This window comes from Monodelphis domestica, chromosome 6 (assembly GCF_027887165.1).
Source record: "Monodelphis domestica isolate mMonDom1 chromosome 6, mMonDom1.pri, whole genome shotgun sequence".
Lineage (NCBI taxonomy): Eukaryota > Metazoa > Chordata > Mammalia > Didelphimorphia > Didelphidae > Monodelphis > Monodelphis domestica.
In genome coordinates this window covers 245173437-245461794 of record NC_077232.1, presented here as the reverse complement: position 1 = coordinate 245461794, position 288358 = coordinate 245173437, and the positions used below count along the sequence as shown (strand labels likewise).

General features: G+C 36.0%; 1 protein-coding gene and 1 long non-coding RNA gene across 2 annotated transcripts in view; both read right to left on the bottom strand.

Annotated features, from left to right (window-relative positions):
• Window positions 1–3745, bottom strand: part of LOC103103650 (uncharacterized) — a 4508-nt gene extending 763 nt beyond the window's left edge. The window contains exons 1-2 of the long non-coding RNA XR_001622827.2: window positions 3607–3745; window positions 1343–1539 (exon numbers count right to left, since the gene is read on the bottom strand). This is a non-coding gene — a long non-coding RNA (uncharacterized LOC103103650). The remainder of the gene's footprint in view (window positions 1–1342; window positions 1540–3606) is intronic.
• An 84374-nt stretch (window positions 3746–88119) lies between these two features.
• Window positions 88120–218269, bottom strand: ARSJ (arylsulfatase family member J). Its single transcript, XM_001365962.4, has 2 exons — window positions 215746–218269; window positions 88120–90641 (listed from the first exon to the last, which is right to left on the bottom strand). The coding sequence occupies exons 1-2, from the start codon at window positions 216165–216167 to the stop codon at window positions 89240–89242; spliced, it is 1824 nt and encodes a 607-aa protein (XP_001365999.1). The 5' UTR covers window positions 216168–218269; the 3' UTR covers window positions 88120–89239.
• Window positions 218270–288358: the final 70089 nt, after the last annotated feature.

The window sequence follows — 288358 nt, the reverse complement described above, 5'->3', positions numbered from 1 at the left end:
GTGGACATTGGTTCCTTTGAGACTTTGTTGTTATCTGTGTGTGCTACTTTTGTGAAGGAAGCCATAAGATCTTCCATACAGTGTTGCTAAAAACAGCCAATGCTCCTAATGTTCTTGTTGTTAACATTTAAAGAGAAAAAATGTTAATATTTATCACTGTTGTTAGAATTTCCATACCTGGCCAAATTTAAATTCTTTAGTTGAATGAAAGACTCCAATGAAAATGTCCAGAAAAAGGATTAAAGACAGTGACGAATGCTGTTTATGTGCCTCACAGGTGTCATTTTGGTTCAGAGGAGATTGTCTTGTATTATTATAATCATATAAGTTTTAGAAAATGCATCTGCAAAAACGGAGTAGGAAGCATTGCCTAGTTTGAAGAATTATGGCTTTGGCAAAAATGCATGTCATTCAGGGTCCCTCAGCAGCCAAGAGAAAATGATTTCTTGGGGTTGCAGAGAAATGAATACTGTCAGGTTGCAAAGACAGTACCAACATTTAACACTTTGGAAACCAGGAACATTGAAATGTTTTGTTAGCTTTCCACAAAAAGGAAAATATACCATTATATAGTCTTTTCAAGGATGTTCCCCCGCAGCAATCATGTAGTGGTGAGGTGGAATCCATTAGATTTCTAAAAAGATTAATTGTGCAACGAAGGTAATACTAACTACGTTGTCTTGACACCCACAATCTGTCTTTGACAGCTTCTATTTCTGAACAGTGTTTTTCTTAACTCTTTTGGGGTCAGTTTATAAAGCCATATCTTTAAAATTGTCAGCAACCCACCGTGTTCCATGAATGTGGTTGTGAATTTTATGGCATAAGGCTAAGAAGCCATTTGCTATCTCTTGGATCCAATTTTTGACAGGCGGCTCCTATCCTTGTCCCAAGAGCAACAGAAATGACGTGCACTATTTCAAGGGCAGTCGGCCCATTAGCAATTGAGCTGACATGGCCAGTTCCAGGCATTAATAAGTTAGGCCTGAGTAAGACAGGCACAGCTGAGTTGTTCTATCTAATTTTGTATGCCTGACTCAGAACACAAATCAGTAATGTAGAAAAAGGGAATACATGGAACAATGGGGCTTCAGGTTGTATAAAAAGCTCATTTTATTTGGATGCACAGAAAAGAAATACTTGTAAAGATCTTGGGCAAAGAATAACAAAAACCCAGCAATATTTCACAATTTTAAATACATTAAAATTTGTGTTTTATTTTTCTTCAAAATTGTCAACCTTCCAATGCTTCATTCTTTGCCATTTATTACAAGTTTTAAAAACAAATGTAGTACTTGGGGGAACCCCCAGCTTGCCCCATTAGACCCCAAAGTAAAGTTACCTCAGATCTCAGCCACTCAGGAGTCTGAATTCACTTCAGCACACAGCTCAGGAGCTCCACTGATTTCTTTGCTTTTATTGGCCAGTTGTTAATTCAGTTGTTTTTCAGTGTTTAAGACTCTTTTGTAATCCCATTTGGGATTTTCTTGGCAAAGATGCTAGAGGGATTTGCCATTTCCTTTTCCATTTATTGGCCAGCTAGGTGACAAAATTAGTTTAATGCAAAGGCTGTTAAATAAATTAACATAGTAAGATATATAGCCATAAAATGGTTCTCCTATAAGCCAGGGGGTATACTCTCCTACAGTTATTCAGAATCAAAGAATACAAAAATTGGAAGGGATTTCAGTAGCCTGTGCGTGCCAAGAATTCCTATTCTAACACATTCTCTTGGTTATTCTTCAGCCTTTGCTTGAAGAGGAGAGAGGATCTACCACTTTTTGAGGAACCCCCTTTAACTTTTGAATTGTTCTGACATTAGGTTTACATTTTTCCCTGAACTTTCTTCCTGTTGCTCTTAGTTTTTCCTTCTGGGGCCAAACAGGATAAATGCAATCCACTCTCCATGTAATAGTTCTTCAAGTTCTTGCTGTTGTGGTACTCAGAGTCTTCTTTTCCCCAAACATTCTTGGTTCCCCCAGTCAATCCTCAAATGTCATGGACTTGAGTCCCCCCAAGATCCATGTACATCTTTTAGGGTGTAGACTAAAGCCCCACTTCCTCCTTTCTCCCCCTTTTTGCTATATTAAGAAAGCATTTTAAAGATACTTTTTTGGTTGAAGCCTTTGGATCTATCTGATTGACCTTTATCAGACTAACTCATGAATCTTTTTCTCTAGCAATTCTTAAACTATGTCTTGATCCCTACTCTCTGACGAACCCAGGAAGGATTCAGCTCCTGAAGTCATTAGGATAGGGACCTTTAAAAGCCTAGGAGAAGTGTCCTTTGGTTGATAAAACTAAGTGTAGTGGTCTTTCCCCCAGTGCTCTGAGGGGTTAGGACCCATCTAAGAGAAGAAATTTCTTGGGGAGGAGATGGGCAACCCTTGAGGAGAGTAATTATAAATTGTGGTTTCTGAAGGATTTTAATTCTAGGGACAAAACCTTCCTGGCTTTCTTTCTCTGAGGAATAGCTTTTTTATTCCTTTCAGAATAGAGCCACACAAATAGGAGATCCATTGCTTCTAGTGAACATTTCTCTAGACAAAGAGCAGGGTCCCTTTCAGCTCACATGCTAATGGTTCAATATGTTCATTTTTCAGGAACCTGAACTTGGGTCTCTCTGTTGAAGAATTAAAACTAAGGTGACCATGCTTTACTATCTTTTACCAAAATACTATACTATATCCAATCAGGCACATTTCTAAACATTATCTTCCCAATAAATTATAAGGCTATGGAATACCTCAATTTAAAAAAAAATTATAAATTTTCTTCTTATCTCATGTAGAGGAGTGAGAACTTTGTTCCTTCCTTCCTTCCTTCCTTCCTTCCTTCCTTCCTTCCTTCCTTCCTTCCTTCCTTCCTTCCTTCCTTCCTCCCTTGCTCCTTCCCTCCCTCCCTTCTTCCCTCCCTCCCTCTCTTCCTCCTTTCCTCCCTCCCTCCCTTCCTTCCCTCCTTCTTTCCTTCCTTCCTTTCTTCCTTCCTTCCATCCTTCCTTCCTTCCATCCTTCCTAACTATATTTCTTGTCTTTAATTTGCATATATATCCAACAAAGCCTATTGAGAGTTTGGGCTCACTCTTGTAATATTATAACTACAGCTAAGTGCCCTGGTTAGACTAAGAGAACTTGCTCATTCCCTCTCTATTAAAAAGCCCCTCTTACTTTTGAACCACACACAGTAGTCAATATGGGGAAAGTCCATCTACCTCAAAGAAGAGTCAGATTTTTTTTCCCCTCACACTATTTCTATACCACAAAATCCTAGAGAAAATACTTTAAAGTTTAGATTTCATTTATGTTGATCATTTTCCAAAAATAAAAAAAAGGTGAGTAGGAAAGGTAATTAATAGACAATGTAAATCAGGTATGGTATAGCTATTTATTTCCTGCCCATAAGAGAAAGCTAAACACCAAGACTCACAAATATTCATTTACTTAAAACAAGATAGAGTAATTTAGCATTACATATTACTAAATATTATATATGAACATTTATTTTATATGATAAATTGTTCTTCTATTCTCTTAGGTCTTTCAGACTTAACACTATTAAAACATAAAGCATGTTCCAGATCTGTTAAATAGTCTTTTCACATTTTACCTTCATTCTACTCTGACCAGACAGATCTTTCCAGGTGTAAATCTTCTGTTAAGCTGGACAGAAGATGAAAGTAGGCATCTTTTATAATGCAGGAGCTCTTCTTGCTACACGTCAGTTTTGACCAGGGGACTGTGAAATATCAAAGTATTATTTTTCTTATTAAATAAGATAAGCTGTTCTCTTAGAGGTCAACTTGTGACTACCATGAAAACAAAAGGAAAACACCCAAACTCAGTATTAACTGATACGTGTATAGTACTTTACAATTTTTCAAAGAACTTTCTTCTACATTATCTCTTTAGATCACCATAGCAACCCTATGAGGGAGGCAGGGTAGATATTATTATCCCTGTCTTACTACTGCTACTATTGCCAATAACAACAACATAGCTAGCATTTTCATTGTACTTTTTAATACATTGTAGCCAAACTGCAGTTACAACATATTCTTGCTTGGGTTTGAGCATCCGGAAAGGGAAACCAGGAACTGGAGGAATGTGGGTGAAAGGGTTAAAGATTAAGGTAGGGAGGACATAAAGAGAGAAAATAGATACAGTGACACAGGAGTCATCAGCTTCACATTCAGCTTGTCAGTCCCTCCTCCTCCAATGGTCAGGGAGAGAGTTTCCAACCCTGAATGAGGGAGCTGATCTGTTTATTAAGGATAGTTGCACAAGTACTATGATGGCAGGGTGTCCATCACCCGTTTGGTACATCAAAAGTTTTAACAGGTAACGACAAAACCAAAAGGATGGATGATAACACAATAGGTCACCAGGCATCTAACCAGGACTCTTCTTTCTGGAAAGCTGGTGCCAGTTTTATCTTAGGAATGTAGGTGTGGATCTTTGACATTCCAAAGGACCCTAAAACCTACCTGTGAGTTTACATACAAGAAATAACAACAGAGGTTTGGCTTTTAAGATAAACAAAATTTAATCCCATCCAAATTTAAGGACTCAACAATCAATGATGTGAAATATTAGAAAGATATTCATAAGTCTGGTCCATGAGCACTTTGCTCATTAGAGTCACCTTTTGAATACATCTTTAATATTTTCATGATTCATTATAATTGAAACCCTTTTATATGTATTTATATATATATATATACTTTATATAGTACTTTTATGTATAGAAACTTTATTTTTTTAGATTTATGGAAATTTTTGATTAATTAATTTAGAATATTTTTCCATGCTTACAAGATTCATGTTCTTTCCCTCCCTTCCTCCCACCCCCTCCCTTAGCTGAGGCACAATTCCACTGGGTGTTACATGTGTCACTGAGCAAGACTTATTTCCATATTATTAATATTTGCACTGGGGTGATCATTTAGAGTCTGCATCCCCAATCACATTCCCATCGACCCATGTGATCAAGCAGTTGTTTTTCTTCTGTGTTTCTGCTCTCACAGTTCTTTCTCTGGATGTGGATAGTGTCCTTTCTCATAAATCCCTTAGAATTGTCCTGGATCATTGCACTGCTCCTAGTAGAGAAGTCCATTGCATTCAATTGCACCACAGTGTATCAGTCTCTGTGTACAGCATTCTCCTGGTTCTGCTCCTCTCACTCTGCATCAGTTCCTGGAGGTCTTTCCAGTTCATATGGAATTCCTCCAGTTCATTATTCCTTTGAGCACGATAGTATTCCATCACCAACATTGTATAGAAACTTTAGTTTACAAAGAATTTTGAAAATAATACATTATTTTATCCTTGCAACTTCATGGGAGATAAGTGTTATTATTATCTTCATTTTTTATGAGGAAGCCAAGGTAGAGAGGTTTAAGTGAGCTGCTTAGCCAGAGTCACACAGCTACTAAGTGTCTGAGGTCAAATTTCAAGTCAAGAATAGACTGGATGCAGGTTCAACACTCTTCGTTGTAACATCTAATTGCCTAATGGAGAAACTAAGGTTGCAAGAGGTTAATATTCATGCTCATTGTCAGAAAAATAATGCTGAAAGAAGTAGTACTGGAAACATATGATCATAGGTAGAGAGCTGAAAGAGACCCAAAAGACCATTTAGTTCAATTCCTTCCATTTTTCAGATGAGGAAACTGAGGCTAGAGGAAGTTAAGTATCTTGTTTAAGGTCATCTACAAAAGACACCATAACATTTCCTTTGAACTTATCTCTAATTCAAAATTCAGTGTTCATCTAATTATACCATCCAGACCCTCGTTGACTCACTTTCTATGAATTCTTCATGAAGCAAAACTCTAATTCATTCTTTAAATATTTCATTTGTTCAGGGTAATATTCTGGATAGTTTCTGCATAGATTGTAATCTAAGGACTGCCATAAGTTTGACTCAACCTACCTTTCTTGTTTTATCTCTTCCTACATAATGCTGCCTTTAACTTTTGTCATTCTCTGTTAAAATGCCTTTTCCTTTTATATATCTACCTATCAAAATTCTATCCATGAATCAATTCCCTGCTTAAATGGCAATTCTTTCATGAAGTCTTTCTTGATATCTTCATTCATCTTTGTCACAACTGAAGTGGAATACTATTTTTTTTAAATGCTACTTGCTGATTTCCTTTCATTTTGTAGAGCTCAAATAACAATGAAGAAGGAAAACAGGTCTGAAGTGGTTTCATGATGGAGGTAGATAGATAGACAGACAGACTGACAGATAGATAGATGAAAGATGGATAGAATTAGATGACAGATTGATGATAGATGAAGAATTAAAGATGGAGAGAAATTGCAGTAAATGAAAAACCATTTGATAGATAGATGATAGATGATCAATGCCTCTAAACAAAAAGATTCTATGGGTTTCAAGTGTACTTTTAGGTAAGTGTAGCTGTCTATCTATCTTCTAGGACTTGAAAATTCATTCTTGTACAAAAAATGTTTTGCCTTCTATAAGTCTATTTCAATCTGCCCACTGTGCCTTGATGAAGCAGATTTTAAGTCTATTTATATAAAATAAATCAGACTATCCATCCATTTGTGCTTCCAGAATGCTTGATAATTATGTCAGTTTGGCAAATGTATCCTCAAATCCCTTGAGCACCCTTTGACTTTTAGGCTGTTGAAAAATGAATTATTGTGAGTTCCCTATGTCCTGAATGAAGCTATTATTACTGATGAAGTTGTTGGCACTCATTGTACATGTGAGAAGAAACTTCTACTGATGCTGTTCATTTAGATGTGTGGGACTAGGGGTTCATGAAATGTTAACTCCTTGCTGAACATAATCAATCTATAACTTCTATTTGTATCTTTTACCTTCTTGGAGGAATTTATCTATATTTCAAATGGTAGTTTTCCAAATTAATGAATAAAAATAATTAGTGTTTAATAAGAGTTAGTAGATTTTTTTTTCCATCTTGATTAGTCAACCAGTCAGATATTTATTACGCACATTCTGTGTGTCTACCACTTGGCTAAATACTATATATAGGAAAAATTCAGAAATGAGCCACAGCTCCATTGTCAAGAAAAGTACAACCCAAGTCAGGAGATAAATACAAAAATCTTTAAAAAGGAAACTAAAAATATAAGCATTATTTTATATGATGAATGTCAAAGGTGCAAGGAAGATTTCTTTTTAAAAATCCAGGCTTGTGATTAAATCAGACTAGAGGGCTCCCTGTGCTGAGATTCTCCTCTCTTATGCATGTCAGAATTCATCTGTAGCTTATGGCTTTAGACTAGCATTGCCTGATGTTCTGCAAGGTTAATTGACTTACCTTTGGTCAAAGAGCCAGTATGTGTCAGAGGCAGAGCTTGAACCCAAGACTTTATGACCCAAAGATCAGCCTTTTATCCTCTATGGTATGTTCTCTAAATGTAGACAGTGTGAGTCTTTAAACTATTTTCATCATTAGTTCTACTCTATATACCAAATAAAGTCCATATGCTTTAGTTTGACACCTAAGGCCCTCCACAAGCTTGACACAACATATTTTCCTGTTGTATTTCTTCCTATTGAATGTTGCCTTAACTTACGCCATTTTCTGTCAAAGCACCCTTTCATTTTTAATACTTACCTATCAAAATCTTACCCATCCATCAATATTTTATTAATTTATTTAATAATAATGTTAAATGAAACAAAATTGTTTAAATTCTACCTCTTCCATGAAATCTTCCTTGATTATCCCATAATAATAATAGCAATAGTAATGATCAATCCTCTTTATAGCACTTCAGGTGAGACCTTAGTAGCCTCTGCCATTCCCATCATGTATATTTTTTCTGGGTATATTCATACTTTATTGGGAATCTGTTGAACTGCTTATTTTAGCTGGTGTTTTCTGGTTTTCAACTATGCTGTATGTTGGAATAAATTGTGGTCCCAGCTGTTAGGACCTCAGCTCTGAAAAGTTCCAAGCCTGCAGGTATCTACAGTTCCCGAGATCTAGAAGTCAACCAGCTAAACCCAATCAGATAGATTAAGACAACCTTGGATAGTCTATCTTTTGAGCTGCCTTTCTTTCCCTGCTACCACTTAGGGAATTTCAGGCTGAAGTCTTATCTGAATTATGTTCTGAAATACTTAAGCTTCTATTATATTCCTGGGTAATAAGCTTGAAACCTCTTCAAATAATCCTGGGGACTATACTGTGCAAACTGACCAAAAGGGGAGTGGAACTGGGCTAATTCTCCTGGTTGTTATGAAAATCACCTTAGGAATAAGACTAATATGGGCTTAGTAGAGATGATGAAGAGAATGACAATGGTCCTATTTTTTCCAAACCCCACAGTCAGTGTACTCTGGACAATTCCATCCCATTTGGCATATCACATCATAGCCCCATCTCAGGTGTGGATGATCATGACTACCACTTTTTGGGGCTCAATGATTCATGAATGCAACATGCCTAAGAGAAAAAAAGGGCTTAGAGGGTCTTGTTAAGGAACCTGGCTATTACTGACCTAATAATACTGTCATTACTGTCCAACCTTTTGGTGTGTTCTAGACATAAGTTTTTTTCTTTTAATTTGGAAAATTTTCTTTAGTTAATTAATTTAGAATATTTTTCCAAGGTTACATGATTCATGTTCTTTCCCTCCCCTACCCCAACCCCCTCCCATAGCCGACATGCAGTTCTACTGGGTTTTACATGTGTCATTGATCAAGACCTATTTCCATATTATTGATATTTGCACTAGGATGATTGTTTAGATAAACCTGAGTTTTTAAGTATTTTATTGTATAGTTCAAGTCATGAAAATTTTTCCTGGAAGACTCAACTCAGGGAAACACAAACATAAGCATGCAAAGAAGACCAATGTATATAAGCAAATGTTGAATAAGCAGTTATCCTAGCCTCTTCTCTTATGAAAGTTAGACTGTTTTTTCCTTAAGAGGCACTAAGACTTCCTGAATAATTATTTGACTATAGACTAAAACTGTTGATGTATCTTCTTCATTGTTGTTGAGTCATTTCAATTGTGTGTGACTTGACACACATTTTGGATTTTCTTAGCAAAGATACTGGAGTAGTTTTTCATTTTCTTCTTCAACTCAATTAACAGATGAGGAAATTGAGGTAAACAGGGTTAAGTGACATGCCCAGAGTCACACAACTACTAAATATCTAAGACGAGATTTGAACTTGCCTTCTTAACTCCTGGCCAGCCGTTGTGACACCTGCCTGTCTAATCTCCTTATTGTCTATGTACAAAATAGCCCACAGAGGTGGAAAGAACATTTTTTTACACTTGACTGGTGACCTTTGACGAGTGATCTTTACTTGGCTGAGTCAACTTGAGGCATCTTCAAAGCCGATCTTTTTCAAATGTCCTTAGTCTGCTATGGATGAGTAAACTTCTTTCTTTATTTAATTGTTGAAAGATCTACTAGTATCTCATTTTGTTTTAATGTCTAACTTAAACTGACAGAGTGGTGGCCTGAATCAGGACAGCCCAGGACAGCAGGATGCCCAAAGTTTCACTGAGGTCACAAGTTGGGTCTTTCATTTTCCCTCCTGTCAACATGCTCCTTTCTATACTCATAATATATCATTAGGGGAAACGAGCTGAGAAGTCTGAGCTTTCTCACTGTTTTAATAAGTTACATAAGGAGTAGTCGAGAGGTTTGATGTTGTAATTATTAGCCTGTTTACTGTCACTACTGACCTCCTGATCTCATAGCTCAATTGTGCTGCCTTCCTCATTGTGCTAAAAGTGCTTTGTATAAAATGGATGAATAATATTCTGGACAGAAGGAAGCTTTGTTCACAATTTTGCTTATGGACAATTTGATCCAAGTTTCTCATTGTCAGATTTTCTTTAATTAAAAATTAAAGATGTCATTACTATCTCATTTAAAGAATAGACTTTCACTATTATTATTCCAAATAGATCAGAAGGTAAAATTTATGATAGATTCCTGTTGATTCCACTATTCTAAAGACATTTTTTGGACATGTAAATTATACAACATAAAGTCCCCAGGGGAAGGAAACAAGCATTTATTAAAGATCATTTACTAAGTGCCAGATATTTTATAAATATTGTCTTATTTGATCTTCACAACAACTTTGCAAAGTAGGTACTGTGTACAAGGGAATGATCTAGAAGCAAATAAAATTTGAATTTGGAAGAAATGCTCAGAAGAGGAGCAAATGGAACCCCACAAGACCTGGGGGATGGGATGGAATTCCAGCCAAGGCTCAAAAGCAGTTGGAGGAGAAAAACCAAGGTTCTTCTTATCTTGGATGCTTTGGAGCTGGGAGGGGGAATTACTTGTCTGGGAATATCCAAAATCTCTCAATCCTTTGCTTGAACAGAAGAAGATCTCAATTCTCAACTAGAGCCAATCTTTATGATAAAGTCTCTCTTTTTCTTTAGGGGAACCCAGAGTCCATTTCTGAGGAAAATTACCTAGGTCAATCCCTCAAGAGCTTTATAGGAAAGATATCTAGGGATCTCCTCTTCTCACTGTCCTTTTCCATTATCCTTTCAATCCTTTATACCCAAATAAATTAGATATCTTGATTTATAATAGATCTTGAATCAGTCTATGTGTTAGGAGGGGAGCTTCAAAAAATCCATCCTTACAAGGAGGCTAAAAGAAAATCTGACTTACCCTTTAGTCTAGACTGACTAACTCCATTGATAACAGCTCAACTTGGGGGGTAAAGGGAGGAAAGAAGGATGTGTCAATGTATATTGATTTCCCCAATTAGCTGTACTTTGAGTTCCTCCTTTTCAAAGTCCCCCTCGCTAATACAGTACTGCTATTATTTCAATGCATTTGAGGATATTGAGACATAGATGTCAAATGACTTGTCCAGGGTCATAGAACTAGTAAATGCCTGAACTCAAATTTGACCTTGGCATATAGTAGATATTTAATATTTATTAATTGACCATTCTCAGAATACAGCTTAATTGCTTTGTCATATTCTACAGACAGAGCCATTTTCAGTAGATGATGGTGATTTTTTCAGTCTCTGATTCTTTGAGGACAGTGGTATTCTCTTTATCCTCTCTCTCTTTTCTGGACCCGAAGTTTCTGAAGATTTTCTTCAAACACTTTAACACCCCTCCTTCTTCCCCCCCTCTCCCCTGGCATATTTAGCTGATGCCAGCAGATGTGAAACCTGTTTTCTGGCTCTTCAAGGAGGCATCAATAAGCATCTTTCTGAAACTGCATTTGGGACTGATTCCCATAAAGCAACTTAGAACAAATCCACCAAAGAAAAAAAGAAACAAATGAGGCTAAGAATGGAAATAGATTCAGATTAGAATTCATCTTCTCTCCCCTCCTTGTGTGAAATCTTGTCCCTGGACCAAGAGAGCATAGCTCAGAGGGGACTGCCTTTCTGCTGCAGAGGATGCTAATATTGCTGCAGTTTCATAATTCCATCTTAGAGATGCCTCCATCCCTCAGGCAGACGACTCCCCTGAGAATGGCTGCTCACTATCTACGGGGATACCAAGCATCTTTCTAACAAGGCTCCTCCTGAATGCACCTTCAGAGTTACTGCAGAGGCAGGCTTCCCCCTGCTTTTCTATTAATCATGCTGGGCCCTTACTGAGAGGGAACATTTCTCCGCCCCAGGATATGAGGAATATATCTTAGGCTCTGCACGTGCACTAAATCTCCGGGTGTGTTTATGATGGCACTTGTTTTGCAGAGGAAATGCCAAGAGACTTTGTGGTACAAGGTCAAAAAAAGAACACAACAACAACAATAAAGGCAGTTTGGACTTGATCTCCTAGTCCAACAGTGCTGTTTGTTGCTTGTTTTTATCACCCAGACAGTTGGAATTCCTTTCTTCCTGAGATACTGAATTCATTTTTCAGCCATTTTTGAAGGAAGGTGTAGGCATTGTAGGATGGATGACAGAACAGTGGATTGAGAGTCAGAGGGTTCAATGCCATGTCTGCATGGCCTTGGGTAAGGTACTCCACTAACCTGGACCTCAGTTTCCTCATCTGGAAAGTTAGCAGTGCTGGATCCATGAATAATACATAAATCAATCAATGAGCCTTTATTAAGTACTTACTTATGAGCCAGACCCTGTGCTAATTGCCCCAGAGATAAAGAATGCTCAAAATAGTGTCAGGTAGGGAGCATCTGGGTAGCTCAGGATTGAGAGCCACTCCCAGAGACTGGAGATCCTGGGTTCAAATGTGACCGCAGACACTTCCTATCTGTGTGACCTAGGCAATTCACTTAATCCTCATTATGTAGCTCTTACCACTCTTCTTCCTTAGAACCAATATACAGTATTGATTCTAAGATGGAAGGTAAGAGTTTAAAAAAATAGTGCCAGGCTATTATCATAATGGTTGGGGTCAATGTCTAGTAAAGGCCCTACCAGATCTAGGATATAATGGAATAGCATGTGGACTTCTGATTTCTTTTTTTTTTTTTAAACCCTTACCTTCCGTCTTGGAGTCAATACTGTGTATTGGCTCCAAGGCAGAAGAGCGGTAAGGGCTAGGCAATGGGGGTCAAGTGACTTGCCCAGGGTCACACAGCTGGGAAGTGTCTGAGGCCAGATTTGAACCCAGGCTCTGATTTCTTTAATTGAGGGAGATTCCAGGAGAATAGTCTTCTAACAAAGCACATCAGGACCTTCTATGCAATTAAGCATTTAGAGCATTGATAGGTTAACATACACCTAGGGCCACGATATTGGTCAGGGGCACACCTTGAACCCAGGTCTTCCTGGTTTTCAGACCAACACTTTATAGACTATGCCAGTTGACTCTTGTCATAGTTCTATGATCCTCTACTTGGTTCAAGGTCTAAGTGCATTGTTTAGTACTTAGTGTCACAAGGGCAGTCCAATGCCCAGGCAGGATTGCTAAGATGCAAGGACTCTGGAAGGTCCTTCAGAAGGAAAAAGAATTAATGAGACATCAGGAAGCCGCAATGCCCTGAATACAATAGAATGTGGGGCATGAGATCTGGATGTTTGTATCCAGGCTGATTGGTTCTTTCTCATTCTTTCTCCTGGATGTGTGATCTGAACTTCTTCATGACCATAAAGGTAGCTGTTGCAACTGGCAACTGCCATTGGAGCCACACTTGTTGGCACCTAATTCCCAGGGTTTTTGTAAGTATCAAATGAGACAATTTTTATAAAATGAAGTCCATAGCATAGTGCCTGGCAAATAATAAGTATGTGATAAGTGCTCATTCCTTTCCTCCATTAGATGGTACAAATTGCCACTGTGAAAGTGCTTTTAGGAGGCAAAATGCATAATTATTTTACACTGAAGACTTTTTTATCAGCTTCTAACACCTAATATTTCACAGAATTTTTATAAGCATTTTTTTCAATTAAAATTAAGATGATAATTTATGGAACAGAAAACTTAAATAATAAAACAACATAATATAGATATTTACTGATATAATTCATTATCATGTTTGTGTCTATATTCTATTGAATACTATTGATAATATAAGTAATGTCATTTTTAGGACCAAGTCTCTGAAATTGATGCTATTGCTATTCACAATTCTTTACATGGAAAATTTTACAAAGAACAACTCTACTGTAATTCCATTTTTTTTTGTGAACAGATGGAATTACTGGCCTTATTTTCTCATATTTTCTAGGACATTGGGTTCTACCTCTAAGCCTCTGAAGGTATGTTACTGGCTGCATTACAGAGTCCTGGATAGAAATAAAGGAGCGGATTCAAAATCTGTCTCTTCTACTTACTAGCTGCTAGTATGACCTTGAATAAAACATTTAAACCTTATGGACCCCAGTTTTCCTATATGTAAAATAAAAGAGTAAAAGAGGTGAGTTCTGAGATAGTTTCCAATTCTCAAACTATGCTCTTGAGATCCTGCTTGAAGTCTCTTCTTGCTTGAAATCTAATAACTTTTGTCTTTTTTTTTCTTTTTAAAGTTGGACTGTCAGAGATAGAGAACCCAGTTAATAAGGAAGCCAATATTAAAACGTTCCCTCTTCATGTTTTATAAGTATGGGAAATTATTCAAATATATCATTAGTACTTTTAAAATACTTTGTATTTAAATGTTATTTAATTATGTTTTCCCAAAATTCTTTCTCTTTCCTCTTTTTATCTTCTCACTATCTCTTTCTCTTTCTTTTTAAACCCTTACCTCCCATCTTAGAATCAATATTGCATATTGGTTCTGAGGAAGAAGATTGCTAAGGACTAGGCAATGGGGGTCAAGCAACTTGCCCAGGGGTCACATAGCTGGGAAATATATGAGTTAAAGCCCAAGATCACAGTGGTAATTTGAGTTAGGTCAGTTAGAGCTGAATGCTCTAACTACTCTCTGAGGGAAGATTTGAACCTAGGACCTTCCATCTCTAGACCTGACTCTCAGTCCACAAAGGCACCTAGCTGTTCCCTTCCCCAATATCTCTTTGAGGTAGATGGAATAGGTAACAATCAATTCATTAAAAGAACTGATACACCATATACCAAGATTAACTCGGAGTGGATAAATGACTTAAATATAAAGAGGGAAATAATAAACAAATTAGGGGAACATAGAATAGTGTACCTATTAGATCTATGGGGAAGGAAGGAATTTAAGATCAAGCAGGAGATATAGAATACTACAAAAAGTAAAATGAGTAATTTTGATTATATTAAATTTAAAATTTTCTGTACAAACAAATCCAATGCAACCAAAATTATAAGGGAAGCCACAAATTAGCAAAAAAAATTATGAAAAAAACCTGAAAAAAGTCCTATTTCTCAAATTTATAAGGAGATAAGTCAATTGTACAAAAAACCAGGCCATTTCCCAATTGGCAAATGGTCAAGGGACATTAATAGGCAGTTTTCAGATAAAGAAATCAAAACTTTCAATAAGCACATGAAAAACGTTTCTAAATCTCTCATACTTAGAGAAATTCAAAATCAAAACAATGCTGAGGTACCACCTCACATCTAGCAGATTGACCAATATGACAGTATAGGAGAATAAGAAATTTTGGAGGGATTGTAGCCAAATCGGGACACTAACGCATTGCTGGTGGAGTTGTGAATTAATCCAGCCATTCTGGAAGGCAATTTGGAATTATATGCAAAGGATTTTAAAAGAGTGGATACCCTTTGATCCAGCCATACCACTGCTGGGTTTGTACTCCAAAGAAACAATAAAGAAAAATACTTATACAAAATATTAATAACTGTACTCTTTGTGGTGGCAAAAAATTGGAAAATGAGGGGGTGTCCATCAATTGGGGAATGGCTAAACAAATTGTGGTATATGATGGTAATGGAATATTATTGTGCCATAAGGACTGATGATCTGCAGGCTTTCCATATGAACTGCAAGTACCTCAGTGAACTGATGCAAAGTGAAATGAGCAGAACCAGAAGAACATTGTTCACAGAAAATAAAATATTGTGGGAAAACCCAATGTAATAGACTTTGCTACTAGTAGCAAAGGGGTGTATGGGGTGCTAGGGTGTATGGGGTGCTCAGGGAGGAGTAACATCTTTGGTATGGAGGGCTTGTTGTGCCCTTCTAGGGCAGCTCTCCAGCCTCTGACCCTCACCTGACACCCAGCTCTCACTTGTGGCTCCCAGTAGCTGCTAGCATGCGGCAGCGGCCACACCCTGGGCAACGGCTTCAACAGGCCGGCTAAACCTTGTGAGGGTAGCCATCGGGTCGTCGACCCCTGGTGAACCAGGGCTTTGCTCACCCAGCATGTGAAGACTGCTTCGGCGGAACAGGCGGAAGAAACCAATAAGAAGGTTCAACGGCTGAGATGGCGACGCAGCAAGGCACTGTGGAGTCCTTAGGGCGTGTTGGAGCACAAAAGACAACACGGCCATCCAATGCAGCTGAGGAAGTCTCCAGGTGTAATGACTTTTTGTGCCACTGGACCCAGGCTTCCAACGCCGAGAGAGTGGGACTGTCTCTGTGCATCTACTTTTCCACTTAAATCTTCATGCACAGGTGTCTTTGTGCACAAAAAAGCACAAAAACAATTGTCATCCTTGGTTACCAAGAGACTACTACTACTAGTAGCAATGCAACAAGCCAGGACACTCCTGAAGGACTTACGTAAAATGATGCTATCCACGTTGAGAGAGAGAACTATGGAAGAAGAAATGCAAAGCAAAACATATGACATCACTTATCACATGTATATATGGGAATGTGACTTGGGATCTAGGCTTTTAAAAAATTGCTCGATAGCAAAAATGAATAATATGGAAATAGGCTTCAAATGATAACATTTATACAACTCAGTGGAATTGCTCATCAGCACTGGGAGAGGGGAAGGAAGTAAGGGAAAAATAAATCATGTAAACATGGGAAAATATTTAAAAATAAAAAAAAATTAAAATAAAATAAAAAGAATTTCTAACCAGGCATAGGAAAGCATAGCTGGCCAAAGTTGATAACTAACTAAATAAGGAACAAGAACTTGAACCAATGTCTTCTGAGAGGGCAGAGATCTGGGATAATTTAGCAATGGGCTGAAGAAATACCTGAAGAAATTTGTCCTGTTCCACACAACTCAAGCTTGCTAAAAATGATTCAAGTTAATATCTTTCAACAGGGAAACTGAATGAGGGGTTAACCATTGGAAGTCAGTCTTCTCTAAGATCTCAGGCAATATTGTACAATGGTTAGACAACTGGCTTCAGAGTCAGGAAGATCTAACTTAACGTCCTACTTCTGGCACACAGTGTGTTGTGACCTTGGGCAAATGGTTTTAACTTCCTGGTGTGCTAGAACAGTGGTGTCAAACTCTAATACAAAAAGTGGCACAAAAATGTTTGCAAGGATTTCTGTGACTTATAAAACCATACATATTTATGCATTACTTTAAAAAATTAACATGTAATATTAAAGCCAGAGAAGAACTAGATTAGAATCTAGTTTGGGCATAATTGGGAGTATTGTGGGCTACCTGGGTTTGTTCGACACCTCTGCTAAAGGCAATGCAACTTTCTAAGATGATAAATTACTGACAAGTGAATTATAGATCTGAGATAGTCTGCCTTGCACTGGGAAGTTTCTTCATGAGAAGTTTCTCATACCAATGAAATAATGATGTTGAACCAATTTAAACTAAACCAACCAAGATACAAAATAAACATTTCACATCAAAAATGAGTGAAGGACTTCTATTCTTATATGACTTCTGATACTGTGGATATTATAGAAAAGTCTCCTTTGGCTAAAAGTCTGACTCTTTTCTCGTTCTCCAACAGGAATAATTTCTCAGTATGGCTTGATTGGAGAACTCAGGTTCTAGATCTTTTGTAGCTTTCAAGGTTGGGTTCAGATGGAAGATACCAGCATGTTGAGAGATGGTAGGAAAAAAAATCAACATAACAGCTTCTATCATTATTAAAGTGTCATATTTACATTGTATTGGCTGGATACCCAGTGAACACAGGCAATAATAGGCTCTTGAAAATTTGTGGACTAATCTGCAAAATCCTTGATTGTCTCAGCATTTCCAAACTTCTTTCCTTCAGAGATTTTGAGCCATTTGTGCCAAAAGCCCTTTACTTCAACAGCTCTTTGGATCCATATGGATTTTAATGAGTGGAATGAATCTTGTGATCTCTTATTTTTTTCTCCACATTGGAGCAATCTACTGTAAGTAGTTAAGAGCTACCACATACCCATGCATTTATTACATTCAAATCCAATTTGTTGGATAGAAACTAATGGATGTTCTTCCTTTTGGATCTGACCTTGGAAATTATAAAACAGAAGTAGAATGTAAATAATTTGTAATGCGTTCTATTAGTTTTCAGAAATAAAGCACAAATGGTACTCCTTTATCCTTCCCTATTTGCTGCAAACTAGATTTGGTGTATTAAGTAGTGGATTAACATTTTTTGTCCTTAGTTTCCCCATATATAAATTAGGGGAATGGAACTAGATTGTTGTGAAGGTCCTTTCTAGATCTAGATGTATATGATTTGATGAAAATAAAAAAGTAGTATTCAAATAAAAAGTGAAATAGAGAGACCTAATGTTGGTTTCAGGTAAGATCTGGGGTCTATGTTGAGCCATTTCTGGAATGACATCTCCTAGATGAAAAGTCATATGAGAATTTCATGCTATGGTAAAAAGAAAGGATTGTGTTCCTCTCCCATATTCTCCAATTTGTCTTCATTTACACATGGCTCTCCCCAGAAAATTGAGTAAGCTCATATAGTCACTCTACTCTTGGCTCTGTAGCCCCATTTATGAATTGATTTGATTATATAGAAATATAGACTGAGCTGAAGAAGAGGGTACCAAGTCAGAGAGGGGACACTAGAGCAAAGTGTCTATCAAAGCTTGGTGTCATATGCATTTTGTGTGTCCTCACTATAGAACAGGGGCATCCTCAGGAATGGCCATGTACAAAGTTGAGACCTTTTTCTGCACCAAGAGGTGAAGGATCTCTGACCATTGGCTGACTTGTTCCTTGGAAAAAAAATCAGTCTCTGAGTCATTTTATTGGATGTTTGTGATTGTGAATGAGGCAATATGCTATCTATTCTGAACTAGCAAGATAAATACCCCTCCTCAAGAGGACTAAGCAGTAACATTTACTTTGCACTAAGTAATAAGTACAAATTAAAAAAAAACATTTAAGAGGGCATCTTGCTAGGGACAACTGTCCCAAAGGGCATAGTTAATTGTCTAAAGATGGTGGCCTTGCCATTTATTATTCATAACTCTGTCCATTCTTCCACAGATTGCAGTTGACTGAGGTAGGATTTGAAACCAAACCAGGACTTTATCCCTGAAAGTCCAGTGCCCTACCCATTATATTATGCTGTATACATACACATGCAATAGGGCCCCATATCTATGGGAAATATATTCCAAAGACCTACTATGGATGGCTGAAATTACAGATATAAGCAAACACCTGGTGACCCCATATATAATGTGATATTCTTGCATGTCCAAAAATATAATAAAGTTTAACTGACAAAATTGATACAGTTAAGTGTTATTACAAATAAATACAGTAATATTAAAGTATTCCCTACATTATTATACAGTACAGTCATCCCCCCCTTATCCACAGGGAATATATTCCAAGTTCCTCAGTGGATGCCTGAAACTGTGGACAATTAATTTTGCTTTAATTTTTTAAAAAAACCCTTACATTCCTTCTTAGAATTAATACTTTATATTGGTTCCAAGACAGAAGCATGGTAAAGGCTAGGCAATGGGGGCTAAGTGACTTTCTCAGGGTCACACAGCTAGGAAGTGTACGAGGCTAGATTTGAACCCAGGATTTCCTATCTCTCCAGGTATAGCTCTCTATCCTCTGAGCTACCCATCTCCTCCCTTCTCTTTAACTTTTGCCTTTTAGTACTTATGTTAAATTTACTGAATAATATTATGCTCTTTCTCTGCTCCTACTGATCATTCTGTAGACTTTTCACCCTTAACAACAACAAAAACCTAAAAAAAAATAGCCCTCCAAGTGAAAGATTCCTGTCATAAGCAGATGAACCTCTGGCTCAGGGGAGACCTTTGTCTCACTCTGCCCAGACAACCAGCTTCCTGCCTTCTAACGGGCTGGCCTTCATTTGTCCTTGCTCTATCAGGTCTCCATGTGTCCTGGAACTCTATGTTGCCCCTTCTCTCATCAGGCATCTATTGGGTGTTTTCTATTTGCAAGACACTCACAATTCATTAAGGATAATGTGGCTTGTACACTCATGACTTTATCCCAAAACTTACACTACAGAAAATGTAAGGGTGGGTTTAGTTGAATAATTCAATCACATTAGCCATACCACTTAAGGTAAGAGTTAAGGTTCCTGGAAATCTTAATAAGGTGGGAATGATTCTCAACCGATTATTGCCTTTTGTCTAAGTGCAAAAAGTTCTCCCATTTGGATGATGTTACATAGGAAGGGTGTTAGAATGAGGAAATTAGATAATTCCCTAGGGGGTGTATATAAAATATCAAGCTAGTGGATAATACAAATAATTCCAGAGATTGGAGGAAATATGATGTTCTTGTTTTCTTCCACCTCCAGGAAGGAAGGAAGCAAGAAAGGGAGTGAGAGAGGGAGGAAGGGAGGTAGGGTGGAAGGGAGAAAGGAGGGAGGGAAAAGAGAAAGAAGGGAGGTGAAGAAAAAAGGAAGAGAAGAAGGGAGGAAGGAAGGAAGGAAATGAGATTAAGAAAAAATACCAAAAGAGCAAAGGAAGGGAAAAAGGAAGGAATATAAATATGAATAAGTAAATCTTTTTTTTTCATTTATTCTTGAATAACATACTACTGTCTCATTTTATTCTAATTCTATTTGAACCAAAACTAGCATAGACTGATTTGAGTCAGGCCCATCCCAAAATAACTCTGCATATAATTATTGGAAAATGTGTCATTGACCCCCCTTTTTTGGGGGGGGGGATCCTGCGTCTTCTGCACCAATTCTTTCTTCTTTATCACCTAGGTAAATATTCTTTTCTATCTCATTCTTCCCATTTAAAATATAGAAAAGATAGAAATCATCACTAATACTTAATTGAGATTTATTCAGAAGTCAATCTTTCTTTATTCAGGAAACCTAATGATATATTTAAATCTTTATAACAATGACCTTTAATGGAGTATATATTCATAAATTATTAAAGAACTTGGTTTAAGTCAAAATATTTTTGTATATAAACCAATAAATATTTAAGTATCTTTAAATATTAATTTATCATTATTTCATATGCTTTTATTTTACTTGTGACTTTCATCCAGTAGATTGAGGTGTAGGAGAAAACATTATTATAAGAAGAAATACATTATGGAATTGAAATAATAAAGAGTATGCTAAGAAAGCATTCCTCATTCGTATTTTGCCCTGGGCACCAGGTTGTTGTTCAGTAGTTTCAGTCCTACCTTAATTTTTATGATCCCATTTGGGATTTTCTTGGCAAAACTGGAGTGGTTTGCCATTTCCTTCTCTAGCTCATTTTACAGATGAGGAAACTGAGGCCAACAAGATTAAGTGACTTTCCCAGGAATAGAGCCAATAAATGTCTGAGCCTGGATGTCAACTCAGGCCTTCCTGACACTAGGCCTGGAATTCTATCCACTGCATCACCTAGCTACCCTGGATACTAGGTAGATTTAAGTAAATAACTGAATGTTTGATTGACAGCTATCACTGCCTGGATTCAATTATCACAGTGGAATGTTCCCCGTCCTCACTCATCTCATGCATTCCACATGGAATTTTTTTTTTTTATTAATAGCTGACCTATCAAAGCTAACTGACTAACTCTCTTTGATACTTTTCTCCATTTTTTTCTGCTTTTCTCTTTCCAGTGAAGGCTAGATTCAGAAGGTGTTCCCCCCCCTTTTATTGCACTGTTTCTTTTTCTTTTTGTTCCACTCTGCAGCCTAAAGAAAACCATCCATCCCTCCATGACTCCAATAAGGTCTGCCATTTAGTTTTTGTCTTAGCTAAGCATAATAATCTTCTTTGAGTGTTGTCAAGTGAATTCTCATTCTTTCTCTCCAAATGAATTTTAGTTAGGAAACAATTTCTAATGGAATCAAACTGGAAGAAAAACAAGATCCTTTTTTGCCTGTTTTTTTCCAAGTCTCTTCATTAAGTTATCTAATGATGAATTGCCCATTAATATTGGATTTTATTGGTCAAGGATGGGATGACAATTAGGCAGGTATTGGCTATACAATACTTTCCATTTTTCATAATTTGCCTTAAATTGGTATAGAATAAAAGATATTTTCTCTACATTCAGTTCTTGTATAAATACAACTCTTACCAATAATACCTTTAACTCTCCAGCCATCATAGAGTAATGGGTTATTCATCTGGGCCGTTTTATTTATGAAGATGTCATTAGAGAGCTCCCAGTCAAGAACTCCTACTAATGCAGCTCAGCACCTTCAGTGACTAACAGTCACAGAATTGACCAGGGCACTGAGAACTGAGTGACTTATTTGAATCCAGACCTTTCTGCCTGAGGAAAACTCTATCTATTAAACCAGAGGTGTCAAACATTCCCCAGGGACTGCATGCAGCCCATAATACTCCCATTTATTGCCCAAACCAAATTAAAATGTAATTAGGAAATATTTAGCAAAATAAAAATACAATAAAAGGCAGAGACAGGCTCAATAATTTATGCATGATCTGAGTATTCTACATAATCCCTCTATATTGTTAAAAAAAGATTCTTCATTATTTTTAACAATGGATCCCTTTGGTAAATGGTTGATTTCTATGGACGCTGTCTTTTCTCAGAATAAAGTTTTAAAATACTAAAATGGCTTTCCATTTCCTTTTCCAGATCATTTTTTCAGATGAGGAAACTGAGGCAAATATAGTAAATGCCTGAGGCTAGATTTGAACTCAGAAAAATGTCTTCCTGGCTCCTGGCCCACCTCTCCATCCATTGTGCTCTGTAGCTGCCAAACTCTCATTAGAAACACACTCATCCAATGCTTGTTCCTTTGTTATCCTATGGGTCTGAGCATTGGTTTTGTCTCAGATTATAATTTCTCAGACAATAGAAACCATACTGTCATAGTAGCTGGTATCCGCCCATGTACTTTCTGCTTCTTCTGTTGCTGTGCTCAAAAGCAAATTCCACTCCTTCTTGTTCTTTTAGGACTTTCTTTTGAGTATAAGAAAGACTATTTGAAGGGCAACTAGTTGTTCCTGGGGATTGAACATCAGGTTTAGAGTCAGAGCTGGAGTTCAAATCTAGTTGCAGACACTAACTGTGTGACTCTTGACAAGTCACTTAACAAACAAGTCACTTGTTTGCCTCTATTTCCTCACCTGTAAAATGATCTGTAGAAGGAAATGACTAACCACTCCAATATCTTTGTCAAGAAAACTCCAAATGGGTCACAAAGTCTCAAATGATTGAAAAATAAATATCCATTGGATAGACTCACAACAGAGCCATGGAGTTAAGGACCAAAAAGTTTCAGGGTTCTTTACATTTTCCTTTCAGAGATTCTTTATTTTTGCCATTGTATTATGAGAGTCAAACTGGGGGCCTGGCACATAGCACTAGATTCTGAAATGCTGATTGAATTGAATTGCATTGAATTGCATTTTTCTAGCATCCCCAGGTAAATAACTACCTCCAAAAGAGCAGATTCTTGCTGACAACCAACAGAGCTAATAACCAATGCTTTCTAGGACAAGAGGGAGTACCACTACTTCTCCTTCCCTTCCAGCCTCTTTTTAAATACCTCAAATGAAGAAGCAGCCTCAAGAATGAGACACCATCATTGAGCTGTGTCTATAAACAGAATATTGATTCTTTCTATTGGCTTTTCCATATATTGCTGCCATCATCACATTTGTTACACAGCTAGTCAGTAAACAGTCCTATTGATTTGGGAAGAGGAGGGAGATATATAGGGGGCTCTTTTCCTTTGTGTTGTTCTTAATGGTCACCTTGATTCCCTAATTCCCACAGGTTTCATTCATTCATTCATGCAGTAATATATAGTTCTGGATACAGTGATGTGCATGAGTTTTTAAACCAAAGGAAGAGAAATTGAAAATATACAAATGACTATGTTGTATGAGCATTATAAACTAAATACCATAGGTGTCCAAAGGGAGGTAGTTAGGGATCACTAGGTGATTTCCTTCCCAGGGGAAAAAGAAAATAGGATTTTCAGTTAATTTTGCATAATAGCCTTCCTTTTAAATACATGCCAAATGCATTAATGTTAGGAAGTGTCCTCAGTCCTCTAAATTTCCATCTTCCCTTTTTCACTCTTTCATTTATCTTTATCCGTTCTTTTGACTTCAGACAATTATTTCTTCTTTTACTTTGTAATGGTGCTTGGAGCAAAGATAGCTTTGCCTAACATGGAGGTGCTTTAAGAGGCTCATTCTAGATATGCTCAGAACACTCTGTCCTCCTCTACACTGTATATGGGAGTAGCCTTCTTTGGCTGGCTGTACAACTCAAAGTATATGTCTCTAAACCTGGTGATCTTGGGACATTCACTATCTCTGTTGCTTTCAGAGGGTAAAGATAACAATTCACCTTTTTGTTGGGTGCCATAAATTAAACGACAAGAGGGATACATACCTTCCATCTTCTCTTTTATCCCTTCCCTTGAAAAATGGAACTGAAAAATATGTTTCTGTTATATTTAATTTTCTATCTCTGTTTTAGGGACTCGTGGGGATCCAGATCTGTCTGAGCCATGATGTCAGAATTCCTGGTAAAATTTTGGAGCTAAACTATACTTAATCTCCTCTCCAGAGACTGAGGTAGTGCAAGCATGGATGAAGATTCAGTTCCAAATAATGGGCAGTAAGTTTGTCTATTTCTGATTATATCTATGAAGTATATATTCCTTGTAATTCAGTTATTTGTGTCAAATGGAACCCTCTACCTTGGGGAAAAACTATTGGTGGAGCTAGAACCATATACAAAGAGTCTACATATCCCATCAGGGAACCCTAAAGGAGGGGTGAAATAGAACATAATTGGCCTTCAGGTATTTGGTGACTGGATTGTTAGTGTTCCTTTTTCCACATTATTGCTAAAAATTTCCCTCTCCCATCTTGATCCCTCCACCTCCCAAGGTATCTATTTTATACTTCTATGTAGTTGTAAATCCAAGGCTCAAATCATCTTGCTTTTTTGTCTATGGTTGCCATGGCAGGCATAAGCATTATGGAAATGTTCTTAGGGAAAGCTTTAGATGGGTTATTGCTGCTACCTGACCATTCTGTCATCTGCTATGGTTCAATCTGGTTTATCTGAGTGACTTGGACCTGCTTTAAATACTCTCATTTTTTCCAAAGTAAGACCTTTGGGTTCAAGGCTTACTCAGAGCATGTGGGGTGAGGCAGGGGTGGTGAAACAATAACAATTTAATTCCAAGATTAATCTATAAGATTTTTAATTGCATAGCATTATTATATACCAGTGGAGTTAGAATCACTAGGGGTTCTGACACAAGATTTTCCAGATTCTCCCTACTTACCCTCTTAGTTTGTGACTTGAGATCCCTCCCCGAAGAAGTTTTAGATTAATTTCATTCCTGAGAGTCTGGCTCACAGGGATCAGTATCTCTCTTTGGTTCACTGACTCCACCTGAAATTCTCCAGGAAAATCCCCCAAATAAAATTTAAATAAGGCTCATACCTAGGCTTACCAAGATATTGGTAAGAGGGCCTCTTCTTAGACACCTGATGTAGGATATGAATATTGTGAATGGTCTTTCATTTACCTTTGAAAATACATTAGATTTAAAGGACTCAAAAAATTTATGAACAAACAAATCATTCAAATATATCATTAGGAACCCTCCATCTTTCCTGCCTCAACTCCCACAAAGTAAAGACACTTTGGGAAACAACTGGAAAAATACTCCCCATTCACCTTCGACTGACAGTGAATATCATGTAAATATTAGAGAAGAAGGAAAAAATAACCCTTAAATGAGCAAAAGACAGAAAAAAACCCCAATGCTAGAAAGCAATTTCAACAACAGAAATGACCAAGATGCAGGGTCAAAAGAAGGTAGCAGTACAAACATGAAAAAGTCTGAAACATCGAAGAAAAAATGTGAAAGAATGTTAAGCTAAAAATGAACTTCTTGATAGGCTCCCCCAAAAGATAAAAGAAAAACAACTTAGAAAAAAATTAAAAAGAAGATGATAGAAAAAAACCCAGCAGCTTAGAACAAAAACTTAATGAGGAAGAAGAGTTCCCTAAAAAGGAACATACAATATCTCAGACAGAAAATTCTCTAAGAAAGGAAATACAAAGCCTCAAAGATTTAAATGACTACATAAAAATTAGAATTGGACAAATGAAAGCTAAGGACTTCAGAAGACAGCAGAAAACATTAAAACAAATTCAAAAGAATGAAAAAACAGAAGAAAATCTGAAATCTCTCACAAATATTAGGGAAAAGATTGCAAGGTTCAGATTTTCTCACCCCTTTCCTATTTGCATTTCTTTTAAAACTTCAGCCCAATATTTAGTACCTGGCAAACTAAAGTTAGAACTTTATAAGTGCTTACTTTCTTCCCTAATGTATATTTAAAAAAATCTTCCTTTAGGGGATGTTCTAGAGTAATTCAAAGTGTTCTTTATATCTTGGGAATGGGACTTTGCATGATAAGTCTCTTCTACAGATTTAAAATAGTAACAATAATAACTAGCATTTATCCTGGGCTTTTGAGATTTTCAAAATGCTTTTCATATATTGTTTCATTTGAATCCACCCAGTATCCTGCAAGAGAAATATGATGATTCTTCTAATTTTTCAGATGAGGAAATAATTGCAGAGAATCTAACTGACTAACCCCAGGTCACATAGTATTCAGAAAAGGAAGCATAATGAAAGTTAGTAACTTCCCTCAGACATACCATGTGTTTATTTTGACATTCAATATTTTCTGCTACTAGATTAGGTGAGGGAGCAGAAAAATCTCTCACCACTTACCACTACTTGTACTCTTTTTTTTTAATATTTTATTTGATCATTTCAAAGCATTATTCGTTAAAGACATAGATCATTTTCTTTTCCTACCCCCCCCCCCCATAGCTGACACGTAAATCCACTGGGCATTACATGTTTTCTTCATTTGAACCCATTGCTATGTTGATAATATTAGCATTAGAGTGTTCCTTTAGAGTCTCTCCTCTGTCATGTCCCCTCAACCTCTGTATTCAGGCAGTTGCTTTTCCTCGGTGTTTCTACTCCCACAGTTTATCCTCTGCTTATGAATGGTGTTTTTTTTCTCTCTCCTAGATCCCTGCAAATTGTTCAGGGACATTACACCACCACTAATGGAGAAGTCCATTACATTCGATTATACCACAGTGTATTAGTCTCTGTGTACAATGTTTTCCTGGTTCTGCTCCTCTTGCTCTGCATCACTTCCTGGAGGTTGTTCCAGGCTCCATGGAACTCCTCCACTTTATTATTCCTTTTAGCACAATAGTATTCCATCACCAACATATACCACAGTTTGTTCAGCCATTCCCCAATTGAAGGGCATCCCCTCGTTTTCCAGTTTTTGGCCACCACAAAGAGTGCAGCTATGAATATTTTTGTACAAGTCTTCTTGTCCATTATCTCTTTGGGGTACAGACCCAGCAGTGCTATGACTGGATCAAAGGGTAGATATTCTTTTGTCGCCCTTTGGGCATAGTTCCAAATTGCCCTCCAGAATGGTTGGATCAGTTGACAACTCCACCAGCAAAGAATTAATGTCCCTACTTTGCCACATCTCCTCCAGTATTCATTACTTTACTTTGCTGTTATGTTAGCCAATCTGCTAGGTGTGAGGTGTGTGACAAGGGAATCACTTTAAAAGACTGATATATATTAATTTAAGGTCTCCAAGGAATTCAGCTATGTAATTCCTAAATGAAAAACTCAAGTCAGCCATCAGCCTTTTTTGGAGTTTAATTACAATAGGAGCAAGAAAAGAATTAGAGATAGAGAGAGAGAAAAAGGGAGAGAAGGGAATAGGGCTTAAATACCCCTTCTGTTTAGGCTGGGCCAAAAGGCCCAAGCCCTTAGATAGTTGGGGCAAAGAAAAGAGATCAGTCCCTATCACTCACGTGACCAAAATGGAGAAACAGTCTCAGAGGCCTCCACCTTCAGCTTCCTTCAGCGCAAGCTTCTCCGAGTCCACCGCAATCAACCCGACCAAACTCCTCAACCCCCCTCCAGTCTCCAGACCCTCCTATCTTTAAGGAAACCATCCAAGTTCCTCCTCTCAGTTCTCCCATCTACCAATCACTGTTCATCAATTTCCCTGTGCCAATGGAGGCTCTAGCTTAACCCAGGACCGCCCAGAGGTTTCTGGCTTTTGCACATGTCTGTTGAAGGTCATATATTCAAATGATTAAATCTTTGATCTAGGCTGCAGCCCTTACTCAATCCTGTTAGGACCGAATAGGGTGGAGATTTATTCCAAGTATCTCCATTGTATCAATTCTAAAATCAATCATGATTCAAAGAAATTCCTGTTCTATGCTTAAGCATAGGTCAAAGTCCTTTCCATTGTTCAGCAAAAGGTTTCTGTCCTAAAGTAATCTGAAGAAGGGAAGAGAAGGAACCTCCCATGCCAATGGGGTTCTCATTCCAATAGACTATCAGTAAGAAATTTTCCAAGTATGAAATATCCCAATGGTGAAATTTCCAACATTTATAAGTCTAAGGAATTTTGAGGTTTACAATCCCCCCTGATGATCATTGGGAGACTAGTCTCCCCATTGATCATTTAACATAATCATTTTGTAGTTCTAAATTCACTTCTAACTAAAGATATACACAATATTCAATTTTCTAAGAGAAATTAGAATAGTGAGAGAGGAAATAGAAAAGAAAAGAAAGCAAAACCAATGTTTGCTAGGCGCATTGACAGAAAGCCAAATTAGGGGCAGTCCCTTTTGGCATAAATGTGTACAGTTACAATAAATGTTCAATCAAAAGTTCAGTCCAATCAATCACATCCAAAGTTCATTCTTGATCTTCTTGATGAAGTGTAGGTTTTCGGCATCTTTCTGCAACAGTTCATTCTCTGGATATAAAAGTTTCAAGCTTCTTTCTTGAAGATCTTTTCTCGAACAAAATCAAAATCTTTGAATTTTTTATAACAGCAAAATCTTAAACAAAATTCTTGGATTTTTTCAAAAATACAATCTCAAACAAAAAAAAATTCAAAAATTCTTAGATTTTAAATTAAAAAACAATCCGCCCTGAAGTAAGTATTTAAAAAAAAATATCAAGTTTAGCTCAGAATGCAATGTTCAGTTATGGGGGTGTATGTGTCAATTATCAAAAGAATAGAAAAATAATCAAAAACATAAGAAAAATTCAAAATAGACCTTGTATAGGTCCAGTTTAAAGTAATTTCTATCCCACAAGTATGTAGGACAGAATGCAGTAATATTTCACTTAGCCATTTGTAGCCAAGACTACAGGAAGTTGCCATAATATAAGAAGAAAAGAATTAGAATTCTATTTTGATGGGGAAATGTCATTCCCTTGTCTGATTTTTTCCTCAGGGATATAGGGAGCCAGCATGATAGTCAAGCTTTGTACTTGTTTGGGTACTTCGAAAAGAGTGTAGATACAAGGAAGTCCTACGACTTAAACATAAGTTAAGCGTCGCAACCTTGAGTCTCACTTTAATATTTCTTGTGTGCTCTATTGGCACTATTCAGGTTTAGTCTGTGCTCCTTGTTTTTATCCCTTTTCCTGGAATCAGACACAAACATTAATCACAGTCCTATAATATTTTATCAATAAATGGCAGGTTCTCATAGTTTAAAGCTTTTAGGCATATATTGATATTATAGCAAGAGTATATATATTAACTTGTATTACTGCAGGGAAAAAATATTAATATTAATTATGTGTACCTTCAGTACAAAAAATGAGAAAAAAATCAAATATTCTGATAAAAAAATAAAAGAAAAGAAATAAGAAAAAATAAGAAAAAATCAGTAATTCAATATATTCTTGAAAAAAAATCAGCATCCATTTGTCTATGGATTATTATCTCCAATTCTTATGATAAGATAGAGTCACAATTCATATGATAGGATAGAGTCAATCAGTCTCAGCAGAAGATACTTTCTTCACATGTGAGCAGTGAATCCAAGAGTCTCTTTCTCCAATCTTTATAGATGTTGGAGTAGTTAATAATATTTGGAATGGTCCTTCCCATGAAGGTTCAGTTGCTCCAGTTCGCTTGAAATTCTTGATATAAACTTTATCTCCTGGGTTCAGTTCATGCAGAGAAAAGTCTAATGGTCCAGCTTGTACTGCAGCTCCGGATTCATGAAGTTCACGTAGTTTGTGCTGTAACTCCTGTATATAGGAAGCAATAGTAATATCTCCCCCTAATAGCGATGTATAAGCCGGGGAGAAAGGCTTAGCCTGTATAGGCGGATGTCCAAAAAGCATCTCAAATGGTGAAATATGTAAGTCTCCTCTAGGTCTGCTTCTAAGATAAAATAGGGCCAGAGGGAGAATTTCAGGCCATTTTAAATGGGTCTCAGTGCATAATTTGCCAATCATAGTCTTAAGTTCTTTATTCATCCTCTCCACTTGGCCTGAGCTCTGGGGGTGATATGGAACATGGAATTTTGGAGTTATCCCCAAGCAAGAATATATTTGATTTAAGACAGAATCGGTAAAATGACTCCCTCTATCAGAGTCAATACGTGCTGGTAGGCCAAAATGAGGAATAATTTCTTTTAAAAGTATCTTTGCAACAAAATCTGCTGTGGCTCGGGTCGTAGGAAATGCTTCCGGCCTCAGAGTTGTTTTTATTTGCATCTCTCTGATTATAAGAGATTTAGAACACTTCTTCATGTGCTTATTAATAGTTTTGATTTCTTTGGCTGAGAACTGCCTGTTCATGTCCCTTGCCCATTTATCAATTGGAGAATGGCTTGATTTTTTGTACAGTTGATTTAGCTCTTTATAAATATGAGTAATTCCCTTTTTCAGAGGTTTCTATGAAGATTTTTTCCCAGTTTGTTGTTTCCCTTCTGATTTTAGTTACATTGGTTTTGTTTGTGCAAAAGCTTTTTAATTTGATGTAGTCAAAATTATTTATTTTACATTTTGTGATTCTTTCTATGTCTTGCTTGGTTTTAAAGTCTTTCCCCTCCCAAAGTTCTGACATGCATACTCTCACTGTGTTTACCCAATTTACTTATGGTTTCCTTCTTTATGTTTAAGTCACTCACCTATTTTGAATTTATCTTGGTGTAGGGTGTGAGGTGTTGATATATTCCTAGTCTCTCCCACACTGTCTTCCAATTTTCCCAGCAGTTTTTATCGAATAGTGGATTTTTGTCCCAAAAGCTGGGATCTTTGGGTTTATTGTATACTGTCTTGCTGAGGTCACTTTCCCCCAGTCTATTCCACTGATCTTCCTTTCTGTTTCTTAGCCAGTACCAAATTGTTTTGATGACTGCTGCTTTGTAATATAGTTTAAGGTCAGGGACTGCAAGGCCCCCATCATATGTGTTTTTTTTTTTCATTATTTCCCTGGATATCCTTGATCTTTTGTTGTTCCAAATGAATTTTGTTATGTTTTTTTTTTCTAAATCAGTGAAGAAGTATTTTGGTAGTTCAATGGGTATGGCACTAAATAGATAAATAAGTTTGGGTAGGATGGTCATTTTTATTATATTGGCTCGTCCTATCCATAAGCAGTTAATGTTTTTCCAATTGCTCAAGTCTAGTTTTAGTTGTGTGGCGAGTGTTTTGTAGTTGTGTTCATATAGTTCCTGTGTTTGTCTCGGGAGGTAGATTCCTAGGTATTTTATTTTGTCTAAGGTGATTTTGAATGGGATTTCTATTTCTAGTTTTTGCTGCTGAGCTGTGTTGGAGATACATAGAAAAGCTAATGATTTATGTGGGTTTATTTTGTATCCTGCAACTTTGCTAAAGTTGTTGATTATTTCAATTAGCTTTTTGGTTGAATCTCTAGGATTCTTTAAGTAGACCATCATGTCATCTGCAAAGAGTGATAACTTGGTCTCCTCCTTGCCTATTTTGATGCCTTCAATTTCTTTTTCTTCTCTAATTGCTACTGCTAGTGTTTCTAGTACAATGTCAAATAGTAGAGGTGATAATGGGCATCCTTGTTTCACTCCTGATCTTATTGGGAATGCATCTAGTTTATCCCCATTGCAGATGATGTTTGCTAATGGTTTTAGATATATACTGTTTATTATTTTTAGGAATGACCATTCTTTCCTATGCTTTCTAGTGTTTTTAATAGGAATGGGTGTTGCATTTTATCAAATGCTTTTTCTGCATCTATTGAGATAATCATGTGGTTCTTATTGGTTTGTTTGTTGATGTGGTCAATTATGTGGATGGTTTTCCTAATATTGAACCAGCCCTGAATCCCTGGTATAAATTCTACTTGATCATGGTGGATGATCCTTCTGATCACTTGCTGGAGTCTTTTTGCTAGTATCCTATTTAAGATTTTTGCATCTATATTCATTAGGGAGATTGGTCTATAGTTTTCTTTCTCTGTTTTTAACCTGCCTGGTTTTGGAATCAGTACCATGTTTGTGTTGTAAAAGGAGTTTGGTAGAACTCCCTCTTTGCTTATTATGTCAAATAGTTTGTATAGTATTGGGATTAACTGTTCTCTGAATGTTTGATAGAATTCACTGGTGAATCCATCAGGCCCTGGGGATTTTTTCTTAGGGAGTTCTTTGATGGCTTGTTGGGTTTCATTTTCTGATATGGGATTATTTAAGAATTCTATTTCTTCTTCTGTTAGTCTAGGCAGTTTGTATTTTTGTATATATTCATCCATGTCACCTCAATTGGTGTATTTATTGCCATATAATTGGCCAAAGTAATTTTTAATGATTGCCTTAATTTCCTCTTCATCGGAGGTGCTGTCCCCCTTTTCATCTTTGATGCTGTTAATTTGCTTTTCTTCCTTCCTTTTTTTAATTAGATTGACCAGTACTTTGTCTATTTTGTTTGTTTTTTCAAAGTACCAGCTTCTTGTCTTCATTTATTAAATCAATAGTTCTATTACTTTCGATTTTATTAATTTCTCCCTTAATTTTTAGGATTTCTATTTTGGTTTTCTGCTGGGGGGTTTTAATTTGATCGCTTTTGAGTTTTTTCATTTGCATTTCCAATTGATTGATCTCTGCTCTCCCTAGTTTGTTAATATAAGCATTCAGGGATATGAATTTACCTCTGATTACTGCTTTGGCTGCATCCCAAAAGGTTTGAAAGGATGTCTCACCATTGTCATTTTCCTCGATGAAATTATTAATTGTTTCTATGATTTCTTCTTTAACTAAATGGTTTTGGAGTATCATATTGTTTAAATTCCAATTGATTTTTGATTTGGTTTTCCATGTACCATTACTAATCATTATTTTTATTGCCTTGTGATCTGAGAAGGCTGCATTCATTATTTCTGCTTTTCTGCATTTGTGTGCTATGTTTCTGTGACCTAATGTATGTTCAATTTTTGTGAATGTGCCATGTGGTGCTGAGAAGAAGGTGTATTCCTTTTTATCCCTATTTATTTTTCTCCATATGTCTATTAATTCTAATTATTCTAAGATTTCATTCACTTCTTTTACCTCTTTCTTATTTATTTTTTGATTTGATTTATCTAAATTTGATAATGGTTGGTTTAAGTCTCCCACTAGTATGGTTTTGCTGTCTATTTCTTCCTTCAATTCTCCTAGTTTCTTCATTAGAAATTTGGGTGCTATATTATTTGGTGCATACATGTTGATTAATGATATTTCCTGATTGTCTAAAGTCCCTTTTAACAAAATATAATTACCTTCCCTGTCCCTTTTGATCAGGTCTATGTTTGCTTTGGCTTTATCAGATATCATGATTACCACTCCTGCCTTCTTTCTGTCAGTTGAGGCCCAGAAGTTCTTACTCCATCCTTTAATTCTGACCTTGTGGGTGTCAACCCGCCTCATGTGTGTTTCTTGAAGACAACATATGGTAGGGTTTTGGATTCTAATGCATTCTGCTATTTGTCTACGTTTTATGGGTGAGTTCATCCCATTCACGTTCAAAGTTATGATTGTCATTTGTGGACTCCCTGGCATTTTGATATCCTTCCCTAATTCTAACCTTTTCTCCTTAGGCTCTACCTTTTAGTCCATTGATTTACTTTGAATCAGTGCCCCTTGTCCCCTCCCTTGATGTTTCCCTTTTTAGTCCCTTCCTTTTTCTTCCCTTCCCCTACCCCCTCTCTTTCCCTCCCTTTTTGTTTTCCCTCTCCCCCTCGCCCCCTTGGTTTTCCCTTCTCCCTACCCTTGTTGGGTAAGATAGAATTCAAGATCCCAATGGATCTGGATGTTTTTCCCTCTCAGAGTTGATTTCCCTGAGAGTAAGGTTTAAGTAAAAAACCCTCTCTTCCTCTCCTTCTTATAGGAGTTTTCTTCCCCTCCCCTTCTCATGTGAATGTTTGTGTGAGAAAGATTATTCTATTTGGTCTTTCTTTACCCCCTATTTATACATTACATTTTCCCCACATGTTAGTATACATAGATTGATAGAAATGTAGTCCTTATTGAAGAGAGTTTAAATCAAAGAAGAAGATAACATTTTTCTCCTTTCCCCTTTCCTTAATATTTACCTTTTCAGGTATTCCTTGCTCTTTGTTTTTCGGTATCAAACTTTCCACAGAGCTCTGGTCTTTTCTTTGCAAAAATTTGGAAGTCTTCTATTTTGTTGAATGCCCATACTTTCCCTTGGAAGTATATAGTCAGTTTTGCTGGGTAGCTGATTCTTGGTTGAAGACCCAGCTCTCTTGCCTTTCTGAAGATCATGTTCCATGCCTTATGATCATTCAGAGTAGAACTTGCAAGGTCTTGTGTGACCCTGATTGGCATTCCTTTATATCTAAATTGTCTTTTTCTGGCTTCCTGTAGGATTTTTTCTTTTGTTTGAGAGCTTTGGAATTTGGCAATTACATTCCTGGGAGTTGTCTTTTGGGGGTTTTGTGTAGAAGGTGTTCTGTGAGCTCTGTCAGTGGCTGTATTACTCCCTTGTTCTAGAATCTCTGCTCAATTTTCTTTGATTATATCTTGTATCATGATGTCGAGTTTGATTTTTATTTCTGGCTTTTCTGGAAGTCCAATTATTCTTAAATTATCTCTTCTCCCTCTATTTTCCAGATCTGTCACCTTGTCGGTGAGAGATTTTATGTTCTCTTCTAATTTCTTGGTATTTTGGCTTTGCTTTATTAATTCTTGCTGTTTTACATGATCATTGTCTTCCAGTTGCCTGATTCTGGCCTTTAAAGCCTGGTTTTCCTTTTCAGTTTGGTCATACTGGTTTTGAAGATGCGTGAATTTCTTTTGCATTATTTCCCACTTTTCCTCCCAGAAGGCTTCCATCTTTTTGGTCATTTCTGATTCAAATTCTTCATGGGTTTGTGGAGAGTTTCCATTTCCTTTGGAAGGTTTCAGAGCATTTTCTTGTGTATCATCTTCTATCTCCTCTGTATTTTGTATTTTGGCTCCATAGAATGTGTCCAAAGTCGCCCCTTTCTTCTTATTTTTCTTTGGATTTGGGGGCTTCTGTGCTTCTGTGGAGTTTGCCATCTCTGAATGGGGAGGATTAGCTTTTCTTATCTCTGGTGTTCAGAGGCTTTAGTCCTGGGCAGATTGTGCATTCTATGAGCTTTCCCTGAGTTGAACTGTTTATGCCTTAAGGCAGTGACTTTCACTGGAACTGGAATGGAAGGATCCGGCCAGGGGGTTACATTTGCCCCTGGCTCTCTCTCTTTCCCTGCTGTTTGGGTGCCCCCTCGACTGGGTTGGGTTGCTTTCCGGAAGTTGCCTTCAGAATAGCTGGCCCTGAGGCTGTCTTGCCGCCCGGAGGGTTACTGTTGTTTTAGAAGACCCTGCTCTCTGAGGGGGGAGGGGCCACGGCTTTCCGTAGCTGAGGGCAATGACTTTCACTGGGACTTGGATAGAAGGATCTGGCCCATGAGGCTGTCTTGCCAGCCCTGAGGGTTGCTGTTGTTTCAGAAGACCCTGCTCTCTGAGGGGGGATGGGCCACGGCTTCCTGGAGCCTTGGACTATGTGCTCCTACCCCTTAGGTCTGAGTGTTCTCGGGTTCTGGCTTTTGAGGGGGGCCGTACCTTTTGATCCAGGTCCAGGTCCAGGAAGAGGATTCCCAGGGTCTATGCTGTTGATCGTTTTGAATTTTGGTGCCCTAGGAGCCTATAGTTTGAGATTGGTCAGGAAGGGTTTCTGGAGATCTGAACTTTAGCTTTCTCTAAGCCGCCATCTTGACCAGAAGACCCCACTACTTGTACTCTTGAGGAAGGCACAAGGGGAAAAAACAAGGGAAGAGTTCTGGAGAGGAAGAGAGATCAGGTATGGACTGCACTCACTTTTATAAACTGACCTGGGACATTCCCCTTGAGACTTGGCCATTAGTCATCTTAGAGGGAGCCCCAAGGGAATAATTAGAGGGGTTATATGTGTCTTTTCACTGAGAAAATAATATCAGTAGCATTTACATAGGACTTTAAGATTTTCAAAGTATTTTGCAAATAAAATCTCATTGGATCTTCATAATAGCCTTTCAAGGTAGCTGCTATTATCTTCATTTTGCAATTTGAGGAAATTGAGGCAGACAGAGGTTAAATGATTTGCCCAGATTCATGCAGCTATTAAGTGTCTGAGACTGAAAGTGAATTCATGTCTTCCTCATTCCAGGTCAAATTTCTACCCACTGGGCCATATGATTAAACAGGTTCATGTCTCTAGTTGGTGTTCTTCTGAAAAAGTTGTTTTATTCATTTATTTTTAATTGTAAGGATATTTTGTTTTACCAATTACATTCAATAACAATTTTCTACCTAAGTTTTCTGAAGTTATATGATCCAAATTGGCTCCATCCCTCTCTTTCCTTCCCAATCCTGGAGCTGCCAAGCAATTTGATCCAGGTCATACATGTACTATCATGGAAAATGTATCTTCACACTGTTCATTTTTGTAAGAGTATACTCAGATAAAACCAAAATTCCCAAGTGAAAACCAAAATAAACTAAAATGAAAAATCATTTACTTGGATTTGCATTCTGACTCCCACTATTCTTTCTCTGGAGCTGGATAGCATTCTTTCTGAAGAGATCCTTTAAATTCCTGAAGTGGATTAATGAAACTCAATCAATTGTCTGGAAGTTCTCCAGATCAACCTTCCTTTCCTTGGGGTTTACTTCAATTCTTCTTTCCCTATTGTAAGTCTATAACTTGTCTTTTTATTATGAAGATTTTGTGAGATCCTGCATTTTCTAGGTAATGCTTCCCATATTAAGGGTATTGATAGAAAAATAGTAATCATTATAGCCTCTAATCTATTAAACAGTCATTTATACTTCAAGAAAGTTTTAAGATAATAGTTCCCTTTTTAAAAATTGGATTTTATTAAGAACATTTAAACATTTTGGCTTTTTCCTTGGAGAGTAGGAAATGGAATCTAGAGGTCCAGAGGGAAATTTCTTTAATGAAGGCAAGACACTAATTGGCTTCATTTTTTAATATCCGTGGCCGGAAAGAGGTTAATTTTAAATGGTCAAAGAAACAGAATTAAAAAATAATGATCCAATAAGATTTAGATTCATGAAATTATTTTGCCTCACTATACTCCTGTTTTTAGGACCATACTTGACCCTTGCATAACTTGGTGACATTTATCAAAACTTAAAGACACACATATGCATTGCTTTTAGTAATAATTTCTTGTTTTCAGGCTATTTTAGGCAAATCATATATATTCATATTATGTATACATATATGTTTCATATATGTAATAATAATTTCTAATAAAGTAAAAATCTCAATATATTCTGTTCTTTACGGTAGTTTACTTACTTAACTTCCAAAAATTGATTTTTTAAAAAATTAAATTGAAAAATAATTATAATTATGACTAAATTTGGATCTTGAACTCTTTCTCTAGGTTTTGAGGCTTCCGCATTTTAGCTAACCATCCTTCTGAGAAGAGAAGTAATTCCTTTTGCTGGCTTAACTATATTTTGTGGAGGCACCTAAAAATGAATAGATTTCTAACTCTCATAACAAAGACATTACTAGCTCTATGTAATTAGTCACCATCATAGTCATATGGTGATGGCTATGTTTTTCTGCTTACTAGAACTCTTTATCATTTAAAACAAACAAAAAAGAAAACATTCCAAATTTCAGGTAATACTCCTACTTTGGGACCTTTTCTTCTTCACTGTTACTTGCATCTGAATCATTCACTTGGTCAAGTCATTTCCCTCAAAAAATTATTTTCTTTTGTAGCAGGGGTTCCTAATCTTTTTGGATGTGTCATAGATTCCTTTAGTAGTTTGGGGAAGCCTATGCACCTTAACTATGAGTCATGTTTTTAAATAATGGGAAGTACATGCTGAATTTCAGTTAGAGGCTGGTTAAAATAAAGAGGCCATTTGTTCCCCATCCAAATTCCCAGAGCACCCCCTCGACCAAAGTGGGACTTTAAAAGAGATCACTGAAAGAAGATATTTAATTACTAAACTAGGTCCTTATCCATTTAAACTTCCTTAAATGACTCACTATCTGACTCATCACAGTGACCTTTTAAAATCTTTTCATCCCTATTCCAACCTTCCATAGGTTCTTTTCCTCCACTTTGTCAACTGAGAACCTTAATTCACATTTACTTAAAAAAAATTAGACTCTCTAAGTTATGTGACTAATAGCAAACTGACATCTTAGAACATATGGTGAAAATTAGTTCTTTAGGAAATACTTTTACTTGTATTTTAGTAAACTACAAGAATTCATTTTTTCTTCTAAATCAAACCATTAATTCTGGCTATTTTTGAATAAGTAATATAGCAACGGAAGTTAAAAAAACAAAACAAACAATTTTGAATTTCTTTAAATTATGCATTTTCTAAAATAAAGATATACATATAGATTTGTACTCATACAAATAGCAAAAGTAATGGTTAATAAAAAAAGTAATGGAAAATCAAAGATAAATGTTGATTATACAAATTAGTAGTTGAGAAGGTTTTGTTTTATTTTGTTTTCTTTCCAAAAGAGTCCTTCCTTCTATCTTAACCCAAAGTTAATAGAATTTCATCTTTTAAATGTAGTATTTAAATTAATGTCCAACACTCCAAGAATTATATTTTATAGAGTTTATTAATAATCCCTTGAAGTGGAAGGAATAAAAAGAAAATAGAAGCAAAAAACCTAACAAAATTAAAACCATGTCAGCAAGTTCTCCTGTCTCTTACTTTATCTCACCCCTATAGCGAGCTATCACAGAAAAGAGAGGGAGAGGTGGGGCTACATCAAACTTATATCCTCCCTATGTCAGCACACAAAGTAAAAAAAATTATAGTTCAAGAGTACAGCAGTTAATTATACAATCCCCCCTGTGATTCCCATGGAAAACGAGCATGTAGAAATCACCCAGATTTACATGCCTAGTTTCCCTATAGAATCAGTACACAAAACTAACTTACATCTCTAAAGATCTTCAACTAGAGGTAATACAATATTGCACTTTCTAAGAGGAAATTACAATAATTTGGGGACAAAAGGGAAATAAAAGAGAAAGAGAATAAAAACCAATGATTGCTAAGCACATTGACAAAACGCCAATTAGGGGACAGTCCCATCTGGCATGAGTGTACATTCACAATAAATATGTTTCAACCCCCCACAGGTCAGTTTCACTACATCTCAAAGTTCATTCTGGATCTTTTGTTGCAGTGTGAGGTTTCTACAGGCATCTCCATGGCGCCTTCTCCAAACAGTTCATTTTCTGGATTCAGGGAGTTAACAAGTTTCTTATCCTAAAATTACTCTTGAATAAGAAAAATTTTTATAAAATTAAAATTTTATGACAATTATACAATAAGAGATATTCAATCACTTGTTTTCATTTGTTTCAATCTGCTGAATATTTTAAAACCACTACAGTGTGGGAGATGTGCGAAAGATAATGCTCATCACTGGCTACTGAGTGACCAGGTTATGGACCGTATAACTTGAATAATGACATGGTTTATCTACTAGGTTGGTTTCTTTCTCCAGGATTCCTGGAAGACCCAGCTAAAACGTTCTCTTCTATAATAAACTTTCCTGACCCCCTTTAAAGCTCCTGTCTTCTCTTGAAGATAAGCTCAATTTATCCTGTATCTACTTGTTTGTACGTACGTGCCTGTTGTCTCTCCCACAGGCTATGAGATCCTGCTGTCTTTTGCATCTCATTGTGTCTCCAGCACTTTACACAGTGCCTGGCACATAGATTTATCCATTGAAATAATTATTTAAGACAACAAGAGGAAAGGTATCTCAAGACAGTGCCTGATGAATTGTCAAATGCATTTGGTACATGTTAAAGAGAACAGACAGCAGAGGAGGGAGAGATTACATTAGCAAGTCAATCAGCATTTATTAAGCACTATCTATGCCTGGCATTTCAGTATGCAGTGGTAGAAAGGTGAGGCTTGAGCTAAGCCTTTAAGGTAGGTGAATAGGTGAAGAAGAAAAGTCATAGTTTTTCCCAGGTAGAGAATGACTGATCCATAAATTCTCTGCAGTCTATCCACCTCCAAATTTCTTGCTAGACCAATATGTAATTCAGTTCAATGGATTAATATCGAGCTTTTTTCTTCCAGTATCATATAGATTTGTATTTACTCCCACAGCATTTCTCCTTAATGTTCCTTCAGATACTTGGCACCAACAGTTCTTTATTAGGACCAGATTGGTTACCTTATATGAAGAAAATGCCCACAGGAGTGCATTTTGCCTTTTTTTCAGCTCTCCAAAACTATAGTTAACGAAGACTTGCTGATTTATCTTAGTGAAGGGAGTTTCCAAGCCAGGAAGTTTCCTACACTAATAAAATCATAGATTTGCCAAAAAAGAACAGAAAATAAGAATGAAAATTTGACTCTGTAGCCATCTCACTGAATTCCAATACTTGTTTGCAAATCCAAGTCTATTTTTTCCAAGCTCGCTTTGTTGTTTCCATGGTGACTAACTCTCTTCTACCTCTTTGCTTACTTAGTATTGTGAGATATTGTCTTGAGCTGGAGCTGTTGTATTCCATTAAGGAAGTCAGTATGTAAAGAAATGAAATGACTTCTCTAGGTATGAGTAGCTGCATGAAAAGAGCCAAAAGATCTTTCCCAAATTGCCCTACAGGCTCTAGCACAGTATGGATGTTAATGAAGATTTTCTAGTGCTAACAGTAACAACAACCACAATGGCAACATTCTTTCATTAAAACTGTAGTCTGATGCTTCACTGTAGCATGGAGGTCATCTCAGCTCCCAGAAAACTGTGTCTGTAGACAACAAACTCTAGTAGCTTTTACTGAGCTTGAAATATCCCCTGCATGATTCTAGAGACCAACTCTAACTTTTCTGAGAATTAGTCTGAAGACCAGGTAAGTTCAGATAGATTAGATACCAGTGGGTTGTACCACCATCACTCCTCACCCTGATATGATTAATGTTTTTGATCATAGCCACTAAAAAGGTTATCTAATAAGAAAAGGAGTGATTATTCTGCACCCGTAAAGGATATTTATAAGGATAGTAGGGAATAAATGATTGAATAATAAAAATATTTGTTAAAACTTGCTGAACTTCCAGAGTATGACATATACTATAGTCTCTTTTTCAAGTTTAATAGATGCTCTCTGTTATTTATTTCATAGTATTTTCTTGATTAAAATGGGTAGAGTGCCCTGGAAGTTCAAATCTGCCTTCAGATACTTTTATTAGCTGTGTTTCCCCAGGCAACTCACTGAACTGTTTGCCTTAGTTCTCTCATCTGTAAAATGAGCTGGAGAAGGAAGAGACACACCACTCCAGTATCTTTGGCAAGAAAACTTCAAATAAGGTCACAAAGAGTCAGACATGACTTAGACAACTGAACAACAAATTTTTTGATATTACATTTTGCCACCAAACTCTCTTTTTTCACAAATGGAAATGCTTGAGTAACCACAAAACAATCATGCCTGACAGAATCTTAAACAATCTACACATAGAGTCTCCTGTCTGTCTAAGGAAAAGAGAGTAGGTTCATCTCTTCATTTTTTTTTTTACCTCTTAGGGGTAAAATTGGTCACTGCTACTACCTGAATTCAGTTTTCTTTATGCGTTGTCTTCATTTACATTATGGTGTCTGTTGTGTTCAGTGTTCTCTTGACTTGTTTCTTTGGTTTTTATGAGTTCATACAAGTCTTCCCAAGCTTTTCCTGACCCCCTCAGAACCTTCAAGAGCATTCCATTCCATTCCTGTGCCCCATTTTGCTCAGACATTCTCTGATCGAAGGGCCCCCATTCGGTTTTCATTATTCAGTCTCTCACCACCAAGTAGGCACTGTTGTACACTTGGCCATGAGAGTAAAACTTGGAACATTTGATGCAATACTGTACTTGACCCTCAAAAAGCTCTGAGAGAAAGAAGAAAGCAAACACAGGCCTGAAAAGATGTGTTTACCAGGAAAGAAAAAATATTTTTCATATCGACCCTCCAAACTTGTCTGTGGCTTCCATTCTCTCTGAGCTTAGCACTGTCCCATCACCCTTGTGGCCACTCAATAAACCTAAAGCCTTCAGAGGCATTATCAGTCGATGGACTCCCTGGCTTGAGGTTTTATAATGTCATTGGTCCAGGAAGCTTTTTGGCTACTATGTACTTTCTTCCAATTGCATAGACAAGAATATAAAGTTATTAACTGGTATGCATCTCCTTTTTTATTAAGCCTGGATCCATTTGGTATGGGGGAAATCCTTTCACTGGGCATTATGTATGCATTTGCTAGCAATTGTGTGGATCAAAGGTTTCATATTTTATTTATATTTTGTTATGATGAAAAGCCTAGCTGAAAACAAAAATATTGCTGCTGCCCAAAAAGGGCAATCTGATTTTTATATCATTTTATTTGATTTCAGGGGGGTTTAGCATTCTCGATAAACATTTCTATTTTAATTTTGAAGGCATCTGAAGGGGGGAAAAAAGAACTAATTGGTTTTTTGGGCAGTCTCACTATTGCTATTTACATTCCTATGACTCTGTGGGCTCCCTCTGGTGGATAATATGATATTAAATTTTTTTTTTTTTACATTTTCCCCTTCACATCCCCTAGGCTCTATTTGGCTCAAAGCAATAATGCCAAGCTTGACTTTAATTGTGATGGGTATACTTGAATAGTTCATCTTGCCATCTTGATGTTTCCATTGTGGGCTTGGGATGTAGCCCTTCAACATTAGACTTCCAAGAAGCAGATGAATTAGTGACAGTCAGCTGGTTAAATGAGGCCCTGGGCATTAAGCAATTGTGTGTATTATCAATAATTAATGACAATAGAGCCGTTTCCTAGCCTTACAGACAGATCTACAAGTCTTCCAGACAAGAATCATTTCCTTCATTGATATATAAGATGTTGCTTTAATTCAGGGGTGCGAGTCATTGTCATTGAAATGCAAGGCTCTATTGTTTTCAGGAGCCAATATGGAAACCTTTCATGAAAATACAGTATTCAAGAGGATATCTTCCAACTCTTTCTCTTTGGCCTACAATTAAAAAGAAAACACAACTAGATTTTAATGTAGATCTGAAAAATGCTATTAGTGAGGTGATTTTTCTGCTGGGCTGCCTAAGAAGGTACCTGTAGAATTCCATTGATCTTAACCTACCATGCCTTTACCTCATTCTATTGCCATTTTCTTTTTGGTTGGGCTATTTGGTTCAGACCCAACCCCCAGACTTCCCACCATGAATCTTAAGTAATATAGTCCACAGCTTACACATGCCTACTCACAGCTTATTAATGTTTAAAAATAGTTATCGTTAGAGAACAAAATGGTCTAATGATTTATTTGAGAAAAATTTGTTTTCTTGATCCCACACTATTTCCTACACATTTTGACAACTAACACTGCTAAATGAATCATTTTACTAGACACCAATTTGTAAAATGAAGGGACTTGACTTGAGGGTATCCAAAGTCCCTTTCACGTCAAAATCTTTGATCCTCTGATTGTACATTTAGGAGATACTTCTACCTCTGACATCTATTATCAGAGAGGTCTAGGCAAGTCACAACCCAAAGATCATGTGATACAGAAAAAGATGGTTACTTTCATTGATAGAAGTTCTTTGCTTAAAACATAACAAGTCTACTCCCCAAAAAATGTATGCAAGGCACTATACTTTGGAGATGATGGCCTATGCCTTCAATTTTCATAGAACAAGTTACAACTCTCTCTATCTCTCTCTTTATATATATATGTATATATAATATATACACATACAATATACATGTACATATATATGTATCTCTTATCATATATCTCAATATAGCTTTCTATTTCTATATCTATTTGAATAGTATTTTTTCTGAATAACAATTCTGTGTAGCATGTATGTTGAGCATAGTAAAAGAGAAATGAGTCCCTGATTGCCTGAGAGAATACTGGACGTGGCATTTAATGAGGAGAAAAGAAACCTGTTTCAGTTTTTTTTGGACCCATAGACTTTGAGAGAGGATTTGGAGAAAGGTGACAAATGGTTTTCCCAATGATTATCAGGAGCCCCTGGAGACATAGGCAGGAGGAAACTGGCCTCTGTCATTTGTAACTCATTCTCCTAGTTTGAACTGAAATCTCTCACTCTCAGCTAAAGAGCTGATTTTACTCTTTTGTATTCTTTGAGAACTTCTAATATGTAGAAATTCTCTAATTTCTGTTTTTTGAATAAATGTATCTGCTCCCTTTTCATAGTGACCTCTTCCCAGAATTTTGTGAGAAAGTGCTAAACTCATGAGTATAAATCAAAGGTTACCCTCCTTCTTGAAAGTGAGAAGGGAATAGCATTACATTCTGATCCCAGATCTTTATATTCCTAGACAAGAGATATTTCAAGGTAGCAAGTAAATAGAATTCTAGGCTGATGTGATGAAAGTTTGCCTAGGCTCAGTGATCCTGGATATCCTGGATGCTGACTGCTCTGTCACCTAAGTTTACTGTTGCAGCAGAGTCTTCCTCATACTCTATACCCTTGTTGGTCAACTTATGGCACATGTGCTGGAGGGGGCTGCTCTCTTTCCCCTCTACAACTATGCCTGAGGACATATTTACTTCACTAACTCTTCTGCCCAGCAATCCAATGGGAGCACTTCCTCCCTCTCCTGTCTGCGGTAAGTTGGAGGGTTCACATGCTGTGTGAGGGTTGGGGTTTAGGTACTCAGTCTCTAAAAGGTTTGCCATCACTGTACTATACAATGGTGGGTCAGACCCCTAGCATATCTACATATGTCACTAAAAAGCCACACATCTTTTTCATCTTAACTAGAAAGTAGATCTTTCTTCTATCGATTTCTCTCTCTGTTGATCTATCTATATCTGTCTATCTATCTATCTATCTATCTATCTATCTATCTATCTATCTATCTATCTATCTATCTATCTATTGTTCTCTCTTTCCAGAGTGAGGCCATCTATATCTCTTTCTCAGAGTTCTAAGAGTACTCCTGAGGTCCTGATGTATCTCTTCTCTAATGCTTTCAATTCAATGCCTCATCCAGGTGTGTATTCTCATGCATATATATACTGGGGTGGAAGGTCCTTGGTTCAGATGTGACCTCAGATATTTCCTGGCTCTGTGATTCTGGGCAAGTCACTTAACCCTCATTGCCTGATGCTTACCATTCTTCTGCCTTGAACTTTCATTTAATTCAAACCAATAGGCATTTATCAAGCTCTTACTTTGTGTAAAGTGTTGAGCTAAGCACTGCTCTTGTTTAATTATTGTCCTTATTATAAGAAACATTTTAAGTGAACATCAGAATTTGGGGAGTCTTAAAGAAAAGGAAAATGAAAATAGAAACATTTTGCCTACTTGCAGTTTTCCTCATGGAACAATGAGCAACTTAGATCTCATTTGCCCAGTGAAATGGCCTATAAGACATTGAGCAGTTGGAGACCAGCAGCACCTTGACTAATTACCCTGAATTATTCTCTAGGGAAACTTCCATGATCAGTTTCTATGCTCCAAGCATAAAATTGCCCATCTTAGATGTATTTTCCAAATATTTTACTTTTATTATAGTGTCAGATCTGCTGCTGCCCCTTAAGGAGGAAATCCAAAACATAAATGTTTATTTTTTTCTTTTGTTCTAATAGGTGAAAAACAGATGTAACTATTTCATCAATCATTTAAAATAAACTAACTTAGCCAGTACAGTCAGTTCTACTACACAGCAACATATGCATTCCAAAAAATCACTGCACTATGCATAATTGCACAATAAAATTCACAGGGCTTATGGGAAAAATAAGGTTAGAGGCACAACACTCAAAAGCTTTTTCAGTGACACATTAAAAAAAGGAAAGAACCTAATAAATACAGTAGCACCATTTTGTAAGTGTTAAATGGTTGAGAAATACATAGATACTTGTTCACAGCCCCAGGTCTCACAGGCTAGGCTGCTAAAGGCTAGAGGGAGAGCTTGGCAAGAATGCATCTCTGGGACTGGGAGGGCTGGAACTGCAGTCATGGTGAAAGGTTAGGATGGGGGTGGTGAAGTGCTTCCATGTGGACCAGCCTTTCTTCACCCACAGTTCCTGCTACAGCAGAAGATAGATAATAAAACTAGCTCTTTACCTTGAAAAAAGACCTTAAGTTTGCTTGTGGAAGTGGCCTTTGGATGGGTTGCAGCTTGTGAGTAATTGTGAAGCATTCATTATTATCCAATCTTGTAGGAAGATAACAGTAACACATTTGTGGAGAGGTAGCTGCTAAGAGTTTAAGGTGAGTGCCTTTTGTGAGTTCCCACAAGACTCAGTTCAGCTAGCTAGAGTTTTTGTGTTCTTGCTGTTTCTTGTAGAAGAAAAGGCACTTAGACAAATGGCCTTATGCTCAAATTATTCTCTAATAAATCAGTCACATTGAACAGATTTGTGCTTTCCTAAGAAGTGTTATAGCAGAACTGATTGTGCCAGCTGTAGTTCTGTAGCAGCCCTCCTTTCTCACCAGCAAAGGTGGGATGTTTAAGTAGCAAGAGTATTTCACCATGCAACATTCTTACACGGAAGCTAAATAGAGACTTCAGTACTTTCCCTCTTCTTCACTTAATTGGTTAAAGGAAATCCTGATGTAACCATTGCCCTAAATCCCTTTGGTATGAGACTCTCCTTTTTTAGTGGAGATAAAGGCTTTGCCCTTTATGAGGAATGTGAAGGAGTGGTTGAGGGGCAAGAGTATAGTTCTCCCAGTTCCTCCTTTGGGACTGGTCAAGCTCCAATTTTTCTTTGACTATTGAGTCACCTTCCAGTTTTGAGAGTGAAGATGGAAGAGGCCAATCTCACTTAAGGTTGCTGAAGAAAACGTCTCTGGGAAAATGGGGCAGTGGATAATGAGGTGATAAAAATAAAAAAAGATGGCCCAGGGGCTAGAGAATTAAACCTGGAGATGAGAGATCATGGGTTCAAATCTAGCCTCAGATACTTCTTATCTGTGTGATCGTAGGCAAGTCCCTTGACCCCAGTTGTTTAGCCTTTACCACTCTTATGAATTGGAAGGGATACTTCAGATTGATTTATAAAAGAGAAGACATAAGAAGAGCTGACACTCTCATAGACAGCTTGTTATTCTGGAGACTAGAAAACCCTCTTTCTTGAACTGAGTTAACTTGCTTCTAAAAAGAGAGCTCCTTCACTCTGAATTATATATACATATATATCTATATCCTTCTATATCTTTCTCTATTTTTTATTTTGTAGTGATTTGGATAAATGTGCTTATTTGCTGTTCTCTCTGTGTATTCACTGTGGAACTGATATGTGGAAGGGAAAGGATTAAGCCTTGAAGCTTGGATACCCTTTCCCCCTCTAGAAGTGACAAATTGATCAGAAGTCAGATGAGACCTGATTATATCCCCTGGATGAATAATATTTATGGGATTGTATAAATATTTATATATGTGTGTATATATGTACAAATTGTATATAGAGATATATGGATGCACATTTATTTTTTATATATGTACATGGTGCCTCTGTAAGGATTAAAATTTAGGAATACGGGGAGACTGAGGCTGGTAGAAATTAGTTTCTCTCTGCAAGGAGTATTATATTTTTTAGAGGTTTATTAAAGGTTAAAGATTAAGAATATACAAGTAAGAAACATGTGCCTAGGCCAGAGGCCTAGACAAAATAACCTCACATCATGGAAGAGACGCCTCTCCTCCAAACGGAAGTCCAAAAAGGCCAAGCCCTTCAAAAGCCTTTGCTTAAATATCTTCTCGATCTCGGCCCAGGTGAGATTACAAGGCATTCTGGGGAAGTGGAGCAAAGGCTCATGGGGATTGTAGTCCTGTATTCGAGTCTATTTTTTTACATCCCCCGGTGTGATCATTTGTGGAAAAATTAATTTTTCCCCAAAAGGATCATAAAAACATAATAAACTTAAAAGATTACAATAGTGTGAGGATAAGAGAAAAAAGAATAAAACCAATAATTTCTGAACACATTGACAAAAAGCCGTTAGGGGGCAATCCCCTTTGGCATAAAAGTATACATACAAATAAATGTTCAATCAACCACACCCAAAGTTCAATTTTGTGCAACTTGTGGTCTGGAGGCTTCTTCATGGTGGCTTCTCCAACAGTTCAGTTCTGGATTCAGAGAGGTAGCATCTTCTTCACCTAAAATTCTTCTCAAAAGGAATTTAAACTTTGCAATTTAAATAATGATATTTTTTTACATTCCCCCGTGTTGTGGGTGATTGATCAAAATCCCCAAAATTCTCAATAGCCCAATTAATTACAATAGCAAACACACTTTCATATTTCACATAAGTTGCTGTGTGACATTTTTAAAACCTATGAATTGATGGACATTTGTCACAATTTTTACAAACGTAGCAATCCTTCAACCTTGGTATTTAAACATATTTTTTAAACAAAGTAAAACTCATCTTGGGTTAAGAACATAATCAAGAAATCTATATATCATTCTGGTAGAAGTAAAATAGTGAGCTAAAGAGCATAAATAAAGAGGTGCTCCTTTTGGAGGCTTTTTAAGGGTACAAATGCCCTGAAATTAACTGCCCAACTTCCATTCACATGTGGGAAGGTTGGGGGTTATAAAATACATTTCACTTCAGCTACTAGAATGGGCTTTACCTCGTGGTAGGGGCAGGCAAAAATAACCAGACTGTTAAAAAAAATTCCAAAATCATATTTAAAAACCCTTAAAATCAAATCATTTGAGGTATTTAGCACATTAAAATTTCCAAAGGTTGTTAATACAATTATAACCAGTTCTGAAGTCCATCTATCCTCAGCAAAATAGAAAAAAGCTGTTTTTTCATATATGGGCTTATTCACAACAATATTTGTTCAACAGTTATAGGGGAAAAACAACAGAATTTCAAAACTCAGTACATTCAAAATAAATTCAATCAACCTTCAGTTCACAGAATAATATTCAATCCAGTAATATATGAACTTAAAATCACAAAGTTAAACCATAACAAAAAATGCAATAGAATACAGATTTTTTATAAATCATTGGAGTCTGAAATGCCTTAGAATCTTTAGTCTCTTCAAAGTTCCTTGGGTTGTTTTTTCTTGTTTGTTTGTTTTTAATTATCCATTTAAATGTCTATTGTCCGAAGGTAGAGTAGTAAAGGCTAGGCTAAGGGGTTCAAGGGATCCGTCCAGGGCCCCATAGCTGGGAAGCATCGGAGGCCAGATTTTAACTAGAGACCTCCCGTCTCTGGGCCTGGCTTCCAGTTCTCTGGGCCACCCATTTTCCTCCCCAAAGTTAAAGTTGAATCTTTGGGCTGAGTCTGCTCCCAGACAGGCAGGCAAAATCAATGAAATTGCCAGAAGAGTCAAAAATCCTTTTAAACAGCCCATTGCTATTAAGTTTCTGTTTGAAAAGATCTGTTTCTTCTCTTTAGTCTTTTCTGTCTTTCCCCTCTCTGATACCCCTGTGGCCAATACCCCCATCCACGTGGAGGCTTAGCCTAAGGGAAAATTGCCCGGTCTCCTTTCCCTCTGGTCTCTCCCCTCCGCCCACGTGGCCAATACTGTTACCAGCTGGTCGCAATGAGTCCTCAGCAATCTGCTCCGAGGATCTGGGTGATGAGCCGTCTGGGTCGCGCTTGTGGGTCTGGGGCTGGGGTGATGAGCTGTCTGGGTCGGAGGCCAGATGGGTGAGAGACAGACTGCCGGGGTGGGTCGGGCCGGGAGCCGGAGCGCAGCTCGGGCACCAGGTGAGAGGCCAGGAGCAGAAACAGGAGCCGATCAAGATGGTTTTCTAAAGAGTATCTTGGAGAATCGTGGCTTTAAAAAAATTCTCTAGGCTAAAAACATTTTTTGAGAAGTTCTCATCCAATCTAGTGGTCGCCAAAAACTGTAACAGTTAAAATTTAGGAATATTGGGGAGACTGAGGCTGGTAGAAATTAGTTTCTCTCTGCAAGGAGTATTATATTTTTTAGAGGTTTATTAAAGGTTAAAGATTAAGAATATACAAGTAAGAAACATGTGCCTAGGCCAGAGGCCTAGACAAAATAACCTCACATCATGGAAGAGACGCCTCTCCTCCAAACGGAAGTCCAAAAAGGCCAAGCCCTTCAAAAGCCTTTGCTTAAATATCTTCTCGATCTCGGCCCAGGTGAGATTACAAGGCATTCTGGGGAAGTGGAGCAAAGGCTCATGGGGATTGTAGTCCTGTATTCGAGTCTATTTTTTTACACCTCTTACTATAATTGTATCCTTCAATCTAACTATTGTCAGCAGACTCACAAGAGAATTGTACATGTGCATTTTAAGATATATCTTAAGCAATGTCCTTTGGTTCTTTAAATTGAAAAGCCAAAAATGGTTCTGGTAGTCACCAAAGAAGCTAGTAGAAGCTTCAAGTTTAAGGTATCTCATAGGAAGAGCAAATAGATGTCTTTTTAATTCATTTTTAAAGGCTGTAACAGTGGCATTTATTTTGTTCCATATAGCCAAACTAGAATACCCTAACATTTATATACTTCAAAAAAAAGTTTACAAAGCACTTTATGTTATCTCATTTGTTTCTCACAATACCCTTAGGAGGTAAGTATATTTAGTATCACCACATTCTAGATGAGGAAACTGAGAATAAGTGTGATTAAATAATTTACTCAGGGTCATACAGTTAATTTGTTCCCAAGGCTGAATTTGAACTCACATCCCCCTAACTGAGTCTAGAACTTTATCCACTATGTTATCTAATTGCATGTAAGCTCCTTGTGGGCATGGATTGTTATACCATCATTTTATTTTTGTGTTTCTAGGGTCTAATATAATGCTTGTCATGTTGTAATTAATCAGTATGTCTTTTATGTTTTTTCAAAAAAATCATTTATCTGCTACATTAAGGTTCCCAGAGGAGGCATCATTTCACACACACAAAATATATATATATGAAACTATGTCTAAACAACTTGTTTAGCCATTCCTCAATTGATGGGTGTTTCCTCAATTTTCAATTCTTTGTGGCAAAGAGAGCTGCTATGAATATTTTAGAACCTATAGGTCCTTTCCCCTTTTTCCTTATCACCTTAGGAAATATACCTAATGGCCATATTACTGGGTCAAAGGGTATACCCAGTTTAATAACTCTTTGGGAATATTTCCAGATTGCTCTCCAAAATGATTGTATCAGTTCACAGTTTCACCAACTGTGTTTGATAAATATTTCTTGAATTGGAGTTACATTCATATTTGCATTTCTTTGATCTTTTTGCAAAATGCCTCTCTACTTCTCTGACCTGTCACCAATTCCTTACAACAATGAATAGGTTCAAATAACTTTCAATTTACGTTTAGTGTTGAGATCATTCACTGTGTGTTGTAAATCTGACATTAAATTTGAACCTGTATTCTATTCTGAGTTTCTATTATATAGTGTGGAGATTACCCTGGCTTCTTGAAGCTGATGCCACTTGATTAGGCTAACTACAATCTCAGAAGTGCACAAATCGAAGGGCAAGGGGCACCAATATTGTCAGTATACTTATAAAACATTGTTCCTTGGATGATTTTGGCCAACTAGACCTCCTGCAAGTTCTCTGCCCACTCAGTTCACAGTCTTAGCTGAGTTCCTTAGAAAATGGTGCAACTAAATAGTCCAAGGAAGACAATTACAATTTGAATTACCAATGTTAAATCATTAGTAAAAGGAAACATTTGGTAGAGTTTCATACAACCTGAGGTAATTTAATTAAAGCTTTTAATCTAATAGGAAGTGAACCAAGTATTTCCCAACATAACATATCAAGAATTGGTGCTTAAATCTTGGTGGCATCATTGTTTTTAATCTTTTGTCAATGGGACTCCTTAATTACATAGGGGAATAAGAAATTTGGCAATAAAAAGTGTTTTAATTTAATAAATGAATGAATGAATGAATGAAAAAGTAATTATTATGTGTTTGTTACATGCAAAGAAGGGGAATACAAATAGACAAACAAAAGAGCTCATGTTTTGGGGTGTTTTGGGGAGAGAACATATATAAAGATTTTGACGTCATTAAAAAGTTTCTTGATTCTTGTGGTATAGTAGCAAAGCAGATAGTTATGTCTCTTCTTTTATGTCATTTTTACTGATAAAGTGATATGATTTTCTGATATTGAACTTTATCATTGTCAAGCCACTTTGGTGGCTAGTTACTGTACTGGAGCACTGACAAAAACAATTGTCATGGATCTATGATCTCATTGATTCCCTTGAAATTACAGATCACAACATTTTGAAACTTCTTTAACTTTTGACTCTGTTCTATAATAAATCCTCCAAGGGATGTACCCAATGTGCTGGTCTTTTAGATCTTTTTCTATTCTAAAGATGCACTTAGACTGCTCATGGCTTATCATTCACTCTTGTTATACGACTTGCCTACCTTTTTTCCTGGTTCATATTTTTCATGTTGCCTCTATAACTTCTATGTAGTTCTCTGTTGATAATGTAAGATATTTGCATAGTGCCCAATTAATATATTAAGATGTCTAATTCATGTATGACATGGGTAGATATCTGAATTAGTACCTAGCAAACCCTGTCTCCAAGAGAAAGTGCCATTTCCCCATTTGAGGACAGTAGACAAGGGCCATGCTGTCACTGCCAACAGCCTAGCAGGGATGCATAGGCAAGATTCAATACTATCATAGCTTGAAAGTCTCTCTTTCATTCTTTCATCTCTAAGAGAAGCATCAGGCTAGAATTCCATTTATCAGTGACATTTTAAGAATTTTTAGTTGAAAATCTTCCAAACATTTCACTTTGTTAATGATTTAATATCAGTAATTCAAATAGCCTTTTGCTTCCTGGATTATTTATTTGTTCCATGTAGATAATAAGGGTTCTGAATAGAGCTCATTTCCTTATCACCTCTTCTCTTCTCATATCTTTACCAGAGATGTATTTTTCTCATAAGGGAAAGAGATAAAAAAAAGGCATTTGGGATAGTAAGCATAGATATTTCCTCAATAGTCTTAAAACAATAAAACTCTTATTTTTGTCTTTGATTTGATACTGAGTGTCAGTTCCAAGGTAGAACTGATTATTTTTTGCCTAGTAAGAGTTAGGCAATTGAAGTTAAGTGACTTGCCCAGGGTCATACAGCTAAGAAGTGTCTGAGACAGATATGCCAATACTCTTTTAAAAGCAATATCTGTGTTATCGCATGGTAGGAGCTAAGATGGCAGAATAAAGGATGCTCTTCTTACCTTCTGCCTCCATAAAGGAAAGTTGCATGAATGTATGTCACCAGGGTAAGAGAGAATGGCCCAGCCAACACAGCATCTGTGAGAACTTGCCGAATTTGGAGCAGTCTAACACAATGGAACTCCATCAAAGACAAAGAAACTGCAGAATGGGAATAAGTCCAGCCCCAGATACTCTATACAGTTAGGTATAGGAGACCCAAAAGGCAGAAAACTTATAAACTTTTAAGTGGCAGCACAGCCCTGAGTCTATAGTAAAGCAGAGAGGAAACTGGATGAACTACATGAAAGTACACACTCCTAGGAGACAGCAGAATTATGGAGGCAGCAGAGCCTAGAGCAGAGGATATGCCAAGCCCAAGCTATTTGCTAGGGGTAAGGAAGCAGCAGAGCAGAGACCAGCCCGGTCCACAAAACAACAGGGGAACTGGTACCATGAGGTATTGAGTACAACTGGACAAAACAGCTACAAGCTTCCCCAGAGCAAGTCAACAGTACCACCTCCCTGGCAGATAGACCATGAGAACCATGGTCTACCCCAAGTACCAGAGAAGAGTATTCGGCAAGGTTGGAGCAGTGTTCCTTCTACCTTCGGAACATAGAAGAACTTCAGCAGATAGATAAAGTAATGGAGAGGGGAAAAAACAAACAAACAGAAAAATTAGCAAAATACAAAAAAAAAAGTCACTTAGAAAGTTACTTTAGTGACAAGAGAGACCAAAATATAAACTCAGAATAAGACAATGCCAGTGGGAAAACGTGTGAAACATAAGTATTAAAGTCAAATTCCAGAACTCCCAAGCTAAGGGAAGTATTATAAGCAGCCAGAAGAAAAGAATTCAAATACTGTAGAGTCACAGTCAGGATTACACAGGACCTAGCAGTTTCTACATTAAAGTACTGGAAGGCATGGAATATGACATTCTGAAAGGCAAAGGATCTAGGACTACAACCAAGAATTACAGACCAAATAAAACAGCATAATTCTTCAGGGCAAAAAATTGGCATTTAATGAAATACAGGAATTACTGACTTTCTGGCCAAAAACAAACAAACAAATAAAAACCAACAAAACAGCTAAAAAGAAAATTTAATGAGTAAATATGACACTTAAGAGAAGCATAAAAAGATAAAATGAAAATTTTAGTGTTTTGATAAGGTTGAATTGAGAACATTAATATCTGGGAAAGTAGTAATTGAAATAATTAAGGTATCTATGATACTTGAGAAAAATAAGGTACTTAAAATTCAAGATACTTCAAGCACTTAAGATACTTTAGACTTTGTAACTATTAAAGCAATGAAAAGAAGTATACAAGAAAGCAGAAAGAAAACTAAATAAGATTGGATGATATAAAAAATGAGTGGCAAAGAACACCTGAGGAGAAGAGAAGAGGAAGAGACAAAGGGATAAACTATCTCTCATTATGAGGTGCATAAGAGAAAAACACAGTGGAGAAGATAAGGGGTTTGCTATTCTTGAACTTTACTCTGATCAGAACTAGCTCCAAGTGGGAATGATACCAACACTCAGTCAGCTGAAGGGGGGTAGGGACAATAAGGAAAAGGGAGAATGGACAAAAAGGAGGGTGGGTACATTGGGGAAGGCAGTCATCAAAAGTAAAACATTTGTGAATGGGGAAAGGCTAAAAGGAGAGAGAGAAGAGTAAGTTGGGAAAATTAGATGGAGGGAAACACATAATTAGTAATCATAACTGTGGGTGTTAATGGGATGCACTCACCCATAAAAGAGTAAAGGATAGAGAAGTGGATTAAAATCCAGAGTCCTACAATATGCTCTCCACGAGAAACCTGTTTAAAACAGGGAATCACACAGAGAGTAAAAGACTAGAGCATAATTTTCTATGACTCAGCTAAAATTAAAAAACAAACGAACAAACCAGGGGCAGCAATCATGATTTCAGACAAAGCAAAAGTAAAATTTGTTTTAATCAAAAGTGACAAGGAAGGGAATTATATTATGATAAATTATTTCATAGACAACGAAACAATATTAAAATATATTCATCAAATTGTTGGCATATCATCCAAATTCCTAAAGGAGAAGTTACCTGAGTAACAGCAGGAGGAAATAGCAAAACGTTGCTCATGGGGGACTTCAACCTTCGTCTCTTACAAGTAGATAAATCTAAGCAAAAAATTAAACAAGAAAGAAGTTAAGGAAGTAAATAGACATTTTAGAAAAAAATTAGATATGATTGACCTCTGGAGAAACTGATTGGGAATAGAAAAAAAATACAGTTTTTCTCAGAAGTACATGACACCTTCACAAAAACTGATCCTATAATGGGGCACAAAAACGTCATATCCAAATGTAAAAAAGCAGAAACATTAAATGCATATTTTAAAAACCATAATGAAATAAAATGATATTCACAAAGGATAGCAGAAAGAAGGACTAAAAATTAATTGTAAACTAAATAACCTCATGAATGAGTAAAAGATAAAATTTATGGAGACAATCAACAAATCATTAAAGAAAATGATGAGGAGAAAATATCTCAAAATTGTGGGATGCAATCAATTCTAAAATCTCAAAAATAAACAATTATCTAAAATTGTTTCTACATGTAATTAATTTTTTAAATGAGAAAAAATAAAAGTAATATTCTTAATTTTTTTCAATCTTCCTCTTTTTCAAGTATCTTTACAATAATACTCAACAACCTCAAAACTGTTACCTCTTGCATGGACTCCTTCTTTAAACCTGAGTCTAATCTTCTGCTCTAATCTTTGCTTTCCTTTGTGTCATTTATACTTTAAGAACTATGATGCTAACATCACATTATAATTATTATTATCATCTAACATTGAAATGTAGAGATTCCATGTCACTGATGGGCAGAATGTTTTGTTATTGTAGCTTTGGCAAGTCTTTTCCATTTAAAAAAATCTGTTGTACTTCAAGTTTCATCCTTTTATGGTTTCTAGCTTTCTTGACACTTTTGCCAAATGTCTAGGGAATTTGTTTTTGTTCCATTGCTTCTCCTTTTTTTATGAAACAATACTACTAATACTCTCTCAATGTCGTTATTTAAAAAATAAGTTTACATACTAAATCTTCATCATCCTTGATTGCCACTTCACTCTACTTTGGCTAAGTGGGTTTCTAGGGTCTTGTAGTTAAACTTCCTTGGAAAATGATAGTCTTTGCCACTGTCATTTAAAAAATATCTCCCATTTTCTGTGTCATTTAAAAAAAAGGTCAGGAAGTTGTTTTAGTTGAAAGCCATAATTCCTTTTTATTTTTTCTTTATTCTAACTTGATCCTTGTTCTAAAAAAAGGTGATGTTCTGTGAAATGGTGAGTAATGAGGACTAGACCAATGGGGGTTGGGTGACTTGTCAGGGTCACACAGCTAGGAAGTGACTGAATTCAGATTTGAACCCAGGACCTTATGTCTCTAGGCCTGGCTCTCAATTCAGTGAGCCACCTGAATCAGAGTCCCCCTGAATCACTTTTGATGAAAATATTTATGATATGAGGTTTTAAGTTTTCTCCTATTGTGGAAGAAGCATGAAGGAAGAGAGAATGTCATGCATGCAAGACAGAAAGCTGGGGACATCATCTGTCAATCAAGGTGAACATTCAAAACAGAATGTTCCCAGGAAAGTCAGTTGGAGCCTGGCCAGGGGATGAACTGAGAGACGGGCTGGGGTTGCTGACCAAGGAGGAGACTGGCTTTTTCCTGACCTAGGCAGAGAGAGAGAGAGAGAGAGAGAGAGAGAGAGAGAGAGAGAGAGAGAGAGAGAGAGAGAGAGAGAGAGAGAGAGAGAGAGAGAGAGAGAGAGAGACCTTTGTGGTTTCTGACAGTGTCTGGGCTTGAATTACTCAAGCAGAGATTATATGGCTGGTTAAAAGAAAAAAAATGCTTGTCCTTCAAACTCTCTGACTGTCTTTGAATCACAACTGTGACAGGACTGGCATTTCCCATAATCCTCTTATCCCTCATTATAGATTAGGGAAACCCTCATCCCTCTCACCTCATCTTACCTCTGTTCTCCATCCTTTTGTTCCTAATAAACCCCCTTATTTGAGAAAGGAAGAGAAAAGAGTTTTTCCTAATAAATCTTAAGGTCCATTCAGGGGGGAGGGGCGAAGCCAGAAGGTTTCAGAAAAGGATGGTGAAGGGAGGGATTGAGGGAGGAGGAGGGTAGGAAAAATATTGATCTATTAGCCATCAGTAGTGATCAATAGGCAATGCAAGAGTATCTCTCTCTAATAGTATCTCTCTATCTATCAGAAGTATTTCTATCACCATTACAACTAGGCACCCTCTGGTTCCCCTAGTATCTCTCTAGTCACAGCCAGAGTATCTACAGTTATTGTAACTAGCAATAGTTCCACAGATTATCCTATTCGAATACACTACTCAACAAGCCCTTGTTTCTTTCATTTCTTGATCTTGAACTATATTTTCCAACAATTTTTTCAGTCTCCTTAGTTTTCTCTATTCTAATAAAGTCACAAAAGTCTGCACACTTTCATTGGTGTGGTCTTTTGAGTTCTTTGTAGCATTTCACTACCTGCTTATCCTTTGCAAGAGATGTAAACCACAGCTTTCTCCATCACGCTTTTTAAAATAAATATTATGAGCACTGATCTTAAAAATAATCAACTCTCATACAAATTTTGTAGAGGTACAACAAAATCTAATCAATGCCTTTATCTGCCCCTTCTGGGAAGATCTATAAGTTTCAATGTCTCTATATTTTTCATTCAACTTCTTAAGTATTTTTTCTCAAGTATTAAGCCTATTCATTCATTGTTCAACAATGATTTCGCATTGATGGCATTAACAGTCCCAGATGGGACAAACTGACAAATATATGTTCTGCTATGTGTAGCATCTTCTGCCCTCTCTTCTGTCAGTTTGATGCTATTACTCCAAAAAAAAAAGAAAAAAAAGAAAGAAAGAACCTCATTGGACTAGGCTAGTAAGTATTTTTCTTTGTTTCATAAGGAACCATAGCCAAAGAATTAATTACCTAGTGACCAATGATTACTGGTAAGTTTCTTTGTATTTGTCAGGAATAAGCCTTTCCAATGTGATACAATCCTCCAGAGTTTCTCCACTATTGACTTTGGCTTTAGTGACCCAGGATCATCTCTGTCCCATCATGAGAAATCAGATCAGTATTTGGCAAAGGTTTAGTTGTTTTATTTTGCAGTCTTTTCAGACATGGCTGGCTCCTCATGACCTGATTTCAGTCTTTCTTGGCTGGCATGCTTTACCATCTTCTTCAGTTAATTTTACAGATGAGAAAATTGAGGCAAACAGAGTTAAATAACTTGTCCAAGGTCACACAGGTAATAAATGTCTGAGGTCAAATTTGAACTCAGCTCTTCCTGACTCCAGACCCAGTGTTCTATCCATTGTACCACCTAGCTATCCATTATGAAGGTTAATAGTACTTTAAATGAAAATAAGTACAATATCTGGTAGTATAAATCAATACGCTTTTATAAAGTAACTATTAGATAATAGATACTGTGTTAGGAGTTGGAGATACAAAGAAATCTCTGACTTCAATAAACTGATTTTCTATTTGGAGAAATAGTATATACAAATACAAGTATTTTTGTGTTATATATGCATATACATTATGTTATATACATATGAGTGTATGTAATGCAAAATAATCACAAGATAGTTAGGAAGAAGTTAGGGGAATAGGAAATGATTCAGGGAGAAGATGGTATTTGTTCTGGGTCTTGAAGGTAAAGTTCTATATTCTGTGAGGAAGAAATGAAAGAGCACACAGCAGACTTGAGGGAAGGTCAGAGCAAAAGCCTGAAGATGTGAAATGAGCAACTCTGTGTGAGGAATAGAGAAAAGGCCAATATGGCTGGACTAAAGAATTTGGGAACTAAAGTAATACATGGCTGGAAAAATAGACTATGACCAGGTTGGGAAACAGATATTGTAAGTAAAGTAAGTAAATAAGGCATCAGGTGGGACAGTTGATAGAATGTGGGTTCTGGAGTCATGAAGACCTGAGTTCAAATCTGGCCTCAGATCCTTACTGGTGGTGAGACTGGGCAAATCACTTAACCCTGTTTGCCTCAGTTTCCTCATCTATAAAATGAGCTGGGGAAGAGAATGGCAAACCACTCCAGTATCTTTGCCAAGAAAATCTCAAATTGGGTGAAAAAGAGTCAGATGTGACTGAAATGCTGAATAACAACAAAATAGTAAATAAATATTCTGGGACCATTCAGGTATATAAACAAGAGTTCTTAAAAAGAATTCTCAGACTTTGCTGCTTAATTCATATTAATGCCTATCCTTTGAAACTCATAATTCCTTGTTTTAATATGCACATGGTTTCAAAAATTCAGAATATATCACCAATTGCTTCTATATTTTCAGAGGATAAGTGAGGCAGAAAATATGTTCTGTGAATAGAGAGAAATTTGGTATTCCCACAAGACAAAAACAATTTTGACAGTGACAAGAGAAGACAGACTTTTTACACTTTAAAATTAGATTTAAAATTGCAGCATATAAAGCTATGGCTAATAGATTTAAAACTCCTGAGCAGGAGAGAGAGATAACTAGAAAAATAAAATTATATTACAAAACTTTTAGACAAGAACCTAAGAAACTTAAAACTATCTGGTAATTTCCTGAACTTTATAATTATATTAGAAAAATCTAGATAAACCCCATATAGGGATTTTATTAGTGATTAATTTTTTTCATTCATTGTTGATGTAGGTGGTCAAGAAAGACTTTCAACCATCTCCAACAATTTATTTTTTAAAAAATCTGTCTGAGTACATTAATCTACATCATGACTAATTATCCAAAATGCCAGTGACCTTTTGTTAGACTTTATGTGACAGTGATATAAATTATGGAGATTCCTTCTTGTTCTACCAACTTACATTCTTAGTAAGCCAAGCCAAGTTTTCAATTATAGTCCGCTGTGACTGTTGGAGACAATATTTAAGAGAGATTTGAAGTGCATTCGTATGGCAGACAAAGTAAACCAATGAAACATCATGGGAGGGGAAAAAGGAAAGCTTCTGGATCCAAGGAATTGTACAGAATGAACAGTAGATAAACATGACTATTTGGAGAATTTACATAGTGTCTAGTCTAGATATTCTCAGCTTTCATAATCTGTTGCCTATTTCTGAGACTTTTCCTCTTCAAGTCATCCATGATCCATGTGTCATGGTGTGTTGAAAATTGCTTTGAATTTAATGTTAGGGGACCTGGGTTCTAATCCTCATTTAGCTAACTACTTTTTAACTGTGTGACCTTGACCCAAACATTTTTATTTATCTGGGTTTGTTTTCCCATCTATATGATGAGAAGGTTGGCCTTTAAATCATCTTCCACTTTTAAATCCAATGGCAACTTTTAAAGCCTCAGTGCTTCAGGTAGGAATAATATCCTGATCTCTTCCTTCATGCAAGTTAGGCTAGTTTTTATTTAAAATGTTGACAGCTTCCTTGATACTTGGGTAGCTCAAGAGACTAAAGGACTGACTGCTGAGATTACTTTCTGGTCACCATCTGAGTACAAAGCAGCCCTAAGAAGTGGGAGGGGTGCTCTGGTACCTGGCTGATGAATCACACCAGATAACTCAGGCAAGGGAGCTTTGATCCACTTTAGGGGTCCTCAGGGATTTTCCTTGTGCCATATCTCTTTCCTGTTATGACTATGAAAATCTTTCTCTTCCTCCTCTTTTTTCTTCTTCCTCCTTAAAGCAATGCAAGTTACAAGAAGGGTCAGGGGCTTGACTTATAATTTCATTGGTGTATGGAATTCCTAGTTGGAGAAACTCTTACCAATGCAGTTCAGCACCTTTTCTGTGATTTATATATACACACAATTGCCTGGAGCACTGAGAAATTTAGTGAATTGACCAGGGTCACACTGCCAGCTTATGTCAGTGATGGAACTTGAACCTGGGTCTACCTGGCTTTGAAACTGGCTTTCTATGAACTACATACCACACTGCCTTAAACAAAGCAATGAATAGTAGGCTCAACCTCTGCTCTAAGATACAAAGTAGTTTTTTTCTACTTCTATAGCTGGTGGCTGGGAAAACAAAACTAAATAAAACAAAAAAATCTTGGATTACTCCATTATTCAAGGATGGAAACATATATCTCCCATGCATAAATAAATGGGGTAAAGAAACTGTCAGCCATCCCCAGATCAGCCCCATCTTCTGTTTGGGGCCACATGGGACTAGAATCATCTCATCTGACTGATCTTTTCCATCTTCTGTTTGTGGCCATCATGGAAGCCTGTTTTATCACTATGGGAATGGAATCATCTCATCTCACTCTAGGCTGCAGACTCCCACTGCATGGCATTGATTTTATAAGTTCCCATCCTTTAGAATCTTTGGATACACAAGGTCCATGTTTCAGTGAAAATGTGTCCTGCTCAGAAATTACCATCCCATTATTTCACAGTACTCCAGTTTGATTCTATTTCCACGGAAGCTTCAGAACAATACACAGCCTCCATTTTCATGAAAGATAGTCTTGCTTGTATACCATTCACTCCTTCCCTCCCCCTGGACCCCAAATCTAGACTCTGGACATTAACTTTGGTTTAAGGAATGAGCATCAAGAATTCTGATATCTTGGAATTTTCTCAAATGAAGATCATGTTCCTCTCCTCACCATTATTACCACTAAACCCATCACTCCATTATATGAAAAAGGATATGTCTCTATTACATCCTATACACAAAAATTCAAAAATGTAGTTCTTGGCAATTCCATTGGGACTATACATAGCCATAAGTCTTTAGGATTTCACAAGCAGCTGGGGAGTCAGATTCAGGGAGGGGAAGATCTCATCTCTAATGACTCCAAGTGATTTCCTATCAATTATAGAGTAGTAGCATAAGTCTCTAGCACTGTAAAGGTTCCCAGGGGAGGTGGGATTCACCAGATCAGGAAGGAGAATTGTCTTGACTATTTATGACCTTGGGTATAATCCTTTTTTTGTTTTGGATTTATAGTTTCATTAAATAAAGCTTTTTTTTAAATTCGATGTATCACTAGCCCAAGTGTTCATATGGGAGATATGAGTTTTTACTTTTTATGTAGACACCTAGACTAGAGTTAAATTCTGATATTGAAAGAGAAACCATTGTGGGGCATGAACCAGATAGAATGATTTCTGAGACAACTCCAAGATTGAACCAAGGCTAAGTAAAATAGTCAGACAGAGCTTTGGTTCTGGATCATAGGTCCCATTGGTTAATGAGAGTGACAGACGTTTACTATTCCTCCACAACCTGGGAGGTGCAACTGGACTACTAGGAATTCATGAAATGGGTGATCAATTTAGATGGTGAGATTCTTCTTAGTGGGCCCCAAATCACTGTTTTGGATGACATCTTCTAATTTCCTTTGGTCTATTGAACTTTGCAGGCTACAATAGTTAATTTCAAACCTTAGTATCTCAGGATTAAAATATAGAACAAGTTGTTCAAGTCTTTTGCAAGCTCCTTTCACTCTTGATAAATAATTTATTCCAGAGTGTGACTGTAGAGCTACGATTATCTCCTTTATTGATGAATGTCCTTTCAACTAAATTGGATTGCATAAAGAATAATTACTTTGTAAGGAAAGATTTTGATAGGATGAACAATAATTAAAATGTACTAAATATGCTTTTGAAAGCATCACTCTCAAAGCAAATTTTTATGACTTTCTATTTCATATAATAGATAAAAAATATTTTCTAAATATGGATATATTGTGACTGAAAACAAGGTTCTTTTTTGACATTTTACAAGTTTCTGTATACATTAAACATCCCTGGAACTTCCACAAGAATTTGAAATATGGGAGTAAATACTGGTCATTAATTACTCCTTGAAAAGAACAAAATAAAAATTTTAAAACATATTCTTGGATTGAGGCATAGCTAGGTGGCACAATGAGTAGAGGGATTATCCTGGAGCCAGGATAGTTCTGAATTCAAAGTTGGCCTGAAAAACCAGCTACATGACCCTGGACAAGTTACTTAACCCAGTTTGCCTCAGTTTCCTCATCTGTAAAATGAGCTGGGGAAGGAAATGGCAAACCACCCCGGTATCTTTGCCAAGAGAACTCTAAAAGGGGTGAAGAAGAATTAGACATGACTGAAAAATGCCTAAACAACACCAACACCAAATTCTTATACTAATCTTTGTAAAAAAGATTTTTTATAATAATTTTTTGTAAAAGATTTGTAAAAAATTATGTCAACCATGCACACAAGGCAAATCTCCAAATCTCTGAATTACAGAAATGTTCCTTAAAACTGAAGAATCCAAAGACTAGTAGACATTTCCTTTCAAACTGCTATGACCCCAGATTAGATTGTTTACCATCTCTGGGAGGGGGGAAGAAAGAAAGGACTGGAAACAATTTGAATCTTATAATTTCAGAAAACATATGTTGAAATTGTTATTACGTGTAACTGGGAAAATACAATATTGAAATACATATTTTTTAAAAATTGCTATGATGGCTCTTTTCGCCATGCCTTCCTAATTGATTTCCTAATTGGAAAATTGGGAGTCAACCAGCAGGGGGTGCAGTAAGCTCAGTCCTTTATCTGCCCTGCAGTGGTTTTTTTTTTTTTTAAACCAAGAAACAGTTGCAAGTTTTCTGAACAGCAGGCTCATAACTTAAAATTGTCTTCTGGAAAATGATTTATGTTTCCTCATTTACTGGTCTTGTTTATTTTTCAAAAGGAATTGATTAAAACATGGAGGGGAAAGGGTTGTTTTTTAAAAGCACCGCTCCCCCAACTACCTAGTGGCTAAAACAAAGGATTTCATTTACCTTTGAAACACAAGCAACCCCAATTAAGGCTAGTGTGAGTTGCAGCCCTGAGCTGTGAACTTGTAAAGAGAAAGGACAATCGGACTCCACTGGCAGATGAGGGGGCTCTCCCGTTCCCTTGTTCTTTCCCAGGAAATTTCAGCAGCTGCTCACAGTCCATCTCCAATTCTCAGAAGTGTTCATATTGTTTAATTCTTACCCCTACAAGCTATTTTTTACCCTTTTAGAATCTCGTTTATTATGAGGGAAAAACAATAAAATATTTGGTCCAGGATCCCTAGTCCTCTATTCATGTGTTCTGTATGTTTACAGGGATATAAAGAGCGGATACAAGCTGTTAAAGAGAAAGATTTCCCCAATTCCACTTGAACTGATTTTTGGATCCTCATAATTTCCCCACCGAATTGTCTATAAGGGTTCTCTGCACAGCTTAGCCTGGGGCTAGCAGCCAGCAAGAATTGTTATCTTGGTCTCCTAATAGCTCTACAGCTGATGCTTTCCAACACTTAATGAGGCCACTAATTGTAACTAGTAATACACTTTAAAAGTAGAATCTTCTGAACAAAACGTCTTAAGAAATGAAAAAAAAAAACAAATTAAAAAAAAAGCTGCAATATATTAAAGTAGTTTTTTTTTTGTTTAACCTTTTATATAGGTGATGGCTAAATGCCTGTAGCACAGAATAATGAACAGATTTATGAATTAAGGTTGGATTTATATTCCATTGTGAAGGATAATCATTAGTTTAAATAACATTTTTGCTTGTTAATTACAGGACTAGAGGCTTTTGTCTGATTTTGGTTCCTTGCTAAGAAATACAAAAATGAAATTCCAAACCTGTCTGTGGAAACAGAAATATATTTTATCTCACTCCTGGACCCTGAGTCTTATTTAGGACTAAACATCTTAAAGCAATATTTAACATAAAAACATATTTAATATAAATATGTAATTATTTATATGTTTTTTCCTAATAGATTATGAGCTCTTTGAGGGCAGGGGCTGTTCTTGACTTTTCCCGTATCCTCAGAATTTAGGACATAGAAAATTCTTAATAATGCTAAATGCTTTTTGTTTTTTTTTTCTTTAATTAATTTAGGATAATTTTCCATGGTTATAAGATTCATGTTCTTTCCCTCCCCTCCTTCCCTTTCTCTTCTCTCCCCATAGTCTACATGCAATTCCACTGGGTTTTACTTATATCATTGATCAAGACCCATTTCCATGTTATTGATAATTGCCCTAGGGTGATCACTTAGAGTCTACATTCCCAATCATATCCCCATCGAACCATGTGATCAAGCAGTTGTTTTTCGTCTGGATGTTGTTTTTCTTCTGGATTTCTACTCCCACAGTTCTTCCTCTGGATGTCGATAGTGTTCTTTCTCATAGCTCCCTCCAAGTTGTTCATGATCACTGCATTGCTGCTAGTGGAGAAGTCCATTGCATTTGATTGTATCACAGTGTGCCAGTCTCTGTGTATAATGTTCACCTGGTTCTGCTCCTCTCACTAGATGCTTTTTGAATAGACAATTGAACGAATGAACTTGTGATTGCTCTGATGGTTAGTGTTTGGTCCTTTATGCATGTGTTCAATAAACACAAGCAAAGAGTGGTCCTGAAATGCTGAAAGCAATCACCTAACTCAATCGCTCTCCTTCTCTTTGTGCAAGTAAGTCCAAGATGAATGGGGAGCTAAGATATAGATGGAGTGGAAGGCAATCTCTAATTGCCTAGGAAAGCACCTAACTAGTAATGCTGCTGCTTCCAGGCGACTGCCAGGAGCTGCTCCACTGAGACCATGCTTCTGGGGGAAGAAAGAGCCTGTGAATGGAGAGGCAACTGGGAAGTGTAGAGCCCATAGACTAAGGATAAGTCTGGTATAGCAATGGTGATGCCAGAAGCAAAATCGAGAAAGGAGTGTATACTCCATGGAGAAGCAGTCAGCTTACAAGGAGACCTTTGCCTTCTATTCAGCAAGTTGTGACTTGGTAGGGATGATATGGGATCTTGGAGTGAGGACAGCTCCCACTGCAAGATGTCCAGTTATAGAATACTACCTTTTATGGCTTTTTACTGCTTTAATAAATCTATACTGTGTTTCTTCTTTTGTTAGCCTTGGCACCTGCAGAGAAGCAGAATCTTTAGAGAAACAAGCGAAATTGTTCTATTTTGAAGGACTTAACCTGGATGGAGATTTAGTTATGAAGATTATTAAGAGGAAATCTCTCTAGATTGAACTCAGTCCATTAGAGTCATGGCATATATACACTTATTTATATGAGAAATTCTTTATCTAGATGAAGAAATAGAGGGAAAGTAATGAGGGAAGAGGGAAGATTTAGCAACAGTTGAACAAGGCTCCCCTTCATTGTTTTAGTTGCACTGGCCATAGGCAACTCAAGGTCCATTAAATTTTAAGGCTTATCTTCTCAGTCTTCCCAAAGTGGAAAAAAAATCTCAACACATCAAAATAACTTTTTATCGGTTTCCTTTTTTGCCTGAACAGAGGAAATACATAAACAGCTCCCAACCTCTAAATGCCAATTTCCTTTTCCCTTACATCTAAGAATGGTTTTCTGCCAGGCTCAGAAAATACATTACAGTATACTGAATGAAAAGGGGCCCTCTGTGCTACTCTATAATAGGTGACCTATTTAAGTCAGTTTGGGATCCAGAGTTAGAAAGGTCCCTAGGAATCATCAAGTCCAACCACTTCATCTTACAGGGGAGGAAAATGGCAAATAGAGGAGAAATAATTGGCCTCAGGTCCCAAATGTAGTTTAGCAAAAGTTCTATGCTTTGAACCCAGGTCATCTGGTTCTCAAATCCTGTGCTTTCTTCCCTACAATACCCATCTTTGCTTATCAACAGGATTTGACCTCATATCTCAGTTTCATTTCTGGCTGCTTGAGATTCTTCAAAAGACAGGAATGTGGTTAGGATTGATATGACATATTTAGTGATAGTAACAGGGGAGACTTAGAAGAATTCTGAATTCATTTGTTGGCTTTTTAATTTAGTAACTGGAAAAGTGCTAACTTTTTCTTTGTTGGCATACCATGATACAGAGACCTTTAGAAGAATACCAACTATTATCATCATTATCATTATCATTATTATTATTACTAGATTTTTTTTCTAAGAAAAGTCATTTGTCACCTTTATTTAAAAGTCTGGCAACAACTGAAAGTCATCATGATATCATTTTTATATCTCATAAAAGAGCACATTTCAGAAATCTCATTTTTGGAGTTAATGTATCTATGAGCTCCAAAGAGCTACAAACAAATGCCAGGGAAACTGGCAAAGATTTGTTTTACATTATTCCCTGTATGCAAACATTACTCATTTTACAGTGCTACAGATCAGTCTGAATCAATCTCATTATACACCAATGCATATTAAAGGAACAGTAGGTATGGCAGGTCACTAAGTACACTTGAACTGTTTACCTTTGCCCACAAAGGAATTGAGGTGATAGATCCTGGGAAGAGAAAAATGCCTGACAGGGCAAAAATATCACAAGGGAAATTGGTATTAAATTGTAACAGGTTATTAGGGAATGTGAAAGTCTGCATATAGATAAAGCTTCCAAAACAGATGGTATCCATTTAAACATTTTCAAGGAAATGGGCACATTTAGGATAAAGAAAAGGGGACAAGTTATTGCAAATGATTAATCTATCATTAACCTGAATTTATATATATCTTCTTTAAAATGTGAAAAGGCTAGTTGTTTCATTTTATATCAAGTACAAAGTAGAAGTTAATGAAAGAGCTTAGCAGTCCTCAAAATAACCAGTTATGGGTTTTCTCACCACATTGGCCCTTTCATCTAAGACACATTTTGGTATCATAAAAAATTTCTTTTACATATAGGAAATGGCATGGCTGGGTCTATAATCCCTATGTCTCCAGTGTACGTTAGGTAATTTTACTGCTACATTAATCTTTTCAACTGCTAGAATAGGGGTGGGGATTGGATCTGTGATTTTACTAATGCAGGGAACTCTCATGTGAGGAAACGCCATTTACCAAAGCAGATTGGTGCCTTCTCTGAGAGAGAGAGAGAGAGAGAGAGAGAGAGAGAGAGAGAGAGAGAGAGAGAGAGAGAGGAAAACACAATGTACTAGACACAATGCTGGAGATACAAATATAAGCAAAAAGAAAACATATTAACAAAAATGTGGAATGCTTTCAGGCTAAACAAAATATATGTTAATGGTTTTTGGTCTTGGATCATCTGTCTTTTTGTTGCCATTTTTGTAAATAGGGGGACATTTATTTGTGCTTCATAGAGATTCTGAACTTCCTCTCTTCCAAATCTGTTTCAGACATTTACTAGCTGTGTGATCCTGAGCAAATCACTTAACCTCTGCCCAGTCCCAGGGTTCTTATGAAAATCAAATGATATAACATTTATAAAATGCTTAGAATGTGGCTGGCATGTAATAGATGCTAAAAACTCTATCCATTCTTCCTTCCACCTCGATATACTGAAAGCACATACCAGAATAGGGAACAAAGACTAATGAAACTGGTTATATAAGATCTATTATAGCATCACCTTTGTGGCTTATTTTCAGCTCAGCTTATTCCTGGTTCATGTTCTTATTCCAAAATAATATCAGTTTTTAAGCCAGAGCACACACAGATAGTAAGTGGATTGCTTTATAGATATGTGTAGGGTTTTTTTTTAGTTGTGCATGATGACAAATTTGATCACTCATTGCAATCTATGAAAAAGTATCATGGAAGAATGAGCTCTAAAACCATAATAAGTCCCTTCATTTTGAACATATATGAAATATGTCCTTTTATTGGTGATTTTTATATACTATCTGAAGTGCTACTACTTGCAACAGTGAGCCCTAATGCTCAGTTCATTAACTTTAACTTTTTACATTCAAATTAATGAAAAGTTATATCTATGAGTCTCAAGTGTTCACAAGAATCATAGAATTAGAGCTAAAAGGAACCTCATAGTTCACCTAATCCAACCTTTAATTTTATGGATGAGAAAACTGAGGTCTAGAGAGGTCTAGTCACTTGTCCAAAATGAAACTGATGTAACAAATCTGAATTTAGTTCCTTGATATATTGTCATATTATGGTTAAAGAGGAAGGAAGAGAAGTGGATAAAATCAAATAGGAGTTATTAGCAATATAAAAGATAGGGGTGGGGGATAGGAAGAGAGTCAAATTGGCAGAGGAAGATTAGGGAGAGGGAGAGAGGGAAGAGAGAGAGAGAGAGACAGACAGACAGACAGACAGACAGAGACAGAGACAGAGAGAGAGACAGAGAGAGAGAGAGAGAGAGAGAGAGAGAGAGAGAGAGAGAGAGAGAGAGAGAGAGGAGAGATAAAGAAATGAAGAGACAGATTCTGAAGTATTTCACGTTAAGTCATTTTTGTTGAAGTTGTAGCAGTTAAAGTCTCTTTTGAAATTTGAATGTCCTGATTACTGTATTGGGTAGGTTTTAATTCTAATGCTTATTAAACAGACACACACATCTATACAAATGCTTGATTTGACCAAAGGGGGTTTTTTAGTAGGACATTCCCCATTCTGACTTTTCCTCTTGCCTTTGTAAATGGGCAGGGACTATACTATTAGGAATTCAACCAGCTGACCTATTAATAAACAAGTTTTAATTAAGCACCTTCTATGTCCCAGTCAGTATGCTAGACACTGGATACCAGTACAAAAAATAAAATTATCCTTATTTTCAAGGAGCTTACATCCTAATGGTGGATCATAAAGATAGTCTAGGATAGTAATGCTAAATTTTTAGAGATGGAGTGCTGAGAGCCACCCCAACCCCCTTCTCCCGCACAGGGGAGGGAGGAAGCACTCCCATTGGGCTGTTGGGCAAAGGGGTGGGAGATGGGAAAAAATGTCAGGAAAGGTGTAGAGGGGGAAGGGAGCAGCTCCCCCTGGGTCCCTCTGTCTTTCTAGTAATGAACTTGGTAGGTGGGCAAAGGTGGCCACATGCCCACAGAGAACCTTCTCTGTGCCATCTTTGGCACCTTTGCCATAGGTTTGCCATCACTGATCTAGGATTATTCTTTTTCTACCATCCTTTCCTCTTCCTTATCTCTTTCATCTTCTTTTCCTCCTTCTCTTCTCTTTCCCTTCTTTCTTCCTTTCTTTCCTTCTCCCTTTCCTTCTCCATTGACATACTGCTAGTCTGAGGCAGAATAAGGAACAAACTAAAATGAATCATGTCAACAAATGATTAAAGCTCTATTGTATTCTGGAAATTCCTGAGGCTGGCCTTTCTATATCCATAGACTGCCTCTGACCTCTTACCATAACCTCAGTTCCTCTACCCTGTGCTTTTTCTAAAGAATTTCCCATTTGGTTATCTTCCATGCCTAAAAACTTCTGAACTAATTGTTGCCTTTTGCTTATTATATTATATTAGAAATAGAGACTCAATTAAATTTGTCTTCATAAGGACACCATTTATCCCTATAAAATATCTGGACTTCTTAGTCTTCCCTAAGCCACCTTGAACTACTCTTATGCATGGAGTGATAACTGATACAGGAATCCTGATTATCTAGCTGAAGGGAGCCTCATGTACGTATATACAGTAAGTCATGGGAATAACCTCTAATGCATTCTTCATGGACTCCTTCCTTCCATGACATCCTTGATTGTATCCCTTCCCCAAGCTCTCTCTCTCCTGCTTTGGAGATGCCAGACAAGTTGACAAGTGTCTGAGTTATGGAGTTTATAAATCCTGTCTCAATTTAGTGGGGAAGGTAGATATTTACAAAGTGTCCCTCCCTTATTTCCCTGCCTACTCTTTTATGCTTCCTAAGGCATGCCCACATAAACTATGTGGCCTTCCCTTAAACTTGACAAATAAAAGAACCAGTAGCATTCAGCCTTGACTAGTTCTTCTCATTCCTTTGAAATCTAATCCAAGGCCCAGCAATGGACCCCCACATAACTGCACTGTTTGAAAAGAAATTTGTAGTGCTATGACGTCTAGGAAAACAATAAAAACTCAGCTCTACAGCAGCGAGGTGAGGTTTTTCAGCCATCACTTGCTAACTGGGTTGGTTTCTGGTTTTGAATTTGGACCGAACCAAAACTGACTGCATCTCTAGAGATGAGCAAGCTGAATCTGGGATGGCCACACAAGGATTCCTTAGGAGAGAGCCATGGGGGAGAAAGAAACTAATAGTTTAGATGGGGTAGCACCTGGCAATGCTGGAGGTGAAGTATAAGTATTCTACTGCAGTCCATCCTGCCACCACTCATGTCTTCTCAAAACATGAAATCATGATTCAGATTGTCACACCAGCACCATTTGGCTGATACATTTATTGATTCACTGTGAGCCCAATTATCAATATACAGATATGTCTCTCTTTCTCTTTCTCTCTCTCTCTCTCTCTCTCTCTGTCTGTCTCTCTCTCTCTCTCTCTCTCTGTCTATCTGTCTATCTGTCTATCTATCCATTCATCTGACTAAATTTCTATCTATCTATCTATCTATCTATCTATCTATCTATCTATCTATCTATCTATCTTTGTCTGACTGAGGATTATCATTTACTATCCATCATCTCTATGTATTATCTATCTGTGCCAATCATCTATTATCTATTTATTTATCTTTGCCTGACTTAAATCTGTCATTTACTACCTATCATTTCTATTATCTTTCTGTGTCTATCATCTAATATCTATAATATCTATCTATCTATCTATCTATCTATCTATCTATCTATCTATCTATCTATCTATCTATCTAACTATCTATCTACCTATATACCTAATTGATCCACCTTTTCATGTCCTTAAAAAGATTTCTGGGATTTCAAAGTGAGTCTTTTCATTACTTTTGTTAGTAGAAACCTAAATAAAAGTTAGCTATCTAGCTCAATAATTTTATAATTTCTCATTTGTTCTTTAGCCTTAAACTTGCAGAGGCAACCCCCTGAAAGGGAGATCTATAAAAAGTAGTAATTTAATAAGAAAGAACTTATCCAATGAACTAGAGTAGTAATGACCAGAATGCTAATGCAGAGTTTAGCATGGCACAATACAAAGGACACTGGCTTCTGAACCATAAGACCTGGGTTCAAATTCTCCTTCTTATCCTTTCTGCCTAGGTGATTGTAGGGCAATCATTTAACCTCCATAGCCCTCAGTTTCCTCATTGACAAAATGAGAAGAGTTGGGTGACATGGCTTTTGAGATCAATTATAACTCTACCATGAACTGATAACTTTGGAATCTTCATGAAACTCTGCCAATGGGAGGTACTCTGGTTCTTCAGATAACTGTTCTTTGCCCTCAATTAAAATACTCAGACAGAGTGTTTCTTTTCCTGATAGTTGTCTAATAGGTTCATCTGTTTTTTTTTGAAACTATTCTTGCCCTTCCCAGTTCCTTCCTCCCACCCCTAAATGAATACATATTGCCTAGGGCCATATTTCAGTGAATACTTATGTAACCAGCATCTGGAGCAAGCACATACCCCATTAGTGTGTTCAGATGATGCAACCTTTCCACATGGAGGACACTAAGGCAGATGTTTCCAAGAGAGTTGTGATAACCTATGATTTCTATTCCTTAAAGATACTATGGAGAATTCACAGACATTCTGTAAGTATAGAGTGCAGTTATGTGAAAGGATGTGAATTTATCCAAAAAAGCCTGGAAATATTAGCTGCCAATTCTTCTTAAATCTTCTGACTTAGGATGAATACTATGTATTGATTCTAAGATAGAAGAGCAGTAAGGGCCAGGCAGTGGGAGTTAAGTTACTTGCTCAGGGTCACACAGCTAGGAAGTGTCTGAAGTCATATTTGAATCCAGGATCTCTGGTCTCCAAGCCTGACTTTCTATCCACCTCACTGCCTCAGCTACTTCTTTTTGACTTATATACTCTTGGGGGGAATCTTAGTGTTATGGGGAAAAATGTCCTTTTTGCATAATTCCTTTTGAAATAATCTACCACAAAAATTACAGAGATAAAACCATAGGTTTTATTATGTTTAAACACAGGTTCAGAGGGGGTAGAAAAATAACCCCTGAACAGAGATGGGGATTTTCTTGCAAGTTTTAAATGACAATAATTATATCAGAGAAATTGACAATTAATTCTTTTGCATTTTGCAATCTCATGACTAAAGAAGTTTTTTAAAAAGACATTCATAATCCCAAATTTCCTTCAATGTCATAGAAGTTGAATAACTAGTTAAGTGGAATCATAATCTCATACAACTGCACAGGAAACACTCAGTTAAACAGGCTATAACTAAACTGTCAGGGTACAGATTAAACAATGAGTTTGTAAAACATGTTTAAAAACTACAAGGCTATATCTTAAAGAGGTCACAGTGGGCTAATCAAGAGGAAAGGATTTACATGTTATAAAGACTTGATATTTGGAAAATTCTTCCATAAATTAAATATTTTGGGATGTCTTAAACGTGCTATATTTCCATCTTCCTCTCATTTGTTTTCTTATCTCAGGAATGTCAAAAGTCTTTCCTTAACACTATTATGCTATGAGTCAGATTTTAGTCTTAATATTACCAGAAGACAGGCTTTCAGTTTACCAAAAGTTGTAGGAGGAATGGCACTGTGCCTCAAACAATAAAAATTACTAAAAGGAAATAAAAAATTCCCTTAACATTCATGACTCTTTCACTTAGGGCATCTGTTGAGAGAGTTTTGAGCCCTTCTCCCTCTCTGTAGACATATGGCCCTGTAAAAGACCCTCAGTCATCTTATGGTTTTGTTCTTGTCCATTCTATATGAAAAGAGTAGAACCTCTTGCAACCCTAAACTCAAAGGGTCAAGGGGATATTTGGTGATTTATCACTCTAGAGTCTGGATTCCAGAGATGATGCAGCAATGATGCTCTAAGGAGTAAAGGTGACATTCAGGATACCAACCCCTACAATGGGATAGTTGACAAGAGCATATATCTGGCAAAAATGATTCTTTGGGATGAGAACTTGGTAGTACCAATGCTATGTAGGAATTGAGATGAATTTTGAACCTATTTCATTGGTTAGATGGTATATTATATATATGGTATGGGGAAAGTGTCTCCTGACCAAGAGAAGGGGAAAATGCTTGTATTTTGTTATCATTAGAGCTTCAGAGTAAATATCTTTTTGCAAAAACAGTGTTAAGTGGTTTAATGGAATTGGTGTGCTAGACACTATTCCCTAACGATGGGGAGGAATATAGCTGAGAATAGTAGATATTTATAAACCGTTCGCAGTACCCCATTAAATCCTGAAGGTCAGATATAGCAGGCTGCCTCTGGGAAAGAGGGAACCAGAGCATACCTATTACATGTAAATTTCTTTTTTCTTTGCCTATTCTCATAACTCCTTTTCCTTAGCTGTACAATAATTGACTTACAATGGGTTTAACCCCCAGCAATAACAAGACATCCCTTTTCCTTCTCCAAACCTCTTCCACTCTGATTCAGCTACCTTGTTAGCAATGCTATACAAATCACTGAAACAGTACAGGAGTCCTCAAAGGGATGTGTGAGTCTGTGTGTTGAACAATGGATAAAAAGCACAGTGAGATATAAAATGGATAATTTTTAATGCATTAAAATTGAGAATTGTTTCGTACAAATAAAGAGTAAAAGGAAAGGAGTAAGTTGGGATGAAATCTTTAGATGGTTTCTCAGATAAAGATCTCATGAATATATTTGTTAAATATAAACTTGTGGATATGATTGTGATGGAATGCTACTGTGCTGTAAGAAATGACAAATACATCAATTTTGGAAATGGAAAAATCTTTATGAAATTATAGAGAATATCACATACAGCAATAGTATGTTGTTTGAACAATGCCTTCTGTATATCTGCCTCCAGGCAAATGGACTGATTAATAGAAATAAGTAAGACACCGTTTTATCTGTACACATATCTTTTTGTCAAATGATGTCTTCTCAAATGGGAGGTAGGGCAAAAGTTAATAGTTTACTGTAACAAACAAATAAATATATATATTTAAAAGGACAAGAGGGGAATGGGAAATACAGAATGTAAGTTTTAACCTCACTGTGGTGCCATGGCCCTCCTTGATGCCAGTTTGGTGATACTTTTTATGCTTATATCCTGGGAAGGAAAATTTCACTTTTGAACCATCTAAAATATTAATTATTGCTTTTATAAAATGAGAGTTCCTAACCCTGCTGACAAAGTGAATGAATGCCAGAGTCAGATGCTTGAGGCATTTCTACTGAGCTCTTCCTGTAGAGATGATGTCCCAGGGCTTCTGACAGGTGACAGTTCTTTGCTGTCTGGTTTTCCTTTTTGTTTTCATTGGTGTTTGGTTTTGTGTTTGGGGAATGTTGAACCTGTTTTCGACTGAATGAGTAGCAAATAGACTGGCTCAGATATAAACATGGTGGAATCATGTGGTGAATCCTCCAGAGGAATATTTTCTTTCCAAGTTGTTTGTACTAAAGAGTAAGTAAATAGATTCAATGTTGTCTAATTTGAAAGGAGATATTTTGAAGGATTTTAAACAATAATCATATACCTGCCACAATGAAATACTCAGTGAAATTCTTCAGAAAAATTGTCTTCTTTCTTCCATTGTAATGGCTAGTATGTAAATGGTACTTTATGGTTTAAAAAAGCTTTCTGAAAATATAATCTCATTTGATCATTACATCAATATAAATAGGTAGGAGCTATTATTATCTTCATTTTGTAAATTAAGAAAATGAGGTAGATAAAGATTAAGTGACTTCCTCAGGGTCACATAGCTAATAAATAACTCAGGGTGAATTTGAATTCAGGTCTTCCTGATTCCAGGTTTGGAGCTGGAGCATTTGGCTATAAAGCATCCAGTGGTATGAAGAGCAGCCAGCTCAGCTTTTGTGAAAACAGAACTTCATGGGTGTTTCAAATTAAAAATATCCATTAGCTCTTTTCCCACTTACTATGAAAAATCACATTTATTCATCTTTCTAAAAGTCTTTACCTCTCTTTTTCTGTGCAATCATTTTCTTTTTAATTTATCCTGGAGGATTTAACAATAGGGTTCTGCTCTGCAGAAGACTGCATAAGCCATTTTTTAGGCAAATAGGGAGAATAGTAACAGACTTCCGATATCCTTCATTTTCTGCTCAATTACATATTATTAGTATTTGACTCTTAAGTCTACCACAAGAATACTCAAATAGATATTTTTAAAATTATTTTTTAAAAAGATTGTGCTAGAAATTATGACATTTCATATCAGAATGAACTGTATAGAGGAAAAAGGTACTAGCGATGACCAATCCTGTTTGGCTACACAAGAACAAAGCCTTCAATATAGAAAATAAGGTATACATAATCGATACTTGACAAATGCATAGGATTTAAAAGAATAAATTTATGACCAAAATGAAACTGAAAATCAAATATTGCTAAGCTTGAGGATTCAAATCAAGTCTTGAGCTGGCTCCGCCTAGGTGAGCTTGATTTGTCTGGTGGCATATATCTGATGATTTGTGATCCCTGGAGACTTTCTGAATACAATTAATGTAAGAAAGCCCATGATTGGGTCCATCTGTTTGTCTGAAGAATATGTTCTTTGTGTATGCTCATAGTTATGATATCATAGGATTTTTAGAGCAGTAAGGGATTCACAGTAAATATTCAGTTCAACTATCTTAGAAAATGAAGCCAGAAGAAATGAAATGGCTTAATGTTCAGGCAGCTAATTAGTAGCTGAGCCAAGATTGAAGACCAGAGTTTTGGACTCCTCCACACTGATTCTCAACTACTTCTCTGAGAGGACTTACATATAAATTAAAAATTCTTCCCTGAGATTTCCTACGTGGAAATTGCTTGATTATAGATAAAGATTGTCAGAAATTGGGATACAAATAATCCAAAATAGCAACTGATTTTGGAGAAAGACATTGAATTTTGTGTAAAGCATCATGTAAATTTTGGCAGTAGATTTCACCAATAAATACCATTTTAGATGTTTTTTTTTTTCAGTCCAGATCTGTGACTATATTGTTGAATATTATTTATTATGTTGGGAGTTCTGGTGAGTACCTTCTCTCTATACCTTTATCTATATACACACACATATGTATACATGCAACTATTTTGGAATATGTAATTTTCAAGAGCTGTCTAAAGAAGACTAAAATGTTAAATCACATTTCCTGGGTTACCCAGTCAAACTCATCCACACCTTCTGTGTTAGAGAAGGAATTTGAATCTGGGTCTTCTTGACTCTTGATGCTGGTTCTCCAACTACTATAAAACATTGCCTCTGCTATTACATATTTCATAGCCCTTCAGAAAATATGATGTTGTATTTCTTATGCATGAGCCAGTTATGGTCTACTTGGATTTTTACTTAATAGAAGGAGACATTTAGTTTGAGATGAAAGATTTAGCCATTGAAAATTCACAAAATGAAGAATTTACATTAAGGTAACTGAGAGTTATCTTCTGAAGAATACTGGAATAAATAGAGAAAGGGTAAATATTTAACAACTTGCTTAAAAAACCAAACCTTACCTTCCATTTGAGAATCAATATTGTGTATTAGTTCCAAAATAGAAGAGTGGTAAGGACCAAGCAATTGGAGATAAGTGACTTCTCCAAGATCACATAGCTAGGAAGAGTCTGAGACCACATTTGAACCCAGGACCTCCAAACTACGTTCTTGGCTTTCTATACACTGAGCCAGGAAGATCTATAAATATTTATTGATATTTATTGGCTGAGTGATGCTAGAGAAGTTACTAAGTTCTCTCTAAGACTCTCTTTAAGGTAACTAATCCTAAACCATCTTAGATTGACAGATCATTGATAGAAAAGATTTCCTTATCCATGACTTACCTAACCCAGTGAAATCATGAGCTAAATCCCTATCTATCAAGATAAGAATGACACAGTAAGTTCTTTTTTGGCATCAATAGGGAAAGCAGGTGAACATGCAAAATATTGGATCTCTGAGTGAGAAGTTGAAAAGGTGTCCAGGGTTTCTACCACAAGAAGCCTCACAGGGTATTCTACTCATCTGGAGATTTGTTAGCCCTTGGTAGGTAGATTCAGGGCTTCTCAAGGGGAAAGACCACCCCACTCCCCCACTTTCTTTGTATCTCTAGCATTTAGCATAGTGCCTTATTAAATGCTTATTGACTGACTGACTGAAAGGTACCATAGAACAGCTGGGTATGTGTAAGGCCTCTGTGGGTGTAGAGATAGGGGAGGAGACGAGTGATGGAAAGCAGAAGGACTTGTAGCCCAACATGATCTAGTAATAGAGGAATATAAGGAAGTCAGGCTTTAGGGAGTAGAATATAGGAGTTTTGTTTAACTGATGATGATGATGATGATGGTGGTGGTGGTGGACATCTAATTGGATCTATGGATAGAGCACTAGACATGTAATCAGAAAGATATTATTTCAAATCAAGTCTTGGACAATCCTGTGTGACCCTAGACAACTCACTTAAGCTCTCTGCCTCAATTTCCTCATCTATAACACTAGAATAATAATAGTGCCTACCTTCCAAGATTGTTGTGAAAAAAATGAGATATTTGTAAGTTGTTTTGCAAACCTTAAAGCACTATATTTATGCTAACCTTTAATAATTAACATCTATGTAGGATTTTATGGTTTGCAAAAGCACTTACATATAATGTCTCAATATAACATGTGACAATAAATATGATATTATATATAGAATAAGAGAAATACTTCAATATTGATGCTGTTTAGGTAACTGAAGAACTAATAAAGGCAGAAAATTGATGATAGCTTGTGGCAGTAACAATAAGGCAGAGAGTGTAAACTCATGGAGGACAGATTGGGGGCAAGGATCTAACTTCCTCCCTCCCTCCCTCCCTCCCTCCCTTCCTTCCTTCCTTCCTTCCTTCCTTCCTTCCTTCCTTCCTTCCTTCCTTCCTTCCTTCCTTCCTTCCTTCCTTCCTTCCTTCCTTTCTTCCTTCCTTCCTTCCTTCCTTCCTTCCTTCCTTCCTTCCTCCCTTCCTCCCTCCCTCCCTTCCCTAGCACATTGTCTGGCATAGAATAGTCACATAATAAGTGTTTATTGAAATAAAATGAATTATATTATCTACTAACCATTGTTATGAGAGAAATACCTCCTTTTTTGAATTCATATGGTAGGTTATTGCTGCCAATTAAACCCATCACAATGTAGAGGTTAAAGAAGTAAAAATCTAGGTTTTATTATAGTAAGCACAGGTTCAGGATGTAGAAAAATAATCCTGAAACAAAATTGGAGTTTTTGACAAGCCTTTATAGAGAAAATTATGTTGGAGAGAGACAGAAAGAAATAATTTAAAATTAAATTTTAAATTAATTAAATAATTATATTATATATATAATATATAAATAAATTGATTAATTAAATTAATTAAAAATTAAAATTTAAAATAATAAATTTATATAATTTAAAACATGTAACAATGTAACAATCTTTATGGCCACACATGTCACACATGTCGTTAACTCATCAACCTTCAATTAAGGTTGAACAAATTGAATTTGTTCAAATTAGCAAACAGACTAAGTCATACACTAAAATACTGAATTTGTAAAATTCTATATATTTGTGGAAACTGACTATGTTTTTAAAGAAGTAACAATGGGCTAATTGAGGGAAAGGGAAATCTTTGTATCAAAGATACTTCAAAGCCCAGTGTTGGAGAAATTCTTCCACAAATAAAATCTTTTGGGAAGACATTAAAGTGCTGTATTTCCTTGTTTCTCTTCTTTGGCCTCTTATCTGAGGAATGTCAAAAATCTTTGCTTAACACTATCACTCTATATGTCTGGTTTTCTTTTGATTTCTTTGGCTATGTGAGGTTAATCTGAACACAAAACAAACTTCAGTTAACCAAAATATTCCAGGAGTAATGGTATAATAAACCTGAATAAAAATAAAATGGAAAATTATCATGTTTAATTACTATGCTGGAAAACACCAAATTCTCATAGCATTGAATAGGTGGGAAATGATCTTCATTTGAAATCTTCTGTGATTACAAAGTTGAAATATTGATATCTTTAAGCTCCATCATTTGTTCATGTGGGATAGTTAACTAGTTAGAGGAAACATCTTTTCTCCATGGTTGTCTGAAAGTTTAAAGAGAATAAAATAAAGCAAAACTTCCAGGAGAAGAAATCTGTCTGTAATACTTTATTGTGAAATCATCGATAAAAGCTTACAAATGAGATCACTGGGTGTCTGAAGGAAAGAAAGGCTACTGGGGTGCTGTGGGAATGGAAAAGGTGCAGAAGAAGGGACATTTTGATTCACTGTTTTGACAGTCCAATCCTAAGAATGAAAAGCAACCGATTATAGGTACCTACCCCATATTTTTACCTGATCAGGAAGAATGAAAGCAAATGAAGAATACCAATACAGTTTAAAAGTAATTGTACTCACCTGTGATGTAGTCAATGCTGACTTAAACCCCACATATTTATTATTAAAATGAACTATTAATGCCAGTACTGTTTCTCTCTTAAACTATTAATCTACATCTCTCCTCTTCTTCTCAGCTAAACTCCTAGCAAGAAGTTATTTTTCTTTTTTTCACTTATCTCTCAAGACTTTGCAGTCTGACTTCTGATCTAGGTTCAAGGACTTCCTTTGCTTCATACTAGCTGAGTGACCCTGGGTAAGTCACTACAATCCATATCATAGGCAATTTTGGAAGATTATGATTTGTGGATATTATAACAGTAGTCAGTTGTGAAAGACTTGACTGCTCTAATTAACACAATGATCCAAGACAATTCCATAGGAATCCAGATGAAAACTGCTGCCCATTCTCAGTGAGAAAGCCAAAGAACTCTGCATGCAAACAAGAATGTTTTCCTACTTTATTTTTTCTTTCTTTTTTTTACAACCCAGCTAATATGGAAATATGTTTTGGGTGACTTCATATTGCTTGCCTATTCCATGAATTTGGGAGGGACTGGAGGGAGGGAGAGAATTTGGAATCCAAAATTTAAAAAAATGCATCCTAAATATTTTTTAAAAGCTGTTAAGTTGCAGAACAGATAGCAAGATGTGTTAAAAGAGGGAGTTTCCTTTAACAATGAAATAACAGGCTTGATAAAAAGAAATAAATCAATGAATAAGCCTAATAAATTCTGTACTACTTAATTTACTGGGTTGCTATGAAGGCCTCTAGAGCACTTTACAAGCCTTGAAGTGCTATGCAAAAGAGTTCTTATTCTTTTGAACCATAGCCAGTAGACACCAATCATGGACAGGGGTAAGGGGAGAGGCATGCACTGTCCTCTGCTCCTCCCATGCTGTCTGGTACATGAGACAAGAGGCACAATGCCAGACCTCTATCAGGGAAATTTCTCTTCTAGAAAACCAGACAATATAGCAGCACCCTTCCCAAGCTGCCCGAGGCCATCCTAAGCCTCACTCTGTAAACATCATCCAAATTGCTGAAATGCATAAAAAATTAACTAGTCTAGTTAAGCTAACAACAACTTTTTAACGGTCCCTCTCTCTTTAAATATCCTGAGAAAATCACTCCTGCATATTACTGTAACAGCATGCAATGCAGTCAGATTGTGGAGCCTCCTTTTCTTTGACGCTGCCCATATAAAACACATCCATGATGCTAATAATTTCTCCAATAACTTTAAAATATCCCAGTATTTTCAGTCCCCCTTTCCTTCCTTCCTCCTCTGTGGGGAGAAAAGAAAGAGAGAGAGAGAGAGAGAGAGAGAGAGAGAGAGAGAGAGAGAGAGAGAGAGAGAGAGAGAGAGAGAGAGAGAGAGAGAGAGAGAGAGAGAGGGAGGGAGGGAGGGAGAGAGAGAGAGAGAGAGAGAGAGAGAGAGAGAGAGAGAGAGAGAGAGAGAGAGAGAGAGGAGAGAGGGAGAGAAAGAGGAGGAGGAGGAGGAGGAGGGGGAGGGAGACAGAGAGAAAAAGACAGAGAAGAAGAGAGAGAGAGTGTGTGTATGTGTCTGGAGTTTGGCCCCTTTATACATGCTTGGGGGTAATTGGCTCATATTAACAAGAGCATAGACAACTTTCCGCTGTTTGTTGGCTACTCATTTTATTAGCAATATACTTACTAGTGCCAAAGCCTTTAATTTCCTTAACTAAGAGACCACACAGCATGGTCTAGTACCTCCACATCCAGTACTCTTTTCTCTGGGGTGTACCTTCTTTCATTTCTTTTGAAAGACTGCCTACCCAGGTAAGCCATGAGCTTTTCCAACTCACTTTCTCCCTAAAGCTTCCCTGTGGGGAGCCAAAGCAGCTCCTAATTCTTATAAACAAAATCTCCAGAACTGTGAAACTCAGGACAAGGGAGATATTGGGAAACCCTTCTCATTTGCTTCAGCTCTAATCCATGTTTAGGAGGGATTGAGGGCTTGGTCCAGGGGGCCAGGGTCAAAGGATCCACATGGAACCTAACACCAATCAAGGCAAGCTCTGAGCTGAGCTGTGTAGTACCCTCAAATTCTAGCTCAGTAGAGGTTATGATTACCACCTATATTGCAAACCAAAAAGATCAATTTGAAACTTGAGAGGTGGATGGATCAGATCATAACTGTAACGAGAAAAGGGTCCAGAGGAATTATCTAATCCAAAACGCTCTTTCTACAGATGAAGACATTGAGGTCAAGGGAAGTTAAGTTAATTATCCTTGGTCTTATAAGTCATACAGATGGCAAGCATCAGAGGCAATATTTGAACCCAGATTCTCTGACATCCAGATTCAGAGTTCTCTACACTGTAACATTCTGATTCTTGGTCAGTGGAATCAAACCATGAACAAATAATTATTTAGCTCCTTCTTGTGCTAGGAACTGTGTTACATACTGGAATTATTTCCTGCCTTTTTCCCCCTTTAACCCATATCTTCTATTTTGTTTATTTATTTAATTATTTTAGAATATTTTTCTTTTGTGACATGATTCATGTTCTTTCCCTCCCATCCTCCCACTCCCTCCCAAAGCAAACAAGTAAATCCACTGGGTTTTGCATGTGTCATTGATCAAAACCAATTTCCATATTATTGGTATTTGCACTAGAGTGATCACAGAGTCTGAATTCCCAATCATATTCCCATAAAACCATACAGTTGTTTTCTTTTGTGTTTCTGCTCCCAAAGTTCTTTCTCTGGATGTGGATAGGGTTCTTTCTCACAAGTCCCTCAGAATTGTCCTGGGTCATTGCATTGCTGCTAGTAGAGAAGTTCATTACATTAGATTGTACCACAGTGTATCAGTCTCTGTACAATGTTCTCCTGGTTCTGCTCCTTTCACTCTGCATCAATTCCTGGAGGTCCTTCCAGTAAACATTGAATTCCTCCAGTTCATTATTCCTTTGAGCACAATAGTATTCCGTCACCAACAGATACCACAATTTGTTCAGCCATTCCCCAATCGAAGGGCATCCATTGTATCAAGGAAAGGTAGCAATTGCAAATGATTGGCAGGACTTAGAATCTCATGAGCCTACTGGATCAAGGTTCCAAGCAGTTGAGTATGGTGTTTTTTTTTTCCAACTTCCATACTCTCTAGAGGAGCAGGAGAAGGAGTAAGGTGTGTGGCTGAAAAGATCCTGATCATCCATCAACAATGGGCCTTTGAGGATTTCAGCCGTGGTGAGAGAGTATATCTGGTCAGTCTGCTGAACAGCTTGACTGGAGAAAGTTCTCTACGCTGCTGGGAGCATCTGTGAACATCAGTTGGCACTCCTGGTTCATCAAGGTCTCTTGTGTGTGCAACTCTGTTACCCGGTTGGACTTAACTTTAAGAAGCTTAGTTATTTAGATTTAACATAGTTATTAGAGGGTTTACTATCTGGGATAAGTGTTACCAGTTACCCTTTCCTTCCTTCTATTCCCAAACCCTTCATCCCTTTTTCTTTTAATAAAATCAATATTTTTATGTTTCCCTCTATATTACTACCCTTCCCCTGACACAATTAATATATTAATGTAAATGATCACATTTAGAGTCTATATTCCCAATCATATCCCCACCAAACCATGTGATCAAGCAGTTGTTTTTCTTCTGTGTTTCTGCTCCCACAGTTCTTCCTCTGGATGTGGATAGTTTTCTTTTTCACAAGTCCCTCAGAATTGTTCTGGATCATTGCATTGCTGCGAGCAGAGAAGTACATTACATTTGACTGTGCCACAGTGTATCAGTCTTTGTGTACAATGTTCTCCTTTCACTCTGCTTCAATTCTTGGAGGTCATTCCAATTCACATGGCATTCCTCCAGTTCATTATTCCTTTAGGCACAATATTATTCCATCATCATCAGATACCACAATTTATTCAGCCATTGGAGGGCATCCCCTCATTTTCCATTTTTTTTTTGCCACCACAAGAAGCGTGGCTAGAAATATTTTTGTACAAGTCCTTTTCCTTATTATCTCTTTGGGGTATAAACCCAGAAGTAGTATTTCTGGATCAAAGGGTAGAGTCTTTTAATACCCTTTGGACATAGTTCCAAATTGCCTTCCAGAATGGTTGGGTCAATTCACAACTCCACCAATGTACCAATTTTGTCACATCCCCTCCAACATTTATTACTTTCCTTTGCTGCCATATTAGCCAATCTTTTAGGGGTGAGGTGGTACCTCAGAGTTGTTTTGATTTGCATTTCTCTGATTATGAGAGATTTAGAACGCTTTTTCATATGCTTATTGATAGTTTTGATTTCTTTAACTGAAAATTGCCTTTTCATGTCACTTGCCCATTTATCAATTGGGGAATGGCTTGATTTTTATTTTTTCCCTTTCTAACCGTCCTTTTTGAGTTCTTCCTTTTACCGTGTCTTTTTATTTTGGGCTAATCCTTCCTTAGAGGCCAATATCATACTTCATCTACCTGGAGATGATAAGATTTCCTAGGAACTCAGAATCAGTTGGGCCTTGCTCCATCTTTCTCTTCACTGGTCCTGAACTCAGTTGAGCATCTCATTCTCCAATGGAGAATGAAATGTGAAAGGCTTTCCCATACCCATCTTTACTTAAGGGGTTCTTTTTATGTAGTTGATTGCTGTCTAGATGCATGTCTCAATGGAAGTATTGGCTCTTTTGGTATGGCCATTCACTGGAAATGTGACCTCTGGAAACCTTCTCTTTTCACACTCTTAGAATGTCTTCACATTTTTTTCAAAATTCCCTCTTAAAATTCCTAGCAATAGTAGGCTAAATGATCAGAAGTATGATAAGGGAATGATAGGCTGTGATAGATAAACCAAGAAGTTTCTTCTTGGGAAACTAAACTCTTAATGACTTTTGGCTGCATTAACTTAGGACTTTCTTGATATCTTAATTTATTATAAATACTTATATGTTATTTATATATATTCCTGATATATAAACTATTTATATTAAATGAAATATATTTATATATGTATGTGTATAGATATATATACATATATGAATGTATGTATATATACATGTACATCCATATATAACTTGCCTCTTTTGAATGAAATCTTTATCTATCTAAATATAGATAGATATATTAGTATACAGATATATAGTTCATCAAGCTATATAGATGTATACACACATACACACACCCACACACACATATGTGTGTACATATTTCATTTTAGGCAGGCAGTATGGAGTAGAAGATATAGAGAGGTTCTAGTGCCAAGGAGTGAGGAAATCTAGATCTAGAGATCCTACCTTTGATATCCATTGACTATGTGACTCAGGGAAAGTCATTCAACCTCTCTCTGTTCTAGTTAACTCTAAGCCTACAAGTTGCAGAGAAGGTGCAGACCTGTCCTGGAGTTCCCTAGACTATCAAATCACTATCCTAGAAGTCATATAGATTTATAATCTTTGGTCTTTATTTCTTTCTCCTTTCTTCTCTTTTTATTGTCTTCTTCTTCTTCATCATCATCATCATCATCTTCTTCTTCTTCTTCTTCATCATCATCATCATCATCATCATCTTCTTCTTCTTCTTTCTTCTCTCTCATCTTTTCTACTTTCACACCATTTGTCACTTCTGTCCCATTTTCCCCATTCATACAATAGCCACCACAATTCAGGATCATACCTTTTTTTGCCTAGACTACTATGCCTGTCTGCTGGTTAGTCTTATGCTTTCAGATATCTTCCCATGCCAGTCTATGCTCCACTCAATTACAAAAAAAATAATTTTTCCAAATATGAAGGTCTGATAATATTATCTCCTACTTAGTAAAACAAAGTGTCTCTACATGACTTCTGGGATTAAATATTAGAATCCTCTGTTTGGCTTTTAAAGACTCTCACAATCTCATACCTTCCTATCTTTCCAGTCTTCTTACACTTTAGCACTTCCACACACTCTACTCCATGATGATATTGGCTTTCTTGCCGCTTCTCATACACATCACTCCCTCTCTTGACTTTCACACTGGTTCATGTCTAGAATGTTTTCTCTCTGTACCTTCACCTCCTGGCTTTCCTGGTCTTCTTTAGGATTCATTCAAATTCCATCTTCTGCAAAGGCCTTTCTTGGTGTCTCTGGCTGCTCCTCCTTTCCCTCTGAGATGACCTCTCCTGTATGTTGTATTCTTTATGTATGTTCTTTAAGATTTTTAATTTTTGCTCATTATTTTCTCCATCAGACTGTGAGATCCTTCAGTGAAGAGGCCATGTTTCTGCTTTTCCTTGACACAGGGCCTGGCACACAGTGTGTGTTTGTTGATTGATGGAGTTCTGCCATCTTCCTTAGTATTAGCATTGTTCAAGTTACAGAGTTCATAATTACAATATTTCTATTGATTTGTTTTCTAGGTGCCAACACAGCAAAACTCAAAAGAGGGAAATTATTGACCACATGATTTCATATTCATATATATAAGTAAATATATATCTACATATATCCTTGTATATATGTATTTGTTGTTGTTAGAGTAATTCATGAGGACCATTTCCTAAGGATTGTATGCATGTGCTGAGTTGAAATAATAGATCCTGGAAATCCTTGCATTTCTCAGAAATAAGAATTGCACGCAATGATATAAAGTTTTGTGATATGATGAAAAAAGAAGGAATCATGGAATGTATCTCTGTACTTATAATCCCTTTGAGAAATTTAGTAGTGATGGTAAATACTCATATTCAATTTTTATTAATGTCCTTTTAAATCTATGCATATATTCAGGTGGCAAGTCTCTAGCTGCATATGTCTCTTTCAGGCAGACCCTGGAGTTCATCTCCCCTCCTCTCCTTTTTGGGGGCATGACAATGTACTATACTATATAAGGCATCAGGTGCCAACATGTTCCTTTTGGGTATTAGTAACTGTCACGGAGCTCCAAAGTCCCATAATGTCATATACTTACTCTTTAGCACTTTCAAAAATTTTTTTTATCTCAAACTACATTTTAAATATTTTTACATTAGGATCCATCACTTCTATTTCTTTATAATCTTCCTATGGTGTTTAAGAATTTCTTAATACAAAGAAGATATTTTCTTCAATGATGTTGGCTGCCAATAGTAATTAATTTTTTCTGTCATGGTGTAAATCTCCAAAGATAAAAGGAAAGATCTCCAATTTGAGGATCGTAAGTGTCCCTTGGGGTACCTATGTGGCCCTGTGGATAGAATGCCAGGTATCAAGTCAGAAAGATTCATCTTTCTGAGGTCAAGTATGACCTCAGATACTTATTTGCTGTGTCACCTTGGGCAAATCACTTAACCTGTTTGCCTCAATTTCCTTATTTGTAAAATGATCTGGAGAAGGAAATGGTAAGCCATTCTAGTATCTTGGCAAAAAATCTCCAAATGGTGTCACAAAGAGTCACATGCAACTAAAAAATAACTGAACAAGACAACAACAAATGTCCCTTATTAAAGCCACCCTCCTCCACCACCATCCCTCCACTCACACAAATTTTGTTTTGCTGAGATGAACAGATTTGTGGGTGAGAATCAAGAGAAAAGCCAGACTAACTTTGTGAATGCCATAAAAATAAACTATTTAATAGATATATAAATAAAGTGTTGATCATAGAAACAATAAAGGTGTCTAGCTTTTGCTTGGACACAACACTAAATTATTCCAGGTAACTCTTGAACAAAGTCCTCCTCTCATTACATTCAAAATAATGGGCGAACGATGTCTATTCAGATTCTTCACCTGGATGATTTCCCTTCAGTACTCTCCTCATTCCAGCAGTGCTTACAGTAACTCAGACTTTTACAGTGCTTTGTCATTTAGGAGGATCAAATTAAAAAACAATCTTCTACTGTTACTTGGAAAATAAAAATAAAACAATAAAAGCATCTTTGCATGGCCATTGATGACAGCAAAATAATTATTTTGTCTCTGTAAAAAATAAATTAGGCTTTTTATGCAGAAGTGCCATATTTTATTAAAACAATTAAACAATAATTATAGTAATTTTTTTTGGCAGTGTGCTCAAAGGCCTTTTCTTGCCCTTCTTATACATGCAGGATCATATGAGGTACAAGCTGTTTCCCATATGAGACTTCTCACTTATTTTTACTAGAAGGAAAACTTCAGTGAGGGAAAAAATAATAGCAAAACATCTTCTTGTGTAACACACACACACATACACATCCAGCAAAAAATTAGGTCTTTTCCAACGTCACTTCTATGGCCTTCTATTGTGCTTCCCTAAGATCAGTGTTATCCTTGCTGCCTTCTAATCGCTTTCACACTAGCAGGATTTTCAGTGATGGTCATATCTCCCCTTCTTTACTTAAAAAAAAAAAAAAGATTTGTTCAATTGTGGAAGTGTAGAAACTGTTATACCAACACCTGACCTTTGTGAAAGGAGCAAATAAAAGCGCTGATAAACAGCATCATCTGAAATGCTACCCGTAGGAATGGCATCTTTGGTATGAAGCAGAAGAAAGGTCTTGACAAGGCTGTTTGTGGGGGGTCAGGAAGACTGAGGTCAAGTTTGAGACCGAGGCTGCTCTGCACTGGCACCATATGAGAAGAGATCTGAGGTTTTCAGGCAGTCTTATTACCAAGCTGGCTTTGACAGTTGAACTGGGGCAAAGTAGGGTTGGATTTATGTTTCACCCAACACAATGCTTTATGATTACCCACGAGTAAGGTCTGGTTGGCAATTGAGAAACTGCTCTTTTTTCCGCTGTTTTTTCTTCTTGGTTTTACCTTTTTTCTGCTTTTTTTCACCCTTGTTCTTCCCTGGTTTCCTTTTCTTATCATCTTCTTTGTACCATGGCCCCCAGACTCCTCCATTGAGCCTTGGATTACTCCTGGGGTCTTTGGGTGGATACCTGACAGGGACCGCAGTTTTATTGAATTGAGACAGTCTCTTTAAAAGCTTCTTCACAATCCCTGGATACCTACTCGAAAGGTCTACACGCTCATAGGGGTCAGCTGTAATGTTGAAAAGCCAAACACTTTTGCCGGTGGACCAGGAAATTCTTTCGTTATGCCACCGATTGGGTCCGGCATTGCTGAAAGACTGAGGGGGGACCCAGTCGCTATAGCCCGGATTCCCTGTCAACAATTTCCAGTGTTGCACTCTAATCGCCGACTGGATAGCTGTGTTCCAGATCCCGAAGCCTGCTGCCCAGGAGCCATTTTTGGCTTTTGTGTAAATGGGGTCAATGTTGTGCAAGATGTCCACGCGTGGAGAGCGCCGACCTTCACTTATGGTCTCCCAGATGTCATAGCCGTCTAACTGAGTGTCCTCATCAATCCAGCCTTCAGCCAGTGTGATCAGCGTGGGATACCAATCTGTGATATGAACGAGTTCTTTACATATAGTTCCTTTGTTTTTCAGAAGTGGACTGTGAACAAAGCCAACGGCTCGGATTCCTCCCTCCCAATAGGTTCCCTTGCTTCCCCTGAGAGGCCAGTTGCTTCCTCCGGCCATAGGCTGTCCTCCGTTATCTGAAGAGTAGATGATGATGCTGTTGTCATAGAAACCATACCTCTTTAAAGCCAGGGTTACATTGTTGATGGCTTCGTCCAAGCACGACAACATGGCAGCGTATCTCCTCCGATTAATGTTGATAATGGATCTGTAATGTTCGAAGTACTTTCCTGGTGCCTGCAGGGGTGAGTGAACAGCTTGGTATGCAATATACAAAAATATCGGTTTCCTTGGGTCATGAGAAGCTAAAATCTGCTGCACTTTCTGAGTGTACATCTGTGTTGAGTATATGCCATTATCGTGGTCCCAAGCAGCATTGTCATTCTCATATAAATCATACCCACACATCCCCGGGCTGTCACATTTGTAGTGTGTATAGTAATCACCACTTCCCAGGAGGGAGCCAAAAAAAGTATCAAATCCTCTCTTGGTTGGCATGCATTCTTTCCTATAAAACCCCAAATGCCATTTTCCAACCATATGAGTTGAATAACCAACTTCTTTTAGTTTCTGAGGTAGGGTCGCATTATCCAGAGGTAAGCAGTTGGGCTGAGTAGGTCTTATGATAGAGTGCTGAAGCCCGGTGTGAATCTGATACCTTTGAAAAAGAGTTAAAGAAAACACAAGATGTAAATAGAGGACAAGCATGTTTTACATAGAATAAACAATTATCTTAAATTAAATATCTCTTACAGAAAGTGAAATATGCACCATAATTCTATTGTTAGTATCTCAATTAATGACCTAACTAATATCCATATTATCATCCAATTAATATTTGAAATGTACCTAAATGATTTTCCCCTAACTAATGGGTTTCACTAATGATCTCAATTGATATATGGATCATTAATATAATTTAATTTCATTCAACAAACATTTATTAATTATTATTTGCAAGATGGTAGTTTTTTTATTTGCAAGATAAAGATATATAATTTACTTTCTTTTTCCAGTTTATTTTAGTTTAATAATATTTTATTTCCTCAATTACATTTTGAAACAATTTTTAACCCTCATTATTTTAGATTTTAATTTCCAAATTCTCTCCTTCTCTCCACTCTCTCCACCCTGAGATGGTAAGTAATACATAGAATAGTAATAACAAAACAATGAAAGCTGAATGCTAAGAATTTATAGAGACTAAGATTATCTCCAAAGAAGAGATGTAAGAAGGCACCTGCTCTGCATTCTATCTCATGCTTTATAGAGGCATAGAACTATTGGGGTGGAATACTACATATAACATCAGGATTTTTGGCTGAGTATTTTAGTTTTACTGAACTTTATTTCTTGTTTGAATTTATTGAATTTATTATAATTTATTTATATTAATTAATAGAATTTATTACAATGGATTGCTGCCTGGAATGGTTAAGGTAGATGGATATATTGGATAAATGAATATAATTGGATAATCAAAAGATAGCAACATAATATAAGTTTAAAAATACATTTCATACTAGACCTTCAAAACCAAGGAATTGAAGACAGGATCAATGCTGTTCTAGACTCACTCATTCTTCATTCATTCAACACTTATACTATGTATAAGTGAATGCCCTATGAAAAACACTCTGTAGCATCTATAATATGCTCCAGGAGACATTTATAGTACCATAATCCTGGAAGTAAGCAAAGTTTTCATCATATCCTACCCCAACCTTCAGAGAAACAATCTAATTGCAGCATTTCAAGCATTTCAATATTGAATGATATTGCATGATAAATGTATTAGGATATTATAATTAAGTGTGATATAAAGTCCCAAGATAAAATTTGTTATCTACTAAAGGGAGCAGGAGAGCCTACATGGAGAGGAAGCTTTAAAGCTGAACTTTAAAGGATTAGTAGCAATCAGTAGGAATTCAAGTGAAAGGTGGGAGAGAAAACATTTCCAACAAAGAATTTTAGATAATAGTATTAAAAAAGGGACAGTGATACAGAAGCACATTTAATATTCATATGGGCACAGAATAGTAAAGTTTGGCTAAAGCATAGGATTCATGGTGGGATTAATAATAATATCAGATAAAGCTAGAAAAGTAGGATGATGACTTATTGTAGAAAGAGGAGTAAGGTCTAAATTTTACTTAAGAACCAATGGGGAAAATATTCTAAATAAAGAAAAAAAAGAACCAATGGGGACCTTCTGAATATTTTTTTACCAGAGGAGAGAGATGACCAGACCTATGCATAATAAACATGATTCTTACAGCGGAATGAAAGACAGATAAAATGTGAGAAGAGAGTGGAGATGTGAAACCTATTATTAGGTACTTATAATAGCAGAAACAGGCAGGTGTTCATAAAAGTCAATGTTTTGAGGCTAGTGGTGGGGATAGGAGGAAAATCTAAATATTAAAGCTATTATAAAAGTGAGAGGTGAGAGAGAGAGAAAAGAAATAGATAAACTAAAGGTTATAAACACGAGATACCAGATAATGTGGTGCTGCCAAACATAAAATAGAGAAGTCAGAAGGAGGAATATATTTAGGGGTAAAGAAATGAATCGTGTTTTGGAAATGTTACATCTGAGATGCCAGTGGGACAATGAAGTGGAAAAGTCTTCCAGGTAGCTACATATGTGGTGGAAGAAAACTTTGGCCTAGAGATATTAATTTGGGAATCATCTCATGAGATTGTTATTAGGGAGATGAAAGAGTTCTCAGAGAGAAGACCTGAAATAAAAAGGCATATCCCTAGTGAATATCATAAGAGAAGGAGGTACCAACAAAGAGGCTTATCAATTATAGAGACAAGAAGAGGACCAAGATAAGATGTGTCCAAAATTAAGGGCTGATAGATCATTGAATAGGGGGATTTTGCAAAGGGTCTAAGATTTCAGAGAGATTGAGGAGGATGAGGACTGGAATATGCCCTTACTTTTAGTGATTATTAAATCATCATTGGTCATTGATTGATACTGAGATAGTGAGAGCAGGTAAAGTAGAATGATGGGAACAGAAGTCCTATTGCAAGGTGGTACAGGAAATAAGTCATTGATAGACTATAACTCCTTGAAGTCTATGGCTAGTTCATTTTCATCTGTGCATACATAGCCAGCATCTGGCATTTTGTCTGACCCATGATAATTACTTGGTAAATGCTTATTGATTGATTAATGGAGAGTAGACAATTTTTTTCCCAAGAAGTTTAGCAATAGAAATGAATGAACTGGTATCATAGCTGGATTGATAGAAAATCTTTTCTAGGACCAGGTAGACCTGACCAAGTTTGTTGGTAAATGTGAATAAAGAGCAACTAGTCAGGAAGAGATTAAAGATCTAGTAGATGGGGACAGTTAGATTGCTTAGTAGATAGGGAGTCAAGCCTGGAGTTGGGGAGATGAGTTCAAATTTGCCTTCAAACATTTCCTAGCTGTATCCTGGACAAGTCACATAACCCCAAATAGTTAGCCTTTACCTCCCTTTTGCCTTAGAACTAAGTCTTAATATCAATTATAAGATAGAATGCTAATGTTTAAAAAATGAGTAATTTTGATGAGTTAGAGAAGAAAATGGCAAACTACTCAGGATCTTTGCCAGTAAAAGTCCACATGGGGTCAGAAATAGTCAGACATGACTGAAACAACTGAAAAAGGATAGATAAAACCCTTACTATACCAAAGGTCTCAGAAATGCTGGAAGGAATGGGACCAAGTGCCAAGGTCTGAGGGGGAGGGATTCCTTTAAGTGTGAAATAGGAGTACTTCTGTGACAAAGAAAAGACCAAGAGAATGAGTGAGTGTTCTGAGAAAACTTGACAAAACTTGAAAGAATTAGGCTAGGGAGTTTACATTGGGTAATCTCAGCATTACCAGTGAGGTAAGAACTGAGGCATCTGCTATAAATGTAGGATCTGGTTGCATTTGAAAATGAAAGAAGAGATTAAAAGGTTTGAAACGATCATTGTGGGAAATGAGAGTAGAGTAAGAGAATTATCTACCAACTGCAAGGTCTGAGGTGAGCTAGTGCACATTGAATTTGTAATTTGTGAAAATGGTTCAGTTTTGTGATTCTTATCTATTAATATTCAGCAATGGAGAGGTTAAATAATGGAAATCACCCAAGGCTGAAGATTCCCTGGCTGGGAATGGCAGAAGGTCCAAGTCAAAGAATTCTAGTATGTTAGAATTATCTAGATTATTGATTTTAGTAAAAAATGAAATGGCAAATCATTTATGTAAACCCATGTTGGAGAACCAATGGCACATGTGCTGGAGTGTGCAGTAGGGGGATGCCCCTTTCCCTTCTCCATGTGTGCCTGAGAATATTTCTCACATTACCAGCCCCTCTACCCAGTAGCCCAATGGGAACACATCCTCCCTCTCCTGTCTGGGGTAAGGTGGGGGGGAGGGGCTGTGTGGCTCATATGCAGCATGAAGATTGCCATTTGGATACTTGGTCTCTAAAAGGTTTGACATCACCAATGTAAACAGTCAATAAGCATTTATTTAAAACCTAGAATATGTCAAGTACTAAGGAAAATACTAAGGATAAAAAGGAAAAAAATAGAAATAAGCTCTTACTTTTAAGAGATTACTTTCTGCTGGATTAAAATTAAATGAGTACACAGAAAATTAAATTAGCAATATATATGCTAAGTAGATACAAAGGTATTCCTCTTGGAAGGATACTAACAAAAGGCAGGATTCAGATTGGCCAAGGCTTGAAGAAAGTTAGAGATTCCATGAGGTGGAGATAATGAGAGAGTACATTTCAAGCATGATGATTGCCTTATGCAATTATGCACCTAAGTATAGAGATTAATGAATTTAGAATCAGAAAGATATACTTAGAGACTAGGAATGGGTCAAGGGAATAAAGTTCATAATGAAGGTGAAGAATATATTTGGTGGGGGAAGATAGGTAGCTCAGTGGATTTAGAGCCAGGTCTAGAGATGGAAGAACCTAGGTTCAAATCTAGCCTTGGACACTTTCTATCTGTGTGATCCTGGATAAGTCACTTAATCCCAGTGGCCTAGCCCTTACCAATCTTCTGCCTTAGAACCAGTACTTGGTATTGATTCCATGTCAGAAAGCAAGGGTTTAAAAATACATTTAGTGTGGGAATGGAAGAAGTAAAAAACAAAGAGTATGTGGTTGAAGAATATGATTTCAAAGATTTGTAATTTCACAAAGTTGGAAAGTCTAACGTGGGACCATGTTGCTTTGTGTGGAGGAAGGATGGATGAAGGAAAGAGGTCCTTGGAATTGAAAAGATTGAAGAAGTATGTGATTGATTGTTAAAAGAGAAGAGGGAAACTGACAAGAATGGTTAAAAGGATTGGAATGGAAAGGAAGACCTTGAGCTAATGTTGGATGCATTGAGAATGTTGGAAGAAGCATTTGGAGGTTAGCACATGTCAGCAGCAAAGATGGGGAGAGTTAAGGTTAGAAAATTGGGGTTAAGATTAAAATAGCAAATTGATTTCATAAGGCATTTGCCCTTATCTTAAATATATTACATCCTACTGGAGAAAAATAATACAGAAACCGAAAGGTAAATTACCAAATTATATACTAAATAGATCCAATGGAATTTCTGTTGGGAGGGTACTAGCAAATGGCAGGATACAGATAGCCCCAAATCTGAAGAATAGCATCGAAATAATGGTAAAGACTGAGAAGTCAGACTTAAAAACTGAGGAGAATAGATGGATGAATGACCTTCGGATATGGTGTCTTCAGAGGACAGCCAAATTTTTGTTAAAGGAAGGAGGTAGAAAGAGTATTGACTGATAAGTCTGAGTAGATAGAAAAGAGACAAGAGTTGGGGTTGAGGGCACAGTGGAATAGGCTAGAAGATGGATAAACTGGTTTGGGAATGAATATGGTGAAGAGCTGAGGGAGTAGATTGTTTGATGTTCTCCATATGTATGAATCTTATTAAAATGCCTGTTTTTTCTCATCAAGAAATAAATTTTAAAAATTCTTAGCAAAACAGATACTGCATTCCTACATTATAAATGAATAAGACTGCAAAGATAATTTCTTGTTGAGTGTTATTTTACTCCCACTGAGAGCACAATCTTGTTAGGATGAGAGGCTCTATAGTGTTCAAACTTGGAGGCTATTTTACTCCCATTCAGAGCTCAATTTTGTCAAGGTAAGAGGCTCTCTAGTGTTCCAAACAAGGTTCAATTTCTTTTTATGGGCAATTTTTATGTCATTGGTAAGGCAAGTGAATATCAAAAAAAAAAGCAAAGGAAGAAATTCTCCATCTAAGGTTCAATCTACATGACAGATAATTGTTATTGCCAAAATCTTTTACTCTACAAGGTACTTTCCTGAAGGTGTACTGCCATAACCTGTTTCACTCACTGACTGATGATTTGAATGTCTGTTCTCATTTTTAGCCCACACAACTTTTCTTTAATGACTGTAATTTGGTAGAGGAAAAGTGAACCAAACCTACAACAACAAAATCTCTGAACTGTATAATACAGAATTGTTAAGGAAAATGTGCTAGATTAACATTGATAGGAAGTTTTAAGGGTCCCCTTCTTTCCCCAGGAAGTAAAGAAATTAGTTTTTACACACTTATTTCCCTCTATAATAGCTTCTTTACATTATAACCATTTGTGAACAGAATATAAAGAAACTTGGTAACCCTAGATATAAAAATTAAACTAAAATGAATATTAATTTCTGGCATCATTTTCTTATGTCAAAAACCTTTTGCCAAGTGAATTCCTTCCAGAAATTGCTGAGAGCATGGGTCTAGCCCTGCTCAAGGCTCCAGGGGTCCTCCTCAGGAGCAGTGCAGGCGGAAATGAATGATGGAAGACAGCTGTGTGTATGTGTGTGTGTGAGTCTGGGGTCAGGATATGCATGGAATGGCTGCTTAACATGGCCCAGGTTTGGTTTTTATTTTTATACCCATTTTCTTGGCACATAGCTACATTATTCAACATGCATGTTCAAATGCAGATAATTGGGTTAGTGACATATTAACTTTTGACAAATCGTTTGATTAACATTCTGTAATCATTCTACACACTTCATTGTAACTATTGATTCTTTTTTTTTTTAAACTCTTACCTTCCATCGTCAATACTGTGTATTGCTCCAAGGCAGAAGAGTGGTAAGGGCTAGGCAATGGGGGTCAAGTGACTTGCCCAGGGTCACACAGCTGGGAAGTATCTGAGACCAGATTTTAACCTAGGTTCTTCCATCTCTAGACCTGGCTCTAAATCCACTGAGCTACTCAGATGCCTCCAATAAGTATTGATTCTTACAGGATATACAAAGGTTTTGCAAAAGATAAATGATTTTGTCACAGGTGGCTTAATTTTCTCATTAACCTGTGAGGAGCTTGAGCTTATGGACAATCAAGGAAAATCACTTATTACCTTTAATAAAAATATATAATCAATAAGAAATTCTAGAGACAATTAACAATCATAGTAGTCAAGTGGAGAGATCAAAGGAGTACACAATCATAGTAGTCAAGTGGAGAGATCAAAGGAGTACTAAAAATACAATTCAGAATTAATATTAGACATCATTTTTCAGGGTTTGTTGGGGAATTTTCCAAGAAGGGTTTTGGTCGGTAAATCAAGTCACTGAGGCATGATGTACTAAGGCATATTGTACAGGCCTCTCCTTATGAATGATTTATGTACTGGCTCAGGAGAATTTGTTTCTGTGCATGGGAGTAGATTTCTGGGTATGGCTTTTGAGGGCACAGATTTTGTTAGGAATTATATAGCTAACCAAAAGTTAACCCATTATAGTCTTTTGGGGAAATAGTGTGCAAACATTTTGCTCTCATATTACTTTTTCTGAGACTACAGAGAGGGCAATAATCATATCAATTCCATTAGTAAAGGATGCTGATGAGAGAAGTCACACAGAGGGGGTTGAGTGGATGATTCCATCCTGCCAAGGAGCCACTTTATGACCTCCTGGCTTCTATGTGTGACTGTGTAAAGACATCATGGCCTGACAGCTCCCAGCAAGAAATGGTGATTAATACATAAATCTCTGACTTTTCTATTGGTCCAAGATGTATATATTAGCTCACTAAAAATACACACAGATACATACAAAATACACCTTTTTATGTCTCCCTCTCTCCCTCTCCCTCTCTCTCCCTCTCCCTCTCCCTCTCCCTCTCCCTCTCTCTCTCTCTCTCTCTCTGTTCCTCTCCCTCTCTCTCTCTCTTCCTCCCTCTCCCTCCCTCTCTCTCTCTCTCTCTCTCTCTCTCTATATATATATATATATATATATATATATATATATATATATATATGCATACATATACACTTACTTCTCTGAAAAAATGTGTTTCTCTTTTTATGTATATCAGTAGTGTGTTTGATGGGACATGCATAAATATATGTTGGAGGTAGCTAGGAGACCCAGTGAATATAAAACTAAGCACAGAGTGAGGAAGAAATTAGTTAAAATATCCCTTAGACCCTTACTTACTGTGAGACCTTGGACAAGTCACTTATCTACTGCCTGCCTCTGCTCATCAGTAAAATGGGAACAATAATAGTACTTACTTCTGGGTTGTTGTGAGGATCAAATGAGCTGATGTTTTTAAAGCATTTAGCACAGTGCCCCACACATAGCTGACACTTAGTAGAATGCTTATTACATTCTATGTATATAAAATAGTAAATTCTTGTAGTTATCATTAAGTAACAAAATGATGATTTTGCCAAGAGAATTCTCTAGAAACCATAAGTAAAAAAATCTTTTTTGGTATAAAAATGTGTTTTTGAGATTTATTGGCCATGCTAATAAAGCTCCCTTTTATTTATGATTTCTAGAGAATTTTCTATAGGCATATTTATAATATGTCTATAGAACTATTGTTGCTGTGGTTTAGTAACCTAATAGAGGAAACATGGTTATCTCTATCAAATAGAACTGATAAATGAAAGAAAAAAAGGTTGTTTTTTAAACTTTCCTTCCTGCTTAGTAGGAAGTGGAAAGCGAACTGTAGAGATAGCTAATCATTCAAGTGGCTAGAATCACAGACACTTCAGTTCAAATCCAGCCTCAGATAGTTACTGTATGGCTGACCCTAGGCAAGTAACTTAACCTCTCCCTGCCTCAATTTCCCCAATTGTAAAATGGGGACAATAATAGTCCCTATCTCCAAGGGTTTTAGGAGAATAAGGTGAGAAAATAAAATTTGGATATGTTTAGTACAGGGCATAGCACATAGTACATAGGCACGTAACAAGTATTTGTTAGAAATTAAGAGCTCTACCTCTGGAGTCAAAAGGTTCTGCTTCTGAGATATAGTTTGTGTGTTCTTAAGCAAGTCACTTAAATTCTTTATGTATCATCTTCCTCATTGACAAAATATGGAGTTGGATTAGGTGGCCCACAAAATTCCTTCCTGCTTCAGATTCCTTCACATTAATAAATTTGGAATGGAGAACTGCATGTTGCTTAAGTTTCTACTTTGCCCTTAGTCTCTTTTTTTAAAATTTAGAATATTTTTCCATAGTTACATGATTCACGATCCAATCCCCCCCCCCCCCCCTGCTCTTTTCTCTTCTCTCTCAGAACTGACAAGCATTTCCACTGGGTTATACATATTTCATTGTTCAAAAATTATTTCCGTGTTATTCTTATTTATAGTAGTGATCTTTTAACATAAAAACCCCAATCATGTCTCCATTGAATCCTATGATCAAGTAGTTGTTTTTCTTCTGTGTTTCTACTGCCACAGTTCTTCCTCTGGATGCAGATAGGGTTCTTTCTCATAAGTCCCTCAGAATTGTCCTGTGTTATTGCATTGCTGCTAGTAGAGAAGTCTATTATATTCTATTGTGCCACAGTGTATCAGCCTCTGTTTACAATGTTCTCCTGGTTCTGCTCCTCTCACTCTGTATCACTTCCTGGAGGTTGTTCCAATTTATATGGAATTCCTCCAGTTTATCATTCCTTTTAGCACAATAGTATTCCATCACCAGCAGATACCACAATGTGTTCAGCCATTCCCCAAATAATGGACACACCCTCCTTTTCCATTTTTTTTTTGTCACCACAAAGAATGTGGCTATAAATATTTTTGTACAAGTTTTTCCCCTTATTATCTCTTTGGTGTGTAAACCCAACAGTGGTATGGCTGGGTCAAAGGGCAGGCAGTCTTTTAAAGCCTTTTTTGCATAGTTCCAAATTGCCTTGAGTTTCAAACAAATTTGTTCATTCGTTTCACAACAATTAGGTAGATGAAATAAATCCAGAATCATAGGAGCCTAGATTTAGAGCCAGAAGGGACCTTAGCTGTCATCAAACAAAATTCCTTTATTTTATAGGTTGGCAAATTAAGGCAAAGTGAAGTGGATATCTAAGAATGAAGCTTGAGAAGTATAGTTGCAGATCTGTAAAGGAGACTTTCTATAAATACTTACAACTCATTCAGCAGTAGATCAAAAGTCAGTTTTTATTCAAAATTTGGCTGATTAAGTAGTTGCCCTGTGAAGTCTGTTCCAGTCCTATGGAATTCCTCCAGGTTAATGAATTTGAAACAAACTGCTGCATGCTAATTTTGTTTCTACTTTGCCCTAAATTTCAAAGGAATCCAAAAACCACTGGGCCAAACAATATAGTATAGCCAAGGGCCATGTAGTGAGAATATGAGACAAGGTTTGAACCTCAATCTCTCTGCCTCCAAGTCTGCCTCAATTAATAAGCATTTACTTCAAGAAGAGCAAATAAAAGATATGAAAGAAATAAGATGATCAGGTTCCTGCCCCTGAGGACCAAATAATCAAGTTAGGTAACTTAGATATGTCCCTTAAAAATTTTAACTACCAATTACAAATTATATATGAGCAAATACATGATTATTTGGCTTAGCCTGTTGGCAACCTAATAATTAGTTCTTTAAAAAGATGTATGGGGGCAGGTAGGTGATTCAGTAGATTGAGAGCCAAGCCTGAAGACAGGAGGTCCTGGGATCAAATATGATCTCAGACATTTCCTATCTGTGAGACCCTGGGCAAGTCACTCTACTCCCATTGTCTAGCCCTTATTGCTCTTCTCCCTTGGAACTGATGCTTGGTATTGATTCTAAACCAGAAGGTAAGAGTTTTAAAAGAAAGAATGATGGAAAACATGCCTAGGTAAAACAGTAACAGCAGGGGCAGGGAGTTTCCTAAGAATCATATTTATACACATAAAATAAGCATACGGTAGTTCGACAGTCACCAGAGATAGTGTCAATGAGGCTCAAGAACTAGCTCGGACTCATTAACCATCTGACTTGTGTCTTGGGAAATCAGCAAGCACTGTTTTATGATGTTATTTTTGGGGAGGTGTGGTTGAGATGTACTAATGATGTTATACTGAAACAATGTTGGTTAGGGCAACATTATCTAGGATATGTCTGCATACATAAGTGCTGAGGAAATTTAAAATAGGGAATATGAAGTGGGGTACATCTGGGAAGGCATGGAGAGAGATTGGAAGAAGTCCTAGTTTGAGATTGTCAAAGAAGGGCATTTCAGAAGGAGAAAACACTTCATTTAACCTGTTGTCTCTGTAAAAACATGTATGTAATCAAGTTATCTATTTATTGATTTGAGCTTTTATTTCAATAATTTCTCCCTTGATTCCTGGGTTCTAATTAGCTTCTTCTTTTCCTTACCAATACTTGAGATATCACTAAAAACAAAGGAAATGAGGCTGGTGAAGAATGATTAAAAAAAAAACAAAAACAGGGAACCTATAAAGCTATGTTGAGAGTCAGCATTGTGATGTTACAATAACACTGGCTTCAGAAGCAGAGCGGTCACTAAGTTGTGCAGTGGATAGAGTAGTGAGCCTGGAATCAGAAAAAAAGATGAGTTCAAATCCAGCCTCAAAACTTGCTAGCTATGCGACCCTGGACAAATCATTTAACCTGGTTTGCCTCACTTTCCAATGAGCTGGAGAGACTTCCCTGTTTTTGCTTTAAAAATCCCCAAATGGGGACAGGAAGAGTGGAACATCACTGAAGAGTGGCAAAATGGAGACAGCCGTCATTAATAAGAGTTGGGCTCTGGCTGTTATCATTGAGCTCCAGTGGCCTATCTTGTAAGATAGGGATATTAGTGCTTGCACTGCCTTCCTCCCAGAAACCCCTTTGTGAACCTTTTAACTCCTTGGAAGCTGTCATGAGGATTGCCACTTCATTAGTGTCAAGATCTGTGATTTATACATGAGCACTTTGCTAGCTGATATTTATAATCCCCGAAGCAAGTTTCTGTGCCTAGAAAAATGGGTTATCCTGTTGTCAGTCTGGTGAGGAGCATCTCCAAATATTAATGTCTGATCTTTAGATGATCAACAAACAGTTCATCACTGATACACATTCTTTAAACATTTAAACATTTCCAGCTTGGTAGACCAATTTGTGTTCTATCAAATTAAACTATGAGAATGGTGGCTCTTCACTTCTGTAATTGTCCTGGACCACTATGTTGATCTGGTGAAACCTATGGACCCTTTTCAGAGTAAGTTTTTTTTTAAACCCTCACCTTCTTTCTGTCTTAGTATCAGTTGTAAGACAGAAGAGTGGTAAGGACTGGGCAATTGAAGTTAAATGACATGCCCATAGTCACACAACTAGGAAATATCTCAGGGCAGATTTGAACCCCAGTCTTATTGACTCCAGACCTTCTATTCTATCCCCCGTGCTACCTGGATGTCTCTTAAAATGAGTTTTTTTTTTAAGTTCATAAAACAAAATAAGTAGAAAAAGAAAGCCCACTTATATCCTTCTCCCCTCTAAATCACATGGATCCTAGCTTAAGAACTCCTCACCCACAGTCAGCTTCATTCCCCAAAGGAGATTCAGTGTAGTACTTTACCGTCATTTGTGTTGTGATGAACAATAATTTAATTATTACCTTTTAATGATATTTGTAACAAGAGACAGTGTATAGGATAGTGGATAATAAGAACCAGACTTGGGGTGAGGAAGACCAAAGCCCAAGTCCTTATTTTCCAAGTCCTGTGCCTGCTGGAGCCAAGGTAATGCTGCTTAACTTCTCAGCACCCCAGATAAGTCACCACAACTATATAGATGGCAGGGGAAGAAACCAGAAAATCTCAGAGTTGGAAGAGACTTGGCAAATAATCAAGCTCGTAAGTGATGCGAGTCCTCTCTGCAATCTCTCTTGCAAATAGTCTACCAGCCTTTGTTTGAATTTCACCACTTGCTCAGCTTGCCTTTCTTTCCACCTTATGATTCTCTAGAAATTGTGAAGAATGGTGGAAAATAATAGGATGTGGTGGCAATAGCCACTTGGGAGATCCATGAGAGTTGTCTTTAATATCTAACAGTAGGGACAGATAGGTTGCACAGTGAATAGAGAGCCAGGTCTGGAGTCAGAATGACCTGGGTTCAAATTTGACTTCAGTCATATCTCCCTGTGTGATCCTGGGCAAGTTGGTTAACCTCATTTGCCCATATCTATCCCTCTGCCTTAAAGTTATTGCTAAAATAGAAAGTATAGTATTTTTCTAAAGCTCTACCAATTGATTTTGATTTACTCCTGCATTAAATTCATATTTACTCCTTTTATCTGTAAGGAGGCATCTAGAGGACTGTCACTTGGTTTTTGTCTTTGGCTTTATCCTGTTCATTGTTGTTGTTGTTGTTGTTGTTTGACTTTTAAAATAAGTCTTCTGTTCTGTCTTAGAATTGATGCTAAATACTGGTTCAAAGGCTAGGCTTGGGGTTAAGTGACTTACCCAGGACCATAGAGCTCAGAAGTGTCTAGTGAACCTAGGACCTCCTGACTCTCGATCTGGCTCTCTATTCACTGAGTCATCTAGCTGCCCCTCTGTTGAATGTTTTTTATCAGTGATATAGACCTTGGCAGGATCGTTTATATAGTAAATGAAAGAGTTAGCATCAAACATATCTTGATCTTCTGGAACAATGGACAAAATAAAATCAGATGTGAATAAATATGTAGTTCTAAATGGTTCAGAAGATTGTTGAGAATTAGTTGATAGCTTACGTACCTAAAATTTCATGGCTGGTAAATAGCTGAGTAAAGATAAAAAAAATTAAAAATGTCTTCTGAATCTTTTGATTTTAAACTCAGTGGTCTTCTATTACAGTACATTTCCCTTGAAGGCAGGCTACATAGAAGACGGAGGAGATTTGTAGGAGACATATTTCAGTTCAACATAAAAAATAACTTCCTAATAACTAGAATTAGTCAATAATAGAATTATCTGCCTCATTAGGCTGTAGGCTTCTTGACACTCGAGGTATTAAAATGGAGAAATGGTTAAACAAATTGTGATATATGAGCATAATGGAATATGACTGTGCTGCAAGAACCAAGGAGAAAGATGGTTTCAATGGGACATGGGAAGATTTTTATGAAATGATGCAGAGTGAGTGAACAGAATCAAAACATATCAAGACATCAACATTAGAAAAAATAGGGAATTTTGGAATACCTAAAAAAAGGATAATCAACAAAATACTCAACCATGTTTTCAAAGTATATACAAAGAATAGCACTGCCTACTTCATGACAGAGAGACAATATGCAGGATAAGAAATGCACTTATGAGATGGAGTCCCAAAGTAGACTGAAACATACCTTTCTTCACTTTATTTCTTCCATGAATTTTTCTCTAGTGTAAACATTAGCTGCCTTGTTTCACAACATGACAAACAGGTAAATGTGTATCGTATGACAACAAATGTACAATCTATGTCATATTACCTGCCTTTTTGGGGAGGAGGGATGGGGAATATAAAGATGAGATATAGACTTTTGGACATACCAAATGTGAGAATTTATTTCTCGTGGATAATGATATTTATTACCTATTGATAATAAATCATATGTATTATGTTGTTATGTTGCATATTCTATTATGTTATGTATACACATAAAAATAATAAAAACAACCTCAGTTTTGAACATGAAAAAAGCAACAATAAAGGCTGTATAGCTTTCTGTTGAAAGAGCTGAAAAACAAATTATGCAGATAGAAGATCAGGTGAGATGAACTCAAAAAATATCTTTGATCTCTAAAATTCCAAGAGTTATATTTTCTTCAGCTTTTTTTTTAAATCAAAGGATGTTAAAGGCATCAGTGATTGGTTTATGTGGAGTTAAATTTCTTTTTGATTAAACTCAAATTAGCCAAGAGAACTACATTTTCATATAATGTATTTTGAATGAATGCATCATTTAATTCAAAACAGTAAATTAATGAATTTTGAAATGTAATGGAATTTTCTCACCATATGGTAACCACATGAAGAGAAATCAATTCCATATGAACAATAGCAAGTCCTATAGTTGATGCCAACACTGTTAAAATCAATAGCCATCATTCTCATTTCTATGTCAGCTTTAAAAAAAATGCTACCACTAGTGCTTTAAAGTTAAATAGGTCTTGCCATTGTGAGATTAGAATGCATGAATCCATGGTTATTGAATGAACCTACCGCACCTTGCATTATGCCCTTCTTTAAAAGCATACTTTCATAAGTTCTTGTACTTTTTGATTAAATAATTCTTAAAGTAATTTCACTATTTTTTGTTTCATCTGCTTCTTTCAATATCTTGTTAAAATGGAAAATGTGAGTGTCTTTTATACATTTTACATATAAAGAAACAGAGGAATAGGGAGATTAAATCCTGCCACCAAGCCAAAAAGACTGGGCATCTTAAATTTATGGAATTTGAAATTTGTGGAGACAGTTGAGAGCACTCTCTAGGGTCAAATACAGAACTAAAGAAAGTTCTCTAATTCTGCAAAGGTTTATCCAACTGAATATCCTGTGTAAGATTCCTCAAAAGCTTTCATCTGTATTTGTTTTCTCATTGGTTCTTCAGATTCTTAAGTCATTATCAGATAGCTGACCAGGTACAGATATATCATTTCAGAAGAAATCATTCTTACGTTCCTAGGTGGTGCAAAGGAAAGGCTTCTGGAGAAAAAGTTAGGATATTTGACTTCTTTTCTAGGCTTTGTCACTAGAATTTTAGAATGGTAAAGCTGGAAGGGGGCAGCCAGGTGGTGGGCAGCTAGATGGTGCAGGGGACAGTGAGCAAGTTTCTCTAGTTAGAAAGATCAAATCTGACCTGAGATACTTTCTAAGTGTGTGACTATGGGCAAATTACTTAACACTGTTGGGCCCAGTTTCTTCATTTGTAAAATGATCTGGAGAAGGATATAGCAAACCATTCCATTGTCTTTGCCACGAAAACCTCAAATGGGGTCAGGAAGAGCCAGAAGCAACTGAAATGATTGAACACCAACAACCTAACTATCTGAGCTACAAAATCTTTCAATGGTCTAGATCAGTGGTTACCAATGCATGGTACTTCGACCACTGGGGCTCCTCAAGAAACTTTCGGGGGGGGGAGGATCATGAGGTCAAAATCATTTTCATAATAATAGTAATGCATTATTTGCCTATTTCCAACTGCATATCTGTATGAGGCTAGATTTCCTTCATTTACTTCAACCAAAATAACATCATACCAGATTGAATGCATAAATAAATATGAGAACCCAGCTGCCTTCCATTAAGTCAGATGTTAAGGAGATTTGCAAAAATATGTAAAACAATACCACTCTTCTCATGGATTTTTTTGTTTTGGAAAATATAAGATTTTCCCTCTACAAAATGTTATTTATGTTAATCTTTAATAGGTTCATTGTTACTTTTAAATGAATAAATAAATATGCTGAAAACTTATCAGTTTTCATTTCTAATATGTTAAATATCAATATAGATAACATAAGCCAGAACTCTTTGGGTTCCTCAATCATTTTTAAGGCCATACAAGGAACTGAGATAAAACAAATTTGAAAACCACTGGACTACACTGGATCTCTAATTCCTTTCAGCTCAAAATCTATGATTTTGTCAACGTGTAAGGAGGTTCATTAATCTTTTCCCCCATAATATATACACTAAGGTTTTTAAAGTTATATAAATATATCTATACACACACACACATATATATTTCTTATTTGGTCATCAAATTAAATCTGAGAGATAAGTACTCTTATTTTTCTCATTTTGTAGATAAGGAAACTGAGGCAGGCAGAGGCTAAGTGAATAACCCAGTGTTACACAGCTGTCTGGACTAGGATTTGAACTCTGATCTTTGTGGCTCTGTTATGTGAAAAGAAGTTACTTTTTTGCTGCCAAATATGGATTTACCACACTACACAAGATATGGAGGTAAAAATTTAGGTTATATTATTATGCTCAAGCAAAAGTCCAGGTCTGAAAGAAAAAATGAAACAATCATAAAGATTCTGATGAGAATTTTTGTAGGCAAAATTATGTCATAATGATAGAGAATTAGATCATTTGTATACTGAAATCTTGTACCTAGATCATAGAAGTTAAATGGAAGATAGATGCTTCCTTCTGTGTTTTAAAAGGTGAACAAATTTAGTTAAACAATCATGATCACATATATTCCCTATGAGAAAAAAGCCCCAAAACTTTATCAAACAAACTCTAATATAGATAAACTTAGTCAGCTTTCAGATTACACAACATTTAGAGGGTCTATAAATAGTCTAATAGAGGAGGAAGATTTATATGATATGAAGTGACAGTCAGGAAGAGTTGAGATTCTTTTTCTAGCTCCTTATTTAAGGAATGCTTAAGTCTCTAAGTCAATTTTCTCATCCTGTAAGTCAGGTGAGGTTAATATTAATCAAGATTTCTAGGATGAATTATTAATTATTTTTACATTTAATATATATTAATAAATAATTGAAAGGAAATTAAACAAAATTCCCATAACACCTTTGTCTGGAACTCTAGACACTACCTAACTTCCCATAAGAAAATTATATGAAAATAAATATATAGAAAGTGGTTTCTAAGCTTACCATAATCTAAAGAAATAGAGATCTCAAACACAACCCTGAAAATGCATCAATTTTTTTAAAAGAGGTTTTTATGTTAATAGCACAATGATTAAATAAAATGAATATCATTAATTTAATGGAAAATGAATGCAATTAAGATAAATATGAAGAATACAAAGAAACTGGAACCATATTTTCTGAAACAATGAAACCACTTCAAAAATAAAAAAGAGCTATAAAAATAAAGGATCATAGGAAGTAAAAGAGAATGAAGAGCCAAAAAACTGTGATGCTGATTTAGAGGGAAGAACTGAGAAAGTATTATGAAATAATATATATTGCAATTAATTGAAATGTAAACAATTACTGTGAAGTCATTTGTATTGCTGTTCAATATTACATTTCTATTAAAGTATGTAACATTTTTCATAAAGATACTGTGCTCTCCAAATCCTAGAAAGATTTATATGAAATGATACAAAATGAAGTGAGCAGAACCAGGAGAATGTTATACACAGTAACAACAATAACATATGATGATCCATTGAGAATGATTTAACTATTATTAGTATAATTATTATTATTAAAGTCAGCAAGGATCCAGGAAAGCCTCAAGAAACTCATGATGAAAAAGGTTGTCAACCACCCTAGAAGGAACTGACAGAGTCTGAATGCAGATTGAAATATGCCATTCATTTTATTTCCTCCATTAACTTTCCTCTACTCTAAGCAATATGTGTCTTCTTTCACAATATGATGAGCAGGGAAATGTGTATTGTATGATAACACATATGCAACCTATAGCATATTATTGTTGGCTTGGGAAAGGGGGAGGGATCTGAAGGGGGGAGAGAACAATTACCAGAAAATATCAGAAAACAATTTTTGAAAAATTTATCCATCTGTAAAATAAATAAAGCCACTGTGATATCTCCCTCTACTTTTCATGTTCCTGCAGTAGATAGAATATTGGGCATAGAATCTGGAAACCTGAGCTCAAATCCAACACTCTCTATTTTCTAGCTGTGTGATCTTGGGAATGTCATTTAATCCCCAGTCTGCCTTGTTTCTCTCATCTGTTAAGTGGTGGTAATAATAAAAGCAATCCTCTCAAGGTTGTTTTGAGGATCACATGAGATAACATATAAATTATTTTGCAAACTTTTAAGCCTATATAAATGGTAGCTATTACTGTCATTCTTAAAGGCTATGCCAGAACAGCAAACAGTAATCTTACCAAGTCAGAGAGGCTCACAATATGGGAGTTGGAACTAATCCTCTGAAGAGCCTTTCAGCTTTAAGTTCTATAACCTATGATCATAGGGTCACAGATTCTGAGAACTCCCTCCACTCCCTCAATATTCATGATAAAACTGCTTAAATTTATACTTTTGTTCTGAATTGTCAAGAACTTATTATTATGATACCATTAATAAGCAATTAAAGTTGACGGGTCAGGATGTGGAAGTGATGTCTCTGATTCTGGCCTTTGAATTGAATTCAAATAAAGAGAAAAAGGAAAATTAGCATGATTCTTTAAAGATAATCCCTCCATTAAATTTTCTTTTTACAGATTATCTTTCCTCTCATGTGTTTAACATCAAAGTTTTGACTTTATTTTTCATACAGAGCTACAAGGGACATTTATCCTCTTACTCCTTCTAAAAGATATGGAGCCCATTTTCTAAAAAAACATTATAGAAGATTCAAAACTCCACATGGCAGCACATCCCAGAGCTCAACAATGTTCACAGCCAGGGAATTCTTTCTTACATCTAACCTACATTCCTCATGTTGTAGTGTAGGTCTGTTTCCTCTTGTTCTCTCATTATTGAAAATAGAAAACAGCTGTCCTATATTTGCTTTGTATCCTTAAAATATTTCACGTTTAAAAAAAGTGCCAGCTTGTATAATTTTGGTGCTAAATTTAGTTTCTTCAAATTAGCAATAAATTAAAATTAATTCCTCATTCTTCTATCAAATCAACATACATGTATTAAGCACCTACTGTGTGCCAGGCATATGCTAAGCAATAAGTCAAAATCTCTTCCTTTTCTCAAGGAGCTCAAAGTCCAATGAGGGGGATAACATGTAAACAATTATGTACAATTAAAATATCTGTAGGGTAATTTGGAAATAATCTCAGAAAGAAGTCACTAGGAGAAGTGGGTAGTGTGGGACAAGTAGGAGGCAAAATTGAGTTGAAAGCTGACTTATTAAGTTCCCTGTAACTTTTGCGCCCCAAATTGAATAATTCCATCACTAGAGTTAGACCACACCTGGGACAACATGACATGTGTTTGGTAGCCTGTGAGGATAGTGTAGCTCTTTTTGTATTTTGACAGAGGAAATAGGAGTATTATGAGAATGGAAAGGCTTTATTATTTCAGGCAAGTTTCCTTAAGGGGAGTTTTGCATTAGGGGATTTTTTCAAACATTATCTCATACTACTCATCATTTACTCTGTATTGCAGCTAAGCTAGATCACTTGTCATCCACCATTCTTAAGTAGTCCTCCCTTAACTCTGTGCATACTGCTCCAGCTCCCAAATGCAGGATCTTTCTAACTCTCCTCACCTCCCCAAGCGAGTGATGATCCCTGATAGAATGAAGACCTTGAAATGTGGATAGTCTCCCTTCCTTTCCTCCACTTTAGCCTAGACTGGTACCAGAAAACATTGTTAGTAACCTTCTATGCTTTGAATATTGCTATCCAATTGTCCAAGAAAAACTCTGAATTTTGTTCTATGCCCAATTCTTTTCTGCAATCAACAGGCTGGCACAAAAATCTTATATCCTTTGCATCTCCTATTCAGTTTTTCAGATATAGTCTGACAGAAAATTGTCTGAGAAAAATCTAGCCATCTCTTTCTCATATTTCATTAAGGGTGCCCTGAATATGTACATTGAAATTTTTCCTGATTTTATATGGACAAAATGTAGGCATTTGGGTCAGAGTTGCTGATGTCTTCTTGGAGATACTTTTGAGGGTTTTTGGTGGTCTTTTCCACTTAGAACTTTATTCTCTGTGACATTCTAATACTCGAGTATTATCTTTCTTTGTATCAGGTTCACCTTTTTTTCCCAGCTTCATATTTTTAGGAATTATTGCTACCACATATAGTAATCAGATACTAATGTATGGTTATGGTCACTTCAGATTTATTGTATCAATTGTAGGTAAGAATGAATTACTGCAAGATGGTTGGCAGCTCTATTCTAGTTCACATCTATTTGTTGTCCCTTTTCACAATTTCAGCTACAAATATTCTTAGCACGATTTCACTCAGATTATGGATTTCTCCAAAAAGTCCTCCACTGCTTTTTAAAAAAATAAATTTGTGAAATAATACTACCATAATGTCTATGGCATAAAATCATATTCTAAATTTGTGTTTAGAGTGTCCTGACTTTCCATTTGTCAAAAAAAGATAAAATATTTAGTCACCAAGGTGTTTTTGGTACTCTGTCACCTTCCAACTATTTTTATGTTAGTAAAAAGTTTTCAAGAAAATTCAATACTTTTATTTTTGTTTATATTTATCTATCAGCATTCATAGTCTGTTTAAACAGCTCATATTTGAGCTGCTTTAATGACATGAAACATCTTATTTTCATTTTTTTCTAATTTGGTATAGATTTTGACCTTTGTTCTAATCAATAAATGAATGCAGCAATTCATAAACAGAAGTGGTTCTGAAATGACCCAACATTTTTGTACCTACAAAAGATATAGTCAGCTAAAATTTCTGATATTATTCCTTTCACCTCATGTTCATCTCTTCTTTTAAAAAAGCATTCATATTTGAAACCTTTCCATTTTTGTATGATCTGCCAGAACATGCTTCTAATTGATAAAAACCCAATTGTCATGTCTCTATAAAGGATACAGATAGGATTTTTTTTGGGGGGGGGGAAGGAAAGGAGTCTGCTCTCTAATAAAAGCAAACAAAAAACAAAAATAGCCTTGATTCTCTAAACTTAAATTGCACTTTCTCAATTTTTGTCTTGAAATCCCGGAAATCCTTTAGAGTGCAGCTTAAATTGGTCACTTCCTCAAAGAAGCCTGCTCTGATTCATTCAGGCCTTTTTTATGTTTCTTCCTTTTCTTAATCCCATAGAACATTCTTTTAAAAATATACTTATTTCTTTATATTTCCTCTCTTTTAGTAGCACGTAAACTCCTAAAAGATGGGAATCAAGGCAGCAACTATATCTTCCTCATTTTTTTTCCACCTTAGCCTTTTCATGCCCACTCAAAGAGGTTTGAACCTAATCTTTTGGATTTTGTTTGCAGAGTTTGTTTTGCCTTAACATAATCATAACCAAATACATTTGGGGAGAGAGGAAAGGCAATAGAATAACTGACTCAGTTGAACAGTGATTTTCTGGTTATTTTGTCTATTATTTGCTTTGATCCTTGATGTGTAATGAATCCTTCAAATGGGCAGTCCTGCAAAGAGGAGTGTTGGTGCTCAATCCTAGAGGGACAAGTACTGCATATTGAATGCTGATGACTCATTCCATAAAACATTTCTCACATTTGTCTGAGTCAGCCCTCCCAGGATTAGTTTCATGTGTACTTCTTGACATTTCTTTCAGGCCAAATCTGAAATTACCAAGCCCTCTTTTATGCATTCTTACATTGTTTTAGGATGGTTAGTGAACTGTTGCCAGTGATGATTCCCCTGACTGGAAATGAGATACTACTTTGACCCAGCTGAGTGACATTAGTGGTGGGAATTTCAAGCATCATGACAAGACCACGGGGGAGCTTTTTGGGGGGGAGGGAGGGCTAAATGGTATCCCTTATATTTTACTATGGAAGGTATTTACTATACTGTCTAAAGTACCTTCATGTAGGGCTATCCCTTGAGCACTGGCATGAGATTTTGAGAAGGTTATTAGGGTCATTCTTTTTTTTTTTTTTACAGTTTTTGAATTAATTTATTTAGTCAATTTAGAACATTATTCCTTGGTTACAAGAATCACATTATTTCCCTCCTCCCCTCCCCCCACCCTTCCGCAACTGATGCACAATTTCAGTGGGTATTACATGTGTCCTTGATCAGAACCTATTTCCATGTTGTTGATGTTTGCATTAGGATGTTCATTTAGAGTCAAAATCCCCAGTCATATTCCCCTTGACCCATGTAATCAAGCAGCTGATTTTTCTTCTATGTTTCTACTCCCACAGTTTTTCCTCTGAATGTGGATAGTGTTCTTTTTCATAGATTCCTCCAAGTTGTTCAGGATCATTGCATTGCCACCAATGGAGAAGTCCATTACATTTGATTGTACCACAGTGTATCAGTCTCCGTGTACAATGTTCTCCTGGTTCTGCTCTTCTCACTCTGCATCAATTCCTGGAGGTTGTTCCAGTTCCCATGGAATTCCTCCACTTTATTATTCCTTTGAGGACAATAGTATTCCATCACCAACATATACCACAATTTGTTCAGCCATTCCCCAATCTAAGAACATCCCCTCATTTTCCAGTTATTTGCCACCACAAAGAGCACAACTATGAATATTCTTGTACAAGTCTTTTCCCTTATTATCTCTTTGGGGTACAAACCCAGCAGTGCTATGGCTGGATCAAAGGGCAGACAGTCTTTTATCAACCTTTGGGCATAGTTCCAAATTGCCTTCCAGGATGGTTGGATCAATTCACAACTCCACCAGCAATGAATTAATGTCCCTACTTTGTCACATCCCCTCCAGCATTCATTACTTTCCATTGCTGTCATGTTAGCCAATCTGCTAGGAGTGAGGTGATACCTCAGAGTTCTTTTGTTTTGCATCTCTCTGATTATAAGAGATTTAGAACACTTTTTCATGTGCATATTAATGGTTTTGATTTCTTTGACTGAAAATTGTCTATTCATGTCCCTTGCCCATTTATCAATTGGAGAATGGCTTGATTTTTTGTACAATTGGTTTAGCTCTTTATAAATTTGAGTAATTAGACCTTTGTCAAAGGTTTATGTTATGAAGATTATTTCCCAATTTGTTGCTTCCCTTCTAATTATGGTCATTATTTCAAGCCAAAATGTGTGTGTGAGTATGTGTGTGTGTGTGTGTGTGTGTGTGTGTGTGTGTGTGTGAGAGAGAGAGAGAGAGAGAGAGAGAGAGAGAGAGAGAGAGAGAGAGAGAGAGACAGACAGACAGACAGACAGAGACAGAGAGAGACAGAGAGACAGAGAGAGAGGGAGAGATGGAAAGAAAGTGAGATGGAGAGAAAGAGAGACGGAGACTAAGAGACACACACAGACTCAGACACAGACAGAGAGAAGGGGAGAGAGATATAGAGAGAGACAGAGACAAAGAAGACAGAAAGAGTATTTCTTTGTGTTGGTGTGTCTGTATGTATGTACATATCTGTGTGAGTGGAGGAGCTGGAGAGATGAGCAATGTTAAACCGAAGCAAAGAGTTTGTATGGCCACCTCCGCTAAAATAATACTCAGAGTCATCAAAGCAAAGGTGATGGTTATCTTAGTAATAATGAAGTTTACCCTTTCAATAATAATATTAATAATAATATAATGAATAAGCTCTTGATTATATGAAAGCAAATTATGCATAGTGCTCATTATCCAGTATGCAGTTTTTCTCATCTATTACACCAAACCTTAAGCCACCATGCTGAGATACAAGGAAGTCATGTTGAGCCAAGGTCATGAGAGGGAAGGAATGTTGGTACATACATATAGCCTATTCCAAAGTCAAATGAAAAACATTCTTAAATTAGATTTTCTTTTGTTACTCCATTAAAGCCTTACCCAGTTTCCATGTTATGTCATGTTTCTGAAAGCTATGTCAGTCAGGAGGATGCAAGCTATGGTGCATCCCATAACATTAAAAGGCTTGGGTCCAGTGATGGCTATAAAGCTATCCTGTGTAGGCCAATACCACATAAGTTTGGAGACGCTAATAACCAGGTTGGTACAGGATGTTGACATTTTTTAGCTATAGGAAGCTCTTGAAAAGTGTTTACTAAACTGTAAAGATTATGAGGTAGAATAATGGATAGAGTATTTAGAATGGAGCCCAGAAGACCTGAATTCAAATTTAGGCTTAGAAGCTTATTAGCTCTGTGACCCTGGGCAAATCACTTGACCTATGTCTTAGTCTCTTCATTTGTAAAGTAGGGATGATAATAACATCTGCCTTCCAGAGTCTGTGTGAGGATCAAAGAAGAAAATATTAGCAAAGCACCTGGCATATTGTAAGAGCTTAATAAATGCTTGTTTCTGTTTATTTCTGGGTTTTCAGGTAGACTAATGATTCCCAAATTGTCTCTTCTTGACCTGTCATCTTCTCAGTGAGATATTTCATGTTTCCTTCTATTTTGTCAATCTTTTGATTTTGCTTTATTAAATCATGCTATTTTGTGAGATTGTTGGCTTCTAATTGTCCAATTCTGGTCTTTAAAGACTGGTTTTCTGCCATAACATTTTGATTTTCCTTTTTGGTTTGGACTATCCTGCTTTTCATGGATTCCAGCTGTTTAATTTTGGTCTCTAATTTATTTATCATTTCATTTGATTTCTGGGCTGCTTTCCCCAATTGGGAGGTCCTGTCTTTTAAACTGCTATTTTCTTTTTTAACTATTTCCCACTTTTCTTGCCAATGTTCTTCCATTTTTTTTTTGATAAACTCCCATTTAAGAACTAGAACTTGCTGCCTCTGTCAGAATCAGCTGGCGAACCCATATTAACCATGCCGCCACCACCTTTGACGATGAGCGATGTTGACGTCTTGCCCCTGCGCGTGAACGCCGACATCAGGCAACAACCGCACCTCCCGTAACAACTGGCGTCCCATGCCCCATGTGCCACAAACTCTGCCTTTGGACTTCAAAGCCACGTGAGGATACATCAATAGATGATAATGCACAAAGACAATTGTCATTCTCGGTCACCAAAAGACTACCACTACTACTACTGAGGAAAGGTAGATTCCTGCATCTAAGCTGTAGCCATGTTTATCCAGAAGTCCCAGCATCAATAATTATCTTTATCCTAAATCTATAACTTCACCCTAGTCAGTCAACAAGCATTTATTAAATACTTTCTATGAGCAGTTTAATGCCATAGTGGATAGAGAATTGGGTCCAGAGTCAGGAAGATGAGCTCCAATTTGTCCTTAGACACTTATTGGCTGTGAGACCCTGGACAAGCCACATACCTCTATTTGCCTTACTTCTTCATCTGTAAATTGTCCTGGAGAAGGAAATGGTATGCCATTCCATTACCTTTGTCAAGAAAACCCAAAATGAGGTCTCAAAGAGTTGAACATGACTGAAACTCAACAACAAGAACTATGATATGCCAGACACCATGCTATAACAGAAGGGTGGGGAAGAGAGACAGTCCCCCAAATTCTCCCCAGAGCTACAGTTCTATATTTTCAATTGCCTAAAGGACATCTAAAAAACTGTGTTCCACCAAAACCTCAAATTCACAAATCCTTATCTGATTAAGGCACACATTCTTTGCTTGTTCAACCAAAAGTTCATGAAAAAGTTTCATGAAACCATTTATTGACCCCATGCCACCAAATGTTAAAGGTGATCTCTACCTCCCTAATTTTCTTAGAGTCGTTTGGCAATATCTCTTCTTCCTACTTCTCATTCACCTCTGTATCATAGGTTTGTGTGTGCATGTGTCTTTTTCTCCAAAAATTCTTTGAGATCACAAACTATTTAGTAGTTATCTTTGAATCCTTAGTGCCTAGCATAATAGCTTGCACACAGTAATAGAACCGTAAATGTTAAATTAAATTGAACTAGCGGGATGTTTTATTATTATTATTCTTCATGTTTTATTATATTTCATGATGGATGAACAACTTTAAATTCAATCACATTTTTACTGTTCTCTGTTACATAGAAGTACCTACTTTCTAAGAAGACCCTCCAAGGATCAGAGATAAAGGAGTCCAAGGAGATCCTACTCAAAGTGATAGAGTTGGTAATAACTTTCAAGTGACATTTCTATTAATTTTGTGAGAAATATTTAAATCCTGTAATGGAGACCTCCGGAACTTAATAATACTGATTTTATGTACTCTACCCCAATGAACTCTGTAAACCTGACAGAAATTGATTATTTGCTAAATGGATTGATCAGCTTTTTGAGGGTTTGTTAATGATGTACACTGGTTCTACAAGGGTAAAACAGGAAAAAGACAATTGAGTGAGGCAATCAGTCAGCAGGCATTTGGGACAACAAGTCCATAAAAGTCAGAAAAGGAAGACAAGTCATTCCTTCCTTTGAGGTTCCTTCTTTGTTTCCTTCTTCAAGAGGCTTTCTTCAAGATTCTGCCTTCCTACGGTTGACTTATAGAAAGAAGAGACCTTCTTTCCTCTAGAGACCTTCTTTATTGTATAATAAACACTCCAAAATGATTGTGTAGGGATGCTACCCCCTATTTATTAAGTATTATAATTCCCCTCCTTTTTACTGTAGGTAATATGATACTACTAGCTTCACATTGCTTGAGCACCTTGAAATGTATAAAAAACTATGTTCATAACTGTACCTTGTGATCTAGGTAGAGTATATGTGTGTATTTTATGTGTATGTTCTATGTATGCTATGAGGTAGCCCAATACAGGCAATAAAGTGCTAGATTTCAAGAAGACCTGGGTTTGAATATTGTCTCAAATTCTAGAGAGCTCTATGACCCTGGCAAAGTTTATCAAACTCGCTGAGTCTCAGTTTCTTCATATGTAAAATGAAGGTGTTTATGTACTAAATGATCTTGAAGTCCTCTCCAGCTCCAAAGACATTATGGTTTTCTATATGAAGAAAAACCTGAGCTGGGTTCAAATTTAATTCTGGCATCTACTTGAATGTATAAATATAGGAAACTTATTTTATTTCTTTTAGGTTTTTTCTTTATAAAGATATCACATGCAAATGGAAAATGAATCTTCACTTAATAATATTATTCCTCCATATTAATATTATTTTGTTCACAATTATAATGCTGGAAAAGAAGAATGTGATGTTGTTGAGGACCTGAATAACAGAGCAGATTTATGGTACTCAATATAGTTCAAATGAACTCACCGAGATTGCAGTGAATTTGCTCAATCCACTGGTGTGACCCCCATGGTAGGAGAGTATTACAAAAAATAATGATGATGCCTGGTTCTATCTAAAAAAAAAGGAAGGATCACTAATATGCAAGTTAGCAGGCTGGTTCTGGTATCAAAGAATCTGGCTTTAAATATAGGCACCATCAGTACTATCTGTATAACCTTGGAGAAGTCATTTGACCAAAATGGGTTTCAGTTTTAAGCCATGTCATCCAATTAGAGCCATTCAAAAGTAGGGTGAGAGAAAGGAAGTATGAGCCTCCTTACTGGAGGTGTTCAAGAAGAAACTTGGTGACCACTTGTCAATCATTCTTGCCCATCAAAATTCGTTTAGCTCCTGTTTGCCAACAAACGTGTTAGCTACACCTACCGACTTGATATCATCTGCAAATCTGATTTCTTGCAGTCTTAAATTTTTTTTTTTGCTAAATATTGCCAGGTAAAGAGTAGATCTTAAAGAACAGAATCCATCAATACAAAATTATTTAGAGAAGTTCTTTTTGTATTGGCAAAGAACTGGAAACTGAAAGGGGTGGCCATCAATTGTGGAGTGGCTGAACAAATTGTGCCTTATGAATTTAATGGAATGACCCAAAAGACAGTTTTATGGAAACCAGTAAAGATTTCTAAGAATGTTGTCATTGTAAAACAAGTAGAAGAAGGACAACAATTATACAATAATATGTTTTAATGACAAACAACTACGAAAGATGAATTTTGATTAATGCTATGAGCAACTATGATTCTGGAGGATGGATGATAAATACTACCCACTTCCTGATAGAGAGGTAGTACATTTGAAATGCCAAATGAGATATACATTTTTTTGACATGGGCAATTCATTTTGCTTGACTATTCATATTTAGTATGAGGTTTTTTTTTTTCAAATGGGGATTTGAGGGAGAGAAAATTAATATTTAATTTTTAAAATTTAAAAGTTACATTAAAAAATAAAAGGAAAGGGGGAAGCTGGGTGGCTCAGTGGATTGAGAACCAGGCCTAGAGATGGGAGGTCCTGGGTTCAAATCTGACCTCAGACACTTCCCAGCTGTGTGACCTTGGGCAAGTCACTTGACCCCCATTGCCTAGCCCTTACCACTCTTCTGCCTTGGAGCCAATACATAGTATTGACTCCAAGACGGAAGGTAAGGGTTTAAAAAAAATAATTTAAAAAATGAATAAAAAAATAAAAGGAAAGATCTTGAAGGGATATCTCTGGGTTACTACCCCAAAATTGTTCTTAATGAATTAATGATTACCCTTTTGAGTATTTCATCAGATCCAAACCACTTAGTGCAAATATTTTATCATTTAGTCCATACTGTTCCATCTTGCCCATTTGTATAGTATGAGGGTCATTTTCAATTCTCTGGAGTAATTTAGATATATTATATCCACATAGCATTCTTTTAACAATATATTCTTGAATAGTGCCAGGGATCAGTGTTAAAGTAACTTCACAAATTTGCGTTTTTTCTTTTGGAGCCCTTACATTCAATGGGCAGAAAAATCCCAAATGCTCAACTTTTAGTTTCTTGCCTAGTACTTGTAAATCTTTAGCAATGCTTTCTAGGTTTCTTCTGACAGTAATTTTATCCTCCTATAAATCACCAGGTGCTCGTAGGAGTTGACTAGTATGTCAGACCTTGGGTGACTCTCTAGTTGGGGCCAGATACAAATCCCAGAGAGATTGTATCCTTCTCTTTGAGACCCTCCTCATCTGTTTATTTGGTCTCCCTCAAGCTTCTTCTGGCTCCACACTATTTTTCATACTACCGCCGAAGTGATTTTCATAAAGCTCACATTCCACCGTGCTATCTGAGGCTCAATAAATTACACTGGCTCCCTATTGTCCCTAGGAATAAACTCGTTTAAAACTCAGCCCCTTCCTACCTTTCCAGTGACTTATATGTACTATATATTTTAGACATGACATGTTACAAACTGTTGATATCATGACATACCATGTACATGTGACATGCATGTGACTTTATCCTTCACCTTCTTTCTTACTTTTGTGTCTTAGAATCTCTATTTTCCTTCAAGAATCAACACAAGCATTGGTTTCTATGAGAGGTCTTTCCTGATTTCCCCCATTGCCTCCAGTCACTGGCATTCTCCTTCTCTATCTTTTATTTGCTCTGTAAATATTATGTAGCTGTAAAACCCAGTGGAATTGCGTATTGTTTAGGTGGGGAGAAGAGGAGGGAAAAAAAAACCATAAATCATGTAACCATGGAAAATATTCTAAATTCATTAATTAAATTAAGATTTACAATTAAAAAATAAATATTATGTAGAAGCTAGCTACATTGCCCAGTGGCTAGAGTACCAGTCCTGGAGTCAAGAGCACCTGAATCCAAATCTGCCTCAGACATTTACGAGCTGTGTGATCATGGGTAAGTCACTTAACCCTGTCTGCCTCAGTTCCTCATTTGTATGATGAGCTAGAGGAGGAAATGGCACACTCTTCTGGCATCGTGGCCAAGAAAACTGTAAAAGAGTTCACCAAGAGTCAGACACGACTAAACAACTACTCTATTGCTGCCCCATTTAGGCTGAATGTCAGCAATAACCTCCTTCTATTTCAGGAGAGCAGCAGCATCACGTAATGGGCCAAGAGCTGCCTTTAAAGCCAGGAAGACAAGGCTTCGGGTCCTATCTTTAAGATATTCTGGCTGTGTGATGGTGATCAAGTCTTTAACCTCTTAGTTCACTAGGCAACTCTTTCAGCCTTTCAGCCTCAGAGAAAGGACCAATTTACATGAATAGAGAGTTGTCTCTTCTAAGAGTGAATGAAATCGCAATCCTTATTTCATCAATATTAATATTTAAACATAATCATAAGACTTCATGAAAGTGTTAGTGTTTTATGATTTAAAATAATCAGGTATTAGTATACAAAGAAGAGTGCAAGATAAGTTTTTTACACAAGTTTTTGCCTTACACTGAATCTAATTTAAGGGCACCTCTAAAAACATCTCCATATAGCTGGATAGGTAGAATGTGGGGAGAAATGTCAGAGTGAGTAATGGGAATGGAAGCAAAGAGTGAGAAGATATGGAAGTAAGTCAGCACTGAAGAGTAATGTAATATAATCCGGTCAATAAATTACAAAGTGAACTCTTACTGCACAAGCATATGACACTACTATATTAAGAAGAGGTGTGAATTGCATAGGGGGCTGAGCAGTAGTTTCAAGGGGACCATCGTATTTCATAAATATGATATGTCTCTTGTTGGCCGTGGGGGTGCCGCAGCCAAAAACATACACGCTGTTTAATTTCCTTTCTTTGCAATGGAGATTTGAAAGACCCTAAGTACTATGAGGGCTGGCTTGTTCTGTTGAAGACCTCAGTGCACTGAACTTGCTCATGGGCTCAGGATCCATCATCAGTTTTTCAGCAGACTTGGAAACTCAGCTTGATAATAATTGGAAGACTGGGGAACCAATTTTCCTAAGCTATGGTTGATGAGCCATCAACTGTGCATTCAATCAATAAACAAAAATTAAGGAAGTATGTTTAATAATGAAGTAACTCACAGATAAATCCAAAGTTGTTTTATGACTACAAAAATGACATTAAAAATACTCCATAGGAATTTAGTGTTTTTCCTTTCCATTTGTACTTAGTCTTCGAATATGAATGTTATTATGTGATAGGATGATAGAGGTACAGTTTGTATGCTACAGTTCTATTGGATTTTAAGTAACAATAGAGTTGATGAACTTAAAAACTAATTTATATCCACTTTCTGTCCCATGGGGGGAAAAGTATGTGACTGATATGATTTGTGCCTTGACTACCTTACATTAAGTTTGCAAGGCTTTTCTGAAAGCCACATTAAATTGAAAGCATGAAATAAAATTTAAAGACAAGGTATGGGGGCAACCAGGTGGCTCAGTGGATTGAGACCCAGGTCTAGAGATGCCCTGGGTTCAATCAGACACTTAGCCCCAGGCAAATACTTAACCCCCCTTGTCTAACCCTAACTGTTCTTCTGCCTTAGAACCAGTATACAATATTGTTTCTAAGTTGGAGAGTAATTAATAAAATATAATTAAAGATAAGCTACACATTTAGGATTTAGAATTTTTACATTTCCAGATACTAATTTTATATCTTTATCATTTCAGGAGATTGTTTTTTAAAAATTTTGCTGCTCATTAGAGTATTATATTTGTATAAATATTTGTAAAATATAAGATTCCAAATTTGGCAAGTAGAGTGCTTTTATTTTAATGAAAATTGATATTTGTGATAAACTTGTAGCCATTAGTGGCAGAGAACTTTTCATCATATGGTACAACTTCCAGTTATCCAGAAGTGCTGGAAATTTATATTTTCTGGTTAGATTGAATATTCTTATTAGTGGAATTGATACCAGTTTTCAAAGATTTATATAATTATATGTATTCCAGTTATTAGTTCATTAAGAAGAATAATCATAAAATGTATTTACATAGTGTTTTAAGGTTTTCAAACCTTATTTTGATTTTCTTTGATCCTCACAACTCGAAGAGGCAGGTGTTACTGTTATTCTGATTTTATGCATGAAGGAACAGAGATTGAAAGAGATCAAATGACTTGCCTACTGTTAAATAGTTAATAATCATAGTTAGAGGCAAGATTTGAGCTCATATTCAGTTACTTTTATGCTTGACACAATGTACTATCCCCAACTGAATGAATTAATATGTAAAATAGGAACATGAATATAAAAGAATATATAGGTTGAATCAGTACTGATTTTGGTTGGATTACTTTAATTTTTCACTTTACTCATAAATAATACTCTCTATATTTGAAATAATTTATGTACACACAGCAGCATTATTTGACCTTCCTCTATTAAGGGCTACTCCTTGTAGTGTGGATTTGAACATGTGTTTTTAGGAACCTCAGAATTTAGAACAGTAAACTTGGCATTAGAAAGACTTGAATTCCCATCCTGCCTCAGAAATTTACTTCTTGTATGATGCTTGGTAAGTCTCTTAACTTGTTTGTCCCAGAACCCTCATTGATAAAATGGGAGAAATAATAGCACCTAACTCACAGGGTTGTTGTGAAGAGTCATATAAAGTATTTTGAAAGCCCCAAACAATCTGTTAGTTATTATCACTTTTAATGGTCATGCATGCAGTGTTTAAGTGTTGGCAGATACTACCACTTTGGAAAGACTTTGAGTGTGGGTGAAACAACAGACTTCATCTACCTTTAAGGAACAATCTAAGTAAGCATAGAAAAGCTCACTATTAGTGGCTGCCTGGTCATCTGGTCATTATTTCAGGGGACAACTCACGAAACAAACAAAATAGTCCAAAATGGTCCCCAGTCCTGTGAGGTGCCATTCTGCTACTTTAGTGGCAGCAGCAAAGGGGCACAAAAGGGTGAAGGGCTCATAAGAAGAATTGGATTTTTCAGATCAGCTATAAACATTACCTTAGCAAATGGCACCAGGAAAATTCTCTAACTAGTGAAATTGATTATATTCAGATGGGAAATGCTGTAGCAAATCTGGGAATCCTTTCTGACTCAGCTGTTTGTACTCTTTCCTCTAGTTAGAATGAAATCAAAACTCAAACCAAATTAGAAGAGTAAGAGCAATCAAGTCCTATGCGCACTAGAAGCAACTATAACCTGACACTTAAATGTAATGATGACAAAAAAAAAACACAGAAATGTATAAATGAGTAGACAATAATTGAAAAAAATCCAATGTTGCAATATATACAATTAAAACTGCTTCAGTTAGCAAACACTGGATCTCCTGCTAAATTCCTTGGAGAAATGTCCTTCATCAAAGGCTATCCTATGCATTAAAGCATAGATCATGCATTGTTCCATGAATGTTCCAAAAATCACACAGAATTCTTGAAAGATGGAGCAACAGGGGTAATCATGTTTGAGGAATCTAATTGTTAATGTCAAAGCATTAAAAGTGAGAAATATTTGCCAAAGATGTTTGCCATCATTATAGAGAATCTTCAACAGTGTCCAAATGGAAGATGGTCTATAGATAAGATCCTCAAGATGTTACTGTTTACAGATGATCTACTGATTAGATCACGTTTAGGAACATTGAGAGCCTCCCAAATTCGATACATAGTTACTCAAGAATCTTTGTTAACTATTCTCAAAAGAAAAATAAAGCAGATGAAAAACATCTCTTGTGTAAATTCAGTTATGTGCACAAGCCACAAAACTCCAGTGTAGCCTATCTTTGATAGACAATCTATGAGGGATGCTGAATGAGGCTTAGAGCTAAACATGATAAGAAAAGCAGACTGGATTGCCTTTGGAAAATTGTTTAAAACTTTTAATGACCCTAAACTCCTTAAAAGCATTCTTCTTTTTAAACCATTTTTGATGATTCTGCACGGCTATATTGCATAGATTTCTGTGATAGGTTACATCATTTGAAGAACTAAAACTGAGTATTACCTAAAGAGAAATGAAAGTTCATGAAAGGCAAAAGAAGGCTGAAAATTCTTGTCAAGGAAGAATTGTGCAGAAGAAGGGATTTCATTATAGAGATGTATATCTAAAAATAAAGTTATAGGCAAGAGAGATGAATAGTTTATGGATAGACAGTCAGCATGCCCCATTGGTATGCACACATTGTCAAGAAACTTACAGAAATAGCTCCTGCATTTCAAGCGTGTTCCTTGCAGCGAATACATGCATGGGCATCTAGGTTGTACAGTAGATAGAGCAATTGACCTGAAGTCAGGAAGATGACTTCAAACCTGGGCTTAGGCATTTACTAGTTGTGTGATCCTGGGCAAGTCACTTAAGCCTGTTTGCCTTGGTTTCTTCATTTGTAAAGTGATCTGGAGAAGGAAACGGCAACTACATCCAGTATCTTAGCCAACATAATTCCAAATGGGTCATGAAGAGTTGGATGACTGAAAACATGACTAAAGAATAACTAAGGAAAATAAGAGATGCTTGTGAGAAGGCATAAGTGGGTGTGCAATCTCTTTTGCTAGGGGGAGCACCCACATTGATAAAGTCACAGATCCATTGACATATTGAAGTTTACCTTTCTATTTTTTTTTTATTCCAGGGAACTTCTCATTCTAATTTGACATGTGTCTAAAATGATTCTCCAGAACCAGGGCTAAATGTCTCTCAAATGTTCCTACTACACATGCTCATTTATTAAGGTATTAGAAACTCCTCTTTGCTATCAATCTTTAAAATGAACCGATGAACCAGAAGGAAGTGGGTTAATATCTTTTGATTACTTTTCTCTGAAAGTAATTAATTTTCTGACTTTTAATATATAACTATATATTTTTGGAGATGAAAGGAGTAGGAGTTCAGCCTGACACAGCTGATTCAGTTTTAATTTAGATGAGAAAATGGCACCAATATGAAACAGAATTTGACAAAGTTGAGAATAACAAACTTATTTACAATGAAATCTCCAAAGAATAATAAGAATTCTATTAGATAAAGTATGATGAGGAAGATTTTTTTTTTCTTTGCACAACAGACTGTATAGTTTAAAGCAATCAGCACTTTCATAAGAAGCAGGGATGAATCCAATTTTGGTTGCATAAGCTATCATATTGATTTCATGATTACCTCATTTCTACTGTGTAAAATAAAATATTTTTATTAATATAAAAATTATTACAATTTGCTCCACCCAAACTCAAATAAAAATTCAATGCAAGAATTATAGAATTGATTAATATCCCTAAAATTTAATTAATCCCAGATTAAAATGGACAACCATTCAATACAATATAAAGAGAAAAAAGAAATAGAAACACAAATATATGAAAAATAGATAAGTTGAGAAATGTGGCATTTACAAGGAGTCAAAGAAAAAGAATGATATATGATTTCTCCAACCTTTCTCACCCAATCAAGACCTTGTTGATACCAATCATACTTGTCAATGATATACAAAGGATAGGAAATAGTTAATGCTTAAAACTATGTGGTGTTTTGGAAATATCAGTCACAGTCTTCATTAATGCAGAGTAAAGCCCTGGAAGACTTCAGTACTTTAAATCAATGCACTTCTTCAGTCAAAACTTTAGGACACTTCTAGTTAGTAGGATGAATGATGCCTCCCTGATCTCTCTGGTGTTGAGGCATACTATTGCAGTAGAATGAGATAGAAAACTTCAATTATAATCACTGAGTTGATTTGATGGATTAAAGGTTGGGGTAGGGAATAATCTAGAAGTAATAATGTATAAAAAGAAACAAGTTATTGATAATGCATTATTTAAAAAACAAATTTAATAGGTCTTTTGTTTTTATATCACCTACATTTTCCAGGGGATTCTTTACCTTTTCCCTCTTAAAGAGTTGTCACTTATAAGAAATTCTTTAAAAAATGAAAAAAGATAAAAAAACACCAGTGACGCTGAACAAAAACCAACAATAACACATTGAAAAAATTCTGACATCATCTGTAATATTAGACTCTTGTTCCCTTTCACTTATACAAAGAGGGAAGGGAGATGCCTTCTCATATTTCTTTGTTGGAAACAAGTTTAATTTGACAATATTTAGTTTCAATTTTTTCATTGTTATTGTTTTTCCTTTTATATTGTGGAACTATCATGACACCAATATAAAACAGAATTTAACAAAGTTGGGAATAAAAAAACTTATTTCTGGTTCTTTACCTGAAGGTGGTTTGTATGCCTTTTCATTTTTCTCTATATTCTTGACATAGAGTGTTTCTTTTAGAGTAAAATAACATTTCTTTCTATTAATATACTATGATTTAAAAATGATTTCTACTGATATACAGATAATCTGTTACTTTTTTCAGAAACAAAAAAATTGCTATTTCAAAAAGTGCTTTTAAAATATCTTAGTGTATGTAATGCCATTATGTGTGTGTATTATTGATCATCTTGGGGATTCAGCAGTGGAATCTCTGAATCCAAAAGGAGGGATATTTTCATCATTTTCTTTACATAATCCAAAGTATTTTTCAAAATAGTTGGATGAATTTAATGTTGTTTTTCCTGAAAATTCTTCCAACATTGACTAGACCATTCTTTTGTCATGTCCAAAAATTGTTCAGGTTTGACATAAAGCTTTAGAGTTACTTTGCTTTATATTTTACTTATTAATAGTAATTTAGAACATTCTTTCATATCATTGTGAATATTTTTTGGTTCTTACTTAGAACTGCTTGTTTTTAATCTTTGATCACACATCAGTTAGGAACTGGTTATTCATTGCTATCTTAAAGGAAAAGAACTAGAAGTAATTTTGAATAACATTTAGTTCAACTCCTCTCATTTAACTGATGAAGGAACTAAGCATCAAGGAGTTAAGGCCCTTGACCAAAGTCACATAGCAAATATGTATTAGAAATAGGTAAGATTTTAGAGAGGAGAAGCCAACATAGTAAAATAGGAGCAGGGAAGCTTGATATCACCTCAAGAATCATCTCTAACAAATCTTAAAATAACTCCACAAAATGAATATAGGAGTGAAAGAACCAATAAGACAGAGACACAGAAGGGGAAGATAAAAGTAAAGTAAAAACAAAACAAAACAAAACATAGGCAAAGCTATAATGATCTCAGACAAAGCTAAAGCAAAAATAAATCTTATTAAAAGATATAAGGAAGCAAATTATATCTTCTTAAAAGATATTATAAGCAATGAAGTAATATCAATACTAAACATATATGCACCAAATGGTATAGCCTCTAAATTTTTAATGGAGAAATTAAAATGAACTTCTGGAAGAAATAGCCAGTAAAACAAAGCAAAAAATAAACAAGAAAGAAGTAAAGGAAGTAAATGAAATCTTAGAAAACTTAGAACTAATAGATCTCAGGAGAGAACTGATTGGCAATATTTAACAGAACCTGGCTTCTACACAAAAACTGGCTGTTTATTAGGGCAGAAAAATTTAACAACCATAGGAAGAAAAGCAGAAATACATAAAAATTGATTGGTAACTAAATGATTTCATGCTAAAAAAAGATGGGTCAAAAAACAAATTACAGAAACAATCAATAATGTTATTAATGAGAATGACGAGGAGAAAACAAATAAAAATGTATGCAATACAGCCAAAACAGTACTTAGGGGAAATTTTGTATCTCTAAATGTGTATATCAATAAAATAGAGGAAATGTAGATCAATAAACTGTGCTTGCAATTAAAAACTAGAAAAAGAACAAATTAAAAATCCTCATTTAAAGAAAATTGGAAATCCCAAAAATTAAAGGAGAAATTAATAAAAATGAAAGTAAAAGAAGCATTGAACTAATAAATAAGACTAGGAGTTGGTTTTATGGGGGGGAGGAAGCAAATAAAATGGACAGAGTATTGGTTAATCTGATTTAAAAAAAGGAAAGAAGAAAATAATCAGTATCAAAACTTAAAAGGATGACCTCACCACCAATGAAAAGGAAATTAAATTAAATTAATCATTAGGAGCTATTTTGTCTAGTTATATGTCAATAAATCTGACAATCTAAGTGAATTGGATGGATATTTACAAAAATACACATTGCCCAGATTAGCAAAAGTGGAAATAGAACCCTTAAATAATCCCATATCAGAAAAAGAAATTGAACATGCCATCAATGAACTCCCTAAGAAAAAATCTCCAGGGACTGATGGATTCACAAGTGAATTCTATCAAACATTTAAAGAACAATTTATCCCAATAATGCATAAACAATTTGGGAAAATAGGAAGAAATGGAATACTACCAAATTCTTTTTATGAAACTAATATGATATAGTTACCTAAACCAGAAAGAATAAAAACAAAGAAAGAAAATTATAGGGCAATTTCATTAATGAATATAGATGCAAACATTTTAAATAAGATACTAGGAAGAAGAATACAGTAATATGTCACAAGGTTCATTCATTCTGACCAGGTGGGATTTATACCAGGAATGCAGTGCTGGTTTAATATTAGGAAAACTATCAGAATAATTGACCATATCAATAACCCAACTAACAGAAATCACATAATTATTTTGATAGATGCAGAAAAAGTCTTCAACAAAATACAATACCCATTTCTATTAAAAACACTAGAAAGTATAGGAATAAGTCATAGTTACCTAAAACCTTCAGAAAGTATCATCTCCAATAAGAAGAAGTTAGAAGCTTTTCCAATAAGGTCGGGGTGGAGCAAGGATGCCCATTTTCATCATTATTATTTAATATTGTAGTAGAATTGCTACTGTAAAATGGATATTTCTTGAGGTTGCAATAAAGGGTTCACTTCACTGAGAATGGTGACATATCAGCAAAGTACTGAAGAGGGTTCCTGGCACAGGAGCAGTGTGGGAGGGAAAGAGCCTAAGCTAGAATGGGAACAGCAGCTGTCTCTGTCTCTTTCCCAGGTGATAACAGGTTGTTAGTTACCACACTGTTTCCCCAGAAGAAGTGGCTGAAGGGGATTTGATGACAAGGTCCTCTGTCAGCTATACTTATGGATGACTTCAGTGGCTCTCCTTCAGAGAGGATGTGGAGGCAGGCCGGTCAGGGGGCTAGCCTCAGAGGGAATGGCCTCGGGCATTCTTTGTAAGATCTGTCCCTAGTTTCTTGAAGTAACCCTTTCATGTTGTATTGAGAGGCTTGCACCAATATATGACTACTTTGAAGGGTTTGTTCTTGGGTTTCAGGTAAACTGGACAAGCAGAGAGGGAATAGGTGGCCTTGCTACAATCCTACATGGTCAGTGGTCTGAAAGGGCAATTAATCTGCCCAAACAGATTTCTCCATCCTTTCCCAGCTAAAAGAACTCTTTCTATTAACTTACTTATCTGTTTGGCTTAAGATAATGATGAAGGAATAAGTTCAGGAAGGCAGGGAAGGACAAGGGAGCTATGCTCTTCTTCTGACAGTCCACGGCTCCCTGTTTGGGGTCTGAGATGTCTTTTTCTTCAGGTTGAGGGAAGTAGGAGATGTATGTTTAGAGGGAGATCAGCTGTAAGCTTGAAGGAAGAAGCAAGATCTTCTCAGGTGGCTTCCGTGATTCCTCAGCCCCCCAAAACAGGTCCTGACAGGTCCAAGCCCCAGGTCAGAACTCCAGAGGTGCCTCAGAACTCTCCCCTGGTCCTTTTTTTCTTCTCAGAAGTTCTTGCTCCTCAACTGCCACTGGTTTTTTTTTCAGTCCTCATTTCATGGTTTCAAATCTTCCCTGCCCCCATCCTTACACTAGCAATAGCAATTAGAGAAGAAAAAGGAATTGAAGGCATTAAAGTAAGCAATGAGGAAATTAAACTTTCACTCTTTGCAGATGATATGATGCTTTACTTGGAGAATGCAAGAGAATCAACTGAAAAGCTAGTTGAAATAATAACTTTAGTAGAGTTGCAGGATACAAAACAAATCCTCATAAATCATCAGAATTTGTATATATTACCAACAAAGTCCATTAGAAAGAGTTGAAAAGAGAAATTCCATTTAAAATCTCTCTAAACAGTATAAAATACCTGGGAATCTACTTTTCAAGGCAAATATAGGAATTATATGAACACAATTACAGAACATTTTTCACACAAAAATAGTCATTTCTAAACAATTGGAAAAATATTAATTATTCATGGTAGACCAAGCTAATATAATAAAAATGACAATTCTACCTAAGTTAGTTTATTTATGCAGTGCTATACCAATAAAACTACTAAACAATTATTTTAAAGAACTAGAAAAAATAGTAATTAAATTCATGTGAAAGAATAAAAGTTCAAGAATAACAAGGGAACTAATAAAAATGTGAATGAAGGAGGCTTAGCAGTATCAGATCTCAAGCTATATACTATAAAGCAACAATCATCAAAACAATCTCATACTGCTAAGGAATAGAATAGTTGATCATTGGAGTAGATTAGAGACACAACATACAGGGGCAAATGACCTTAGTAACCTACTGTTTGATAAATTCAAAGATCCCAACTTTTGAAATAAGAACTCACTCTTTAACAAAAACTTCTCAGAAAATTAGAAAAGAGTATAGCAGAAACTCTGTATGGATCAATATCTCTCACCCTATACCAGAATAAGGTTAAAATGGCTAGGTGATTTTGATATAAAGAGTGATACCATAAATTAAATAACTAAATTATGGGAACACAGAATAGTTTTGCTGGTGGATCTTTGGAGAAGGGAAGAATTTATGATCAAATAAAAGATAAGGAGTATACAAGATATAAAATGAATAATTTTGTACAAACAAAACAAAACCAAAACCAAAATTTTTATAAGAAATGTCTCCAACAAAGATCTAATTTCTCAAATTTATAAAGAACCAAATCAAATTTATAAGGATTCATTCCATTCCCCAACTGTCAAATGGTCAAATGGTATGAACAAGCAATTTTCAAATGAAGAAACCAAACCCATCAATAATCAAAAAAAAAAAGTTCTAAATCACTCTTAGAGAAATGCAACCTAAAACAATGCTGAAGTACCACCTCACACCTATCAGATTGGTCAATATGGTAGTACAGGAAAGTGGTAAGTGTTGTAGAGGATGTAGCAAAATTGGGACATTGCATTGTTGGTCAAATTGTGAACTGATCGCTGGATCATTCTCAAAGGCAATTTGGAATTATACCCTAAGGACTCTAAAACTGTACATACTCTTTGATCTGGTAAAACCACTACTGAGTCTATATCCCAAGGAGATAATAAAAAAGGGGAAAGGACCTAACTGTACAAAAATATTTATAGCAGCTCTTTTTGTAGTGGCAAAGAATTGGAAATAGAGGGTATGTCCATCCAATGGGGAATAGCTGAACAAATTGTGGTATATATTGATGGAATACTATTGGTCAACAAGAAATGATAAGCAAGATGATTTCAGAAAAAACTGGAAAGATCTGTGTGAACTGATGCAGAGCAAAATAAGTAGAACTGGGAGAATATTGGACACAATAACAGCAATATATTGGACAATAATTATCTGTGAAAGCATGGCTACTCTTAGCAATGCAATGATCCTGGACAATCCTGAAAGACTTATTATGGAGTCTTCCTCCAGATAAAGAACTGTTGGAGTCATCTTTCATATCATTGTAGCTTTGGTTTTATTTGGGGTTTTTGCTTATGTATGAGTGTGCTTTTATAATAGTGACCATTTTGGAAGTGTGTTTTGCATGACAATAAAAATTAAAAAAAAAAAGAAAAAAAAGTAGGTAGGATGTGAGCCCACCTCTTTTTGGCTCCAAACTGGCTCTCTAACCACCATGAAATATGTCTCAGTCCCTGTCTTACTCTCTTCAAGTAAATCCCTCTCCCTATCTTTTCCCCACACTTCCCACCACTGTGAGTTTTCTATTTCTTTTAAAATTGGGCAAAAAGTTCAAATTTAAAGGATCTTTTAATATTACTCTGTCCTTTCAAAGGGATATATAGGTACAAGTTTCCAATATCTAGCACAGAATGCTAATTTTTTATCTAGGCCATAATAATGATGGAATTTCAGTTTGGAGTTTATGGAATAAACCCTTAATAGTTCACACATGTCATAGTCTACTGACAGTTCAGATTTTGTCAGAATTACTTCTGGATAGATAAAGGAGGCAGATTGGGTATAAATGGATTTTTTTCTTTTTCTTGGATAAGTTTTAGTTAAAATTTGATGCAGTCATCCTCAGTAGAAACAGACTGAGAATACTTTTTGTCCAAAGAAAGATACTTACAGATAGATAATGTAAACATATGAAACATAGGTAAAATTTATTTTTAATTTTTAAAATTAAATTCAATTTTAACTTTTAGCAATATTTTGTTTTTTCCCATGTACATGTAAAAACAATTTGGCATTTTTCTAATATTTTGACTTCTACATTCTTTCCATTCTTTGGTAAAATTTAAATGCTCCCATAGTAGATTCAAGCTGAGATGAGAGCATTAATCTTATGTAGGTGTAAAGGGCTAGAATGGACACTTTCAGGTTTTTGCCACATAACAAAGAGACTAAAAACATCAGCCCAATTCAGCTTCCTAGCCTTAATCCACACAGGCATTCAGAATCCTATTTTCAACTCTCATTTCCACCCACACAATCTCTCGCTGTCACAAACTCGCTTTCATACATTCACACGTGTACAGTACACTTGAAGGATAACTGAAATACCCTTGTCCAAATAAATTTCTGTTTCCTTTCTGAAGAAACATTGCATCTTTTTTGTTATCATTCCTATTCTAGCATTTGGTTAGAGTGAGAGATTTTTGAAAAGGATGTGTCTATATAAACCCTCTTTGAAGGGTAAAAAACAAAATAACATGCATTACAAAATTACGAAGAAATATAGGTTCTTCAGAGAGATTAAATGAAGAAGAGTTTTAATAAAATGCCATATTAAAATAAAGTGTTTCTTCTGAATGTCATAATTTATCTACCTCGTAAATTTATAGAAAAATAGATTTTCAGATTATCAGTGAAGTCCACATCTCTCTTACTAGATTAATGAATTCCTCATTGGGGATGGTGGTAATTTGATAAATCTATCAACCTATCTAACTTGCCCAAATTTTATGAATTTATTTTTCACTCCTTGAACAGCACAGACAAATTACTTTTGTATTGGGCACTAAAAATGTCAGTTTTGCTTAGGCATGTTTTTATTTCAATCTTATTTCTCTACTTCAAGGGTCTGTGCTTTTTTTTTTCCTTTTTAGTGTGGGTTATCCCTCTACTCCCTACATATAAATATTCTGACAGTTGCGGCAAAAACAAAAAAAAAATCATGCTACAGTCAATCAATATTTCAGTAATTTAATTCTTTTTCTTCAATGCATAGGAAAAAATAAGCAGAACACAGAACACCCTCATACTAGGTATTCTGATGTCAACATCTTTTCTTCTTTGGTTTCCAGTACTTAATTTCAGCTGGAATTCCTGGTAATGGCCTGATGCTGCCCTTTCATTTCGTTGTTTGCAACTGGTGTCTGGTGAAGAATTTTCCTGGAATTTCTCCTGAGTTGAAGCAAGAGTCATGAACTGAATTTGTCACTAGAGATAGGTAAAATTCTGCCAACTTAAATAATATAACTTTCCTTAAGCCCTCCATGGCCAGTCAATTTAGCAACATTGCTATCACAAGCCATTCTCTCTTTTATGTTATTTTTATTTCTAAAAGGAAGTTCCAATGACTGGATTAACACAGATAGAGGAGAAACGCTGCATTCCCAAATTTGCAGAATTTTAAATATTCCTGTTGTTTCAGATCAGCCTGACTTAGGGACTATGAGTTGCTATTGGGTTTAGAATGAGAATGAAATGAGGCACACAGGCAATTTAATAGTTCTTTAGCCCTAGCAGAGGAAAGATATCCAGCACCAAATCAATGGAGTGTAGCTTCCTTGCTCCTTTGACGGCCAGGCTAGGATGCTGGTCAAAGATCCTGCTTTCTTGTGGGCTGGCTTTTATATTTAGGCCAGCAAAATGTTATATTTCAAGGGTCTGAGACAATTAAGTCTTGAGTTTCAATATCTTTTAAGGAAAAATGAGCTCAATCTACAAGAGAGAGATTATTCCTACCGTACATGGTAAATGTACCAAGTCCTTCTCTCTTATCCAGTCATTTGCACAAGGACAGAGGGGGAGGGATAGATGGTATATGTATAATTGCATGCATTTTACTCCCTTGTGAATTAAAGGAGGTTAGGGGAAGCTAGGTAGTGCAATGAATAGAGCAATGGAAGATTCATCTTCATGAGTTCAAATCCAGTCTCATACACTTAGTAGTTGTGTGATCCTAGGCAAGTCACTTTGCCTTGTTTGCCCCAGTTTCCTTATGTGTAAAATGAGCTGGAGAAGGAAATGGTACATCATTTCAGTATCTTGCCAAGAAAATCCTAAATGGGGACAGGAAGTGTCAGACATGACTGAACAAAAAAAGGGGGAAAGTTCTACTAGAAGAGGCCATTCTTCTAAATCGTCTGGGAACAATTTACTCGTTTGAAAACCATTTAGGTTCATAAGTAGTCTCTTAAAAATAAAGTCAAGACCCTAAGTGTTAATTATGTGAGCAGTCATTCACACCTTTATTTGAATTACTTTATTCATATAATCAGAATCACACAATGCTAAAGTCAGTAGCACAAAAGAAAATACAATCAGAACTGTTTGATGGGGGAGAGGAAGAATTTTGGAGCAGGATGCATAGAAATAGGTATGAAAGGGACAGTTGAACAGTCAGAGGTACAGTTACTAATATTGGGTCACTTTTCACTGGGATAACAAGGGAATGGTTAAAAGCAGAGTGGCACAATGACAAAGGAAGCTAGCCCACGGCCACTGCTGCAGATCTGGGTTGAATCCCACCTGCTACTTATTACATTTATGGCTTTGGTCAAATGACATGCCCTTTATTGGCTTCAGTTGTATCATCTTAGGGCAGTCAGGTGGTGAAGTGGAAAGATTAAATCTGGCCTCAGACCCTTTCTTGGCATATGACCTTGGTCAAGTCACTTAATATTGTTTGTCTCAGTTTCCTCATCCACAAAATAAGCTGGAGAAGGAAGTCGCAAACCACTTCAATATCTTTGCCAAGACAACTCCAAATGGGGTCATGAAGAGTTGGATATGTCTGAAACAACTTTACAAGAAGTAGCATCTGATGAAGATAAAGATAAAGACCTCATGGATACCTTAGGACCCTTTCAGCTTTAAATTCTTTGATCTTTTGAGAAGTCCGGAAATGGAACTGGGAGGGGAAGAAAACTTCTGTCTTATAGATTGCAGATTATCAAAGTAATTTAGTTATCATCTCAGAGGGGCTGTTCTGGTGTCTCCTATATTTATTTTATCCTTTCCAGTTCAGCTCACTATCTTTCTTCTCTGATCCTTTCCCTTTTATTTAAAAATTGGAAAAGGGAAGGAGAAAAAAGGAGAATAGAAATAGTATATAAAGTGCAAATGTGCTTGTCCACTGGGCACACAATATTTCATGGATAGGGAACTGATCTCCCTTGGATTGTTTCTCTCCACAGTATAATTCTCAATTTCCAGACCTGGTTCTCTTTAAGATCCAGACAGATAATAGGAGTACAGTATCATAGAGCTTAAAGTGATCATCCAGGCCAGCCCCATTATTTTACAGATGAGAAAAATGAGGCTCAGAGAAGTTAAGGAACTGTCTAGATTGATACAACTAGTAAACATCACAAAATGAGACTTGAATGGTCTCCAGGCTTCATAGAGTGATAATAGCAGCCCAGAAGAACTAATCAAGCACTCTATAGGTTATGCCTTGACTCTATTACCTATTTGGTGAATTGATGGGCCTCTCAGGGACATGGTTAATCTTTGGCTCTTCAATGGCCATCATATGCTATCAAGGAGAAATTCTTCACACACACACACACACACACACACACACACACACACACACACACACACACACACACACACACACACACAAGACAATCCTTCATTGTATTTTAAAACCTTACTTTCAAATTGTCTTTATTGCCTTCTCTTTTTTATCTTCTGTGATTCTATTAGCTGGACAAAGAAGTGTGAACTCATCAGACTTTGTTTCTCTATACCAATTGCTTTCCACCTTGGAGAAGCCTCTACCCTAAGTCCTCTATCCTCTTATTGGTGATTTCCTTGCCCAGGGGGTCTTTCCAGAAAGGGACCCAATAATATTCACTTCACTCCTCACTCTATTCATTGTCTTGCCTTCATTTTCACTTTTTTGCCAACTACTTTGTCCATTATGATACCCCTTCCCCAGTGGCCCCCAAATTCCTTTTGTGTTGTCTTTCCAATTAGAATGTAAGTTCCTTAAAGGTAGGAAATATTTGCTTTTTTTTTAAGCTCCAGTTGATAGCACAGTTATTAATAGAGTGTTTTTCCCCCTTCTAACTACCTTTCATGTATCTATCATCTATCCTAACCAACTTTCTTCTTCCTCTTTCCACTTGATAGCCATTGAGTTTCATTTTTCCTATTTCTATAATTCATATTTCTTTGAATTCTTCATATTGTTTATTGTGATTCAGTGTTACCTTTATACATTCATATAGCACACCTTATTTAGCCATTCTCCATTTGATAGGCATCTACTGTGTTTTCAGTTCTTTGAGCTGACTCAAAGAAATGTATTCTATCAAATCTTTCTGTCTTTGATCTCCTTGGGATATATGTCAAATTGTGGGATCTCTGAGTTAGAGATGCTGAACACTGTAATGAATTTCTTTGCATGATTCCCAATTACTTTCCAGTGCTCTTCCAGGTAGACATGGTGGCAGTATAGACCTGGAACTCTTCCTCTCCTCACCACATACTAATAAAAACCCAAAATCATATGAACAAAGAGACCCTACAATAGGGAACAGCATTGAAGGTAAGTGGGATTTGGGCATCTCCCCACTATAAAGGGTTGAAAAATCTTCCACCAAAACACGAGCTGATATACCCTCCCCCACCTTACCTATGAAGGTCAGAGCCAGTGCGCTAGAATCAGTGAATGAGTGAGGGGCACCTCTAGAGTAAATGAGGGGCACCTATAGGTCCTTGACAGCAGACTGAGACCACCAAAGACCTACCTTTGAGAGCAGATAGACCTGAAACCCCAGCAGGCTGAAGAGCTCAGACTGTGGGTGCCCTCGGGAAGATAGCACAGAGAAAGTCAGCAAACAGTAGAAGCTACTGGCCTCAGGCAAAAACCTTGCTCCTAAGCTCCATACACAGAGAGCTTGCCCTCCTTACTCAGATTTCTGACTAAAAAGGGAAGGAAAAACCACCATAGTGATGGCAAACAGTGCCCAGGAACAATTTCCCAACACTAAAAAAAAACAAGAAGAAGGAATTTACCATGGATAATTTTTATGGAGGAAAAATCCAGACTATAGAGGAAATAGCAGAAGAGGAAATATAAATAAATGAGTCAAAACCTTCCAAAAATGGGAATTGGCCACAAACTCTTGAACAATTTAAATTGGAGCTTACCAAAAATATGGAAGCCTTCTGGCAAGAAAAGTGGAAAATAGTTCGAAAAGAAAATAATAGTTTAAAGGACAAGAACTTCCAATTGGAGAAAGAGCTGGAAGCCACAAAAAGCAGGATAGACCAAACAGAAAAGGAAAACCAGTCCTTAAAGACCATAATTAAGCAATTGGAAGCCAATGATCTTGCAAAACAGCAAGAATTAATAAAGCAAAGTCAAAAGACTGACAAAATAGAAGAAAACAAAATATCTCACTGACAAGATGACAGAACAAGAAAACAGATCATGAAGAGACCATTTGAGAGACATTGGTCTACCTGAAAACCCAGAAATAAACAGAAATCTTGACATCACACTACAATAAATTATCCAAGAAAACTGCCCTGATGCTCTTGAACAAGGGGGAAAATAGACATTGAAAGAATTCATAGAACACCCTCTACACTAAGTCCTCAAAAGACAACTCCCAGGAATGTAATTGACAAATTCAAGAGCTTCCAAGCTAAGGAGAAATTTTTACAGAAGTCAAAAAGAGACAATTCAGATATCAAGGAGCACCAATCAGGATTACACAAGATCTAGCAGCTTCCACACTAAAGGACCACAAGGCTTGGAATATGATATTCAGAAAGGCACTAGAATTGAGTCTTCAACCAAGGATCACCTACCCATCAAAATTGACTATATACTTCCAGGGGAAACTATGGACATTCAACAAAAATAGAAGATTTCCAAGTATTTGTAAAGAAAAGACCAGAATTAATTATAAGTTTGAAACCCAAACCCCAAAATTAAGAGAAACATGAAAAGGTAAATAAGAAAGAGAGGGGAAAGGGGAAAATGTTTTTTTTTTTAATTTAAACTTTCTTCTTTAAGGGCTTCAATAAGATCAAATTGTTTATATTAATAGATGGGGAAAATGTTATTTGTAACTCTCAAAAATTATATTCACTATTATAGTAATTAGAAGAATCATTCACAGAAAGACATTGGGCTAATAAGTGGTATAAGATGATATGCAAAAAAAAGACAAATGGAGGGGGGAATAGAAGATGGCACCAAGAGAAACTTGAAGAAATAAGATAAATAGGATAATCTATATCCCAATTACTTTCCAGAATGGTTAGACCAATTATAACTTCAACAATAGTATAATTTGTTATTATTTGTATAGGGCTATTGGTTATTGATCTAGAAAAATCACAAAACTGAACCACAAATGTAGATTTCAAGTACTTCAGATTTGCTTTAAATAACTTTAGTTAGGTCTTCTGGGCTGCAGAAGCATCTATCTACTCTATTCTAATTGATTTCTTATTACATTCCTTGGAGCATCTGTTCTGAATTTTTATTCTCTTCATCCCAATCCACATTCACTGCAGATGACCAAACCTACTACTTCCCTGAAATTCTTGAGCCACCTTATGATTTCTTCATAATAATGACAATTTCCCTTTCATATAGTGCTTTATAGTCTGAAGTACATTTTTCATGACCATTTGGGGTTAGTTGATGGAACACCATTCAGCATGGGGTCTTTATTTAGTTTTTCTAGCTTAGTAGGATCCACTCCAATATTATAACTTTAGGGAAGCCTGTATGAGACTGAGGAAAATTCTGGATAAGATGAAGGAGACTCACTAGGATATTGCCAGGCAGTCATGAAGATAGTCTACCAAGGTGTAAAAAGTTTATAATCTTGTATTGGTGGATGGCGGTGAAATAAGTCACAAATTAGATAGAGCATCATCCTTGGACTCAATAGTTCAAATCCAGCCTCGGACACTTACTGTGTGACCCTGGGCAAGTAACTTAACCCTTTTTGGCTCAGTTCATTATTTGCAAAATGAGCTTGAGAAGAAAGTAGCAAACCAGTCCAGTATCTTTGCCAAGATAATCCCAAATGAAGTCAGAAAGAGTCATACATAACTGACATGATTGAAAAACAACAAAAATTAGTTGAAGGAGTTCTCATGCTGATAAAATTATCAAATGATGTATTATCAAATAAAATTAGGATCTCCAGGTAAAAAGGGTAATTGTATATGATAGAAGTAAGACAGGGAGACCCATGGATATATCACCTCTGTTTCTCTCTTTGTAAAATGAAGACCTTTGTCTATATGAAGCAACATCCTATAGTGGGAAGAGGTATTAATTCAGAGTCATACATCCTAGGTTCAAATCCCAGTTTTGCCACTCTCTATCTACGTGGCTTTGAGTGAATGACAACTTTTCCAGGCCTTGATTTTTGCATCTATAAAATAAGGAGGTTGGACTAAATAGTCTCGGGGGTTCATTATAAGTCTATATCTTTTTTGGCTGTAAATCTATCATCTCATAATAAAGAGTAGGCGAAGGAAAAATCTGTAGCAGATTGACCCATATTTTTCCTATGTGGCCCACTCACTCTGTTCCTCTCTCTGTCAATACTTTTCCATTCAACATTTGCATTCTCTAACACAAGGGGAAGTGAGATCCCCTGGGAGTGGCAACAGGGACTTTGGCATTTCAGAAGAAAATTCTAAGATGCATATAAGCCTTTCTTATGGTAGATAGAAGCATGGATCATGTTTTCTGGTTAATAATCAGCATGACTTTCATTCTGCCAAATGACTCAGTTATTTTTTTCATGTCTTGTTGAGTGTGTGTTTCTAGAACATGGCAATCAGCACACAAAACAATCCTTTTATTCCCTTGTCATGTATTACTCCAGCATATGAATCTCATTTTGAAAATACCAAAAGCTCATTTTATGAATGATTGATTCTTTATGTGTTTTATTATTACCTCTCTTGGCTATCACTCGTAGAGCTTACCATATGGCTTTAATAACAAAATCTTCATGGGCTATCTGATACTTCCAAATACATATGCACGTGTACACACACACGCTCACATATGCACACACAGACATAAAACCAGAATTCATTTATTGTGATTCTATCTTGGTCTAAGCTGAATCTATGTTTCATTGTTGAAGTCCTTTTGTTTGGTTGTGATTCCAAGACCAGAAAGCTAAAATTTATTTTAAATACTTAAGTGCCAGAGTCTGTAAGAAGATTATGCTAGGCGCTAGGTGCAAACAGAATTTGGTTTTCTAGGGGCAGAAAGAAATTTGGGGTTTTTTATTATTTGTAGCTGTATGGAAAATATTTTTTAATCTTGAATAATCTATGTGAAATTTTCTCAGTAGTTAGATCTTCACCTTCCTGATCTATTTTTCCATGTCAGTACTCTATGCACATTTCAAATAGAATTTTAAAAGGAATAATATATGAAAACCAGCTCTAAAAGTAGTCATAAAAAATTGCTAAACTACCCAAACAAAAAGAGAGAAATAGTTTCCTTTCAGAATTTCTATAAGGAAGCAAGGTTGTATCTTAGTTATAGAGTGATATTGGCCCTAAAAATGAGTTGAAATAACATATATATATATATAAAAACCAGGGAAGATAGTGAGGCAGCACAGGGGATAGAGGGTCACACCTGGACACAGGAGGTCCTGGGTTCAAATCTGACCTCGGGTACTTAGTAGCTTGTGATCCTGGGCTAGTCACATAACCCTAATTGCCCAGTTCTTATTGCTCTTCTGCCTTTGAACCAATATCTAGTATCACTTCTCAGGAAGAAGGTAGGGTTTAAAAATACAATGCTTTCAGTTTTGAGTACTTAAATATTTTCTTCAAAGGACCAGTGACATGAGAACTTGTTCAATATTATAACAGGCTATAAGCTTCTCTCTACATTTTGCTTGGCTTTCCTCAGGCAATAACAAATACATTCCAGTGTTGGACCTGTTGTTGGCATGCCCTTTAGTGCTGGATAGACAGGCACACCTTCTGAGATCTCAGGGTCATCTTTAGGCTATGATAACACATTAAAAAAGAGCTTCAGTGGAAGACCACTCTCTCCTCCTCATATTTTCTATTCAAAATAAGGAAAGGAAAACATTGAATGGTGAGCATACAAGTTAATGGAATGGTGAAACAAATGGCCAGTTGCAAATTGAGAAGTATGAAACCCTGGCAATGGAACTTTTGAAGAGATCGCCTTTACACACTATAGAAATAAACCAAGCTTTGTCCTTATAGAATCCATTTTATGCAAGAATTGTAAATGTTTTATAAATATACACACATATCTTCAATTTTCTGGTAATTGAAAACTATATAGGGGATTGGCCATATTCTTTGAGTTTTTAAAATTTTGAAGCAAGATAAAAAATATCACATTATGAAATCAGAAGAACTAAAATGGGACATATCATTTATACCTAAACTTATAGATATTTACTCAAAGTAGCAATCCAGCATCACTCATAATTTCTGTTTCATTTAATAAATAATACCGATTAAAAAACAGGTAGCTTTTGAGTTTTAAATGTTCTTGAATATGTCATGTACCCTCCTTCTAAGAGAGGACAAAAGGGTTGACCTGTTTATTTGACCATCTTGACAATGTAGGCTGAAAGTGGATTTTTATTGGCCCGAAATTTTTAGCCACAGCTATTCATATTGTTCAAATTAAGTTAATAATTGCTTTATTTCTATAGCCAAATGACTTTGGCTCTGTGCTTTGTAGAATACAACACACAGCTTGCTGGCATATAACTACTAAGAGTGTCTGCATGGGAAACCCTTAATTTGTAATTAAAAATTTTTTTTTTACAATGTAGGTTCAGTAGACAGTTTGGATATGGCAGGAATGCAGGACAAAGGTTGCAATTCAACCCCAGCCTTCCAGTGTGTCTTCAGTAAGACTCGGGGTAATCCAGATTTAGCGTATGGAGCATACGATGAGAGATGAAAGGAACGTACCTTAACCCCCCAAAACAAAAAGGCTTGATATTGATTGTTTTCATTTTCTACTGCATTGACTGAACTCAGTTTATTTCATTTGAGTTTGTGAAGACATAATTGATTGGGTTAGTTTGAAATGAATGGCTCAATCACACTGCTGATGGGACTAAATTCTCTAGATCATTTTTTGACAATGAGGAAACTGATCAATGGATTCAAAGTAGTTTTTTGGATGACTCTATTCCTTCAACAAGTATTTATTAAGTACATACCATGTTTTGTTTGTCATTGGGGTAAACACGAAGTCACCACCATTGTCTTTATAGGCCATCTTAAAGTCTCATAGGGAGATAAAACAGAAATCCAGTAGCATTAGCATCACATAGATAGCTGCAAAAATATACATAATTTTAGACTTGAAAAGGAAAATAAAGAAGATAAAGGACAGAGTCATGGAGGTGGTAGTATTTGAATGGAGTTTTAAAGAATATATAGGAATTTAACCAATGGAATAGGGTGCCATTTTACACAAAGAAACAGGAACTAAGATATGGGGGAGGGAAGATCCTTAACACATTGGAAAACTTTCAAAGGTGTACATAGTTGTAGAAAGAAGAAAATGGACTTGAAAAGTAGGGTATAGATTATGCAGAACCTTAAATTACAGACCAAGGATTCTGAACTATTTAACAGAGTCAATAGAGATCCACTGAAGATTTTTGAGTTTAGGAGAGATGTAACTAGATTTCCATCAGAAAGATTATTTTGGCAGAGGTATAAAAAACTGATTGGAGCCCTCCACAATTAGAGGAAACTTTTAAGCATCTATTTCGATAATCCAAAATAGAAATCATTAGGGTCTATATTAGGTTGGTGGAAGCAGAAATAGAAATGAGAAGATGAATGTGAGAGTCTTATTACATAAGATGAAATGATAAATAATCTAAGAATGTTTAAAAATGTGTGGGCTTTGATTACTTTAACAATGATGGGACCAGGGAAAAGAAAAGAAGAGGGGAAAAGTGAGCTTTGCTTAGATTTATTGCAGGTTGGTAGAGATGAAGAGAGAGGAGGGGCAACAAATAATTCTGTGTGATTATTATTGACTTGTCAGCAAAGGACATTTCCAGTAGATTAGTAGCTTTTAAAATGATGTATACATAGTACAGAGAATTTTCTTTACCCAAGAAAGCAATATATACATATATGTGTATATATATACATATATATATAAATCATCTCAGTTTATGTTAATCCTACTATACCTATTATTTTTAAGCCCATCAGTTTATCCTCTTTTTCTTTTAAATAAATGACAAGTCCCAAACTCAAAGAAATTCCAAATAAGTATTGTACAAGGTATATTTGAAAAAAAGAGAAAAATGAAAAGGAGAAAGAAAGGAAGGAAGAATGAAAGAAACAAATAAAATAATAAAACCAATTCTTTCCCACTGGAATATTTTTATGTTAATAAAAATGCTTTGTATGGGTAAAAGTAAAGCTTAATACTTACATGAAAATGGTCTCAATGCTTTTCTGTAAATCCTTATCTTTTGTCTTAGAATCAATACTTGAGTAGTAAGGGCTAGGCAATGGGGGTTAAGTGACTTGCCCAGGGTCACATAGCTAGGAAGTTTCTGAGGTCATATTTGAACCCAGGACCTCCCATCTCTGGATCTGACTCTCAATCTACTGAGCCACCCAGTTGTCCCCTCAATGCTTTGTATAAAATATTTTTCATGGGTAAAAAGGAAAATTTATATATTTCTAATGTTAAAATGGACTCAATGGAATGAAAAGGATAGGTGAGAAATTGTTAGAAAATTTGACTTTGTTAAGATTAATCTTTGTTCATCATAATGTGACCATTCTAGCACCAAGATAAAAAAAATCAAGAGGGAAGAAATTAAGCTTTATTTCGTAAAGCATGTCTTCCCATAAAACAACAGATGTAGACATAGATGGAATATTTCTGTACCAGTCTTCCTAACCTGGGGTCTGTGAACTATTTAATAGGTGATATTTTAATACAATTATTTTTTTGTAAGAATTGAAATAATTGTATTTCAATATAATTTCCTTTGTAGTCCTATGTATTTTATTTCATGCATTTAAAAATGTTCTGAGAAGGGGTCTATGGATTTCCCCAAACTGCACCAAAAGGAGAATGTGACTCAAGATAGGTTAAGAAACTTCATATTTTTTCAGTAATTCCCTTGATATTTTGTTCTTCTAGATGCATTTTATTTTTTCTAGTACTATGAAATAATTTAGAGGTATTTTGACTGGTTATGGCACTGATTAGGTAAATTAATTAAGGTAAATTATTCTCTAAATTTCTTAATAATTTAATAATAATCACAATACATAATTTTATAATAAAATTAATAATTTAATAATGAAGTCAGTATTTTAAAATTAAATTATATATTTAATAATAATAAAAGGCCAATTTGATAATGATCTTGGCCATGAGCAATTGTTTCCCCAATTGTTTATATCTGACTTTATTTGTGTGAAAAATGTTATGTAGTTGTGTTGGTATAGTTCTTGAGTTTGTCTTGATAAATAGACTCCCAGATATTTTCTATTGAGTATAGTTATTTTAAATAAGATCTCTCCTTCTATTCTCCTGATCCATCCTAATTCCCTTATTTTGCAGATGAGGAACCGAGGCCTAGAGAAATGAATTGTTTTGCCCATGTTAATATAAATAATAATTAACAAAAGACTAGAAGTAGGATCAATTAGGATTCCATTAGACTATTTCAATTAGAATTAGGTCCTCTGCTTTCTTAAACCAACCCTTTTGCAATTAGTCAATGAAAAAAAAATGATTCCTCACTGCCTGGGTAATTGAATTAGATAACTTCTTGGATTCCTTCTATTCCAAAAACTACTTAATCCATCATATTTTGAGTGGATACTGATATAACAACCATGCTTGGGATAAAGTTCCCTGATGATCAGGACTAGCATGTAACACAATTTCTGGAATGTGGCAGGTACTTAAGAAGGACCAGAATTTAACAATCCCTCAAATGACCAAGCAGTGTCAATGAACTCAATGTGTTTTTTGTAAACCATAAGGCAAAGAAAGTAAAGATCAAAGGCTGAAATTTTTATCTCAAAATAAAATTATAATATCTGTTTACAACTATTTGTTTTTAAAGTACATTTTCCCAGATAGAAATTATATTAAAATTGTTTAAAAATTTCATCAATCAACAGTTAATAATATTAGCTAACATTTATACAGTTTTTTCTATATGCCAAATACAAGGCTGATGATACTAAGAAAAACAACTGAAACAATCCTCGATCTCAAAGAACCCATAGTTTTGTCTCATAGGGAGACAATAAGCAAACAAATATGTACAAATAAGATACATATTGATTAGAGCCAGTTAACCCCAAATGCATAGCCCTCATGGTTCTTCTGCTTTGGTACCAATATTCAATATTGATTCCAAGACAGAAGGTAAATGTTAAAAAAAAACAAGATACATACAGGATAATTTGGGGTAGTCAGTGGGAAGACAGTAAGATTAAGAAGGACTGAGAAAGATGAAGAGGGAAGAACATTCTGGGTATGGGGAATAGGGATCAAGGATTTGGGGGGCATTTCTTAACTTTCCTCAGTCTTAGTTCTCCATATGTAAAATGAAAGGGTTGGAAGAGAAGGCCACTGAGGATCCTTGAAGCTCCAGATATTGAATCATTATGATTTCTGATAATAAAATTTAAAAAAATATATTTAATACTCAAGAGACATGGTGGTATAGACAGGGGAATAGAAGGACTGTACTCTTAAGTGTGAATTTCAATAATGAAATTTCTTAATTCCATTAATTCTTATTCTCAAGTCTTTTTGGGAACTACTTTCCTCATTTGTACAATGAAGGATTTTGTCTGAATGGCCACTAACCCCCTTCTAGCTCTAAGTCTATGATCTATAAGCCCTGGTCCCTATGATTGATAGCCTGCATAATCAATCCATTTTATCTCTCCCTATATATAATTCCTGTCATCAGGGAAGTGCTGGTAAATATTTAATAACCAACTCTCCAGAAAAAAGAAATGTACCCAGGACACATTTTAAAAATTAATCTATATTATTAATAGTTTCTCTATCACTTGCTTAAATTTAGACAACAAAACAATAAATCAAGCCTTGATTTGTAGAATTTACTCATTTCTTATGTAAATACTACATTAGAAATTCAAGAACTTACTTTTTTTTTTAAAAACTCTTACCATCAAGTAACAACTCTAAGACAAAAGGATGAGGCTTAGGGAAAACGTGTTAAGTGACTTGTCCTGGGTCATACAGCTAGAAAGTATTTGAGACCAGACATGAATCCAGGGTCTCTCAACTCCAGACCTGGCACTCTATCCACTGTGCCACCTAGCTGCCCCAACAATTTACTCTTATAATATATGTCAGGCTGGATCTATCACATCCCTGACTATAATACTATAAATTCCCTACCTTGACGGCCTCTAAGCTCCTTTCCAGTTTTATTATCTTTTAATTATCTTATATTCCAGAAAGAGAAAACCCGCTCTTGAAGATTAGCTTTACTTAGAGCATAATAAAATAAAATAGACTTTCTATTAAAAAAGAAAACAAAAAGTAAGAAAAGGTGGCAACTAGGGACAGCTAACTATCACAGTGATCTCAATTCAGAAGGACTTGTGTTCAAATAAGGGCTCAAATATTTTCAGTTTTATGACCCTGGGCAAGTCACTAAACCCCAATTGCCTAGCACTTGCTGATCTTCTGTCTTTGAATTGATAGTAAGGCATAAGATAAGGATTCAAAAAAAAAGAAAAAGTAAAAGAAATCTATTTTTCAGTGGGTAATACAGGGATTTGATTTTTTTCACATTTATAAGGCACTTAAATGGTTTGAAAATGCTTCATAAATATGTTATTTTAACTTTTAAAAATGAATGAATTTTAATTTAATGAACTATAATTTATCCACAAGTGTCCCAGCCCTTTCCCACCTTTCCCATATCATCATCTGAGGAATAGAGATTCATACAAATTAAGTCTTTCATGTGTCCACCTTTTAGTTCACTCTCTGAAGGTAACATTCACAATTTATTCTTCCAGTATTAATTCTGTAGCTGTGTATCATCTCTTGGTTCTACTCATTTTGCCATTCATTACCCTGTATAGTTCTTTCCAATTAGTCTGCCATTGTTTCTTATGACCCAATAGTATTCCATCACAGTCATATGCCAGAATTCCCCAAATAATGGAAATCTCCTTAATTTCCAATTCTTTGCCACAACAAAGAGAGCTGCTATAACTATATGGAACATGTAGATGATTTTTCTTGGTCCCTGATTTCTTGGGGAAACAGACCTAGCAATGATATTGCTGCATCTAAGGGTATACACAATTTTATAACTCCCTGTGTATAATTCCAAATTGCTCTTCAGAATTATTGGATTAGCTCACAGTTCCACCAGTAGTGTATTAGTGTTGGAATTAGATTTTTGTAGATTGCATAAATTTCCATGGCTTCATTAGAGAGCAATTAGGAAGGCTCTTTTTCTTTACGTTTTCTATTCCCCCAACAATGTAATGAAAATGTGAGTTTTATTTGTTCCACAAACCAAATGTTCCTATATATTTCTCATCATGATATTATGACTACCCAGAATTTATGCATGCCTTGTGACAAAGAAATAAAAACTAAAAGTATCCTCTGTTCCCTTAGCAAATACAAGCCTTTCAAATTTACATTGTCCAAAGGTACAATGAAATTCCAAGCTGAGAGTCATAAGAAAAGAATTTGATATGAGATCAAGACATTAGCATTCTTTTCTATTTTACAAAATACAATTTCTGCACTAAATACATGTGTATTCCTCTTCATATGATGATGGCTCTCCTGAGGGTATGGCTGCTTGAATAAGAGCTGGTGGGGAAGACCCTATGGTTTTGCACAGTGAATACAGAAAGAGTTCTTGAACATAGTGGCCATCACTCCTGATTTCAAGGTTTATTGATATTATGCCACTTCCTCGTTTGCCAAATGAAGTATATGACATTTTAAATCAATATCCAAATGGTCCTGGGCCTGAGAACCATTCCCTCATGGGATAGTTCCCAGAAGAAATAAGGCTGGAGAAGACTGAGGATGGAGGAGTTTGGTTATTTACTGCCTAGGAAAGACAGGTCTAGGCAATAAGGGAACAAAGATTAGAAGTTACTGAGTCCCTGGAGTGGCCAGAAGGAAGGGAAAAGGGACAAAAATCCAGGAGCAGGAAATTATCCGAAGCATTTTACAGAGTGCTTCTGTCTTTACTACATAGCTATACTAGGTGAATACGTTTTGAATAAACATAACTTCCAGAAAGATGTACTAACTGCTCAGAAATTTATAACTGATATCCTTTTTCAGCCATTTAATAATGATAGTGGCTAACATTTATAGAAAGCCAATGTGTCAAGCATTGCATTAAGCTCTTTACCATTATTATCTCATTTGTGCTTCACAACAATCCTGGAAGGCAGGTGCCTGAGACAGACCCAGAACTCTATCCATGGTAACATTTGATTTTTAATTACTACCCATTTGATTTTTAATTGACCCTACAGAGATTTCTGATGCACTTACCATGATAGAAATGCAAGCCATGAAAAAGGCAGAAATAAATGAATATTGATCTAAAATAAAAAAATTGGTATGTTCCTCAGTTTCCCTGTTTTTTTTTGTCTCAAATCTATGGCTTGAAATGGGAAATAAGTTACTTTTTCTCAAGCTATGGGGAAGGGAAAAAACAAACAAGAATAAATGAGAGACCTCCCAGAGGGAGAAGAATTCTGTGATGAATGAAGGAGAGAGGCAATGGAACCTTGGAACTTTTTCAGGAGGAGATCTAAGCAATGGAACTCTGGAGGTACTACAATGGAGGTCCAGTGAAATCTACTGCCTTTCTTCAGTCTGTGAATGGTTGGGTAAGTCTCTAATTCAGTTGGCACCTTCCCTTGCTCTTTTGGCACTTTGAAAAAGGCTGTCTTTCTCTCTATTTGCTTTTCCATTTACCATCTTTCTCCATTGCAGTAAGACCCAGTTAAACAAATTGGTCCAGGATGCCTCTGGCATCTCTGTCAAAAAGGATGATTGTATGTGTGACACTGAGCTAGTTTCTTCCAGTAAAGGTGCCTGCTTTTGGGGAAGAAGAGCCTACAGTATGGGAGGAAATTCTTGTATGTCCTAAGTGAGTGAAACAAAAGTAGATGTCATAAAGAAATAGAAGCAGCCAAATGGGGGAGGATGTGTGAGAATCCATGCATGGAATCAGGTCAGTTTTTCACCTGCCTTGAAGTGGAATGAATTTGAAGGCAGCCAGAAAGGGAATGGAAAATAATCATTTCCTCCTCCAACACCCTGCCATCTCCTTTCCTAGTCCTCATACTGTCCCAGTGATTATCCTGCTTAGCATGGATTTATTTAAAAAATTTTAATCAAGCAATGTTAAGAATATTTGAAAAGTGAGAAAAAAGTAATTCAATATATTAAAAGGAGGGCAGCCCTAGATCCATGGAAGGATGCTGAAGAGTATCTCCAAATAGTTTGTAAGATGAAGAAGTCTGGTGAAACGGATAGTACTCTGGACTTGGAGTCAGGGAGACCTGGATTAAAATGCCACTTTAGATAACCATTAGTGTGTCATCTTGTACCAGCTATGTAGGACTCATTTCTTCATTTCTAAAATGAGGGAGTTGCACCTGGTAACTTGTGGGGTCCCTTCCAGTTGTGGTGTTCTCACCCTGACACAGGAACAGAGGAAGGAATCTGATGCTTTATTATCTCACGTCAAATAAAGCCCCCAAAGCATAAGAAGATGGAAAATGACAGTATGTTTCCACAAAAGCCAAAAGCAATACTGGCTATGGTAGACTTAGGATCAGAAGATTTGAATTCCATTTCCATCTCTAATACAACCTACTTGTATGAGGTAATCGAGCCTGCTATTACTCCTGGCTTTGGTTTTAATAATGTGTTGATAAATTTTAACAACCAGCTTCCCAACCTAACCCCCAAAATATTCATGACACATTTTAAGTTTAATCTGCTTTAGTAACATTTTCTCCCTTATTTTCTTAAGTCTAGATGCCCAACAAAGCAATCAATTAAGACCTGATTTATAATGTTTGCTGATTTTTGAACTATAACTCACTTTGAAAACTAAACAATGGACTCTAGTATGAATGATCTCCAGCACATCCAGCAAAATCCTAACTCATGGGTCTATTGTATAAAATAAGTTAATATATGTGGGGAGGTAGGTGGCTCATTGGATTAGAGAGCCAGACTTGGAGATTGGAAGTCCTGGGTTCAAATATGGCCTTAGACACTTCCAAGTTGGATGACCTGGGGCAGGTAAGTCACTTAACCCCCATTACCTCACCCTTACTATTCTTCTGCCTTGGAACAAATACATAGTATTGATTTTTAAATGGAAAGCAAGGTTTTCAAATAACATATTTTAATGTATATATTTATTAACCTACAAATACCTATATATATATATAAATACATATATATATATATATACATATTCACAACAAAATGTTATTGTGAGCTTTTCAAGGACAAGGATTGTCTTTTGCCTTTCTTGGTAGCCTCAGTGATTAGTACATTTTATTATTAATTAGTTTCATTTATGTTCAACTCCTTGTGAGTATATTTGGGATTTTCTTGGCAAAGATCTCAGAGAGGTTTGCCATTTTTTTCTAGCTCATTTTATAGTTGAGGAAACTGAGATAGACAGGGTTAAATGACATGCCCAAGTTCCCACTCTTTTAGAGGGAATTTCCTTATCCTCATAATAATGTGTCTAAGACCAGTTTTGAACTTAGAAAGGTGTGTCTTCCTGGCTCTAGGCCTGGCACTCTATTCACTGTAACACCAACTGCTGTACCTGGCACATAGAAGGCACTTTAAAATACTTAATAATATCAATGTGAGCTAATATTATTATTGGAATTATTTGTTAGTAAGATTTTTATTCAGATATTTATTATATATAATAATATAAAATATTATCTTATTAAGATATTTAGTTATGGAGAATGTTATTTAATATAAATACCTAATTAATGATAATTAGCTAATTAATATTACTGGAAATAAAAACTCAAATAATCAAACACAAATAATATCTTGAAATACATCTGTGGAGATAAGCAATATAGATGGGTAAAAAGTATGCTAAACTTGAAGCTATGGTACCCAAATTAGAATCTTAGTTCTGTCCCCCACTGTTAGTATAACCTAAGGTAAGTCAATTAAGCTCTCTAGGACTCAGTTTACTCATTCATAAAAAAAAAGAAGGAACATGGCTAGACTGAGGTCACTTTTAATTATCCATCTAAGAAACTATGAGCTGTTCTATGATTTTTTTAAATGAAAATGGCAATAAAAACAAAAGCTACCAGAAAGAGGGAAGAAGACATGGTTGTGAGGCGAAGCTGGAATAGTTAGAATTGTAGAATGGTCAGAGACAGTGTCTCATTGTACATTGTTGTTTCTAAGTAGGCAGTAAAGAAAGGAGACATTCTTCAAATAACTCCAGTTGATCCCTAAGCCAGGGAATGAATTTGTCCAGAGAGTGCTAAGTCTCTACTCTAATTATACCAAAATAAATCCAATAAAGCTTAAAGTATCCCAGAATTTCCAAAAAACACGAGAATGAGGGAAAATTAAAAGCATCAGTTATAGTGTGTAGGACATGGTTAGTATTTTTCTCCACTATATGATAATAACAATAACAATAATAGTATTTACACAGGGCTTTAAAGGCTTTTTATACAGATTATCTCGTTGGATATTTACCACTCCATAGTGTGGGTTTTAAAATTAATATTCAATAACTATTATATTTTAAAAGTTTTATTAATAATAACTAAAGAAAAAGAACTACCTAAACCCAGTTTGCTCCTGGAAGAAGAGAGAGAGAGAGAGAGGGAGTGGCTTACACCAAACTATATACAAACATGACAATGCAAACATGGTGGAGAGGAGAGAAATTTTGGGAAATACTGAAGGACTTCTGGGGGATGAAGTCCAAGGGTTCAAGATTCTAATTAATACAGTAGGAAGTAAGTACTGTTATTATTCCTATATTATAGATGAGGAAATTGCCCCTAGAAGAGGTTATGGGACTTGTGTACACATATGTCAAAACACATTTCACTATAATTAGTTCATATACTTGTTTCTTGGGGGTCCCCCTATTTGGGAGGTGAGAAGACTATGCCACCCTACTTGAGACTGGAAGTGCAATGTCTATTTAGTGCCTAAAGCAAATACTCATCTACATAGTAGTTTTACCTCTTCAGTTTTTCCACCATGGGCTCTTTCTTAGACAGCTTGATGGCTCTCTGCTCTTGGGGACTCGCTCTATTGGTACTAGACAATGTGTTCAGGTGATTGGTTTTAGCATTGCTGCACCTCAGAATTTCTGAACTCCATGAATCCCATTTTTCCCTTTGAATTTCTATGAATTATATTTTATGGATTTATAAACATTATTCTGAGAAGTAAGACCAGAGGCTTCAGCAGACTGCAAAAGAGATCAATGATATGAGAAAAGGTTAAGGATTGGTATTCTGGACCCTTGTTCCATCTCTGGAATATCACTCAGTTCACAGGAAAGTAATTTCCTAAGTGGGCAAATCTTTTATGCTCTTACTAAATGGAAAGTGTGGTTGTCAAATTCAGCCAACTTATTGATAGCCTGAAGTAGTAAAATCCTGGAGGTAGAATCATGATGCCTGTTTATTCAGATCCCCTTAGGCACCATTTCCACAATTCCTTCTTTTTTGATAGAGAATTACAACCAGCAATATTGCCCTCTATCACTTTGCATCCCAGTCAGCTCTTTCGGCTATAAATAAAAGAACACAGAGCCATGACTAGTCCATAATAATAACACTGCCCCGGTCCCCTCCACTTGCAGTGATATGTATTTGACTTTGGGCTTTGTTTTTGCACTACATTTTAAATGGGCTTGTCTGGAAATTCATTTCACACAAAATAATGAAATCAGCTTGTGAAAACTTGACTTAGGAGTTGCTAGGAAGCAGCCTGGTTTCCTCATCATGACCCCCTGCTCAACTCCCCGTTCTCCAGTTCAGGTCAGAACTAACCAGTGCTCTCAAAGTGTCCCCACAGCAGGGACTTCCAAAGATGGAGTTCTCCAAGATCTCCCTGCTGAAATGCAGGTCAATAAGCAAACACTAAATTGAGAAATGCTACCCTCCAAAGACAATAGTTGAGGAGATGTTGTCAGCACGAGTTAGGATGTTCATGGAGCAAGCCAGCAGAATCGGGGCAGCCAGGCAATGATAGCCTTTCCCAAGAAGGTGTAATGTGAATAAGCGTGGCATAAATAAGTTAACCACAGACAATCAAGAGCATTTTATAATTGGTTGTGGTCTTACTGATGCAACACACTTTCAGGCTTGCACAGCAAGCTTTTATTGTGCAATGACACTGCTAAAGAATGAATTAGGTGTTCTATATGTACATGTGGATGTGTGGTTAGCCTGGAACACACACACAAAACAAGGAAAACAAGCTGGAAAATTCAGGTTGGGAAAACCAGCATGAAGGACAAGGGGAGGCTTCAGAGCCCTAAATTTGGCAGTGTTAAATGGTCCATCATGGATATGCCAATCTTGAGAGGTCCCAAAAGAAGATTGGAAAGAGCAATATGGTGGAAGTGAACAAAGGAAGCTCTAAGCTGTGAAAGATATCAACAATTAATCCTTTTTGAATAAGCATTGTGTTAGTGGCACCATATCACACGCCACAGGAGGTTTGTAAAATATGAAGATTCCTCAAGAAATCTGTTCGGTGGCTAATCATTGAGTCTATTTTCTACTTTGTGAAATGGAGAAAATGCTACCTTTTTCAGATTCAGAAGTTAATTTTCAAAAAGTGTTTTTTCTTTAAATAAAAAGGTCCCCAGTGTAAACATCAGCTCAGCATGGTGGACAGAGTAGAGTTAGGAAAAGCTGGGCTCGAATCCCCTCCTCTGAGACTTACTAGCTGTGTGGCTCTGAGCAAGCCACAACCTTCCGGAATCTCTGTTTTTTCATCCATAAAATGAGAGAGTTATATTAGATAGCCTCTAAGGTCCCTTCTAGTTCCCAAAACTTGATCCATATTTTTTTGAAACCAAGCATGTGCTCTTTCCCAAATTCTTGTGCAGTAAAATATTTTTTAAAGTAACCATAGGATTAGATATTATAATTTAAAGCATTGAATGGTTTCAGGGTAAAATCAGAATCATATTTGTTATATATTTTCCCATCTCTATAAATAACTAATAGATAATCATTAATAAAAATATATGCTTAAGTTCTGTGTATCTCTTTGTGACTGTATTTGGAATTTTTTTGGCAAAGATTCTGGAGTATTTTGCCATTTTCTTCTCCATTAAGAAACTGAGGCAAACAGAATTAAGTAAATTGCCTATGGTCATGTTGTTAATAAGTCTCTGAAACTGGGTTTGAACTCAGGTCTTCCTGACTCCAGGCCCAGTGCTCTAAAAAAGAAAAAAAATTCATGAGTTCAAATTTGACTAAAAACATATTTGAACAATAAAACATCTCTATTTATCACTAGCTAAAATCCTAGTTTTATTATTATTTAATGGTCCAAAAATCAAAATAAATCAAAATATAAAACAAAAATGTATTCCTCGTGATTATGTCCTCAATACATCTTCTGTTCATATTGCATGCTTTCTGCAATTAATTATATCTACATTATACTTTGACAACACAAAAATGCCCATTTCTTCCAAGTTTATTTAATTTTGAAAAATTCAGCAGGATTTTTATTTTCCATGATTTAAAATAATCATGTATGGCATTACTTGCTAATGAAAAGTTCTGTCTAAACAGGATTTAAACGTTGTGGTTTAAGACACAGGAAAGAGCGGGGTTGTATGCAGTCTAGTTCAAGAGACCATGAAAGAGACGTTTCAGTGACCCCGAAGATTGGCCTCACTGGGTGCCATAGTGGCTGAAAGTTCATTGTTGGTGTTAGCCCTTTGGGTCAAGCTTTGGCTTTTTCCTGTAATTTACTTCAATCCAGATGATGGATGTATGATCTCATTGTTGTGGTTACTTATTTCTTCCTTGCATTTGAGTTAAATTCCAGAAATATTTATTGAGCCTGTAGCCTACTGCTAAGTTTGAATTGCTCTAACAGGCACTTCCCTCAATAAGAACCCAGCCTGAAAACTCTAAATCTTTAGGAGTCCTGGGCAGGTAAGTTATGGAAAAGGAGGATTCTTGGACCAAGCTCAGACGAATCATTTGTGTGGTCTTTCAAAGTTGGAATATTACCTGTCCATCTTATCCCCTCCTCCTTGAAACTTGTGCTCAATCTATGTTACTGGTTCCCAGAGACCTGACTGTAATATATGCAGCTTGACCGATTACAAAATAAACATCTATACTGCCTGGAAAGATGGCTTTTCCACAGCTTTAAATATCTTCATTCATAAAAAAGTTATATTCATGTTCCATAGTGTTTCCTGGCAAGCTGCCTTCTAAACCTAACTATGCTGCTGTCTCGTTTGCCTACCCCTAATCATGGTTCTCTGAAAGGAGAGCAGAGAAAGATGGAGGCTTGCCAAAGCTCATCTATACCTATCATACAATCTGGACACATCCTATCCCAAGGAATTAGAAAAAAATCCCAAGAAATTTAAATAAATGACCAGAATAAATCTTATCCTTATTCAATCCAGTTAGAGGAAAAAAAAATTAAGCTTGTGATATTTTATTAACTATATTTCATATGCTATTGGAACTGGCAAAATTAACTCAGTTGTCAGTTTTAGACAAGACTGTATTCATTAGAATCTTGAACCTTTGGACTTCATCTCCCAGAAGTCCTTCAATATTTCCCAGAATTCCTCTCTTCTCTCCATCACATTGCAAGGTCACCTTTGTATAAGTTCTGAGGCCCTGCTTCCTTGGTTCTTCTTTTTTAGCAAGTGGGCTGGGTTAGCACCTTTTTAGTTAGTTCTTTTTCACTTTCTTTATTATTATTAATTCTTTGAATATAATACTTGAGCCCACAAGACTAAACATTTTGTAACTGAAGATGATTTCTTTTTTTAAAGAAAGTGAAAAACTTTGCCTCTATTAAATAATATACAGCTTGATAGGTAGCATGACCAAGGGATTCTGGACCAAAAACATTTCTCTTGGGATAACTGGAGGTCCTATACTTAGTCTCTCCCCTTGTGTCCATACAATTATTTCAAGTTCTTTTCCTGGGAATGTGAACCTCCTACCCCTCCCTTTTCCATGTGATAGTTTCCCAGAGGCAATGAAAAAAGACTCAGCTGGCCAGCTGAGTCTCTTTCAACATATTAAAAGAGAAAAGAAGGAGACCAACCTCAAGGGATAGGATTCAATTTTGCCAGACCATGTGATTGCCTCGTTTGTCCTGGTTCTATTGGTTCCAAGCCTGGTCTGGTCAAGCAGAGAGTTTACCTGTATATCAAAGCAGATGAATGTCTCATGGCCTCTCTTTACATCAAGGACTTTGTAAGCTCCCCCCAAATCCAAAACAAAACAAAAACCAGACCAAAACAAACAACAAGAACAAAAACCAAACTCTTATTTGTTAAGTAAGAAAATTTTAAGTTTCAGAGGACAATTAGAGATGTAAAATAGATGATGTTTTGCATTGTTTGTGATCAGACTAAATGGCAATGTTTGGGCATGCACAGATTAGTAGAACCTTGTTTAATCAGGGAAACCCCACATAGAAATATCTGGTATAAATTTTAAGTCTAAATATTAAGTCCTGCCTGGAAACTGATGATTAAAGAATAAGGGGAGAAAACAGTTGTTTTTCAAAGCTTTTCTCTTACAAAAGACAGAAAATCAATTATATCCAAAATGGCAGAGTGATCTTATCAAACCATTTTTGTCTGGTGAAAGCCAAGGGGAGGGAGAGAAGGGAGTGAAGGAGTCAGGATTCTTTCCTATACAATTGCAATTCAGGAAAGTTAGAGTGTTTAAGGAAAAGATTACGGTTTAACGCTATTTCTATAACAGCATGAACTCCAGAATGAAACTAAGTTTTTGTCTCTTAGCTCCCAAGTCTACACATTTTGATATTTCAAGAGAAAATATAAGATGTTGTCCTCTACATCTTACTACTACTACCACCACTATTACCACTACTACTACTAGTACTACTACTACCACTACTACTACTTTCTCCTTAGCATTATATGATATTTTAAGGATTGCAAACTCCTTTATAAACATTATCTCATTTGATCCTCACAGTTACTCCCTAAGTGCTATTATTGTCTCTACTTTACAACTTAGGAAATAGACAGTTGAAGGTTAAATGACTTGTCCAGTGTCACAGTGCTTTAAATTGTGTGAGGCAGGATTTGAATTCTCATGAAGAAACCAAGAAAGGCTTAGATTAAAAAAGTGATGCCCAAGATTTCATTAAGTGTCTGAGGCTGAATTTAAACTTAGGTTGCTACTAACTTAGAGTCAGTATGAAATGCATTTGAAGTTGTGTTTTCTTTTTAATTTAGTAGTGATGACAAATTCTGCTGAAGTATTTTAATCTAAACTGAATTGAAGAAACGAGTTAGTTTTAACTCCAGGTATAATATAACCTTTTTTTAAAAAATTAACTGACTTCTTTAATGATCAGTAAAGGAGTATATTCTGATTTACAAAGCTAATTTTTGGTCAAATATCCTTTTCTGTATTAATTTTGCTTATTAAACACAAACATTAATTTATGAGTTAACTAGGGCTTTATCATGAAGATTGACCATAGTGTAGGAGACCATCTCAATAATCAACAGATTATATTCCCTTTAATTCTGAGTATGCCCTGATAATGAGTTTCTTTTTTAGTCTTGAGAGTCAATTTGGTAAAAGTCTGCTTGAAAGTGTCTGAATTTTAGGACTTTATCCAAAAATTGGAAAGTCATAAAATTATGAAGAAAATAGACTTCATTTATTTATTCATTTTTAATGCCAGACAGTAAGATGATTATGGCAGTTTGAAGAAATTGTAAGATACAAAACCATCTATTATTGGAGGAAAATGTAATCTCAAAGATCTATAATGTTTGCTATATAGTTTTGGAAATGGGCAGTTTCACATCATCTTACATTGTCAATAAGTGGCATCTCAGAACGGCTAAGAACCTAAAAAAAATATTTGGCCTGCATATTTGTCTGTATGGAAAAAGGATTTAAGCATTCCAATATACTTAGAAATAATGCAGTAACACTTTGTGTGGCTATATGGAAACTTTTCTTACTATTTTTAAGGCCAGGGAATTTACTTAAATCAAAAATAACAAATAGTGATTACAAAGTTTATCTTGTCTCAATATCCTCAAATAATCTTGAGATATTTTTCTAGATTTTTCCAGTGAGTGATTGTAGGGAATTTTATGATGCTCATTTTACATAGGAAGAGAATGAAGAATAGATTAGTTAGGTGAAATAATCAAGTCAAGGAAAATAATTCATCAGTGATTTGTATAGATAATTTTAGATAGACAGACATACAGATAGATAGATAGATAGATAGATAGATTGATAGATCGATAGATAGATAGATACATTGATTGTTAGATAGTGTAAGAAAGGAAAATGCAAAAGAGATTAGATCCAGTGGAGCAAGAAGCAGCTCAAGAGGGGGAGGGGCAGAAGGGAAGAAGCCCAAGATTCCAGGGAAAGAACAGAAGCTGTGAGAACTCAAAATCTGTCAGCTCAAAACTCACTCCTCTAGCTGAGAGCCTGAGAAAAGGACCTCTGAGGCTGGGGATCCCTCTGGACATCAAATGCTTCCTAGTGAACCCTTAAATCTCTCATTCTGCTCGAATATTTTAGACTGGACTTTGAAAGAAGCGATCTACTGAGGAAATCCACTCCAAGGATTATTCTCCACCTCTATCTTCAATTTGTCCAGAACTCCATCATCCTAACTAGATTAGCTCAGGAGTAGGGACAAACCCAGTGGCTGACAAGAAGAGGGGTTGAGGCCGAGAGCCTGGACCCCCAAGATTTGGAGGGGTCAGTCTACCACTAAATAGGGATTCCTGCCATCCACTCTCTTCACCCACCACCTTCATTTCTCCCTTCCATTAGTAATCCCAATTAAAGGTGTTACTACTAAGATCAGGTCTGTCTGCTTTCTGACACTAAAGAAGGGGACTAACGATTTGGGGAGAACTATACGTCTCCCCAAAAGGGAGGATTAGTTCAAGACCCTGGGGAAACAATAGCTATATCCAAAGAGTAATCCTCTCCCTTGGGCTGAGAAATAAACCCAAGTCTTAAAGGGGAAAAGTGGTAATTGGGGTATTGGAAGGACTCAGGGGCAGGAAAGTCTATCCTGCCTCTCCACTGAGCTTAGGTCAAGAAAGGAGGCATTGAATTGCTTCACCAAAGTTTTTACCAAAAAACTAATCTCCACATTCCAGACCCTCTCTCTGAGGAGACTTATTCAGTTCCTCAAGGAGATCTAACCAGGTTACCTTTCTCAAAGGGAAGCAAGAGGAAAATTCATCCCTTTCTCCTCTCATTCTCTCAACTCTTTCTTTCCCTCTCTCCAGTTCCCCAGTGTGGGTGGGTGTGAACTTTGTGACTAGTCATATATTACAGATATAGGTAGATAGATAGATAGATAGATAGATAGATAGATAGATAGATAGATAGAGAGATGGTATAAACAAAGTATGGCTTGATTAAAAAAAATTCAAAAAACCTTCTATTTTTAAAACAATTTATATTCTTCCTTCTCACCCTATGCTCAAAACTGAAAAAAAGAAAAAAGAAAAGAAAAGAAAAACATGCAACTTTTCAAAAAAGTTGTCCTAGTGAGTCTCAAGATGAATTCCAAACCTTGTCAGTGAGAACTACCAAGTAGTTAAACACATATTGACATCTTCTTCTGACACCTTTCTGGAGCCTCTCTTAAGCACTTCTTGAGACCAAGTTCTCTTTTCAGCAAAATGTGAAATCAGAGATGGCAGAGAGGAATATTAAGGTCCCTGGAGCTTAATTAATTTTTATCACTGATTAAGTGTGATTTGGGTGAATCACCACTGATGCAATCATAGATTTGAAAATCTCTAAGATGAAGCTAAATTGCCAAGGCTGTGAACCAGGATCCAGAACCTTGTATGTTTTTTCTCTCACTCCAATTAAAAAAGGGAGAGCTATATATGTACATATTGTGTACACATACATTTGTGCACACATGTATGTATGTGCAGAATTCATGTGTGCACACATGCATAAAATTTTATATACACATCCACATGTATATATCTAGACACCAATGAAAAGAAAATGGAAATCTCTTTAGTAAAATATTTGGTATGAAAGTTTAAACAGCATTATGTACAACTTTAAGGAATAATGCATCCATTTTCTTTCTTCATGGCTTCTGGTGTCAGTTACAGTCACACTCTTTTTGTATTATAATTTAACAATAAATGGTTGTATTTCTACAGTCCTTTTTTTTCTTTTTAAAATAACATTTTATGTATTTATTTTTAAAAATTCATTTGTTTGTAACATTAATATATGCAGTTAACTTTCTACCTCCTATCCCTAACTCTATTGGAGTGGGCATCATTTGACAAACAGATATATGTATATGTATATATGTATATATAAAACTGTGTCTTACTTATGAATTCCTTCTCTGGAGGTGGGCATAAACAAAGCATTTTTCAAACAATATTCCTTTTGCTATATATAATGTTCTCTTGGTTCTATTAGTTTCACTTCATAATTTCATGTTCTTCCAAAATTAACCTGTTTATCATTTCTTAAGGTATAGTAATATTTTATCATACTCATATGCCACAACTTATTTAGTCATTCTCAAATGACAGCCATGCCTTCACTGTCCAGTTCTTTGCCACCACAAAGAGAGCTGCTATAAATATTTTAGAACTTATAATTTCTTTTCCATTTTTTCTTGATCACCTAAGGAAATAAAACCAATAGTGGTATTGTTGAGTCAAAATGTATACACAATTTTATAACTAAAGCACAATAACAAATTGCTCTGAAACATGGTTGGATCAGTTTATAGTTCCACCAACAATGTATCAGTGTCCCCATTTTTCCCCATCCCCATCCAACATTTGTCATTTTGCTCCTTTACCATTTTAGCCAATCTGATAGGTGTGATATGATACCTCCAAGTTATTTTGCATTTCTCTAATCAATAATGAGAGCATTTTTTTTACATAGTTATATATATGTAGCTTTGATTTCTTTATCTAAAACCTGTCTGTTCCTATCTTTTTATCATTTTTCAATTGGAGAATGACTCATATTCTTATATATTTTGGCAAAATTCTTTGTATATTTTAGATATGAGACCTCTTTTCAAGAATTTGTCTATACATTTTCTCAGAAGCACCTTTCTTTTAGTGAACTTGTGTATGTATATTTTAAATACATACATATACACATATGCATATACATGTATATGCATATATTATATACACATATATACTTACCATACTCAACTACCTCAAGTCTAGTTACATCACAGCTGTGTTTCTCAATGACTATGCTATAAACAGAAATGAAAGAAAAACAAATATAAACTTTAATGTTGTATTATTATAATGATCAAACTAAGTCCTGGAAAATGCACCTTCCTAATTTGAGGGCGGGGGTTGCGGTGGGGTGGGAGCTATGAGAGTGGAACAATACAGAAATTGTTTGATGGGGCTCAATGTGATGGCTAGATTTTTCTGCTTGTTCTTTTGTAATATTTGTTAGGAAAGTCCTGGGTAGATTAGTGGGGGGAGGGAAGGGGAAGGTAGACTGAGAATGAATGAAATGCAAATAGAAAAGGGCTCAATATTTAAAAAAAATTATAAAAATGGACAACTAAAATAACAGTCATATTTCTCTCTGATCTTTGAAAATAATCGTAGTATTGAAACTTTTTGTTTATTGGAGTTGTAGCTATTGAATTCTCCTGAATGGGTCATTTTCCCTGACTGTTCCAACTCCTGCTTTCCTTGCTCATGTCTCAAATTATTAGGGCAGGGATAGGGATTGGATCTGTGATTCCATTGTATTATATAGGGAACTCCCAGATGAGGAAACTCCCTTTACTAAAGCATACCAAAACTTTTTTCTATAACTTGTAGAAAGTTACGTAGAGTATTGAGATGTGAAGTGATCTCAGGTGCAGTATATATTAAAGTTGAAGTTTGAACCTAGGTCTTCCTGGCTCCATGCTCACTGCTAAAATTATATAGCTATAAAATATATAAAATTATATAGTTGAAAATTATAAAAAATATTCTATTCGATTTCAAATTTAGTGTGTATAACCCCTTGAGTTCATTAGAAGGTGCTGCAGAAATGTAGCACATTTATTGTTAAATAAATAATATGAAAATATAAAATAAATAATACCAAAAATGACACGATCATCACTGATACCATAAGCCTTGCAGAAAGAGTGTGGATCATTAAGTCAATGAACCCACTATTGGTTAAGCTTTTCTCTCAATTAATTTACCCCAGACCTCTATATTTCCCTGAGGAACATAAATAATGAAGTCTGACAGAAATCATCTGCTAACACTTGAAGTTCAATGACTTTAGTGCTTACCAGGTTACCAGAAGGCAGTTTGCAGGATCATAAAATCAGAGAAAGAGCTTTGCAAGGGGCCTTGGAGGCTGCCATCTTGTTCAACACCTTTACTGTATGCATGAGGCTCAGAGAGTCCTCAGGCCTTATAGGTAGAAAATGACAAGAAATAGGATTTTAATCAGATTTTCTGATTACAATTCCCATTTTCATTCCACTATGTCCCATTGGGCTGCATTAATACAATAAAAAGGAAATATGATTTAAATTAATCTATGGAATTAGTGATAAGCCAACCAAAGTACCAAAGAGATCGTTTATAGAACCAGACACAATAATACCAAAATTCTTTTGAAGGTCTCAAAGTTATAGAATGTTCTAGTAAATGTTTAACAACCTGCTCAGGGAAAGGATAGGTAGCATGTGTTCATAGAACACTTTTAAGTTGTACTTATCATTGTTAAGCTTAACAACTTAACATTGCATGTATTTTCTCCATCAGTTTCTTAAGTCTGGATAATCAACAAGAAGATAAATCAAACCCTGATTTAGATCCTTTAGTTTCTAAGATGTAAATGGTTACATTGGAAATTTGACAATTGGCAATCTGGCTCAAGATGGCTCTATTACAACCCTGGTTATACTCTAGGGGGGCAGTATTCATATAGAGATAAGTATAAGTTAGCTCAAAATATCATTTTTACCTTTTATTATTTCATTTACTTTGGAAGTAAATGACAATGTTTTGTCTGGCTCAATTTGTGCTCCAGGAGCATCTGGTTTAATGTATTCTGGGTAATACACATCTGAGTTTCTCATGGCTGCACAAGGCCATTTTGCTGGGAAGTTTGGGTTTTCCCTCATTACAACTAGATAGGCTAAGTCTTTATTTCCAAATGGTACACTGAAATCCCTAAGAAATTTACAACTGAAGAGTGCTTTAAAACATGTTTTCTTTTTCCTGGAAACGTTTTTATTGCTAACACAGTTTTGAGTGCTCCCATGGAGCTATGAGGTTATGTGAACTGCTATGGCCTATCATGTATAAAAAGTTTGATTTGTTAAAAAAAAACAACAAAATACGAAAAGCTATGACAATAACTGTAAGCAGGTTCGTGATTCAGGCTATTTCCTGAAATATTGTTGAAGTTTTACTTGCTGGGGTTGAATTCTTTATATTACCTTTCACATATTTATCCAGATAAAATTTGCTACTATGAGTGACATCATTAAAACATGAAAATCCCAAAGGATATATTGGAAGGCTCCACAGTTATATTACAGCATGGGCTTTAACAGATATTTAAGGGCTGTGTCATATTCGGTTGGAGAGGTCTATATCAAATCTACTTCTAGGATGAAATTTTTCCTTCTTTCCAAAGGATCCAATAGTCTTGCCCTCTGCTCTTCTGCATAACCCCAGGATTCCATGAGACCCCTATACCACTTGGAATGTGGATGATTTCCCCAAAACATGAACCTTAACAAAGATCTCAGGTCCAACAGGGTTCTAGGAATACTGTGGGGTTCCTTTAAGAGATGCCACCATCTCACTTGAAGCATTCTTTCTTACCCACAGGTTGCAATCAGTGATCGATGAGCAGAGGAACGTGAGACTTTGACTTTTGTCAGAACCTTCAAGAAAGATTTCTGAAACTCTTTTACTCTTAACTCTCTCCAAGTGAAGAACTTTATTCAGTTCAATTAAAATTAATTGACTCAATGAAAGATGATGATTAATATCCATGTGGTGCTTTTAAGTTTACAAAGGATTGTGTGACTCACAACTCTCTGAAAGATGTGGTGTAATTGTTGTCAGCTCCATTTTTCAGAGCTTAAGCAACTTGTTAAAGGGCATATCTTCCTTCTCCTCTCTTCCCCACTCAATAAACATTTATCAGTCACCTACTACTGTCCTAAGTGTTGGGATACAAAAAGAGTCAAATGGCATTGCCTCCCCTAAAGGAGCTTACAGTGCAGTAGGGAGACAACATGCAAACAAATATATAGAAAGAGAACTTTATATAGTATAATTGGGAAATAATTATTAGGGGGAAATCACTGGAATTAAGAGGGGCTGGAGAAGACTTTCTATAGAATGTAGGATTTTAGTTGGGACTGAAAGGAAACAAGGGATGCCAGTATTTGGCATGGATGAAGGAAAGGTTCCAGGCAGAGACAACAGCCAGGAAGGATGCCCAGAGTTGAGAGATGAACTGTCTTGTTCCTGGAATATTAGCCAGTGTCCCTGGATTGAAGACTATATGTCAGGGAGCAAGGTTTAAGAAGACTAGAAAGGTAGGAGGGAGCTAGGTTATGAAGGGTTGAAAGCCAAACAGATTTAATTGTTGTCCATATAGAAGGACCTCATTTTATATACCTCAACACATGTGACTTCAGGTCTACATGATTGACAATTGGAAAAATTAAAGTAAAAAAAAAGTAAAATTTAAAAAATTAATTAACACACTAAATGTGTTCCATTTCCCCAAACTGCATAAAGTCTTGCAGCAGTTTGCCCTATCATACTTATTCTTGCTCTGAGAAGCATTAGTGTGAATCATTAAACACAGCAGTGTTTCTCTTTGTTTTGTTAACTCTATTTAGTTACTAATAATGGCCCTAGAGTACAAGGGTAGTGATGCTTGTAGCTCTGATAAGCTTAAGAAAAGTCTTGAAGTGCCTAGCTATATTTGTATAAGAAATATTTATTAAATAATGGGGTTTGCTATTCTAAGCAATTTTCAATTTGCACAAAGGGTCTTGGGAATTTATTGGTCATTTTCCTGAGTTCAAATCTGACCTCAGACACTTACTAGCTGTGTGATGTTGGGCAAGTCTCTTAACCCCGTTTACCTCATTTTCTTCTTTTACAAAATGAGCTGGAGAAGAAATGGTGTGCACTCCATTATGTTTGCCAAGAAAAGCCCAAATGGAGACACCCAGAGTTGAGCACAACTGAAATGACTGAATAACAAAAATTTCTGACTCTAAATTGAAAAGTGTTACCCAAAGCTTTTCCAGTACTTCCTACATGATAGTCAAACTGGTTATTTCTAGAGAAAGAGATTCTATACTTTCTCCAGTCCAGACCAAAGGATTAGAACAGAGGTGTCAAACATCAAGCTAGACCTCAGTGACCCAAATCACCCCCAACCAGATTAAAATGTATAGGAAATATTTAAAAAAAAAACTAAAAACACAACTAAACAGAGATCCTTGTGTACTATTTCTATTTGACATCAACACCGCTGGATTAGAGTCTCACAGTAGTCATTGTCTGGAAATTCTTCTCCACTGAGTCAACTCTCTTAATGTAATCTTAGCCCATTCCCTCCATTTTAAATAAAATGATCTTGGAGCCATTATGGAAAATGATTTCACTAACTCTTTGTCCCAGCCATGCAGAGCTCATGTGGTATGGGAGAGTGGTCTGCTGCTTTGGTGACCTCATCAAGGATAATTTTAAAGCATTTAACCAATAACTCTTTAAAACTGCAGGGTATTCATAATCAGTTTTACGGGCTAAGTATGCCTCTCTAGGTCTCTGTGGAGTAGATTAGTGTTATTGCCTGCACCAATCTCTACACTTTTCAACCTTAAAAGGCCCTTATGGAGTCCAGGAAAGAAAGATTTCTTTTGCCCTGGTTTACCATGCCTTCTTTTCGCCTAGAGTTTGTCTTGGGTCCTCTGAGTCAAGGATTTCTCTCAGAAGCTTTCTGAAGGGCCACAGAGATGTTTGTGAGACAGATGCAAATTATATGGGCTCTCAGGAAATGGTAAGAAATTCTAATAAAATTCATTGAAAAAGTGATTACATGGGACTAGTAATATAGGGTTGCTGGAAGGAAAACTTGCCTCTGAAAGAGTAGTTCTCTGCTTTTCCTTCCTTTGATGTGATTTCAGCTGTCCAGAGCTCTTGCAAAGGAAATCCATCACCTGGGAAGAAAGGAAATTTCTAGTCTACCTCTCCATACTCCCAGTATGCTGCTCCCTCCAGCCCCTGTCTCCCTGTTCTCCCCATCCCAAAGCCTGCCTTTCTTGCCAGCTGGTGAATGGAAAGCCTGCCTTCTGTGCCTAACACAGCAGATGTAGGAAGCGCCAGCCAGACTAGTTTTCAAAACTGGCAGTCGGTGTGGTTTGGTAATAAGAAAATATTTCAGCAGAAGCAAAGGAATCGGACATGGAATCATTCTTGCTGAGAAACATGGTACAATAACAAGACAATTTTTTAAGGCAAACAAACCATTGATTTAGCAGACTGGCTGCAAAAATATAAATGGCAAAATATTTCACACCAAATCATTTTTTCTTTATTTCTAGAACCAACATATATTTTCATAGAATGTTTAAGATGGACAGGACTGGATATTTGTGAATAGGAATCCTCTCTACAATGTCTCTGACAAATAATCATGGAGTCTCCACTTGAAGTAGAGTTGAATCCACTTCCTTTCAAGGGAACTTATTTCCTTGAAGGACAATTTTATTTATTAAAAATGATGCTTCTTATATTAAGCCTAAATCTACATCACTACTATTGATGCTCAAGGGTCAAGCAGAATAAGTCTAATCCTTTTTCTCTCCATGACTATCTTTCAAATATTAGAAAACAGCCTTCTGGCATTAGTTGGATGTTAACTTGCTACTTTCTGGGCTTGAATCAGTGTGTGGTCACTGAGGTCCCTTTTATGAGTACGCTAAGGTGACAAGAAAGGAAATGAAGAATTTTGAGATGTCACTCCAACCAAGTAGAGAACTAAAATACTAGGTGGCCAAAAAAAGACTTATTTTTACTAGGAAAAATCATGTCAGAGTGGTTCAAGGAAAGGTGACAGAAATAATAAGCTTCATCATTATTAAGAATTGGTTTGTGTTCATTATAGAGACTACATGCTCAGTTGTTTTTCATTCAGGTCTGACTCTTTTTGACCCCATTAGGAGTTTTCTTGGATAATATACTGGAGTGGTTTCCCATTTGCTTCTCTATCTTATTTTACAGGTGAAGAAACTGAGGCAAACAGAATTGAGTACCTTACCCAGAGTCACACAGCTAGTAAGTGTCTGAGACCAGATTTGAATTCATGAAAATTAGTCTTCCTGACTTTAGACTTGGTGCTCTCTCAAATGTGCCACTTAGCTGCCTTGTAGTCTATTTCTCCATTTCCTTAAAGAAAGAAAAATGCCTTAATTCCAGGAAAACCTACTTGGTGGGTAAAGGTAGGTAACTACATGACACAGTCGATTGACCATTGAACCTGAAATCTTTAAGACTCAAGTTCAAATCCATCCTTAAACACTAGTCATTGGATACTGGGCATGCTACTTTAAGCTTTGTCTGTCTTCGTTTTTTCGAGTGTAAAAGGGGATAATACTGGTCCCTATCTCTCTGAGGTGTTGAGATAATAAATCGAGGTGACATGTCTAAAGTCCTCTGTATACTAAAGCCTTTGGAAAATGTTAGCTAGCTATTAGATAGAAACTCAAGAGCCTAGGTCTTGACCTGGAAGTAACTTAGAGTCAAAATACTATAACATAAATACTGAGGCAGGAACATATTTTTTAATAATAAAAAAATCAATCAATATGGCAAAGATTTCATCAAGTTTCTACTTAGTTTCCTTTCACTTAATAACATTTTGAACTATATCCTGATTGATTTCAGAGAGTAGATTTACTATAGATGGTACAGTGGGCTTAGAATCCGGAAGACTTATTTTTCTGAATTCAAACTTGATTTCAGACATTCACTAGCTGTGTGACTCTGGGCAAGTCACTTAACTTTTCTTGCCTTAGTTTCCTTGTTTGTAAAATGAGCTAGAGATGGAAATGGCAAACCATCCAAATATTTTTGCCAAAAAAACTCCTAATGGAGTCACAAAGAGTCAGAAAGGACTGAAAAATGACTAAGCAACAAAAACAAGTCTATTTCAAGTTCTTTAATTGCAGAGAACTTCATACACACATATGCATACATGAACTGTGACATTACTTTCATAGAATCCCCTTAATGACTTGCCCAGAGGCTTAAAACAAAATCAAGACGTAGGTAATGACTCTGCCCCGACTTTGTGGGTCTTGCTATTTCCCAGAAACTACCCCTCTGTCTGAGAACTGAATTGAAAAGAGGAAATCAGATCTAAAGAACAAGAAACCCAATCCCCAGTCTTGCTAGCCTCTGCCTATTGCAGCTTTCCCAAGCTTTAGGGAACTCTAGAGACCTGGCATTCCCCCCCTACCTTCCAAAAGACTATTTAGTCATCCCCCTCTTTTTTTGTAGTTTAGTGGAAGTCCCAGAGTTAGGACTCTGTGTGGCTTCCCATATTCTAATCCCAATATCACTGCTCGATTAGCATCACCTTACCCCATTAAAGACTGATTATTATAACTACTTTGGGAGTTTAGTCTTTATTCAGGTTGACATATATGCATACATGTGTTCAAATATACATGCATATGCAATATAAATATGAATATCCTCTTAAAATTAATAAATATTCATTGAATGACTGACTTGATGGAAATGTCTTCACTAGAAAGATTAAAAATCTCTAAAAAATCTTTAAAAGTCTTTAAAATTATAGAATGAAACAAACATTATTGAGACTTGAACCATATATTTAATTCCCTTGATTGGTCATATTTATTTGTTTCAAGGGGGACTTTTATAGGTGTTTGTAGTGGGTGAGTAGTGATAGGGAAAAGGAAAAGAAAAGAGAAAAGAAAACAAAAGAAAAGAATGAGCATCAGTGAAATGGTAAAAATATCTATTAGGAAATAAAAAAGTTCAGAAGGGGACAAAAGCTAGGCATTGCTTTTATCACTATGTCCAATTAAATTAAATGTCTTTTATACTTAAAAAAAGACAAATTATACCCAAGTTCATGATTTCATATAAAATTCTCTTTTTCTATTCCTTATATATGGAGATATAAATGTTTATGCTTATTCATGATTAAGTTTAATTTGATTTGAACATTTAAAATAACTAATGGCTGCTCTTTTCAATATATATTTTCATTTATGAGAATAAAAGGTCACTTTGTTGAATGTTGAGAATACAAGGACTATATACATAGAAACTATTTTCAAAGAGATTTGGTCCTTTAAAAATAGCCTTTTATTTGCACCATAGACACAGGGAAAACCCTTGAAAAGATCTATTGCAGAAGCCTGACATCTCTCTTTTTGATAAAGATTGGCGTTGGGAATGCACTTTAAAAGTGCTGCATTTTTATATCCAATAACCTCCACTTTAAAACTCTTATCACATATGAAGATAGCTTTCAGCAGCTTTTACAAACATTGTTTGATGTTCCAGCATCATCACTGGGTGCTTTGCTATCTTGTGACTGTGATAAATGAATCCCAGCTCACACTGTGTGGCTATCCATCAAAGGACCCATCTTCAGAGAATGGAGCAACATTCTTCCATAGGTTAGCTGCTCCTAAAAAGGCCCATGGAAACCCAATAAATATGTCCTAGTTGCCAAAATATGACTGCCTGTTCTCCCATAGAAATGGTTTTCTATTATTCCCAGGATAGAGATGACTTTCCATTTGTTACTTCCAGTTGCCTCCTACTCTAGTGTTGTCTCCCATCCTTGGAAATGGAGCTCTGATCTTGCTCTCCTTCAATTCCTTTAGGAAAATAATTTCTGTCTTTAATATGACTCACGATTTCTATAAATTCTGAATCTTTTACAGATGAACAAAAATAAGGAACTGATGGGAAATAAGAGGAAAAAAATATACAGATTAGTTTGCCAAAGACTAGTAGGAGATAAGGAATGTGCAGCTCAAGAAACAATAATGAGAATAAATAATCACTATTGGGAATAATTTGAAGCCATTTATAGGTCCAAACATACATATATGTATATATAAAAATATGTATTTAAAACACAAAAACATACATATACACATATAAATGTATGTATGCATGTTTGTTTTTATCATTCCCCCATTTGAGGAAATGCCCTGTGCCAGCCATTCTTACTTCTAAATTATTTATTTTTTTTTAATTGAAAATTTTCATGATTCATATTCTTTCCCTCCCCTTTCCCAACAACCCCCAGCCAAAGTGTAATTCCATTGGGTTTTACATGTGTCATTGATCAAGACCTATTTCCATATAATTGATATTTATTTGCACCAGGGTGATCCCTTTGAGTCTACATACCCAGTCATATCCCCATCAACCCATGTGATCAAGCAGTTGTTTTTCTTCTGTGTTTCTACTCCCACAGTTCTTTCTCTAAGGGTGGATAGGATTCTTCCTCATAAGTCCCTCAGAATTGTCCTGGATCATTGCATTGCTGCTACTGGAGAAGTCCATTATACTTCTAAGTTATTTCTAATTGACTCTCTGTATTTTTCCACTATGCCCCTGAGGTATCCTTCTTCCACTTCAGCTCCTTTTTATGTTCTGTCTTCCCCTAACAATATAAACTCCTTGAGGTCAGGGACTGTCTTTCCTTTTGCTTGTATTTATATTCCTACTCATGATGCCAGACACATGTAAGTACAAAATAAATGCTTTATCTAATCTAATCTAATCTAATTTAATTGAATTGAATCTAACCTAATCTAACCTTATTTAACCCAGTCATATCAACCACATGGAAGGGAAGAAATGGGAACTGGGGGAGTCACACAATGGGATGAGTTTACTAATCAATGTAATGGCAGATGTGGCTTTGTTTTGGAGGCATCTAATAGGCACTTCCCTATGGACTGTGGCCAAAGCCACTAGAAATTTGCTGGCTGGATATAGGGAAATCAGGATCATTGACTGTTTGAGAGTCAGAGAATATGAATTCTTGGAGGAGAAATTGTTTCCTCTTCATGATATATAGATTAAAAAAAAAAAACATGAAGTCAGTTCAGCCCTTTTTTCTCTCTTGTTTTGGATCTACCCAGAGCTTATGTTTTCAGTTGCCCAATAGTCTGTGTTTTGGTTCTGCCCAGATTTTATTGAATGTTTATGCTTATCTGCTGATATACATTTGAAGAAAATTGCCTATCTGCTTATGCCCTTATTTGACCTCTATATAATGTAAACCTCCCAAAGACAAGTGAGGGAGCCACACCTCCTTCTGGCTTTCTTCTTTGCCAAACTCACTTAAAATTCTTTCTAAAATCCTTTTTAGGCTTTGAAGTTTTTGAAGACAAGTTTTTGAAGATAGATCAACCAGAAAAGGAATAGACCTGTTGGGCAGGGTGAGTTGGGGAGAAGGTTGAAGATACAGGCAAGTCCAAACTTATTTGTGCTTTTTTCCTACCAGAATTAGTTGATAGCAAGTTTCAAAAGCGGCATATAGATGAAGCAGACATGACCTTGCGCTCAGGTCTAAGGAGAAACCTGTGCTCATGAACAACTTTCTTTTCCCCCTTACTCATCCCCATGAATCACATAATAAAACATTTTAGAAGTATATGATTAACTTTCTTTTTTTAAGAAAAATCTTTACCTTTTGTTTTAGTATCAGTTCTAAGAAGAATGGTAAAGGCTAGTTAATGAGGGTAAAATGACTTGCCCAGAGTCACACAGCTAGCCACATTGATTCCAGCCTGGTGTTCTGTTCACTGTGCTACCTGGCTGCCTTGTTGATTCACTTTTGCATACATTTACCAACATATCCTAAGAAAGGAGAATTCCTGGGCAGCACCTTCTTGATAATTCCAAATTAAATAGATACCAAATTAAAGAACTGGACTTCTAGATAGACAAGAAGATTTCTTTTTTTTTTTTTAATATATTTTATTTGATCATTTCCAAGCATTATTCGTTAAAGACATAGATCATTTTCTTTTCCTCCCCCCCCCACCCCCCATAGCCGACGCGTAAGTCCACTGGGCATTAGATGTTTTCTTGATTTGAACCCATTGCTTTGTTGATAGTATTTGCATTAGAGTGTTCATTTAGAGTCTATCCTCTGTCATGTCCCCTCAACCTCTGTATTCAGGCAGTTGCTTTTTCTCGGTGTTTCCACTCCCATAGTTTATCCTTTGCTTATGAATGGTGTTTTTTCTCCTGGATCCCTGAAAGTTGTTCAGGGACATTACACCGCCACTAATGGAGAAGTCCATTACGTTCGATTATACCACAGTGTATTAGTCTCTGTGTACAATGTTCTCCTGGTTCTGCTCCTCTCGCTCTGCATCACTTCCTGGAGGTTGTTCCAGTCTCCATGGAACTTCTCCACTTTATTATTCCTTTTAGCACAATAGTACTCCATCACCAACATATACCACAGTTTGTTCAGCCATTCCCCAATTGATGGGCATCCCCTCATTTTCCAGTTTTGGGCCACCACAAAGAGCGCAGCTATGAATATTTTTGTACAAGTCTTTGTGTCCATTATCTCTTTGGGGTACCGACCCAGCAGTGCTATGGCTGGGTCAAAGGGTAGACATTCTTTTAGCACCCTTTGGGCATAGTTCCAAATTGCCCTCCAGAATGGTTGGATCAGTTCACAACTCCACCAGCAATGAATTAATGTCCCTATTTTGCCACATTCCCTCCAGCATTCATTACTTTCCTTTGCTGTTATGTTAGCCAATCTGCTAGGTGTGAGGTGATACCTCAGAGTTGTTTTGATTTGCATCTCTCTGATTATAAGAGATGTAGAACACTTCTTCATGTGCTTGTTAATAGTTTTGATTTCTTTATCTGAGAACTGCCTATCCATTTCCCTTGCCCATTTATCAATTGGAGAATGGTTTGATTTTGTGTACAATTGATTTAGCTCATTATAAATATGAGTAATTAAACCTTTGTCAGAGGTTTCTATGAAGATTTTTTCCCAATGTGCTGTTTCCCTTCTGATTTTAGTTATATTGGTTTTGTTTGTACAAAAGCTTTTTAGTTTGATGTAGTCAAAATTATTTATTTTACATTTTGTGATTCTTTCTATGTCTTGCTTGGTTTTAAAGCCTTTCCCCTCCCAAAGGTCTGACATGTATACTATTCTGTGTTTACCCAATTTACTTATGGTTTCCTTCTTTATGTTTAAGTCACTCACCCATTTTGAATTTATCTTGGTGTAGGGTGTGAGGTGTTGATCTATTCCTAGTCTCTCCCACACTGTCTTCCAATTTTCCCAGCAGTTTTTATCGAATAGTGGATTTTTGTCCCAAAAGCTGGGATCTTTGGGTTTATCGTATACTGTCTTGCTGAGGTCGCTTTCCCCCAGTCTATTCCACTGATCTTCCTTTCTGTTTCTTAGCCAGTACCAAATTGTTTTGATGACTGCTGCTTTGTAATATAGTTTTAGGTCAGGGACGGCAAGGCCCCCATCATATGTGTTTTTTTTTTCATTATTTCCCTGGATATCCTTGATCTTTTGTTCTTCCAAATGAACTTTGTTATGGTTTTTTCTAAATCAGTGAAGAAGTATTTTGGTAGTTCAATGGGTATGGCACTAAATAGATAAATAAGTTTGGGTAGGATGGTCATTTTTATTATATTGGCTCGTCCTATCCATGAGCAGTTAATGTTTTTCCAATTGTTCAAGTCTAGTTTTAGTTGTGAGACAAGAAGATTTCTTAAAATAGCACGATGCCTGGAGAAAGAAAAAGGTATGAATATAAATTCTTCACAGTGTACTAATTGGAGAGCAAATCTGGTGAATTACTTGAACATGGCAAGTCTGCTAAGAAGGAAGGAAACGTGCATTTATTAAATGCCTGCTATATTCATGTATCTTTACTAAGTGTTTTACAAATATCAACTCATTTGATTTTTACCATAATCCAGGGAGGTAGATTTTATTATTATCTCCAATTTGCAATGGAGAAACTCAAGGCAGATAGGTGTTAAGTGATTTTCTTAGAGCCATACAGTATCTCAGATCAAATTTAATTTAGACCTTCCTGAATAAAGATACAATGCTCCATTGCTCAATTCTTTGTGTCATCCAGCTATTGCTAGCTAGGCATACGGGGAGGGGAATTGGTTGGTTTTCAGCCCACAGTCTAAACTATAGATTAGCACTGTGATGAGGAACATTCTCTTAGTATCATTTCTGGTCCATGTGAGCCAAGAGTCTTGGGGAACTGTGAGCTCCAGGTGACACGGTAATCATGGCCATGTATATATCTGGGCAAAAGGGACAATGAAGCTCAGTTGCATTCTGAAGCTTGTAAGAGTTTGCTCCTTCTGTCAAATGAATATCTATTATGATAAGAGAGAAAGGCATTGTTTTCATAAATTCTAATCTAATTCTATTGACTAAAGTTCTTACATACAAAGTATATCAGGCAAAGTTCTAGGCTGAATAAATAAAAAAATGGAATTAAGGTTGCCAAGAGATATATCAAGAAAATATGTCATATATCATATAGGCAGCCATAACCACTCTGATGGGAGAACGTGAAGAAGAATTAAGAAATCTCTTGACAAGGGTGAAAGAGGAGAGTGTAAAAGCTGGTTTGAAGCTTATCATCAAAAAAATTATTGCCAAGATTATGGCAATAGGTCTTAGCATTTCCTGGCAAGCAGAGAGAGAAGAAATGGAAACAGTATGAAATTTTATATTCTTGTGCTCAACAATCACTGCAGATGGTGGCTGTAGCCATGAAATGAAAAGATTCGCCTTGAAAGGAAAGCTATGGACAGCATTATATGACTGTGAAAGTTGGACTAGAAGATCTATCTGTACGAAAATATTCCCTGCAGCTCTTTTTGTGGTGGCAAAAAAACTAGAAACTGAAGGGATGCCCATCAATTGGGGTATGGCTGAATAAGTTGTAGTTTATGACTGAAATGGAATACTATTATATAATGACAAACAAGATGAACACAAAAAAGGCAACTCTTATATGAAATAATGCAGAGTGAGTGAGCAGAACCAGGAGAACATTATATACACAGTAACAATGGTAGTGTACGATGATCAGCCATGAATGACTTAACTATTATTAACAAGGCAAAGATCCAGGACAACTCCAAGGGACTCATGAGGAAAAAGGCTCTCCACTGCCATAGAAGGAACAGATGGAGTCCAAATGCAGATGGAAGCATATCATTCTTCCCTTTATTTCCTCCATGAATTTATTCTCTAGTGTATTGTATGATAACATATGTACAACCTAGATCACATTACTTGTCTTCTTGGGGACAAGGGAAGGGTGAGAGGGAGGGAGAAAACATGGATTACAAAAATGTCAAAAAATGAGTATTAAAAATGGTATCAATATGTAATCTGGAAAAAATAATTTAAAAAAGGAAAAAAAATAATTTTATAAGGAAAGCTGAGAGCTTCATCGATTCATCAATGCTTTTTAATTATGGTGTTAGAGAAATTTTCTGAGAGTGCCTCAGACAGCAAGGAGATCAAATGGGTCAATATTTAAAGAAATTAATTCAAACTATTCAGTGAAAGAACAAATACTGAAACTTAAATACTTTGACCACATAATGAGAAGACAAGACTGATTTGAAAAGACTTTGAAGTTGGGAAAGATTGAAGCCAAAAGAAGGGGAAGATAGAGAATGAAATGGGCTGAGAGTATCATGGAAGTAACAAACATGAGCTTGGACAGGTTTTGGGAAATAGTGGAGGACAGAAGGGCATAATGTGCCCTTAGGGTCAAAAAGAGTCAGACATGACTGAACTGAACAACAACAAAGAAAAGCTTCTTATATATTCTCAGCTGTCATGGGAGCCTGGTAATCTGCATGAATACATTAAACAAAAGGAAATTAGGAAAAGAAAAATCCATTGAAATCTTCTGAGCCCTAACACAGTACTACCCTCAGGAACTGTGCTGGAAGGTGTTTCAAGGTCAGGATTATGTATTTAGAGCTGGAAGTAACCTATTAAATCATCTAACCTGGATCTCTCATTTTATAGATAAAGAAACGGAAGCTGAGAAAGATTAAGCAATTTGTCCAAGGTCAACCAGATAGCAAAAGGCAGAGCTGAGATTCAAATTCAGGGTCTCTGACTCTGAATTTAGCACCCACTCTCTCCAGAGAATAAAACAAGAGACAGTGTGGTATAGTGGATCTAAACAGAGCTGACCTCAGAGAGGGGAGATATTCTGTGTGAATTTGACCTCTCCATGGGCTAGATAACTCTCAAAGAGAAGTTGGAGAGGAAGGTACCGATTTGACTTGTGTAGGGAGAAGGACATTTCCTCCATAAAGTAATTCCTTACGCCAATGAAAGCCCAGGTTCTGTCCTTCCTTCTATTAATTGTCCTTACTAAATTTGACATTGTAGAGCTGGTTATATTCTCATTTTTCTAAGAGAATCATGGTTCTCATTTTTCTAAGAACTTAAAAAAGAATGTTGTATTTTAGTCTCATATAATACTAAAGTTGAGTTATTAAAAACAAAATTCATACATCCATATATATATATATATATATATATATATATATATATATATATATATATATATATATATATATATATAATTTGTTAATTTAGTTACAAAGATCGCTGTCATGATACTGTTCCTCTGCTTCTCCATTCCCCGGTTTCCCAGCATTTTGATCTATGTTGACTTCCCGTATTTGATAGGAAGCTCCTTCAGGATAGGATAGGAACTATCTTACTTGCTTGTATTTGTGTCCTTGGTTCCATACATTTGACAAATGCACTCTCTCTTTGTTTGTCTCTCTGTCTCTGTTGCTTCCTCTCCTTTCTCTCCACCCCCTCTGTCTCTCTGACTCACTCTCTCTCTCTCTCTGACTCACTCTCCCTGTCTCTCTGTCTGTCTCTTTCTGTCTGTCTCTCTGTCTCTATCTCTCTGTCTCTGTCTCTGTCTTTGTGTCTCTGTCTCTGTCTCTCTGTCTCTGTCTCTCCCCCCCTCTCTCTGTCTCTCTGTCTATCCATCTCTCTCTCCCTCTCTCCCTCCCTCTCTGTCTCTGTCTCTGTCTCTGTCTCTGTCTCCTATCTCTCTCTGTCTCTCTTTTTCTCTCTCCACTCTCTGTATGTGTCTCTCTCTGTCACTCTGTCTCTCTCTCTCTGTCTCTCTGTCTCTCTGTCTCTCTCTCTCTCTCTGTCTCTCTGTCTCTCTGTCTCTCTCTCTCTCTCTGTCTCTCTGTCTCTCTGTCTCTCTCTCTCTCTCTCTGTCTCTCTGTCTCTCTGTCTCTCTCTCTGTCTCTCTCTGTCTCTCTCCCCCCCCCTCTCTCCTTTCCCCTCTCTATCTCCCATATACACACAATACTTTACAAATATGTATCTGGCAATGAAAGAATGGAAATGATATAATTATAATAGATTAGACAACAAGATTTTCTGGATGGTTGTGATTGGTACAAGAGAAAGAAGGGCCATCTGTTAGGTGGCACAGTGCATAGAGGTCAAGGCCAGGAGTCAGGAAGTCCTGATTTCAAATCTGGCCTCAGATACTCACTAGCTGGGTGACCCTGGGCATGTTACTTAACTCTGTTTGTTATAGTTAACTGGTCTATAAAATGAGCTGGGAAAGGAAATGGCAAACAACTATAGTATATTTTCCAAGAAAACCCCAAATGCAGTCACAAAGAGTTGGACATAACTGAAGTGAATGAACTGTTGCAACAACAAAAAGAGAAAGAAGAGCCAGAGAGAGTAGTGTTACCTGCAGAGGGAGAGGTGCTGAAAAAGGAATGGGGTGAAAGAGACAGGAAGAGAAAAAGAAAAAGAAAAAATGAGAAAGAGACACAGAGATAGACAGAGACAGAGTCAAAGAGAGACAGAGAGGAGAGAGAGAGAAAAAAAAAGAAAGAGAAAGAGAGAGAGAGAGAAGAGAGCAAGAGGCAGAGGGGGGAAAAGATTCTATTCATTTTAATTGTCAGAAAACTACAAATAAAGAAGACAGGACAGAATGAGTGATTTATATCTAGAACTTTGAGTGTGGCTTCAATAATTTATATTTCTATTTGGATCTAAGCTATACTCTTTAAGTGTTTTCCCACTCTTTTGGGAAGACTTTTATGAACTGATGGAAAAAGAATTCAGTAGAGCCAGGAAAACAATTTATACAATAACAACAATATTATAAAAACAAATAGCTTATTCTCCACTTTCATTTCCCCATGACATTGTGAAGGCAGTGCTCATAAATTTGGAGTATTCCTAGCATATGAGTGGGATAAGTTGTGGGATAAATAAATCTGTAGTCATGGGCCCTGAATTTGAATCCTGGATCTGCCACTAACTTGTTTGAAGTGAGGCAAAACATTTAATTTTTCTGGAACTTAATGTTCTCATCTGTAAAATGAGGACATTGGACTTGATGACTTATAGAGCTCCATCCAACTCAAAATCTATGATCTTTAAACATGAATACATTTTTCATGTTTCCTAGATTTTACTTCCAAAAAAAAGTAAAATTGGTCCCACTGTCTTTGGGCAGTTCCCATCATGAGAACTGATGTCTCTGATAAAAAAAAAAATATATAGGAGGAATGCTTCTAAAACAAACTTTATATATTTCTTCCTAAGCACACCTGTGATTTCATCAGTATCAAGAACTCCAGCTATTTCAGTGCAGACCATATTATGATTCCAAATAAATATTTCTGATCCAGAAATGGATGTGAGAGGATTAGATAATGGTAGCCACAGAATAATAAGAGAGCTAGATAGTAGATAATGTAAACTCCTCATTAGAAACCAGTTTGTTAAGTCATAATAGTTTGAAAGAGTGTGTCCTCTCATTGTTTAGCTTCCTTTGAGCTCACATTTTAAAAGGCTTCAATTTTTCATTCAATGGAAATGCTTAAGTGCTGAAGATATATTTTCTTAAAATTTCTAGGAAAGTAAATTCACCTATAATTAAGGTCTAAAACATGGAAACATTTATCTACAATAGAAATTGCCTCACAAAGTTCTTAGTAACTGAAACCAGAATCGTATTTTTAAAAGAAACTTATTATTAATCAACTCTGCAATTTTGAATTACGGTGGATAGAAGATCAGAAGGGAAGGCAGTGTATCTTTGCCCTTAAGACTGGGAAACAGACTAACCTATTTTCCAATAAAAGAATAAAGACTTTCAGTCTCCATTACATCCATATTCATGATGACTTTTCTGAAACTTGTGAACTAAGCCATTACAGGACAATGAATTTAACTTGACGGTTTGCATTTACCTAATATTTTTGTTCTAATCAAAATTATCTTATTGTCTTTGCCATATTTTGTTCATTTCATATATATGGGCACAGGCATAGCTAGGAGATTAGATGGAGAAAAATCTTTCCATAAAAGAAATCTCATCTGCATGCAAAAATCATGCACTGTGAACTTAGTAATAAAAATCACAATATTCTTTACTGAGCCTCTATTTCGTACTAAACACCTATGATGGGTTTTGGTCCAGTTATTTGAGTTTTCTAAGAAAATGATTATAGGATTTAGATATAAGCCCTAGAAAGAGACAAAAGAAAATGAGGACTAAGGAGTGACTTCATTTATGGAGTTAAAGAAGAGGCAATATGGGCTGGGGGAAAGCATGATGTATCCAAAGTCAGAAGATGCTTTATTTTGAATCTCATCATTGATACTTGCTAGTTATGTGATCCTAGGCAACTTGACTTTTTCAGCCTCAATTTTTCTGTATAAAATGGGGACCATGATAATCTTGTCCTCATAGGATTATTGTCAAGCTTAAATGATATATTGTACATAAAACCTAAAGGTGCTATATAAATATTAGTTAATACTAAGTGTATGCAGCTTTATAAAGAACACCTCCTTTAGTTCTAGTGAGTATAAAAGCAGGGGAAATAAGTTAAAAATGCAATGCCACTATTATGTTTGTTTCCCAAGGTGATCAAGGATAAAGGAAAAGAACCTATATGATCCAAAAGACTTGTAGCAGTTCTCTATGTGGTGGCAAAGAACTGGATATTGAGGGAATGCTCATCAATTGGGGAAAGACTGAATAAGAATATGATTGTGATGGAATACTCTTGTCTTGTAAGAAATAACACGTTGGTTAGTTTTGGAGGAAAACAAAAAAAATGGAAAGACCTACATGAAATCCTGAAAAGTGAAAGGAGCACATTCTCCAGAGCAATCTGGAACCATGCTTAAAGGGTCATAAAACTATCCATACCCTTTGACCCAGCAATTCCACTACTTGGTCTGTATTGTAAAGAGATCAGCGATAAAGGAAAAGGACCCACCTGCACCAAAATATTTCTGGTGGCTCTTCAGTAGTGGCAAAGAAATGAAAGTTGAGGGTTTACCCATTACTTTGGGGAATTGATGAACAAGTTGTGGTATATGCTTGCAAAGGAATACTATTGAGCCATTCGAAATGACAAACAGGGTGAGTTCCAAAAACATGGAAAGAATTATATGAAATGATGCAAAGTGAAGTGAGCAAAACTAGAAGAACAATGTATACAGTAACAGAAATATGTGATGATCAATTGTGAAGGACTAAACCATTATCAACAAAACTAGTTCCCAAAATAACCATAAGGGACTCATGATGAAAAATGCTATTCACAGTCAAAGGAGTAACTGTTGGAGTCTGAATGCAGATAAAAGTATGTCATTTTCATCTTCTTTTATGACCTTTTTATTGTATGTCAGATATGTGTTTTATATCATGACAGAAGCAATATGGAATATGTATTGCATGAAAGGACTTGGTATAGCCATTATCAGACTATTTATCACGTTACAGAGAGGATGGAGGGAGGGAGAGAAGGGAAAAACCTGGACTTTAAAATGTCAGAAAACAATTGTCAAAAATTGTTTCTACATGTAACTGAAAATATAAATCATTTTTTAAGAAAAGAATGAAAGGAGCAGAACCAAGAGAACAAAATGTACAATAATTGAACTATTGCTTGAAGAATGACTTGTTTGTGTCCACCTCCAAAGAAAGAGCTGATAAATAGCAACAAGTAACACATAACTTTTTATCTTATTTCCTGAAGATTTTAAAGGCAACTGTTTTTTGGTAAAGACATTTCTCAGGAGTCCCAATGATCTTTTGTTTTCTAAGCCAAACCAAATAGCTACAAATTTAAAGTGGTCAATTAATTAAACAGAATAGCAGATACTAAAATAGAATCAAGTGAAGGACAACATTGTTCTGTGACTCACTCTGAAAGGGCTGCTGTGCCTTCCCTAAAACTTGTAAGCAACTGGTATAGGGTTCTGGATTTGGAGTCAAGAAGACCCAAATTCGAATTTGGCCTCAGTTATGTGACTGGCCCAACTGGCTTTAGTTTCATGGACATAAATGGAGATAATTATAGCACCTACTTCCTAGGGTTGTGGTGATCACCCAATGAAATGGAATTTGTTAAAAGCAGTTAACATATCTAAATAATAGTGATTATATAAATGTTTATTCTTCTACTTCCTCTTCCTTCTTGTTCCTAATCAGTCTCTCAATTCTTTGAGACTTGAGAATTGAACGTTCTGATTCCAGAGGCCAGGTTTTTCTTCTATATCACAATACCTCACTGTGAATTTTTGTTTTTGTTCTAAGTGATGGGTGCTCAAGAGGGTGACCTGCAATAAGTGTCAGTCTTGGTTTAGGGTAAGAAAACAGAAGGTACAATGCTAACATAACCATTTCTTCTATACCCTATTAAAAATGTCATATGGATGAGTCCACTTATGTGCACTTTTGCAGAAAAGGAATGAATATTATGTCTGGTTTGTTCTAGAAAAACAACTTATTGGCTGGATTTTGAGAGGGTCAATCAGATCATTTGATTCCAATTCCATTATATCATCTCAACCATCTCAACTACAAATGCTACACAGACATGAAACATGGCAGATGAAAGAATATTCCAGGTTACAATCAGTGAAATGATGGGTTTGGTTCGGTAAGGGAAAAAAAAAAACATTTTACTGATAGTAAAAGGTTTTGTTTAGTTTATAAAAGATACAGAAATAAGATGAGTGTGTCTTTCCATGAGCTATCCAGATCATCAAGCCAATTGCTTTGAAATGGAAAACTCATTGCAAATATTCTATTACCATCAAAACCACACCAGAATGATTGTTTGGAGTTACAGTCTGATGATAATGTTCTTTTTCTTTTCTTGTCTTTAAATGTCAAATTGCTAGAATTTGGTTGCCCTATGATTAACTGGGGACATGGCTTGGTTTTATAAGTATCAATTTGTCTCCATTTCTGGGCTCCCATTAGCCAGGTGGTGCCTGGGATAGGAATGAAAAAAGTGGGAAAACTTTCAAGTCAATATTAATAGCAAATTTCTATTAATATGGGAGGAAGTGATTTATACATGGTATCAAGTTAAAGAGAATAAGTGAGCTTCCTTATAAAATAAAAAAGGGGGAGAATTGTTCTAGGACTTAAAGGAAACTTCATCTAGTCTATAACACTTTTTGTTTCAGATGCAGAAATTAAAGTTCAATAGAGTCCCACAAGCAGTCAAACAATAAGTATTTATTAAGAATCTACTTTTGATGATAAGAAGAGGAAAAGACACAACCTAATGGGACCTAGTAAGGGGTGGAGAGGAAATTCAAATTGAGTTTCTGGATCTCAAAGATCTGCACTCTTATCCCCACAATGACATGCAACAGGATAGTTGTAGGGATTAAACTCTAAAAGTGAATGTTCTGAAAAAAGGAGACTTAGAATGAAGCACTAGTTTCAAAAAATCAAATATGTATGAATCAAAATTTAGGGAATAAATCATTAGACACTGGATTTATTTTTATGAACAAGAGATTCTTCCTGTTGTGAAAGAATTCATCACAGGTTACATAAATATGTTCCCCTAGTACATTTTAAACATAAGTTTAAAGATGATGTATTGCTTCAGACAGTAGACAGAGAAAATTATGCATGAAAATATTAGATGCTTTTGTTGATCTAATGTAGATGAATGAGACACAAACCTTTGCAGGAGCTTGTCTACTGTACAAAGCAAACTAGACTTGTAAAATGGTCCTTCCTATTTTTACAACAGAAATTAAGAAATACATAAGATAATTTATATCAATAAAGACTCTTTTGTGTGACTCGTTAACTGCATCTCGAAGATATATGATTTTGGAGGGCATAATTCTAACTTTTAACCATATTAAGACACTGGTGGGGGTGGGGTGTTCTACTTAGAAAGGAACATCAGGGGCCCAGCTGGAAAGTCACCCCACCCCCATCTCCATCTTACAAAATGAAGATTTTAATGCATTCCATAACTATTTCTCGGGCCCCATTTCTGCAAAATTCCTGCATACCAAATAAGGGAACCTAACAGGGCAAATCAGCAGCATCTAGTCAGAAGAGGTAAATTCTGTAGGTAGTTTGTTCTAACCGCTTTCAAAAAACAGTTTATATTTTATTTTATTTTTTTATTTTCTTCTCCAAAAAAACAAACAAACAAAAAAACACTTGTTCAATTTTGCACATAGATGTTTAGAAAGCTCTAGTATGTTAAGAAAGGGCTCACCTGAAACCTCTAATTGGAAAACCAATTTGAAAGGCAAATTCATGTGTTATTTTTTAAAAGGTTTATTAAAGATGAATTGCCTTCGAAATGGCAACTACTTGCATGAAATGTGGTACTGGATCTTTAAAGTCATTTGGGGGGGGGAGGGGTTAAATAACTCTTGTCTTCAACTCATTTGGCTCATAGAGTTTTAAATCAATCTTTCCAAGTCGGTAAAATGAAGAAACAAAACCAACAACCCTGAAACCCTCCCTATAAACAGAAAACCCAAATCATAAATTCACAACATCTGTTGTCATAGTTCACATCCACTGATTTGTTTGTATATTGGACTGAAAAGCATTCTTTGGTTTAGCTTTCTTTTGTTTGTTTGAAGAAATTTAAAATATTAGCTTTCAAAAAAAAAAGACTCCAAAATTGCTTAAGAGAAAACAACCTAAAAATCAGCTAGGATTTCATCTATAATACATACGCACATCTTTTAAGGTGATGATATAATAGCAGTGATGAAACCTGTAAGAGTAAATAAATAGTGAAAGCTGTCCGATTCATAGCCTTTTGGGATTGCATCGTCTTCATCAGGATATGGTGTCTGCTCAGTTTTCTTTTAGGGAGGCTTAAGACAACTTCCCATTGAGTGACACATTCAAGCGACAAATCTTTTTAAATCTGCTTGTTGTTTTGGGAATCATTTTCCATCTAACACATGGAAAGTTATAAATGCAGCTCAAGCCAGCCAGGAATCTAATTAGAGATGCCTTCCAGCTGTTGCCACTGCCTGGAGCCACTATTTCCTCTTGGTCTCTCCTTCCAAACATACCATGAACAGAAAGCTGAAACAAGAGCCCTACAGATGTAACTTTGACTGAGTGATTGTACGGGGATGGCCAACATGAGATGTTAAGTCAACAATGTTTATGGAGCAGCATGATGGATAGGACACTGCCCTAGGTGCTGAGGGGCTTGCAAAGGTATTAGGTACAACTGTGGTCTTTGAAGAGCTTGTTGTCTAATCGGAGATATAAATAAATAAATAAACTGGTGTTTAACTAATAGCAATGAGGTATCAGTAGTAAAGGATTTGCTCTATGCAGATGATAACCTCTTATGACTTATGGAGTCTATACTGAATAGAGGAATGTGGCTTTCTTGAAACCAGAGACTGTCTAATTTTTGTTGTGTGTCTCCAGAGCTTAGCACTAGTAAATACATAATAAATATGTTTTTGGTAATCAATTAATTAATTTATGGGAGTTTCTTGTGCTTCTTTGATTTCTCTGTAATCATGCAGTCAGGACATATCCAAAGGACTATTTGAAACCAGATCTCATATAACTCAAAGTCTAATACTCTATCTATTGCCTTTTCCATTATGGGAGTTGGATTAGCTTGGCTCTGAGGTCCCTTTCCTCTACAGATCTATGAAGTCAGAATATACATAGGAAAGAACATTTAGCAGATACATTAATTCTGTTTCTCTTGACACATAGATGTGCTAACCTTTTGAAGACTTGGGTTTTCAACCCAGAATCACCTATCCAGCAAAACTGAATATATTCTTTCAGGGGAAAATGGTCATTCAATAAGATAGAAGATTTCCAAGCATTCCTGAGGAATAAGCCAGACCTAAACAAAGCTAACCTTTTGAGTAGGAGTTTTATATAATGGAAATGTATAATTATATAATGGAAAATTGACTTAAATTCAGAAGGCATTGGTTTGAGTTCTGGCTATGATCTTTTAGCCATGGGCCAACACTTTAACCTTTATGAGCCCTAAACTCTTCATCTATAAAATGAGGCTAACTGTACACCTTGCAGAGTTATTCTAAGGAAAGCACTTTGTAAACCTTAAAAATGTTATTTAAATATGAAACAGCTGGTTGTCATTGAGGGCAGGGCTCTCAACCTGGGATCAGGAAGACCCGAAGTTCAAATCTAGCCTCAGACATTTGCTCTCTGTGTTAGTCCAAGCAAGCCACTTAACCTCGCCCTGCCTCAGTTTCCTTATCTATAAAGTGGGGGTAACAGCACCTATCTCACATGGATGTTATGAGGATCAAGACAGATAATATTTATAAAGTGCCTTGCAAGTCTTAAAGCACTATTTAAATGTGAAGTATTACTTTTATCTTAAATATAGCCACATTCCCTTTAATAACTTAAACTTTTATGTTTCATATATATATTTGAATTTTAGACTTGAAACTCAATTCAAATACATTTCAGGTGTTGATTGCTCAATATAAGAAAAACATTCTGATTTTAAACAATTGGCCTTAATAGTAGAAATACGAACAAAACTCTCTGATTTGGAAGTCAGTTCCTTATTCTCCCATCTTGAGAACTTTAGTTGATATTTAATCTGGAATCCAGTTAGAGTATTGGAGAGGATCAATTTCCTAGGTTTTCCTGGGGAAGCTTTCAAAAAAGATGCAATTCTCTGCTTGAGGTGGTAAACGGTGAAGACTACTTCCACTCTTTTTCAACAAATCAAATCCAGATGAGCTTGGTGGGAAAAGTGGCACTCAAACTGGTTTTTGAAAGTTTAGGATTTTGTTGGAAGATAGTAAGGGTTGGTCCACAGGAAGGACTGAATAGATAAAAGCAAAAAAAAAAGCCAAAATGAGCAAGGAAGTAAAGGAAAATGAGACCATCCTTATAGTAGATGGTACACTTTTCAGAACTTTGGGTTTCAAAGCTTAGTAGTTAAGGTAAGGTCAGTTGATGGAGGGCTTTAAATGTCAGGTTTTAGAGTCTGGTCTGAATTTAGTAGCCCATAGGAAACCATCAAAGAGCCTTACACAGATTCCTGATTCCATTTCTATCTGCTCATCATGGACTCCACTTCAGTGGTACCTTTGTCACCTACCTTGGACTTTTTAATACAGAGCCAAGCAAATGACACCACAGCAAATTTCCACTGCCTAACTTCAACTGGACACTTGCAGCTCTCTGATGATCCCTTCACTTCTTTCTTTTTTTCTGGTTTGATGGCTCCCAATGTCATGATTTATTTTATTTTATTTGGGGGGGGAGATCAAATCTTTTTAATTTAGAATATTTTTCCAAGATTATGTGTTTGATCCCTTCATTTCTTACTGATTTTCTAAGGCAGTCATGATTAATTTTTTTTGATTGTGTAAACTTATCAGTATTTGTTTTTCCTAGTACATGTATATTGCAGGGAGAAAAGAACATTTATCCAATGGGACATACAAAGCTACAGCTCTGGGAGCCTGGTACACCTGGAAACAGCTGAACTATCCATAGATTTAATTGTTCCAATTCCACAGTGATTATTTATCTTTCAGAAATCAGCAAAAGTTGCAAATCTGGGCTTAATTTATTATTTTGTTTATTGTTGAAACTTAAAGAGTGATGTAGAAAATGTTAATAATGCATATTAAAATTAAAAGTGTATCCTACATACTTATATTTTTTAATCTGGTTGTTAAACACCCTTGATAGTGAATGTTCGAGTTTAATTGCCTTGAACAATCAGTTTTAACTGCCATGCCTCCTAGGTCCAAAGGATATAAGTTGGGAGTTTTCCTAGCAGTTGAAATGATGGAGAAGATAAGTATTAGGTTATAAAGGGTTAAAGGTAGCTGTGGGTGGTTGGAGAGAAGTCTTGTGATTGGCTACTTTGGGGAAGGTAGGATATGACCCATCTTTCTACTTTCCAAATGAGTGACCACACATTCCTTAGGGACAAATTGTGCTCTGCTTATGATCATGCCATGCCTCTTCCCCTCTTTTCCCTTGAATTCCCAGGTCCAATGTTGGTGATGATTGCTCTAGTTAATTGGAAAGTGTAAGTTATGTATATGGGGATAGAGATTTGTCTGCTTGGAATTAATGGAAGAAAGTAATCCTCAGAAACATCCTCAACATCGTCAGAAAGACACATCTTTAATCATGCAAAGGTTTCCCAAATGTTCACTAAGGAAGAACCCTCCATTCTGGGAGTTAAGTGGTGAAATGGATAGAACACTAAGCTACTAGATAGACATAAGTTCAAATCTAGCCTCAGCTACTTATTAATTAGGTAGCCCTGGACAAGTCACGTATCCTCTCTCTGACTCACTGAAGATAATAATAGTACCTACTTGTAGGCTATTGTAAGAATCAAATAAGATAATATTTTGAAAGTGATTAGTATAATGATGGGCACATAGTAGGTACATTATGGATGTTTATTCTTTTTCCTTCTTCCCCTTTCCCTAACTGATCCTGCTTGTTCCCCTAAGTATAATTTTGTTTCCTTTATTTGCTTCTCAGACAGTTTATGGTAATAGAGTTAGGGACCTTAGAGCTATTTAGACCAACTTTCTGCTCCAACTCTCTCATTTTATAGATGTCAAAACTAAGACTTACAGAGTTAAACAACTTGTCCAAGGTTATTTGAGTAATAAGAGACAAAGGCAGGGCATGTATGCAAGTAAAAAAAAAGTTCTTTCCACTGTAGCAAATTATCTTTTGTAAATATACCCAGGGATTCTATCCCTTTGTATCCCTAACAAACTTAACAAATTTAACTTATATATACTTAAATTTTCCAGAAGTCAAGCCTTGTAACAGGCATGGGAAAGTGATGGAATACAAAACTGGAATAAGCATTCCCCAAGATATTTCTTTGGACACAATTCTAGAGCCCAGAGAATAATTATTCCTCTGAGAATGGTTTATCTTAAAAATAGCTACCCAAGTTCTCCTGATCACAGCAGATATCTGAAGGTTTGTAAAGAATAAAAGAGGTTAATTGCCTAATCAAAATTCCAAAGGACAATGAAAATAGGTGCAAAAGAAAAGACCCCCAAGAGGCAGCGTGGACTAATGGATACAGAGCTTGAGTATAAACTTGTATTCATGTCCTCTCTGTGACTCATACTGGTTTATTTGACTGAGCAAAAAACACTTTACCTTTTAGTGCTCAGGGACAGTGATGTCAAAGGCACAACTTCCAACAAGTGCAGTCTAAACCAGTTTAAAATGCCAGAGGGAAATATTTAACAAATAAATTAAAAATATAATACAAAATAGATAATGTTAAGATGTGGTCCTCTAAGTCCATATGTGACCTTCAGGGGTTCATACATATGCTTTGGTGGCTCCCATTTCTATTTGAATTTGATATCACATAATACCTCTCTGTGACTATAAATTGAAAAGAATGTGCATTATGAGGTATCTGGTAAGGAAGTAGGAAGATGGACTTTTAGCCAGATCTTCCTGACATGAAGACCAACTCTCTATCCTTTATGTCCATCCAAAGCTCTCCTTTGCATAACTTACCTTTTCTCCATTCTATAAAATAGAAGAGAGGTAGCTGTGTGGCTTAGTGGAGATAGTGCTGAATCTGGAGGTAGAAAGACTTGATTTCAAATCTGGCCTCATCAACTTACTAGCTAGGTAACCTGAGGAAGTCACCTAATCTCTATCTGCCTCAATTTCTTCATCTGTAAAATTGTGGTAATAATTGCACCTACCTTTCAGGTGACTCAGTGGATAATGTACCTGATATTGAGTCTGGAAAACTCATTTTATTGGAAAACTCAGTCACTTCCTAACTTTGTGACCCTGAGTAAGTCACTTAACCTTATTTGCCTTAGTTTCTTCATTTGTAAAATGAGCTGGAGATGGACATTTCAAGTCACTCCAGTATCTTTGCCCAAGGAAACCCTAAATGGGGTCATGAAGAGTCAGACACAATGCAATTGACTGAACAACAACAATAACAATTTTCAGAGAATCTTTAGAGAAGATTCTATATATGTTACCTATAATAATAACAATTATTATTATTATTACTTTAAAATTGATACTAAATATTAGTTCTAAGGTCAAAGAATGGTAAGGTCTAGGCAATTGGGGTTAAGAGACTTGCCCAGGGTCACACAAGTAGGAAGTGTCTAAAGCCACGTTTGAACCCAAATTTTCCTGACCCCAGGCTTGATGCTCTATCCACTGTGCTCCCTAGCTGCCCCAGCTATTATTAGTATTGAAATGTATTATTCAGCCCTCAACATGCTATCATGGATATTTATTCACAATGTTGTTTTCTATATTATTTTTACAAAATAAAATGATTTGAAATCAACATGAAATGTTTCTCTACTTTGTAATAATGCTTTACATTCATTTGGCATTGTTTTTAGACTATTCTACAAAATAGAGTGAATGATAATCTTTATAGAAATAGAGATAGGAAAGAATCTGAGAAGATAATGCATAATCATTAGTAATTAACTAGGTAATGTTTATATGATTTCTTTTCTTGAGTTCCCTTCCTACTTATATCTTAACTCAAAGTTAACATTAAGTCTAATTTGCTTTTCACAAGTGCACAATAACTGGATAGGCAGAACAGTATAAAGGAGTAAAATGATTTGAGTTTTTTCCTTAACCTTTACCCTTGTCTTTGAATTCATACCAAGTATTAGTTCCAAGGTAGGAAAGTTTCAAGGGCTGGGCAACTGATGTCAAGTGACTTGCCTAGAGCCACACAGCCAGGGATTTCTGAGGCCAGATTTCAACCCAGGTCCTCCTGCCTCTAGTTCTGGCTATCAAACCACTGTGCTACCTAGCTGCTCCAAGATTTGAATTTCAATAGCATACTCACCACTTAGTATTTTTTACAAAAGTCTCTTTCCTTCTTGGACCTCAGTTTCCTCACCAGAAATAATAACAGCTAATATTTATATATAGCTTTAAGGATCATAAATCACTTTACCTATGTTATTAGAACTTTATTTTTAAAAAGTACCCCTTGAAGTAGGTACTAGTATTATCCCTTTTTTTATAAATAAACAGAATTTGAGAGAGATATCCTGAGTGGCTTGTTCAAACTCAACAAGCTAAGAAGGGTCTGAGGCAGAATTTGAGCTTTTAGACTGCATATCTAGGGCACTTTCCATTTACACCATGTTGCTTCTATACGTGAGACTCGAATGCACCTTTCCAACTTTAGATATATAATGTTAGGGAAAAGACTTTTGGAAGTAAGCTGAATAGAAGAAATGACTTTGACTTAAATCTCTCTCTCTCTCTCTCTCTCTCTCTCTCTATATATATATATATATATATATATATATATATATACATATATCCATCTACCCATCCATCTATCTCTTTCCATCCATCTCTCTCCCTCTCCCTTTCCTTCCCTCTCTCTCTCTCTCTTACTCTCTTTCTCTGTCTCTTTATACCTCTACCTATCCATCCCTCTCCCTTTCCCTCTCCCTACCTCTCTCTCTCTCCCTCTCTCTCTCCCTCTCTCTCTCCCTCCCTCCCTCCCTCTCTCTCTCTCTCTCTCTCTCTCTCTCTCTCTCTCTCTCTCTCTCTCTCTCTCTCTCTCTCTCTCTCTCTCCCTCTCTCTCTCCCTCTCTCTCTCCCTCCCTCCCTCTCTCTCTCTCTCTCTCTCTCTCTCTCTCTCTCTCTCTCTCTCTCTCTCTCTCTCTCTCTCTTTATATTTCTATCTATCCATTCATATATCTATCTCTATCTACATACAGACACACAGAAAGTTTACAAAGGACATCACCACAGTACTCTCCAAAAGTTAACAAAAATATTCTTATCACAACATTATTAATGAATTTACTAAATAATCAATGATCAAGCAAGGGTGAAGGAATGAGATGAATTTTAATTGTTGGGGTTTTATGCTATCCTCTAACCTAGACATTTCTTCATTTAATTAGTTGTTTATTATCAACTAATACCTTGTTTCAGGAGAATGATATTTCAGCATAAGGCAAAATAGCCCAGTTGAGAGCCAAATAGTTCCCCCCAAGCTGATGAATGATTTTCAATATCCTAGTGGTAATACCCAGGATTAATTCTTATTTGGGGATCATATAAAATATTTAGGTGACATCATGAATGGCTCAATGTGCAGAAACTGTGAGGGGAAGAAAGTATGACATAAAAATCCCTAAGCAGTGTTTAATATGAATTATCCTGCACATACATAGCATTATGATATACTCATGTATATTAGCTTAGTTTCATCAGTTTTTAAGCTATTACAATAATTTCCAGGGAAACCAGCAAAAAAGGCAAAGGTATACAAACTGCCATATGAAAATAGATTTTTAAAAAATCTTTGCTATTTGTTTTTTGGTTAGAAATCTTGATTATCTGATGCTTTCTTGTTGGATATGTGTGACTTTATGGAATAGTGGAAACCCATTGTGGGTGGGAGCCTGGCTCCTAGTCTCACCCTACCTTCTTCATGATTTCTACATTATGTTCACACTGAGCACATCTGAAGATCTCCTACCTCCAGGCCATCACCTTCATTAATGATTATTTCCATCCTAATCTCCATTAGATGTTCATTAAATTAAATCCACCTCCTCTGATACCCAAGTTGGAAGTGATTTCTTTCCCATTTGATCTCATCATGTTCTTTTTTTGTTCACTTATGATATCCCAAATTGCATCTTAATGAATTCCTAAGTACACATGGCTTCCTTCCAACACCTCCTAATCCACTGCCCTTTTCAGGCAAATATTAGATCCCGGTAGTATCTGACCCAATATAGTTGGTAGGTTCTGAAGACATGCTGATTGACTATTAACTAAATACAGTGCACTGTGCTTTTTCAGAGGGGAAGGGGAAAATAGACCCATTTTTCTTCTGGTAGAGGAAATTTCCAATGAGGAAACTCCTTCTAATCAGTTTAGATCAGCAGCTATTTTACAGTGTGTGGTCTGTCTCTGGGACACTTAGCATCTAAGTGACTTGTCCCAGGTCATTCAGTCAGAATGTGATAGAAGCAGGACTTGAATTCAGGCCAGAAAGTTAGAGATACAAAGAGACCTTCAATAAGAAGTTATCTACTCCAACAATCCACTCATTTCACAGATAAATAAAGAAAGTGGAATCTGGAGAAGTTAAAGGATTTACCAAAAGTCATATAAATAGCTTGGCCTGAGGTGCAATTTGAATTCATGTATCTTGACTTGTAATAATAGCTAGTATTATAGTAATAAGAGCTTATTAGAGCTGCCTGAGTAGTGAAGTGCAGTGGATAGAGCACTGGGCATGGACTCTAGGCAAGTCACTTATTCCTATTTGCCTCAGTTTCCTCATCTGTAAAATGAACTGGAGAAGGAAATGGGAAACCACTCCAATATATCTCCCAAGAAAATCCCAAAAGGGGTCATGAAGAGTCAAACATGACTGAAACAACTGAACCTATACGATATGTACCAGACATTGCGATGCGTGCTTGTTTTACAAACATTTCATTTGATTCTCACAACAATCCTACAAGATAGGTACTTTTATTATCCCTATTTTATAGTCAAGGATACTAAAGATGCTAGAGGTAGTGAGCTGCTCAAGGTCATATAGTTAGAAAATGTTTGAGACCAGTTTTGAATTCAGGTCTTCTTGAGTCCAAGCCCAGCTCTCTACTGTATCTCCAGTGATGTGCTCTGACACTCTGCCAATATTCTTTCCGTTGTACTCAATTTCCTCTACTTGACTCAGAGGCTGTTTCTACCTGTTATAACCACACTACCATGCTGTGACTCAAAGTACAACTCCATAAAATCCTTAAAGGGAGAGGCTGTGCTTAAAAAAAAAAAAAACCAACTTGTATTTTGAAGCAGTTAGGTGGCATAGTGGACAGAAAGCCAGATATAGAGACAGGTGGTCCTAGGTTCAAATCCAACTTCAGATACTTCATAGCTGTGTGACCCTGAGCAAGTCACTCAACCCCATTTGCCTATCCCTTACTTCTCTTTTGTTTTAGTATTAATTCTAGACAGAAGGTGAGTTTTTTGTAAAGTTTTCTTAAAAGGTTAAAGGTTTAAAGGAGCCTAATCTCCTCTCCAGGCTCCATTTTCTTCATCTGTGAAATGAGTGGATTGTTGGATTAGATATAACTTCTTGTCAAAGATCTCTCTCTAGCTCTAACTTTCTGGTTTGGGTTCAGGCTCTGCTTCTCTTACATTCTTGCTGAATGATCTAGGACAAGTTACTTAGATGCTAAGGGTCCCAGAGACTAAAATACTACAAAACTGCTGTTGATCTAAAATGGTTTCCAAAATGAGGGGATGCCCTTCAATTGGGGAATGGCTGAACAAATTGTGGTATCTGTTGGTGATGGAATACTATTGTATTAAAAGCAATAATGAACTGGAGGGATTCTATGTGAACTGTAACGACATCCAGGAATTGATGCAGAGTAAGAGGAGTAGAACCAGGAGAACATTATTCACAGAGACTGATACACTGTGGTACAATCGCAGCAATGCAATGGTCCAGGACAATTTGTGGGACTTATGAAAAAGAACACTATCCACATCCTGTGGGAGTAGAAACACAGAAGAAAAACAACTGCTTGATCACATGGGTGGATAGTGACATGACTGGGGATGTAGACTCTAGGAGATCACCCTAATGCAAATATTAATAATATGGAAATAGTCTTGATCAATGACACATGTAAAACCTGGTGGAATTGTGTGTTGGCTATGGGAGGGGGGTAGGAGGAGGAGGGGAGAGAAAGAACATGAATCTTGGAACCATGGAAAAATATTCTAAATTAATTAAAGTTTTCAAAATTAAAAATAAATTAAAAATAAATAAATAAAATGGTTTCCAAGGCAGTTTAACAAAGGTTTGCTGAATGAATGAAGCAAAGAAACAGATTGGAAATCTTCTAAATTTATCTCTAATTCAACAAGACCTCAAACATTCAGCAACAAGAAGTTGGGAACATTGTGGAAAATTACACTCCAACTCAGTTAAACTGGGCTTCAGGTCCAACCATCAAATCAACCATTCTGCCTACTAGAGGCAAACAGCTGTGAGCTGTCAAGGTCTTCTAAGTCAGACACTGAGTCATGGGAGTAAGAAAGTTTCAGTGTGTTTTCTGTAGATTCTGGCTGGAAGAAATGAAACTCATGCATTGGAAACAAGATAGTACCACGACATTAAGACTTTGTGAATTGGCAGGCAGCGTTATGTGACAAGAAGTCAGCCTGAACAAAATTTCATGAGAAGGTAAAGGACGCCTGAGAAAAAGGAACAATTCATCAGGCAAGTGTAAATGCTTGAAAATGGGAAGGTTCTTAAGAATCAGCATCCTTTGTATAAAGGAAGAAAAATGAAATTTGAACATGTAAATTTGAGTTGGCCAGGATAGGATACTGTCTCATCGTTTAGAAAGCCTAGAAAGGAAAAAAAGGGGAAAAAAAGGCTTGATTGGGCATGCTATAGTCCACAGATGTTGGGCCACATGTTCAGTACTAAGGGTGGTAACTAAGGTAGATGCATTCAAACAAACCTGCAACTCAATGAAGCTGTCCTTAATGTCTCCACAGCTGTTAGCATTCTGGCACCGAACACAACAGCCAGGGCCAGCAAAGATCTGATCTCCACAAGCTTTCTCATAAACTTTTTTAGTGAGTTCCTTTTTTAGAGGGAGAGAAAAAAAGATGACTATAATGTGGAAGGGTTTAAAAATGATTAGTTTCTTAAAATAAAAGCAATTGTCTAATTTGCAGCTATTGTTGTTAACAGAGAAGGATACTGAATAGTTCTGGAGGCTTAAGACATCTTCCTTGGTGTAAAGTGTATTGAACTTTTCTTGTTTATTTTGGAACTGATTTCATTGTCAGGAATTATAGATATGGTGAATCCTTCTGCTGATTGGGCAACTTATTGTTCTAGGGTAGTGATGGCAAACCTTTTAGAGCCCAAATTGCAACCCTCACACCGCATGTGAGCCCCTACCTTACCCAGACAGAGAAAGGAGGAAGTATTCCCATTGGGCTTCTGGACAGAGGGGCAGGTAATGGGAGAAATGTCCTCAGGTATTTGTGGAGAGGGGGAAGGGAGCAGCCCCCTCTGGCACACATGCCATAGGTTCTCCTACACAGTTCTAGAAGGGTATCAAGGGGCACTGAGGAATATCTGCATACCCATAACCCCCCATTGCTGTAATGAGGAAAAGAAGATGTATTTCCTTTACTATTCTCCAGGACCAAGTTTGGAAAGATTATGTGCACTGCTTTCCTGATTTTGTTTAATGCAGTATGTATCAGTCTAAATTTCTCTTCCCATGTCTCTGAATTTTTATTCATTATCTCCTACAGCAGATGAAACTCTGTTATGTTCTTGTCCTACAATCAGTTATCATTCCCAATAGCTATGCATCTATTCTAGTTCCAATTCTTTGCTGATCAAATTATTATTATGAAATAGGAAATATTGAAATTTTAAATTATTTATTATTACAATTATTAAGTTATTAAATTATTATAAAGTAAACAAATTATTAAAAATTATATTAAGACTATTATGAATACTTTGGCTTATAAAGGACCCATCTATCTGTCTCTAATATCCTTGGCAAAGATGCCGAGTATTGGGATCTTTTAGTGAAAGGGAAAACATTTTAGTTTCCAGCCCAACTTCCCCTTTTTCAAACTCCACTATTTCTGTAGAGTATGACACCAAATGTCCAGTCCTCCAGGTTTCTAGCTTTGGCATTATTTTGTATTCCTTATTCTCCCTTACCTCACTCACATATCAGTTGCAAAATCTTGCCATTTCTACATTTATAACATTTCTTATATTTGAAACTTTCCACTCATATAGCTGTTTTTCTTTCATTTAGATGATTATTATTTTATTTTAAATTAAATTACATTTAAAATGTTTAAAACATTAAAAAAAACTTTACCTTTTGTCCTAGAATCAGGACTTTATATTTGTTCCAAGGCAGAAGAGTGATGAGAGCTAGGTAATGGGATTGAGTGATTTGCCCAGGGTGACACAGGAAGGAAGTATCTGAAATCAGATTTGACCCCAATATCTCTTGTTTCTAGGTCTGACTTACAGTCTACTACTATTTTGAATACAAAGACCTATATGGGATCCATCTTTCTGTCTCTAATATCCTTAGCACAGATGAGTAGCATTGAGGTTCATCAGTAGTCAAAGGGTAAAAGATATTTTAATCTCTTTTTAAGCCAAATTCCAAATTGTTTTCCAGAATAGTCAGAATAATTCACAGCTCAATCAACAATACACTAATTTGCTTGTCTTCATGCAGCTCTTTCATCACTGACTTGTTTCATCTCCTTTATTAATTTGCCTAGCACTCCATTTAATTCTATTGCCATTTTCATTATGCCCTTTTCCATCCAGGCAAATAACTCACACCACAGTCCTCATACAACCTCAGCTACTTCCAGACAGAAAAGAGAGGAGAATATTTAGTTTTCTCTTTAGAGATATGCTGCCCTTTTCAGGAAGACTGCATTTGGGAAGGAAGCCAGAAAGGGGTTAGATGATCAGGTTTTCCAGTAGAGTCATCTAGGTATCAGTTTTGTTGCATCCCAAAGGACAGTTCTCTCAACCTCTGCCCCTGCCCCATTGCTTCTTGCCTCATCCACCATTCTTCACAGAACTACTTAGTTCCAAAAAATGCTCAGGTTCCACTCTTAGACCAAACTCTGTGGCAAACTGTCAGGACACTTGACACCTTGAACTGAGAGCAAATATTTCTGAGTTGTGGCTTTCTTCTCCACTCCTGCATTTTGTACTTAAAAGAGATTAGGATTCAGTTTATAAGAAGGAAAACAATGTTCAATGAGGCTACTGTGACTTAACTCATGACCTACTAGTAGCCCTGCCTTCTAGGGACCAAAGGCATTACCATCTGACCTGCTGATATACTCTGTGGATCTCTAGACCTTGTTATCTGCCTCAGTACCATACACTTAAGACTTCATAGGCTTTCCATCTTCCCAGAAGCTGAATATATTTTGCTGACCAAGAGAAGGTAAACTCCTTGAGAGAAGGAACTGACTTGCTTTTTTTCATGGTATAAATAGCACCTTAGCTCTGTACTGGGTATAAATAAAAATATTTACAAAGGGTTTTTTGTTCATTCATTTTTCATAGATGGGGTTTCTTAGTAATATGAGATATTCTTTATGTTTTCCTAACAATGCGCAGAGTATACTGAAGAAGCAACCCAATTTATAGTCATAATTGGGAATAGTAGGCAGATGTTTCCACTTGGTTGGAGCATCTGAATCAAAGCTAGTGGGAAGGTTACCTCTTCAAGGACTGTGAAAGATGTTCTGAATTTTAATGACTAGTTTTGAATTAACATGAGAAATCCAGTCTTAGTGTCATTACCAAACCTATATCTTAGGCAAATCTTCTTGAAGGGAATCACAAAAGCAATGATTTTATTTGCAAGATCCTGGGAGGGATAGAAATAGGGATGCACAGGTCAGAGAAAGAGGGAGAAGTACTCAAAATGAGCCAATACCAACTTGAACTTTGTAAGTTTTTTTTTTTCATTTTAACTGTGAAAACAGCAAAGAATACACTAATGAATTGAAAAGTACTTCAAACTAGTGGGTTTTTGTTTTGTTTTGTTTTGTTTGGGGATGTTTCCATAGACATAGGGAGTGACAAAGTAAGAGAATTCTCTCAAACAAGGAAGATAGGTATCTTTGAGAACTGCTTAGAGCTTCCAGAGATTAAATGATTTCCCCAAGGTCACACATCCAATATGTATCAGAGGTAGGACTTAACCTCACTCAGGTAGTTCTGAATTTGAGGCCACTTATGTTACCCTTATTTTTGTAAATAATAATAAAATATTTCAAACCCCTGAATATTTGATAAACAAACATCTATTATGCATTTATTAAGGGAGGACACAATGCTAGGAACTAGAGATACAAAAGTAAGCCAAAAAAAATCTCTGTTCTTCAGGAGCTTTTGGAGGAAGAGAAACACCAGACCATTGCTAAATGGAAAAGGAGCATGAATTAAACAATATGAGAAATGAAAAACATTCCTTTTTTGAGAAATTCTATTCTCCCACTCACTAGATTTGCCTTCTCATATTAATTAATTCTTTATTCTTCCTCATCAGGATTAAGTCCTATTGATTCTACCTCCAAGTCTCTCACAAAGATTTTTATTGAGCTCCCTGCTTCCAGTTTCCACTCACTCCAACTCATCATCTGTGTCCAAATAACTTTTGTAATGATCAAATCTTTCACCTGCTTAAAAACAAATTAGTAAAAACATCCCCATTGCTTCTCTCTAAGATAAAATAAAAAGTCTTTAACTTGGCACTTCTGGCTCTTCACAATCTGGTTCCCATCTACCAATTCAGATTAATTTTGTATCGCTTCCCTTCATGTACCCTTATATTCTAGTCAAACTATTACTATTGCTTTTAGCTGTTCCCCAAATTCAGCCTTCCATCTCCTTCTTCCATGGAATTCCATAAGTTATCTCACAGGCCTGGAATGAATTTCTTCCTTTCCTTAGGCTCTTAGAATCCTTAGCTTCCTTCAAAGTTTAGTTCTGCTACCTCCTTCTGGAATCATTGCCTGACTTTCCAGCTGTGTCCAAGCTGGTTACTTATAACTAAATTAATCAACTGAAGAGTCAGTCAGGATTTTTCTGCTAGTTACAGTGAGATACAGACAATAGTAATGTTTTCTGGCCTGAAAGACACCAAGTAAATATTTAAAGTTTTCAAGGGAGATAGGGAAATCAAGTCAAAGGGAGCAGCTGGGTGGCTCAGTGGATTGAGAGCCAGGCCTAGAGATGGGAGATCCTGGGTTCAAATATGGCCTCAGACACTTCCCAGCTGTGTGACCCTGGGCAAGTCACTTGACCCCCATTGCCTAGCCCTTACCACTCTTCTGCCTTGGAGTCAATACACAGATTCCAAGACAGAAGGTAAGGTTTTAATAAAAAAAATTATATATATATATTGTTTCAGAGAGAGTTGCTACAGTTTCAAGTGCATAGAAACTAGAGTCAAAGGACTTGGATAACTTTTACTCTATTATTTGCTACCTGTGTAACCTTGAACGAATCATTTAGTCACAATCTGCTCATCTAGAAAATGACCAATTGAACTGGATGTTCCCTACATCTATCCCCATCTCTAAATTCTAAGACTCTTTGATCCCTGAGATATTAATGAATTTGAACATGCTATTTAACTTTCCTGATCTTTATTAATTTCCCTCCTTGTGGAGTCAGATGACTGTGTTCAATTATATCTGAGGTCTCTTTTGGTTCTAAGAACCCTGATTCTATTAAAGAAAGAATTAAGTTAAATAAAATATCCATTAGAAATCTGCCTGAGTTTATTGTCATGTTTTAAATAGAGAATGTATCTAGGGAAACTGAAATGTTTCATTCTGATGGGGTAGTGCCACTTCTCCTGCTAAGATGACCACATTGACCTTCTGGCATGTGTTCCTTGCTAGACTTTTACCTGGAAAGTCTCCTTAAAATTCTTGAATTCATATTGTGTGCCTATTCATTGATTTGAGTGAAAGTGCTCATGACCACAGAAGAGCTGCAAATGAAGGAAGAGGAGATAATGGGAGAAGCTTTTCCTAGCATTAAACCATCCATCAGAGAATATTTCATCTCAAGGAGATCAGGAAAAGAGGGAAAGAAACTTTATGTTATAAAATATCTATAGCAGATCTCTTCGTGGTGGGGGATTCCTGTCAATTGGGGAATAGCTAAACAAATTGTGGCATATGCCTGGAATGGAATACTACTGTGCCATAAGAAATGACGAGTGTCCTGATTCAAGATTAAACTTGGAAAGAACTACATGAGATAATGAGCAGTGAAAAGAGTGGAACCAGGAGAACATTTTACACAGCAACAGAATTAATGCTGGCAGAATAAACTGAATGGTACCCCCAGAAAATAAATTGAAAGATGAGACATGAAGATTTAACTTACAAGTACATGTTGGTCTTCTGGACAATATTTTCTGCAATAGGAGGAGGGTGAGGAGGAACTGGGACACTTGTGAACAGGATTCATTATGTAGACATGAATAAGCTGAATATTTAAAAAATTTGTGATTTAATTTCTGTGCCATCATCTTTGTATATGGAAAGACTTGTTTTATTTGGTTTTGTAAAATTTTGAATTAAAAAAAAGGAATATTTCACTGTGAATAAAAATGTACCTAGAATTTACTCCTAATTCCCTTGAAACAATGTTAGCCACCTACTTTAATTCAGCGTTCATTTATGAACTGCCTACTATGTACCAGACCTGGGACATCAATGTTCAAAGACGAAGCTGATACTGCCCTCAGGGAGTTAACAGTATGGTGGAAAAAAATATGTAGATGGTTAAATATACAATATAGACAATAATTTTCACGATAAAAGCATTAGTAAATGGAAAATGGAGAAGGATTATGATAGACTTAGAGCCACTGAACTAAACTTTAAAGGAGTGAGGGATTCTCTAAAGTGGAGTTGAGGAGGGAGAAGACATGGGATAATCTATAAATGCAAGGAGAGGAGAGATAGCTTTACTGGTAAGGGAACAGTAAGGAGATGAGATTGTTTGGATTGTAAAGTGTGAGAAGGAATGCCTAATCAAAGAAGTGTATATTTATTATGTATTTGACTGACAAAATATTTGTGACACAAAAAGTATAAGTATAGAGACAACAGGAAGACTATTAAAAATGTTTCACTTTTTTTTTTCATTTCTCATTGTGTCCTCTCTCTACTCCTTAAGATAACCCAGGATAACTTCTGGCAACTGTTTTGGACTTGGAGCATTATTAGGGACCAATGAGAGAAGAGAGAGAATGAGAGAGTAATGGAGATTATAGAGTGTTTTTTAAGGAAATGAAGAAAGAATTTTTTTAAATCCTGGAAACATTTTAAGTATTAGAATGTACTTTATTTATATTATCTCAATGAATCCTCATGATGATCGTGGGAGGCAGGTGTTATTATTATTGTCTGAATTTTACAGATGAGAAAACTGAGGCAAACAGGTTGTTACTTGTCCCAAGAGCATACTGCTAATGAATGTCTTAATATTTACATTTTTCCAGTGTCAAGTCTTAGGTGGAAATATTTCTTACAAATTGTTCAAAGATGGAATTAAGATGAAATATCATATGTGGAGGAGAGAATTTACAATGCATGCAAAGGACAAAAAGCTGAGGATGGATCATCTGTCAGTCAAATGAAAATTCCATTTGGAATGTATCCAGGAAAAGCAGTTGGAGCCAAGCCAACTTTTGGACTGCGCAAAAAGATTTTTGACTTTTGGCTGATGGTGGTGACTGAAACTGAAGGTTTTTTGCTGGCTGGCTGAGGTGAAAGAAGAAGCTATGTGTATCTCTGGGACTAGAACTGATCAAATTGGAGGTGACCTGGCTGATGGAAGGAAGAAGAAAGACGGTTGTCCTTATATCTCTTTGACTGATTGAGTTTCACACTAGTGACCAAATTGCCAATATTCTCAATATCCTCCTAAACCTCATTGTAGATAATCGGGAAACCTAACCCTCTTACCTTATCCTCCATCCTTGTCCTGTTTTCCCTTTTTTGTCTTTTTAAAAAATTTGCATGTAAATTCTCTCCTCCACACATAGCAACATGAGGATAGTTTGTCTTTAACATAAGCACTAACAGAGATAGTACAGTACCTGAACTATATAGGGGATAGGGGATAGGGGATATCACACACTCCTCTCTCTTGTTCTGAATGGTGTTTGTGTCAGTCTGCAGCTGTGTATGGTATTATGTCTTATAATCCTGCATCACTTCTATTCTATCCAGTCATATCTAATGTAGAAAATTAGTTTCCAGTGAAAGTAATATATAGTGCTTTTATGATATTTTTGTGCAATATCCCCTCTTCCATGAGGATATTTGATGTAAAGAAAATAAATTCAGTTCCACAATAAAAGACAAAAGTGTTAAAAAGATTGAAAAAAAAGCCTTTTACTGTCTTTTCTTTGTGTGTTCATGGTTGTAATTTTATAGAATTTTTGGCCCAGAAGGAGAGGGGCACAGGTATAAGATATGTGATAGAAACTAGCTCTTCTGAATGCCTGGATGTCAAAGTGATTCCCTTACTATCTTTTACCAACCTCCACCCATTGAATGGAACACTGGTGCTGCCAGAAGTGCCAAATGAAACAGATTTACTCATTGTTTGGAGACCTTTGAGTCTAGATTACCAAAGGCATAAATCAAATGACTGTTCTAATTTTTTTAAAAAGTCTCCATGCATATGATGCTGCAATTCAACCAAAAAGAGGGGAGTGAAGGGAAAAGAAAAAGAATGAAGCCTGTAAATAGCAAAGAAAAATTGGCAACAACAATATAACTTAATTCCAGGACTTATAAATCAATGAAGTATAGGTTGTTTTTTAAAAAAGAGGGAGGGTAGACTATGCCATGACCATATATTTTGACAGTGATGTTAGTTTAAGAAAAAAGGTTCAATCTGGTAAAATTTAGTGTTGAGGAATTTTTTTTGAGAATCTTATTGGTTTTATTTTATGATGCGCTGTGTTTTAACAAGGCTGAGTTATCCTAGCAGTTTCTATTTTCCATTTTTATTATTTAAGAGTTCTTATTGTTATGCTGCTAGTGTAGGAGTAACTATAAATTGAAGTTAAATTATAGATAAAATGGATGTTGGGATCAGCTAATTTAGTGGCATCTTTGTAGTGTAGTGGATAGTGTTGGATTTGGAGGCAAGAAGATCTGAATTTAAATTCTGTCTCAAACAATTACTAGATATGTGACCCTGCACAAGTCATTTAACCTATCACCTTTAGTTTCCTCATCTGTAAAATAGTGATAATGGGGGGCAGCTGGGTAGCTCAGTGGATTGAGAGCCATCTACCTCCCAAATTGCTAACCCTGTTTGTCTCAGTTTCCTCATCTGTAAAGTGAATTGCAGAAGGAAATGACATGCCACTTCCCAATATTTTTTTGCCAAGAAAACACCAAATGGGGCCAAAAACAGTCAGATATGACTGAGCAACAACAATAATGGTACCTAATCTCCCTCTAGAATTTTAAGATTTTTTAAGTACTTTGGGAAATCTAAAAACAATTTGGGAGGTAGATGCTATCATTATCACTATGTTTTAAACCCTTACCTTCTGTATTGACTCCAAGGCAGAAGAGTGGTAAGGGCTAGGCAATGGGGGTCAAGTGACTTGCCCAGGGTCACACAGCTGGGAAGTGTCTGAGGCTAAATTTGAACCTAGCACCTCCCATCTCTAGGCCTGGCTCTCAATCCACTGAGCTACCCAGCTGCCCCCCATTATCACTATTTTACTTGTAATTTAACTTCAATTTAAGATTCTCAAAAAAAATTGTTCATAAGTCATAGATGTGGGCAAACCAGCTAAATTCTGTGCCTCATTTTCCTCTCTTGTAATTCTTGTAATTATAGGAAAAATCCATTCCTACTTTAGAAAATCTAGTTTATGGTGACTTCGGCAATATGAATGCAAGATTCATTCATTCAGGTATTCAACAAACATTTACTACATTAACGTGAAAAGCACTGAATGATATTATGTGTGAAAAACTACTGGGGGTGGGAAGGGGGGGAAGAGTCTAAAAAGATCTGAGATACAATTGATGCCTTTCGATCCCATCTTGCATCTAATTTCCTCAAATCATATATGGGGGCTTGCAATTAATCAGCTGTCCAGCTGCATAAAATCCCCATAACATGTAAAATCTAGTAGATTAATCTGTTTATATCTAGAATGATGGTAACCTGTGTTTAATTCATTTTGGGGAGCTAAAGATAAAACATCCTTTCAAATGCTTTTGGGACTAAGATGATTACTGGCATGGCTGAAATTTGCACAATTAACAGCTGAAGCTATAATTATCTATATTATTATTCATCTTATTCTCAACCTAAATCCTTCCAGCTAAGATTTAAAGCCTATTTCTATTTTTGTATTGTGCGGGGAAGTTGTTTGTGTATTTCTTCTTTTCCATAATAAACCTGGATGTTTCAGGTAAAATCCAGGTTATATTTTGCCAAAGTGAGTAAAAATAAAATATTTTCATTGTATATTAATGAAAGGCTCTCCAACTATGAGAGAGGGGTGTGGGGAGGAAGGAGAGTGGGTGGGAGAGGGAAAGAGAGATGAGAGAGAGAGAGAGAGAGAGAGAGAGAGAGAGAGAGAGAGAGAGAGAGAGAGAGAGAGAGAGAGAGAGAGAGAGAGAGAGGGAGAGCACATTTTTCCCAGGCTCTAAAATTTCGCTATTTTTTTCCAACTGGTTGTTGGTTTGTTTAATATGTCTTCCATTTATAATAAAGAAAGTTACTGGTCTTGGGAAAGAAAACAAATGATAATCTTGTATATATTATCAATCCATGCTTTCAAGTAAAAAATAAAAAACAATCAAACCACAATAACAAGCCCATTCATGTTTACAAACATGAATTGTTTGAATTGGAAAAGAACCTCTGAGGACACCTAATCCAATCCAACTCCCTGTTCCCAATAAGTTCCCAGGGCCACAGAGCTAATTGGTTGTAGAGTCAAAAAATAGAATTCAGGTATCCAGAAACCTAATGTAATATTCTTGTCACTTTTCAGAGAGTGGGATAAACTACAGGAAAGACCTGGATGTGGGTTCCTAGCCAGTTGTCCAACACTAGAAATCTGAAAGTTAGATTTTTAAACACTGACAAGTAGTCATCTTGCCTTTATTTAAAACATAAAATGGGAAGGACATGCAAAAAGGGGATGGGGTATGGAGAGAGAGAGACAGACAGACAGACAGACAGAGACAGAGACAGAGAGACATAGACAGAGAGAGAGACACAGAGAGAAAGAGAGAGAGAGAGAGAGAGAGAGAGAGAGAGAGAGAGAGAGAGAGAGAGAGAGAGAGAGAGAGAGAGAGAGAGAGAGGGAGGGAGAGGGAAGATGGAAGGCTGGAAAGACATATTCAAGCTGAACCTTGAAGAAAACTAGAGAAATTAGAAGGTGGAGATGAGGAGGGAGAACATTCCAGGCATGGGGGGATAGTCACAGTAGGTAAATGGAATATTATGCTGGAAAAATAGGAAGAAAATCTCTATCTCTGGAATATAGGATATGTGGAAAAAATAAAGTATACAGATTTCTATTCATACCCCTGAGGGTGGAATTTACTGTTCATTCTCTCTTCCATTTTTCTTGTCACCCTAATTTTACAGCTGAACAAAAATTAATAGATTGATTCATATTGATTCATGTATATATCTATATATATCTATATATATCACATCAGACTTCCTGACACCATTATTCTTTGTATTTGTCCTTTTTGCATCTATACTTAAAAATCTGGACTAGTTGGGCAGAGAACTCTCTTTCCAGACATGTCAGCATTTTATCATAACTTTTCATTTGTTCAGCCAAATTATTTTCACCTGTATTGCAGGAATGTAGTTCTCAAAGTCCTTCTTCTGTCCCATTTGCAAAATGTCAACAAGGGTAGACTGTATCTGAAACTTATATAGACAATGAAGGCAAGTGAGGTCAGCCCCCAAAAGTAAACCTCAAAAGGGAGTATGCCCATTTACCATACATATATATATATATATATATATATATATATATATAAACATAAACTCATTTCAGATATCCTAGAGTTCCTTTTATCTTACTTGATTTTAGACCAAGTCTATTTTATACTTTGACTCTCTACACTTCCCAGCCATCCTATATTTCCAGACCTTGGACAGGTCTCTGGCTCTGGCCTGACTGTGGTAATTGACCTCATCTTACTTTCCACTTGCATCTGGATACTCCTCAACACTCTTATAAGCCTTGCAGATGGCCCTGTCCAAATGAGGCCTCTCTAATGGCATTACAGTCCTTTCTCTAGACAGTACTCAGCAACAGCCTGATTGGGGCCAAGTAAAATAACATCATAGTTACCAATACCCCTATCATTGTTTGTTTGCTATACTTGTTTTAATAAATTTCATTCCATTGAATTAAAACTAAATGGAAAGGAAATCAAATGTTTTCATATGTGGTACAGAGTTGATAAACAAAATGTTTTTGTTATTGAAAAATTGTTGCTACTAAGAGAATATAAATAAGAAAAGCAAAACTAGTAAAGTATATTGCTAGAAATCATAGAACCCCCTCATTATATGCCAGGTCTGCGGTCACAATAAATAAATATTTTGCTAAAACTTTCTTTTATTTTTTCCTTCTCTTCCACTTACTCCCAGAATTATTACCCTCTACTCTAAAACATTTTAATTCAGTATTTTTAGATAAAGGATTCCAGAAGATGAAAGGTGAGTGGAAAACATAAAGGGGAGAAAGAGAGAGAAAAGAGTCTAAACTGCTGAATCCCAGCAACAAGCTGAGAGATTCTTTACTAATAAAGAAATATAGAGATCATTTGGTCCAACACTCCCATTTTATAGATGAAATGACAGACTCAGAATCATTTGACTGAGTCATTTAAGCTGAACAATGAAAGGGAGAAATTACTTATTTATTTCTGGTCTGATCCTGCAAATGGAGTCACCCAAAGTAAGAAAGGAAAATACTCTCACATGAGATGAGACACGTGTATCATCAGACATGTGTATGTGTGTGTGTGTGTGTGTGTGTGTGTGTGTGTGTGTGTGTGGTGAAAAGTTTCACTGTCAAAAATAACCAACAAAAAGGAAAACCAAAGCAGCTAACCAATTTTTGATTTTTTTGGTTCACATTTTATCTCTGAAAGTTTGTCAACAGACATAATAATTATTATTTTTACTGATTCTGACCTATAAGAGAGTACCGTTTGATTGAGGTGAAAGCATTGGGAAATTTTGAAGGAAGTATCCAAGGAGCTATCTGTTTATAACCAAGAAGGATGATGATAAGTATGATTGTACCTGAGACCTTAGAAATCAGATTTCAAGAAGCTTAAAGAAAACTAGCTTATGATCTTTACTCTTGAAATTTTAAATTGGATGATGAATTAAAAATTCTTGGCAACACTGATAAATACATCCCTGAAATACAGCTACAAATAATTTGGCTGAACAAATGAAAAGTTATGATAAAATGCTGACATGTCTGGAAAGAGAGTTCTCTGCCCACCTAGGCCAGATTTTTAAGTATAGATTCAAAAAAGGACAAGTATAAAGAGTAATGGGGTCGGATGTGTGATGAAGTGTGATGGAGAAGACACAAAAAAGCTGGAAAGAAAAGTGGGTTATTTTAATGGAAAAGTAGTTGGTAAAACAACATAGACCTAGTTCTATATACATAAGGCAAAAGTTTACCTATGAGACGCTGAGGTCATGGAGACAGGGAGATGCTACAAGAGGACAGGTAGGTGATGATATAGTGCACAGTGTACTGAGTCTGGAGTCAGGAAGATTCATCTTCCTAAATTCAAATCTGACCTCAGATACTTACTAGCTGTGTGAACCTGGGAAAGTCACTTAACCCTGTTTGTCTCAATTTCTTTATCTGTAAAATGAATCAGAGAAGAAAATAGCAAACCACTCCATATATCTATCACAAAATCCCCAAATGGGATCATGAAAAGTAGGACATGACTAGATTGGATAGTGGGAAAGAGGGAAATCAAGGATGACTTTGATATTGAAAATGTATGAAAGTGATTTCTGCAGAAACAGGAAAGTTCAGAAGTGGAACAGGTTTATTGGGTGAAGTTAGCGAATTCTATTTTAATTGTTGTTGATGGGATGTTGATGGAATAACCAGATAATAAGTAATTGCAATAAGTAGTTGGTGAATGCAGAACTAGAGTTGAGAAGAGATATAGAGGGCTAGATATGTAGATCTTAGAGTCTTGTGCATAGAGGTAACAAAGTCACAGGAGATGAGATCACCAAAAAGGACTTCCAGTCATGTTCGATGGGAGTAATGCAACTAGTCCATTACTCATGTGTCATTCTTTATAAGGTCTCAGCAAATTAATTTTTCTGACTGGAACCCCCAGTAGGGTTAATCCTCCCATGACTATATAGAGCTAGCTTTAGACAATAATATTATCAGTATAGATAACAAGTAATACACAAAAGTGTACATTTAGTTCTGATAGTTTTGACATTAGACGTAACTACTCATCTGTATCTTAGTACTACTATTATCACTAATTAACTAATGCCCCCATTTCTTGTTCCTGCCTCTCTTCTATTTCTATTTAACAGGATTTTGCCAAATATGTAAAACTGTGGTCACAAAAAATTCTTCACTCATTCTTCTTTTTTCTTTCATTCTTGTTTGAAACACAAACATATTTTGGTTGATGAAATAAATCAATATTATAATTATGCCAAGTTTATATTTTAGGAAATTTACTACTACCATACATGGGGTGGAAGGAAGATTTTTTTTAATGGTTCTTGAATTAAACGCTAAGGGAATCTCTATAATATAGAAAATATACATTTCAACCAAAATTATACCAAAACATGCCTATAGACTAAAACTATATAAAATTAAATTAATTCCATCTTAAACCAAAATTGGATCCAGGATATCATCTGAACCATCCAAATAAAAAGTATGAATACAATTCAATTCAAAATATTCTTTCAACCTGATGTCTAAGAGCTTACCTTCCAACTAGGCAGCTTTGATCTCTTGGGAAATATTGTTTGTAAGAAACAAGGAAACTTCTCAGCCTCTAGCACCTGGATAAACACCCACTTGCAGAACACCTATTCAGGAAACTGGACAGAATTACCTGAGTGAGGAAACACTTCAAAGGGTATCCTTTTAAAGAAGATTTATTTCAAACCAGGGGATTTGATCCTAACTGTCTGCCCGTGGTTATTTGATCATAATTCAAAGGATGTGAAAACATCTCTGATCAATTAGGAATAGGTAGTAGTTTCCCAAGCATTATTGATGATCTAATTGTTCCTTTTGATCTGTGCCTAGGAACCTTTGAAAGTAAATATAAGGCCATTTTTTCCAATATACTTTGAGACTTTCAAACTTCTAGCCATTCCAGCTTTTTAAAGATTATGCCAAAGGATGCACAGATTTATTGTCTTAGTTTACTTAACTTTTAAGATTTAAATATATGTTATGTTAGTTTTTTAATGCATTATTTAGTGATAATCTGTTACGTCGAGAATATTGTTCTAGGCCTTTGGATATTGGTATTGAGATAAAAATATAGATAAGTGGGAAGACATCACATACAGACATTAAATAATAGTCAAATTTTCTTCTAATTAGATCTCTCTGATCATATGAATGGTGTAATACAGAATTTAGGACCTCTTTTCTCCTGCCTTTCAGCAGTAGCAGTAAAAATACAATTGAATAATCTAAGTTTTAGAATGATCTCATCCTTGCCTGATGCTCTTGAGCTACAATATGTAATATTGTGAATTGTACCTTTTTGTTGATTCATCAGTATCTTCTTTTAGCTCCTTGATTTGCAACTTCAGGAATTAATTACATTTCATGATTTTTCCCTTCCAAACAAAAATAGTGCAACAAGGTACATCTGGTAGAAACCAAGTCAATTAAACTGTTTCAAATACACATTATTATGAGCTCCTTTAACTTTTTTTTTTATTTTGGGAAGATGAGTTGTACTTGGAATTTTATTGGTATTGGAAGTTTTGAGCCTGGAAATGTTCTCCCTTGATGAAGATAAGCAACTTCTCTGGCATATTAAAGTCTGTAAATTGCTTGAAAGTTAAATGAGTCAATTAGGGATCTCTCCAAACTTATAAAAATAAAATAAAATAGAAATATATCCTATTTTTAAACTATAAAACATATCTTTTTGCATATGTCAGAATGGGGAGATTATTAGGGGAGAATATTTTATGCATCATCAAAGAGATACCTTATATCTGATAATTTTGCTTAATTATTTTTCTTTCTATCAAATTATTTTGCTTACACTGAATGAAAGTAATTTCTAAAGTGCTTAGGGCAGTGTCTTCTTAGAACATAGAAGTCAGTTTAAAAAATGCTAGGGTTTTGTTTGTTTGTTTGTTTCTTCCCCTTTATCCCAAGAAATTTTTTTGATCCGAAAGGGCAGGAATTAACTGTGTGGTAAAGATAAAAGACATCAGTAAAATGTATTTTTAAAAAATATATTATTAAGGGGCAGCTAGGTGTCTTAGTGGGCTGAGAGTCAGGTTTAGAGATGAGAAGTTCCAGATTGAAATTTAGGCTTAGACATTTCCTAGCTGTGTGACCTTAGATAAGTCACTTAACCCCATTAAACCCATTGCTTAGCCCTTCTTTCTCTCCCACATTTGGAATTTATACTCAATATTGATTCTAAAATGGAAGGTAAAGATTTTTAAATCATTTATTACTAGCAAGGCTGAAAATTTAATACAGATACTTTAACTCTCCTAGTTGATAATTCAACAAACTTTCCAATACAATGGATTTTCATTTAGCACCTACTAAAAAGACAAAGTTACCACCTTAGGATAAAAGATTTTTATTTACACAAATCTTGCATATTTAATCCTTTTATTCCACTAAAAAACTGGAATTCTTCATTAAAATTATTTCTTCACTTATTTACTGAGATATTACTAAGACAGATACCAAGATGAGAACACAATTCAAAAATTGTTTCTTTTTTTTTAAACCATAATCCTTGACATTCCTCAGTGTTCCTGACTTTTGTCTTGTCCCAGGACTTGGATGACTGCAAGAAAGAGGGAAGCTGATGATTTTGTGCAACTCTGCCTCACTTATGTCCAACTCAAACTCTAGTCAAGACATCACCCTCATGATGTCATTGATTCTCTTCTAAAACAGAGGACCACCACCACTGACTGACACTTGCAAGAGCAATAGCCATAACAAAATCCAGGAGGAAATAACAGGAAGGAAAGACTCATGCAACATGCTTTTTCAATAGAGCTTTCATCTCACAAACAGATTAGTAGCTCCTGTAACAGGACAGGGACTCTATCTTCTCTTTCTTGAATAGCTCCAATCCCTTCAGTGCAGTGCTCTGCTCACAATGAATAATACTTGTTGACAGGCTAACTGACTCACTCCCAGAGTCACTCACCCGTACTGGCAAGCAGAAAAGTTCTGAATTGTTATAGAAATCTGGAATCAGTTACAGATTTTTTTGCAATAGAGGAGAGCGGCTTCTATTTTTTAAAACCTGGAATATTCAGAAGGGCTTTGCTATGGAGGCTATAAGATCATCCTACAACAAAGACACTTTTGATAACCCCAAATTAAATATAGCGGCAGACTGAACTAAAACTTGGATAATTTACACACACTGTTCCTTTGTAGGACTCAAAGGCATTTGGATCTTCTGTCCCTTTAGCTACCTAACTTATCATCGGCATAATTTGGATTTAATAGTTAGACTTTCATTGCCCCCTTATTTCCTTTTTATAGGAGCCAGGAAGCATAAACCACTCTTGCCACTCATTCTCATGGAAAGGACAAATGACAATATTTGTCTGGCTCCCCTTTAGTAATATGTTGTCCAGAACTAGATTCCCCAAACCACTTCCTTTCTTTATTCCTTGTTCATGTAAAGGAAACTTTTATGCCTTCCAGCAAATCTCCTTAAAAGAAAAATGTAAGTTAAAAAAACCAAAAAACCTTCAACTCTATTCGTTGAAGACTACAGGAAAGTAAAATCCAGCTGTGGGTGCCCAGTGTGGAAGTTTCTTTTCTCAGAAAGTTTGTTGAATTATCAACTAGGAGAGTTAAAGTATCTGTATTAAATTTTCAGCCTTGCTAGTAATAAATGATTCTTTTCTCAGCCTATTATACAGGCACATCTTGTGGAACTGAAAATTTCAGCTGCTTAAAATAGTTATGTAATCATCTTTTGATGGTGCATACAAAAAGTCTGTAAAAATGATTTCGTTAATTATTTCAGTTTATTTTTTTCTTATACTTCCACACTCTTAATTACTGGCTATGTAAACTTTGAAAAGTCAATTATACTCCCTGGTCCTCAGTTACTTCATGTTTAATATGAGAGAGTAGATGAGATGAGCTCTTGAGATTTTTTATCAGCTCTGGAATCATGATATAATCAATCAATCAACCAATCAGGATTTATTAAGCACCTACTATGTGTCATAAAGGCAAAGAATAGTTTGTACTCTCAAGGAGTTCAAAGTCTAATGTATATAGGTAAAAGGTCTCTTTTTATGTTTTATATCTGAATTTTAGCTGTAAAATATGTAATATTTCCATATATGTCTATACATTTTTATTTTGACAATTTATATTATGTGTGTACATATATGTATATTTCTTTTCTCATTTTAGAACAATAATTTGCATTGTATGTGTATACATACATATTTCTTCTATTTCCTTTCCTTTTCTAGTTACTGACCATTGATTTAGGACTGGGCGGGGGACCTTGGAGGTCGTCCAGTCCAAATTCCTCATTTACAAAGTGAGGCCCAGGACTTAAGTGACTTATCCAAAGTCAGACCATCAGTAATGAGCAAAGCTGGGATTTGAGCCCAAGACCTCTGGTCCCAAATCCAGCATTCTTCCCCCTACACTGTATCTATCCCTTCTGGAAGAACCTTGACCACATGCCTTTTTTTGAAAAATATCTTCCTTTAAAAGTACTATTTTACCAAGCACTGCTGACTGACTGTCTGGAGAGAGCTGAACTTCTTCAAATACCTCACGAAGTCATAATTACCATTCAGGTAGTTTATGGTCCAAGAACAAAAATACCCCAACAAGAATGAAAGGTCAGTGAGAGGGAAGAGGTTAGGAACTGAGTTGCCAAAGTTTTCTGCTGGTCCAGTAGATGGACTTCTTGTTTCCCAGCCAACTATTTGTTCTTTCTTTCACATGATGTGTTAACTTTTAAAGTAACCACAAAGTGCAAGTAAAATTTCCACATGATTTTTTTCTCTCTCAAAAGAGGGTAAAGATGAGCATCATTTTTTTTTCTGGCAGAAATGTTAAGTTTCTGACAGTTTGCAAAGCAGTGGAAATCATGTTGTAAGCAGAAAGACTGCAGGACATAGATTCCTACAAAATAGGCTTTATTTTTCCAATGAATACTGGCTACTCTCATAGGATCCAAATCCAAAAACAATTTCACTATGAAGCAAAGGTTCACTGCAACTGAAATCACAAGGCAAACAGAGAGACTTCAACCAGGGGAGGATTTTATTCTGCAATTCTCAAAATGGATTAATTACTTATTCAGGGCTTCCTTCTAAGTCTTCCAGGTTAGTTCGATTTCACTGCTCCAACTGTGGCATCCAAACCTTTTTTGACTAATTGCATTTATACTGCAGCAATGGAGAAACAGCACTCTAAATTGGTCCTTTACAATGCAACATTTACATGGCCAGTGAGCAGTGATTTAGAAAGTGCTTGAAAAGCAGACTTTGCTATGTAGGAGAATGACATCAACATTTATAAGGCTTAACTTTAGCACCCAGACAAGCAAATGCTTAATGCTTTGAGGTAAGTCACACCAATGCCAGACGGTTGAGGAACAACTGAAAATCTGAGACCAAACTTTGTCTCTTTTGAAAAATGTACCACTAAGTGCATATGCATGAGTTTTGACAGTTGGTCTTGGAAATAAGACCGTCCCACTAGGCAGCCTCTGTTGCGGCAGGCACATTCAGAATTAATTTTGTAGCGCTTTGGGGATCTATCCATTCTGAGTTAGGTTCGCCAGAGATAGAACTTAATGTTTTTTCAGATTAGTTCTCCTTAACTCGAAATGGGGAAATCCATCAAGATCCAGAATGACAGTGGAAGCAGAGTTTAAGTCCGCTCAGTAATTAAGGCAGACTTTTGAAGGCTTAAGATGTACCTTTTAGAGTTCTCTGGCATGTGGCCAAGGGGTTAAACGATAACTTCATTCTACATTGTAAAGATCGTTATTTAGGGAAGTGGATGAAGGAAGAGAGAGGAATAAGGGGAGAAAATGTTCAAGACAATCACTGGGGCCCCTTTAATTACACACAATGACACTGGCTCTTTACACATCATTGCTTGCATCATTGCCCCGTTTTCATTGCTCCTTTTGGAGGTCCCAACTTCTCGTGTTTAAGCTGCTCAGAGCGCGAAAAAAATAAACAAAAGCAGTACAACTTACTTTCCAGTGATAAACTGACTTCTGGACGGTGTGCAAATAGGCTGGACGTAGTAGTTTTCCAGTTTAACCCCTTGGGCAGCGAGTTTGTCCAGAGTGGGCGTCTTGATTTCTGATCCGTGGTATCCTACATCTCGGAATCCCTGGTCATCAGCTAGGATGAACACGATATGAGGCTGAGAGCTTGCAGATGAGCTGGACTCTGGCCCCTCTCTAGCGTGGGGGGGTCTGGCTGTAGTCCCTTCCTCTTCCTCTTCCAGGCCATAGCCCCAGGACAGGTAGCCATAGGTAAGGAGGCTGAGCACAGAGAAGCCTGTCAGCGCTCCCATGGCTAACATTTTCCCCTGCCAGATCCCAGTTGCTGGCGGTGGCAGTGGCTGTGGCTGCAGAGGCGGCTGCGGCCCCGGGCAACCCCTGGGGGCCATGCACCCCTTCCAGAGTCTAGTTTGCGGAGCTCAAGCAGTACCCTCCAAGCCACCTTGGGCAAAAACATGCAGACAGAAGGTCATTCAGGCAGTTACAGGGTGGACCCTGCAGAAAAGCGGGGGTTCATCCTATTTGACATCAACTTCAATGACTTTGTCTGTATCTTCCTGAAGTGCTGCATGAGCAGAATGAAAGTGGGGACCAAGGTGGGAGAAGGCTGTTTTCTACTTATTTTCCTCCCAACATCCTCTCTCAAAGTGGGGACAATAACAACAAAAGACTCACACCCCTCCCTCAAAAAAGCTTCATGGAGAAAGGAGACAAAGTCAGCCCAGAGCTGGGACTTTTTGGATGCCAAGGTCCCAACATCCTTCAGCAGCAATGGGGGATAGGCAGTAACACCTACCCTCCGATGGGTGCCCTCTCCTTAAGAATATAGCGATCCGAGGAGAGTTTTCCTTAGCTTCTGCCCCTCATCCCACATTGGCAAGACTATGCCGTTTTTGCAACTGACGCTCTGGGGTTCCAAGAGGACCGCAGGCTGCCTGATCACTTTCTCCACTGCTTTCTGGTTCCCCTCCCTCTTTCTGCGTTTTCTCGATATCCTTGACACTCACCAGGGGGAAATAAACTAAAAGTGGGGTGAGGGGGTGTGGGGAAAACTACTTCCTACTTCTCTCTTCCTTCCACCCCAAGTTTCTAAAAGAAGGTTGGGAAGAGTCCCCTCAGCTGGGGAGGTGGACTTGGGTAGGGGGAAAAGTGCATCTGCCCCAACGTGCCCAGGCCCGTGAGGTGCCCAGGGACCCTCCCCAAACTGGGCTGCAGCCACACAGAGGAGCCAGCGAGTCAGCTAAGCCAATTTTGCCCCCACCTGGCTACTCGTGCAGCCGCTTGCGCTGGCTGAGAGTTGCGTGCGTTTTGTCGACTAGCCCTTTTTATTTGGCACTTTGGGGCTGTTCCCTCCGCCCCTTTCCCCCGCCCCCCACAACAGCTTCCCCTCTTCAGTGAATCACCGAACTGTAAGCTGTTCCCTCCTTCTCCCTTAGGAAGAGGGGGGAAAGGAGGAAGACGGGAACTGCAAGAAGTGCTTTGAGGGTAGGGGTGGGAGTGAGGTGAGGTGGGGTGGGGGGAGTGGTGAGAGCAATCCCAGGAGAGCTGTTTCGGCTAGAATTGTATCTCGGTGGCGATCTCTGCTCTTCTGGATTATCCGAAGAGGCAAGAAATTTTTAGAGTTGTGGAGTTAGGAAAATGGCGAGAAGCTTCCCTATTTGGGTAGGGCTACTTGGAAAGCGGGATCCCTTATCCCACCCTCCTCCGCCCTCCAGCAAAAGAGCTAGCGCCCCATTGGCAAACTTTTTTCTTTCTCTCTTTCTTTCTCTCTTTCTCTCTCTCTCTCTCTCTCTCTCTCTCTCTCTCTCTCTCTCTCTCTCTCTCTCTCTCTCTCTCTCTCTCTCTCTCTCTCTCTCTCTCTCTCTTTCTTTCTTTCTTTCTTTCTTTCTTTCTCTCTTTCTCTCTTTCTCTCTTTCTCTCTTTCCTTTTGTTTTGGACTGCGTCTTGCCATGGAAGAAGTCAGAGGAAGACGCAAAGCAGAAATAACTAACAGTAAAAGCCAAGACCTTATCCATCTTCTAATCAGGCTCCTTCGGACCCTTCCTTCCTTCTCTGGGCCTTCTGCTCCTGGCTTCTCCATTCTTCCATTTTTCCTTCCCCGTTCCAATCAAGGTTTCGAACTGGAAAGTCAGGCTTTCCTGTCGCGATAGGAGACCTTAGTTTCTTCTTTCGGAATGTGACTGTCTTGGTCCCTCCATCCAGCTCCAACTAACTGGCCTGTGTGCAAAGAGGGATGGGGCGAGGGAAGGACTAGGTTTTCTACTTCACTCCCTTCACTTCCCAGAGAAGTCAGTCTGACTCTTCCTCTTCCTTTAAGTTCGGTTCGCATGTCCGTGGCTGCTCCTTCTGTTTGGTGCCAAAAAACCCTCCCTAAAGCTAGTTTTGCTTTCTTGGGTTTTCCTCGCTTTTTCTAGAATATTCTGGGCTTGGTGTAGGGAAGGATCTCTCTCTTCCCATCCTCTGGCTCGGCCCTCAGTGCCCTGAACCCTCAGGTGACATCATGAGAAACACTTGAGGGAGGAGCTGAGAACTAGAAGGGGGAATTCTGAGATCAAACTTTGGCTGCATCACAACTCTAGCTTTGTAAAGGCAGGTCCATGTTAGCTGCCCAGAGGGAGTGAGCATCACTTCCATAGTCACCACTGGGCATTCTGTACACTCCAAGTTGAATATACAGTTAGCTTCCTACTTAACCACCTCATGGAACCCATTTAAAAAAAAAATTCAAACAGATAACCCAGTGGATGCCCTGGCTGGGGCACAGGAGCCATAAGACCACCGTCTCTTGCTCCTTTCCCCTAGAAATTAAACTCTTTGTGGACAGGGGCGTTTTTATTTGTCTTCCATCAGATAGCACAATGCATGGCACAAAACAGGTACTTAAAATGCTCAATTAATTGATTTATTGGTTTCCTTCTTTCTACATTCCTAAGCATTTGCTAACTTGTCCAGGAATGGCTAGATGGGAGAATTGGCTGTAGTAAGAGGAAGAGAATCTCTGATACTAACGTTATGCATCCCATTCCCTGATCCCCCTCCCCCTGCAGTCACTACCAGACCTGGCCAGCCTGGACAATTCACTTGGGGTAAGATTCCATTGCCTGCCTGCATCTCTCATCCTGCACTTCACCCTAAATGTCTCTTTGCTCCCACATTCTGTGAATTGGGGTGACAATGTTACGCAGAATTACAACCACTAGGTCATTCTCTACTCCTTACTCTTGCCCTATAGGTCCAATTCTGCCTTCACAGGGTTTCTTTAAATCTTCTCCCTTATCTATCCATCTCACCAGGTCAAGTTTTAATTTCTTCCCTCTGAGAACAGCATCTTCACCTCCTTTGACTATTTTTTCAATTGTGAAATACTTTATAGTCTTATGAATTTGACTCAATTCACTATATATTTGAGAAATGAAACCTTTGTCGGAGAAACTTGCTATAAGATGCCCCCCCAATTATTTTTTGTTTTCCTTTTACTCTTAGTTGCACTGGTTTTGTTTGTAAAAAACTTTTTAAATTTAATCAAAATGATCAATTTCATTTTTGTAATGTTCTCTATGTCTTGTTTGATCATAAATTCTTTCTTTAATCCCTAAATCTGATAGGCAGACTATTCTATGTTCCTCTAATGTTCATGATGGCAACTTTTATTTTTAGATCAAGTATCCATTTTGAATTTATCCTGGTGTATGGTATAATATGTTCATCTATGCCTAGTTTCTGCCATATAGTTTTCCAGTTTTCCTAGCAGTTTTTGTCAAATAGTGAGTGTCCCCTTCCCCCCAGCTTGGACCTTTGGGTTTATCAAACACTAAATTGCTATGGATATTAACTACTGTGAGTTGCCTATTCCATTTGATCCACTACTCTCTCTCTTTTTTTAAGCAGTACTAGATTATTGTGATATTATTACTTTATAGTATAGTTTGAGATCTGGTATGGGGCCTCCTTCCTTCATATTTTTTTCTTTAAATCCCTTGATATTCTTAGCCTTTTTTCTTCCAGATTAATTTTGGTGTTACTTTTTCCAACTCTATGAAGTAATTTTTGGGCAGTTCAATTGGTATGGTACTGAGTAGGCAAATTAATTCAGGTAGGACTTGTTTTTATTACAATATCTTAGCCTATCCATGAGCAATTAATGTTTTTCCATTTGTTTATGGCTCATTTTATTTGTGTGAATAGTGTTTTTAATTGTGTTCATATAGTTGCTAGACTTGTTTTGGTAGGTATATCCCCAGGCATTTTATATTGCCTAGTGATTTTTTAAATTTTTATTTATTTATTATTTTTTTTAAATCCTTACCTTCCATCTTGGAAGTGTGTTGGCTCCAAGGCAGAAGAGTGGTAAGGGCTAGGCAATGGGGGTCAAGTGACTTGCCCAGGGTCACACAGCTGGGAAGTGTCTGAGGTCAGATTTGAACCTAGGACCTCCCCTCTCTAGACCTGGCTCTCAATCCACTGAGCTACCTAGCTGCCCCCTTCCCTAGTTATTTTGAATGGAATTTCCTCATCTAGCTCTTGTTGTTAGACTTCCTTGTTCATTGAAAGGTTGATGATTTATGTGGGTTTATTTTTGTATCCTGCAATTTTGCTAAGTTGTCAATTATTTCTATTAGTTTTTTGGCTAATTCCCTAGGATTCTCTAGGTATACCATTATATCATCTGCAAAGAGTATCATTGCTTGGTCTTGTTCTTTCAGTTTCTTTTTCTGCTCTTTATGCTATAGCTAGTATATCAATGATCTTTCCTTATTATCTTTACCTCTTAATTTCCTGGATTCCTTCAAGAACCTCAAATTATACCTTCTACAGGTGACTTTTTGATGTTTAGTCATCTTTTAGTCTTGTCTTAATCTTTGTGACCCCATTTAGGACTTCCTTGGCAAAGATACTGAAGTAGTTTGCCATTTACTTCTCCTGCTTATTTTACAGGTGAAGAAAAACAGGGTTAAGTGACTTGTCTAGGGTCATGTATCTAGTAAGTCTCTGAGGCTGGATTTGGCCTTGTCTGTCAGACTCCAGGTTTGGTATTCTATCCATAGTACCATGCAGCTGCCTCTCTGGGTCTAATTTCCACCTACTTTCTAAGTCTTGTAATTAGGTTGACTTTTTTAATACAATAATGTAAGCTTTTTGAGGACAAGATTTCATTTCTACACATGTATCCCCAGAGATACATTTACTGGTACATGGTTGGTGCTTAATAAATGCTTGTTGATTACTTGTCTGAAAGCAAGAAGTATCCCTTGGGAGTCTGAGGACAGAAGAGCTGCTTTTCTCAATATTCTTCACATCAAAGTCTCTATCCTTATCCTTTACCCCCCACTCAGGCTTTGGAAATACCTAACACCAGAAATACCCAGGAAAGCTGGCTTTGTTCACATGCCCACAGCTGGGTTGTAATAAAATGTAAGGAGAATAGAAGCTGCCACCTCACCTTAGAAGTATGCATATGTTACTCTTTCAGTGGAGAGATCAGGGGCTCCAGAGTGAGAGGATCTAGGATCAAGTTCTACCTCTGACTGCTACCACTTGTGTCATGTTGAGTAAGTCCTTCGATCTCCCCGGACCTATGTTTGCTCATCTGTAAAATGAGAGGCTTGAAATGGAGAGATGGTCACTGTGGTTCTATCTGTCTCTTAGTCTGGGATCCTGATGTCCCCATGTGGAATTGTGGACACATTTTCCTATGGAAACAGTCAAGGATTAGGTCCTTTGATAGTATTACTATAATTCTAATCCCATCATGGGTGAAATATGCTTTTGTGCTTTGGTCTATGAACTGGAACAACATATAAAACACTGTTTCTATGGGAAAAATGTGTTCTGAATTCCAAACATACCAACTTCTGAGACACAATCCGTTCACAAGTAAAGAACTATCTGTACATGGAGAGAGGTCTAGCAGGGCAGTGTGCCCACATTTCACTTGTATAGTCACCCGCTACAATACTTATTTTTAACTACTCATTTATTCAAACAATAAAAAAGCACAGCTGTTTTAGGAGATCAGGGTGGAGGAAATATTAACTGCTTTCTTTTGGGAGGGCAGGGGTTAAAATCAACCAGGCCTGAGGTCTATAGAATTGAAAACGATTTTTAATCTTTTTTTTTCTTTCTGCTTGCCTTGTGGATATTTAAAAAAAAAACAGAGAGTTCTTTTAAAAGTAATGGAGTGTGCCAGAGGTTATATTTATGCATGGATAAGCTAAAAATAAGAAGAGTTTATTAGTTTATCCTAATGTGAGTCATTTTGACATGTATCCAATTAAACTTCTTATTAGATATTATTAACTCTTCACCAGGCTATCAGAGTGAGGTTGCCCTGAGACATTGAATTTTCATTAGATCAGCAGAAGTCCTCCTAAAAGAAATAAGTATAGCCAGTTCCATTTGTTTTAAAAGTCAAATGTGAAACTGAGGTAGTCTTTCTGCCCCCTTCCATCCTTCCTTTCCTCCCAATTCTCTCACTCCTTCTAACCTTTCCAACCTTTCCTCCCTCCTCCTAATGTCCCCACCCTCCCTCCCTCCCTCCCTCTTTCCTTCCCTCCTTCCCTCCTTCCCTCCTTCCCTCCTTCCTTCCTTCCTTCCTTCCTTCCTTCCTTCCTTCCTTCCTTCCTTCCTTCCTTCCTTCCTTCCTTCCTTCCTTCCTTCCTTCCTTCCTTCCTTCCTTCCTTCCTTCCCTTCTTCCTTCCTTCTTTCCTTCCCTTCTTCCTTCCTTCCTTCCTTCCTTCCTTCCTTCCTTCCTTCCTTCCTTCCTTCCTTCCTTCCTTCCTTCCTTCCTTCCTTCCTTCCTTCCCTTCTTCCTTCCTTCTTTCCTTCCCTTCTTCCATCCTTCCTTCCTTCCTTCCTTCCTTCCTTCCTTCCTTCCTTCCTTCCTTCCTTCCTTCCTTCCTTCCCTTCTTCCTTCCTTCTTTCCTTCCCTTCTTCCTTCCTTCCTTCCTTCCTTCCTTCCTTCCTTCCTTCCTTCCTTCCTTCCTTCCTTCCTTCCTTCCTTCCTTCCTTCCTTCTTTCTCTCCCTCCTTCCCTAGTAATATAGTTGAAGGAAAATTCAAACACAGGTCATTCAGATACCAAGATTAGTATTCTATCCATTCTTCTATACTAAATCTGGTGGCTTTCTATTTTATCTACTCATCCTTCTTAAGTATTGCTGTATAATTATTTCTGTTAAAGGAATACACATATTACTTTTGTAACTTCTATGTTTTAGTTCTCTGAAACAAGACCTACTCTAGAAGGACTAACTCCCAAGCCAAAGACAGAAAAAAAAGATTATTTTCAACCAGGGGGATTAAACATTCCTAACCCCTAATAATATATGTATACTTTGAGGTGACATCAGAAGATGAAGTAGAGACTTGCAGAGAAACCCAAGGAATATCCATCAGTTGAGGAATGGCTGAACAAGTTGTACTGTATGATTATAAAGGAATACTATTGTGCCATAAGAAATGACAAGCAAAATAAACACGCAAAAAAACCCCTATAAAGGCTTATATCAAGTGATGCAAGGTGAAGTGAGTAGAACCAAGAGAACACTGTAAACAGTGAATCAATAATGTATGGTGATCATCGTGAATGACAACTCCTATCTTCAAGGCAAGGATCCAGGACAACTTCAAGAGACTGATGAGAAAAAAAAGAAGATATCCACTGCCACCAAAGGAACAGATGGAGTCCAAATGCAAATTGAAAAACCAAATTGAAAAATACTATTCTTTATTTCCTCCATTTATTTTTGCTTAGTGTAGGCAATATGTATCTTCTTTCCTGATGAACAAGGAAATATTCATGGTAGGATAACATATGTACAACTCACATCATACTGTCTTCCCTCTTGTGGAAGGTGGCTAGGCAGGAAGGAGGGGGAAAAGAATAAGTTGGGTTATTGGACATAGCTAAGGTGGAAATGTTTGTCTTTTGGATAAGTATATTTATAACAAATCATATGTATTTATGTATCATATGTTATATTATGCTATATATAAAAGAAAATGGTAAATTAAAAATAAAATAATTAATAAGCATTGATTAAGTGCCTACTATGTACCAGGTAGTGTGCAAAACTCTGGGAATATGAATGTAAAAAAAGACATTCCTTGCCCTCAGAGAGCTTCCTTCTAAAGAAGGACAACCTGAAAAAAAAGCCAAAAAGCAGTGGTTATGGAGAAAGAGGGGGTACCATTGGGATAATGGTAGAAAAATCAGTCAGATGAGTCCCATAGTAGCATAGTCAATGTAGAAATGAAGAGGTATCTGAGCAGAGCTCTCTCTATAAGCGGAGGTTTTGAATTCATGACTCCACCCTTGAATCAGTGAAGCAGAGGATGGTAATTAGGTGGAATACCAAGGCAGATGAACTCTTATAGGATGATGAGAGTTTCCAGACATATAATAGAATCAAGGGAGAAATAAAATGTCTTAGCTGAGCTCTCTCCTTAGGATAGGGGAGAGACTACATAAGACTATGAAAAAGTAGAAAGAAAGCATTCAGGGAAAAGCATAGAGTCTTTGAAAAAGTAAATAAAGAAATAGAGACTAATGAAGATGGTTGATATGAAGGCAAGAAAGAGATTCATCTAGAATTGCCTAATATTGCCTGAAACAAAAGGACAGGGTGAATATAATATTCAAAGATATTTGGAAGAGAGTGGGACCCAAAGGTCAAGATCAATTAGTTTTTCTATAGCAGGAACAAATCAGACCTTACACAGGTGAGTTGGCAAAGCAGGTTTGAGGTTTTGTGTGTTTTTTTTTAAACCCTTCTGTCTTAGTCTCAATTCTAAGAGAGGGGAGAGTCAAACGCTAGGCAATGAAGTCTAAGTAACTTGCTTATGGTCACCCAGATAGGAAGTGTCTGACGTTAAATTTGAACCCAGCACTGTCTTTCTCCAGAACTGCATCTCTATCCACTGAGTCACCTAGCTGTCCCTAAAAGTATGATTTAAAATAGAAATAACGTTTTTCACCTAAAACCTTTGTGAAAATATCTGTTCTTCCTTTATTAGTTAGTATGTATCCTTTAAAAAACCCCTAAATTTCTGTTTTAAAATTGACATTAAGTATCAGTCACAAGGCTCAAGAGTAGTAAGGATGAGACAATGGGGGTTAAGTGACTTGCTCAGGGTCATATACCAAGTAAGTATCTAAAGTCAGATTTGAACCCAGAACTCCTATCTCTGGACCTGGATCTCTATCCATTAAGCCACTGAGCAGCCCCTAGTAAGTATGTATTCTTAATGATTATAAATGTGTAATTAGATCACTTAAATTACTATTCCCTGGGCTCCTGTAAGCATAGGAAGTCATCTATATCTTAAAGGAGTAGGTCAGATATAAATCTGAATCAATGTGTAAAAAACAGAATAGTTTAATTGGCTTTGTATGTGAGCTGAGAGCTGCTGTTGGCAACAAGTTCATAACCAGCCAGTCAGCTGTCAGGAAAAGGAAGGGAAGCAAGCCCAAATGCATTTGGTCTGATTACCTTTTATGGAATAATAGAATTATAGAACCTCAGAGTTGACTGAGACTTTAGGGACCATGTAATCCATCTACCACATGACCAAGAACCCCCTCTATGACATCTCAAATTAGTAGTCATTCCTTCTTTCCATGAACTTTTTGAAATTTCATTTAACGGTCTAACTCCCTTTTCTCTTTTCTAAATTTATTTCACTATATTCCCTTTTGTACACTCTTTGTTTCAGGCAAACTGGCCTACTTTTTAATTCCAAAACTTGGCACTCTTATCTCCCACCTCTGTGACTTTGTAGAAGAAGCCTTGGAATGTGCTCCCTACTGACCTGTTGTAAATCTTCATGGATCATTTAAAGCTGAATACAAGTATCTCTTAAGCCTTTTGTGCTCCTCTGGTTTTTAGGGTTGTCTCCATCTTCACATTATATTTCATTTATTTGTGAAAATATTTTATCGTCACCCCAGAAAAATAAAATCTCCCCTAAGTAAGGGCTCTTATTTATTTGATTTTACCATTTTGTATTTAGAATCTAGAGAGATGCATCCATGCAATGCTCCAATAAAATTCCAAAGGACTCATGATGAAAAATGAGATCTATGTCCAGAGAAAGAACTGATGAACTCTGAGTGCAAATTGAAGTATAGTTTTCTCACTTTCTTTATTTTTATTGCTTTTCAATTTGTGTGATATGGTTGCTATGGAAATGTTTTGCATGATTTGTCATGCATAATTGATATTATATTGCTTGCCTTCTTAATGGGTAGGGGAAAGAGAATTTGTAATTCAAAATTTTTGAAATGTTAAAAATAAATAATATATATTTTTAAACAGAGAGAGAGAAAAGACAATTTTGATTTAGTGAAGGTCCCTCACTAGGCTGTCTAGAATAAAATAAAAAATTACCATGCTACCACAAATAATTGAATGACAAATGAATGAATGAATATATACATAAATAAGTTAAATCACCTATTAAAAAAAACCTTACCATCTATCTTAGAATCCATATCAGTTCAAGTCAGAAGAGTGTTTAGGCAATTGGGGTATAAAGTGGCTTGTTTAGTGTCACACAGGAAGGAAGTGCCTGAGTCAAAATTTGAACTCAGGACCTTCTTTCTCCAGGCGTGGCACTCTATCTACTAAGGCACCCAAGTGCTCACAAGTTATTTCTTTAAAAAAGAATGTAAAGCAATACCTTACACATAATAGGGCTCTTGACATTGAATTCAATGGACAACTTCCAGAGAAGAGAAGCCCAGCATCTCCCATGTTATTTTTGGATAACTTTAATTACTAACTGGAATATAGGTTTCTTCAGCTTCTAATCATTCTTCTTTGTTCTGCCTTCATAAGCAAAATGGTACAAATTTAATAATTCTTCAGCATGACAGCCTTTCAAATACTTAAGTCACATCCCACCTTAACCCCAAGTCTTCTCTTCTTCATGCTAACCAGTTCCCATTTCATATAACCAATCTTCCTGAGGAAAGGTATTGAAGTCCTCCATCTTCTGAATACTGTCTTGATCATCAATTACTTACTTTTCTAAAATATTGACCCCTCCCCCAAACTGAACACAGTACTCTAGGTGTGGCCTTTCTGGAGCATAAAAAAGGAGTAGGTTTATTGTTCTCCCCTCATATGCTTCTCTTGATATAGTCTAATTTGCAGTAGATTGCTTGGATGCCATTTTGTACTGTTAATTCATCATAGTCATTTCTAGAAAGAACTGTAACTAGAATGAATAAAATCATTATAATTCTGATCTTTTCTCTGGTTGAATTATATCTTGCTACTTTTCTATCTTGTTATATCTTTCCTTGATTGTTTGTATTCAAGAGTAAGACATTACCATTAAATTTAATCTTGTTATATTTTATGCTGATAGAATAATATTCTAGACTAGCCTACAAAAAAATCTCCAAATGCTAAACCAGCAAGTTAATATGTTAACTATCCATTTTAGTTTTATGTCATCTGAAAATTTTATAAACATGGATTCCTTTATCCACATCATTGACCCTGAAGGAGATAGCTTAGAACTTTGACCCAAGAACCTTATAAGTAAATAGCACATTACCATATATACATGTCACCAGTCTGGTTCCAGGATGGTCCCCATAAACACATTGAGGGAAGCAATCACTATGGGACTAGACCAAACAATAAACAATAACTTCTGACCAAGGATCATTAAAAGGAAGGTAAACACAAGAGCCCAAGTAGTGGTGCTATCACTCAGACCACAGGTCCTGATTCATTGCCAGCCTCTAGTTCCATCATCTATATTCCATCATTTAGGGATGCAGTCTTCATGGAGAAGGGGCCACCCCCCCACTTATTTCTAAGTAAATGACACCTACAAAGAAGAGAAGCCATTCTTGCTGAAGAAGACCTGTGTTCTATGAGAAAAGTAAGAGGGCAACATGTGTCAGATAAGTCAAATTACCATGCTACTTTGTCCACAAACTTTCTTTGGACTCTGATAGAGCTAGCTAGCATTGGATCTTAAATTCAACAGCCCTGGAAATAGAATTGCTTCTATCCCACCCTTGCAGCCATTTGCTAAGCAACCTTTGGAGTTGTAATCTGGCAACTGATTCTCAAAAAATGTAGTTACTGCTATGGAATACCCATATTTAAAAAAAAATTCTTACCATTAAAATTCTTGGCATAGTCAAATAGTTTGGGACAGAAAATGATATTTTATATGTAGAAATAACATTTAAGGAGAGATATTTTTGCTCTTGTTGCACCCTAATGGCCATGGGACCTTTCCATCTTATTTGTACTTGATGTTTTAAAAAATATATATATATACATATATGATACCTTCCCCATTAAAATATGAGTTCCAAAAGAGCAGGGTTTGAATTACTTTTTTATTTGTATCTCTGATACATCACAATATGCATACATAGTAAAAGATTATTAAATGTTTTTCAATTACTAATTCATTGATATAACTGTTAACTTAGGTGCAAGGACCAAGCTCAGGAGTGTTTGCTTAGAGATCTCCCTTGAAAGTCAAGGGAGCAATTTGGCCCCCAATGGGTATGTTGATAGATTTAAGGGGTTGAGTTAACTTGGAAGGAAAACGTGTTAAATCTTTATTTCTTTTTTTTTAAAAAAACATTATTTTATTTGGTCATTTCCGAACATTATTCATTGAAGACAAAGATTATTTTCTTTTCCCCCCCTACCCTCCCCCCACTATCCTATAGCTGACATGCTTTTCCACTGGTTCTTGATTCGAACCCATTTCCATGTTGTTGGTATTTGCATTAGAGTGTTCATTTAGAGTCTCTCCTCAGACATGTCCCCTCAACCCCTGTAGTCAAGCAGTTGCTTTTCATAGGTGTTTTTACTCCCACAGTTTGTCCTCTGCTTGTGGATAGTGTTTTTTTCTCATAGATCCATCCAAGTTGTTCAGCATCACTGCATTGACACTAATGGAGAAATCCATTACATTCGATTGTACCGCAGTGTATCAGTCTCTGTGTACAATGTTTTCCTGGTTCTGCTCCTTTTGCTCTGCATCACTTCCTGGAGGTTGTTCCAGTCTCCATGGAATTTCTTCACTTTATTATTCCTTTTAGCACAATAGTATTCCATCACCAACATATACCACAATTTGTTCAGCCATCCTCCAATTGATGGGCATCCCCTCATTTTCTAATTTTTGGCCACTACAAAGAGCGCAGCTATGAATATTCTTGTACAAGTCTTTTTCCTTATTATCTCTTTGGGGTACAAACCCAGCAGTGCTATAGCTGGTTCCTTTGGGCATAATTTTTTCAAATCAATTAGACAACTAAATGAAAAAAAAACTACATTTGAAATATGCCTTTAAAACAAAATGGAATTAGAAAAATGACATCTATTTTAAAGAACTTTTTCACTGTGTCAAAAATCAAATATCTCTTGCATTATATAACGTGCCAATTCAAATGTAAGTTACTAGAATCCTAAATTTAACATTTTAAAAGACAATTTTAAGAGCTTTACATCTATTGTAGCACATTCAGAATGGCATTATAAATCTGTTATCTTTCTCCAAGCTTACAAATTTGACAACACTCAATAAAAACGTTTATAATTACAATCAGTAAAGAACTACACATCTGTCTTCCATTTTTCACCTTAATAAGAACTTTAAGTGACTTTTTTTTTACACCTTGCCATTTAATAATGTTAACCCCTAAAAAGGGGAGGGGAAAAAGAACAGTAAAAGAAATACAGCAATAAACTCTTGATCATGTACAGAAATTATTGCTACTATAATATTGTTCTAAATTGCCCTCCAGAATGGTTGGATCAGTTCCCAACCCCATTGATCTCTGCCCTCCCTAGTTTATTAATATATGCACTCAGGGATATGAATTTTCCTCTGAGTACTGCTTTGGCTGCATCCCATAAGGTTTGAAAGAATGTCTCACCATTGTCATTTTCCTTGATGAAATTATTAATTGTTTCTATGATTTGTTCTCTAACTAACTGGTTTTGGAGTATCATATTATTTAATTTCCAATTAATTTTTGATTTGGTTCTCCATGTACCCTTACTGATCATTATTTTTATTGCCTTATGATCTGAAAAGGCTGCATTTATTATTTCTGCTTTTATGCATTTGTATGCCATGTTTCTGTGACCTAGTTTATGGTCAATCTTTGTGAATGTGCCATGTGGTGCTGAGAAGAAGGTGTATTCGTTTTTGTCCCTATTTATTTTTCTCCATATATCTATTTACACTATTTTTTCTAAGATTTCATTCACTTCTTTTACCTCTTTCTTATTTATTTTTTTATTTGATTTATCTAAATTTGATGGTGGTTGGTTCAAATCTCCCACTAATATGTTTTTACTGTCTATTTCCTCCTTCAGTTCTCCTAGTTTCTCCATTAGAAATTTGGGTGCTATACTATTTGGTGCATACAAGTTGATTAGTGATATTTCCTCATTATCTATAGTCCCTTTTAACAAAATATATTTACCTTCCCTATCCCTTTTAATCAGGTCTGTTTTTGCTTTGGCTTTGTCAGATATCATGATTGCAACTCCTGCCTTCTTTCTATCAGTTGAGGCCCAGAAGGTCTTACTCCATCCTTTAATTCAGACCTTGTGAGTGTCTACCCACCTCATGTGTGTTTCTTGAAGACCACAAATGGTAGGGTTTTGGGTTCTAATCGAATCTGCTATTCTTCTACGTTTTATGGGTGAGTTCATCCCATTCACGTTCAAAGTTATGATTGTCAATTGTGGACTCCCTGGCATTTTGATATCCTCCCCTAATTCTGATCTTTGTTCTTTAGCTATAACCTTTTAAGACAGTGATTTACTTTAAATCAGTCCCCCTACTCCCCTCCTTTGATATTTTCCCCTTCACAGCCCCTCCCTTTTTGTGTTCCCTTCTGCCCTTTTTCCCTTCTCCCTTACCCTGTTGGATAAGATAAAATTCAAGATCCCAATGGATCTTGATGCTCTTCCCTCTCAGAGTTGATTTCACTGAGAGTAAGGTTTAAGTAAAAACTCTCTTCCTCTCCATATTATAGGAGAATCATCCCCCCCTTCCATGTATATGTTTGTGTGAGAAAGATTATTCAATTTAGTTTTTTTTCTATTTCTTGGAGTATATCTTAGTACCATCAACTATTCTCCCACCTCCCTTTTTCTTTCTACCCCCCCTTTCTCCATATCATCTTGATGCCCCAAACTTTCCCTATGTGTGATTCTTCTTACTACTCTAATGATGCATGCAATTTTTGAGAGTCACACATTACATTTTCCCCACATATTAATATATATCATTTGATATAAATGTAGTCCTTATAGAAGAGAGTTTGAATAAAAGTAAAAGATAACATTCTTCTCCTTTTCCCTTTCCTTCATATTTACCTTTTCATGTTTCTTTTGGTCTTTGTGTTTGGATATCAAAGTTTCCACAGAGTTCTGGTCTTTTCTTTATAAACACTTGGAAATCTTGTATTTTGTTGAATGCTTTCCCCTGGAAGTATATAGTCAGTTTTGATGAAAAGCTGATTCTTGGTTGAAGACCCAGCTCTCTTGCTTTTCTGAATATCATGTTCCATGCCTTATGGTCATTCAGAGTGGAAATTGCTAGGTCCTGTGTGACCCTGATTGGTGTTCATTTATATCTAAATTGTCTTTTTCTGGCTTCTTGTAAGATTTTTTTTTTCTTTTGCTTGGAAGCTTTGGAATTTGGCAATTACATTCCTGGGAGTTGTCTTTTGGGGATTTAGTGTAGAGGGTGTTCTGTGGACTCTTTCAATGCATATTTTGTCCCCTTGTTCTAGAATCTCTGGGCAGTTTTCTTTGATCATATCATGTATTATGATATCAAGATTACTGTTTATTTCTGGCTTCTCTGGTAGACCAATGATTCTCAGATGTCTCTCCTTCCTCTGTTTTCCAGGTCTGTCACCTTGTCAGTGAGATATTTTATGTTATCTTCTAATTCTTTAGTCTTTTGACTTTGCTTTATTAATTTTTGCTCTTTTGAAAGATCATTGTCTTCCAGTTGCCTGATTCTGACCTTTAAAGACTGGTTTTCCTTTTCAATTTGGTCTGACCTGTTTTTTGAGGATTTGAGCTGTTTCTGCATTTGCATATTTTGTTCTCTCAGATTGCTGAGTTCCTTTTGCATTGTTTTCCATTATTCCTGCCAGAAGGCTTCCATCTTTTTGATAATTTCCGATTTGAATTCTTCAAGTGTTTGTGGAGAATTTCCATTTCCTTTGGAAGGTTTTGGATCATTTGTTTGTGTTTTCTCTTCTATCTCCTCTGTATTTTGTATTTTTGCTCCTCAAAATGTGTCCAAAGTCACCCCCTTCTTCTTGCTTTTCTTGGTGTTTGGAGGTTTTTGAACTTCTGTACTGTTTGCCATCTCTATGGTTTTTCTTCCCCTTTCCAGTCAGAAATCTGAGTGAGGAGGACTGGCTCTTAGTACAACTATCTAATGGTCCGAGGCTTTAGCCCCAGGTGAATTGCTCATTCTCCTCAGCTGCGCTGTCTTCCTGCCCTCCCCTCCCTGCTGGTGTTTTGGGTGTTACTGTTCTCAGTTCCCTCCAGTTGCTTCTCCGCTGCCTTACTTCCATGCTCTGAGCCTGGCATAGCACTGCCCACAAGATACATCAGTGCCTTTGCCATTTCTGTACTTTCAGAGGGCCCTACACTCTAAGGGGGAGGGGTCCTGACCTCCTTGAGCTCTGAGGGTTGGTCTGGATGTGCCCTGAGGCAAAAACCTCCAGTGAGACTCTGATGGAAGGACCCAGCCAGGGGGATATAGTCTCCCCCCATCTCTCTCAGACTGCTTCCTTGCCATCTGTATTGGATGCCCCGAGACTGGCTCAGGTTGCTTTCAAGGTATGCCCTTCAAACCAGCACCTTTGCAGGCCCTGAGGTTACAGCTGCTGATGTGGGCTCAGCACTCTGGGTTGGGGTGGAGGGGTGTTCAGACCTTCCTTCTGCCTTCTCCTTAGACCCAAGTATTCTAAGATTCTGGCTTTTGAGGGGCATACCTTTTGATTTGAGTCCAGAAGAAGGGTTCCCCAGTTCTGTCCTGTTGTTGAGTTTGAATTTCAGTCCCCTAGGAGCATTCATTTTGTGATCGGTAAGGAAGGTTTTTCAGAGGTCTGAACTTTTGCTGCTTCTAAGCCACCATTTTGACCGGAAGCTAAATCTTTATTTCAACATAATTAATTGCCTTTACAATCATATGTATTGTATTTTCTGTATGAAAAATATTATTCTGAGAAGGGGTCCATAAGCTTCAATACACTGATAGAAAAATGTAAGAAATTATGCTCACCCTTTCATCCAGCAATACTACTACAAGCGGCTCTAAATATTTTTTGTGCAAGTAGGTTATTTTCTCCTATCTTTAACCTTTTTAGAATACAGATCTTGTAGTAGTATTGCTGGAAATTGAATGGCTATCCATCAATTGGATAAGGGCTGAATAAGTTGTGGTACATGCTTATAAATTGTAATGGTATACTATTGGGCCATAAGAAATAACAAGCAAGATGATCACAAAACCTCAGAAAGAGTTATATGAAGTGATGCAAAATGAAGCATGCAGAACAAAAATATTTTACATAATAAGAACCATAATATATGATTATCACCTGTGAATGGTTTAACTATTTTCAACAGGGCATCCAGGAGAACCTCAAAAGACTCATGACCAAAAAAAGGATATTTTCTACCATATAAGAAAGAGATGGAAAAATTCAAATTGAAACATACTATTAGTTAATTTATTTCCACCTTGAATTTTTGTCTAGTGTAAGCAGTATGTGTCCTTGTATGACATGACCATGGGAATATGTATTATGTATTAATATGTGTACAACCTATCATATATTTGCATTCTTGGGGAGGAAGAAAGGGTAGAAAGGGTAGAGAGAGACAATATGGTTTACAAGATATCAGAAAATGAATAATAATAAAAGAATAGTATTGACATTAAAAAAGAAACCATGATCCAAGTTTATAGTTACCTTTTGGTTCCAAACTTTTTTAGTCATAAAATCTTCCTAATTATATATCAATCTAGCTCACATTGTCCTCTTTTATATAAGAAAGTATGTGAGCTTTTATCAAATGCTCTGTTAAAATCCAAATAAACTGTAAGGCATTATCTGAAAACCTAAGTTGAAATCCTGGCTCTGCTATTTACTTTCTGTGTAGTCTTGGGCAAAACACTTCACCTCTTCTTCTTAATCTCACTTCAATTCCCTAATTGACAAAATAAAAGAATTAGATTAGATGATGTCTAAGATCCGTTATAGTCCTATGTCTTATGAATTTTTCTGGATTTGGAATAAACAAGGAAATAAAAAATCCTCACTACCACTATAAAACCCCCAAGCAAAATACTCATTACCATTTAAGAAGCATCTATCTTCATGACCAGGTAAGGAGAAACTATGCACATCTAAAATGAGCCAAAGACTTGAAGATCATGACTAAGGTACTGTAATTTTTCAGTTCACTGTGTGGAAATAAAGTGAAATTCATTACACTTGGCTAGTGACACCTATTAATAAAATCATTTTTATTTTAAAATCAAAGTTTTTTTTAATTAGAGATAAGAAGTAATTAGAGACAATGAGTCAGAAGTGCTAAGTGGAGAGAAGAGAATGGCAAGGTAGTGGCGACACTGGTGGTGTGTGATGAGAAACAGCAAAGGAAGGTGGCCAGCAACACATACCCTGACAACAGAGAAGAAGGAAAAGCTATAAAAAGAAAGTTAAAAAGCTCTGCATTACATGGCAGGAAAGTGGTCACCAGGGTATTAATACTGCTTAAAGGCATAAGATGTTTTGTGATGTATTTGTGTATATGAGTGCATACTCTAAGGAGCCTCTGCTGATGTCGGCTTCATGCTACATTTACAAAGAGAAGTAGATGGCCAAAAGCAAACTGACATACGAGACTTTTTCTAAAAAGCAACTTTCTGGGCCAATACTTGGGTCACTGTTTCTTTCGCTTAGTGCCCCATTCCATGCTATCTTCCTACAGTATGTCACAATATTAATAATGATTATTCTGAATCATTAACATTTAGCATTCTTGGTTTTAGAAGGTGGGGGAAATAATTTATGTTTGACAAAGATTTCAATCAAACACAGCTTAAGTAATTGCATACTGGCACTTTAGAGACTGGTCCCAAGTGATGTGGTAAGCTGGCTATCAGAATGGCTCATTTCCTGAGTGCATGGAGAAGTTGAAATCTTATTTAATCATTAATTAATGGGTCTAAGATTTAATCAGTCCAGTTGGTCCTATGCTGATGTGTCATCATGGCATGACTATGATCCTGGGTTCTGAAAGACTGGATCAGTGAGTACAAACTCTGGCAGATTCTACTAATCCTTTAAAAAAATGAACAAACATTTATTAAATGTTTACCATGTGCCAGGCACAGTGCTGTTGGCTGAGTATACAAAAAAAGGGCAATAACTGGGTCTTGTCCTCAGAATCTTATGTTCTAATCAGAGAGACAATTAATAAACAAATAAGTACTACATGTATGTGTGCTATATACCATTTAAGTAGGAGATAATATCAGAAGGAAGGAATTAGCAGAAAGACAGAGAATATGAGGAAGAGAAATCGAAGAACCAGTAAAAGACTCTTAGAACATCAGAGTTGAGCTTAGTCTTAAAGGAAACAAAGGAAGACGAGAGAGAAGGTGAGGAGAGAGCATCCCAGGTACCAGCAAAAGGATATCAAGTTGGAAGATAAAATTTCCTGTGGGAGGAACAGAATGAAGGCAAATGTCACTGGATCATAAATTCAGTGGACAGTAGTCAAGTGGAATGTTAGAAGGGGTCCAGATGGTGATAGCCTTTAAAATATATTAAAGTGTTTTAAATTTTATCTTAGTGGCAAAAGAAAGGCACTAGAGTGCCTTCATCAAATACAAATAGATATACAGTCAGGTATGAACTTATGGAACATAACTTCTGCATCTGATTATAGAATAGAGTGAAAAAATAAGAGACTTTAGATATGGAGATCAACCAAAAAGCTACTCCAAAAGTCATTCCTGAAAGGTGCTGAGAGCCAGTTCCAAGATGATGACTATGTCAACGGAGAAAAGGAGATATAGTACAGGTTGAAATGACAGGTCTTCATAATAGACTAGATACATATTGTGAATTGTGACAGAAGATTTGCACATAAGATCCACACACTCTTCAACCTGGCACTTTTTCTTATGTGCAAATCTTCTGTCACAGAGTTCAAGAGAGTTCAGGCTGGCACCTAGGATATGAGCCTGACTGACTGGGATGGTGGTGGCATTCCTAACAGTAATAGAATGTATAGAACAAGAAAGGGATTAAATGGAAGGATAATGAGGTCCAAATTGACTTTGAGATGCTTATGAGATACCTAGCTTGAGCTGTCCAAAAGGGATTTGGTAATCTCATTAGAGAGGTTGGAGCTGGATATAGAAATATTGTAATTTTGCAGAGAAATGTAAACTGTAAAAATTGCAGAGAAAGGATAATTGAAATGAGAACTGATGAGACCAACACAGAAGACACTGATGTATATTGAAGGATGAGAAGAGGGACCAGGGCATAATATTGGGGAACTACATACTATCAAAATTTAAAATTAATCTATAATAATAAAAACATTATATTTTAATATATCTATTATTGATCATTTGAAGTAAAGGAATAAAAAGGTAACAAAATAAAAACCATGTGCCCATGGATAATCAGCCTGTTCAAAATCCCCACTTACCAACAACCACAGTTACTGACTGAAAGCAAAGAGGCCAGATTAAGAACACCCACTGAATTTATCCTCCATCTACAAGAAGTAAGTAATGACAGGAAGTCAGTGGGCTCCCAGGAAATGTAGTTTTTAGGGTAACAGATTTCCAATTACACTCTACTATTAGTGTATATTAACTGAAAGAAGACTTAATGAAGGAGATTAAGAGTGATCAGAGATGTAGGAAGAGAAATAGGAGAGAGAAGTGCCAAAAACACCTAGAAGGTAGGACTATCCAGGAAAAGAATCTGATTGTCAAAGGATACAGAGAGGTCAAGAAGAATGAGAATTGAGAAAAGGTTATACATTTGGCAATAGATCAATGATTGATAACTTTTGATAGTAGAGTTACAGTCAAATGATGAGGTCAGAAGCTGGATTATAGAGGATTTAGAAAAGAATGCAAGGAGAGGAAGTCAAGGAAGTGAATGTAGGCATTTTTAACAAGTTGATTTGCTTTAGTCAGGAGAGCTATAGGAAAATTACTAGCAGGTAAATTAGAATTAAGTGAATTTTTTTTAAAGATGAAATGAGACATAGGTCTGTAGGTAGTAGAGAAGGAGAGAAGTAAATAGAGACAGAAAAAGAGAGGGAGAGTGGAAATGACAATGGGGAATCTACTAGAGAAGTTGAGAAAGGTTGGGAACAAGGATACATACAGGGTGGTAGAAATAAAGATAAAATGATACAATATTATAATAAAATAAAATAGTTTTACAGTTTATAAACCTTGAAGTGAAATACAGTATTTGTGGTGATGTCAAGATGGAGGTTATCTCTGTGTAGAGCTGAGGTGTAGTGGAGGAGTATGTCATGGTAATAAGTAAATTGGGGAATCAAAAAACTAAGGTATTTGACAAGCATCAAACTTATTTATTGAAATCTCCTAATATAAAGTTAAGGGGTATGAAAGAGAAAAAGACTATGAACTAGACACTAAACTCAGTGAGGAAACAGTGCCCTGGAGTAATTGACTGGTACTAGCCACCAGGATCTGAATTGTATGATAAATCTGAATAGTGTAAACCTCAAATAAGGAGAGGTAACTGAGTAATGATTATATTGGGAGATTCTGAAAGTGATCCTGAGAAACAAGGAGTATTCTTATTTCTCCATCATTACCAGTGAATGGGGGAGAAGGGGGTGAGTGAACATATACCTAATGCTGGAAAAGGTAGCTATGGAAGGGGATGCAATGTCATCAGAAGGAAGCCAAGTTTCAATGACAGATGGGAGAAGTGGGGAAAGAAAATATTTAAGATTAAAGAAAGCTTATTAATTATTGATCAGGCATTATGAAGGGCATGGTCCTAGAAAGGTTTTGAGTACTGACTTTGAAATAGACTTTATCAGATTTCTGGGGAGCAGGCTAGCTAATTCTAGAGAACCTTATCACATGACCATTTATCCATGGTAACCAATGAAACAAATTTGAAAATTATTTCTTAGGCTTATGAGACAGTGATAGTAACAGAATAGTGGAAAAGGAGGCAAATAATATTTAGAAACACAGTTTTTGACTATCTCTCCACTCAACTGTAGTTCTTAGTAATCTAAATATGAGGTCTTTGTAAATATTGGACATAAGTGCATATATTACTGGAGGAACTGAATCATATCAACCTTGACATCCTTGTTATTACTAGAACTACTAGAAAAAAGAAAGTTTTAGCACAATGGAAGAATGACTCAGGCTTTCCTTTGAAAGGAAAATTAAATTGTTGGTGGAGTTGTTTTTTTTCATGCGTTCAAAGGCAACTAGAAACACTACCTCATGGGGTTTCAGATTTTCTTATATGTAAATATTAGTGATCACTATTTGCTTATTAATATGAAAATAATTGGAGCTTATACATCAACCTGTGATGGCTTAGGGTGAATAAGAAGAGAAATTTTATAAAGAACTTACTAAGATTCTCAAAATTTTTGTTTGCTTTTATATTTTTCAGTGTCAAATAAGTAAAGACTATGATAGATATCTTAGAAGACATTGTTTAGGAATAATAAATGAGACAGACCTGCTTGTACTGAAGTCTTGTGACTTACAATGAGATGGGAAGTGAAGGTATCATACATTATAAGTACCAAATAACATATAAAAATGAAATTTATTACATTTTATAGGAAATATGTAGTTACTCATGTGATTGTTATTTCCAAATAAACATGTGTATCAAAATATCTCTTATTAAAGAAAAAAATCAAAATTAACACTGAAGCAGAAGAAAGAATTAAATTGAAAATTAATGGAATTCAGTTGACTTTGACCTATTTAAACAAGCCCTCTATGTTGAACAATAGAAAAAGGATAAAAGAATAGACATGAGTACAAAGTTTTACAAATTCCTTAGGAAGTTTAACTTATGTAAATTGATCATCATCATAAGAATAAAAGACCCTAGAAACTACATTAGACAGAAAACACTTTTTTTCTTTGCCAAAAGTCATTAAGAGATATGGTAGCAAAAACATCACCAGTTTAAAATGTAAAGTCATTTGTAATATCTCAAAAAGGAGAGTGGGCAGAAGAATATGATTCACACCACCTAATCAAATAGTAAGACTTACCAGAAGAAAACAATTTTACAGAAAGCTTGGCAAAAGGTACAATGAAGCAAAATCAATCCTTAGGGCATTTAAGGATGAAGTTGGAAGGAAAATATGCAATTGAAATATGGGAAAGAATTGTAATGTTTTCTATAATAAATCCTTTTTTCCCCATTAATGACAGTGAAGCATACACATTTAGATTTAAAACCACATTTCCTAATGTGTTTGCAATAAAAAGATGTAGAAATGGTACTAATGGGAAAAATTGAAAGGAGCAGGTGAACTGAATTTAAGAATGTCAGTGCTGACAGTAACACAATTCTGAGGGCACTGTAGAATCTATTCTCAAAATCTAGGGAATGAATGTTCTGAAAATGGGGGGGTAGATTTTAGAATTTCACTTTTCCCCCTCCCTCCAGAAAATGGCAGGAAGAAAATATCAATTATTACTCCTCCATATGCCTATTTCCTATTTCTGCAAACTTTTTAATGAGAATCATCTAGACATTTATCAAGGATTTTATAAAGGATATTCTTATTGGAAGAATTGAAGGGAAAAGGAAGGTTTTCAAAAATAGTACTTTAGGGAAAGATGACAGAGTAGGGTGGGAACCTCTCTTGTTCTCCTAATACCCCACACAAACAACCAAAAATAACTCCACAGAATCAAAGCTTAAAGTGGTAAAAAATAAAATAGACCTGAATTGAGAGTGAAGCTGAACAGTATGGGAAAACTAGTGAGGAAGTTTTCTCATTTCCCTGACCTCAGTCCCATCTCTATAAGCCCTGGAAGGAGAAAAAGAACAACAAAGTAGAATCAAAAAGGTAATCTGAGGGCAACATTAGCAACCTCACCTTATTTTTCTGCATCCACAAGGATACCACTTGAATCCTAAAAGAAAAAATGAAGTAAATGAATTTCAATTTTTTCCTCATCTGGAGGATACTGATATTAAGTGCTAGAAGTATAAAGGAAAACAAGATTTAGGGACACAGATTCTGAACATGGGATGTCTTTCTTTTTTTTTTTTTAAATTTGGTCAATTTCAACCATTATTCATTGGATACAAAAATCATTTTCTATTCCTCCATCCCCTCCCACTTCCCCTACCCTACTGTAGCCGACCCACAATTCCACTGGGTATTACATGTGTCTTTGATCAGAATCCATTTCCATATTGTTGGTATTTGCACTAGGATGTTCATTTAGAGTCTACATCCCCAAATGTATCCCCTTCGACCCATGTAATCAATTAGTTTTTTTTTTTTTTTGGTGTTTTTACTCCCACAATGTTTCCTCTGAATGTGGATAATGTTCTTTCTCATACATCCCAATGGATTGTTCAGGATCACTGCATTGCCACTAATGGAGAAGTCAATTACATTTGATTGTACCATCGTGTAACAGTCTCTGTGTACAATGTTCTCCTGGCTCTGCTCCTTTCACTCTGCATCAATTCCTAGAAGATGTTCCAGTTCCCATGGAATTCCTCAAGTTCATATTCCTTTGAGCACAATAGTATTCCACCACCAACATATACCACAATTTTTTCAGCCATTCCCCAATTGAAGGACATCCTCTCATTTTCTAATTTTTTTGCCACCACAAAGAGCACAGCTATGAATATTATTATACATGTATTTTTCCTCATTATCTCTTTGGGGTACAAACCCATAAATTCTATGGCTAGATCAAAGGACAGTCTTTTTTTTAATTTATTTTTAATTTTTTTGAACATTATTTTATTTGGTCATTTTCAAACATTATTCATTGGAAACAAAGATCATTTTCTTTCCCTCCTTCCTCCCCCCCTCCCATAGCTGATGTGCAATTCCACTGGGTATCACATGTGTCCTTGATTCAAACCCATTTCCATGGTGTGGGTATTTTCTTTAGAGTGTTCATTTAGAGTCTCTCCTCAATCATATCCCCTCCACCCCTGTAGTCAAGCAGTTGCTTTTCCTTGGTGTTTTTACTCCCACAGTTTGTCCTCTGCTTGTGGATAGTATTTTTTTCTCCTATATACCTGCAGATTGTTCAGGGACGTTACACTGACACTAAAGGAGAAGTCCATTATGTTTGATTGTACCACAGTGTATCAGTCTCTGTGTACAATGTTCTCTAGTTCTGCTCCTTGCGCTCTGCATCACTTCCTGGAGGTTGTTCCAGTCTCCATGGAATTCCTCCACTTTATTATTCCTTTGAGCACAATAGTATTCCATCACCAATGTATACCCCAATTTGTTCAGCCATTCCCCAATTGAAGGGCATCCCCTCATTTTCCAATTTTTGGCCACCACAAAGAGCGCAGCTATGAATATTCTTGTAGAAGTCTTTTTCCTTATTATCTCTTTGGGGTACAAACACAGCAGTGCTATGACTGGATCAAAGGGCAGACAGTCTTTTATCGCCCTTTGGGCATAGTTCCAAATTGCCCTCTAGAATAGTTGGATCAATTCACAACCCCACCAGCAATGAATTAATGTCCCTACTTTGCCACATCCCCTCCAGCATTCATTATTTTCCTTTGCTGCCATGTTAGCCAATCTACTAGGTGTGATGTGATACCTCAGAGTTGTTTTGATTTGCATCACTCTGATTATAAGAGATTTGGAACACTTTTTCATGTGCTAATTAATAGTTTTGATTTCTTTATCTGAAAACTGCTTATCCATGTCCCTTGCCCATTTATCAATTGGAGAATGGCTTGATTTTTTTTTTGTATAATTGATTTAGCTCTTTGTAAATTTGAGTAATTAAACCTTTGTCAGAGGTTTTTATGAAGATTGTTTCCCAATTTGTTGCTTCTGATTTTGTCCCTTCTGATTTTGGTTACATTGGTTTTGTTTCTCCTAACCATTTTTAATTTGATGTAGTCAAAATTATTTATTTTACATTTTGTGACTCTTTCTAAGTTTTGCTTGGTTTTAAAATCTTTCCCTTCCCAAAGGTCTGACATGTATGCTATTCTGTGTTCACCTAATTTATTTATAGTTTCCTTCTTTATGTTCAAGTCATTCACCCATTCTGAATTTATTTTGGTGTAGGGTGTGAGGTTTTGATCCAAACCTAATCTCTCCCACACTGTCTTCCAATTTTCCCAGCAGTTTTTTTTTAATCAAATAGTGGATTTTTTCCCCCCAAAAGCTAGGGTCTTTGGGTTTGTCATTGACTGTCTTTCTAAGGTCATTTACCCCAACTCTATTCCACTGATCATCCTTTCTGTCTTTTAGCCAATACCAAATTGTTTTCATGACTACTACTTTATAGTATAGTTTGAGATCTGGGACTGCAAGTCCTCCTTCCTTTGCATTTATTTTTTTCATGATTTCCCTGGATATCCTTGATCTTTTGTTTTTCCAAATGAACTTAGTTATGGTTTTTTCTAATTCAGTAAAGAAGTGTTTTGGTAGTTCAATGGGTATGGCACAAAATAAGTAAATTAATTTGTGTAGGGTGGTCATTTTTCTTATGTTAGCTGGTCCCACCCATGAGCAATCAATGTTTTTCCAATTGTTTATATCTAGTTTTAACTGCATGGAGAGTTTGTTGTTGTGTTCATATAGTTCCTATGTTTGTCTCGGCAAATAGATTCCTAAGTATTTTATATTGTCTAGGGTGATTTTAAATGGCATTTCTCTTTCTAATTCTTGTTGCTGAAATGGGTTAGAGATATATAGAAATGCTGATGACTTATGCAGGTTTATTTTGTATCCTGCAACTTTGAAAAAGTTGTTGATTATTCCCACTAGCTTTTTAGTTAATTCTCTAGGATTCTTTAAGTAGACCATCATATTATCCACAAGGAGTGATAGTTTGGTCTCTTCATTGCCAATTTTAATACCTTCAATTTCTTTTTCTTCTCTAGTTGCTACTGCTAGTGTTTCTAGTACAATGTTAAATATTTAAGGTGATAATGGGCATCCTTGTTTCACTCCTGATCTTATTGGGAATTTATTTAGTTTATCCCCATTGCAGATGATGTTGGCTGATGGTTTTAGATAGATACTGTTTATTATTTTTTGGAAAGACCCTTCTATTCCTATACTTTCTAGTGTTTTCAATACGAATGAGTGTTGTATTTTGTCAAAGGCTTTTTCTGTGTCTATTGAGATAATCATGTGATTTTTGTTGGTTTGCTAGTTGATATGGTAAATTATGTGGATGGTTTTCCTAATATTGAATCATCCTCGCATTCCTTGTATAAATCTCACCTGATAATAGTGAATAACCCTCCTGATTACTTGCTGGAGTCTTTTTTCTAGTATCCTATTTAAGATTTTTGCATCTATGTTCATTAAGGAGATTGGTTTGTAGTTTTCGTTCTCCATTTTTAAGCTGCCTGGCTTTGGGATCAGTGCCATATTTGTGTCATAAAAGGAATTTGGCAGAAATCCCTATTTGTTTATTATGTCAAATAGTTTGTATAGTATTGGGATTAGCTGTTCTTTGAATGCTTGATAGAATTCATTTGTGAATCCATCAGGCCCTGGGGATTTTACTTAGGGAGTTATTGATGGCCTGTTGGATTTCTTTTTCTGATATGGGATTATTTAAGAATTCTATTTCTTCTTCTGTCAATCTAGTCAATTTATATTTTTGTAAATATTCATCTATATTAAGTAGATTGACATGTTTATTGCCATATAATTGGGCAAAATATTTTTAATGATTTCCTTAATTCCTTCTTCATTGGAGGTGAGTTCTTCTCCCTTTTCATCTATTATACTGTTAATTTGATTTTCTTCTTTCCTTTTATTTATTAGATTCACCAGTACTTTGTGTATTTTGTTTCCTTTTTCAAAATACCAGCTTCTAGTCTTATTTATTAGTTCAATAGTTCTGTCACTTTCAATTTTATTAATTACTCCCTTAATTTTTAGGATCTCTAATTTTGCTTTCTTCTGGGGATTTTTAATTTGTTCACTTTCAAGTTTTTAGATTTGTATGTCCAAATCATTGACTCTGACTTCCGTAATTTGTTAATATATGAACTCAAGGATATGAATTTCCCCCTGAGTACTGCTTTGGCTCTATCCCATAGATTTTGAAAGGATGTCTCATCATTGTCATTTTCTTCAATGAAATTATTTATTGTTTCTATCATTTGTTCTCTAACCAATTTTGGATAATCATATTGTTTAATTCCCAATTAATTTTTTATTTAGCTTTCCATGTACTCTTACGGATCATTATTTTTATTGACTTATGATCTGAAAAGGTTGCATTTATTATTTTTGCTTTTATGCATTTGATTGCCATGTTTTTACGACCTAGTATATGGTCAATCTTTGTGATTGTACCATGTGCTGCTGAAAAGAAGGTGTATTCCTTTTTGTCCCTATTTATTTTTCTCCATATATCTATTAACTCTAATTTTTCTAAGATTCCATTCACCTCTTTTACCTGTTTCTTATTTATTTTTTTATTTGATTTATCTAAATTTGATAGTGGTAGGTTCAAGTCTCCCACTAGTATAGTTTTACTATCTATTTCCTTCTTCAATTCTACTAGTTTTTCCATTAGTAATTTGGGTACTATACCATTTGGTGCATACATGTTGATTAGTGATATTTCCTCTTTGTCTATACTCCCTTTTATCAGGATGTATTTAACTTTCCTATCTCTTTTAATCAAGTCTATTTTTACTTTGGCTTTGTCAGATATCGTGATTTCAACTTCTGCCTTTTTTCTATCAGTTGAGGGCCAATAGGTCTTGCTCCACATTTTAATTCTGACCTTGTGAGTATCTACCCACCTCATGTGTGTTTCTTGTAGACAACATATGGTAGGGTTTTGGATTCTAATGCACTCTCCTATTCATCTACGTTTTATGGGTGAGTTCATCCCATTCATTTTCAAGGTTATGATTGTCACTTGTGAATTCCCTAGCATTTTGATATCCTCTCCTAGTTCTGTCCTTTCTTCTTTTGCTATATCCTTTTAAACCAGTGGTTTACTTCTAATCAATCCCCCTAACACCCCCCCTTAATATACTTCCCTTTCTGGTCCCTCCCTTTTTGTTCCCTTTTTGTTTTTTTGGGGGGTCTGTCAAGTTCCCTCCCCCTCACCTTTCCTCCCTTTTTGTACTCCCTCCCACCTCCCCCCATTAGTTTTCCCTTCTCACTTACCCTGTAGGATAAGATAGAATGCAAGATCCCAATAGATCTAGATTCTCTTCCCTCTCAAAGTTTGATTTCACTGAGAGTAAGGTTTAAGTATTATCTATTAGCACTCACTTCCTCTCCTTCTTATAAGAGTATTCTTCCCCTCCCCTTCCCATGTGTATCTTTGTGTGAAAAAAGATTATTCTATTTATTTTATTTCTTCAAGTATCCCTTGGTACCCTCCTCGATTCCCCTCATCCTTTTTTTTCCATGTCATCTTACAGCCCTTACTGCCCCAATTTTTTCCTATGAGTGATTCCTCTAATTGCCATATAATAAATAAAGTTTTTGAGAGTTACAAATAACATTTCCCCACATAGTAATATATATACAATTTGATCTAATTGTAGCCCTTAAAGAAGAGAGTTTGAGTTAAAAAAAAACATTTTTCTCCTTTTCCCTCTCTTTCATATTTACCTTTTCATGTTTGTCTTGATCTTTGTGTTTGGATATTAAACTTTCTACTTAGTTCTAGTCTTTTCCTTACAAATACTTGGAAATATTCTATTTTGTTGAATGCCCATGCTTTACCCTGGAAGTATATAGTCAGTTTTGATGGATAGGTGATTCTTGGTTGGAGATCCAATTCTCTTGCCTTTCCAAATATTGTGTTCCAGGCCTTGCAGTCTTTTAACTTGGAAGCTGCCAGGTCTTGTATGATCCTGATTGGTGCTCTTTTGTATCTGAAATTGTTTCTTTTTTGGCTTCTTGCAGGATTCTCTCCTTAGCTTGAAAGCTAATGGAATTTGGCAATTACACTTCTGGGAGTTGTTTTTTGGGGGTTTAGTGTAGAGGGTATTCTATGAATTCTTTAAATGTCAATTCTGCCCCCTTGTTCTAGTACTTCAGGGCAGTTTTCTTGAATTATTTCTTGTAGTATAATGTCAAGATTTCTGTTTATTTCTGGTTTTTCATGTAGATGAATGATTCTTAAATTGTCTCTCCTTCCTCTGTTTTCCTGATCTGTCACCTTGTCAGTGAGGTATTTTATTTTTCCTTCTATCTTGTCAGTCTTTTGACTCTGCTTTATTAATTCTTGCTGTTTTGCAAATTCATTGGTTTCTGGTTGCTCAATTCTGGTCCTTAAGGCCTTGTTTTTTGCTTTAATCTTTTGATTTTCAGCTATAATTTTTTGGTTTTGTTCTATAATTTTTTTATTTTCTTTTTGAGCCATTTCCTACTTATCTTGCCAGAAGGCTTCCATCTTTTTGATAAGCTCCAATTTAAATTCTCCCAGAGCTTGTGGACAATTTCTATTTTTTAGAAAGTTTTGTTTTTGTTTGAATTTCCTTCCATATATCCTCTGTAGCCTGGGTTTTTCTTCCACAAATTTTTTTGAGGGTCACTGCCTCTTTTTTTTTCTTTTTTTGGAAGGAGTTTGAGGCTCCTGTGAGTAATTAGCCATCAACATGGAAGATTTACCTTCCCTTTTTAGTCAGAAATCTGAGTCAGCTGGGCAGGTTCTCTGTGTATGGAGTTAAGGAGCAAGGATTTTGCCTGAGGCAAGCTCTCAAATCTCCTCAGCTGAGCTACCTTTCCAGGGGCGCCCATTATCTGTGCTCCCCCACCCACCAAGGTTTCAGGTTTAACTGCTCTCAGGTGTAGGTCCTTGGTGGTCTTAGTCAGCTCCAAAGCTCTAGAGGTGCCCCTTGCTCAATCCAGAGGTGCTCCTCTCTCACTTGCTGATTCTGGTGCACACTGGCTCTGAGCGCCCATTGTCTGCACTCCCCCACCTGCCATGGTTTTGGGTGTAACTGCTCTCAGGGGTAAGTCCTTGGTATTCTTTGGCATGCTGATTCTGGCATGCACTGATTCTGACTCTGGCTTCTTAGGTGGGGTGGTGAAGGGTAGATCAGCTCATGTTTGGGTGGGAGCTTTTTCACCTCCTTATAGTATGGAAATGCCAAAATCCCACGTACCTTCAATGCTGTGCCCTACTGTAGAGTCCCTTTGTTCTTATGAAAATGTTTTTTTGGGTCTTTTGAGGTAGTCTGTATTGGTGGGTCTGAGGAGAGGAAGTATGCCAAGTCTGGACTGCCACCATGCTTACCCGGAAGTCCCCCTGAACCTGGTATTTTTGATGGGCATTAGCTAATGGAAGCAGTGGCAACAAGAATAGTTCCATGACAGGATAATATTTGTCTGGTGCTTTATAAGTAAAACTTTTATGCCAGATTGAAGGAAGCTCTTAGTTCTGCCACACTAGAAGAATCCTTGATGTTTTTGTTGCTTTCTTCTGGGTAGAGACTGAACTACCTGGGACATAATAGGTGTATAATTAATGAGAGAGCTACTGCTAAGGGTCATCAGCTGAGGAAAAGGAAAGACAAATCCATATTAGTTATCTTCTGGCTTTTAGCACCAACAAAGACAAAGAATAGAATGGTGAAAGTAATTATCTGAAAGAACTAATTTGGGTGGCAATAAGTGACTTTGAGATTTAAAAATTATAATAATCCTTGTAATTATTTAATGCTCCTGGAAGGTAGTCTTAGTTTCTTAGTTATTTAAAAATATTCTTTGGAAATACTATGAAAAGAAAAGTAAGTTAACAATTGTTTATTGAGTACCTCTTAGGGAGACAGACTATGTTAGTATTGATAGTATAGGCAAAAATACTACTGACTCTCAAGGAACTCACAGTCTAATGGTGAGTTATCATGTTAACAGCTACACACAAAGATGAATTATAAAGGATAAATTGGTGATAATCATAGTGGAAAGGTACTAGCCCTGAAAAGGATCATAAAATACTCTTCTTTGTAGAAGATAAGAATATAACTGGGGTTTGAATGAAGCTAGGAATGGAAGGAGATAGAGATGAGGAGGGAAACAATTCCAAGTAGGGAAGATAGCCAGTAAAATGTCCAGAATCCAGAGATGGTGTGTCTGGTGCAAGGAACATCAAGGAGGTTAATGTTATTGGATTTCAGAGTATGTTTAGGGGGAAAAAAGTGGAAGGAAACTGAAAAGACAAGATGTGATGAAGTCACAAAGAGTTGTAAAAGACAGAGAATATTATATATTCAATCCTATAAGTGATAGGAGTCACAAGTTTACTGAATAGAGAAGGTAGGGGAACAAGGACAGGCTTTCACTTGTAGGATGATTAATTTGACAGCTAAAAGGAAGTTGAAATGGAAGGGGAAAAGGTATGTTGGGCCGACTGACTAACAGGCTATTTCTTTTAAAATAGCATAGCCTTGATACGTCAAAGGCCTTTGAGAGGTTGGTGGCAAAGTTAGAGGAGAGAAAGAAAAATATTTCAGTGGTAGAATTAATAGGATTTGGCAACTGATTGGATATGGGGGATGACAAGTTAGGGTGACACTTAGCTTGTGAGCCCAAGTAACTAAGAGGATAGAAATGTCCTCAACAGCAATAAGGAAATTAGAAAGTATGGAAGGATTGGGGTGGGGAAAGATGCAGAGTTTAGTTTTGGACATGATGAGCTTAATATATCTATGTAATATTCAATTTGAGTCTAACAAACAGTAGGAAAAGGGATACTGGAATTCAGGAGAGAAGTTAGGTTTGGATAAGAAGATTATCAGCATAGTAACAATATTTTAATTTATGGGAGTTGATGAAAATATTAAGCAGAATAATATAGAGGGAAGTGAGAAGGTCTAGGATATAGTCTTTGGGGCATCTATGGTTAGTATATAACGTGGATAAAGATAAGAAAAGGATACTGATAGGTGATCACACAGGAAGAGAACTAGGAGAAAGCTATGTAAAAAAAAAAAACACCTAGAAAGAGAATAATGTCAAGAAGAGAGTCATCATTATTGTCAAAGAATGCAGTAAGAGAAAGAGGCATGAGGACTGAGAAAATGCAATTGAATTTGTCAATTAAGAGATTATTGGTAATTTTGGAGAAAGCACTTACAGTCAGGTGATGAATTTAGAAGCCAGACTTCAGAGCGCTACAAAGAGCATAAGAGGGAAAGAAGTGAACACATGGATTGTAGATGGCCTTCCAGGGGAATCTGGCCAGCAAAGAGAGAAAATATACAAAATGATATCTAGTGATAAAAGAAGTTGATCAAGTGAGGATTTTTTAAGGATGGGAAAATTATGGATGAATTTCTAGGAAGAAAGTAAGCAAAGAGTAGACAGGAAAAAGCCTGAAGCTTGAAGTTGTTGCCTAAAGAAAATTGTATGGAAAGGGATCATTTGTGCACGTAAAGGGATTTTCCTTGTCAAGGAGAAGGGTTGCCTTTTCATGCATGATAAGAGTAAATGAGAGTAGCATAAAACATTGGTGTACTATGACATGAGGGTGAGGGATAAGAGGGAACTCTTAGAGAATATTTTAAATGTTTTAATGGAACCTGAGACAAGTTGTTTAATTTATTGGGGAAGGAGGAATCAGAGTAATAGAGGGTCTGAGGATGAATGAAGAGTCAGAAAATCCACTTTGATGCAATGCTACTGAATTGAATTTTTCCACTCAGTCATTTTTCTGTTGTGGCCGACTGACTTTTTGTGATTCGATCTGGTGTTTTCTTGGCAAAGATACAAAGAAGTGGTTTGCCATCTCTTTCTCCACCTTATTTTATAGATGAGGAAATTGAGGCAAACAGGGTTAAGTGAATTGTCAAGGGTTATATAGCTTAGAAGTGTCAGAGGCCATATTTCAACTGAGAAAGAGGTCTTCTTGATCAAACACTTGGTGTCACCACTTCACGGCTCCAGTGAATCGAATAGGGAAGTGCCAAATGATTGCTTTGCTTTAGTGAGGGTCTAGTTGAGATTTTGTTACATAAGTTTGTGGTGGACCCAACCATGACAGTTTTATGATTTTCTCTAATTTCATCCAGCATGTAAATGATGCGTTCTTGCTGAATGAGAACTTATTTGCTAAAATATATTTGAAAGTGTCCTGAAAAAAATCTTGGTTCTTTATGTCATTAAAATCTCAAAGCATGTAAAATAATAGAACACAAGGATTCAGAAGGTGGAGGGTAACTACCCATTAATGCCACTTTGTTGCTTTTAAGTGACATATATATTCAGAACACACTAGGTTATGGATGACTGATAGACCTCTCATCTGCATCTGTATTTCAAAATTCAATGCATGGCAGATGCATTTATATTGTTCCCTGGAACTGAATTCTTCAGCATAAATAGCAGAGACTTATTCAAGGGTATTGAAAACTGCTCACCTTATTAGTTTATAACAGTCTAGGAATGACAGAAGATAGTGACATCTAGAATCTAATTTGTCAGCCTCCAAAAAGAATCAGTTTCTTGAGAAAGAAATGCTAGAAAAATATCTTTATCTAGGAAATATATGCACAATTTTGAATATGTAAGTGACTGGAAAAATCATTATAATAATCAGCAGACATTTCTATGATGTGCAACCTTATTAAGAACACAACTTTAATGAGTTATAGTTTCTTCATCTGTAAAATAGGCATAATACTGTTTCATGTGCTTGATATAAAGAAAGGAACTTGCAAACCTTTAATAAGTATTCAAAATTGAGCTTTACTAATATTATAATTAGTGTTAGACTCTACTTTGTGTTTTTCTTACCAATGCACGACTCTTTATAGTTCCTTAGACACTCCTTTCCTTAGCTTTCACTTTTCACATTGTCTCTCTCCATAAAATATATATTCCATGAAGTCAATGTTTATCTTCCTTTTGAAAATATTTGTATCCTATTTGTTTAGCAATTAATGAATGACTTCCATTCATTCATTCATTCATATTTGTAACATGAGAATTTCAGATCAAATGATCTTAAGGATAATTTCATACTTCAAAAAGTAAAGATAGCAATGCTGAGAACCACTCTTCTGGACCTAATTCTGAAAAATAAGATTGAATTTGTTACTATGTTTGAGAAAGAATGAAATAGTGGCTATACCACATTGTGAAGAAAGTGATTCATCCAAAAGAGACCCCTTAGAGCTAGAAAGTTTCACTGCCATTTGCGGACAATACTTGCTCCGTTTTAGAATTTCCTCTAGAAACAAGAAAAGCTGGGCATAGACTCATATGCACCTTAGACTTGGTCTTAACTTAAAATGCTATGGAAAAAAATCAGTACAAGAGATATAGGCAGCTCTCCAAAATGAGATCCCAACAACACAGATAGAAACAATTTCTATGAGAAAGAAAAATTGCCTAAAGAGAATGATATGCATTCATGGGGAACACATACTATAACTAATGTGCTAAATATCTTAGACTTTAAAAGAATAGAGATGGTAAATGAAAAGGTTAGTGTCACGTAGTCTGTAAGTTTAAATTCAATGATTCAATCAGCAACCATTTATAAAGAACTAAGTATATTAGAGGTGCTGAAGATTTTGGAGAATAAAAGGGTGGAAGCTGTTCCAAGAACTTATAGTCTGTTGAGAAAGGCAAAGGACAATCATGACAAAACAACAAAGGTTTTTATAAATTATACTGAAGGAAAGTAGAGGACCCAGAGAAAGGAAAGGAGTTTTTCTCAGGATGATTGTAGAATGATACTGGACAGTGGTTAAAAAAAAAAAGCAAGCAAACAAACAAACAAATAAACAAAACCCAGAATTATTCATTTTCTTTTTCCCATTGTCACAAAGAGAATACTTTTAGAATAGAAAAGAGAGAGAGAAAAATAGCTTATAAGGTAAGTTCTTCAAATCTCCAAATAATTAGGGGTTCAGAAGCCATTACTTAGCTTTCCTGGAGTTCAGTTAAGGTGGTCCAGATGAACTATGTCCTAAATTACCAAAAGAATTGGTAGATTTTATGTCTGAACTAAAGTAGATCATCTTTTAAAGAGTGTGGAAGATAGACGAGGAATTAACTGCAGTATTGGGAAGAAAAGCAAAAACTATCCCAATTAGGAAAAAAAAAAAGTAGGAAAAGAACAAAATCTGTAAGCTACAGATGAGTGAATTTGAGGTTGAATCCTGACAAAATTAAAAAAAAGATATTAAACTAAAGGGATAGTTAGTGAATATATAGAAAAGGAATTAATGAATACTGGCTCCTTTAAAAGAAAGTCATTGAAAATAATCTAATATTTTTAAATGAGATGAGGAGATTAGTAGGACAAAGGATATAATTTATGGAGATTTTAGCAAAGTAACAAAATCTCTCATGCTTTCCTTATTTAGAGATGTATGTGATAGACTATGGTATCATTAGGTAGATAAGGTATGGGTTAAAATGAGCTCATTTCTTCAGTGATCTTTTTAAAAAATATTCCCATTGTAGATGCTGAATAAAATATTTGTCAGATTTCATTGAATTAGGAGGAGATTGGTAGAGAGGAAAGAACACTAGATTTGTGATCAGAGAATTTTCAATTGAATTCCAGCCTTTCTAAGTATATCTGTGTGACTTTAGGCAAGTCAATTAATCTTTCTGAGCTTCAAATATCCATCTATGACATAAAAGTTTATTAGATTGCTTCAAAGGTCTTTTCTACTTCCAAATTTATAATCCAATGAATTTGGAATGCTTTATATGGTAGAATTCATGTGACCCTGTGATTTATCAATTTCATCAATGACTTGGATGAAGTCATAGTTATAGATAGCATGCTTATGAAATTTTCATATAACACAAGGGGAAATTACTATATATGATGACAGAGTGAGTGAGCAGAACAGTAAAAGGAAAACAAAGAGAGCACAGTGTCACACAAATTCAGAAGTTCACCAAATAGTTTTGAAATTATAGAAGCCACTGTTAGTTCTTGATAAAAATGAGGACTCCCCCAATTAAGTTAAATTTATTTATGTTTGTCTCCTTGTTGGTTCTTTCATTCCCATATTCCTTTCATGAAGTTTTAAATAAAATATTGATTGGAACAGATTCTGATGGTGATCTTGAGCTGCTCTGTCTTACTCCACCATCATGGCTCCACCCTCAGAAGGAACCCCAATTAAATTAAATAAACAAAAGGAACTTATATTTATTGGTTCAGTTGTAGGGTGAATAAAGTGGAATTGGATCTGCTGTAGGTGTTTTTTCTAGCCAATGAGATAAAGCAAGTACACTAGTCCAGATAATCAATCAAGATTTCTCTGATCATGTCTACTACATCTGAAAACGTATGTGTCATTTTGTACTGATAGTTTACAACCTTTCTGTTTCACCATTGATCCTCTGAAATCATATTTGGACAATTAGTTGATCAGAATCCTGAAATTGGAAGTGATTTCCATGGTAGATCGTTATCATGCTAAATTGATTTTTAGGTCCCTTATTCTATAATATATAAAATATTCAATTTTTAATATTCTATGACAACGAATTCTATGTCATAGCTTTTCATTTATTTATAGTAAAATGGAACTTTTATTAATTAATAGTTTTATATTAAATAACTTCTTTAATCCTTAAAGATCTATTCTTGCATTTTTCTTCTTCTTTTGGATAGATTAAGTCTAAAGATGATAAAATAGCTCCTAAAGTTATAGTAACAGTGGTTGGCTTCCATCACCATAATTTAATAGGGAGAAATTTTAACATTTAAATATTTCATATGAAAATATAGTTCTTAACTGCTTACTATTTCTGTGAACACTGAATTGATTTTGAAAATTGCATTTATGTAACTGATTCTTAATCAATATAATATAATGCTATGTATTTTTCAAATGCAGAAAAATATTGAAGGATTAATTTAACTCCCCAAATCAGATGAATACAATTGATGCAGCAAGCATAACAATAGAACCTATGTTAGTAACAAGCTCAGTCAATTTGATAGCTCATATTAAGTTTTTTGGTTAGATATATGAAAGTGAATGTAATGGAATATATTAATTTACTATGGAATGATGACAGATCAAAGCCAAAGAAGATACATTGAGGATTCTTTTCTCAAATCAGTTGATATTTCTCAATGGAGGAGAGGAGTGTTAAATCAAATTCTATATAAAAAGTAGAATATATTTTGGCATATTCACTTTGTTTTGAGTTTTTTTTTTTGAGAATGAAACTGAAAAACAAATAAAACTAAATTTGGCTATGACTTTAAGATAACAGTTGAAACCAATTATAAGCCATTTATCCTCAAAGGATAATTTGAAGTTCTTTAAAGGAAATATTGATAAATTAAGTTAGTAAAAATTTCTAGGAGTTTTAAAGAGTATAAAAATATTGACCAAGCTTTATAAACCAACACAAAAGATGAAGTGGCTAATGGTGATGAAGGATGAATTTATACAAGAAAAAATCATCTTAAACAGAAGTTGTAAATTATATATATATATATATATATATATATATATATATATATATATATATATATATTCTAGTTTTCTTTTAGGTAAAATGAATTAACTACCCAGAAATCCAAGAAAGTTGAAAAACAACTTTTAGTGCATGTGTTCAAAAAGAATTTAAAAACTTATTTCAAATTTAGATATTAGTTCTAACACACTTCTATGTATGACTCTATTTCCTATAATTGTAATTTCATTGGCATTGGGAAGCCCTATAAAGAAACTCCTTCTACCCATTCAGATTGATAAGGGCTATTAAACCCCTAGATGTTAAATGACTTGCTTAGAGTCACATAACCTACATATCAGAAACAGAACTTGAATCTACAAAGTCTTTCGGACTCATGCAAGCCCTCTACCTACTTTGTAGTGTTGTCTCTCTGCCGTATGTATTGGCACATTAATATCAGCCAATGCAGATGTAGCAGCTGTGCTTCATAAATCAACATGTCTTTAGTTATTATGCAATGAGGTGAGTGGAGGTGGGTGAAAGGATATGAAAATAATAAAAACCATAGTAAAACTCTTAATATAGCCTAGGGAGAGGAAAACCTTTAAAGTTACCTATTAATTATTTAGATATAGTTCTAAGCCAATTGTCTATATTGAAAATTTTTAATAGTAATTCTCATAAAAATTCAACAATCTTGGCAGAACAGGGTAAGCAATTTATGTTGCTAGTGAAATGATTAAACTTCTAAGAGGAGACTACATCAATTCAATTACTTTGGATTGGCTATCAACAGCATTATTAAAGTTACTAAAATAATATATTAATTATAAACTTCATATATGAATTGATGAAGGAATTAGTCCCCAAATTTTGAAACAGATGATTCTAATTAATATATCTATATTATAAAATATCTGAAGAACAGGTATGACAGATTCAAAAATCTTGAAAAAATTTTTTTGCAAAATGATAAAATAAAGTTATTGGATATATTGATATAGTAAAATCATGAATGTAAAATTTAGCTCTCAGAAATAAACAAGGAAAAAAGTATAAATGGATAAACTAAGCATTATCAAAGCAAAACCAATTTTAATATTTTAAAGTGGGAATGTGTAATATAGTTGAAAATTTTAGGAGATTTGGCATTTCTCATGTTTTGGTGGCAATTCAGAAGATTCTTCTAGTCATTTACCATGAGTAGACTTTTTGCTCCCTAATAACAGATTATGGTCTAGTAGGGCTTCCAATTACTAAAATGGTTTTAAATCTGATTTATTTGTATATAAAAATAAAATATCACCTTTGAAAGACAAGTTATCTTTCAAGTAATTTTAAGCGATTAGTCTCAATCAAAAATCTGATTTATATATTCTGAATCTGAAGAACAGGAATACTAAATGAAGTGTAACACTTTTTTTCCCATCATATGTTTTTTTTTTCAGAATTAATACCATTTCTGTAGTCAAATTCTTGGTCCAGTACTAGAGAGGATAGGGCCTGGATATACATGATTAAGTACTCATAGATACTTAATCTCAATAACTTTGCCCTGGGTTTCTGTGAATACTACCTGAAAAATAGCAAAGGCAAATGGCAGAATTCAAGGTGATTTTTCTGACTTGAGGCTGACATAATTTGGGCATATCTTAGGTGGTACAGTGGATAATGCAGTGGAATCAGGAAGAGAAGTCTATATCTTTTTTTTTTCCTTCAACCCTTACCTTCTTTCTTTATATCAATTCTGAAATAGAAGACTGGCAAGGACTAGACAATCAGGGATAAGTGACTTGCCCTGCATTACCCAACTGGAAAATGGCTAAGGTCAAGTTTGAACCCAGATCCTCCTGCTCTTTCCACTAGGCAATCTAGCTCCCTTAGTGAGTTCAAATCTTACCACAGACACTTGGTAACTTTGTGATTCTGGACAATTCATTTAATATCTGTCTGCTTCAATTTCCTCAACTATAAAATAGAGATAATAATAATAGCTATTTTCTAGGGTTGTTGTGAAGATCAATCAAAATGTTTATAAAGCACTTTGCAAAATGTTTAGCTTATGGTAGTTATTTTAAAATTTATTCATTTTTATTCATTATTTATTATATTATATATAAAATATATTTATTATATTCCCTTACCATATCACAGAAGACATCATCTGACAAAATATGTACATCGTGTCTTTTATATTTCCACTTCTCAGTTCATTCTTTGGAGGTAAATATTCACAAGTTATTCTTCAAAGATTCAATCTATAGCTATATATAAGGTTCTTTAGGTTCTACTCATTTTACTTTCTTATCTCACATAGTTCTTTCCAAGTTCGAAAAAAATTAATCTGTTCATCATTTCTTAGAGTGCCAAGTAGTATTTCAACACAATCATATTCCACAATTTGTCTAGCCTTTCCCCAATGGATGGATAATTACCATCACAAAGAGAGCTGTTTTAAATATTTTGGAACATAAAAGTTCTTTTCCTTTTCCCCTGATCTCCTTGGGAAATATTATTGCTGGGTCTAAGGACATAAACAGTCTTATAGTTCTCTAGGCATAATTCCAAATTGCTCTCCAAAATGGTTGGATCAGTTCACAATTCCACCAATATTGTATTAGTGTTTTCACTTACTTTTCCATATTCCATTTAATATTTGTCATTTTCCCCTTTTACCATTTTAGCCAATCTGAAGGGTATGAGTTGATACTTAAAAATCGTTTCCTTAATCAATGGTGATTTAGAGGTTTTTTTTTTTTCATGTACCTATTTATGGCTTTGCTTGCTCCACCTGAAAACTGTCTTTTCATATCTCTTGTTCATTTATCAATAAGGGAATGGCTCTTATTCTTATCAATTTGACAAAGTTCTCCATATTTAGTTATTAGACCTCTGTGTAAGAGGCTATGGACATTTTTTTCAAGATCAACAAATATAATAGGTAAAGGAGGAATTTTACCAAACTCTTTTTATGAAACAAATATGATGCTGAAACTTAAACAGGGAAGAGCATAAACAGATAATGAAATTAATAAACCAGTTTCATTAATGAATATGGATGCAAAAATCCTAAATAAAATAGTTATTAGGACACTACAATACATCACAAAGATTATACATTGTGACCAAACAGGATGTAATCCAGGAATTCAGAGATGGTTTAAAATAAGGAAAACTCAATATAATTGATCATATTAATAACAAAAATGGTAAAAATCCATGCTTATTTCAATAGATTCATAAAAATCTTTTGATAAAATGCAACCCTCACTCCTATTAAAAACACTGGGAAACATTGGCATAAATTGAGTTTTTCTTAATGTCATACCAAGTATCTACCTAAAACATCTGAAAGTAGTATTTGTGATGGGAACAAACTAGAAGCCTTCCCAATAAGATTAGGAGGGAAACTAGGATGCTCATTATCAGCAATGTTATTTAATATAGCATTAGAAGCAATAAGCAATGAGAAGAAAAAGACACTGAAGGAATCAGAATGGGCAAAAAGGTAATAAAATTATCCTTTTTTACATATTATGTGACAGTATATCTGGAAAATCCTAGAGATTCAACTAAAAAGTTAGTTGTAACTATCAATTTTATAAAAGTAGCATGATATAAAATAAACACATAAATCACAATATTTTGTATGTTACTAACAACATCATATAAGAAGAGACAGAGATACTCTGCTTAAAATAACCACATACAGAATAAAATGCCTGAGAGTATTTCTGCCAAAAAAAACATAGGAAATAATGAAAATTATTACAAAAGACTCTTTTTACAAAATAAAGTCATATTTAAATAATTAAATAAATATTAAATGTTCACAGGTAGGGAGAGCCAACATATTTAACATGATAATTCTACCTAAACTAATCATCTTACTCAATGCCATTCCAATCAAATGACTAACAAATTAGCTTATTGAGCTATAAAAATAATGGCAAAATTCATATGGAAGAATAAAAGACCAAGAATATCAAAAGAATTGATTAAAAAAAGGTAAAGGAAGGTGGTCTAACTGTAGCATATTTTAAACAGTATTATAAAGCTATAATTATCAAAACTATCTGATACTGGCTAAGAAATAGAAAGGTGGATCAATGGAACATATCAGATAAACAACAAATGGTAGTAAACAATTATATTAACTTTGTATTTGACAAGAATATAGATCTATGACATTGGGATAAGAAATCACTATTTGGTAAAAATTGTTGGGACAATTGGAAAGTAGTTTGGCAGAAACTAGATATAGGCCAATATCTCACACCATTTACTAAGATTATATCAAAATGCATACATAATCTAGACATAAAGAGAGTGTAAGTAAATTAGAAGAACAGGGAACATATTGTCTATCAGATTTATGGATAGGAGAAGAATTTGTGAGAAAACAAGAGATGGAGAGCATTGTGAGATATAAATGTATAATTTTGAGTACATTAAGTTGAGGAGTTTTTGTATAAATAAAACAAATGTTGCCAAGATTGAAGTAAAAGAGAAATTTTGAGAGAAATATTTTCACAAAGTATTTAATAAACACTTCTTTCCTTCTTTCCATCAGACTGGTCCTGTTTAATAAATTCACTTTTAAAGCATAAATAATATTAATATTATGACAATTATTCTCAAATATTGAAAAAAGAAAGTATGCTATCATGCTCTTTTTTATGAGGTCAAAATGGTCCCAATTTCTAAGCAAGGGAAACATATTTCAAAAGGAAATTATCAGCTAATTTCATTAATAAGTATTGGCTGAAAAGTTGTAAATAAAATCTTATAGAGTGGACATTGCCAAAGAATTTTTTTTATTGTGACAAAGTTAGATGCATAATATGAATGAAAGGGCAATTAAATATTAGGAAAACAATCAAATAATTGAGCATATTAAAAATAAAACACCCATAACCAAATGAATATCTCAGTGGATACAGAAAAGGGATTGGTAAAGTACAGCTCTCATTTATGCTAAAAGTCCTTTTAAGTGTAGACAGACATAGAAGTATGTTCTTTACAATATCATAGAATATCTTTATAAAAACTGAAATAAAACATTCTATAGGGATGCAACAGAATCTTTCTCACTACATATAGGCATGAAGCAAAGAGCAAGAAAATCTTCACTCTTTGCTATTATTTACTATAATTCTAGCAATGGTAGGAAATGCCATGAGAAAGAAATTAAAGGTCTATAGAAAGGAAAGAAAACAATAACTGTCCCTACAGAATGCCCCTATCTTTGTATAGCGTCTTCAATAATCTCCATTTAAAGAGATCATCTATCTTTTCATATCTCTCTAAATTGCAATACAGACTTCTTTATTATGCTCTGAAATGGATGCCTTCCTTCTTTTTTCCTTCCTCCTTTTCAGCTTCCTTCTATGTGGTTTTCCTCCTTTGGAATATAAGCTCCTTAAAGGCAGGGATTGTCTTTTTTTTTTGTCTTGGTGCTTGTATTCCTAGTCCTTAGCACATATGTTTGCTTAATGAATGCAAAAAAAGATAAGACTATACCATCAGCAAAATTACAAGATACAAAATAAACCCACTAAAATCAATAATACTTATAGATAACAGGTAGATCTCAGAAAAGTAAAGAGAATTCCATTTAAAATAATTATAGAAGTTTGCAATCTATCAGTTAATAAAAATAAGTGTATTAAATATATTTTTTATAGATTCAATAAAAATGATCCTTAAAGAAATAAATAACAATGTAAACAGCTAGAGGTATATTAAGTGCTGATGTCAATATAAAAAAAAATCATTATGACATCACTATGAAAGTTCACTTTAAGATTTAATGCCATATGAATCAAGATACCTATGGGCTACTTTACATATAGAGAAAGGTAAAATAATGATACAATTCATTTGGAGAACTAAGACATCTAGAAAAAGTAAATGAATGGGAAATAGCATTTTCAGAACAAAATCTGTACTATACACCAACAATCTTCAAGCCTGTTTGGTACTGGTTAAAAGTAGAAAAGACCAATTAAATAGACAAGAGCGACTTAGGAAAATAAAATGGAACTCGATAAAAAAGTGATTGATAAATCCCCAAATCCAAGTTAACTATTAATTTTGCTGTTGATGAGAGAGAGAGAGAGAGAGAGAGAGAGAGAGAGAGAGAGAGAGAGAGAGAGAGAGAGAGAACTATTAGGAAAACTAGAAAACAATCTGTTTGAAATTAGATTTTAATAAAAATTACACATCTTATTTCACAACAAATTAAAAATGGATAAATAACTTCAATATTAATGCCATACCTTGAAAAACGGAAGAGCAGCATTTCATATACCTTTCACAACTGTGAATAGGAGGTGAATTCTTAACAAACAGGAGGCAAAGGCAACTAAAAAAGATAAAATGGGTATTTTAATATGAAATTGAAAAAATCATAGTAACATAATTAAGGTATTTTTAATATGAAAAGTGGTGAAGTAGGAAAATATTTGTAGAAACAAATGTCTCAGATAATGGTTTTTATTTATTCCTTCTTTGACAGCTGTACTTATTTACTTTTCTTGTGTTTCTATTATTTAGAGTAGAGTGTCTAAATGTGAATATTTTTTGCTCATATTCATCATTTCCCCTCACCTTTGCAGGAAGGTATCTTCTTTTGTTGAATGTCTGTGTTCTTGGAGGTTCAGACTCAGGTTTAGAGGATATATGATTTTTATTTCTGGTTTGAGCTGCTTTGCTTTTCATACTACATTATTCCACTCCCCTCAGCAATTAATCATGGTTATGGAATAATAATCTTGCATTGCTAAATTTTTCTTTCCTTTGTATCATATTTGATGTCTTGCTCCTTATCACTTACAAAATTTATTGTTGGCTAGTCAACTTGTTTTTTGTAATTTTTTTGATTGATTTTGCAATGTAATTTTTTTTCCTGGAGGTGATTTGTGGAATTTCTTCTTGGTGATTTCTGTACTTTCAACAATATTCTTCTGTTATTTTGTTGAAAGTTTTTAAAAATCATCATTTTTTAAAAAGTTTTATTTAATTTGTCAACTTAGGACATTTTTCCTTCATTACAAGAATCATACTCTTTCTCTCCCATTCCACCACCCCTTCACATAGCTGATGCAAAATTCTACTGGTTTTTAAATGTCTCCTTGATCAAAACCTTTTTCCATGTTGTTGGTGTTTGCACCAGGGTGATCATTTTAGAGTCTATATTCCCAATCATATCCCCTCAATCCATGTGATCAAGCAGTTGTTTTTCTTCTTTTTCTACTTATTTCTGGTTTGAATGTGGATAGTGTGCTTTCTCATAAATCCCTCTGAGTTGTTCTGGATAACTGCATTGACACTAATGGAGAAGTTGATTACATTTGATTGTACCTCAGTGTATCAGTCTCTCTATATAAGGTTCTCCTGGTTCTGCTGATCTCACTCTGCACAAATTCCTGGAGGGCATTCCAGTTCACATGGAATTTTTCCAGTTCATATTCCTTTGGGTACAACAGTATTTCATCACCAACAGATACCACAATTTGTTCAGCCATTCTCCAACTAAAGAGCATCCCCTCATTTTCCAATTTTTTCCACCACAAAGAACACAGTTATGAATATTCTTGTACAGGTATTTTTTTTCTTTTGATTTCTTTGGGGTATAAACAAAGCAGTGTTATTCCTGTATCAAAGGGCAGACAGTCTTTTAGAGCCCTTTTGGCAGAGTTTCAAATTGCACTCCAGAATAGTTGAATCATTTCATAACTCCACCAGCAATGCATTAATTTTCCAACTTTGTCACATCCCCTCCAACATTCATTATTTTCCTTTGCTGTCATATTAGCCAATCTGCTATGTGTGAGGTGGTACCTCAGAGTTGTTTTGATTTGCATCTCTCTAGTTATAAGAGATTTAGAACACTTTTTCATGTGCTTATTAATGGTTTTGATTTCTTTGACTAAAAATCCCCTTGCCCATTTATCAATTGGGGAATGGCTTGATTTTTTTTTTTGTACAATTGATTTAGCTCCTTATAAAATTGAGTAATTAGCCCTCTGTCAGAGTTTTTTGTTATGAAGATTGTTTCCCAGTTTTGTTGCTTCCCTTCTAATTTTGGTTACATTGGTTTTGTTTGTACAAAAACTTTTAAATTTAATGTAATCAAAATTATTTATTTTACATTTTGTAATTTTTTCTAACTCTTGTTTGTCATAAAAATTTTCCTTTCCCAAAGATCTGACAAATATACTATTCTGTGTTCACCTAATTTACTGATAATTTCCTTTTTTATATTCAAGTCATTCACTCATTCTAAGTTTAGCTTGGTGTAGGGTGTGACATGTTGATCCAAACCCAATCTCTCCCATACTGTCTTTCAATTTTCCCAGCAGTTTTTATCAAATAGTGCATTTTTGTCCAAAAAGCTGGGATCTTTGGGTTTATCACAGCCTGTTTTGCTGAGATCACTTGCCCCAAGTCTATTCCACTGATCCTCCTTTCTGCCTCTTAGCCAGTACCATATTGTTTTTATGACTACTGTTTTATAGTATAGTTTAAGATCTGGTATTGGTAGGCCCTTTTCTTTCACATTTTTTCCCATTATTTCCCTGGATATCCTTGATCTTTTGTTCTTACAAATGAACTTTGTTATGGCTTTTTTCTAATTCAATAAAAATGTTTTTTGGAAGTTTGATGTGTATGGCACTAAATAAGTAAATTAATTTGGGTAGTATTGTCATTTTTATTATGTTAGCTCATCCAACCTATGAGCGATTAATTTTTCCAATTATTTTGTTTTAGTTTTAATTATGAGGAAAGCACTTTTTTAGTTCTGCTCATATAGGTCATGTACTTCTCTCGGCAGATAGATTCCTAAGTATTTTATATTGACTAGGATGATTTTAAATGGAATTACTCTTTCTAATTCTTGCTGCTGAGATGTCTTGGAAATATATAGAAATGCTAATGACTTATGTGGATTTATTTTGTATCCTACAACTTTGCTAGTTGTTGATTATTTCTACTCGCTTTTTAGTTGAATCTCTAGGGTTCTTTAAGTAGTCCATCATATCATCTGCAAACAGTGATAGCTTGGTCTTCTCAATGCCTATTTTAATACCCTTCAATTTCTTTTTCTTCTCTAATTGCTAATGCTAGTGTTTCTAGTACAATGTTAAGTAATAGAGGTGATAATGGGCAAACTTGTTTCACTCCTGATCTTTTTGGAGAGGTTTCTAGTTTATTCACATTGCAGATGATGTTTGCTGATGGTTTTATATACTGTTTGTTATTTTTAGGAAAGGCCCTTCTATTCCTATCTTTCTAGTGTTTTCAAAAGGAATGAGTGTTGGATTTTGAAAAAAAAAATGCTTCTTTGACTTTCAATTTTATTAATTTCTGTTTTGATTTTTAGGATCCCTAATTTAGTGTTCATTTGAGGATTTTTAATTTGTTCACTTACTAGTTTTTCAATTTGCATGCCCAATTCATTGACCTCTTCCCTCCCTAATTTGTAAATATATCACCTCAACGATATAAATTTCCCCCTGCAAACTACTTTGGCTGCATCCCATAGATTTTGAAAGGTTATCTCATCATTGTCATTTTCTTCAATTAGATTATTAATTATTTCTATGATTTGTTCTCTAACTAACTGATTTTGGAGAATCATACTATTTAATTTCAAATTATTTTTGATTTGCCTTTCCATATATCCTTACTTAGTATTAATTTTATTGCATTGTGATCTGAGAAGGTTGTATTTATTATTTCTGCTCTTTTGCCCTTTTTTGCAATGTTTTTATGCCTTACTATATGATCAATATTTGTGAATGTGCCATGTGCTGCTGAAAAGATGGGATATTCCTTTTTGTCCCTATTTATTTTTCTCCCCATATCTATTAACTCTCCTTTTTTTGAGATTTCATTCACTTCTCTTACCTCTTATTTATTTTTTATTTGATTTATCTAGTTCTGATAAAGGAAGGTTCAGGTCTCCCACTAGTATAATATACTTTTTCTATCTATTTAATTCTTGAGCTCCACTAGTTTCTCCTTAAGAAATTTGTATGCTATGCCATTTGGTGTATACATGTTGAGTACTGATATTTTCTCATTGTCTATACTGCCTTTTATGAGGATGGAATTACCTTCCCTTTCTCTTTTGACTAGATCTATTTTTACTTTGACTTTGTCATATATCATGATTGCAACTCCTGCCTTCTTTCTCTCAGTTGAGGCCCAATGTGTCTTGCTCCAACCTTTAATGCTAATAATTAAATTTAATAATTTAATAATTTAATTAATATCTATCAGCTTCAGGTTTATTTCTTGTAGACAACATATGGTATGATTTTGGATTCTAATCCACTCTCCTATTCGTTTATGTTTTATAGGTGAGTTCATCCTATTCACGTTCAAAGTTATGATTGTCACTTGTGAATTCTTTAGCCTTTTGATATCCTCTCCAAGTTCTGTCCTTTCTTCTTTTGCTATATCCTTTTAAACCAGTGGTTTACTTTAATGTGTCTCCCTAATCCCCTTCCTTAATATGCTTCCCTTTCTGGTCCTTCCCTTTTTGTTCCCTTCTTGTTTTTTTAGAGTCTGTTAAGTTCCCTCCCCCCTCTCCTTTCCTCTCTTTTTGTATTCCCTCTCCCCTACCTGTTTAGCTTTCCCTTCTTACTTACCCTGCAGGATAAGATAGAATTCAAGATCCCAATGGATTTAGATGCTCTTTCCTCTCAGTATTGATTTCACTGAGAGTAAGGTTTAAGTATTACCTATTAGCTCTCTCTTCCTCTCCTTCTTGTAAGAGTATTCTTCCCTTCCCCTTCCCAGGTGTATCTTTATGTGAAAAAATTATTCTATTCATTTTACTTCTTCAAGTATCTCTTGTTACCATCTTTGATTTCCTCCAACCCTTTTTCTTTTTATTGCATATCATCTTATATCCCTTAATGCCCCAATCTTTTCCTATGAGTGATTCTTCTAATTACTATAATAATGAATACAATTTTTGAGAGTTACAAATAACATTTCCATATATATATATATATATATAATTTGATGTAATTGTAGCCCTTAATGAAAAAATTTTGAATAAAAAAAATTTCCCCCTTTTCTCTCTCTTTCTTATTTACCTTTTCATGTTTCTCTTGATCTTTATGTTTGGATATCAAACTTTCCACTTAGTTCTGTTCTTTTCTTTACAAGTACTTGGAAATCTTCTATTTTTGTGAATGCCCATACTTTCCCCTGGAAGTATATATTCAGTTTTGATGGATAGATGATTCTTGGTTGAAGACCCAGTTCTCTTGCCTTTCTGAAAATCATGTTCCAGGTCTTGGGGTCCTTTAGTGTAGAAGCTATCAGGTCTTGTGTGATCCTGATTGGTGCTTCTTAAAATCTGAATTTTCTCTTTTTGGCTTCTTGTATAATTTTCTCCTTATCGTGAAAGCTCTTGAATTTGGCAGTTACATTCCTGGGAGTTATCTTTTGGGGATTTAGTGTTGTAGAGGGTGTTCTATGAACTCTTTCAATATCTATTTTACCCCTTTTTCAAGAACATCAGGGGAGTTTTCTTGAATGATTTCTTGTAGTATGATGTCAAGATTTCTGTTTATTTCTGGATTTTCAAGTAGACCAATGATTCTCAAATTGTCTCGTCATGATCTGTTTTCTTGACCTGTCATCTTGTCAGTGAGATATTTTATGTTTTCTTCTATTTTGTCAGTCTTTTGACTTTGCTCTATTAATTCTTTCTGTTTTGCAAGATCATTGGTTTCCAGTTGACCAAAACTGATCCTTAAGGCCTAATATTCTGTTACACTCTTTTGGTTTTCTGCTTTAACCTTTTGAATTTCCTTTTCAGCTTGGCCTATCCTGCTTTTCGTGGCTTCCAGCTGTTTCTCCAATTGTGAGTTCTTGTCCCTCAAACTGTTATTTTCTCTTTGCATTATTTCCCAGTTTTCTTGACAGAAGGCTTCCATCTTTTGGATAAGCTCCATTTTAAATTCTTCAAGAGCTTATAGACAATTTCCATTTTTTTGTGAAGGTTTTGGCATTGTTTGAATTTCCTCCTCTATTTCCTCTGTAGCCTGGGTTTTTCCTCAGTAAAAGTTTTTGAGGGTCACTGTCATTTTTTGTTTTGTTTTGTTTTGATGGTGGATGTAGGTTGTGGCTCCTGGGCACAACTTGCCATCACTGTGGGGGTTTTTCCTTCCCTTATTAGTCAGAGATCTGAGTGAGATGGGAAGGCTCTCTGGGTATAGAGTCAAGGAGCAAGGATTTGCTCTTGAATCTCAGCAGCTTCTGCTGTTCACTGCTCTTCTCTGCGCCTCATTGCTGAGAGCTTCCACAGTCTGTGCTCTCCATCCTGCCAGGGTTTCAGGTGTAGCTGCTCTCAGTGGTAGGTCCTTGGTACTTTTGGTCAGCTCCCAAGGACCTAGAGATGCCCCTTGCTCACTCCAGAGGTGTCGCTCGCTCACTTGCTGATTCTGGTTCTCTCTGGCTCCAACTCTGTCTCCATAGGTGGGGAGGGGACAGGTTGATCAGCTCACATTTGGGTGGGAGGTTTTTTACCCCCTTATGGTTTGGAAATGCCCAAATACCACATACCTTCAATTCTGCACCCTAATGTAGAACCCCTTTGTTCTTATGAAAAAAAATTTTTTTTGAGTCTTTTGAGGTAGTCTATATCAGTGGGTCTGAGAAGAGGAAGAGTCCTAGACTCCCACCATTCTTACCTGGAAGTCCTAGATAATAATAATTTTTAAGAGTTACCAATATCCTCTTTTCTTGTACTAATACATATTTTAACTGATTGGGTCCCTTAAAAAGTTTTTTTTTTGTTTGTTCCCCTTTCTTAATTAACTTTTGGTGGCTCTCTTGAGTTCTGTGTTTGGGCATCAATTTTTTCTGTTCAGGTCTGGTCTTTTGTTTATGAATGCTTTGAAGTCTTCTGTTTTATTAAATGACCATACTTTCCCCTGTAAGAACATAGTCAGTTTTGCTGAGTAGCTGATTCTTGGTTGTAGACCTAGTTATCTTGCTTTCTGGAATATCATATCCCATACATTTTGGTCCTTCAATGTAGATGCAGTCAGATCCTGTGTTATCCTAACTGTAGTCCCATGGTATCTAAATGACTTCATCTTAGTAGCTTGCAATATTTTTTCATTGGTCTGGTAGTTCTTAATTTGGCTATGACATTCCTGAGTGTTGTCAGTTGGGTATTAAGTACAGGAGGTGATCTGTGGATTCTTTCAATCTCCTCTTTTCCCTCTTGCTCTAGAATGGTGGGGGCAGTTTCCTTGGGTAATTTCCTGTAGAATACTGTCCAGAATTCCTTTTGTTATGATCTTCTGGTAGACCAATGATTCTTAAGTTGTCTCTCCTTGACCTGTTTTCTAAATCTTCCATTTTGTGGATGAAGTGACTCATGTTTTCCTCAATTTTTTTTTCATTCTTTTGATTTTGTTTTATAATTCCCTGCTGCCTTGTGAAGTAATTTGCTTCTAGTTGTTGGATTCTAGTTTTTAAAGACTGAATTTCATCCCTGGCTTTTTTGGTCATCAAGGTCCTTCTGATCTTTCATCTCCTTTGCCTCATTTTTAAGCTGATTAATTTTGGCTTTCAAGACACTATTTTCTGTTTCCAGATGATTTATTTTGCTTAAGTTCTTTTCCCAGTTGTCTCCAACCTCTCTTAATTGTTTTTTGAATCATATTTTGAGTTCTTCCAAAGCCTGTATCCAATTAGCTGGATTTTTTGTGTTTTTGCTTAGTATTCCTTGATCCTCGCCTCTTTTGTTTGCTCTTTGTTCATTGCCTAGTTAGAAGTTGTCGATTGAATTTCTTTTTTCCTTTTTCTGTTGTTTACTCATATCCCCCCCCCCCCCACTCCCTATAGTTGCCTGTTGGCTTGTTCCTCTCATTATATGCTAAATCTGTGTGTTTGGGCTGTTCTGTCTGGAAGGGGCTTCTTCTATATTCTGCTATTTGATCAGTTTATTCAGATCTCCCCTGACTGACAGCAGAAACTGAAAAGGAGCTGGGCTTCCTGCACTGTTGTCAAGATTGTTGCCTGTAGTTTGTTGCTGCCTTTGCCCTTTGGAGCTTAGTTAGCAAGGCTCTCAGACCTCCTTGCCCTCTGAAGGCTTCTTATCTGCCCTGTTGATGAGACTGAGCCAGGGCAGAGGAGTTGGTCTGCAAAGCTGGATGTGCCCTGAGGCCAAAACCTACAGAAAAAGGAGGGGGGTCAAGATGGAACATCTTGGCTGTGACTGGGCTGCCTCCTCTGTGCTTCTCCTCCAGCTGACTCTACACAGCCTGTCTTCTATGACCTGTGCCTGGCACAGCTTTGCCAGCAATGTACTCCCTCCAGACTAATGCCCTTTCCCTCCCAGAGATTCCAGTCACTGGTGGAGGCTCAGCACTGTAGATGCTGGGGGAAGGGTCCTGGGACCTTCTTTCTTCCTTCCCCTTAAACCCATGTAGTCTGGAGTTCAGGCTTTCTTGGGTGGTACCTTTTAAGTTGGGTCCAGGAGGAGGGTTCCCTAGTTTCATCCTGTTGTTAGATTTGGTTTTCAATCTCCTCAAAGCATTGTGTTTTTGATCGGTTAGGAAGGGTTTACAGAGGTCTGAGCTGTTGCTCTCTTTCAAGAAATCTAACTTTTAATAAATTGCTGTTGAGTTTCCATTGAACGATTGAGTGTATATTGGAATTTTGATCAATGTTTTAAACCATGTATTTTTTTCAAGCCTTTCAAAAGATATTTCATTTTAAGATGCTTGGTCAACTTGAGCACTAAAGCTGTCTTCTGATGACATTGAAATGAATGCAGTTGTCTTAAAACAACATTTCCTGTCCAAACTGGAGAGCGTTTGTTAATATTGTTTTCATGCATTAAAATGTATTTCTTTTTTTTTCATTGAAGCTTTAATTATCTCCAAAGAAGCATCTTCCATGCATCTGTTAAAATCACAGGAATTTTTTGATACATGTGACAATAACGACATTTTCTAGTTTTCTGCTTATCAACTTCAAGAAAGGCTTAAAATAGGAAAACAAGTAATATATAATGATTCCAAATAAACAAATACTGAACTGAAAACTTTCCAGAAAAGGATTAAAATATTTTTTTAATTTTTTTCACTTTAAACATTATTTTATTTGGTCATTTCCAAACATTATTCATTGGAAACCTTTTCTTTTCCTTCCCCCCACCCCCTTCCCACTACCTCTCCCATAGCCGACGCACGATTCCACTGGGTGTCACATGTGTTCTTGGTTCAAACCCATTTCCATGTTGTTGGTATTTGCATTAGAGTGTTCATTTAGAATCTCTCCTCAGTCGTATCCCCTTCCCCCCTGTAGTCAAGCAGTTGCTTTTCCTCAGTGTTTTTACTCCCATAGTTTATCCTCTGCTTGTGGATAATGTTTTTTAGATCCCTGCAGATTGTTCAGGGACATTGCATTGACAGTAATGGAGAAGTCCATTACCTTCGATTGTACCACAGTGTATCCATCTCTGTGTATAATGTTTTCCTGGTTCTGCTCCTTTCTCTCTGCATCACTTCTTGGAGGTCGTTCCAGTCTCCATGGAATTCTGCTACTTTATTATTCCTTTTAGCACAATAGTATTCCATCACCAACATATACCACAATTTGTTCAGCCATTCCCCAATTGAAGGGCATCCCCTCATTTTCCAATTTTTGGCCACCACAAAGAGCCCAGCTATGAATATTCTTGAACAAGTCTTTTTACTTATTGTCTCTTTGGGGTACAAACCCAGCAGTGCTATAGCTGGATCAATGGGCAGTCTTTTATCACCCTTTGGACATAGTTCCAAATTGCTCTTCAGAATGGTTGGATCAATTCACAACTCCACCAGCCATGAATTAATGTCCCTACTTTGCCACATCCCCTCCAGCATTCATTACTTTCCTTTGCTGTCATGTTAGCCAATCTGCTAGTTGTGAGGTGATACCTCAGGGTTGTTTTGATTTGCATCTCTCTGATTATAAGAGATGTAGAACAGTTTTTCATGTGCTTATTAATAGTTTTGATTTCTTTGGCTGAGAACTGCCTGTTCATATCCCTTGCCCATTTATCGATTGGAGAATGGCTTGATATTTTGTACAATTGATGTATCTCTTTGTAAATTTGAGTAATTAAACCTTTGTCAGTGTTTTTATGAAGATTATTTCCCAATTTATTGCTTCCCTTCTGATTTTAGTTACATTGTTTTTGTTTGTACAAAAACTTTTTAATTTGATGTATTCCAGACTATTTATTTTGCATTTTGTGACTCTTTCTAAGTCTTGCTTGGTTTTAAAGCCTCTCCCTTCCGAAAGGTCTGACATGTATACTATTTTGTGTTCGCCTAATTTTCTTATAGTTTCCTTCTTTATGTTCAAGTCATTCACCCATTTTGAATTTATCTTGGTGTAGGGTGTGAGGTGTTGATCTAAACCTAATCTTTCCCACACTGTCCTCCAATTTTACCAGCAGTTTTTAAGAAATAGTGGATTTTTGTCCCAAAAGCTGGAATCTTTGGGTTTGTCATATACTGTCTTGCTGAGGTCACTTACCCCGAGTCTATTCCACTGATCCTCCTTTCTGTCTCTTAGCCAGTACCAAATTGTTTTGATAACCGCTGCTTTATAATATAGTCTGAGATCTGGGACTGCAAGGCCCCCTTCCTTTGTATTTTTTTTTTCATTATTTCCCTGGATATCCTTGATCCCTTGTTCTTCCAAATGAACTTTGTTATTTTTTTTCTAGAGCAATAAAAAACATTTTTTGGAAGTTCCATGGGTATGGCACTAAATAGATAGATGAGTTTGGGTAGGATGGTCATTTTTATTATATTGGCTCGTCCTACCCATGAGCAGTTAATATTTTTCCAATTGTTCAAGTCTAGTTTTAGTTGTGTGGAGAGTGTTTTGTAGTTGTCTTAAAATGTATTTCATGTTGGAAAACATATTTCTTTTATATTGTATTAAATTAGTCCCATTGTGAGATAAGTGTATTTTACATAATTTTCAGATTTATTGAAATTGATGCTTCTTTCCTTGGAGATTAAATTTTAAGCCATTAGAAATTGATATACATAGAGACACATGCAGTCCTAGAATTGTATTTATTTTTCTTCAAGTTTATAAAATGATGTATTTGAAAAAAAGTTGTACATTTTCTTGGTGGTTATTTTATTCTCTTTTGGATAAGAAAAAAATATATTTTTGCAGATGTTTTGATTGGTATATTGATTTTTCCTGTGAAAAATCAGATTCATCTCTGATAAATATTTTCTTTCTAAGACTCTTAGAAATATGGAGATTGAGTGATTCATAGAATCATAGATCAAAGATGTTGCTTAGCCACCTAAGACAATCCCCTCATTTCCAGATGAAGAAATCTAGCCCAGGGAGCTCATGATTTTCCTAAGTTCACACAAGGAGTAAGTAGCATCACTGGGATTCAGACCTTCTGATTATAAGTACAGATTTATCTCCACTATAGTAGTGGAGCAACTGAATATAACAGACACCATACTGTTTTACAATTATGATTTTTTTGCATGTCAATTTCAGAAGACCTTTTTCTTTCCTAAGAAATGGAATGCTCATAAATTTTGTCATGCTTCATATGCTGATACACATTTAAATTTAATGTTGCCATTTGTGGAAATATCCATTACATCACATGTATTTTAACACTCCACTAAGAAAATGTGTCTACTCCATTTAATGAGACATTTTTACATTCTGGAACTGGTATGTGGTAAGCAATTCAGTCTTTGGTTCTGCATGGCAGTGTTGCTAGAAGCCTGGAGAAAATTGAAATTCATTCACCTGTTGGGCCAAAGTGAGTTTGATGTGCATGAAGGACTCTTTCCCCATGGGAAAAAAATGAAAATTTCAGGTAAAGAGTGACATTTCAGATAATTCTGTATGAAATGAAGAAGGTGAGAAAGGAGAAAGGATAGTAATGTTCCAGATATGTGGAGATGGTAAAAACAAAATGGTAAAACTTTCTCACTGAAATATTTTGGAAGTTATTCATTTTAAAAGAATTTTCTTATTAAAATAAACCTAACCTCTCCTCTCCTCTTCTTTCTGCCCCACCCTGCCCCAACCACAGAACCTCTGCAAAGAGGGGAGAAGGCACATTGTCTACTTTCCACTTTCATTAAGCCACTGTCTCTGAAGTCTGATGAGCAGCATTTATGAAGCCAATGCCATTTTCTAGACTCTTAAAACAGTGCATGCCTTTGGAGAGGTTTATTCTTTTTTTTTGTCTTGTTTTTTAATACCCACCTTATTAACTGTCACTCTACAATCAATAATACTAAGTATCGTGTTCAATCACACCCCATTTGAAATGACATTCTACTACTTTATACAGCAAGTTGTAACAAAGATTGGTTGTCTGCCACCCACTCCAGTTCTTCTCCAGCTGTGACATGAGTGAAAGTAGTACATTAAAACATCAGAAGTAACATGAACAGATTGAAACTTTGCAGTGATCTTGTTCAGTTTGTATGATTTCCTTATGCTGGATGAGGCTGCTTTTAAAGGGTCCCAGCAAATGCCCATAAAGTTAGATTATTACTATGTGTGTTTTTACTCAAGATAACTTCAAACACCAGTTCCTTTGTTGCTTTAAAAGAACATTTCTAGATATTTATCTTGGAATTTTAAGATGGAAGAGATTAAAATGCTCAGAAAAAAAAAGAACAAGCCAACCTAAAGGTTAGACCATTCAATCCTATTCTCAGTCATTACAGGATAAAAATACCCCTAGTTAGAAGTCACCTGAACATGGGAATAGGTATTTCCATGTGGGATTTTAGCACAAAGTAAATAATTTACATTCTTTATTGTAGATCCTCAAGCAGAAACTGGATCTCCTACTGGGCTCTCTTTTCCTTTGAGCTTTCAAGAAGATGCCCTCCCTATTCTAAAAATCTCTCTTACGTGAGGGAAGCATGGTTCAGGGCAAGTCATATTGACTCTGGAATCAGAAGACATGTATTCAAATTCTGCCTCTAATGATTTACCATATGTGTGATCTCATGGAACTTAGTTAAATTTTTTAAGCTTCAGTTTCTTCATCTGAAAAATGAGTGCCATGGATAAGACATTTTATAAGGTCTTATTCAGCTCTGAATCTATGATCTATCCTATCAACAATAATGGGATTACCAGATAGGTGACCAAAATAATCCTCTTATTTCTTTCGTGGCTCAGTTATCATCTTGTAGGGGAGTGCTCTGTAAAATGGTCACTTCAGCTAGGTCTTCTACATCCTCATATCTGTATTGTTGCCAGAAGTTATTGATTATAAGTGCCATTTCAATGTCTACATCTGTCTCTCCCTATTTTTCCCTAGATATGGAGGAGGAAGAAGTATAGGTTGTAGTTGTAATTTAGCAATTTAGGAGAATCAATGAATAAGATTCCTTGAGTCTCACTGAGTAAAGAGCAAACCCTGGCAAGATAATAACACTAGTTCTTTAAGTTATGGTTATGTATAGAAACAGATTTGAGGAAAGGAAGCAAGTGGTAATTCAAGTTACTAACTGGTAGTTTTCAAAACAGCTGGGGGTTTTATTACATTGAATCCTTTCTTGAACCTGTTTGTGAGTGTGAACACAGCTGCCATTTATTAAAAAGAGAAGAACTCATTTATCAATGGGAAGTAGAAAATTAGGGTAAATGGAGAGTTGAATGCCAACAAGAAAATTTAGAGGTGCTTTGACCCCTAGGAAAATTGGTTGCATGATCAAGGAGCAGCTGTTTGATTTTGCAAGTACTAATATTCCCTAGAACTATCAGCTTCTGTGGTATCTAGCATGTGAACATGATTTCTGGTTCTGGGGGAATGTAGTTATGTGTGGTGAAAGGTACAGATGACAGCAAGCAGGAAACAGAGTCTAGATGAAGGGAGAAAAATATGTATAATCAGCAAATCTAGAGAATCTCTCATGGCACAAAAAGCTTTTATTTCCTTCAAGAGTCACTTCAAATATTATCTTCTGAAAGAGTCCTTTTCCTGGTTCACTTCAGCTGTTATTTTCTCTGACTACTTGGCTGCTCAAGGTTACCTAGAATGTGTTTTGTATTTGTCTGAATATAAACAGATTCCCTTCCCTAATAGAATATAAGCTTTTTGAGACCAGGAACTATTTTGTTTTTGTATTTATATTCTCAATGTTCACTACAGTACCTAGCACATAGTAGGTGTTTAGTAAATACTTCTTGATTGAGAGACTAGGTACATCTTGAAGGAATTTTCAGATTCTCTAGGTTCATGGCATCCACCAAGGAAAATTAATAAAATGGGGTCATACTCCCCATGCTGCCAATTTTCAAAATTAATCAATGAAGTATGACAGTATGTTAAATGTCCTACATTTACTATTCAAAGAAATGGTTTAAAGAAGGGGTAGGGAAGGTTCATTCTTTCTTTCCTTTTTTATATCCCAAAGAGATTTACATTTTTATTTTTTAATTTTGAAAAATTTAATTAATTCATTCATTTAGAATATTTTCCCATGGTTACAAGATTCTTGTTTTTCCTTCCCCTTTCCCCAGCCCCCTCCCATAGCCCACAGGCAATTCCACTTGATTTTATATTTGTCATTGGTCAAGATTATTTCCATATTACTGATATTTGCACTAGGGTGATTCTTTAGAGTCCTTTTGGCAAAGTTTTTTATTATAAAGATCCCCCCCCCAATTTCTTGCCTCCCTTCTAATTTTGGGTGCATTTGTTTTGTTTGTACAAAACCTTTTTAATTTAATGTAATCAAAATTATTTATTTTACATTTTGTAATTTTTTCTAACTCTTGCTTGGTTTTAAAACCTTTCCTTTCCCAAAGATCTGACAAGTATACTATTCTGTGTTTACCTAATTTACTTATAGTTTCCTTCTTTATATTTAAGTCATTCAACCATTCTGATTTTATCTTGGTGTAGGGTGTGAGATGTTGATCTAAACCTAATCTCTCCCATATTGTTTTTCAATTGGGAAGTTCCACTCTTATACTGTTCTTTAGATCAGGTCATCTAGCCGCTCTAAATCTTAGTTTTCTTGTATATAAAACTAAGATACCTTTTAGCTCTAAATCTATGACCCTATGAATTCTCTAATTTAAAGAATATAATAATATTATAGAAGACATTTTTAAACAAGTTTTTAAACAATTAAAATTCCTACATATATTTATTTTTAAATTGGAGGGTTCCTCTGGTAAAAGGTCCCTGAATTGTGGAAGTTTTATTAGCATATTCCTTCCTGTCACTCAAAGATGAAGGTCATACTTTTTTCCTCCCTCCTCTTCTTCTTTTCCTTCTCTCCTTTATTTCTCTTTCTTATCTCCCTCTCTCTGCTTCTCTCCCTCTCTTCCTTCCCTCTTTCCTTCCTTCTTTTCATTTCTCCTTCCTTTCAAATTTCCTATGGTTTCTCATATATTCAAAACAGTTACCCAAAGTATTTGCTATTACAGTCAAATAAAGGCAAATTTTTAAATTTATAGTTAAGATTCTACTTAGTTGGTTCAAGATGAGGGCAAAATGCTCTAAAATTCCTATCTTCTCTTTCAGTTGTTATCACTACTCTCATACTGCTAGTTCTCTTCCTCTCTCTTTTGCAATCTCTTCTAGATATCAATTCCCCCCCATTACTATGCATACCTCAGGCAGGAACATTTTAATTTCCCTAGTTACTCAAATGAGTAAGAAAAAGGAATATATGTTATAATAAATGGTTGTTATAAAAGGTTTTTTGCTGACAAAATAATAAATGTTTTTAATATCATAGTCTTACCATATTTAAATGATTGAAGTACAAAATATCCCTATTATCCCTAAATATCCCCATGAATTGAGCCTTGGTATATAAATAAATATGAAATATGAGTCATTTGTGTAATAGACCTTAAGCATAAATACACATGTACATTTATATATGTCTCTGTCTAGGAGAAGGTAGAAGGTTGGGAAGTATCTGAAAAGGCTAAAAGAACTCAATGGGGTTGAGAAGTAAAGGAATGATGTTTGTATTAAAAATAACAGTAAGCATTTTATCAGGCTAGTAAATTTTTGTTTAGCATAGGGGATTTCAACAATCTACTTCCAAGAATTGTTCAAGATGTATTGTTCAAAATTTATTCTATGAAGTATAAATTCCTCAAGCTGACATTTAAAAAATACTGATATCTTCTGCTTTGATATAACCTTCATTTTTAATATGTAACATTTTCCTAATAAAATGTGCCATTTTATTAAAAATAACAAGAAAGTACAGTAAAGGCAGTTCATCAAAACTAATATCAATCAAATCCAACAATAAATATAGAGTTCTACACTCAACTGTGAAAAGAAGGGACGAGGTACTTCCTCCTATCTCTTCTTTCAGGTTAAGTATTGTTTTCTTGAGGAGGGGGACTATTTATATTTTTAATGCTATTATTCTCACATTTCTTTCCATCACTTCCTCATATAATCTCATCATGATTCTCTGTGTCCTTCATACTTATAATTTCTCACTATGTAGTAATATTTTGTTAAATTCACATAACTACAATTTGTTTAATCATTCCCCAAATGATGGGCATCTGTTTAAATTCTGATTCTTTGCTGCCTAAGCAAGTACTGCTAGAAATATCCATTGTATATGGATCATTCCTAAATTTGAACTAGCCTAACAATGATACAACAGGGTTAAAGTATATGGATCATCCTGATGGTCAACACAATTTGCTTCAAATCTACCTTTATCAATTCATTCTTTATTATTTCCCTTCATGAATTCTATATTTTAGTCAAATTGGCTCTTCCTAAATTCCTCCATCTCCAATCTCCATGCATTTGAACAAGCATCTTGCATTCTTAGACTCCTTTTGCACCTCATCTATACTTTTAGATCATCTCCTTCAAATTTTGACTCAGATGCCATTTCCTTTAGCAAGCCTTCCACAATATTCTCAGTTTTAGGAGTTTTCTCCATTATCAGATTACATTTTATAAACATATTTGTTATCTGTCCTATACCTCTTCCCACAGAAGAATGGAATTTCCTTCATTGCAAGGGTTGTCACATTTTTTTTCTTGGTCTCCACACAATCTAGTACCAGTGTTATACAAATATTGGGTCTTAAAAATGTTTGTTAAATTGAATTGAAGTCTATGGATATATTGACCTTCCTAATGCTATTTTCCTTCTTAAATGAATATATAAGTGTAACCGCAAAAACTAAATCAGTTTACCAATTCCACTCCTCATTGAAATCCTCCTTTTAGAAAGCCATAATGAAAAAATAAAAGACAATTTTATCATATGTTATCATATAATTATCTTTTTTTAAAAAAAATTCTGTTTTCAGTAAGCAGCTTTTAAAATGATGGCAAGTAGATTGATGCTCATTTTCAAAAGTAATTAATTTGGGGGGCAGCTAGGTGTCTCAATGGATAGAGTGCCAGTTCTGGAGATGGGAAGTCCTGGGTTCAGATCTTACCTCCATTTCTTCTTTACTGTGTAACTTTGGGCAAGTCACTTAACCCCAGTTGTTTAGCTTTTGCCCCTCTTCTGCCTTAGAACCAATACATAATACTGATTTTTAAGATGCAAGGTAGTGGCTTAAAGAAAAATAGTCAGTTTTTGTTTTTTTTGTGTGTATGTATGGTAGGGCTGTTAAGAGAGACATTTTACAATGAGGTCATAGTAAAGAACATGAACATCTAGACATATTTTTAACTTTGTTTTATGTTTTTCTTCAAGGTAAAAAATAAAATCCAAACATACTTTGGTGATATTTCACAAATTGCCAGTAAGAATCCATTGCTTGTTGGTATGTGTACCAGCAGACACTAAGAGAAAACAAACAAACCCTCCAACCCCCAAGAACATTAATGAAGAGCAAGGGTTAGATTCCCATACTGATTAATTAGCTTTACAAAACAAATAAGGAAAAACAAACAAACAAACAAAAAACCTTTTCCATGTTCCCTGCATACATTCATCTGCCTGGCTTGATTTTAAGAGAACTGGGTGAAAAGGCATAGATTGCTTCAGATAACGCATAATAATGAAAAATGAAAATACATCCCTAGAAAGAACGGAGGGAATCTGAACGAAGATTAATGCATGTATTTTTTTAAACTCCATATTTCTTGTTTTGCTTTTTTGTCTGCGTTTTACTTTACAACATGGTTAATATGGAAATGTTTTGCATGATTTCTCACTTTATCAAATCTTTATCAAATTGCTTGCCTTCTCAGAGGGGGCAGAGGAGAGGGAGGGAGAGAAATTAGAACATAAAATTAAATAACAAACAAGAAGAGTGTTAAAAAAATACACGTAACTGAGAAAAACGAAATAAGATACAACTAGAAAAATAAATCAAAGTACACATGCTGTAGAAATACACCCTGTGATTCTCAAATATTCAGAGCTCACTCGTGAGGCACTTATAAGGAACAACATTTCTGCCTGAGGAATATTCCACAAGCAAGTCAAATTAGATTGTGTAAGCTGCCATATTCTCCAGTGTTTCAAGGGTCCCATAAGCACTTCACTGGAAGCCCCCTTTGAGGGCCAGCTTCTACCTTTGAATGAGAACACAGCTCTCCTTGGCCCTACAACTGTTAGAGAACTTTACAAACTTCTGGATATCATACTAAAATGGTGGGGAGGTTTTATGCTTCTAGAAACATATTCCCTTGCTTCTGCCACAGTCCATAATAGCTTGCAGCTGTGATATTTTTTTTTTAAAGAAAGAAAGAAAAGATTAGTAGTGATTCATTTGGATTTTTAAGCCTGTGGAAAGGAGGGACAAAGACCTGAGACAATGCTAAAAATTTATATGAGAAAGAATATCAGTCAACCCAAGGGAAAAGAAAAGGGGGTTATTAAGTATTTGGGAGTCTTGCTTAGTTGAATCCTAGAGCCATAATCAGGAAAAATGAATAATTTTTCTCTTTTTAAAATGGCACTAAAGAAAAGAACTGTGGGATTTTAACTTGTCTACTTCTATAGCAGTTTGGGCTTTAAGGAGAGGTTGGATAGAATATCTTTTCATTTTTTGATTTTTGAATTCCATCATATATGATTCACATAGAAAGAAAGACCTTCTTTGGTCTCTCTTCATTGTCTGATAGTGCTGAACAATTTCTCCTGTGGGCTACTTCCTGGGTATTCTTTCTATTGCTGCTCCTTGGTTCTTCTTCCTCTAAGTTTCCTTTGTAAGATCATCACCCAAGCAAGCCCTTACAAAATTACCTCGTATTTTTTGATGTGTGTATTCTATTTGTATGAATTGTACATTGTATGTTGTACATTGAACAATTGAATTGTATTGAACAATGAATATTTCTCCAGTTATTTAAGTATGACTTTGTATAAAAAGTGTTTAATTATTTGTGATCATAGAGTTTCTGATTCTGAATCCAGTGTTCTATCACTCAATGCCTCTAAAACAATGACTTTTTATGAATATACTGTCTTTTTAAAAAGCTTCAGCTTATACTTGAAGTTCATTTCAAGCCCTGAGAAGACATAAACAACCAAGCAAGCTTGGATTATTCAATAACATATTTACATATATTTAAGTTTATAATGTGCTTTAATATGCTTCAAACATTTGATTTTTTTAAAGTGAGAATGAGAGGAGAAAATAACCAAAGTCCCCAATTCCCATAATGCGTGAGATCCTGAAATCATTATTTGTTGGAAGAAATTTCCTGAATTTCATTGCCCTCAAGGCTGTGCATCTGGCCACAGGGTGGTGGAGTCATCTAGTCAGGATGCTTTTGGAAGTCTGGAGCTTACAAAAGCTTTCAGGAGTGATTGCGGGCTGCTAGGAGATAAAAGGGAATTTTTGGAACAGAACTGCCAAGACATCCCTAAATCCAAGGCCAAGATAAGAGACTTATCGGATCTCCAGCACTGAGAAACTTTAGAAGATATTTTTTAAAAAGATCAAAAGGCCATGAATTTGGAAGCAAATATGTCACTGAACAGCTATGATCAGGGATTGAGTGAAGACCAAATTTTTATCTTCTTAGAGTTCAAGAAGGTCCTGTATATGGGACATTTATGGTGTATTTGGGAGGACCAAAGCCATTTTAGGACTTCTCATCTGCCTTTGGTATCCACTTCTCAACCAACAATACCTGTAGCTCTTAGAAGCTGTAGTATGTGTAATGGCCACAACCTGGAAAAAACCTTCTCAGAAGATTAACTAAACCATGTTGAGAGTGACAAGCCTCAAACCAGTCAGTGAGTTAGGGGGATGTTTACTCCAAGTATGTGTAGACTTTTTCTGGTGAAATGGGCAGAGAACAATTTGTTCCTGTGGAATGTTTAGAGGTTGGTTAGACATGGAAGATGCCAGGCTCATCTACTGCATCCTGGACCATTGCCAGTTGTCTTGACTTTTGTCTTCCACTGAAATTAGATGAATCTGGAAGAGAATGATGACTTTGAGTGACTTGGTCTCCCTTAAACCTTTGAAAATGAAGGATGAACAACAACAACATTATGAGGCATTGAGGATTGCTCAACTGTATAATTTCCACCCCATTTTAGGGATCCAGTAATTAATAAGTGCATTGCTATTGGACCTATGGCTTGGATGGTTTATTAGTAAAAGGCAGCATGATGTAGTAGGTAGATGATGGCCTTAGAATCTGAAAGATCAGTTTTAAGTCCTGTCTTTGACATACCCAAATTATGTGAACATAGATGGCATTTAACTCCTTAGTATCCTAGACAACCTTTTACTATTGCATATAGAAGAGTTGTTCTGTAGCAGTGAGGGGAATTTCCACACTGGGATTCCTCTACAATGATGAAATTATTGGTCAGCATCAAAAAAGAAATGGGCTATGTGTAAGAGCTTCCATATTGGCAGAATCTTGAACCATGATTTTCATCAGTGACTACTTTAAATATCTATTATTGAACCTAGGAAAATTAGCAGAAATTTCAGGATAAAGTTCTTCAAAAAACTTCATCAGACTTTTTATTTACTTACAATAATATCAGAACGTAGGTAAGTGGTGGCAGTGGTGGTGGTATGGCAGTGAAGATACTGTTATTATTAATCACATTTTACAGATGGGAAAAGTGAAGGTTAGAAAGGCTATATGTGGCTTGTCCAAGGTTATACAGATACAAAAAAATGGGACAGGGATTTGAAATAGTGTTCCTTTCAAAAAATAAGAGTATTTCTAAGATAGTCTCTCTAAGTCCTTTTCTACCTGGAAGTAACTGGCATTAATAACCTATATAATCTAGAAATTAATTAACATCTGAGTAAGGATTTAATTGTAATTTTAAAAAACGATTGCACAAAACACAAAAACTGAAAACTCATATAGTCAATTAGTTTTACTTGGGAAAATGCAGATGACCGTTTCTAAAGAAAGCATGTTAAAATAACAAAGCATAAATGAATATACTCCCATGCATGTTATAGGAACAGATAGATTTCTTTGACTATATAATACACTGAAAATTATTTAAAAACTAAATGGGAAAAGGACTGTAGGGCTGAATGAACAAGCACACACACACACACACACACACACACACACACACACACACACACACTGGATTGTTCACTGAGTATGCAGTTTGGACCTGGGGCTAGGGGAACATAATTTGGAGTGTATAGTTCAAGTATCTACTTCCTAAAATATAGCTTATTCAATAAGGTAGGAATAATCAACAGTTTATATCAGGGAAGATATTCCAATGTCTCATTTTTCTGTCTAGAATAGATAGTCTGAGGACTTTAGAGGCAACTTATAGTCAGAGCTCATGATCTTATCAATATAAAAGCTGATACCCAAGCATATGAAGGTTGTATGGAGGAGAATATAAAGAGGCAAACTCAGTGGGAACACAATTTAAGAGAAAATGGAACAGAAAGAGCCTCTCACCCTGCCCTAATCAATTCTCAATAGTTCTGGTGAGTCAGGACCTGCTTATTTGTTTGCCATTGCAGAGGGTCAACTTGTGGTAACAATAATAATAACTCACATTTATTGATCACTTTATAGTTCATACAGAATAGGAACAATGAAAATACTATGTTTATAGACATTTTGTGAGTTTTGTTATATGGTAGTTTCTATTGTGACAGATGCTTTGTGACCACATTTGGAGTTTTCTTGGCAAAGGTAGTAGAGTGGTTTGCCATTTCCTTTTCCAGCTCATTTTACATATGAGGAAACTGAGTCAAAGAGTGTTAAGTAACTTTCACATGGTAACACAACTAGTAAGTGTCTGAGATGGATTTGAACTCACAGAGATAATTTTCGTGACTCTAGATCGAGCACTCTAGCCACTACACCATCTTGCTATTTCATTTTAGAGATGAAAAAATTGAGATTTAGAAGCTATAAGGGACTTTTTCAAGGTCATAAAACTAACATATAGTGGAAAAGAGACTCGAACCTAATTCTTTAGGTTTCCTGTACAGAATATTTTTCATTTAGGCAAGGTAAGGTGAAAGTTCTTGCCTATCAATATTTTGTGCACTTTTTATATTATTACTTGTGTAGTCAAGAGAAGGTTATGTCCTTCAGTATAGAGAGAAGAAAAGAGTGGAGCCCTCCTTTCTCAAAGTGGGGTTCAGGGGAGATAGCTAATGTAATGGAGAAAAGGTTTGGGGATGGTAAAGAGAACAGGATCTAGGAGAGGACAGCTGATGTTTAGAATTGACTCAGAGAGAGGAGAGGGGGTTTGAAGATTTTCCCCCTTCTGCCTTCTCTCCTTAGCTATGGCTGCTCTCCCAGATTTGCCCTTATCCCTCTTGTCCCCCCTCTACTACTCAAGATCAAAGGGTTTCCCCTTGATCTGTTATTTACAAAATGAAGAAAGAGTGAGGTAAGGAAAATCAGAGAGAGACTAGGGTAAGATATCTAGCCTAAGCACTAAGTAATTTACTTCTGGCCACTGGCCCAACCTTGGCAGGGAGAGTTGGTTCTTAGCTAGTCTTGGCTTTGCCGTGGACCTAGGGAAAACTTCCTTAAGAAGCTATTTTCTCCTGAGGTTAGTTTCTTCAGAAAATATCCAGGAAAGGAGTCAGATCTTTCACTTACCACATGTCAGTTTAACAGTCTCATCAGGAACAGGGTCTCAGGTCCAGTCAGCAGATTTCTCCTTCAGCCTCTACTCCAAAGAATGAAGAAATGACCCTCATAGGAAGTGGCCACTCCTTTTAAAAATGCTTCTTTTATGTCACTTCCTGTGTCTTCCTCCACTTTTTATGTGGACTAGGACTGCCAAGGAGGCAGTCAGTCAATTCTGATTCATCACCCACTATTGCACACTTGGGTCACAGACTTCCTGCTTAATGATTAAGAGGGATGTTTACACTTTGGGTGATTAGATCTAAAAATGGGCAGATCTTCCTACTCAGCTTTAAGTAGGGAGTTCTAAAAATAGGCAGGGGTTACAATTTTAATCTTCACAATCAGGGGAGAGTTAATTTTAATCTCCATATACTGAATCTTTATACAGAAAATTGTGGGTTCCTTGCTAGTGAATTAGGTAGCTAAATGGCATAGATAATAATCTCTGGACCTGAAATAAGACATGAGCTTAGATTCAAAAATGTCAGAATGTCAGTATTTAACTATGTATAAGTCATTTAAACCTTCTCAGTCTGTTTTCTCATTCAATTAGTGATAATAATAGCCCAACCAGCAGAGTGGCTGTTAGGATCAAATGAGATGATGTACATAGAGTACTTTGTTAATCTTAAAGGACCATATAAATTTTAGCTATAGGTATTAATAACAACAATATAATTGTAGGGATTATTATAAATACAATTAAAAGTACAACTCTCAGTAATAGCTTAAATTACCCCTTTTTTTGTTGTGGTAGTTTTTTTTTTTTTGTTTTGCTTTTACAAAAACTAGATAGATATCTTCAATGTGGAGGAGGAATGGTAACCTAGCCATTCTTTGAGAAGGCTCATATAGGAAAGAAATGAGCAAAAAAAAAAAAAAGACTAGGGAGCCTAGCGAGAAGGTATGACTGTGGGCTCATTCTCAGGATAAGGATGTGTTCTAAAACTTAGGCCTGAAAGGGTTTTTTTTTTGGGGGGGGGAGGTGTATTTTTTAACATTCAGGGCAGGAAGTGTGTTATTTCAAACCTGAGAAATGAAAGGGCTGCTTTGACCAGATGGTTCTGTAACACTTATTAATGGCAACCACTATAATAAGAAATCTTTACTCCACATGCATTCCCAGGTATTGGCTCTACACTTGTGGATTCAATAAATAAGAGAAGTCAATAAAAATGATTTAAAGGTCTTATATTAGCAGAGTAGGGAAGGCAGGAAAGAAAAAAAAAATCCCTGTCTGTCCTCATTCTTCTCATGCCAGAAAACTGCAGCATTTCTAATTGGCTGAGGAGACAGCAGCATGCAACTACCTTGATAGCAGTATCTGTTGTTTTTCTTTGTGAGTTCCTAATTTTGCTCTTATATGAAACCCAAAAGAATACTTTTTGTATCATAAAGCAACCAAGGAGTGAAAGAAATTGGAACTGAGACTGTCTTCTTGCTTTAAAAACAGTGAATGGCTGGGAAGAGAATTGTCCCTTGCTGATATTTTGTATTTGTTATATGAAAGTCCCTTAAGAAAGATCTTATTTGTGATGTTTCAATGGTGAATGCTATGGTAAACCCAATAGACACAGCTGAAATAGAAGCAGTAATGGTAATGGATTCCAAGTTTTCTTATACAGAAATTAGATTTCCTTTAAGGTGACAGTACTTCTCAAAGGAGAGTTTGGATATCTCAGGAGAGCGAGGGAGAGAGAGTCAGAGAGACACACATAGAAAGAGAGATTGAGGGAGGTGCAGAGAGAGGCAGAGACAGAGAGAAAGAGACAGTAAAAGAGAGAGGGGAGGGAGAGAGACAGAGATAGAGAGATAGATAGAGAGAGAGACAGAGAGAGAGACTGAGATAGAGAGACAGAGATAGAGGGAAAGAGAGAGAGACAGGGAAAGAGAGAGGGAGAGAGAGAGAGAGAGAGAGAGAGAGAGAGAGAGAGAGAGAGAGAGAGAGAGAGAGAGAGAGGAGAGAGAGAGAGACAGAGAGAGAGAGAGGGAGAGAGAGAGAGACAGAGAGAGAGAGAGAGAGGGAGAGAGAGAGAGACAGAGAGAGAGAGAGAGAGGGAGAGAGAGAGAGACAGAGAGAGAGAGAGAGGGAGAGAGAGAGAGAGAGAGAGAGAGAGAGAGAGAGAGAGAGAGAGAGAGAGAGAGAGAGAGGTTTTTTTTTTCCTTTTTCTGTGTCTTGAGCATCGGTAGTTGTTTTGAGGAGTTCTATAGGGAATGAAAGGCTGACCAAGGGAGATATAGGTTCAAATCCCACTTCTGACAATTATTGGCTTTGTCATCCTGGGCAAGCCAGTGCCTTAGGAAATTGCCTGAAATGGTGAGTTACAGAAGCCTTTCTGATTTACATTGGAAAGAAGAATTTCTTTCCTGGGAGTTCTTCATAGTAATGAAATCACAAACTGAGAACAAATGAAAATAAAAAAAGGTAGATATTTTATTGGCTCAGTTATCAGTGACTGAAAGTCTGTTGCAATCAGATCAGGACATGTTCACCAACTGAAGAGGGGAGTGATGGTTTCAAAGTTACAAGTATCCTAGGCTATATGCCAGGACCATCCTTACTAGTAGTGGAATTCTGAAAGCCACTTCTTGTTGGTCCACTCCACCTAGCCCTACTATTATCTTTTTATGGTATTTTCATGCTCAGAGCTTTCAGGGGTCTGTGGCCAATGGATAATTTACTGCTAGTCTTCTTTCCCTCAATGGTTCCTTTGTGTGGTGATATGGGGAATGAGAAAAGTCCCATTCCTCATATGTTCTTTTTTCCTCCTTCTTTCCCTCCATTTATCCATCACTCAAGTGTTCTCTACTGGACATACTTCTTTCTTATTTCTGGATGGCAACACCTCCTTAAAATATCACCCCAAGTTGCATTTTTGGGTACAATTGAATGACCATCTGGGCAATTTAACCTGTGATCTTATTTGTTTGGAGTTTAAAGCACATAAATAGGATCATGTAAAGACAAATGAGTTATAATATCCCATCTATAGCTGTTCTTCAGCAATAGTAATAGGATAATATGTCTAGATCTCACCCAGCCTCTTCATTTTACAGATCTGCAAACTCAGTAAAACTCAGGGAGGTGAGTTATGTTTATATTACCTAGTAAAAAAAGGAGTAAAATAATTACAGCCAAAAAATCTTGAGGACTTCCTTGATATCTACCCTTTGAGGAGATTCTTGAATAAATGCTGTTGTTGTCGGAAATCCAATATGTAAAAAAAAAGCACTTGATGTGGGTGGGAAACAAAGGTTTGGGTGAGGTTTTCTAATAGGAACTTTGTTTTCAATCCTTGATTTTAAATATTTTTCTTTAGTAATGTTTCTTTGTGAGTTTGTCACATTTAAAAACTGACAATTGACTTTTTTATAACTCATCATAAAGACTTGAAATTTCACAAAGCAAAAATAAATTATATATATATATACACCCATACACCTCCCCTAAAATACAGATGCACATATATCTATGACCATATACATGTATAGATAGGCTTTTGGTTTGCATGTAAAGGATAAGTGCAGTCTGAATATATCACAGTAAGGCTGTGGCAGAGTGCAGCACACACACATGAAGTGGTCTTCTGAATTCCACCATCAGGATGTACCACTTAAGAGAGCTCTGGTACAAGTTCTGGTCACCCATGTAGATCTAGAACTACCACTCATCACCTCTGCAGACAGACACACCATAGTAGAATTGGAATTTATATATTTATACACACACACACACACACCTGAGCTGAGGCGATCCTTTATCTCTTTTGCTCTTTGTATTTTTATTGTTCCTGTTGTTTATTGAGGGCTGGGGATAAGCTTTCTAAAGCTCTAGAGCTCCTAAAATTTCACTGGAATCTATAATGTGGGAAAGCTTTTAACTCCATTCTTCCTGGAGGAGTAAATACAAACAAACAAACAAAAAGGTACTAGAAGAGGCTTTGTTGACTAGGGCCCTGGGAAACCTCCATATATTAATCATTTCACTTTAAAAAATGTAGCTTTCAAAGCTGTCTGCAGTGGAAGCACCATTTGTTAAAAAGCTCCTGGATTGCCCTGGGAGCCAGGCTCTCTCCTTCTAATTAATGTCTTCTGGTAGAGCCTTGGCCAAGTCATGAAATCCTAATTTTCTTACCTCTGAAATAGTGACAAAAATTAGTGACCTGCCTCTCAGGGATGTCCCAAGGAATATTCAATAGCATTAATGAAAGGCTTTATATCTACCACATTGATATGCAAGGTGAGAGATCTAGCTGTTTTCTAGGCAAGGCTGAGGGGAATGTACAAACCCCATGGATTTCATCCAAACAAAAGAAATTAGATGTATTCTTATTTGCATTGGCTCCCAGAGGGGTCAGTGGGTGATTTAATAGGCTGGTTCCCTCCCTTAATCTTGAGATTTACAGCCTATGAATGTCATGGAACTACATCTATTAGTGCAATGCTTGAAAGGCCTTCAATTCTCAGTTTCCCACCCAATTTAAGAACACACTCAAGGTCTCCAGGAAACACCATAGTGCCATACTTGATGAACCAACCTTATTTGAAATAATGTCACTTATATGAGACCATTATTTATCCCATTATTCCTATCTGTCCAGAACTTAAAGCATACAAAAGATTGCACATTAGATAAAATAATAGAAAATTAGAGAATACATGGTTCTTCCATTTAATGACTCATAGACTAAGTTTTTTTGTTGTTCAGTCATTTTGGTTGTGTCTTACACTTT

What these genes read in the sequence shown, in the direction of transcription:
- ARSJ (XM_001365962.4), bottom strand. Translation starts at nt 216,167, where the DNA reads ATGGCCCCCAGGGGTTGCCCGGGGCCGCAGCCGCCTCTGCAGCCACAG. An exon ending in AGTCAGTTTATCACTGGAAA is followed by an intron (nt 90,642 to 215,745) that starts GTAAGTTGTACT and finishes TCTTTTTCAAAG; the next exon opens with GTATCAGATTCACACCGGGC.